At 37.0% G+C, this 288358-nt stretch overlaps 2 protein-coding genes and 1 long non-coding RNA gene across 13 annotated transcripts; 1 reads left to right on the top strand and 2 right to left on the bottom strand.

The window, feature by feature from the left end:
- Nucleotides 1-234: 234 nt before the first annotated feature.
- LOC125752553 (60S ribosomal protein L27a) lies at nt 235-820 on the bottom strand. Its single transcript, XM_049094309.1, has one exon. It carries the CDS (start codon nt 794-796, stop codon nt 350-352), a length of 447 nt encoding a protein of 148 aa, XP_048950266.1. The 5' UTR covers nt 797-820; the 3' UTR covers nt 235-349.
- A 68840-nt stretch (nt 821-69660) lies between these two features.
- LOC112654581 (uncharacterized) lies at nt 69661-96091 on the bottom strand. Of its 6 annotated transcripts, none has more exons than XR_007402468.1 (8): nt 95953-96091; nt 93270-93324; nt 90330-90456; nt 84260-84397; nt 83336-83424; nt 80948-81092; nt 79863-80015; nt 69661-69998 (listed from the first exon to the last, which is right to left on the bottom strand). It is a non-coding gene; the product is annotated as an uncharacterized LOC112654581 (long non-coding RNA). The 6 variants fall into 6 exon arrangements; XR_007402471.1 differs by having other exon boundaries at nt 83336-83421; XR_007402469.1 differs by lacking the exon at nt 83336-83424.
- Nucleotides 95651-234829, top strand: PPP1R12A (protein phosphatase 1 regulatory subunit 12A). Of its 6 annotated transcripts, none has more exons than XM_035698801.2 (26): nt 95651-96120; nt 143616-143746; nt 160042-160160; nt 170239-170398; nt 174458-174602; nt 180755-180829; nt 181573-181661; nt 182018-182175; nt 185993-186114; nt 193518-193733; nt 195558-195652; nt 196287-196391; nt 197329-197496; nt 197890-198066; nt 204819-204909; nt 206248-206448; nt 206686-206854; nt 208948-209069; nt 214668-214733; nt 219181-219197; nt 220424-220559; nt 222493-222597; nt 227461-227508; nt 229420-229432; nt 230161-230211; nt 232658-232797. In XM_035698801.2, the coding sequence occupies exons 1-25, from the start codon at nt 95884-95886 to the stop codon at nt 230190-230192; spliced, it is 2997 nt and encodes a 998-aa protein (XP_035554694.1). In that variant the 5' UTR covers nt 95651-95883; the 3' UTR covers nt 230193-230211; nt 232658-232797. The 6 variants fall into 6 exon arrangements, with proteins under 6 accessions (XP_035554694.1, XP_035554693.1, XP_048950362.1 ...); XM_035698800.2 differs by having other exon boundaries at nt 229420-229450; XM_049094405.1 differs by lacking the exon at nt 229420-229432 and adding an exon at nt 231091-231260 and having other exon boundaries at nt 232658-232795.
- The last annotated feature ends 53529 nt before the right edge of the window (nt 234830-288358 follow it).

The following is a 288358-nucleotide window of genomic DNA, read 5'->3' as shown; positions in this document are numbered from 1 at the left end:
TGCCTATTTTTTTTTATTATAGCCACCCTAGTGAGTGTGAAGAGGATTATCATTTTGATTTGCACTGCTCTAATGATTTTGAGCATCTCTTCAGGTGCTTGCTAGCCATTTGTGTATCTTCTTTAGAGAAATGCCTTCAAATGTTATGCCCATTTTTAATTGGCTTGTGTTTTTATTGTTGATTTGTCAGAGTTCTTCATGTATTCTGAATCTAATCCCTTATCAGATATATGATTTTTATTTTTTTTTTTTTTTTTTTTTTTTTTTTTTTTTTTTTTTTTTTTTTTTTTTTTTTTTTTTTTTTTTTTTAGCACTTGTTAGCATTTAATGAACCTCCCCCTATGTGGCTTCAAGCTACTAGAACGCAGGCGCCCCCCACACCCTTTATCTTCTCCTCAGCTCTTCTACTGAAGAATTTGGCCTTCACGATGACAGGCTGTTTTGGGAGCTTTCCCTTTCCCAAAACTTTGTAGTAGCCCGATCGCACCACATCGATAATAGGAGCAGCTCCAGTCTTGTTTTTGGCAGCATTTACCCGTGTCTGCTCACTGACTAAGGTCCACAGTTTATCAAGGTTGACAGTTGGGCAGAAGCTCTGGTTCCTCTTTAAGTGGTAATGTCTCATACCGACTTTTCCGAAGTAACCTGGGTGATATTTGTCGAAGTTGATCCTGTGATGATGCATGCCACCAGCATTACCCCGGCCTCCTGGGTGCTTCCGGTGTTTGCCGATGCGGCCGTGGCCGTGGCTCACGTGGCCCCGAAGTTTCCGGGTCTTCCTCAGTCTGGATGGCATGTTGGCGGCCCAGAGGAAAAAGATATATGATTTTTAAATCTTTTCTCCCATCCTGTGGTTTATCTTATCATTTTCTTAACAATTTCCTTTAAAGCTTGAAAGTTAAGTTGATACAATCCGTTTTTTTTTCTCTTATTTTATTGTGCTATTGGTGTTATATCTGAGAAACCTTTGCCTAATTCAAAGTCACAAGATTTATTTCTGTTTTATTCTATGAGTTTTAGATGTTAGCCTGTAAACATTTTTTAGTTAATTTTTGTACAAATCAGTTGTCATAGCACCATTTGTTGAAAAGACTATTCTTTCCTTATTGAGTTGCCTTGACACTGTTGTCAAAAATCAATCAATCTTAGTGGTACCTGAGTGGCACAGTTGGTTAAGTGTCTGACTCTTGGTTTCAAACCAGGTAGTGATCTCAAGGTTTTGAGATCAAGCCCCACAACCTGCTCTGTGCTCAGCAAGGGGTCTGCTTAAGATTCTCCTTCCCTCTCCCTCTGCTCCTCCCGCCCCCCCCCCCACATGTTCACACTTTCTCTCTCCCTCTCTCAAATGAATAAATCTTTAAAAAATAAATATTTAAAAGATTTTTTAAAAATCAATTGATCTTAAATGAAAGCATTTACTTCTAGATTCTCAAGTCTATCCCATTGATTGATATATATATATATATATATATATATATATATATATCCTTTTTTTTAGATTTTATTTATTTATTCATGAGAGACACGGAGAGAGAGAGAGAGAGACAGAGACACAGGCAGAGGGAGAAGCAGGCTCCATGCAGGGAGCCCAACGTGGGACTCGATCCCGGGTCTCCAGGATCATACTCTGGGCTGAAGGCGGCGCTAAACCGCTGAACCCCCCGGGCTGCCCTATATATCTATCCTTATGCCAGTACCATACTGCATTGATTACTATCACTTTATAGTAAATTTTGAAATCAGGAAATCTAACTTGCTATCTTTGTTATCTTTCAAGATTGGTTTGGCTAGTCTGGGACCTTTGCATTTACATAGAATTTTAAGATTAGTTTGTCACCTTTTTTATAAAGGCAGCTGGAATTTTGACAAGGATTACATTGCATCTGTAGATCAGTTTGGGGAATATTTCCATCTTAATAATAAGTCTTCCAATCCATGAGCAAGAGATATCTTTCTGTTTATTTAGATCTTCCTTAATTTCTTTCAAAAATGTTTTAGTTTTCAGTGTATAACTTTTTAAACTTTATTCTTTTTTTAAGATTTTATTTATTTATTCATGAGAGATACAGACAGGGAGGCAGAGAGAGAGAGAAGCAGGCTCCATGTAGTGAGCCCAACGTGGGACTCCATCGTAGGTCTCCAGGATCATGCCCTGGGCCGAAGGCAGGCACCAAACCACCGAGCCACCCAGGCATCCCTAACTTTATTCTTAAATATTTTATTCTTTTTGGTGCTACCATAACTGGAATTATTTTCTTAATTTCCTTCTTAATTGCTCATTGCTGTTATACAGAAATACAATTAATTTTTGTATATTGATATCGTACCCTGCAAGTTGGATGGATTTATCAGTTCTCATGGTTTGTGTGTGTGTGTGTCTGTCTGTCTGTCTGTGCATGTGTGTATATGTGTTTGAATTTCCCAGAATCTCTTTCTTTTTTTCCTCTAGGATTTCTATATACAATATCATGTCATCTGTGAGTAGCTTTATCTCTTCCTTTCCAATCTAGATGTCTTTTATATAATTGTTCTGGCTGGAACCTCCAGGACAATATTGAATAGAAGTGAACTATGTCTTTTTAAGAACTCATTATGAAATATGACATCTTGGGAACTTAAAAGCTGTTCAATATAATAACATTATTAAAGTTAATATACTGAATGAGAAATTTCAAATGACGAATTCAATATATTATATAAGGAACACTTATATCATGCTTGCTATGTATCAGATAGTTTTAAGCACTTTGCAAGTATTTATTCTTTGAATCTTTACAACAACCCTATGATTAGGTACTATCATCGAGCCAGGGTTAATGTATCCGATATACACAGCAGTAAGTGACAGAGCTGGAATTTAAACCCAGGCAAGTCAGTCCAGAGTCCTAGCTCTTTACCATTTGGAATGCTGACTCTCATATATACTTATTCATCAAGTAGCTTAATGACGAAATTTGAGAAGCATTATTTTAAATGTCAGGAAAAAAGACAAGCATGCCAGCTATCATTGCTTTTACTGAACATTGTAGTGTAGGTTCTAGTAAATGCAAGTCAATAGAATTATTTGACAAAAATTGGAAAGGAAGAGACCTAACTGTCATATATTTGTGGAAAATATGGTTCTCCACACAGAAAATTCAATAGCCTCTAAATCCAGCCATTTCAATTTTAAAAATCAGCAGATTTATGTCTACAAGGACTGCATACCAAAACTGATGGCATATTCTTAAGCACCACTAATAATCCATTGGAGATTAACATAACATCTGTTATTAACATAACAGAAAAAAATTCCACTCAAAGCAAACACTGTGAGATAGATAAGAATAGATCTACAAAAGATAAATAGTGGAATGAAGAATTAAAGAAAAGGAAGCCGACCACTGTAACTCTAGTATAGGGTTTCTGCAGGGAGATTCACATAAAGGAATTTGGCCAGATTGAAAAGGCTTGAATATATACTCCACAGAAGGCTTTTCAGCAAGGAAGTGGCAAAATTAATGTTGTAATTGAAGAAATTCATTCTGACACCAGTTAAATCGAATCCACTGGCCTAAGCAGGTCAGAAAATGTGGTGCTAGCATTCTGTTATAACCACCTCCCCAGTGCAGATTTTTATAACTGGACCATTCTCAAGAAAAAGCAACATACTGCCACTGGCTCAATAAAAGAAAAACCAGTATTTTAGAGCCGACTATGTTTTTCCGTACAGTAAAACTGAAAAGCAGAAAACACTGCTACAGTGCTGCTTGTCAGATAAACTCTGTTTGGCCCTCATATTTTCAATATGAGGTCAAATGACGGAATCTTGAGTCATCCAGTGGCCTGGGTGATGACCAGGTCTTCTAGCTAATGACTAACTTTGGCATTTAGAAAGAAGACTAAGAATATCACTGTGATCATGAGCAGAATTCACTTACTTAAAAAATGAGACTCCAGGCTAGTTTTATAAAATTGTAATGAAACAACAGTAATAAGAGGCAGTAACTCTAAGGGTTAGAACGTAGGTTAAGATTTTCACATCAAGGGCCGCCTGAGATGCTCAGTCGGTTAAGCATCTGACTCTTGATTTCCGCTCAGGTCCTGATCTCAGGGGGTCCTGACCTCGGGGTGGAGGGATGGAGCCCCGGTGTCCAGCTCCACTCAGAGTGTAGAGCCTGCTTAAAATTCTCTCTGCTTCTCCCTCTGCTGCCTCCCTCCACCCCGGCTCATGTGTGCACATGCTCCCTCTCTCTCTCTCTCTCTCTCTCTCTATCTCTCTCTCAAAACAACAAAAATTTCACATCAAACTCTGAGGTTAGTTTGGTGCTATGTAGTGGGGGTCTCAGTCCCCAGCTGATCTGTTCCTGCTGCACGTAAGTAACTACAGCAGGCCCTTAACTTTCCAATTTCTTTAGAACATTTTCATTCCCAAGTATTTATTGGGCACCTGCTGTATATCAGGTACTGTGCTAAGTCCAAGGATTTGAGATGAGAACAAAGCAGGTGGAGTAGCTCCCATCTCGTGATTCACATTTCTGCCTCAAGTCCATCCGGTTGCACACTCTTCCTGGGCTTTCATGATGCTGCTCTTCAGAGTTTTTCCCTGCCTCCCGCATCACTGTCTCCCTTCATGGCTCCTAGCAGTTGTGCTTCATCTCCAGCCCTCTTCTCTCCCAATATTCTTCTAGCGCAATCTCATATACTTACATTTTTCTACTTCGTTCCTTAGCAAAATTATATACATATATATGTGCACATACAACTCATGTCTATATATGAATTTCATGTCCATGGTTTAATAGATGTGTGGATGTATAATGATGTGCCAAGCACCATTCTAAACAGTTTGCAAGTATGAACTCCTGCAATCCTCATACCCACCACTCGATGTAGGTAATACCACTTTTTTTCATTTTTCAGATGAGGAAGCCAAGGCACAAACTGACCAAGAAAGTGGCTGAACTCAAATTTGAACCAAGGCAGATCATGCCTTCAGCCACTATGCTATGCACACTTCCATGACCTCAAACTATGCGTGGATGCTTCCTTCACATAAATCATTAAATCACAACCTTCCATATTGAGTTTCATTTTCCAGTGGCTACCAGGTGTCTGGACTTGAACTTTTCTCAGACAAGTCAGAATCAGTTGCTCCATTTCTCAAGTCACCTCTCGTTCATGTTTCTACATCTATGTCAGGTCCCCATCAATTTTCCTTTGGTAACAGCCTCCTAACAGGGTTTGCTACCCCAGTAGCTGTCAAAGAATGGTCCAACATCATCTGGGAGTAACTGATACCATTCCCAGGGGTCCACAAGGTCAAAATTATTTTCATAGTAATACTAAGATGCTACCTGCTATTTACCTGCATTGACATTTGCACTAATGCTGAAAAATAAGACAAAACAAAACCCACAGTGGTGGTACAACTTGCTGGCAACTTAGCATACATAAGGTGGAGCAGCAAACTATACTAGAACACTACTGTATTCTTCACCACCATTACTGAAAAGTATCTTTGATGAAGCAGTAAAAATTACTAATCTTTCAAAATTTTGACTCTTGAGCACAAACCTCTTAAGTATTCTATGAAATGAAATGGAAAGTACACAGAATGCTTCTGGCATATTGAAATAATTCTCGTCTCACAGAAAAGCAATTATGTCAATGTTTGAGTTGCAAGCTGGATTTTTGAATTCTTCATGGAATATTAGAATAACATAATATTTATCCCAGTTAAAATATCAGGAAAATTAGAATTTTGGAAATCCAGTGTCTGATACCGTGAACCCGATTATTTCCAAACTTGATTTTTTTCTGTTGAGGTCCACGATGGTATTCACAAATTTTTTAATAATTAATTGAAATGTATCAACATTTGGAATATTTACGTAGCTTAGGAAACCAATATTTTTCTTTTTTTTTTTTTTTTTTTTTTTTTTTAATTTTTATTTATTTATGATAGTCACAGAGAGAGAGAGAGGCAGAGACACAGGCAGAGGGAGAAGCAGGCTCCATGCACCGGGAGCCCGACGTGGGATTCGATCCCGGGTCTCCAGGATCGCGCCCTGGGCCAAAGGCAGGCGCCAAACCGCTGCGCCACCCAGGGATCCCGAAACCAATATTTTTCAATGACCAATCTATGAGGTCACAAAATGATCCATGGGGACAGGATTCATCCAAAATGCAGGATAGATCAATTGTCTTTCATGCAATATAGGAACAAATATGGTTTCAGATTCCACCTTGGAACTAAGCTTTATGAAATTGTCATTTTTTTAAATAAATTTATTTTTTATTGGTGTTCAATTTACCAACATACAGAATAACACCCAGTGCTCATCCCGTCAAGGGCCCCCCTCAGTGCCCGTCACCCATTCACCCCCACCCCCCACCCTCCTCCCCTTCCCCCACCCCTAGTTCATTTCCCAGTTAGAAGTCTTTATGTTCTGTCTCCCTTTCTGATATTTCCTACCCATTTCTTCTCCCTTCCCTTATATTCCCTTTCACTATTATTTATATTCCCCAAATGAATGAGAACATATAATGTTTGTCCTTCTCCGACTGACTTACTTCACTCAGCATAATACCCTCCAGTTCCATCCACGTTGAAGCAAATGGTGGGTATTTGTCATTTCTAATGGCTGAGTAATATTCCATTGTATACATAAACCACATCTTCTTTATCCATTCATCTTTCGATGGACACCGAGGCTCCTTCCACAGTTTGGCTATCGTGGCCATTGCTGCTAGAAACATCGGGGTGCAGGTGTCCCGGCGTTTCATTGCATCTGTATCTTTGGGGTAAATCCCCAACAGTGCAATTGCTGGGTCGTAGGGCAGGTCTATTTTTAACTCTTTGAGGAACCTCCACACAGTTTTCCAGAGTGGCTGCACAGTTCACATTCCCACCTACAGTGTAAGAGGGTTCCCTTTTCTCCGCATCCTCTCCAACATTTGTGGTTTCCTGCCTTGTTAAATGAAATTGCCATTATTGAGTTTTGCTTTCTGATCAGAGAATATTAGGCATCCTGAGTTCCTCAGCTATGACACCAGCCCACTGCATGGAACACCCACCCAGGCCCCTCCGAATCCCCCCACCAGGGGACTTCTGACGTGAGGACAACCTTGCAAACACGAGGCTCATGCTGCTTGCTGTGCTGTGAGTACTGGCCCAGGAATGCCACGTCTTTTGCCAACATCCATGATTTGGTGGCAGGCTAACCCGTTTGCTTGCAGGGGAGCTAAAATCTCAGACTCCTCACAGTTCTTGGCATCCAATGAATGATGAGAAAAATCTTTTAACTCAGTGAAGTGATCATGTGAGGCGATCCTGGGGAATAGATGAAAATGATTAGGATAGAGATGGTCTGACCTACAGGGAATAGGCCCACTGAGAGCATTTGGCGTAAGTAAAACATGACAAAATTTCACTTTAATAAGTGGCGATGGTATGCCAACGGTCAGTGAAGAGCTGGAACGAGACCCAAGCATCAACAGCCCCAGAAATTGACATTTACTGAGTCCTCCTCGTGAAGAAGGTGTTGTGATACAGATTGTATTTAATCCAGCTACAACTGAATGAGATCATTATAATCAATACTAACACTTACATAGTACACATTATGTGAACTTCTTCAAACACATGAATTCACTACACACGCATCACACACAACCTTATAAGGTAGATATTGCTTGACCACCATTTTTGCAAATAGGGAAACTAAAACAGCGAAAGGTTTAGTGATTTCCCCCAGGTCCCAAGAAACCACAGACAAGTAAATGTAAAATGGTAGAGGCAGGATTTGACCCGAGGAGGTCTTTTTTCCAGAGGCTATGCTGTTAACCATTCTCCTACACTACCTCTTAGGTACGTCGTGGGTAATCATTATCTGTATTTTACAGCTATGTAAAGTGTAGCAAAATAAACCAAAGCAAGAAAGCCAGGAAGTGGGGAAACCAACAATACTCTGCTTAACATAAAAAGATGGAGGTTATGTACTCAATCATATAAATTCGATTTCTACTTATTTAGGTTCTTTTAAATTAATCCTTTATTTGATTGCTTCGTTTATGTATGCACTTTGATTACTATAGCAGCATTAGCTAGTCCCTTTATTATGTCACATAATTATAATTTCTTTCTGTGTTGAGAACAGTTAAGGACTAGTCTCTTAGCAACTTTGAAGTTTACAGTACGGTATTGTTAACGATAATCACTATATTGTGCATTAGAGCTTATTTATCTACTAGCTGCAAGTTTGCACCCTTAAACTACATCTCCCCAATTCCCCCACCCCATGTTGTAAGTTGGCAAAAGTTTCTTCTTTCTCGGGGCTAAACAATATTACATGTATGTACACGACTGGTTCTGATTTAAAGGAATTCCTTTGAAAATTACTACAGAAAGGAGTCTGCCCCACGCTTAAATGGGACCTGCAGTCATTGCCCTGGTGATGAAAATAGGCAAATGAGGTAGGCAATATCTTACAGGATGGCTTCACTCAACTTAGGACTCTGACTAAGGGTGACAAGAACCCCGTTCAAAACTCAGGGTCAGCAACAAAGGGAACCAGGGCCTCACTCCTCTCTCTCTCTCTCTCTCTCTCTCTCTCTCTCTCTTTGGTATCTCCACCTCTCTCTGACCATTGCCATCTTTCTCAAAATCAGATTTTGTCCATGAAGCTGAAACTATGGATATTATAAACTCCAGGCTCATATATTACTAACTTCACCACCAAAAAGAGAAAGAAAAAAAATTCCCAATTCCAGTTCAAAAGATACTCAGGAAAGTATTCCATCTAGCCTGGCTAGAGTCATTCCCTAATTATGACCAATCCTTGTTGAGTAAGAGGGTGACATGTTTACCGATCTCTGGATGGGGGCAGGGTTGGGAGTGTATACAGAGCAAGTCAGGAAAAAAAAAAAAAAAAAAAAGATCAATAGTTCCTCCCAGGACCATGTGATTGTAGCCAAAGAGCTACTCTCCAAAAGAAGTAGGCAAAGAAGATGGACAGTCATCTCAGGCAACCAGGGCCAGTAGGTCTTCACAATATCTGGACAGGCACTCTTTCTATTTGGCTCTGGCACCCTTTCCATTTGAAACACATTTTGGAATTCAATACATAATTCAATTCAGTACAAGGCTGGGTTTCATTGCTTTATTCATGGATATCTTGATTTCTCTAACAAGACAACCATCTCCTTGGAGAAGGAAACTGAGCCCACACTGGGTATTTCCATACACTTAGTAAATTCCTGGTGAAACCATGTCCAGCCAACCTTTGTTATCACACCACAATATAAAAACCTTTCTTTGGTTGATAGAAGCAGTAGTTTCAGAAAGACTGATCATTGGAAATTCTTCCTCTTTAATAGACAGATGGCACAAAGTTTTGCTCCCAGAGAGATGGTCCCCACATTATTTTCTTCAAACACTGACAGCTCACTGTCACTAACAGCTCAATGTAACCAAATTAAATGCCCACTGATTTGACTCTGTGATGGTACTTAACACATTCCAGGTTTTTTTTTTTTTTTTAATTTTTATTTATTTATGATAGTCACAGAGAGAGAGAGAGAGGCAGAGACAAAGGCAGAGGGAGAAGCAGGCTCCATGCACCGGGAGCCCGATGTGGGATTCGATCCCGGGTCTCCAGGATCGCGCCCTGGGCCAAAGGCAGGCGCCAAACCGCTGCGCCACCCAGGGATCCCACATTCCAGGTTTTTTAATGTTTATAATACACTCTTCACATGCTCAATTTTTAAACTTAAAATAGTATCTACTATTTTTTAAGCACTTGGTTTGGTGTTTTTATATATCTTAGCTGATTGGACAATGCTAGCATTTACACACATCATGCATCACACACACAAACACTCACGCTGGGACAAGATACACACACGCACACACACACACACACATACACACAGAGTTAAGATGATTGAAGAAGCTGAGGTCTAGTGAAATTAAGAGATGTACCCAAAATCCCAAACTTATGATCTCTACATGTTATGTAGCCAGAGTTGCATCGAAGTCTGACTTCCAAGCCTGCCTTATGGCACTACATGGCCAGAAAATCACTCCTACTTGCATCCCCACCGGTTGTACAGAACTATTATCTGAAAGATAATTCATCCTTTGAAAGAATTAGTGTATATTCAGTCCAAGCAAAAATGTTCACCTCCTAAGATAATGACACTTTCTCTCCACAAATCCAGCATGGAATTTCCAAACATTCATAATCATTTCATGTTAAGCTACTTGTTTAGAGAAGTCCTCATCTTGAACACTCTGGGCTGTCAAGAACAAGGACAAATTTGTGTTCTCAGGGTACAGAGATGACTTTCTAAAATTATCTTCAGAAACAAAATCATCACAAAGATTTTGGATGGTGAGGGAAAAACTCTTTTTTTTACATTTTGTTTGTTTTCTCTTACCAAAGATATTTTCCTCACATACTCTAAAAACCTCATTTGGGGCAGAAATCAAACAAAGCCGGCTTCAGTCAGGGGTAAAAAAAAGAGAAAAAAAAGAAGACGTGAGCAATAGGCAACTGCTAGCTAACGGCCTTCGCACATCACTTATGTGTCAACACCTCTCCTTCTGGTAGCCATGTTGGTACAGTCACCAAGAAAGGAAAAAGAAAAAAAAAATCTTAACTGAGGCATGTGAGCCCAACAGGGACTGAAGAGAATGGCAAAACAGTGTCAGCAAGTGGGATAACTATGGGTAAGAAGGGGGCCATGTGGTTGAACGCACAACTCTTCCTATTTCACTACAATAACTACAGAATTATGTGGGATAAAACACATTTGTTACCAAAATGGAAACTCTTTCTCCTTTCTTAATTATAGAATAAACTAAGTAAATATAGTCTGAATCCAACAAGATTATAACACACAGAAAGAACTCCCTCAATTTTTCTCTGAAACTAAAAGAACTCAAGGAGTTTGAATAATGCATGTTTTGGCTGTTGGTTGGTTTTCTTTCTTTCTTTTTTTTTTTTTTTAATTTCTTTACTTTTTTGAAAGAAGTTAGAATGTACCAGATGATGTCACTGATATATCTTGAGAAGGGAGAAGAGACAGAAACAAAAGACAAGGAAGTAAATTTAAATCAGCGTTCTCTGCCTCTACCAGCTGGCTGAAAAAGTAGTATTCCTAATAAATTTGAGACAATTCACAGCCTAACTGTAATGGAAAGAAAACTCGGTGGTAGTTTAAAGTAACATACAAATAGTAATATATGTGTGATGATTTTGATATTGAAGCCTTATATATATCTATCTGAATATCAAGCCCACAGACTAATATGTTGTCTGTATGTTATGTATAAACATGTATATTCTAATAGCTTTAGTTTTTAAAGATTTATTTATTTATTTGAGAAAGAGAAAAAGAAAGCATAGAGGGGCAGAGGGAGCAAATCTGAAGCAGATGCACACTGAGCACAGAGCCCAACATGGGACTCTATCCTATGACCCATGAGTTCATGACCTGAGCCAAAACCAAGTGGAACGCTCAACCAACTAAGCCACCCAGGCACCCGCCCCCTATTCTAATAACTTTAATTATAACTTCACAGGGTTTTTCTGGAAAGAGAATTTGTTTTAAATATGGTTTTGAATTTGGTAGGCATACGTCTGCTTGTAAGCCATTCTTCTTTTTTTAAGATTGATTTCTTTATTTTGGTGGGTGGGGGGAGGTAGTGAGCGGCAGAGGGAGAGGGAGAGAGAATCTCAAGCAGACCCTGTGCTGAGCGTGGAACCTGCCTGGGGGCTTGATCTCATAACCCTGAGATCATGACCTGAGCCAAAATCAAGAGTCAGACACTTAACCAACTGAGCCACCCAGGCGACCCTGTAAGCCATTCTTTAAAAGAAAAATTTCACATATCCATACAATACCATATTAGGAAATACAGTGAAATAAAATTTCATTTATAATACCAATAGTAAAATAAAAAGGAACAAATATAAATATAATTTGCAGGCAGCCCCAGTGGCTCAGTGGTCTAATGCCACCTTCAGCTTGGGGTGTGATCCTGGAGACCCGGGATTGAGTCCCACGTCGGGCTCCCTGCATGGAGCCTGCTTCTCCCTCTGCCTGTGTCTCTGCCTCTCTCTCTCTGTCTCTCATGAATAAATAAAATATAAATAAATAAATAAATAAATAAATAAATAAATAAATAAATATAATTTGCAAGATCCATATGGAGGGAATTTTTTAAACACTGATAAGAGGTCTAAAGAGAACTTGGACAGTTCAAAGGACATACCATGTTCTTGAATACTGTAATAAGAACACCAATTTTCTCTACTATAATTTAAAATTAACATAACCTCGTTAGAATAACTAGGATTTTTACAACTGGACAAAATTATAAAGTTAATATGTAAAATAAACGTGAAAAAACAGGACAATTCTGGGGACAAAAGGCATAGAGTGGAGGAAATAGCCTTAACAAATATTTAAAACATATTACAAATCTGTAATAATTAAAACAATCAGTACCTGCACATGACTAGACAGAGAAATCAATGGAGCACTATGAAAAGCCCAGAATTAGAGTCAAATACATACCAGAATTTGTATGTAGTGAAAGTTGGATTAATAACTGATGTTGGAAAACTGGGTAGTCATCTGGGAAACAAGTTCATTCTATCTGTAGTTCCAGTACACAAAATAAATTTCAAATAAATTAGAAGAAATCATGATGCATTTTAAAAACATACAACCTTAGAGTGTAGGAGAATTTCTAAGTATGACTCAAGACCTAAAAGTATAATTGAACAAATAAATACAACTCTAAGAAGGCAAAAATTTCTGCATAGCAAAAACTATTAAAAGCAAAATGGAAAGACAAATGATAGACTTGGAAAATATATTTCAGGGCAGCCCGGGTGGCTCAGCAGTTCAGCGTCGCCTTCAGCCCAGGGCGTGATCCCAGAGACCCAGGGTCGAGTCCCAGGTCGGGCTCCCTGCATGGAGCCTTCTTCTCACTCTGCCTATGTCTCTGCCTCTCTCTCTGTCTCTCATGAATAAATAAATAAAATCTTTAAAAAAAAGAAAGAAAGAAAGAAAGAAAATATATTTCAACAAGTATCACAAAGGACTATATTAAGGGCTCACACAAGTCAAAAAGCAAAGCCATTCACCCAAAAGGAAAAAAAAAAATAGGAAAGAATATGAATAGACAGTTTATAGGAAAGGAAATAAAAATGAGAGAAATGCAAATGAACTTCACATTGAATTATCATTTTTTACCTCTCAGATGGGCAAAGACCCAAATGATTTATTGCAGACTCTACTGGCAAGTGACTTGGGAACACACGCTCCCATGCATGCTGGGTGAGTATTGGCAAGACTGCTTTGAAGTATAATATAACAGAGTCTATCAAAGCTGCACGTATGCGTATCTTCAGCCCAGCAAAGACTGTCTCGCAGATTTACTCATGTGTACCTGTGAAACACAAAGGCATAAGGTGATACACTGCAGCTTAAAACAAAAACAAAAACAAAAACAAAAACAGCAAACTACTGGAAACCGCTTAATACCTTGCTATAGGGGTTGGCACAATCAAAGTTGGAACACCTGTTCTAGTCTGCTAACTTCATATAACTCAAAACAACAAAGAAATAAGCAAAACACAGGCACACCATATTTATGATGGTTCAAAACCCCAGTTTCCAGGGCAGCCTGTAGTCCCACTCTTTGTCCTGGTAGTCCAGTTAATTAGCACTGTCTGTGTGAGAAATAATTCAGTCGCCCCAAGTGTTTAATTCTTGGGAGTGAGGGAAAAGAGTAGGGGTGAGGCGTGAAGGAGAATACCAACTGGATGAAGAGGAAAAGAAGAGAGAGATGAGGCAGCCCGGTACCACTCTTCAATTCCCCTTCTCTTGGCCCTCTCAACGCCGTGTCCCTGGAGCCACATAGCCTGAGTTCAAATCCTAGCTCCCCTACTTACAGACTTTATGACCTTGACAAATTCCTTAATCTCTTTCTGCCTCAGTTTCCTTACCCATAAGATAGGGGTGCTAGTACCCATCTAACAGGATGATTGGGAGGATGTGATGAGCTAACATATATATGGCGCTTAACACAGCCTCAAAGTACTACAGACAGATTGATATTCCTGTGATTCGTAGCGCTTCTGCACGGCTACCACTTCTGGACCTTGACAAAGGCAACACACAGGAAGACTTAACTACTAGAAGCAATCACGGTTAAGATCTAACTATAAATGGGACCCGCTCATTCAGCAATTTTTTCACTGTGCACTTATGTTTAAGGCTCAGAGTTAAGCTCTAGGGGAATAAAATTACACAAAATCATATCAAGCACAGGAGAAAAATAAGATGGGCTGGCACTCAGCCTACATGCAGAAGATGACACTCGGTTTGTTGATTATAGCTTTCACTCAATTAAATTCAGCGAAATACAAATGTGCTAGTTCCCAGGAATTCGTTAAGCTCTTGATTATCTGGCAATCTCAATAAAAATTTCAAAACAGAATAATATAGACCAATCATCTATTACCGAACGATAAATGGGGATTTGTTTTTTTTTTTTGTTTTTTGTTTTTTTTTGATAAATGGGGATTTAGATGGACTCTCATGGTCAAGACCTTTGGGACCAAGATTGACTCAAGCTTGAAACTGGCTCTGCCACTGCCCATGGGCTACCTTGGCCAAGATACTTTCTCTCCATTGAGCTTCACATATGACGTGAGTCACTCCGGCGACCTACTTACTTCAAGTGTAGTTGTGAGGATTAAACGTTTGTAGGGCATTCACCTAGTACTGAGCACATAATAAATGCTTAATAAATTTTCGCTAGCATCATTATTTTTATTTCTCTGACTTTAAGTACCCAGCACTCATTTTTCTATCCACGTTATATCTTCCCTGCCTGACTTATCTCCATTTATCCCGAAGCAAATGAGACAAAAGACAATTTGTTCTTGTTAGAGTATTCAATATTTTAAATGTATTTTCAAAAACCAGTGACTGGCTGATATTTCTCATAGCGGGAGTATAAACTAACTCCCCTTCAGGGAGTCACATTTGTTTAGGTGATTTCTAGATTTCCTATTTAGGCAAGGCCTTCATCGGCAAGACATACTTCTTCTAATCCTGCTCTGAGTGATGGAGCAATAAAGACTCCCTCCTCCTCCCGCATAAATCACGGATCTGCAGGATGAGGACCCAGTCGGTGGGGCTTCACTTGTAAAAGACACCTGTGAACCACTTCTTTCTTCAGCACCCAGCTGCAGCACCAAAAATTTTCAGCTCTACATCATCTCCCTTATAATCATGTTCTAGGCCAAAAGTTTTGCTAAGCTATTTATGTTTAAAGGCATTTAACTTATCATTTTATAGTATTAATAGGAAAGCAACTTAAAATTATTTGAAGATTGAAATAGAAAAAAAAAGTTGATGAATTACTGGGATAATAACTAAAGTGCATCTTAGGAATTTTAATGTCACATGTTCCAACAGGAAAAAAAAAGCGTGTTTGAGAACTAAAAAGATTAACTGAGAACTGAACTCTGAGGCAGGTATTTTTAGGAATCTTTGGTAATGTTTTAATGTCAGTTAGCTTAAGAAACAAAGTGTTTGTTTCTTGCAGTTGCTAGGCAGCATATTGGGTTTGATTTGGTTTCCAGTCATTTGAAATAACAGTGCCATGATTATAATAGTAAGACAGTATCACCTCTTTCTCGATTTAATATTAAAATACTTAGGAACAATCAGCTTTGGTGAAGTAATTATTACTTAACCTATTTTTTTTTCATTGTTTTCCATATTCTTATTCCAGGATCCTGGAGCCACACACCGTAGTCTTAAAAGAACATCTTATGTTCTAATTATTCATTAGGCTGCATTTCAATTTTAGACCAGAAATTCACATAAAATGCATGATACTGAACTTTGTATCCTTTTCTATAAATCTCCTCATGCTCTAATCATTAAGTTACTGAATTATCCAATATTCGCTTTTTAAGAAGGCAAAGGAGCAGCATTTCAACTCTTGAAGCAGGATAAACTTCAGACATTTTGTCTTTAAAACAAATACAAAAATCTAATACTCCAACCAAGCTGCAAATATTAGTCATCTACTGTTACTGTCACTATGCATTTTTGTGAGCTTTTAACAGATATTGTTTTACTATAAAGTTAATATGCTTTTTCATTATTTTTTTATTTTTTATTTTTTTTCATTTTTTTTTTAATCAGACACTTTTAAGTAGTATGAAATGAAAAGTAACATCCCGGGGATCCCTGGGTGGCGCAGCGGTTTGGCGCCTGCCTTTGGCCCAGGGCACGATCCTGGAGACCCAGGATCGAATCCCACATTGGGCTCCCGGTGCATGGAGCCTGCTTCTCCCTCTGCCTGTGTCTCTGCCTCTCTCTCTCTGTGTGACTATCATAAATAAATAAAAATTTAAAAAAAAAAAAAAAAAAGAAAAGTAACATCCCCCTTTTTACTCCTCCTCACATTCAGTCCTACTCCCCAGGAATAATCAGTACTAACGTTTTATGACCATGTTTCTAAGTTCTGCTTGGAAACCAGCATTTTGGATTTTGACACCCAACTCGTGTATTATTGGAGCTTGAGTGTGGTCTTTGTTACCGCCCAACCAAGAGTTTAAAAAAGAGAAAGAAGAGAGCAATTTTGCCAGCAAAAAACGACATCTCTGGACCCAACCCTTTCCCTCCTGGCTCATCTCTTATAGCACCACTTTATCTCCATTCCATTTCTGGACAACATGCACACACAGGCCAAGGACCCAGCTAACTTACCCTATTGGATGGGAATTTCTGGGTGTACGTTTTTAAAAGATTAATGTTCCTAAAGTAGTTTCCCAGTACTTAGCTCGGTCTAAGTTTAAAGTAGCAAACAATCTCTCCCTCCCTTCCTTTCCCCTGCTTTCCCTCCCCCTCTCTTGCTGCCTCTCCCTCCCCCACCCCAGCTCTGCCCATGTCTCTAGTTCTGCTAACTTTCTTTTTGTTCACATTATTTATTTCATTTATATTTCACATACAAGTCTGAAGGGCTGGGATGACCTGGGCCCCTCAGGGGAGACTGGATTTCCTCTACAGGGACGCATACAAGGCCACCCTTGCTCCACAGGCACCCCTGAACCCCTGACCTCCTCCGGCCTGCGCCCTAGGGCTTGTCCTCAAGGTTCACTTTCCTGCGTAGTCTAAGCAATCTGCATCCTCCAGCCCTAGGACAACCTCTGTTCTCAGACCCATTTTTGGTATCTGGAAGATTATTTTCCTTCCTGTTTAGATCTGGCTTTTTCTATAATGAGAATTCTGTATTCTCTCTCTCTCTCTCTCTCTCACACACACACACACACACACACACACACACAAACACACACACACTTGGAACCTCTACCATAAGCTGTTTTTCCAAACTGTTCCTCAGCAACCATACTGTGAATTAAAACCATCCTGGGTATTCGGCTTATGCTTGTCATCAACACATTTTAGGATGCTCATCCAGCCCATGCCTTCTTCTCTGAGGCTGCATCTTGGTCCAGTCCCAGCAGTTTATATCACATGACACCACCACTCCTTGGCCAGCAGCTGATTGGATCACTGGCAGACATCTGACCCTTGTGCTGGCTCCCACCAGACCCCCCCTTACTTGAGAACTTGAACTAAAGAGTCCCAGAAACTGGGAGTCGGCTAAAATTAAAAAGGTACTGTGGCATCAGGAACCAGGTGGCCATTTGGATGTAATTGTACTGATGAGGAAGCAGAAGGAACCAGATTTCAGAGAGAAGAAAGTGAAATCGCATTCAGAAACAGGCAGAAACATGAGGCCATGTGACTAGAGAAAGTGAAAACAAGACCAAGAATATAAGAAAACAAATATGTCTTAATTATTGACAACTTCCCATTTCTTTACGAAGCAACAAATATATTTTCTGATCCTGGATGGTTTTAGATATCCCAGAATTCTTTTTTTTTATTTATTTTTTATTGTTGTTCAATTTACCAACATACAGAATAATCCCCAGTGCCCGTCACCCATTCACTCCCACCCCCCGCCCTCCTCCCCTTCCACCACCCCTAGTTCGTTTCCCAGAGTTAGCAGTCTTTACATTCTGTCTCCCTTTCTGATATTTCCCACACATTTCTTCTCCCTTCCCTTCTATTCCCTTTCACTATTATTTATATTCCCCAAAGGAATGAGAACATACAATGTTTGTCCTTCTCCGACTGACTTACTTCACTCAGCATAATACCCTCCAGTTCCATCCACGTTGAAGCAAATGGTGGGTATTCCTCGTTTCTAATGGGTGAGTAATATTCCCTTGTATACAGAGACCACGTCTTCTTTATCCATTCATCTTTCGATGGACACCGAGGCTCCTTCCACAGTTTGGCTATCGTGGCCATTGCTGCTATAAACATCGGGGTGCAGGTGTCCCGGCGTTTCATTGCATCTGTATCTTTGGGGTAAATCCCCAACAGTGCAATTGCTGGGTCGTAGGGCAGGTCTATTTTTAACTCTTTGAGGAACCTCCACATAGTTTTCCAGAGTGGCTGCACAGTTCACATTCCCACCAACAGTGTAAGAGGGTTCCCTTTTCTCCGCATCCTCTCCAACATTTGTGGTTTCCTGCCTTGTTAATTTTCCCCATTCTCCCTGGTGTGAGGTGGTATCTCATTGTGGTTTTGATTTGTATTTCCCTGATGGCAAGTGATGCAGAGCATTTTCTCATGTGCATGTTGCCCATGTCTATGTCTTCCTCTGTGAGATTTCTCTTCATGTCTTTTGCCCATTTCATGATTGGATTGTTTGTTTCTTTGATATCCCAGAATTCTTGGAATAAGCTCACCTTGCTTTAAGAGAACTCAACTGGGCCTCTGTGTTTTACAGCCAAATAGTATCTCTAGTTATGATCTACCTTACTCTCTTTTCTTCTTTTTTATTTTTCTTTTTTCCTATCTTCCTTGGTTTTCCCTGACCCAAAGGATAATGTTATCTGGATATTTTCTCTTATCTCTGAATTAGGGCCAGAAATTGCATGACAGATAATCAATAAATGCTGATAGACTTTCATAGCATTGGGACAGAAATTATAGGATCAATTGTACAAATAATATAAGGCCTCTATTTCTTGATGCAAAATTTGAGGCATTAACGTGGGTACTGTAGAGTCTCTTTTTTAATTTTGTCCTGTTTCAAATATTTAACTTACTTTCTGTTCCTACAACTACCTGACATCTGAGAGGTAATCTAAGAAATAACTCTAAAACACAGAATCAAAGATTTAATATTTGGATGGAGGATGAGACACGGGAAAAATATATATATATATATTCGGTATGATAGAATAATAATGGACGGACAGTCTCAGGTTAAGAGAGGGTTTTTTTTTTTAAGATAAGGTTTTTAAAGACAGGAGACAGTTCAGGATACCTGAGGGAAGGCGTTGGAAGAGAGGAAGGTTAAAAGTATATGTACGTATGCTCAGAATTTCAATTATTTATTCACCCTGAAATCAGCAGGTTATGGACATCTCATTTAATCAGGACAGGTACTACTACTACTACTACTACTACTACTAATAATAATAATAATAATCAGGACAGGTACTGCATGTTAGGGCCAAAATGAGACTGATAAAACAAAGCCAGAAACTTAAATCTGTCAACTAAAGACTATCACTTCTTTCTTTGCCGATAATGTTATTTTTTTCGTAGGTGCATAAGTACTTCTCATAGAAGCTAAATGTGTTACACTAATATAAATGACTCATTATTGTTATTACTATTATATCCCACATAAATGTTTGAACTCAATCAACATTTTTGAGACACTCACCGGATATTGGCAATATAGGGAATTAGTCATCAACTCTTCTTACAGCAACCTTCAAGGTAAGAGTTACTGGTCTCTTTTATAGATGAGGAAATAGGAGTCTGAGAACTGTAGAAAATAATGCTACCCAAGGATACATGTAGAACATGCCAGAGTCCATGTTGTAACCCTAGTTATCTGGCTCCCAAATGAACTCTCTACTGCACCAAGTCCATATATTTTCATGTACAGGTGACCCTTGAGCAACAGAGGTTTGAACTCTACAGGTCCACTTATAGGTGGATTTTTTTCAATAAATACAATAATGTAAATATATTTTCTCTTTCTTATAGTTTTCTTTTTTTTTCTTTCTTATAGTTTCTTAATAACATTTTCTTTTCTCTAGCTTACTTTATCACAAGAGTACAGTATGTAGTACATATAACATACAAAATACTTGTTAACTGACTGTGTTATCAGTAAGGTTCCTGGTCAACAGTAGGCGATTAGTAGTTAAGTTTTGGGAGAGTCAAAAATTATATATAGACTTTCGACTGCATGGTGGGACAGCACCCCAACCCCTACATAGTTCAAGGGTCAACTATATTTTGGTTTTGTTTTTTTAAGATTTTATTTATTTATTCATGAGAGACAGAGAGAGAGAGAGAGAGAGAGAGGCAGAGACAGGCAGAGGAAGAAGCAGGCTCCATGCAGGGAGCCCGATGTGGGACTCGATCCTGGGACTCGATCCTGGGACTCGATCCTGGGACTCCAGGATCACACCCTGGGCTGAAGGCAGGAGCTTAACCACTGAGCCACCCAGGGATCCCCTATATATTTTTTTTAAATGCAATATATAGACTTGAAGAAGCTCAATCTCCCATTGGAGTGCTCGCAAAACTTGGACAAAAAAATACCAAAAGCAAGAAGTCTTCAGTGCTCTTGAAGTCAAAGAAACAATGCTGCAACACAGCAATAAGAATCACAGAATGAATGAGTTCTGTGAAATTTCCTCAAGATGAAAAAGTTGGTAAGTTTCTAGCTTAAGCTATAGAGGACGTGATGGGAGGGGGGTGTCTGTGTTCATCACCACTGAGCCACACTGCTCTTACAGTGTAAACTGTAAATCTATTCTTCAGTGTGATTCCAGTCATTCCCAGTCTACTGTATTGTCATAAAGTTTTGAGTTTAAGAGAATGAACTCATTCTTGGCGTTGCTATAGGTCATATCTGATCTAAGCTGACATTTGTAGACTGATCTGGTTGCCGTTCCCTACCTTTACTACTCAGAACTAGCCCCTCATTCATGACCACAGGACCTGAATACAAACCAGAGGTAACAAGTCCTTGCCTTTAAAGAATCTTTAAAACCATGCTGCCCTGCTTTTGTCCTTTCTCATTGCCACTGATGACTACACCTCATTTTTAATTCATGCTTATTTAAACCTTTCTAGGGTGGGAGGGTGGGGAGAGGTAGGTAGGTAGATAGATAGGTGGATAGATAGCCTCTCTAGGTTTTGGCCTATCTTCTGAGCTTTGGCAACCAACTTTTGCCTAACAGACTGGAGTTAATAGTTAAGTTTCAGTTCCATGGACTCTTCTAGTTTTGTTATAAATCACTAATTTTGTGTATTTTGGTTGGCTTGGTTTCCTTTTTCTGTACTTTCTCTTCACATATGACCCACTCTCCCATTTAGACAGCAGTTCAGGCAGTTTAGAATAATAAACAACAAAAGTGCCAAATTTTGTAACTTTTTAGTTTCTAGGACCTGAGCTTTATTACTTCAAAAGTAGCTAAATAAAGAGTTTAGGGGATAAATATGTGCTATTAATAGTAACCTTGTGAGATCATACTATCAACTAGAGGCAGTGTTTATGGCTCACTTTGGAAATCAGATCTGAGAAAGATAATGACTCAGAGAACGGAGGACGAGAATTTGGATTCTGGGTCTCTACAGGAGTCTCGTGCCCTGATGTTGCTCACAGACCAAATCCAGGATTTGGGGCAGAGGAGTGAGGGAGGTAGAAGATGAGACTCTTGGAGTTCCTTCTCTCAGAGCTTAATGGAGTCTCTGAGATGCAGGGCTCAGTAAGGTGCAGGACCAGTGGAGTCATATTGGCTACAGAGAATACATAGGCAGAGAGAAGCTAAGAGAACTCCTAAAGATCCCATAGATACAGAGGGAACAACTAGCATCCAAAAGCTTTTCCTACACTAGGTTATGAGCAAGAGACAGTTTATTTTTTTGTTTGTTTCAAAATTTTACTTAGATTCCAGTTAGTTAACATACAGTGTAATATTGGTTTCAGGAGTAGAATTTAATGATTCATCACTTACATACAACACCCAATGCTCATCACAAGAAGCGCCCTCCTTCATACCCATCACCCATTTAGCCCATCCCCCACCAACCTCCCTCCATCAACCCTCAATTTGTTTTCTATAGTTAAGTGTCTCTTGGGACGCCTGGGTGGCTCAGTGGTTGAGCATCTGCTTTAGGCTGAGGATACGATCCCACATCTGAGGATCAAGTCCCACATCGGGTTCCCTGCAAGGAACCTGCTTCTCCCTCTGCCTGTCTCTGCCACTCTCTCTCTCTGTGAGTCTCTCATGAATAAATAAACCCTCAAAAATTAAAAAAAAAAAAAGAGGCTCTTATGGTTGAGCAAGAGATAGTTTAGCTGCATCCTGCAAGGACTGATGAACAGGACCAGAGAGGTAATGTCCATCTCAGCATCTTCCTGAGTGAATGGGTCAAAACAACCAAGGCAAGATGTAAAGCCTCCACATGGCTGTACCAATACTCTATAAACCATGAGAGAAATTGGCCACAAGCTTGGGGAAGGGATGGTGAAACCCTGAATTGACTTAGATGATGTTTCAGGGGCTCTGGGTAACCAGCGCTCAAAATGGATATTAATTTCAGTCGGGGAACAACTATACAAGTTCTATTTCTTACCCACATGTGTTTGTGAGTCGTCACTGCTGCCCTGCTAGCTCAGCGTTTCAGTTCATGCCTTTATGAACTGTGATTACTTTGGGGCATACTCCTCCACCTAACTCCTGGATTTAACAAGCATCGACTGCTTTACCAGAATTCCAGAAGAAACCAAGCGATGCTTTTAGTTTTAATTCTTTGAGCCTTTCTGATAATCTGATATCCAAAAATGACCACCTATTCTTTACCAGCCTTAAATACTAAGAACAGATTCTAAAGAAAGAAAAAAAAGAAAAAAACAGAGAAAGGTGAGCTTCTATTCAACTGTGAAACATCAGAAATATTTGCATATTTCTGCATCATGAAGTTATAGCCATTATTTGCATTTTAAAGGCATAGGAAGGAAGATATGCAGGAGTTAAAAAAAAAAAGTTTTCTGTGATTACAAACGTCCAACTTTCAACAAGATGAAGATTTTTCTTTTCTTAAGATTGACCTTTGTGGACGGCCGTGTGACACCAGAAAGGAGGAAGGTCAATTAAGGCAGCATTCTGGAAAAGTGATCTTAAATCTACTACATATAAGGTGGAATCAGAGTGTGGAGCACTCCCATGGCAGGCTTTGGGTTGGGGAGGGGAGAGCGGGGGGATTAGGATGGTCTTGTTCAAAATTGCGAGGGTAGGCTGGATTACCAAAAGCCAGCAGATTGTCTAAGATTGGAATTAAGGTCAAACCTGTACACAAAATCCATGCTTCTAATCCGCACACCAAGTTTGGGAGCCAATGGGATGGTTCTACAATAAAACAAGTTGACCCAGCCAGGAGTTGAAAAGGAATAGTGCCAGTCGGATTGGATTTGGGCCCACTCTAACGACTTCATTTTAATTTAACCACCTCTTTAATAGTCCCATCTCCAAATACAGTCACATTCTGAACCACTGGGGTTTAGGGCTTCAACATATGGATTTGGGGAGGAACACATTTAGGAACACGAGCCCATAACCTTGTCTCCTCTAAAATTAGACTATCAGCAATAATAAACACAGAATGGGAAAAAAAAAAAAACCAACAGTCTCTTAAGAAACAGATCTTCCTACTGTTCACAGAGTGTTTTAGGAAGCCACAGAATCTTTTGGATTAATGGTCTCCGATAGAACACACAGAAACGTATCACATTATTTGAACTAGAAAATCTACAGACCCCTAAGAGGTCTTAAAACCACAAAATGCTTTATATCTTGGGAACTTCTGTATCATTTAAAATCATGGTTGGTTTGGGGATCCCTGGGGGGCTCAGCGGTTAAACACCTGCCTTTGGCCCAGGGCATGATCCTGGGGTCCTGGGATCGACTCCCACATCGGGCTCCCGGCAGCCTGCTTCTCCCTCTGCCTGTGTCTCTGCCTGTCTCTGCCTCTCTCTCTGTCTCTCAAGAATAAATAAATAAAATCTTTAAAAAAAAATCATGCTTGGTTTGAACACTGCACATTATGGAAGTTAGTACGTGCTTTATAATATAGACTCTCCTTGGCTATCTTTTGTCTCTTAGCCTGTTTTACTACTCTTTCATTCATTTTTGCCTTGGGCCCCAATTCCCAGGAGTGGACTGCTTTTCCTAAAACATATGCACTCTGCCTAGAGGCTAATAGAGGTTGATTGATAGAAAATGTGCTCTTTCATATTCTCTGCTTGTCAATTTATGATTTCTCCAAGGCCAAATTCTTGCCACTGACCTCAGTCCAGGGAAGGTCAGTCCCAAGGAGAGGTTCCACGTATCCACAGGGTCATGACCAGACTGTGGCATCCACATTCTCTTTTCTACACTTAAAGACAATGTATTGGTGCCACGGGGCATCAGTATAGTCAACCCCTTGTTAGAAGGCACATTGATTCTGTATAAAAGCATTCACTGCGGAGTAACATTTCACTCCTTTTTTCTTCAACAACTTCTTTCCCCACTGCTTCTGATAGAAAAGCAGCTATAAAAAAAATGATTATTTTTACAATTCTTAAAGCCTTACTCCTGCTTCATGCTAATACAGGGCTATCATTCCATTAGAATACATATTGATTTTGCATAGAGTCCCTATGACTAAAGTCATCATTTAAAATATAAATAAAAGATTCTGTCTGGGGTCTGACCTTCTATCTAGTGAAATGGAAATTCGATTCTGTAATTCTCTGTGGTCCCTGCAGTTTAATAAGCTACTTGATAATTTAATCTACTTTTCTCACCGTTCACCGTGCTTCAGAAAAGGAGACTATGGAGGTACAACATTCATGTATTTGGGCATTGTCAACACTGCTGGAAAGGAATGATACTGTACGTATTTAAGGCCAGTATCCAAATATTCTGGAAAGCCGAACCACATAAATATAGAACACTTTACACCAGTCACTACATAGTTGGGAAACTATGCATCAGTTAAACAAAGAAATTAAACACATAGGGCCTGCTACATTTAAATATTTAAGTGCTACATTTTAAACAAATCATATTATTGTAGGCCAGAGGATTTCCAAGGCAAAAAGTAAAGTCTGAAACTTTTATAGAACACCTTTTTTTTTTCCCTTGAGATTTTGAACTTCACACAATAATGCTTTTCATTTCTGTACTTTCTCCAAATGTTTTCAACTTCTTAGAGGCTACATTGTTTTGTAAGAATAAACTGTAGGTTTTCCAAAGAGCCTCTCTCTCCCACTCAGCTGCCCTGAGGGAATTAGAGCCTGTGCACACAACTTATTTTCATTTCCCTCACCCTAAAAATGATCAAATAAGGACTGCTTCCTCACCAACATTTCTAGGGCAAGAAGCTCTGACAAGTGCAACCTTTATCACCACAAACATCTCTTCTCTTTCCTGCTCCGGCATGTCCGAAGAAAAAGGTTTTCTGACACACACCAACCGTGTTAGAATCAGGGCTCCAACAATCACAAAGACACACAAGGTGAATATACAGTTTTAAGCCGTTGGAAAGTGGATACGTTGAGCATCCCTGGAATCCTGCCACTGACAACCGGGAAAGCTCAAGCACTGCCACAGGATCAGTGCTGGTGTCTTCAGAATCTGCCCCTGCTTGCCACCAAAATAGACACATGCTGGCTGCACAATTCTCAGCATCCTGGTTCAAATCAGGATACTGCATATTACATATTCTTTACTATTTTGGAGTTGCCATGGCAGAGAAGAGAAGAGATATTTTTGTTGATGGAATGTCTCTTAACAGAGCTCCTTATTTTGGCCTTCATGACTTTCTGACGCAGTTTTCAGATTTACTTAAAAATCCTTCTAAGACTTTCTTTAAAAAAAAAAAAAATCTTTGTGACAGTCAACATTCCAGCATCCCAGAAAGAGTAGAAGATATGTTGTTAAATGCACAAACAGGCAGATGATTATATGGAGTCCGGATGAAAAAAAGGAATAATCTGTCAAAATTCTAATGAGCTTTTTAACAACTTCAGTCCAAACTCCTGGTCCTTTCTCAGCTTCCCTTTTCCTTTCTCTTTCCATTAACTCTTGCCTCCTAGTGCTTCACTGCTGCCTTACCATTTAAATACAACCTAGTGTATCAGATTGGACTAGGTTATGCTGTAACTTGAAAGAGAATCTCAATGGCTTGAAATAACAAGTCTTATTATTTCTTCCCCATGCTGGGTATCTTTTGCAGATCAACTGGGGACCTTGTGCTATTCTCCCCCAGAGTAGCCTCCATCTAGAACAGGGACCAACAGACTATGGCTGATAGACCAAATCTAGCAATTTGGTAAAATATACAAACATATGAGTTAATAATGAGTTCATAATGAATGCTTTAAAAAAAAGGTGGGAGGAACAGATGGACAGTAAAACAGAGCTCATTAGATACTATGGAAATTTGTAGGAGCATGGAATTGTTACTCCATAAATTCATAATAAAAGGGGAATAATTATGCATTCTATCCTGCCTTTCTTGGATGAATTATCTCAGAGTAACCAAGTATCTTTGGTGGATGAGAACAGGTCATTCTATTCATCAAAAATACCAAATAAATGCAGGTAAAATGATGGAATTAGAGAATTGCCATTTACAATTTTTTTTAAGATTTTAATTATATATTTATTCATGAGAGACACAGAGAGAGAGGCAAAGACATAGGCAGGGAGAGAAGCAGGTTCCCTGCGGGGAGCCTGATGCAGGACTTGATCCCAGAATCCCGGGATTACCAACTGAGCCAAAGGCAGACGCTCAACCACTGAGCCACGCAGTGGCTCATTTTTACAAATTCTAATGAACTAACCGATTTAGGATATGGTCGTCGATGGAGGTAATAACATTAGATTAATGGTTGATGGGAGACTGTGAAATAAAGGGATAGTCAAGCTATCACCACTTGCACCTATACAGCAATCTTAGTAACATGGAAGTGAGATGGCCTGACATGATATGTCATCTGATGGGATGTAACAGGAAATACTACATGTGTTGGAAATATACAGAATTATCTATGGTATTTCTGGCCAAAATAATTTAAGACTAATTCTAAGTTTCCACATCTAAATTCCATTCTATAGGAAATTCTACAGATAGAGAAACAAGTCAAAGGACATCATAGGAAGAAATGTGCCAAATGCAGAATTTCTCAGGACACCTGGTCAAGTTTGTTCAACAAGTCAACAGCATGAAAAACCAAAGGAGAGAGAACCATTTCTACACTACAAAGAAACTAAAAGATCTACTAACCAAATATAGTGAGAGTACCTTGCTTGGATCCTAATTCAAAACAACTACAAAAAAGACATTTTTGGATAATTGGGGAAATTTGAATATAAACTGAATATTAGATAATAATAAAAATTATTTATAATTATGTAAGATGTAATGACATGGGGGTAATGTGAGATAATTCTTTCCACTTTTTGAGGTGCATATATATTTAGGGATTGAAGTGACATGATTCTGGGACTTGCTTTGAAATACTTCAGCAAAAGTAATTAGAGGATTGATGAATCAAGTATGTCAAAATGTTGATGTTTGTTAAAGTTGGGTGGTGGGTAATTTTTCATAATAAAAATTTTTAAAGAAAACAGGAAATTCTAATATCACAAAAGTGACAACATCTACAAAATGGTTTAAATAGTCAAAGCTGGGATGCCTGGGTGGCTAAGTCTGTTGGGCATCTGTCTTTAGCTCAGATCATGGTCCTGGGCTCCTGGGATCAAGTCCCCCATCAGGATCCCTGCTCAGTGGGGAGTCTGTTTCTCCCTCTACCCCTTCCCCCTGCTCATACTCTCTCTCTCTTTCAAATAAATAAATAAAATATTTTTTTTAAATTAAAGATCAAAAAAAATTAAAGGTCAAAGCTATGATGATCAAAATTTCAAATGGGTTCTTGATAGTATTTGACAAAATCACTCTAAAATTAATGCGGGAGCGTCTGGGTGGTTCAATTGGTTGGACGTCTGTCTTCCACTCCAGTCGGATCCTGGGGTGCTGGGATCAAGTCCTGCTTCTCACTTTCCCTCTGCCCCTCCCCCTGCTTGTGTTTTCTCTCTCTGTCAAATGGATAAGTAAAATCTTTTTTATAAAAAATAAAATAAAATTAATGTGGAAGCTCAAAGGGTCACATAGAGCCCAGACAGTTATAACAATAACAATAATAATAAGCTCATAGAGACATGCTTACAAAGTCTAGAGATTTCCTGTGGTGCAGTAGTAATAAAGACAGTGGGCTACTGACACAGGAAAAGACAAATACACCAGAGTCAAAGGATGAGATTGATTTCATATAAAAATGGATTCTCAATTTATGGCAGAGCAGACTTTACAGAAGGCTATAGAAAGGGAACTATTCCATAATTGCCACTAAGGCAATTGGTCATCTAGTTATACACAAAATCAAATCAAATCCCAGTTAGAATCTTAAAGGTGGAAGACAAAACTACAAACTCTTTAGAAGATGTATGTCATGACAAATAGATCGTTGTTGGTTTACAAAGGAATCCCCTGGTATTTCCAAATTCCTGAACAAACCGACACTATTTCCTGGCAATTTTTCTTTTTCTAGGTTTAAGATGGGATGTTCATCCATGAGGTCATACTGAGGAATCCCTAGGCCAGAAGATACCAGGCAGCAAGATATCCTGCCTGGCAAAGAGCAATCCAGTGCGCACAGTAGTGTTAATGGCAAAGACATAAAATCTGTTCTTAAGTTCTGAAAAATTTGACAATTACTACAATTTTTATGTAGGAAAATAAAGAAAACCTCTAATCTTTCTTTAAAGTGAAAAGAAAATCTGTAACTATGCATTTAAATGGTCTTTTTAAGAAACAAATTTGTCATCTATACTCTTTGCATGTGTTTTGGGCTTTGATTTTAAGAGCTCCACAAACAGTGATGTGTGCCTAAAAATTTTCAAAGTTCAATTTAAATATCATCTCTTTATGTCATTATTCCTTTTCTGTCTTCCTCGCCCTGTCCCAATCTCCATCCAGGGTGAGTATTACCATAAATCAATTCATCAGTTGTTTCCTTTCACTAATGCTTTTCATGACTTAAGAAATTCCTCCCTATCCTGAGTCAGAAAGATGTTCTGTTATATCAGGAGTCAACAAATTTTTTTATGTAAGGGACCAGAGAGTAAACATTTTAGGATTTATAGACCATACAGTCTCTGTAACAGCTACTCCAATTTTGCCACTGGGAAACAAAACAGCCTTAGACAATACATAATAGGTAGGCATAGTTATATTCCAATAAAACTTCCTTTATGGGCACTGAAATTTGAATTTCATATAATTTTCACATGTCACAAACTATTATTATTATTGGGTTTTTTTTCCAACTGTGTTAAAAAAAGAAAGACATTCTTAACCTTTGGGCACACCAAAAACAGGTGGCAAGCCTGATTTGGGGTAGACCATAGAGTTTGAAGGATTGACTATAGAGCTTTACATCGAGTGATTAAGGAGCCATCCTCTGTGGCCTGGGAAATTATGGGGAGTAAGTAGGGGAGGAGAGAGTAAAGCTATTAGATGTTTGTTTCTCAATTTTTCTCCATTCAAACTCTGCTCAGTGATTGAAGAGATGCTATTATGTAAATGACCCAGGTAGGAGGCTATTGCTCAGATCTTCAATTGGGGCTCCACAAAGCAATCCCTCAAAGCTTCCCCACACTAATAGGCCCACCTGGGTCAGCCTGATGGTACATGAAGAGGAAGAATTAGGACTCCTAGCCCAGCCTCGTTACTCATTGGAAGTAAATAGGCAAGTACCATAGAGAACAATAAAGCACAGAAGATGGATAAGATGTGTGAAGATGATTGTCATCTGAAATATGAGGTCAGGGAATTTTTCACTGGGAAAATTTTGAGGAAAGAGAAAAAAAAAGAAAGAAGAAAAGAAAGAAAGAAAAAGAAAGAAAGAAAGAAAGAAAAAGAAAGAAAGAAAGAAGAAAGAAAGAAAGAGAAAAGAAAGAAAAGAAAAAAAGAAAAGAAAAGGAAAGAAAAGAAAAGAAAAAGAAAAAAAAAAGAAAAAAGAAATAAAGAAAGAAGTCAAACATCCCAGGAAGGAAATAAGTGCCTCAGCTGAGGTGTCTGGCATGTTCCAGGTATAGCAGGATGGCTATTGTACGGGGACAGAGTGATCAAGAGAGAAAACAGAATGAGATTAACTGAAGGAGATCATGGGGGTTTAGATGGTTGTAAGGGGCTCAGGTCAAAAGAAGAATTTTGATTTTATTCTTTAAGAGATGTTAAGCCATCAGACGTTTTTATGCAGAGAAGTAACACGATCTAACTTTCATTTTTACCAGATCACTTCAGCTGGTATATTGAGAATAGACTCTAAGTGTTGAGGACAATTCCATAAGACCAGCAGGTTGTTTCAATAATCCAGGGGAGAGATGATAGGACCTCGCATTGGGGCGGTAGTGGCAGTGGTAAGAGTAGTTCTGGATATAGGTTCAGCTCTGGATTTATGTTGAAGGCAGGAGCAATGGGATTTGTTCACAGAATAGATATACGTTGCAGAAGAAAGATGGAAGTCAGAGACAAATCCAGAGTTTCAACCAAAGAGCAGCTGAGATTTGGAATCCTTATTTTAAGCATCTAATCTTGTGCACCAGGCAGTGATTCCTTCAATGATCACTGGGACAAGTAGGATGTTTTCTACTCATTGACTTAACTGGACACTTCTACATCTGGGGAAGCCCCTGCTTCTGCGGCCCACTTTCTCTGCACAGGGATTCCTCTTCGGGCAGCCATCTTTCTTCTTAACTTCTTCTAATCTGGTTCATTGTAAACATACAAAGGGCTAGAGTTTAACAGAGGACACTAGATAGCCTGCTTTGTCAAAATTTTTAAATGAAATTTTACAATTCTAAAATGACAGGCTCTGTTTCAAGGGTGGCTCCAGACTGTTATTCGAAGTAAAGTATCTGGGCTCACTTTTGTTAGCCTCACTGTCAATAAGGGAACTTTGTTTGATTTGTTGCTGCTGTTGGGTTTCTAATTTATTTTTGAATCTGAAGTTGGGTTCCAGATTACTAAGGGTATTATAAAATGAACACGAGAAAGCTGGGGTACTTATGTTTGTATTTATGTCCATTAAATAGGCAAGGTAGCTCCATTTCTTCATCCTCTTATCCCTGTTCCTAGCTCTTACTCCTCAAATACTGTGTAAGTTAGGTGTGGTAAAATTTAACATCTACCTGACGGTTCTCAATCGTTTGTGTGCATGAGAATCATTGGAAACCATCAATAAGATGCAGATTCTCAGACCTTACTCCTAGAGATTAAAATTCAGCAGATTTGTGGTAGACCACAAACTTCCCAGATGAATCTGCTGCAAGTGGAAAATAGAGCACATTCTGGAAACACAGATTAGGCCATCCAGTTCAAGTGGTGAGGAGCAGTACTGGCCCAGGATGCCAGAACTGGAAAGGAAACACTGAAGAAGGCCAGAGCGCACTCAGAAAAAAAGTGAGCCTAAGGTATCACCTTTGCATGCAACAGTTCTACCTAATATTGAATATGTTTATACTTGATAGTTGGACTGGGTTATGTGGGGACTGTGAAGTCTTCTTGACCTCTGTTCGAAGGTCTAAGAAGCCTACCAATTAACTATCACTATCTAATCTTGGCCAAATCACCTCATCCTTCTGGACCTCAGTTTCTTCATCTATAAATTGAGGAAAAAAATGCCTAACCTATAGTTGAATAGGCCATTTATTGAACTAAATGAGACAATATAAATAAAGCATTTCTAATTCTACCCTACACACAGTAAACATGCAATTAAGCCTGATTATTATTATCAGAGGGTATAAGTAATACTTGTATAAGGTATTTAAGTATGAGTAAATAGCTTGGTGCACACACATACACATATTCATCCAATATTACACAATTCTATTGTCATCATCAAACACAGCCCTGACACCTCAGGGTCTTTTTATAGATTAAAGAGTTTTTTTCCGAAGCCCATATTCTCTAGTTTGTATTAATTTATAAAAATTAAAAATTTCTTGCCATTCCATCTGTGAGTACAACCTCCTAAAACAAAAGAACAAGGCCTACCTGGATCTCTTTATATGGCACATTAGTGTATGTTCTATTTATAGTAGGGAACTTCATGAATGCCTTCAAGAATCTTCATCTTCTTAAATATTTACAAAATTCGCTTTAATCTGAGTTATTTTAATAGACTAACAAGCCAGTTTGAGCAACTGACAGCACAAGAGGTCTGACTCTATATTTCTAATTCATATCCTAATGGGGATAATAAAAAAAGATGAATAAAGGCAAGCAAAAAACATAATTAATGATTTGAGTCATAGCCTTTAAGTTGACACATTCCCACAGCCTTGAAGAATGAGAAATTTTTGAATGGTGATAAAATGGAAAAGAGTAATGACTCATGAGAATATTCTTGATTTTGTACTAAAAGATCCAAGCGTCACAACCCAATTTATATTATTTCCAATGTCCAGAGCCCACCACAGAACTGGAGGGACAATGATGTCAAAAGGTTGTAGGGAACGGGATCTAGACGCATCCCATTAAGTCTCTCCTATTCCAGGAGTGCAGGGTGAGGAACCCTGGAAAGCCTCCTGCAGTGGGTCGGTACCCAGTATCATCCCGTGGAGGTCAAAGGATGGTGCCAGAAGTACAAGTCCCTAAGACTATGAGCTATTACCACCCTGCTACTACCCTACGCGTACATACAAGTGGCAGTACTTTGTTGAGTAACACTTGATGTATGCGAGCCTGATCTCATTTTCCTTCCTCCCATGACAGGTGTGTTTTCGTTCTTCAGCACATCTGACTCCAGTTCTCAAAATAAACAAGGCCTGTTTATCAGGCCCCTTCTTTATCACCTCTCATCCCCTATCCTTCATCCCCACAAAGCTGACTCCTGAACCTTTAATGAAGGAGCCTCTAAGAAGCTGCTCTATGCTACTTAATCGATAGCCATAGTGTGATGCTATGGTTACTAATGATGTTTTTTGTTTGTTTGATTTTTTTTATTCAAGTATAATTAACATACAATCTTATATTAGTTCAGGTGTATAAGATGATTCAACAAGTCTGTACATCACTCAGTACTCATGGGGGGGGTGTACTCTTAATTCTCTTTATCTGTTTCACCCATCCCCCCCACCAACCTCCCCTCTGGCAATCACCAGTTTGTTCTCTATATTTAAAGGTATGGGGCCTTTATTTCTTTGTTTGTCTCTCTTTTTCTTTGTTCATTTGTTTCTTAAATTCCACATGTGAGTGAAATCATGTGGTATTTTTCTTTCTCTGTTTGACTTATTTCACATAGCATTATACTCTGATCCATCCATATGGTTGCAAATGACATGATCTCATCCTTTAATGGCTGAGCAATATTCCATTTTTATATGCCACAACTCTTTATCCATTCACCTATTAATGGACACGTGGGTTGCTTCCATATCTTGGCTATTGTAAATAATGCTGCAATAAACGTAAGGGTGCATATATCTTTTCAAATTTATGTTTTTTATTTCTTTGAGTAAATATCTAATAGAATTTATAAGATAATATGGTAATTCTATTTTTTTATTTTTATTTTTTTTAAGATTTTATTTATTTATTCATGAGAGACACACAGAGAGAGAGGCAGAGACACAGGCAGAGGGAGAAGCAGGCTCCATGCAGGGAGCCTGACTTGGGACTCGATCCCAGGTCTCCAGGATCACACCCTGGGCTGCAGGCGGCGCTAAACCACTGCGCCACAGGGGCTGCCCCTATTTTTTTTATTTTTTGAGGACCCCCCTCTGTGCTGGTTTCCACAGTGGCCGCACCAATTTGCATTCTCACCAACAGCGTATGAGGGTTTCTTCTTCTCCATAACCTCATGAACACTTGCTGTTTCTTGTGTTGTTGAGTTTAGTCATTCTGACAGGTGTAAAGTAATATCTCATCGTGGTTTGATTTGCATTTCCCTGATGATGAGTGATGTGGAGCATATTTTCATCTGTCTGTTAGCCATCTGGATGTCTTCTTTGGAAAGATAGCTATTCATGTTCTCTGCTCATTTTTAGTTGAATTATTTGTGAGATTTTTTGATGTTGAGTTGGATAAGCTGTCTAGATATTTTAGATATAACCCCTTATCAGGTATATCATTTGCAAATATCTCCTTCCATTCAGTAGATTCTTTTTGTTTTGTCGATGGTTTCCATCACTGTGCAAAAAGTTTTTTTATTTTGGTATATTCCGAATAATTTATTTTTACTTTTGTTTCCCTTACCAAAGGAGACATAGCTAGAAGAGTGTTTCTGCAGCTGCTGTCAAAGACATTGTTGCTTATGTTTTCTTCTAGGAATTTTATGGTTCCAGGTTTCATGTTTAGGTCTTTAATCCATTTTAAGGTGTCTGTGTGTTTGTGTGTGTGTGTGTGTGTGTGTGTGTGTGTGTGTGTGGTGCAAGAAAGTAGTCCAGTTTCATTCCTTTGCATGTAGCTGCCCCGTATTCCCATCACCATGTATTGAAGAAATTGTGTTTTTCCCTCATATATTCCTGCCTCCTTTGCCATAGATTAATTGGCCATAAAAATGTGGGTTTATTTCTAGACTCTATTCTGTTCCATTGAGCTACATGTCTATTTTTGTGCCAGTACCATACTGCTTTGATTACTACATCTTTGTAGCATATTTTGAAATCCGGAATCATAAGACCTCCCATTTTGTTTTTCTTTTTCGAGATTGCTTTGGCCATTTGGGATCTTTTGTGGTTCCACACAAATTTTAGGATTATTCTGTGAAAAATCCTATGGTATTTCTATTTTCAATTTTTTTGCTTTGGCCATTTGGGATCTTTTGTGGTTCCACACAAATTTTAGGATTATTCTGTGAAAAATCCTATGGTATTTCTATTTTCAATTTTTCTATTTTCAAAATTTTTCAATTTTTTCAACTCCATACTGTTTTCCATAGTGACAGTCCCACCCTCCTTAGCCTGCATCCAGGCATCATCATAATTCTAATTTTATTTATTTATTTTAATTTTGGGGTCTCTCTCTTTCCATACCAAACTTGTTATATTAGTTTGAAGGACATACACACATATTTTTGGGGGTTATCCGAAAGAGCTGTTAACTTCCAGCGAACTTATTCTCAGTCCACCTGCCCCAGCTCCATTTTCAAGGAGGCATGTTTGCAAAACCAAAGAAGAGTTCCTTGCCCACACATCACACCTTCACTTTCTTTCTGTATATGCAGTAGCACCAGATATTTGTGGATTCCTAAAACTCTAAAAACCCCACATAGCTCAGTTATAAATTTAACACCTGCTTCTCTTCCCCGTCCCCTCCCAATTTCCCACTGAGTATAGAAAGAGTTCTTCTAGAATTTATATGTTACACACTCACACTTAGAAAGTGTACCTTTGGCTTAGTACCTGGTGCATGACATCAAATGAAGGGTTGTCAACAATTGAATTCTATTTGCACTCCCTTCAAAGGAAATTTCAAAAGGATCATATTTGTTGGAAAGATGAATACAAATGATGTCTTGATCTAATGTTACCTCACTCCTAATCCTTTTTGTGGGAAGAGATATCCTCCTGACTTTACCTCTAGCACCTGCTGATATGCTTTCTCATGCACACCAATGTCTGGAGAGCAATATACACAAGTCTCCATACTTCACCACAAGGAAATCTTGTTTAGATGTTTGGACAAGTTAGTTGAGCTTTCATTTCTGTATATGCAAAATAGAGATAGTGATTCTTACCTTACAGGGTATTGTGGAGATTACCAAGTGGATATGAAATCGCTCTGTAAAGTAGACACATGATAAATATATACATTCAGTTAATACAATTTTAATGGGATTGGCAGCTCAAAGTCTCCCAGTTGGATGCCCTTGTTTCCTTAGTTAGGTCTCATCGGTTACAAGCAACATGAACTACATAAAACTATCTTAAGAAAAATGGGGAAATGTTTTATAAGAATGCCAGAGTGTCAAGAAAACAAACAAACTAGAGCAGAAAAAATGGCAGAGCCGTGGAAGAGACTAACACCAGGAATTGGAAGATCCCTCGTACTCTTTCTATCTTGTCTTTTGTTTTATCAGTTAAATTAGTTATCTTCCCCAGCAATGTCCTTAGGCCTAGGAAAGAGAGACATGAGCCCTAAACTCAGAACTTTAGAAGGCCCTATGCCTGCCCTTCCCTGACTGTGACCTTCCCCATGAGGCAAGGAATCTGTGAGGTTAAAAAAATATGTTCCACACATGCATGGCCTCTCCTATGTATATGTGGGGACAGGAAGTATATAGAAAGTCTCTGTACCCCCTGCTCACCATTTCTGTGAACCTAAAACTACTCTATAAAATAAAGTGTGTTTTCTATGACAACACCACCAAAAGCTGTACCTTTCCAGAGTCCACATAGCTCTTTCCAGAACATGGTTGGGACACATGAGGCCCCAGAATTCCCTCCCTCCACTATCAGTGAGCCTGAGTTTATTTCCAGGACCTGCAGCAGCCTCTCTCCTGGATCTGTCTTCCCAAGGACAGACTGTTCTGCAAGTGTACCCCTCTAATTCCAAACATGGTCAAGACAGATGGTGATTAAATGAGTTCCTAGAGTGTCCATGTCCATGCAATATATGGCCCTTTGTGGTACTTGGTGGAAAAATGAGAAGCTACAGACTATCTCTTCCCTCAAAACCAGTTTTCCCTTGGGAGAATTCTGAGGAGTTTTAGTATTTTAAAATTCCAAACCTCATCCCCCAGGTTGTTGTAAATTATATTTGTCAAGATAGGAAGAAAGAAAATATCGTTTTTAAAAGTCTGTTTTCTTAATTTATGCCTTTCTGATATTTAAATACATGATATGAGGGCTACCATTTATACTTTTGCTCCTAGTGCCATTAAAGTTACAGTTAAGGGATGCCTGGGTGGCTCAGTGGTTGACCGTCTCCCTTTGGCTCAGGATATGATCCCTGACTCCCAGGATCAGTACAGCATCAGGCTCCCTACAGGGAGCCCGCTTCTCCCTCTGCCTATGTCTCTGCCTCTCTCTCCCTCTATTTATTCTCATGAATAAATAAATCTTAAAAACTAAAAAAAAAAAAAAAAAAAAGTTAAGGATAAGCCAGTTCTTTCCCAAAGGTAGGCTGTATGCTCCAAGGTAACAAGCAGTAGACTCTATCACAAGTGGAAAACAAACTCCAGTCTCCCAGCTCCAACCCCAAATTCCTGGGAGGAAGCCTGATTGGCTCAGCTCAGGTTGGAGAGGGGAGAAGGTGCAGCTCCTTGTCCAATTATTTGAGTACTTTGAAAGTGAACCTTTCTCCAGAAATAAGACCATGAGAGGAGGAGACATCCCTGTGGTAGAATGAGCAATTCCTAGAGAAATTTAGCTAGGTGGATTCTTCTCTGAGTATCTTTTACCTTCCCAGGTAAAATTAAATGCACGTTTTACTCCTCTTATTTCAATAGAACAAATTGGCAGAAAATATGGAAAATCAATATATTCCAGTTGGAAGACAAATTATACCATGCCTTGTTATCTTTTTCACAGCTTTATTAGGAATGATTAATATGTACTATGGTGGAGAAGGAATTTCTGTTAAAGAGAAATTAAAGTTTTATTCAGGGATCCCTGGGTGGCGCAGCGGTTTGGCGCCTGCCTTTGGCCCGGGGCGTGATCCTGGAGACCCGGAATCGAATCCCACATCGGGTTCCCGGTGCATGGAGCCTGCTTCTCCCTCTGCCTGTGTCTCTGCCTCTCTGTCTCTCTCTGTGTGACTATCATGAATAAATAAATAAAATCTTTAAAAAAAAATAAATAAATAAAGTTTTATTCAAATGATAATCCCTATCTCAAATATTTTTAAAAGGGGATCAGTGTGCTATTACAAGTCTAATACTTTTTTTCCTTATTAGAATACCAAGCTAAAGGGCTTGTAAGGCATTCCATTGATTTATTCTTCCCAATCTCCTTTGTTAAAAAAAAAAAAAAGTAACAAACCTAATAAGGTATACAAGTTTCATTAGAAAACACTTGCCAAGCCTTCTAGCTATAGCAGAATGAATACTTCATATTTGGGAACTCCAACAGTCCTATTTGGAAAAATACAAAGGACTGGAAACTAGTATTTGCTTTGGATACATGAAAAGCATCTGGAATAACAATTTTTCAGCAAGATTATCTCCATGTGACGGTATCAAATATGGAAGGAATGAGAAAGTATACTTCAACCTTTTCTGAAAGAAAAAGAAAGCTCATCAAGAGAAGAAAAAAGATAAGCATACATTGTTAGTTTCTTCATAGGTTTCTTCACCTCAAATAACCTAATGTTACTGTTTACACTTAAACTGAAAGGCCCATAGTTGTACCCAAGTCTGAAGCTTAACCTTCCCTACATTTTATGCAGACAAAACTTCTGCTGATTTCTTTTGGCTGCCATAGACAATATGCAACCATCCAGAAGTCATCAGCAATTCTAAACAAAGGCCATATTTGCTCAGGAGCAACAGAGGGTCCCTGACTCTATTTAAGGAAGAGCTTATGGGCAGTAATCCAATTACAATGGGGAATAGAAGTGGGGTCCTCAAACATTTTTGCTGGAGTATACAATTTAGGAACATTTATTTTTTTTTTTCAATTTAGGAACATTTAAATACCGTGAAGCCCCTCCAACATTGTTAAATCTAAATATAAAAAATTATCTCCGTTAGAAATTTAAATAGTAACAAAAGATGCAATACCAACATACCATTTATTTTGACATTTTCAAAACAAAATGGGTATAACACTTTTAAATATATCAAAAAGAATGTTAGTAATGTAATGATTTGGCACCACCATCATCCATTTAAAAATAAATGTGGGCAAGATCTTCTTTAACAGTTCCTTTTGCCCCTTAAATTGGTATTTCCCTGTCACTTCCTTCATGGACTGTACAATGTGATATATTTTCTGTTTCACATCTCATCTCAATCACCTCTATAATATTTCTTTGCAATAAGACTATGCATATATATTGACATTAAATGAGGTTTTCCCCCTATAATCACAATGGTCTAAGTGTCACATTACAAGTCTTCTGGTTATCATTAGTATTCATCATCAATTACTATAAACATCATAAAATATCGCACATTGGCAGTGTGCTAGGACTGTAGATGGAAGAGGGGTAGGGAAAGAAAAAGTAACAAAGGAAAAGTACAACGACTCTTGACCATTGAGAAATTCTCAGGTAGATGAGTTTTTAGAAAAGATGAACATGAAAGTTTGAGATCGATAAATTGGCCCTCTGATACTTATACGGGTCCAGGTACCCACAGGAAATTCTCCCTATACCCTAGGGATTGCACACTTTGGTTTAAAGATCTTTGAACCAGATTAATTTATCTGAGGCTATGTTTATATAGTAAGCAAATTCTTACACAGATTGTATGTGTGAATCAATAAACAGTTAAAGTTTTGTAATAATGCTTTTATTGAACATTGAAAAAAATCAACCGGAAAATGTATTGTTATTTTTCTTTGGACTTGTTTCAGAGGCGTGGTAGAGATAATAAGGAACTAAAACCAATTTTTTGCCACTCCTGCTGCGCACAGTCACCTTTTATCACTACTACAGTCTGGCCTGCAGAAGCAGCTGGTTCCGGGGCACCTGGGTGGCTCAGTGGTTGAGTGTCTGCCCTTGACTGAGGTTGTGATCCTGGGGTCCTGGGATTGAGCCCCATATTGGGCTACCCACAGGGAGCCTGCTTATCTCTCTGTCTAGGTTTCTGCCTCTCTCTCTGTGTGTGTCTCTCATGAATAAAATCTTAAGAGAAGGAGGAGGAGGGGGGGGGGGAGGAGGGGGAGGAGGAGGAGGAGGAGGAGGAGGAGGAGGAGGAGGAGGAGGAGGAGCTGTTTCCTCCAACCCTTCCTAAATTACTCCATGCTTGGTCTATCTAGATTGCTGGTCCAGGTGGAGAGAGCTTTTCTTAGGAAAGTTGCATTGCCTTCCATTTCTACAGGTAATTGACTCAATCCAGTCTGAATCTATGTCTGTCTTGAAAATTTTGCTGAAAGAGTCAAGAAACAGTGAATACACACCAACATCCTGATTTCTATTTACTTCTTTTAGAGCTTTGGTCTCCATAAACATTTTGTCCACTTCTCAAGTGATTGCAGATGACAGCTTGCCAGATATTTCTCCACAGTGTAATATGGCAGCCAAATTTCCAGAATGCAGTAACTGTGTTCTTGTACCACTCAGCCAATGCCCACTTTGAGGTAACAAATTTTGCATTTTTTAGGATACAGGTTCAGGCACTATAACAAAACCCAGAATAATAGTGGTTAAACAAAATAATCCATATTCATGTAACAATCCAAGTTTCAACAGAACTGGGCTGATATAGCAGTTCTGTGTTATTAGGAACCCAGGGCTCAAATTATCTTGATGCTCTGCTGTCCTAAGTAATTGCACTCATCAGAGAGGTCAGAAGTTGCACACATTAGTTATGCTCATATTCATTGGTTTGATCAGATGGCCACACCAAGTGTCAAGACAGGCTGAGAAATGCAATCATTTGGTAGATAGTCGTGTGCCCCAGCTAAATATTCAACCACATAGAAAAAGAAAGGGGGCTGGATATGGAGCACCACTAGCAGACTCCGCTACAATGCCCACCAGAGAAGCTGAGTACGTAAAATCCCAAAGGAGTCATTCAGCCCACTCTGGGTTAACTGCAATAGCAGTAGCTGCCACCTAACCAGGCCATGTGAGATTATCTGATAAATGGCTGTTTTCTGACCTACTGGCTGAGAATTATTCCCAAATAATCATTCAAATGATTTTGAACGATTTTGATGGGATTTATATCACATCAAAAGAGCCAAGAGCAAATAGATCAATATTTTCTCAGAAGAACCATGACTCGTTTAAGAGAACACAGAAGAAAATTTCCTTTACATAAGGGTGTTTTTCTCATTTGAAATATTATGTCCAGAAAGAAAATTTCTCTCCCTTCCTTCTTCCTTTTTCTTTCCCTCCATCTTTTTCTTTTTGGATTAGTATTTACTAAGCAGATATAAACCACCTTATTTATGCCAGGAACTTCCACATATATATTCTCCAATTTAAGCCTTACAACAAGTGTAACTAGTTTGAAAAGCAATTTTAGACCATATGGCAAAGACAGTTTATTGTTAGCCAATATGATTGCATTCCTTCTTCCTTAATGACAGTACCTCCAACTTAGCTGTGCACAAAGCTGACCTACCTCCCTTTGCACCTAAGTATGACCAGTGTAAGCAAAATTTTTCTGTACACCACGTAAAAAGTATCTTTGAAGGAAGGAGGAATAGCCTCCTTCTTCCTTTACTACTTCTGTAGGATGGAATGGAATATGATGTTGGAGCTTATTATGGGTTAAATTGTGTCTCCTTGCAAAAAATATGATTTGTTGAAGTCCTAACTTCCAGTACCTGTGAATGAGACTTTATTTGGACATAGGGTCTTTGCAGATTTAAACAAATAGAGATAAGATCATGAGAGTAAGCTTTAATCCAGTGTGACTGCTGTCCTCATGGGAAGAGGAAACTTTGAACATAGACATATAGGGAGAAGCCATGTGAAGATACATCAACAGACACAAAGGGAAGGCAATGTAGACATCCAGGGAGAAGATACCTGCGTGATTGACAGAAGCAGAGACCAAAGTGATGCATTTACAAGCCAAGGAACACCAAAGAATGCCAGCAAACAGTGAAAGCTAGAAGAGACAAGAAGAATTCTCCCCTACATCCTTTAGAGTATGACCACACATCTTCATTTCATACTTTCAGCCTCCAGAACTGTAAAACAATAAATTCTCATTGTTTTAAGACATTTCATTGTGCTTTGTTACAGCAGCCCTAGGAAGCTAATACAGAGCCTAAGCAGTCATCTTGGATCATGAGAAGACTTGCTATGAATATCAGAACAGCAAGACAGAAGGAACCTGGGGCCTTGATGACTTCATGAAATAGAGTTCTGAACTACCTGTCTGTGGAGTTTTACAAGACAAAGAGATGAATTTTAATTTTGAAGCAACTATTATTTTGAGGGTTTTGTTACTTACAGATGAACCTAATTCTGATAACGAGCCACATACTTCTCCTTCTACCAGGTACTACAAATAGCTCTGGTATCTAATACTAGCCTTCACTGAATGTTCCAGTTCTCTGTCCATTTTCTCAGTGGAAACGGTCAGGAGTGTGATAAAGCAAATTACAGATCCTGGCTTTACCAAGGAAGATGGCGAAATTAGGGGGGTTCTTTAGAATTGCTAAGAAGCAAATGGCTCCAGGGTTGAAATCGTGGTTATTTGGATTAAATATGAAATTAGCATAGCACAGTGAGTAAAAGAACAAACTGTGGCCTCAAGTAGTCTTGGAATCCAACTCCAACTCCTATGCCTTGCTAGCCAACAACACGTTTTTAAGTAAGTTATTTCACATCTCTATTCCTCATGTTTCTCATCTGTAATATAGATAAAAGAGTCATGTTAATGGATGACTTAGCTCGTGAGAGTATGAGTGAGAAGATAAGAATGACCTTACAGGATTATTTCGATTAAATGAGAAAAACACACAAAGGACTTACCACAGTTCCAGAGACATAGTATGTTCCTTCCCACAACAAGGTTTTTGTACATGTAGTTCTATTTCCATGAATGTTTTCTCACTGTCATTAGATTCTAATAGAACTATACTCGTCTAATTAAGTCACATTCATGCATTACCCTCAGCTTAGAGTTCATCTCTTCAGAAATCCTATCTTGATCCCCTCTGTAACTAAGTCACGTAATTTTATGATTTTTAATCAAAGCTCTTAGTAAAATTTGATCTAGGATAATCATTTGTGTTATTAGTTGATTGATTTCTGTCTTCCCTTCTAGACTGGCACTACCCAAAATATGGTCTACTGGCCGTTGCTGGTTTGCAAACTATTTGCTACTCATTCTCCAAGAAATAAATATAGAAACTAAGATTAAGTGATTATAAACTTTTATAGCAATTTGATATAGTAATCAGGGCTTATTTTTTCATGTTTGATTTTTTGTGTGGTTTTCATTCATTTCATTCATTCAAAGTAATTCATTTTTAATATAACTTACAAAAGTATCTGTATACATTGATTTTTTAAATTATTTAACTGATCCTAACAGAAAATAACTAACAAAATGCTAATTATAAAGCCTTCCCAATCAATAAGTACTTCAAATGTAAAAGGACTAAATCTCTAATCAAAAGATGTAAAGTGGTTAAGTGGATTACAAACTCAGACCTAACTATATGCTGTCTACAAGAAAGTCATTTTAGAGTTAAGAACACATATGAGCTGAAAATGAAAAGATAGGAAAGTCAGTACAAACAATAACCAAAAAGGAGCATGGGTGACAATATTACATCAGACCAATTAGACTTTAAGTGAAAAAAATTCATACGAGACAAAGAAGGACATTATATCATGATAAAAGGAAGACACAATAATTATAAATATATATGTGCCTAATGTTAGAGCACCTAAATATATTTAGCAAATGTTAACAAAACTAAGGGAGAAATAAGCAGAAATACAAAATGGTAGAGACTCCAATTCTCCATTTTCAAGAACATCTTCACATAAGATCAATAAAGAAATAAAAACCTTAAATAACACAATAGAGTAAGTGGACCTTACATATATACTGAACATTCCACCCAACAACAATAGAATATACATTCTGCTCAAGCACACACAGATCTCTGTCCAGGTTAGAGCACGTTAGGTCAAAAACCAAGTCTTAACAAATTTAAGAAGAGTGAAATCATACCATGCAGTTTTTCTGACCACAATAAAACGAAACTGGAAATCAACAGAAGAAGGAAAATTGGAAAATTCACAAATGTGAAAATTAAACAACATCCCTTTGAACAACCACTGCTTCAGAGAAGAAATCAAAAAGGAAATTCCTGAGACAATAACAAAAACACAACACACCAAATTTATAGGATGCCTCAAAAGCATTACTAAAAAAGAAGTTGATAGTGATACATGCCTATTTTTAAAAAGAAGAAAGATCTCAAATAAATAACCTACCTTTATACCTCAAGGAGCTAGAAAAAGAAGAACAAACTAAGCCCAAAGTTAGCACAAGGAAGGAAACAATAAAGAGAAGAGCAGAAATAAACAAAATAGACAATTTTTAAAGAAGGAAAAAAATTAACAGAATTAAGAGTTGTTGTTGTTGATAAAATTGACAGACAAACCCTTGGCTAGACTGAGAAAAAAAGAGAGAAGTTCAAATAGATAAAATTAAAAGCAGAAGAGACATTGCAACTGATGCCACAGAAATAAAAAGGATCGTAAGAGACTACTGTGAACAATTAATTATATGCCAACAAATTAGACAATCTAGAAAAATGGATAAATTCCTAGACATATACAACCTCCCATGACTAAATCATGAAGAAAAAGAAAGTGTGAATCGACGTATAACACATAGATTGTACCAGTAATCAAAAGCCGCCCAACAAAGAAGGCTTCACTGATTAATTCTACCAAACATTTAAAGAATTAATGCCAAAGTTTTTTTAAAAAATTGAGGAGGCGGGCACCCTTCCAAACTCATTTCAAGAGGCCATCATTACCTTTCTACCAAAGCCAGACAAAACAAAATGGCACAGAATGGCTCCCTGTCTCAGCACAAAGGCAGACATGCAAACAAATAATTGGAATATAATGTAATGGCAGAGCAAGGGAATGAGGAGAAAACATCTATGTAAGGTTGACAAGCTTATCTGTAAGAAGGGTCAAATAATTATTTCAATTATGTTTTAAAATTGTTGAATACCCACACCACAAAAATCCACAAAGAGAACTTTCCAATCCAGGGAGCATCTGGGTGAGTGAGCCGTGAAGGAGCCTTGTCTTCCTTGTCTACTGAGTGGACACCATGAGCAAAAGTTACCCTCTCAAGGTGAAAAGATTTAAGGACAAGAAGTTACCCCTGAAATCTCACCATGATGTAAAATTCAAGTTGTGAACATTTGTCATAATAAATTTTTAATTTTTTTTTTGAAAGAGAGAGAGTGAGAGCATGAGCGGGGATAGGGGAGGTGCAAAGAGAAAGGGAGGGAGAGAATCTTCAGCAGGCTCCAGGCCCAGCGTGGGGCGGGAGCCCATCCTCAGGATCCATCTCCCAGCCGGAGATCATGACCTGAGCTGAGCTCAGCTAAGCTCAGACGCGCTTAACCGACTGAGCCACCCAGGCATTCCTGTCATATTGAATTTTTTATTAACATTGAAACACCCAAAATTCTGCTAAGATCAAATCTGAAATTCTCTGACTGACATAAAATTCTCCATCACTTGGTCCTAATTTACCTTTCTCATCACTTCACTCCAGGAACCCTTTCCTAAGATGTATTGTCTTAGAGCCACACTAGGCCATTCACAGATTCCCTCAGCGTGCCTGGCACTTGCACAACTCTGTGCCTTTGCTCTAGCTAGTCTCTGCCTGCAATGCCTGTCTTTTCCTCTCCATCCAGCAAATTCTTATCCCCATTTGAAACCTACTTAGCCCCATTTGTGAAGTCTTCATGGCTCACTTACACTGTTCAAGCTTCACTTACAGTGTGAAGCCTTTGCAGCTCACTCACCCAGATAGTTTGTCTCTCACTCCCTTGCTCCGCCATTACATTATATTCCAATTATTTGTTTGCATGTCTGCCTTTGTGCTGAGACGGGGAGCCCCTTGAAAGCTAGTGTTAATATCCTGGTGCTTAAGCAGAATTGGCAAAAATGCAAATAGCCCAAGATGCTGCATTTAAAGCAATGATAGCAGTATTTCGTCATGCGTTCTCTCTTGCTATGCAATTTTTTTCCTGCACTTACCCCTTCTTTCATTTTGCTACTCTCAGACCCAAACACAGGAGAAAACATCTATGTAAGGTTGACAAGCTTATCCGTAAGAAGGGCCAAATAATTATTTCAATTATGTTTTAAGATTGTTGAATACCCACACCACAAAAATCCACAAAGAGAACTTTCCAATCCCGGGAGCATTTTCAGGAAAATGTAATGAGTATGTTTTAATGGACATTTAACTTACCAGCAAGATGTACTTTTAGGAGTTACATTCCAAATGAACACATTTCCTGAAGAAGAGAAGCAATCTATTTTCTATTAATAGGGTGTAGTTTTGCCAATAGAAACTTGAAACATAATAATAATAATAATTAAAGTGAATTTCTAGTTTCTTCAAAATAGTTTTTTGAATGAACATAATGGAGTTCAGGATCTCTGAGTTAGTACTATCAGGGAACCACATGGAACCCTGCCTTTTCTTTTTTCTCTCTCTCTCTTCCTCCTTCCCTCTCTTTCTTTCTTTCTTTCTTTCTTTCTTTCTTTCTTTCTTTCTTTCCTTTCTTTCTTTCTTTTTTCTTTCCCTCTTACTTGTGTCATGTAACCATTGTGATACTGTGTTGTGTCATGAGAGAGCTTAATATCATAGTAATATAATATTTCAATTTATCATAATAAAAATATTTTTGAACTATTTGAGGTAACTTTGAACACACTCAAAAGTTGTAGTACCAAAATGAAACGGTTTGAATGTTGCAGTTAAATAAACATCCTTCTGAACCTGACCTTTTGATATTTTATTTCATAATAAATCTTGAAGTAGACTCATTCTTCCCAAGTTTTTCTCACATAGAATAGTTACCAAGGTACAAGTTTTCTTTTTGTGAGTCTGACCCTCTAAACAAAATGACAACTGTGATAAGTGATACTAATTTTCAAATGGATATGTTATTCAACAATTTCCTGAGAAGGATACTATGCTGGACACAGGGGAAGATAACAAAAAGTTCGTTTCATATATCTTGAGAATCCACCAGATAAGGTCAAATTAACAGTAGGGAAATAAAGGAGGAGCTCAGCTCTGATAACAGGCTCATCCATGGGAGTAGAGTAGACACTTGACACAGATTCTGAGAGAAACCCCAGTGAGAAGACAATGCTGGTATCTGAAACACTGCAACAAACAGTAGGTGGTAGCCTGGACAAGTAGCCCAGCAGGTGGTTTTTACAAGGAAATAGGAACCCTCCTAACCATGACATAGCTGATGAGTACAGACTAGTCGTCCAGGAGCTTAAAGGAAAGCTAAAAGAGCCACTTAACACCAAGTCAGCAGTAGACAGACAATTGATGCAGTCACAAGCTAAGTCTCCAGGACCAAGCAAGAGTCAGGCAAAGCATCAGACCCCAGGTTTTAAGGTAGGTGGCCCATTTTTAGAACCGAGGTACAATGTCAGAAACCAATTTGGAGAAAAATTATGACATTGCCTTGCACAATTCTTTAGATTACTGTTACCTCTCCTCAGTATTGGTTGAAGGTTAGGGTGAGGTTGCATATGCTTTGGGGTTCAAGTGCAATCAGCAGTAGGGAGGAAAGTACAGCAAAATACAGCAAACACAGCTGAGAACTGGTCCCAGAACTCATGACTGACACTACAAGAACTGAGAGGGGCCAGTGAAGATGGTACCCAAGAGGAAACAGGAGTTACTGTTTTACTGCAGGGAGAATTCATAGATACTGAGTTGGTAAAACAAGAGCTGTTCCCTACTGTGAGTTTCAATATAGCGATGCTGTCTAATGAGTAGAGTAGGAAAACTATGGTATGTATTCTGAAAGATTTAGGCTATAGATCAATCCAAAATCATTAACTTCTATGATTCCTGCGACTTTAATGTGTTGGAAGGATTAAAGCCTCTACAGTTTGTTAAAGTTCTGGGAGAACTTTGGACAGATGACTGAGCCTCACATGTGAGTGAACCATTGAACTTTGCTCCCTTTTAATTTCCTTCTCTCTAGCTATTGAAACCTAGAGTTATATAGCTATAAGCATACACTTCCAGCTTACAGTATACAGCAAGAACTTGTGACTATTCTTTCCGGTACTGTAAGGTCAACCCAGCTGGTGAGTGACACCAAGAACAAAGAGATAAGAAGATGACAAATGCTATTTGGGATCGAACCCAGGGTCATTGCCTATCTAGCTGAGGAGTAAAGAATGGGTTGATTCAATGATAACAACCACCAAAGTATCTGGGAATATGATCCTCAAATTATCCCCAGCCTCTGGGTTTTCATCATTAGCCAATGATTTTTTTTTTTTTCAAAATCATGCCTTCTTTTACATTTGTGAGTTGAGACCGATAAATGGGTTGTAAAATCATTTCAGTAGGTTGGGGCCAGAGTTTTTAATTATATAGAAACGAATAAAATAGAACTCAAGAGTAGGGAATATGGACAAAGAGAAGAAAAGAACTTTTAGTTATGTGTATGCACGTGTATGTGTTTGTGTATGCTGAGTCCCAATATAAAATACATTTCTTTCCGTGGCTTACAGTTCTAAAAATAGATACAGACATAGGCCTAGATATGGATATAAATATGGAGATAGAGATATATAAAAGAAATAGCTGGCAAAGTCTCTCCAAAATGCTATCATCAACCCCATTGGAGGCACTCTCTGTCATAATATTCATGGGCATCTACAAAAATGCAATCATAATAAAATAGCTATCTGTGGCAAAACCAAGTAAAATTAAAAGTTAAAACAGAACAGGCTACTTAAAGTTTGGAGGTACTTAAGCTTACCTACTCCATAGTTAATTCTCTCATGTTAAAAAAAAAAAATCAAGGGTGATTTAAAGAACGTCTAGGCTCAGAATACTTGTCTTCGATTCCATTCCTGTGTTCTGAGTATTGTCATTCACCTTCACCCAATTCTAATACTGCATGTTTTTCACACAGATTATTTATGATGTCTTCTCTATTTTAAAAAAAAGTTTCTTTTTTCCACTGTAGAATGAATTCCCATTCAACAAAGAAAATGTGGAAGGAAAATCTTAGAAAAACTCTTAGAAAAAAAAAAAAAAGAAAGAAAGAAAATCACTCTTAGGCCTAACATTTAAGTCAAATAGTGAAGATTTTTGTAAGCAGTGAAAATTGTCCAATACTTTCAGAGAGACTCACTTTAAACTGCAAGAACAGGTTTAAAGATCACATTATTTAGGGTCTTCTGCTTGATTTATTTTATATATTTGAGCTATACAGACTTATATAAATGTCCTTCCCGATAAAATGAAGAGCAAGTCAGTAGAGCACTGCAGTGTCAGCCTTCGTGCTGGCAGAAATACCCACTGATATTTTGGAGTGGGGGTGAACGCTGGAATTCCTTTTAAACAGACTACCAGCTGCATAATTCTCTGATCTCACACCCACTTGTGCTGATCTTTGTTTTCTCTGCCCAGGCACAGAATGGAAAGAGATCCGAACAGAATTCTTACAGGGAGGCAGTTTGACCCTCCACTCCCATTCTGCTCTGACTCCAGTTCAAAGATAGAAATGAAATCCAAGCAGGGTGTGGTTACACTGTGGGATGTGAGTTTGGCCAGAGACCGAGCATTGTTATCTCATCTGTTTTACCCAATCCCTGAGCTCTCAAACTCCTAGCTCTGATTCATTCTTCCTCAACCCTTTGAACCTTGAACAGAAAAAGCTGGCATTTTAGAACCGGATCAGAGTGACAAGTATCACCTAAATCCAGAGTCCTTACTGTGGTCCATACGATGCTTCATCATCAGGCTTCTGTCTGCCTGTGGCCCCCTCTTCTACAACCCTCCCCCTCCTTGCACTGCTCTCCTTTCAGGTCTCCAACATTTCCAGAATGCTCCTGCTGCACATGCAGTTCCCTCTGCCTGCAAAGCTTGTCCATGGGTTTCTGCATGGCCTAATTCAGATCACTGCTCTACTTCCGGAACTCAAGATTTCCTGACCCCATCACTCTGTACCTTACTCCATTTTCCTCATAGCACTTACGTGCTTAGCTTGATTTCTTCTGCTTACGAACATGGCTAAGAATCTTGCCCTTGCCCTTGTTCTGATCCTTGACAAATTACATACTCATACCTCTTGTTCTCCATTCCCTTATTGGTAAAAATGAATTATTGCGCAGTTCAAATGGAATTACATGTAAAAGCTCTGAACTCAGTGCCTCCACATTAGAATGCAAGTTTCATAATGACAAGGATTTGCAGGTCTAAAGCTGTACTTCAACCCCAAAACAGTACCAAGAATTGGTTTAATAAATATACTTAGAAGGAAGGAAATCTGAGAGGGAGGGAAGGAGAAGAGAGACAGGGAGAGAAGGAAGGAAGGAGAGGACAATTATGGGCTCCGTCAATTTTAATTTCTGATCATTGTTATTTACTTTTTTCCATAAAGTGGCTCTGAAATGCTTCTATGAAAGAATAAATGTATGATAAATGAATATACACCTACCTTTTCCTAATTCACAAGAGGTCCCACCTGCCTTCTTACCATCTGACTCCTTTAAGTTGTTGAATGCTTATTTTTTTTTAAGATCTTATTTATTTATTCATGAGAGACACAGAGAGAGGCAGAGACACAGGCAGAGGGAGAAGCAGGGTCCATGCAAGGGGCCTGACGTGGGACTCGATCCCGGGACTCCAGGATCACGCCCTGGGCCAAAGGCAGGCACTAAACCGCTGAGCCACCCAGGGATCCCCTGAATGCTTATTTTTCAAGATACCTGAAAACCAGCACACAAAGTAAAACATGAGAAGTAACATTCTGAAGCTATAGATCAGAAAGGTAATAGTTGAGACCCAGAGTCTAGCAAGACCTACCAGGATAGGACAGCCCATATAGCAGATGGCTCATAATTATGAAGTTATGAATTCTTGGCATGTCCACTGATAGACACTCTGGGAGACCTCACAAACAAAGCCTAGAACCAAAGGCATCTGCCGACAGAAGTCCTAAAAGAAGTCTAGGCAAGCATAACATCAATGTCAGGGAAATCTAACAGCGGTCTTCCCGTCAACTGTGAGCTTCATGGGCGCAAGGACTGTTTCTGATTATTCTCTTCCATATCCACAATGCCTACCTAACTCCTTACATGTTGTGCATCTCCAATGATTATGAGTTCAGTGAATTAATTATGAATAAATTAAGGTCTTTTTTCAGTTGAAGGTAAAAGGCCTTTCTACAAATTCTGTTACACAAACAAGCAAACAAAAAACAAACCTGAAGAGTCCTGGTTTAGATTTGATTTCAGAAACAGCTGAACGCAAGGCCCAAATACTATCAGCAGGATGTGTGGTCTCTCTTGTCTTCCCATTCTCAGACCACCAGCACTTCCCAGGGCTATTTGCTTTCTTAGCCTCATCCAACAAGAGAAGAGAGAAGCCTTTCGCATACATGAATGAGGGGAAGTGGGACCATACAGCCTTGCCTCTGCTTAGAACACACACCACTTTTGAGGCAATCACTGGAGTTAAGGGAATGCAAAGTGTTGATTGTCTGAAACCTCTTTAAGGATAGCATAAGGTCAGCCTCACAATAACCACCTGTGCTGACAGATGGAGGGGATTCACCAAAGGGAAATCTGGTTAAGGTTATTTCCTAGAACAAGTGTGAGTGAGTGTTGGGCTCTGTAAAACAACAAATGTCTACACTGAGGCAGCTGGCCCAGGCATAATGAAGGTGCTACCTTGAATCAAGGTAGTCTTGCAGCAGAGACCCAAACATGAGGTCTACACAAGGCTCCAGTCCCGGGAGGCAGAGGGGGGGTCACTGATGGGAGTAAAGCAAGGCTGGAGGACTTCAAGTACAGATTGGGGCAACCACAGAAGTGGGACTCAATCATGAACCAGCATGTTTAGGCACTGCTACTAAAACTAAGGGGAAGCGCAAGACTGCGGGTGAACTTAAAATGAGATCAGCTTCAAGGCTGGTTTAATATTAGGCTCTCAAACACTTCCTTTAAATGAGAACGTGGTTGGCTTTGGTGAAGCCAAGAAGATGGTAGCACTCAGTGATGACTTATAGGTTGTAGGAGTACTTCTGCTGTTAGATGTATAAAAATCAGGATGATAATAAGGTTCAGAGTATCACCATGAGGACCCACTTATTATCCTCTTACTCAACTAGGGTTTAACTATCTCCTCCAGTGCTGGTACTTTACCTTTACACATGGTTCAGATTCTTATATTAAACCGTATGTTGGACATTATCTACAAAGATGTGCCACAGGTAACCCTACTTCAACTTCCTACTATATTTTCCACCCCTCCTTGCCCCAACCAATACAATATTTTCCTCCAAATTTGGCTCTTCACCTATATTGCCGGTCTCAATTAATAGCACCTTTGTCTAAGCCAGAAATCTATCCACATCTAGTCTTTATCTCTCCCTATCTGTCTTATGATCTATCATCTCTTTATCCTTTTTTTATCATCTTTATCTATATCACTATCTCTATTTCTCCTCCTGTCTAATCAAGCCTTTTATTTCTTATATTTCTTAGTTATTGCTTGACTTTATCTCCTTTTCCCTAGCCTAAAAACTGTTGCCCTGAATCAGGCTCATCTTTTGTGAAAAGTATTTCAATTGCCCCCTTGCTGGATTCCTTACCTTAAGATATACATTTCTGAAAACCATAGTCCATATTTCCTCTGTGTTCCCATAGCATTCTGTGCCTGCTTCCAACTTAATATTTACAACATCATATTGTGATTATGGGTTTATGTGTCTGTCGCCCTGATTAGACACTGAATTTCTCAAACATGAGAATTCATCTTTGAATCCTTAGTACCTAAAACATAGTGTCTTAGAAGCAGACCAAATCATTGAGTATTTCTATACTTAAAGACAAGACTGGATCAACAGATACTTCCAACTCTTTGCTAATCACACGACCATACACAAAATATCAACAGTGCCTTGTCTTAGGACCATTGTGTAAAATAATTTTCCTTGGCACTTACAGTGCAATCGAGGAGAACTTTTTAGAATTGGAAGACAAAATTCTACTCTATCGGAATCTTTTCCTTTGATGACATGATTTATTTTCACCAGCAACTTGATGCAATGGCCTGTGGTTCTGTAATATGCATATTATATCTTTGAGGATGAAAGAAAACATTCCAAACTTGGGCTGTGTCCCTCAATTATAATTATAGATAGCCTACTTTGCACCATCATTCTGGATAAAATACAGAGTATCTTCAGGCATCAATCTGAAAACTCTACTATGATAGTGTAACCTCATCTAAATAATCAATCTATAACTCCAAGTAGACATAGGGACATATAAGTATTACCATGAGCAGACAATAAAGTTTCTTCTGAATTTATCAATAGACTGAATTGTGTGTAATTGTTTTGGCTCACCTACTTAAATGATACTTTGATTATGTAAGATAATGACATTTTTAATCATGTTTCTAGGTTACAACGTGTGTTTATCTTTGCTTTGATTGTGATATGTGACCTGCTTTAACTCTTCAGACAAAAAACATTATATAATATGTTTATAGGTATGTGCTTTATAGTAAAATTGTTTAGATGAGTCTATGCTAGGCTCTGATTCTAATAATGGGAATTTTTTGTAAGTGCCCTCTTCTTACTCTTCCCTGTAAGAAAGTTTAATTGAAAATTGGAAAATTTTAGCATTTTTAAGGAATAAAGGTACTTATTGATGTTTATACATTCTTAGATACCATGACCAAGTTCCCTTCTTTTAGAAAAATAAATGTCATATTAGAAAATGTTTATCTTGTAACTCCAATGAATAACTTAGAAATAATACTGATGAATTTGCTCAAGACACAGCCTTAGTGCTATATGATTAAAAGGCTATAGGTGATGAATGCTTGCAGAAATAAGTGATCTACAAGAGTCAAAGTAAAAAAAAAAAGGCACAAGTTAGAGATAATGTTATTTTCAGGGGTAACTAAATATGCAAAATGCATTGTCAAGTCATTCCAAAAGATCTAAAGCTTGGGTCTTCGAAGATAATACATAGCCTTGGGTTTACTTAGTAAACACCCATTAGGTTATTTAATGATTTATGATTTAAAGTAAGTAAAAAAGCTTACTTTAAAAATGCACAATTTCTAACACATTTAGCAAGGACCCAAGATGATGACAATTCTAAACTATACATATTCAAAATGAGAAAATTCACTATTTTTCATCTTTTCCTCAACATGCATCTTTTTAATTGATAAAGCAAGCTCCTTCATTCATGCCAAGGACTGCCTGCTTCTATTAATGATCTCTACTGTGCTAGCATGTTGGAAGTTAAATAAAAGTAAGAATTGTTGAGGCAAGATCACTTCCAAATATATTAGTTTTACTTATAGACATATGAACCCTGACCTTTTGGATTTGCAATTATACAATAACTTCTACTAATGCGTATTCTGTTTCACAGTGCTTGTGTGTGTCTGTATATGTGTGTGACAAGAGAGAGAGAGCAAGAGTCCAGCTTTCTTTTCTTCCATGAATCAGTAGTGTTGGGTCAATAAAATCAACACTCCTATTTCACTCATTAAGTGGAAATAAGCTCTCATGCCAATAGGTATGTGTGTTGATTATGGTAAAAACCTTTGCCCAAAATATACAAATTATATTAGTTTTCCAAATAAATATTAAAAAAAAAGTTAAACAGTTGGAGTTTCCTTATTTTTTATAATAATGTTTTTATGTGCATATACTATTCAATGTTCTATGTGGCAGAGAAAGACAAATGAAAATACCACAATTTGGGGTTAAAATGAAGGGTCATAAATTGGTAGATCACAAGACAATTCTACCCAGCAGGTGTGTTTTGACAAACACATTTCTAAAAATTATTTAATTCCCAGCATTAAGTGATTGAGAGATTTTGTAAAAAAAAAAAAAAAAAAAAAAAAATCTATATTGGAGTTTCTCTTGACCATCAAAAGATCTAGAAATTCCCATTACTATGTAAACTGAGCGGAGTACTGCTATTTCCTTTAGACTGAGTGTGAATCTTCAGCTTAAGAATTTTCTCCATGCATGCTATACACAGTCTGCTTCATCATCCATATTATCCATATTATCATCCATATTAATCCATATTATCATCCATATATTCCCTCCTGCAAACATTTGAGGTTGCAATTCCTGGTCTCCAGAGAGTATAATTTAATTATCTGGTAAATAGGTTAATTAAAAATTTATTTTCCCTGATTCCTCCCCATGCTATAGTGAAGAATATTGATACCTTGATTAAAGTATTCTATTAAATATATATAATAAACACAAAACAAAAAATAATAAAGTATTCTATTGATTAGCTTCAAAATGATTCCTTGTAAGTGCGTATGATCCTTCAAACAAAATGAAGCAAAACAAAATCCTTTTCATTGGTTATTCTAAAACCAGAAAGTCAAGTCTTTCTGCTCAATGGATTACCAGTTTTGGTAAAATGTATTTTTGTAGGTTCAGATTTCTGTATAGTTATTTATCCTTTTACTAATAAATAAGTCTTAATGATAGTTGACAGGTAACATTATCTTCTTCTTTTTTTAATTTTTTTTTATTGGTGTTCAATTTACTAACATACAGAATAACCCCCAGTGCCCGTCACCCACTCACTCCCACCCCCCGCCCTCCTCCCCTTCTACCACCCCTAGTTCATTTCCCAGAGTTAGCAGTCTTTACGTTCTGTCTCCCTTTCTGATATTTCCCACACATTTCTTCTCCCTTCCCTTATATTCCCTTTCACTCTTATTTATATTCCCCAAAGGAATGAGAACATATAATGTTTGTCCTTCTCCGACTGACTTACTTCACTCAGCATCTTCTTTTTTTTTTTAAGATTTTATTTATTTATTCATGAGAGAGAGAGAGAGAGGCAGAGACGCAGGCAGACAGAGAAGCAGGCTGCATGCAAGGAGCCTGATGTGGGACTTGAACCTGGGAATCCAGGATCACACTGAGCCAAAGGCAGGCGCTCAACCGCTGAGCCACCCAGGTGTCCCTAACATTATCTTCTTATACAAAGCATAACTTATGTCCATGGAGGTAGTCCAAGATCAAGACACCCAGCCCTTAGCTTGTGGATTTATTTACTGACTTTCTTTCTTTTATTTCTGTAAAAGTGATATTTTTAGAAAAAGATTTTTCCTTAAACCATGTAGGAGAGATTCTTGGTATTAAATGATGATGGGAAATTATTTTTAAAAAAATTTTTCCCACTGACATTCATTATTATGATGATGCTGTCCACTATAAACGTTTCCTATTTGTTCAAATATTAGACACAGGAAAAAACCAAGCATATGAATATTCCAACACACTGTCCATATTTATAGTAATTTTAAACTCAGAAAATTTATGAAGAGGTCTGCTGAAAGATACATTGTTTGAGTTTTACCTTGAGGCATTTTCCTAGGGCTGAGTTAGGAACGAAATTTTGCATGGAAACATTGAGGCATCTTAGCTGATGTTAGCGAATGGAGCTTGCTATATTTAAAAGTGAGGCATTGAACTGTTGTCTCCTTATATGGATGTAACAGATTAACCTCTAGATTTTTTAAATTTAAGCTCTATTTAATGTGCACAAAAAGGGAGCTACCTGCTTATGTGCTGATATAAATATTTAAATGAACTGATTTTACCAAATGAAGCATTGTAGAATTTATATAACATAAGAATTCTAACAGCATTAAGTTAAACTTTACCAATTTTCCTTAAGAAATTATTATGTATTTTTTCTTCAGAAAGGTAAATTTGCCTGAAGAAAACCCCCTACAAAAACAACAGCTCTCTGTGTCAATTAAAGCTTTGGGAAATAATTTGAGAAATTTATCATTTATTGTCTACTACCTCCTACAAAGATGGTACCACCACCCATTCTCATTGGCCTTCAGTTCTTCACCCAAAATAGAGATGAATATGTGATGATCTCCCATCCTTTCCCAGTGCCCCATTTCACCTGTTCTTGATGCCTTAGATTGTGTGATGCAGACTGTGGCTAAAAACAAGAATAATTTATCCAGTCTCAGTAGGGAACTGAATCTATGACAGAACTTCAACCAGCTGAGTCAACAGGGGAAGGACAGATAATGCTGTTTACACACACCATGCATAATTTAAATATTCCCCTTGAACTGGATCATCCTAGTTCCCCTACCATCTCTCCCACCATTTCTCAATGCTCTTTAGTAGCTTTTATTTTCTCATTATAACATAGAATGGGATCTTCTTTTAATACTCTCAGAATCTTTTTTTATACATATTTTTAGTTTTTTCAAGTTTTTATCTTAATTCCAATTAGTTAACATACAGTGTTATATTAGTTTCAGATATACATTACAGTGATATAACGATCACATATATCACCTGTTGCTCATCGCCACAAGTGCCCTCCTTAATCCCTACCACCTATCACACCTTTCCCCCACACACACAACTCCCCCCTAGTAACCATCAGTTTGTTCTCTATAATTAAGATTCTGTTTCTCTATTTGTCTCTCTCTCTTTTTTCCCTTTGCTCGTTTGTTTCATTTCTTAAATTCCATGCATGAAGGCCATTATATGGTATTTGTCTTTCTCTAACTTATCTGCTTAGCATTATACCTTCTAGTTCCCTCAATGTCATTGCAAATGGCAAGATTTCGTTCTTTTCATGGTGGAATATATATATATGTGTATATGTATTATATATATATATATATATATACCACTTCCTTTCCCATTCATCAATCAATGGATGCTTGGGTTGCTTCCATAATTTGGCTATTGTAAATAATGCTGCTATAAACATAGGGGTACATGTATCCCTTTGAATTAGTGTTTCTGTATTCTTTGAGAAATACCAAGTAGTGTGATTGCTGGATTGTAGAGTAGTTTTATTTTTAACTTTTTGAAGAAACTCCAAACTGTTTTCCACCGTGGCTGCACTAGCTTGCATCTCCCCCCACCCCATAGTATATGAGTGTTCCTTTTTCTCTGCATCCTCACCAACACCTATTGTTTCTTCTGTTATTGATTTTAGCCATTCTGACGAGTGAGTGTGAGATAACATCTCATTGTAGTTTTCATCTGCATTTCCCTGATAATGAGTGATGAAGAGCATCTTTCCATGTGTCTGCTGGCCATCTGAACATCTTCTTTGAAGAAATGTCTGTTCATTTCTTCTGCCCGTTTTTAACTGGAGTATTTGTTTTTTGGGTGCTGAGTTTTAGAAGTTCCTTATATTTTTTGGATAGAAAGCCTTTATCAGATATGTCATTTGCAAATATCTTCTCCATTCCATAGGTTGTCTTTTAGTTTGGTCGATTGCTTCCTTTGCTTTTCAGAAGCTTTTTATTTTGTTATAGTCCCAGTAATTTATTTTTGCTTTTGTTCCCTTGCCTCAGGAGGCATATCCAGAAAGAAGTCGCTATGCCCAATGTCAAAGAAGTTACTGCCTGGGTTCTCTTATAGGATTTTTATGGTTTCAGGCCTAACATTTAGGTTTTTATTCCATTTTGCACTTATTTTTGTGTATGGTGTAAGAAAGTGGTTCATTTTCATTCTGTTGTATGTGGCTGCCCAGTTTTTCCAACACCATTTGTTGAAGAGACTGTGCTTTTCCCATTGGATATTCTTTCCTGCTTTTCAAAGATTAATTGACCATATAATTGTGGGTTTATTTCTGGGTTTTCTATTCTGTTCCATTGGCCTCTGTGTCTATTTTTGTGCCTGTACCACACTGTTTTGATTACTACAGCTTTGTAATATGACTTGAGGTCTGGAATTGTGATGCCTCCAGCTTTGCTCTTCTTTTTCAAAACTTCTTTGGCTATTTGGGGTCTTTTGTGGTTCCATATGAATTGTAGAATTGTTTGTTCTAGTTTTGTGAAAAATGCTGGTGTTATTTTGATCAGGATTGAATTAAATCTGTGGATTGCTTTGTGCAGCATAGACATTTTAACAATATTTATTCTTTCAATCCATAAGCATGGAATGTTCTTCCAGTTCTTTGTGTCCTCCTCAATTTCTTTCATCAGTGTTTTTTCAGAGTACAGATCTTTCACCTCTTTAATTAGGTTTATTCCTAGGTATCTTATTATTTTTGGTGCAATTATAAATGGGATTGTTTCCTTAATTTCTTTTTCTTCTGCTTCATTATTAGTATACAACAATGCAACAGATTTCTGCACGTTGACTTTATTTCCTGTGATTTTACTGAATTCATTTATTAGTTCTAGCAGGGTTTTTTGGTGGAGTCTTTCAGGTTTTCTATATATAGTATCATGTTATCTGCAAATAGTGAGAGTTTAATCCTGCCATACTGATTTGGATGTCTTTTATGTCTTTTTGTTGTCTGATTGCCGTGTCTAGGATGTCTTGTACTACACTGAATATAAGTGCTGAGAGTGGACACCCCTATCTTGTTCCTGACTTTGGCGGAAAAACTCTCAGTTTTTCACCATTAAGGATGATGTCAGTCAGCTGTGTCTTTTTCATATATGGCCTTTATTATGTTGAGGTAATGTTCCCTCTAAACCCACTTTGTTGAGGGTTTTATCATGAATACATATTGTGCTTTGTTAAGTGCCTTTTCTGTATCTATTGAAATGAACATATCCTTTCTCTTATTAATGTGATTTATCACACTGATTGATTTGTAGATAGTGAACCGCTTTTGCAACCAGGGAATAAATCCCATTTAATTGTGGTGTATGCTTTCTTAATATATTGTTGAATTAGGTTTGATAGTATTTTGTTGAGACTTTTGGCACCAGTGTTCATCAGGAATATTGCCCTACAGTTTTCTTTTTTAGTATTGTCTTTATCTGGTTTTGGTATCAGGGTAACACTGGCCTCATAGAATTAATTTGGAAGTTTTCCTTTCTTTTGTAGTTTTTGGAATAGTTTGAGAAAAATAGATATTAGCTTTTCTTTAAATATTTGGTAGAATTCACCTGTAAAGCCATCTAGTCCTGGACTTTTGTTTTTTGGGAGTTTTTTGGTTAACTGATTCACTTGTTTTGTGGGTTTTCAGTCTGTTTAAATGTTCTATTTCTTCCTGTTTCAGATTTGGTAGTTTATGTGTTTCTAGGATTTATCCATTTCTTCTAGGTTATCCAATATGTTGGCATGTATTTTTTCATATTCTCTTACAATTGTTTGTATTTCTGTGGTATTGGTTGTTATTTCATCTCTTTCATTTGTGATTTTGTTTATCTGGGTATTTTTTATGAGTCTAGCTAGAGGTTTATCCATTTTGTTGATCTTTTCAGAGAACCGGTTCCTGGTTTCATTCATCTCTACTATTGTGTTTGTTTGTTTAGTTTCTATGTCATTTCTTTTTCCTTTTTTTCAGATTGTATTTATTTATTTGAAAGAGAGAGAGCTAGAGAGCACCAGCAGGGGAGGGGTAAGTGGAGCCCAACATGGGCTCCATCCCAGGAACTGGGGATCATGATCTGAGCCAAAGGCCGGTGCTTAACCAACTGAGCCACCCAGGCACCCCTATGTCATTTATTTCTGTTCTAATCTTAATTATTTCTTTCCTCCTGCTGGTTTCAGGTTTTGTTTATTATTCTTTCTCTAGTTTCTTTAGGTTAGGTTAGGTTAGGTTAGGTTATTTATTTGGATTAGGTAAGGTTAAGTTACTTATTTGGATTTTTTCTTTTTGAGGTAGACCTGCGTTGCTATAAACTTCTTCCTTGAAACTGCTTTTGGTGCATCCCAAAGATTTTGGACCATGGTTTTCATTTTCATTTGTTTTCATGTAACGTCTTATCTCCTCTATCTCTGACTGACCCATTCATTGTTTAGGTAGCATATTATCTAACTTTCACATATTTGTGGTCTTACCAGATTTTTTATTGGGTCATCCGCATTATGATTATGATTATATATGTCCTCTTTTTTCTCTTATGATAGTCTTTATTTTAAAGTCTTTTTCTGATATAAGTGTTGTACTCCAGCTTTCTTTCGACATCCATTTACATCATAGCTGTTTCTCCATTCCCTCACTTTCAATTTGCAGATCTAAAATGAGTCTCTTTTAGGCAACATATAGATGGGTCACACAATGTCTTTTGATTGAAGTGTTTAGTCCATTTTAAGTCAAAGTGATCAAATAAATCAAATATGTATTTATTGTCATTTTATTATTTTTTTGGTTGTTTCTGAAGATTTTCTCTGCTATTTTCTTGTCTTTCATGTTTACTGATTTTCTTTAGTGATATATTTGGATGACTTTCTCTTTATTCTTTGCATATTTATTAGCGGTTTTTGATATATGGTTATCAATAGGTTTCTGTATAACATCTTCTATACCTAGTGATCTATATTAAGTTGATGGTTGTTTAAATTCAAACCCATTCTTTACTCTTCTCCTCCCCATATTTTAGGTATATGTTGTTATATTTACATCCTTTTATTTTGTGAATCTCATTGATTTTTTTATAGAAATATTCATTTTGATAACTTTTGTGTTTCCTACCTTTATGCTGTCACTTTTGGTCTCTCCACTCAAAGAGGCCCTTTTAATATTTCTTGCAGGGCTAATTCAGTGGTCATGAACTCCTTTAGTTTTTGTTTGCCTGGGAAGCTCTTTATCTCTCCTTCTATTCTAAATGACAGCCTTGCTGCACACAGTATTCTGGCTGCAGATTTTTCCTATTTAGCATTTTGAATATATCATGCCCCTCCATTCTGGCTTGGGAAAGTTTCTGCTGAAAAATCACCTGATAGCTTTATGGGTTTTTCCTTATAAGTTATTATCTTGTTTTAGTGCTTTAAATTTTTAATCACTATATTTTGTCAATTTAATTACAATATGTCTTGGTGTGAATTTGTTTTTATTGATTTTGATGGAGTTCTCTGTTCTCTGTCCCTCCTGCATCTGGATATCTGTCTCCTTCTCCATATTAGAGAAGTTTTCAGCTACTATCTCTTCAAATACATTTTCTGCCCCCTTTTCTCTCTTTCTAGGACTCCTATAATACAAATGTTATTATGTTTGATGGAGTCACTGAGTTCCCTGAGTCTATTCTCATTATGCATAATTATTTTTTCTCTCTTTTATTCTGTTTGATTACTTTGCATTATTCTACCTTCTAGTTCATTACTTTATTCCTCTGCTTTTTCCAGCCTGCAGTTCATTCCATCAAGTGTGTTTCTCATTTTGCTTATTAAGCCCTTTATCTCTATTATGTTATTCATTATCTTTGTGTTAAGGGTTTCATGCATGTCTTCCACTCTTTTCTCAAGTTGGTGAGTATTCTTATAATTATTACTTTCAATTCTATCAGGCATGCTACTTATAGTTTTCCTATCTGTTTTTCTTAGATCTCTGGCTGTGGCCTTGTCCTGTTCATTCATTTGGGATAAATTTCTCTGTCTTTTCAATTTCCTTAAGACTGTGCCTATTTCTCCGTGTTAGGAAAGTCAGCTACATCTCCAGTTCTTGAGGATAATGGCCTTATATAGAAGAGGCCCTCTAGTGCCTTGCTGTATAGCGAGTGCTACCTGTTCCCCAGGGCCTGGCACTTCCCAGAATGGCTCCAATGTGTGTCATGTGGGCTCTGATCTTTTGTCCTGACTGCTTCGTCCTTTAGGCCACTTGTCTGCAGAGGCTCTCTTTGCCTGTTGTGGGCAGTGTTTGGTCCCTGGCCTAAATGTAATGCATTTTAACTAGGTGTGCTCTGCTCTGTTTGTGAAATATGACCTGTTGCCATTGACACTGGAACCAAAGCTTCACAAAACTCATGCCTCAGGAGACATGGTGTTTGGGCTGATATTCCTAGGGCCCAGGAGGGACCCACCCACCACTCTGGGTCTGAGGCAAATATGACTGGAATGGGTGGTTCCACTGGACCACTGGGGTTAGGGCTTGGTGTAATTAAGATAGGTAGGAAGTGTCACTGCTGCACTAGTTCCCTGAAGTGGCTCTGTGCTTATGCTGAAGAGCAGGAGAGAGAAGTGATGCCTGCCAGTTTCTTTGTTCCTGGAGGGTTTCCCTGTGAACACTATTTCTCTGGGACACCCTACAAGATGAGCTAATAACTGTGTGGCCCAGGTGCTCTTTGGATTGCTTTTTCCATGCTGTGTGTCTGCAGTTGTTTGCCTGCCTTCTCTCCATGAGCAGTGCAATGCACTCAGGGCTGTCTCTCAGCTAAGCCTGCTGACCTTTGATACTCTAGGCTTTAAGTCTGACTGGTTGCAAGAACTCACAAAATGTGGACCTTCTCACTTTCCAAGCCAATTGCTGTAGGGATTTGTTTTCCCAGTGCACTCCCCTGTGTGATAATCTGTCTCTTGCCCTTCTCCAAGACCATGGGTCCCTCCCCACTGCAATAGCCACAACCCACTTGTCTCCCAAGCACTTCCTGCCTCCTTTGATGTGGCCTCTTCTTTACCTTTAGTTACAGAGTTCTGTCAGCCTTCAAGTCAATTTCTGGGGTACAAGGATGATTTGATAGTTATCTAGGTGTATTCATGGGACAAGGCAAGCCTAGGGTCCTCTTACTCTGCCATCATCTTCCAACCTCTCTACTCTCAGAGTTTTAAACCTTACTCTTGGTCTTCAAACACATCAGGAGCTGTTCTCTACAAGTACATACATCAATTTAGCCTCTTTGCCATTGGTTAACATGGTTCGTCCATTCATACCTATAGATACTAGCCTGGGAACACCCAGAAGTTGGGAAGGCAGATTATAATAAGTTCCTGTTACAGCTTTATGTGTAAACTTTGTTCTTCCTATGTACCATATTACCACCCTCAGGACAGAGATTATTATATTACTTTTTTATGGATCATAGTACACAAAAGGTGCTTAAACATGTTTGCTGACTTAATAAAGAAACATAAGGAAATCTCATGGCTTAGATGGACCTCAAATTTTAGTATGCATAAGAAATCATCTGAAGGGTTTTAAGCTTATTTTAAGATTATAAACTGCTCTATCCATGTATGCAGTAAAGTAACCATTTTTCTACCATGAACCTAGCTCTTGTACTCACATATACAAGATGAAGAGCTATGTAAAGTTTAACAGTAGTGTAGCAAGACTATAAAATAAATTGATTTCTCTAAACTAGACAAGAACATGCATTTGATTATTATTTAACAGTAATGATGTGTACTAACCAATAGGGGAAGAAAATAGCATAGAGGGGAAACTGAAGGGTGTTTCTGGGAGCAGCAAGGGTGGAGTTGCCAGTGGCAAAAATAGGGCAGTTCTGCTCCGAAGCTATGCTGTCTGGCAGCTCCAAAAGGGTGAACTTGAGTTTTCTCCTCTCTCAAAAAACAGGGTGCAGTGCTCTACTGTCTCTCAATTCTTTCTTCTAATCAAGAAGAGCCCATAGTCAAAGCAATCTGCATTCTATGCGGAACGAATGAACCATATGCTTCTCTGCTGTTTCACCTAAGCTTAAATATAACAAGAGAGGTGATTTTCAATGCCATTCACTAAGTCCAAAATGTAATAGCAGTGTAATAGCATCAACAAGAAACGATCCAGTTAGAAGTCTAAAGAACGCTTTAAAAATCAATGTTAAAGATTAATTTGGTTTCATTGCAAAGAAGGCAAGCGCACATTGAACAAGAATGTAATGTAGCAAAAGCAGCAAGAAGGGTTCAGTGGAACCAAGCAATCAAAATGCCTGTATTCAGATAAGAACAGTTTCTTCTTTTATTTAGAAAAAGGTCTCTGATTCTAAGGAAAGCTCAATGTTTCTTAAATTTGTATTGCTTCCTCATGTTGAAATTGGAGTTGTTTTTCTATCTAATATAAAATTATTCCTTTATATTTGAATAACTGCTCAGACCACCAACATCAGCCTGCTATCCTTATGAACAAATAGAGTTTTCAATAAAAGCTGAGAGAAGCAACCTCTGCCTATCTACTTTCAAAACTAAAGGGTTTTTCAGGTTTCTCTGATCAAATCACAAACAAAACACTGCCTTTTAGTGCTTTGACCTGCCTTCTGGTGTCACTGAACTTGTTCTTTTTTTCTTTTGTCTTTTTTTTTTTTTTCCTCTTTCCTGTAACCTGGGAATTGGGTCTAAAAACTTGATTAGATTTAGTTTAAACATTTGTGTCATACTGACACTATAATCCTGTGAACACACCCAGAACCACAAACTTCCGCTTGTCTGTTGTGACACTGGGTTTGATAGCTGTATTAAGTCATCAAGTGCCCCCACTGTAAAAGTAAGGGTTTGTTTTTTTTTCCCTTTGCAATTAACAAGTGACTTGTGGACATACTAAACAAATATTTTCTTCCTCATCAGCTTCTCACCTAGTGATTTTGGCTCTATCGATTATCTTTGCCCAAATCAATTTTCCATTAAGAATTCCAAATGGTGCTGAGTGAAGTAAGTCAGTCGGAGAAGGACAAACATTATATGTTCTCATTCATTTGGGGAATATAAATAATAGTGAAAGGGAAAATAAGGGAAGGGAGAAGAAATGTGTGGGAAATATCAGAAAGGGAGACAGAACATAAAGACTGCTAACTCTGGGAAACGAACTAGGGGTGGTAGAAGGGGAGGAGGGCGGGGGGTGGGAGTGAATGGGTGACGGGCACTGGGTGTTATTCTGTATGTTAGTAAACTGAACACCAATAAAAAAAAAATAAAAAAAAAAAAAAAAAAAAAAAAAAAAAAAAAGAATTCCAAATGGTGATTTTTCTCATTCTCTGTCTTCCATATTAATGAGCTGACGTTGTTTTGTTTGAAAAGTAGGGGCAGTTTGGGGGTACCTGGGTGGTTCAGTGGGTTAAGCGTCTGACTCTTAATTTCAGCTCAGGTCATGATCTCAGGATCATGAGATCCAGCGCTGCCTTAGGCTCCACATTGTGTGTAGAGCCTGCTTGCAATTCTCTCTCTCTCTTTTTCCCTCTCCCTCTGCCCCTCCCCCCAGTCTCTTTTTTTCTCTCTCTCTCGAAAAATGTTTACAAATTAAAAAAAGAGAAGTGGGGAGAGTTTTTACACATTAACTGGTTTCAATACTGCTCTCAAAAAACATACAATAAATAATTTCTTAACCTATTTCCAGACCAAGTTGTTGATATAATGTCACATCCACTGGTGACACATGAGCCTGCCTCTCTCTCTCTCTCTCTCTCTCTATTTCTCTCTCATAGTACATTATTAATGTCCACTGCTATATATTCTTAAAGTGATGTTTCTACTTGCTCATCATTTATTATATAATTTTTCTTCTACCCAACTATTTCCTCACAGTCACATTTGCTCAGTGGTCATATTCTGCTTTCTCTGCTTCACATGTTATTTCTGGACCACCTGTGCCAGAGGCCTAAAGCCATCTTCACTTGAGCTCTGAGACTCTTAAGAAAGCAATGTATCCAACTCTATATAGTCAGTACCTAGAACTCCATTAGAGGGTAGGAGATACTCTGTAAATTGAATTGAATTCATTTAAAGGAAACATGGCCTAACCAATTGGAAATGTGGTAGCAAATTCCTTCCAGCCTCACCTTCCACGAACACAGAACTTCTGATAATTTTTGTGTCCCCATAAGAAATTAAATTATTATGTTATAAGAGCTAAGTTGACAGATATAGCAAATAAAAATACAGGGCACCCAGTTAAATTAGAGTTTCAGAAAAATTATAATTTTTACTCTAAGTATTTCCTGTGAAATACTAGGGACATACTTAAGCTAAAGAATTATTTATTTGTATCTGAAATGCAAATTTAATGGGGAAGCCTATGTTTGTTTGTTTGTTTTGGGGGTATCCTATGTTTTATCTGTCAACCCTACATGACAGGCACTTGGTCTTTGCTTACGCTTAATGTTTACTGATTGATTTCATTTATGTATGTTCACTATTGCTCAAATGTCTATCACAGTAAGTGCTTTTTTTTTTTTTAATTTTTATTTATTCATGATAGGCACACAGTGAGAGAGAGAGGCAGAGACACAGGCAGAGGGAGAAGCAGGCTCCATGCACCGGGAGCCTGACGTGGGATTCGATCCCAGATCTCCAGGATCGCGCCCTGGGCCAAAGGCAGGCGCCAAACCGCTGCGCCACCCAGGGATCCCAGTAAGTGCTTTTTATAGTGATAATCACCAGGCTCTCCTCTTTGACTTAAGTACTACCTAAGCAAAGCTAACTGTGGCTGTCAAATAGAGATAATAAATACTTTTGGTGTCTATTTTGAATTTATGCAGATTTATGTGCAAATTTAGTAATTATTTTTATCTCAGCATTTCTGGCAAAGACTGTTGGTTGGCTATGAAGTTTATTGTTCTCAAAACATACCCTGTATGTCTTTAATGTGAGTTTTTATTCCCTGATATAAAAAGGTAATTCTATTCTAAGAAACACTGGAGGACTCAATCAGGTACAGGACCTCAAAACCTCAGTGGTATCCAACTTTGCTAGGATAAGGGAACAAAGTCCTATTTTTTTCACATAGACAATTTAGCTCCTGGCTACTCCATAAACTAGCTTATATAAATGGGCATTGATTTTCAGGCTTTTGTGGAAGAGATGTATTTATAGTTGAATCTGCAAAATCCATTTAATTAGATTTTTTCATATATTTTCTAAAAAATGAATAGAAGTTAATATACTTTCTATAAAATATACTACTTCGTTCTGACATGACTTAAAGTTCTCAAAATGGTGAATGTGAATTACTGAATGATTTTCAGACTGTTTGGACCACAGCAAATTCAGTCATTCAAACCTCACTATCTTGATTAGAAGTTGGGCATCCATCAAGCTGCATGTACACGGAAAGTTTGTTTACAGTATATAGTGGATATCTTTAGTTTTGCCTTCCCAATCTTTCATGTTTCTTTTAGTAGCAGCAGCCTGAGTTTTGTTGGGAAGCCACCCTCCCTGCAGTGTCAGTCCTGTACTATTGTAGCTATTAGTTCTAGGAGAGGACAAATGACCTAGAACGAACCAATCGGTGCACAGCATGGGAGTAAGGCAATACAGCATTGGACATGTTACATTTGAAGTACAAATGGAGGACAAACAGTTGGAAATATCAAACAAGTAGATGACTACTTAGGCCTAGAACTCAGATGTAAAGAGTTGTTGGAGTTACAATGCGACTCCATGACACTGTGACTGGCTTGAAGACAGGGAGAAGCCCATCTTACTAGCATGTGTATATCCCCAGCATCTAAGTACAAAGAGTGTCTGACATATCCATTCATGCAATCATTCATTCATCCAATTCATGCATTCACACACACACAAAAAGTGTCATTTGAAATACTAGGGAAGGGAGAAATGGAGAAGTACAGAAGTTGAGGGAATTTGTGTGAGAGAAACTGTTTGTTCTACAAACAGGGAAGACTGGTGGCTTGCCAGAAGGAAGAGGGCAAGAAGCAAAGGAAGATGAAACACAAGAAAAGGGTTGAGTCACATAAGGGGTTGTGAAGGTTGGGAGAGTTAGCAAAGGGAATAGAAGAAGCAGCCGGAGCAGGGTGTAAAATCCAAGCACCAAGGAACACTGGACAGGAAGCTGAAACCGGATGCCGTATTATAGTGGCATCAATCCCAATCATTGCTTTTCTCCAGCAATGATCTCCCTTTCAACCAAGAATGATGTCTCCCTGTCCTGCCTTCCTTTAGCAGTGCTTCTGCTGCTCCTATAGCATTTGTCAATATTTTCTTATAGTTGGCTAGTCTGTCCACCCTCACGTACTGTGAATTCCCCATCTTTGTGTTTCTAGCACCTCGCCTAAGGCCTACGACATAGTAGGCATGCAATAGGTGTGTGTTCAATTGAATTGAAGATCTAAATTGCATAAGTAACTCTCCTGCAGATTATAATCTGAAAAACAAACTAAATGCTTGTTTTAATGGGAGTATAAAAATGTGTTTTGAGGGGAAACCTTGAGGTTTGACATGAAAGGTCGATGAGTCCAGTGTCATTCAAAAGTGATAAATGGGAGATCCCTGGGTGGCTCAGTGGTTTAGCACCTGCCTTCAGCCCAGGGCGTGATCCTGGGGTCCCTGGATCGAGTCCCACATGGGGCTCCCTGCATAGAGCCTGCTTCTCCTTCTGCCTGTGTCTCTGCCTCTCTCTCTCTCTCTGTCTCTCATGAATAAATAAATACAATCTTTTTTTAAAAAAGTGATAAACGTGTAAAACCAAACACCTAGTATTACAGATTGCTTAGATTCTGCTTGTGAAAAAAAGATCAAATTAAAGGCAAAGCTTTCTGGACCCAAGTTGCCATGTTGTTGCTCTCCACTGTCCACAGCTGCACTTCCTCATGAGATAATCATCAGATGCTGTCAGAGTGTCTGTTTCTTGTGTAATGCCAAGTTTTCAAAAATAAAAATGGGTTCATGGTAGAATTGTAGAGCTGTAATCATTCAAAATGTTTGTCACTTCTTGTGACCTCTCTAAAAATATGTAAGGTCTACATGGTTGGTCAGCTCCTCTGCTGAAATGCTCAACTCTTCTGTGAACTCAGGAGAGCAAACTAAGACTAAACATTTTACCCATCTATATGTTCATAAATGTAACAGGTAATATGGCGCAATTAAAGGACTGATCCAAATCTACCAACATTAAATAAAAGATTTTATAAACAAAATTTGGAGTTTTTAAGGAGGTTACTTGGCAGCATAAAAGGAAAAGAATACTCTAGGGAGGAAATAATGCCTTATGCAAGACACCAAATTGCCCAAGTAGAGTGGAAGGGGACACCAGCTTTAAAGTCATTGATTATGGGGCACCTGAGTGGCTCCATGGTTGAGCATCTGCCTTTGGTTCAGGTCGTGATCCTGGGGTCCCAGGATCCAGTCCCACGTTGGGCTCCCTGCATGGAGCCTGCTTCTCCCTCTGCCTGTGTCTCTGCCTCTCTCTCTCTGTGTCTCTCATGAATAAATAAATAAAATCTAAAAAATAAAAAAAAAAGTCATTGATCAGGCCATATTTAATAGCAGACTCCAAGTGTGAAATATCAGGGATAGCGGCTCTGTCTCATTTGCTCTCTTCCAAGCTGTCAGAACATTAAAACTGGAGCTGGCCCGGAATGTCAGAGGGCTAATCAGCTAGCTTACCTTCAATCTCACGCTTATTTTTACTCCCTGTGACCAGAATAAGATGTAAAATGTGAGTTTGACTGTTAAAAGTACTTTGACCTAAGGTAATTTAAATCCAATTGGATTAGAAAAATGGTTGCACCCCTAAAACTATTATTCAGTTTAACATATTCCTCTGCACTGAGGTTAGTAGCCAAACTGCTAACTTTGCTTTACTCTGTCATTGTTTCTTTTGCATATTCCTGCCACAGAAACTTCTTAGAGGGTTAACTGAAGTAGGAGTTGGGTATTTGTACCTGGCTAAAACACCCTAAAAATATAAGAAAGTGTTGACAATTAATGATTTTTTTAAATTGAAATGCATTTTCCTAGACATTGGTTTAGACTGTGTAATGTTACTGAAATTAATCTCCTTATAGATTTGTTTCCTCCATTAGACTGTTAGTTTCTTCTGGACAAAAACTACTTTGAGTCTACTTTACATTCCTAGAGTATAACACAGAGCCAGGCACATGGTAAGCATTTAAATTCGTTGAGAGGGACCATTTGTCCAGTGCCAGTTGTATAATTAGAATTTTTTTTCTTTCTTACAGAGTTAGGAACAAAACTGCAGTGACCTGCTGCTATTCTGAGATGCTGACTATCATGGAAATTTTCCCGACCTGCTTTGTTGGGATAGCCCAGCCGCAAGCTCTACTCAATGTAAAAACTGTACCAAGTATCTTTTGTAAAACTTTGGGGCAGTTAGTGTGAGGCTATGCAAGGAATACTAAATTGGAAGTGTTCTAATCTTGGCTCTGTTACTTAATCTACTAACTATGGGAAAGCCACTTCATCTCTCAGGGGCCTTAATTTCCTCTTCTGTCCATTAAGGAGTTCGTATTAAATTATCTCTAAATTCCCTCCCAGCATTAACATTCACTTAAAATTCATCTTTGTATTTCTAACACAATGCTGGACCCATGATATGAGCTTAATATTTATTAGTTGAGTTAGGTTGAAGTGCTAGGGTCTCTAATACTTTACAATGTTTTAGTTTAAAGCAAACATTGATTTCAATGTTAAGTTTAATATTAAAATTGAAATGGTCTCCAAAAAAAAGGTCATTTTCCTCTCATTTTTCCTTTACCCAGCTTATATAAAAAACACACAGTGAGAAAACCACAGTAAGGCATCTTATACTTTTTAAAATCTTAATTTGACAAGCTTTACCTTTATGATACAATATTCTCTAAGAGAATGAGATTTTAGGAGGAAAATGTTTTAAATTCCTTGTGCAGTTACCTCAAGAAGTTTTGATGGCACACAATAACTACTAGCAATCTATAAGTGAAAAAAGCACTAGTTTTACCTTTACTTCTGTAACATAATATATTCCCTCAAATAACTTCTTGAAAACCTTCAATTTACTTATAGTTATTAAATTAATTTCAAAGTAACATAACTATCTTCACTTTTTAAAAAGTCTGTAATGCTATTTACTAACTCAGGTTTTTTCAATAAAATTAGTGTAGTTGACATACTTAAATGATTATAACCCAAATCATATAGAACTCCATACAAATATGGAATTAATTTTAATGGTCATTGTTAATTGGTTGAGGTTGAACACTCATCTCTCAAAAGTAGTAATGCATACCTGCTGGAGATAAAGTATCATTATTATTATAAGGAAGAAAGATTGATATTTTTTTGTCAGTTTACCATATGACAGGCACTTTGCATTATCTCATTTGGCCTTCTCAATAATTTTCAGATTACGATCATCTCCATTTTTAAGATGGGAAAACTAATGCTTAAAGAAGTTGTTTCTTGCTCCAGAAAAAACAGTAGTATTCCAACCCAAGTTATCAAATAACAAAGCCTGTATATGCTCCTAAATATCATGCTGTGTTAACTTTGTTATATTAACTGCCTCACATCATTTTTTCAAGAATTCATGAATTTGTCTGAATATCATCAAAAAGCTTTCTCTAAAACTAGTCACTTAAGAGTAAAAGGTCAGTATCTCCCCCAAGAGTCTTGAATTAGCAAAAAAGTTTTAATTTCTAGTATGAATTTACCACTTCCTCTGATACATGATAATCAAACTACAGTTATAAAGAATCTCCCTATTACTAGTAGGGGACATTATTAATGCTCAACATCACTGAGAATATCAACCACAAAAACAACTGTGGTTTAGTATTTCCCTTTGGGAGATAGTGATATCAAGACTTTGATAGTTAAGTGTATGTTGAGTTTATCCAAAACTTTAGACCAAAAAAGTTCTCAGCAGTTTCCTTACTAAATAGTCATTTCAAAGTTCTTGTCAGTGGACCTTTAGAATTACCTCAAAAATATACTTTTATTTTATTTTTTTTAAATATACTTTTATAAAACACCTTCATTTGCTTAGAATATTAACCATTCCAAAGTAGCGAAACAACAGTTGGATCCCTATAATCAGTCATATAGTCTGATGATCAATCAGAAAGTATTTACTAATCTCATGCTTGGAGCTCAAACTTCTTTTATGCAACTACATTTCAAGAATTTTTCCTTATAAAGGATGAGTCAAGATATTCAGCTATGCATTTTTTTATAATAGGAAATTGTAAAATGCCTGAAAACTCATCTAAAGAAGATTGATTAAATAAAACACAGTATATTCTTATAAGGTAGGCCTCTATTCATTGCCATGGAAAGATGTTCATCATGTATAGCTGAATGAGAAAGATGATTATTCTTTCTGTATAAAGTAACTTCTTTTTTGTTTTTTAAAAAGTAAACCTGTTCTAAACCAGAATGAGATATCACTTTATACCCTGTCAGGATGGCTATATCAGAAAATCAAGTAAAAACACATGTTAGTGAGGATGTGGAAAAAAGGGAACACTTGTACACTGTTGGTGGGACTATAAATTAGTGAGGGTCACTATGGAAAACAGTATGGAGGTGCCTCCCAAAGCTAAAAATAGAACTAGCACATGATCCAGCAATTCCACTTCAGACTATTTATCCAAGGAACACAAAAACACTACCTCAAAAAGATAAATGCACCATGTTTATTGCAGAATTATTCACAATAGCCAAGATATGGAAACAACCTAAGTGTCCATGAATGGATGAACAGGTAAAGATGTGATACACACACACAGTGTGGTGCATGTGTGTATAATGGAATATATATATGTAGTATATATAAAATGGAATATTATTCAGCCACAATAAAGAAGGAAATCTTGCCATTTATGACGACATGGATGGATCTTGAGGACTTTATGTTTAGTGAAATAAGTCAAACAGAAAAAGACAAAACCATGCAATTTCACTAATATGTGGGGAAAAAAAACAGCTCATAGAATAGTTGATGGTTGCCACAAAGAAGTGGGGTTTGGGGCTGGAAAATATGGCTGAAAGGGGTCAAAAGGTACATATTTAAGGTCCACCTAGGTGGCTCAGCTGGTTAAGCACCTGACTCTTGGTTGTGGCTCAGGTTATGATTTCCTGGGTGGTGAGATTGAGCCCTGCATTGGGTTTCACACTCAGCGGGGGGCCTGCTTGAAGATTTCCTCCCTCTCACCCTCCTCCATGCTCTCTCTCAAATAAATAATCATTTTTTAAGTACAAATCTACAGTCATAAAATAAATAAGAGGAGCTCCTGGGGGCTCAGTCAGTTACGCATCTGCCTTTGGTTCAGGTCATGATCTCAGGGTCCTGGAATCAAGCTCTACTCAATGGGGAATCTGCTTCTCCCTCTCTCTCTGCCATATGCTCTCTCTCTCTCTCTCTCTGTCTCAAATAAATAAATTAAATATAAATAAAGTTATATAGATATAATGTACAACATGGTGATTATAATTAATAGTACTGTATCATGTATTTGAAAATTGCTAAGCGAGGCAGGCCCAGTGGCCCAGCGGTTTAACACCACCTTCAGCCTAGGGTGTGATCCTGGAGACCTGGGATTGAGTTCCACATCAGGCTTCCTGCATGGAGCCTGCTTCTCCCTCTGCCTGTGTCTCTGCCTCTCTCTCTCTCTGAGTCTCTCATAAATAAATAAATAAAATCTTAAAAGAAAATTGCTCAGAGAGTAAATCTTAAAAGTTCTCATTACTAAAAAAACATTTTGAAACTATTTATGGTGATGGGTGGTGATCATTTCATAATATATGTTGTACAGTTAAAATTAATATAATGTTATATGTCAATTATAGCTCAATTTTAAAAATTCTAATAAATAGGAAAGGGGGTGGAGGATGGGCTAAATAAGTGATAGGTTTTAAGGAGGACACCTATGATGAGTACTGGGTGTTATATGTAAGTGATGAATCACTAAACTCTACACCTGAAACCAATTTTACCATATATGTTGACTGACTAGAATTTAAATAAAAACTTGAAAGGAAAAAATTAATAAATAAATATACATGTGTATGTATTCATGAATGTATTCAAAGAAACAAATCTGGAAGATATTCTATGCACCAAAATATTAGCAAATTTTTGAGTAACAGAATTACAAGTGACATTATTTTCTTCTTTATAGGTTTTATTGTTTCCTAATAATTTTGCAATAAGAATAAATTAGCTTTATAATCAGAAAACAAAACTGATTCAAAATAAGGTTGATGAGCATTTAAGGGGAAGTTTAATCTATGGTCCCTGAAAAATTATTACAATGGTCATATATTCAGCACATTTGAAAAGAATCTATTTCGTTTGCCACAGCCCCAGTTGGAAAACCCAGTATCATTCAGTTAATCAATCATAAGCATTTGTCAAGCATGCACGACATAAGGGACATAATGCTTCAAGTGTAAGAGAATAGAAGAAATTAAATGTCCCTTAAAGGATCTTAGAACTGGAGAATGAAAACACATCTACAGGATCCATTTTTTACTATTAAGTAGTAAGGAGTGTAAAAACTTGCTAACTGGTGTTTGTGAGAAGGAACTTTATCTTTCGCCAACTGTTGAACCAGTTTCATGCTTGTGCTTCAAATGAGGTTGATGCAGACCTGTAATACTTTTTGTGTCATTTTAAATTTCTAATTTTAAGAGCATTAGTGTTTTAAGGCCTTTTGGACTCTACTGTACCAAAAGCTGAATTTATTAATTTATTAATTTTTCTCCTATGACAATGAAAAAAACTAAAACTAACAGTTGGACTTTATTTAATATAACTGACTTTTTATTAAAATCATCTGAAAATGTAATAGTCTTCACATCTAAATTTTCTTCATGTCCAGAACTTACATTTTAAGGGCCACACTTTTTAATGTTTTACCTAAATATTCACAAAGTACATCCTTGCCTTCTTAAATAGCTAAATAAAATGTGATACTCTCCATAATTTGCTATAATGAATATTCTCTATTATATAAATTTGTTCCAGACTACTGAAGAGTATAAGACTGCCCATTTGTTGATTGGCTCCATGCTGTTATGTTTTCTCAGATCTTGTGTCTGCTTTTTGTTGTTATAGTTTTTAAACAATATAGTCTTTCACTCTTCAGGTGTCACCTGCCACTGGCTGCCAAGTATCTGACTTTAGCAGTATCTCTCTTTTTTTTTATTTTTTATTTTTATTTTTTTACCTAATTTACTGCAGGCTAAGAATAAGACCTGGTGAGGAAAAGGTAGGAGCCCTCATATGTAAAGTAAATGGGTTCAAGAACTTTGAGACATTTACATTAGTTGCTCTGGGGTCTTTCTTGTCTTCTTGATTCTCAATACTGCCATTGATTGCTGACGATCTTGTAACCTCCAGATTTCTGAGATGTTCTGTATTCATAAAACTTTGATGGGAACTTTTCAATTGACTTTAATCATTAAATTGATCTTAGAATCTTTATATTTTAAGTTTGAAGGCAGGCATCCTTCTGAAGAAAAGGGCAAAAGAGATACATAGAATAAGTAATGAGAAATGATGCAAAATAACAAAAAAAAGAGAGAGATATACAAAAGGAAATGGAGGGAGAAGTGGAGAAAAAAGAAGCGAAGGAATAAGGGAAGGTGAGGAAGGAGAGGTGAGGGTATGATGGACAAAGTGGGGGACAGAGAAATGGAAAGATTTAGAAGGGGGAAGAAAGGATGCAGAGAAAGGGACAAGAGAAGAGGAGGAGAGAAACTTAAATCAGCAGTTGGGAAAGGAGAAACTGAGGGGTGGAGAGAGAGAAACACAAAGATTATGGGAAGAAGGAGGTAGAGAAATCAAGGCACAGAGGCAGAGCAATAGAGAGATAAAAAGAGAGATAAGAAGGGAGAGATAGGAGCACTTGGGTGGCTCAGTGGTTGAGCATCTGCCTTTAGCTCAGGTTGGGATCCGGGGGTCCGGGGATTGGGTCTCACATTGGGCTCTCCATGGGGAGCCTGCCTCTCCCTCTGCCTGAGTGTGCCTCTCTCTGTGTGTCTCTCATGAATTAGTAGGTAAAATCTTTTTTAAAAAGGAAGGAGGGAGAGATATAGCACCTGATAACACCAAGAATATGCGACTTACTGGGGACCATCTTGGAAGCAGACTCCCTACCACACTTAGTTAACCAGTTTGATATTATTAACTGGAGTTCATATTTAAATTGCTGAAAAACAAATGACTAGAGTGTAAGATGGCTTTTGAAAACTTACCTGTTTTCTTCCAAAGTTTTAAAGAGAGTAACTAAGCTGTATTGAAGGTTATATTAGTAATATTTACCATTGTAACAGGAAAATTATCATCAAGTTAGAAACATGACTTTACAAACATAGCATAATTTTTTCTGGCTGCAATATTGACAGTCTTAGAAGTTAGGTGGTTTCTCTTTCATTTTTTATGATGTATAATTTATCTATAGTAAATTTCACTCTTTTTCACGTACAGTTCTATGATTTTTGACAAATGTATACCATTACATAACCATAACCATAATCAAGATAGAGAACAGCTCTATCACTTCAAAATATTAGTATTTTCTTTTTCTATGTTCTTCCTTTTCTTCCCTTACTCGGGCTGGAGGAAACATTTGTCTTCAGAATTAAGTCAATAATGTACCAGATATAAGAGAGAAAACTACACTGTCAGAGTTCATTTCAAGAAATGAGGTAAACAGCGTTGAAGTGTGATGGAAGTGATGGAGGTAAAGGAAGCCTGAGAGGGTGCCACAGTAAGCACACAAGAATGCAATAAGAATGCACACCAGACCAAGGCTATAGGGACAGATTTTCAAGCTTTCATTCCATGCTGGACTAATCTGATATCATACCAATAGTTCTTGTACCTGAAGTAGTAGAACATTGCAATGGTCTTCAGGAAAACATGCAAAGGAATGGACTTCTTATCTATTCTAAGGTTTGTTTTTAACCTATGTTAAAAGAAAAGTGAGGGACACCTGGGTGGCTCAGCGGTTGAGCGTCTGCTTTGGGCTCAGGGCGTCATCCCAGAGTCCTGGAAGCAAGTCCCACATCAGGCTTCCTGCATGGAGCCTGCTTCTCCCTCTGCCTGTGTCTCTGCCTTTCTCTGTGTCTCTCATGAGTAAATAAATAAAATATTAAAAAAAAATAAATATAGTATAAGTTACACCAAAAAGCACTAAGGAGCTGTATTTTGTAAATTAACTAGCAGAGGAACTATATTAATTATTTTTAATGCACGAAGAATACTGAATGTTGCATTTTTGTTTAGAAATCAGATTAGCGGCAGCCTGGGTGGCCCAGTGGTTGAGCGTCTGCTTTCCGCCCAGGGTGTGATCCTGGACCCCAGAATCAAGTCCCACATGGGGCTCCCTGCATGGAGCCTGCTTCTCCCTCTGCCTGTGTCTCTGCCTCTCTCTCTGTGTGTCTCTCATGAATAAATAAGTAAAATCTTAAAAAAAAAAAAAAGTGAAAATTAGTTACCTTCCCAGATAGAAATATCTTAGCTGATTGCCTAATTGGATATAAATTCATTAAGAATAAGAATATTTTCAAGGTGCCTGGGTGGCTCAGTTGGCTAAGCATCCAACTCTTGGTTTCAGTCAGGTCATGGTCTCCTGACCCCAAGACAGACTCTGTGCTCAGCAAAAAGTCTGCTCATGATTCTCTCCCTCTGCCCCTCCCTCCTACTCACCTGCACACTCTCTCAAATGAATAAATAAATCTTAAAATAAATAAATAAATAAATAAATAAAGAAAGAAAGAAAGAAAGAAAGAAAGAAAGAAAGAAAGAAAGACAGTCTCATGATGAAAACCAGGTGATGGGGAATTGTTGAATCACTATATTGTATACCTGAAACTAATATAACACTGTATGTTAACTACCTAAAATTCAAATTAAAACTTAAGAGAATGAAAATAAATAAAAGTAAGAATAAAGACATTTTTATTCATAATTTCAATCTGTTTGTTTTATGTATCTATACATATCTGGCTAATATAACTCTTATCCCTCTCAGCATATCTTTCATATCTTCTTTTACACCCATAAATGAAAATGGAGCATATACAGTCTTTATTCCTAGCTACTCAGATACTATGTATGTATGTATGTATGTATGTATGTACTAACAAGGCATAAAAGAATGCCATAGTTATAGAATTTTATCTATAAAAATAAAAAATAAGATATAAAAAGGATAAAACTCACAAAGATGAATCTGAATTGGGATTAAAGTGAAATAAATTAAGATAATTTCTGAAGTAAATATCAAAGGAGGCTTGGGTGGCTCAGTAAGTTAAGTATCCAACTCTTGATTTTGTCTCCGGTCATGATCTCATAGGTTGTGGGATCAAGCCCCTCGTCCAGTTCCTCACTTAGCAGGGAGTCGGCTTGAAGGGTTCTCTCCCTCCACCAATACCCCCAAAATAAACAAACTTCTTAAAACACAAATATCAAAGGAGTTACATATAATTTACACATAATACGTGAATTAATGTGTGTGTATATCAACAGTGAGAAAGATTATGAGAGGTGAAGATATCTACAATAGGTGTAATAGTATTGGAGAGTTAAATAAAATTCATACAGTTTGGGAAAACTAGAAGTTTCTAAAGCCCAATAGGTGTATATATAGATATAGATTAGATAGATGATAGATAGATAGATAGATAGATAGATAGATAGATAGATAGATAGATAGATTCACTCTTGGTGAATGAAAGGAAAATGGAAGAGTTAAAAAAAAAAGGAAAAAGAGATTAGGTTAAGATGGAGAATTCTTAAGAAAAATGGAAAGCTGATAGATTTGGAGAAATCGTGCAGACTAAGAAATCCAGTGTCTATCAAGTAGTTGTCAAGTCAAAGCAACTACTCTCTCCGGCTCTATATTATCCTGACTTAGCCTCCGTTTTTAACAAAACAAATAAGCAGGCAAACAATAAACCACTGAGCTTAATTTAGCGTGGCTCATTTTCCAAGAGCTTTTAGTTGTGCCTAGTAATCACCAAACTCTTCTCAAAGCTTCCATTCATTTTATGTTTCTTTAAAATTGAGATATAATTTATGTATAATATTATGCGAGGTTCAGGAGTACAACATAACGATTTCATACTTGTATATACCATGAAGTGATCACAATAAGTCTAATTTCCATCTGTCATCATTCAAAGTTACAAATTCTTTTTCTTATGGTGAGAACTTTAAAGATTTACACTCTCAGCAAATTTCAAATGTGCAATACATTGTATTCCTTTTATGTCTTTCTTAAAGTTTTTTGCAGGAACTGAGTGTATAATTTATTGATGTATAGTTACTAGAGAAATGTGAAAATACAAAATGACCTGGGATCCCTGGGTGGCGCAGCAGTTTAGCGCCTGCCTTTGGCCCAGGGCGTGATCCTGGAGACCCGGGATCGAATCCCACGTCGGGCTCCCGGTGCATGGAGCCTGCTTCTCCCTCTGCCTGTGTCTCTGCCTCTCTCTCTCACTGTGTGCCTATCATAAATAAAAAATTAAAAAAATTAAAAAAAAATGACCTGATCACTGTGAAAAGCCAATCTATTCAATTAACGCAAGAGAGCTTATCTATTAGTTAGCAGTGTAATAAATGAGGATTTCTAGCAAAATTAGACTCTGTCATTCATCATCCTTTCAGAAACTATCCTACATTCCTTCCATTTTTGACACCCCATATACAGCCAGTAATTAAGCCTTATTGATTTCTGGCCCCTCCTCTCCATCTGTACTATCACTGCCCTTGCTGAGGCTTCCTCCAACTGTCTGGTACCACAAAGAGATATATCCAGTGGTTTCAGAGAATAAATGGTGCTGGGGACACCCATTTATGAGTTTTTTCTCCCTCCTGATCCACATTCCACTATTGCTCTAGAATTTACAGATTCATTTTTTATGGTACCCTTTTCTGCTCCCCAGAATCCAACTTCTCTTTTTTTCCAGACTGATCTTTCTGACCCAACTATCTGACGATAACTACTCTCCTGCTAACAGTTTTTAATGGTTCCCAACATCAGAAGTAAAAGAAGCAATTGCCAATGGACATAGGGTCTATGCAAGTGGAATAAAGTAGATCAGTTGGGGTCTATTGCAGAGTGGTGACAGGAGAGAGGCTAGAAGTCCAGATTTGCACATGAAATTTCTCAAGTTTTAAATGTAACAACTAATTCAATACTTTTTAAACACAGCAGGAGTCAAACCACTTTTGTAGTCTGTGGGCATTTAATCCGCCAACTCTGATCTGATACAATAAAATCCAAACTCTTTAACATGGCATAAAGGGCTCTTCATGATCTATTTCCTACCTACCTTTCCTATCCTATCTTGGCCAGTTCATCCTGCCAAAAAAAAGCACGTATTCTTCATCAATTGCAGGTTACTATCACTTTCAGAAGAAGCACAGTATTACTTACCTTTGTATTTCTGCTTCTGTTCCTCTTATGGAGTGTACTCCCAACTCACACTGCATTACTCCCAAACACCTCATCCAATTCATCTTTGATTGTCTTGCTTAAGTGTCATCTCCTCCCAGAAGCCAACCGTCCCCTCCCTGGCCACCTAGGATAGATATCTTTACAGTGGTCTCACAAAGCATTGAGTAAACCCCAGTCATTATCTACAATAAAGACTCTAAGAGAAGAAGCAAGTATATGTGGGGAGCTAAGCTCCATTTCATGTTTGTAGGGCTTGGATATTTCATGTCAGTAGGCAAGTGTATAAATAGGTATGGGACTTAGATGCAATGTCTGGCCTGAGAGGGGAATCTGAGAAAAACTTTGTAAAGGGAAAAGAAAAGAGAGCTATAGATGAAATCCTCGAAATAAGGTGTGAGCAGAGAAAAAGCAGAGAAAAAAGCAGAGAGGAGTCTTACAAGTAGTGATTTGAGGGGGCGCCTCGCTGGCTCAGTCAGCAGAGCATGCAACTCTTGATTTCAGGTTGTATGTTGGAGCCCCACATTGGGTGTAGAGATTACTTAAAAATAAAAATCTTTTTTAAAAAGTGGAAGTTTGACAATTAGGAGGAAAACCAGAAGAAAATGATGTCAGAGAAGATGAAGGAAAATTTTCAAGGAGGAGGAAGCATACTCATCATGGTTAAATACTACACAATGTCCACTGGATTTAGTGATAACATCGATAGTCATTGTGATAACAATTTTTAAAGGAATAGTGGTTGTGAAACCAAACTAGGAAAAAAAACAACAAAAAAAAACAAAACAAAACAAAAAAAAAAAAAAAAAGAAACCAAACTAGGGTGAATTAAGGAATAAATTAAAAAATGATGAAATTGAAACCATGAATAAAGATTTCCTATTAGGATTTTTTTTTATGGTTTGAAGAAGAAACATTAAAATTGTATATCAGAGGAAGAGGGACATTTTTGGAAAAGTTATTAATCTGTTTATTTTTAGCGTTTCTCAGTAGGGAAGGTATTTGCATTTTGAGAAGGGTAATTTAATATTATGTGAATTTCCTCATATTGTAAGTTATTTAGCATTGCTGCCTCCTCTCTCCCCACTATATCACAGTGGAACTCACCAGTTACTTTGATAACCAAAATATCCCCATCTACATTTCAAAATGCTTTGGGGGCAGTGGTACTTGTCCTATTAGAAAAAAGCACAGCATAGATTCCCCCCCCCCAAGGTTCTTTTTCTCTCTCAACATTTTACTATGAAAAATTTCAAACAGAAAAGCTGAAAGAATAGTATAATAAGTATTTGAATGCCCACTAGCTAGATTCAGATATTATTGATATCTTGCCATATTTGCTTTATCTACTTATGTATGTGTGTTTATATTTATGTTTTATTTTGCTAAACCATTTGAAAAGAAGTTGTCAACATATGACATTTTATACATGCATCTCTTTAAGTTAAGGACTGGTTCTGTAATCACAACATTTTTATCACATCTTAGAACACAAATGACAAAAATATTCCTTAACATCTATCTAAAATCCAATTTATATTCAATTTTTTGCAATAATCAATAACTTTTTTTACCAAATCAGAACCCTAATCAAAATTTACATGTTTAGTTTGGTTGTTATGCTTTTCAGTTTGTTTCAATCTAAAGCATCCTCTGTTTTGTATTTTTTACGATATTAGTTTTTTTAAGAGACCAGGTCAACTGTCCTGTAGACTATCCTACATTTGGGTTTTTCTTATTAAATCCTTATATCTAATATGTTCTTCCAGCTTCCTTACTTGTTACAAAATAATATTAGATCTAAAAGACCTAATTTGACTCACGCTATTCATTTTTGGCAAAAAATATACCACAGATAATGCAAAGGCACATAGTGGAGGTCCTTCTTTTGTTCTTGGTACTATGATTGATCATGAATTGAGTTATTGCCCACTATAAGTTGTTGATTGTAGGGAATATGTATGTACATTGTTATAACTTTAGCCATATCATTGTATGGAATTTGGTACATGGGAGTTGCTCATAAATATTTGTTGAATGAACAGCTCAATAAATAAATGATATAAACTGAGTTTAAGGGATAGCTAGCAAAATAGAGGGAGTAGGATTCTGACACACAAGTTCTAAAATAGACGGTTATAGATCTAACTGTAGAAAGAAATCATTGAGCATTTATTCTGTATAGTTTTAAATTTTATGTTTTATAGCATATAATTTTCTGCTCATTCTTATTATGATGATGGTGTTCAAAAACATATGCTGATGTTGTTTGCTGTGAAAAGTGAAGTAGTACAGAGATATTTCCTACGGGGAAAAGTCCTCACTTGGTGTAACAAACTATCTCAAAGAAATAAAATATTATTAACAAACCTGAAATTGTCTGATGATCTTTGTCACTTGATATCAATAATATTGCTACCAGGTAGGGTTCTTTGTTGCCAGCACAGAAATTGATTCTGCTAAAATAAATTCTTAAATTTAGCTTTAAGCAAAATTAATTGATTGATTGATTAATTGGAAGGATAGGGATAGTTCCCAAAATTGAAGACAAAAACAAAAGCTAAAAAACCAAGAGTACAGAAACCAAGGTAAGTGATGACAAGAGTAGATAGTCTGTCTAAGGTACCATCATCTGGACAAACTTTGCTAAATGATAAGGAAAGCTAATCTGATTGGTTAAGATGGAGTTATGTCATTTTTTTGTTATTTGTTACTTGTCACAGTTTTTAATTGGGGACAACTCCCACTATGTGAATCTTTTTTTTTTTTTTTTAAGATTTTGTTTATTCATGGGAGACACAGAGAGAGAGAGAAAGAGGCAGAGACACAGGCAGAGGGAGAAGCAGGCTCCATGCAGGGAGCCCGACATGGGACTCGATCCTGGGTCTCCAGGATCACGCCCTGGGCCGAAGCCGGCACTAAACTGCTGAGCCACCCAGGCTGCCCACTATGTGAGTCTTGTCGGGAGAAAAGACCATGCCACCCACTATAGAAGTTACATGAGGCTGGACATTCTCTCTTCCAATCTTTTGGCAGTTAAACCTTGGCCACTGGCACTAGGTTAGATCAATGGGGCATTCATGCAAAGGACTTTGAATATAAGAAACTTTCGGAAAGCTGAAGGAAAAGTTCATGATATTTCTCAGCAGTGGTGGTAGAAGGGTCAGCAAAACGTATCTGTAAAGGGCTAGATGGTAAATTGTTTAGATATTACGTGTACATATAATCTCTTTCCCATATTCATCTTTATTTGTTCAAAATCCTCTAAAGATGTAAAAACCACTATTTACTCACTGGCAAGAAAGCTGCAGTTATTTATCTGAAGGTTTGATTGGGGCTGGAAGATCTGCTTCTAAGTTCATTCATTTGGCTGGAGACTTCCATTCCTCATCATGTTGGGCCTCTCCATAAAGTCCCACAGAGTGAGTGATCCTAAAGAGTGAGAGAGTGGGATGCCTGGGTGGCTCAGCAGTTAAGTGTCTGCCCAATTTTGGAAGTGACAGGTCATCACTTCTGCTGTATGATATTGGTCACACAAAACAACACAGGGACAACATGGAAGCACTACACAGAGTGTGAATACCATAAGGTAGAGATCACTGAGGTCCTTCGTGGAGATTCATTACCACAATTATTGTAATATCTACTGTCTGGTGGTGGTGGCACCAACAATATCATTCTATTAGAGTTTTCATATAGTATGATCTTGAACTATACTTGTTATTGCTTGCCTTAAATTTGTTCTTGCTCATTCTGGGAGCTCATTCTCCAAGCTTCCCACCAATTCTGGAGCCATTCAACATCCTTTCCATAAATATCTTTTCTGCTTATGGAAGTATGGTGGGCAAACTTCTAAGATGGCACCCAGGATTCTTGTCTCTGGGGTACACACCATGTATAACCCATTCATCTTGAGCGTCAGGAGAAACTGAATATGATAGATTTCACTCCTGTGATTAGGTTCTATTACATAACAAAAGTGAAAGATGTAAACAATGTCCCAAACCAGTTGATTTTTAGTTTGTCAAAAGCAGATTTTTGTAATGCCACTTTACACTTAGGTAAAATGGTACTGATGCTATGGAGAACAGTATGATTGTTCTTAAAAAAGTTAAATATACAATTACCATATGATCCAGCAATTCCACTAAGTATATACTCAAAGAATTTAAAGCAAGGTCATGAAAAGATATTTGTACACTCATGTTTATAGTAGTTTTATTCATAGCAGTTAAAAGGTGGAAACATCCCAAGTGTCCATTGACAGGTGAATAAACAAAATGCAACATACAGATATGTATACACACACACACATGAATATTATTCACCCTTAAAAAAGTAAGAAAACTTAGACATGTGTTACAACATAGATAAACCTTGAGGACATCATGCTAAGTGAAATAAGCCAATCACAAAAGACAAATATTGTATGGTTCCTCTCATATGAGGTGCTTAAAGTAGTCAAATTCATATAGAGTGAGTAAAATGATGATTTCCAAGGACTGAGGGGTCAGAAGATGGAGTTATTCTTTAGAGGGTACAGAGTATCAGGTTTTCAATATGGAAAAACATCTGAGGATGGATGGTTGTGATAGTTTCAAGGCAATGCAAATGTTGTTTTTTTTTTTAATGAGAATGTTTTTAATGCCACTTTACACTTAGGATAGTAAAATCTAGGTTATATATATTTTAACACAATTTAAACTTTAAAATTTTAAAATGTAAAAAACAAAATTTTAAAGATTATCTTGAATTGGGCCAAATACATAGAGAAAGCTCTTACAAGAGGGACTGGGACCTTCCTAGAGAGAGATTCTCCTACTGAACACCATGTTGTGAGCTGCCTATGGTGGAGGCCACATGGCAAGGACTTGCAAACAAGCCTTAGGGGACACTACACTCTCGATTGATAGCCAGAAAGAAAATGAGGGCCTCAGATTTACAATTACAAGGAATTGAATGCTGACAACAACCAGAGACCTTGGGAGAGGACCCCAAGGCTTAGTTGATGATGTAGCCATATCTGTATTATAGCCTTGAAAAACCTTGAGCAGAGGACTCTGCTAAAATGTGTCAGACTTTTGGCCAACAGAAATTATGATTTAAAAATCTGTGTTGTTTTAAGCCATTAAATTTTTGTTGTAATTTAGTGCAAAGCAATAGAAAACTAATATGAATATGCAGTATCAGTCTGCTATTTGCAATCAAGAATCCTGACTGGTTCATGCATCCACTCTTGGCCAGGGGACATAATTCCAAGACTCTGTGCCATGAAATAGTACTCCTTCCCTTCCAGGAAAAGCTATGCAATACTATTAACGCAAGGGGAAAGGCAGGCCAGAGAAGTGAAACTTAAAAAAAACGATGTTAACCACACTGTAAGTATGTATGTGTGTATACATATTTAATTTAAAAGTCAACTGGTTACCTACATATTATTGTTATTATTATACATTTTATTTAATCATTTGAGATAGAGAGCATGAGCGGGGGGCAGAGGGAGGTGGTGTTGAGGGAGAGGGAGAAGCAGGGAGCCAGCTGGGGGGCTCAATCCCAGGACCCCAGGATCATGACCTGAGCCAAAGGCAGACACTTAACTGACTGAGCTACCCAGGTGTCCCCTGCATATTATTTTATATCTAATTTTCCTCTAATTTTTTATTATTATTTTTTAACCAAGTCTCCACTGTCTTAATAGTAGTGCTCCAAGTCTTCATTGATTTCTTATCTTTAAGTTATGATGATGGAGTAGAAATAGAATTGCCCTCAAAAAAAAAAAAAGAATTATTTTCTCTGTAAGTTCGAATCATTTAGTCTAGCCAGACAACTTGATTGAAGCATAATTGGGGACAAGCCAGTAGGACATGTCTAATACTCAAAGATGCAATCAGAATGGACCAATGAGCAAAGGAAGAAAGTGGCAGGGAACACAGTTCTCACTATCCCATTAGCTTCCCTCTACAACTCCATTCAAACTGGCTTTCTAAGTAGAAAAAAAAGGCATTGTCCATTCTGGTCTAAATATACGAGGGTTTGGGTAGCTCATCACTGAAGGGATGACTTTTCAGTCTTTGAAAATTTTCTTTTAAAATGAGATAGGTCATATTTTAAGCCTTAATTAACCAAGATCTTATTTCTCAGCTTATGCCAAGGATTGATTAAATCTGCTAATAGCAAGAATGAGTCACAGGATAAATTCTTGAGGAGGAGAGAAATGTTTCACAGATTAATTAAGCCTTCTTCATATTTTATCTAGGTCTCTCGGAGTTACTCTGAATAGTTCTGTGTGACTCTTTTACAAATCCTCCAATCATTCCCATCATTTTTACGGTAAATATGTCCTCTTGTTCACATAGAAGATGTTCCGTAATAAAGTTACTATTTCTCCAGTTTTGTATCTTGTTAATGACTTTCTTGATGTTTTGTGTTCCGGTACTATTAACCTGTTTGTCCTTCTGCTTTATGCATATAAAATTCCCAATCCCTACACCGCCTCCCCCATCTCCTTCTCACACACATTTCATGTTTGTGACTAGCCAATTTCTATTCTGCCTTGAGGATAAACTACCTTCTCAAAGACTTCCCTGATAGGCCATGCTTATCTACCCCTCCCCTCAACCCCCACTGAAGTATACTCCTCTATGCTTCAACGGTATATACTGCTTTCTCTCTAACCCTTTCCTTACCCTGCAGGATGATATACACACATAGTGCTTATAATAGGAATAGGCACTCAGTAAATTCTGTCCAAGTACTAGCACTTATCATATTAAAATTACCTGTTTCAATACCAGTTTCCTCACTAATGTGTAAAAGACAATATCTCATTCATTTCCTTTAAATTGGCTCTTAGATTATAGTAAGTAATCAAGAAATATTCATTGAAATGTAATATGCTAAGGAGCTTTTATTTATTGAGCCCTATGTCAAGCAAGACTTCTAAAATAGTCTCAAAGAGATGTCCCTGCTTTAATCCCTTAGAACCTATAAATATGATGGGATATCGTCCCAGTGACTAGTCTCTATTATACGCTCAGTTGACCTTAAAATAAGGAGATTATCTAATTTCATCAACATTTCAAACCAGACACCTCTCTCAGGTTGGTGGCAAAGGAGAAGTCAGAGACAGAGGAAACAAAGCATGAGAGCCAGCATTGTGGCTGGCTCTGAAGATGGAGGGGACCATGCCTAAGAAACAGAAAGGCCTCTAGTGGCTAAGAATGACTCCCAGTCTACCGCCAGCAAAGAAATGGGATCTGTCTTACAACTGCAACTTGTATGAGCTCCCAAGGGCCTCCAGATAAAAGCCCAGCTTAGCTGACACCTTGCTTTTGGCCTTGTGGTAACCCTCCCATAGAGCCCAGCTGAGCCTACTTGGACTTCTGATCTACAGAACTGTGAGATCATAAATGGGTATTGTTATAAGGGCTACGTGTGTCAGCATTTCTTATGGCAACAATAGAAAATGAAGTACGTGTGAACTATACGCAGGACTCTACACAAGTATTGGGAATGAATCTCACTTAAAGACTCCTCATCTTTTCTAATTTTCTATAAAGAACTTAATTTCAACCTTACACCTGGGAAACTCTAAATCAGTCATTTTTGGTGGTCTTTCACCTCTTCCAAGGTTGTGTGTGTCAAGTTTCTGAGAGGACACTCCCCAGTGCTACTGCGGTCATCCATCACGTTTGTACACTCGTTAATATTGGAACATCTATCCTCGCCTGCATGATGTCTTCAGGTGTCTTTGTGACATTCAGGTTCCAGCTAGGGGTAGATTTACTGTCAAACTTCAGGGCCTCTCACTTGAATGGGTCCTTTCTAAGGCCTTATACTTGAGTATTTGAAATTGCCCATCCTTTTTCTTAAAAAGGAATCACCAGGGCCCCTGGGTGGCTCAGTGGTTGAGCATCTGATCCCGGAGTCCTGGGATTGAGTTCCACATTGGGCTCCCTGCAGGCTCTCATGAATAAGTAAATAAAATCTTTTTTTAAAAAGGGGGGAAGGGGAATCAGCAAATCGTATAAATGTAAAGCACCACAAAACCTGGATTATTCCTCAGCTCAGAACTTTCCTGATTAAAGTAATCCCTTCTTCACTACCCCACATTGCCCCAATGGCCAGTAACTTCAGATACTGTCTTTTAGTTTCTCTCTCATCCTAATTTTTTCCTTTACTACACTTAGCAATATGTGGATTTGTTTATTCATTTAAAATGTGTTCATTTTCTGTCCCTACCCGCTAGAATGTAAGCTTATTGAAGGCAGGCACTTGATTTACTTATTTCAGTATCTCCAGAACCTAGAATAACAACTGACTGATCAACTTCAGGTCTTGCCAAACTGCTACTGGCTTAGTCTATTTGGGCTGCTATCATAATATACCATAAAGTGAGCAGGTTAGAAACAAGAAACATTCGTTTCTCACAGTTCTGGAGGCTTGAAGTCTTAAGATTGAGGTAGCAGAGGATTCAGTGGCTGGTGAGAGCTCTCTTCCTGTGCCCTCATATGGTGGAAGGGGCCAGGGAGCTCTCAGGGACCTCAGAGCACAAATGGGCACAAGTGACCAAACCACCTCCCGAAGGCCCTACCTCCTATCATCACCTTGGGGGATACGATTCCAACATATGAATTTTAGGGGGGCACAAATATTCAGACCATAGCACTTGCCAGTTTTGGGGCGCAGCTATGGTTGGCTAGGGAGGGTCCCAGGCATAGTAGCCTCTCTCAATCAGCCATCCGCCCTCAGAGCCTATCACATTCCTAGGGACACTTTCAGGGATCAAGTAGCAAATTCCCACTGCTCTAGAGACCCACCACCGACTTCTTTATCCTTTTAGCTTAGGCATCACTTTTCATTCTCAGTGATTCTTTTCTGTGGCAGTACTTAAGGGTCAGCTTGGAAGACCTCTCTGCCTGGTTCCCCCTTTTCCACTCCAAATAAAAATAATAACTCGTGATATTATGAATGGACATTGTTAAAGTGAGGACAAAATTTAGAAAAATGTTTCTGTTTGTATTGATCTATAATACTACGTAAATGTGGCTTCCATAAATTTCATAGCCACCTGGCACACAACTTCCAACCAGATTATTAGCTTTAAATTCTTTTAAATGGTAATTTGGGGGTGGCCTTTTCAAGCTCCAAAGGAAAGTGTTTTGAAAGCAACTTCTGCTTTCTTCCCAGCCACAAACATCCCCTGAGGCAAGGAAACAGAGTGCTATCAGTTTACATGAGGGAAGGAAAAAGAGACAAATACAAGAAAAATAAATAAATAAAATCTCAATTTTTTTCTTTCTTATATGCATGATACATTTAATCTGAAAATAACCACATGAAGCTGCTATTACTCTATTCCCACCTGCTGCAACTGAGCAGTCGTTACCAGCGATGCTGTGTCTGTTGTCACTGCACATGTTCATTCTCACTAGTATTCTGCTCTGCACGTTTTTTGCACTCTGGTCTCTGGAAGAATTTGGAAGCTTTTCCTATAATTTGAGTTGAAGGACACTGAGTTAAATAAATCTCTGAACTAAATGCTAAATGCTAGTGTCCCAAGATGGAGCTCATGAACCTAAATGTTGGAGCAGCATTTACTTGCTCTTGTAATTTCATTACTATGGAGCTTAATTGTGAAGTTCTTGTCATGTTTTCTTCCAGAGCTCATAGATACTTTCATGTAAATTGGCCTTCCAGGGACACCTGGGTGGCTCAACGGTTGAGCGTCTGCCTTTGGCCCAGGGTGTGATCCTGGAGTCCTGGGATGGAGTCCTGCATTGGGCTCCCTTCAGCGAGCCTGCTTCTCTCTCTGCCTTATGTCTCTGCCTCTCTCTCTCTCTCTGTGTCTCTCATGAATAAATAAATAAAAACTTTAAAAATAAAAAAAAATAAAAAAAATAAATTGGCCTTCCAATGGCCTGCTTTGATACCCTGAGGTGGGTGTGTCATGAAGGCACTTCTTGTAATCCTCACTAAATTAATTATAATTATTATTATACATGGTAATTAAAGTCAGCCAGTGTTCTCCCAAAGTGTGGGGCAGGTAGACTGGTAGTACATGAAGTAATTTTAGATGAATAGGACATTAAAATACCACTGAAGCACTTAGCAAAAAAGGCTATCCTCTTTTCAATGTACTTTAGTCTTTATGGTTATATTATGTAGAAAAATAACAGGTTAATGCTAATATGGCCAACACTTGCCCATCTTCCTTTTTAAACACATTGAGAGGAGGCCTTGGGCTCAGATCCTTGATAGGTAACCTAACTAGTATGACATTTTGTTTTCATTGCATTTGCTTTTAAAGTCTTCTTTTATTTATATCAATTGGAAATGTTTTCCACTTACAAAAATGACAGAAAGTTTCCTTAAAATAAATCTATTTTTAAAAGTAAATCTATTTAACTTTTTTAAAAGGTTAAAGGAAACATTTTAATAGTATCTGTGGTTTGTGGATCAGGCAAAAATCATGACAAAGTTTGGGGAACACTAAATAAAGCAATTCATATGAATGGCCATATGATGTTCTGACACTGACCATGATACAGGTTGTAAGTCATGTGAAGTAGAGGCAAGTCATCATCTGCTTAGAACTAGTTCTGTGCTCTGAATTTTTGCCAGACACTCATCTGATTGCCTGTTTATGGGGACCCAAGGAGCTTCATGGGAATATCAGCCACAGGTAATTGTATGAGGGTTAGGTTCTTGGGATTAAGCCAGATGTGATAGAACACTTACCCTGAAGGGTTAAAAGCAAGATACCCTTCACAGTAGTGTGTCTTTGGGTCTGGGGAGTGAGGCTGACTTTGTAACCTAGAGTCAAGGAAACAGGTTAGATACTATGATCTAGGCATCAGGTTGATCTAAAAGTAGAGTCTGAAGCAATTTAGGGTGATTCAGGGTTGGTCCCAGTCAACAATCCGGGTGGGACTGGATATTTTATGATGCTGGTTAGACTGTAAACTTTTCTTCGGGTTTCTAAAAACATTTGGAAGAAATTATTATACAATGGAAGAGAGGCTAGCCCAGATGTAGAGTACAGGAGATATGACCAAACTGCCTTCCTGACTATTCTATTCTTAACTGTATAAATGTAAATTGGCATTTCAGGTTTGAATTAGGGATGAGAACTTAAAGGTATGACTTAAAAGTATATATCGATATCTTACACACACTTTGTACCAAAATGCATTTCCAATTGTGTATTAAAAGTTAATAGGGAAAAAGATTCACTGAACAGAAAGTTGATTCATAGAATATTTGGTATGCTACATTGTATTAGTCATATATATCTTCACTATTATAAAGATTGTAAAGGCTGGCAAAGCAGTGAGCCATCAATTAAGCCAAGAAACATGTAGATCCCGAGAGTTCTTAACTATTTTCTTAAGATTTATTTATGTTGAGAGAGAGACAGAGAGAGAGAGAGAAAGCACACACCCAGAGCAGGAGGGCAGAGGGAAAGAAGCTTCAAGCAGATTCCTCATTGAGTGCGCAGCCCAACATGGGGCTTGATCTCCTAAAATCATGACCTGCCCAAACCAAGAGGCAGGTACCTAACCAACTGAACCACCCAACACCCCTTAACTATCTTCTTTACTAAAGATTAACTTCTTTTTATGTGTAAGAAAGTTTTTACAATCTGGCAATTAACCAGTCTTTTAGTGAACAAAAGGCTAATTCTGAGATTTTTATTTTTTGCTTGGGTTGACTTTAAAATTTTTCTTTTCCCGTTCTGTGTTCACATATTACAATATAATCAAATATATTTTTAAGTTTAGAATAATTCATAAGTAAAACAAGTCTCCACATTGTGTACGTTGGTACTAAGTTAAGGCCATACACACACAAGCTTTTGTGTCTATGTTGTTATATTCTCTAGTTGTTTTTCTAATAATAAACCTGAATGCAAGTGTAGTATGTTATTGCTGGACTCTTTAGGTAATGATACATGGGAGAGAGAGCATAGAAAAATACTTATGCTTCTTGTATGTAAGCATTTAAAATAATGATTTAATTAAAAATTCTTGGCCAGCCTGGGTGGCTCAGCGGTTTAGCGCTGCCTTTGGCCCAGGGCGTGATCCTGGAGTCCCGGGATCGAGTCCCACGTCGGGCTCCCTCATGGAGCCTGCTTCTCCCTCTGCCTGTGTTTCTGCCATTCTCTCTTTCTCTGTCTGCCGTGAATAGATGAATAAAATCTTTTAAAAAAAATTCTTCAAATTGATCACAAGTAACAGATAGTTGGGGATATCTGAAGTGGAATTAGGTTTTTTAAAGGATGCATATTCTAGGGGGCACCTACCTGGCTCAGGTGGTTGAACATGTGACTCTTGGTCTTGGGGTTGTGAATTCCAGCCCTATGTGGATACAGAGATTACTTAAAAATAAAATCTTAAAAAAAATTCCTTTTTGACAACTTCCTGCATGTAATTAAGACCCCCAATATGATAAACGACTTGCTGCAGCAAAAACCATTTAGCAAATTAATATAGTTCAATTTTTATTTTGTATTTTCATTTCTTCTGCTTAAAGTTTGAGGTTCACTCAGTTACTAAAGCTTTATGAAGTGATTAGCTTTGTGTTGTTTTTTAATTAAGAAGTTTTGTCTCTTCTGGAATTAACCATAGGTCTTCAGTATTCATTCAATAATAACATTTAAAAAAATCTTCCTTCCGAAAGCAAAGCAGGTGCCAGTTTAAGAGTACCTCCAAATGAGATGAATATGGAGTTACTGATCCTCAGAGCCAGAGAAGGAAACATTAACAGCCCAGGTGGGTTTTTGCTGTGTTTGTTTTGTTGACTGGTAGCCTTTGGTAACTGATACTTAGCTATTTATGTTTTATTAATAAACTTTCACTTGCTTTACTTATTAATTCTACATTTTGAAGTACTTGAATCAGAAATAGCAAACTTTCCATCAAACTCTTGTCCAAATGAAAACTTGAGATACCAACCGTATTCCAGAACACTTTTAAGGGCCACCAAATAGACCATAACATTTTTTGGGAAACAGGGTAAGTTAATTATGGCAAAGCAGTGAGCTATCAATTAAGCAAAGGGGCATGTAGATCCCAAGAGTTCTTAACTATTTTATTTTCAGCTTTTCTAGGTAGACAGAGGAAGAGCTGTACTCTGGAGTTCTTCAATGAATAGAAATTTTGTATTTCAGCACTAACAGTTCTTCAGCACCTAACACTATCATTATTCAAAGGCCTGATATTGCCTTTGGTGCATTATATACACATTACACTCACTTTCTATTTCTACAGTACTTCCAGGGGTAATAGTTTTACCCTCATTTGGGTTCTGCTACGATCCTAGTAATAATTGCAGTTCAGAAAATTCAGTCTTACAGGCAAGTGACTTCCTACATGCATTTTACTCAATCATTTCATTTCTCAATACGCCAGGCTGCAGGGTAGTCGACTGGTGGATAAGGAAAGCTGCATCCCCAGGATCTAGAACGATCCCTGACCCAGCAGCACAGGTGCAAAATGTTTGCTGAAGGCACCCTAGTCCTGCTCCCGAATAAAACCAGTTTCCGGCACTCGGTCTAGATAAATCCCTAAAGCTCCATTTGACGGTAAAAAATTTAAACCCAAATCTCTTACTTTGGCTCTACATGTTCTAAAAACATGCAGTGTCTGAAAACAGGGGAAGCGTCTAGAAAAACAGCAATTGGTGAAGACCTCAGCTAGATGGCTTGAAATGCTTCAGGTATTTCTTGCAAGTCGTGTGTGTGGTTGTCAAGACAAAGATTAAAAAAATAATAAAATTAAATAACCCTGTTTTTAAAGATGATAATGAATTGCAAACTTTTTTAAAACATGTGACCTCAGAAGGTGGCTTAAATAGGTCATTACAGTCAAGGGGTCGCCAATGCCTAAAACAATGACTGGCTCAGGGTAAATAATCAAGAAACCCCAATCGAGTTGGTTTGCGTAGTATTAACGTTCCTTTGAAGCCCCAGAAGCAGCTGGGGCTTTACCCATCCTTAGAAAGCGACGGAGCTGGAACCAGAAATCCCTTAAAAGGTTAGGACGAGGAACAAGGCTGAGCAAGGCGGGAAGGGTAAGAGGGCTCGGGAGAGTTAAGAAAAAAAAAACAAAAACAAAAGCAAACAACAACTACAAAAAAACCAAAAGACACAACAGGGCAACAGCAAACAAGCCAGAGAGGAGAGAGCCGTGTGTGCAGCGGAGGTTGGCAGGACGCCACCGCCGGGTCACCGCGGGTCACCCCGGGGGCCGGGCGGGCACCCGGGAGAGACACCTCCGCAAGAGAGACCGCCGGCGCCTAGCTCACGTCCTCGCCTCCATCCCCGCCGGGCCGCGCAGCCAGCAGGAGGGTCCTCCCCGCCGAGCCCGTGCCAGGCGGGGACAACCTTCCCGACCCGTCTCCGCCCTTCCAGGTCGGTCCCCGCCCCCCTCCCCCCAGCGCGGCGGCCGGGACCACACCCGCTTCCCTCCGGTGGCCCGGCCGCCCTCGCCGCGGCTCGCGGGAGCGCTCTTCCGGGGGCGGGGCTCCGGGGCCTCGCGCGCATGCGCACGGGCCGCTGGGCGCCTCCCTGCCCGGATCTCGCGAAGTTACGTTCGATCGTCCGCCGGTGACGGGCAGCGGGGGGCGGGGGGCGGGGAGCCGGAGCAGGGGTGGGAGGGGCGAGGAGGAGCGGAGGAGGGGGGAGGCGGGAGGGCTCCTGCGGTCGGAAGGGAGGTCCGCTCGGCCGGGCGCGCCGCCCCAGTGCTCTGTGGGATACTGGAAGTCTCGAGCGTCTCCTCCCGGCTCCCAGCCCTCCCCGGGCCCGCTCGCCTCGAAGCAGTCACACCCCCCCCCCCGCCGGCCCGCGCGTCCCTCGCCGCCTCCCCCTTCCCCCCCCGCCCCCCTCGCGATAAGAAGACCCGGCGGCAGGAGAGGGGATGAAGATGGCGGACGCGAAGCAGAAGCGGAACGAGCAGCTGAAGCGCTGGATCGGCTCCGAGACGGACCTGGAGCCTCCCGTGGTGAAGCGCCAGAAGACCAAGGTGAAGTTCGACGATGGCGCCGTCTTCCTGGCCGCTTGCTCCAGCGGCGACACGGACGAGGTCCTCAAGCTGCTGCACCGCGGCGCCGACATCAATTACGCCAATGTGGACGGGCTCACCGCCCTGCACCAGGTCCGTGCGCGGCCCCGCGGGCTCTCGCCGGCCTCCCGCCGCCCTCCGGGGCGCGGGGGTGGGGGGCGGCGGCGGGAGCCTCCCTGCTGCGGGGTGAGGGGGCGGCTTCCCGCGAGGGCGGGGGGGGCGAGCCGCCGGGTGATTTCCGGGGCCGGGGGCGGCGCGGGGGCGCCCAGGACCGTTTGTGGACGTGCGGCTGGGGTTTGGGGTTTGGGGTCGAGACGGAGAGGAGTGTCCTGGGCTTGTCTCCGGGGGGTGTCCGTGCTGCGCTCGGACGACGGGGGATGCTCAAGGCAGCGACCCGCAAGGGGCGCCTAGGGACCCCGCAAGGGGCGCCTAGAGACCCAGAAGGGCCCTTAGGGACCCGCAAGGGGCGCTTAGGGACCCGCAAGGGGCGCTTAGAGACCCAGAAGGGGCGCTAGGGACCCCGCAAGGGGCGCTTAGAGACCCAGAAGGGGCGCTAGGGACCCGCAAGGGGCGCTTAGGGACCCTCGAGCGGATGGGCGGCCCCGGCTCAGAGGGTCGGCATGGGGTTTGCTGTCGTCTTTTTGGGGGGGACTCGATGACCAACGATGATGATACTAGGAGTCATCGAGAGCCCGGAGCCGAGCGCCGCAGCAGCGGACGGCTTCCTGTTGGCTTCTTTATTCCTCCTGGTCCCTGGGGAGGGGGAGATGGGGTGTAGCGAGCCGGCGGGCGAAGGGGAGGGGGCGCAGGTGGGTAAGGTAAGGGGGCGTCCGGCAGGGCTTGCCCCCTTCCCCCTCCCCCTCCCTCCCCCCGCCCCGCCCCGCCCCGCCCCGCCCGGGAGCGCGCCGGAGGTCCTGCAGCCCCGCGGCTCGGCGTGTGCACTGCTCAAAGCTTAGAGACGCGGGGAGAGGCGCGCGGGGCACGCTTTTCAGAGCCGGGCACCAGGATTTACCTTTGGGGGATGGGGAGGAAAAAAGCCGTTCACAAACTTTGCTCAAAATGGATGCTTTGTGCACGTTAAAGTTTTATAGTAGTCCGATTGGGATCTCTCAATGTTAGCCAAATAAGGAGAAACTATTGGCAATCCGGAGATAATGTTGCCCTGCCTTTAACAGGCCAAAAGCAACACCACCACGCAGAGCGCTGCATTTAAAAAAAAAAAAAAAAAAAAGCGATTTTTTTTTTTTTTTTTTCAAGCGACGGTAGTAGGTGACAAGACCTAGAGACCCTTTTTCACATTTTCTTACTGGGTGACTTGGAATCACCGAGAAAACTGCTTGTGCAACAGTGGCCTTCCCTCCACCGGGAGATCTGCGGAGCTGCCTCGGAGTGCCTCGGTTATATGTGGAAGCTCACAGCTGTTTATTTTATTTAACACCCTAACAAAAACCCTGTTCAGAGGTTGAACCTTGAGGCTTTCATATATATATATATTTTTTTTAATTTTATGAATATTGTCTTGGGCTTTTTAAAGGTGTTGCGGTGGCATTTCCCTTTTTACCGCTTCCTGTTTGGTGGACGATGACCGTTTTTAAGTTTTATTTAATTGAATTCTCCTATCAAACTTGGCTTGTAGCCTTTGTTTACAGAGTTGACTGGATGGATTGAAATGACTGACACATTGCAGGGCAAATCTGGAATTCAGAATGCGGCACCCAGTTAAAAAACACACACACAAAAAACTACAGCGCCGTCTTTGGTTCTTTTTTTTTCTCTTTCATTGACTTTAGAGTCTCTAATGTATAGCATACTTTCTGTTTGGCTGAGGTTCATTTTAAAAGCATAGCAAAGTCTAGGTTCCAAAAAAAAAAAAAAAACCATGGTGCTGAGAATGAAAGTTTTGGCTCTAAAAATGATTAAGTAGTTATGTAAGATGAAGGATCTTTGAAGCGTGTTTTACATGTTTCAGGATGGAATTGATTCTGGAAGACACAGTTACTGTATGCTTAGGTCAAGGTACGATTGGATAATTGTTTATTTACATCAATACGTTTTATTAAAATTTTCACATAGAGATTTAAAGTTACCACACTTGGGGAGGGACCCAATGGTACTGGCTGGGAGGAAGAGGAAACCTTTTGATACTTGTATTAGAGTAGTATTGGCCTAGGTAGGAAAAGAAAATTCAGGGAACAGACTTCTGAAGGCTTTTTTTCCTCTCTCAATTTGGACATGTTGCAAGAAGTCCCAGACTTCTCAGGGTTTTCCTGATTAACTGAATTCAGGAGTTAGTTTGGCAGCATATAGGTACAGTCTTTTGGGGATTTTGTTTTAGCTGACAAGCCTGTGAGCAGGAGTTTAGAAGTTTATGCATAACCATTTGCATAGTATCTTTTTGTAATTTATCTGCACATTCCTTACGTCAGCGAAAAAGTCTTTAAAATATCAAGCATTAAAATTTGTATCGTGTTTTCTTCACTTTCATTTCTGTATTATCACCTCTTGTACTTTTTTCCCAGTGTGACTGAGAACAAGGAGTTTGCTTTGGGCAAATTCAGGACAACAGATAGTGAAAGGTGATAAAACTTTTTAAAAAAAATCACAAGAAAGTTTTAAGCTTTTCAGAAATCTCTTGAATGTTGCTTGTCTTACGTACTTAAATTATAAAGCCTAAAATTGACCCACTGATATAATAGCCCTTAAATAGTGTTTATTTCATTGAATTTTCAAGAAATCATATAATACCTAAAATATTTTTGCTGGGTTAATTATTGATTAGTCTTTTGGAATACACTTTTACCCTTTTGGTTTTAATCAAGTATCTAAAATTTCACTGTCAGGAGAAAAGTTTTAGAAACTTCACAACCTATAAATATCCTTCATCTTTTACTTCCATTTTTAATGTAAGCAGCCTATACTTAAAAGTTTATTGGCAGAATGTGCCCTCTCATTAGAAGTTACAAAAGCAACTTAATTTTCAGCTATTCTTTCTGTATAGAAATATGTCATCCAAATTGGAGAAAAAGCAGTGTTCTTGTCAAATTTCCTGTCTTGGTCTCTGGAATAGCCTCCCTCCCCGACTCCCATAGCTAGAAAACAATGCTGAACAGTACTGAAGCTAAAATAAACTTCTGATGTCCTAGAACTGAAGTCTAGAGTAGATTTTCATTTTTATTGGTGGACATTAATTAGCTCTGATTTTATAGGTACCTGGTGGAGTCTCTACCTTGTGATATCTGTATTTCAGTATGCATAGAGTTTTCTATAGAATGCCTTATTGCTGATTCCTCTTGATACCGGAGTCCATAAAATGCAAGACTGAGATTTTTTCCATCAGTGTTGAGTTTAACCTTTGATTTTACCTTAAAATCTTACCTACTTTGTGCCAGTAACTGCCAAGTCAGCTTCCAGTTTTCACATTTCTGTAGAGCTCCAGTCCCTCATTTCCATTTTTCTAGTGATGATGTATTGATATGAAGTGAAATATTAATTCACTCTATTGTGATTTTATATTTAAAAATACATTTTAAGTAGTGACATAGTAAATAGATGTTCACCCCCTTCTGCCATAGAATAGCAGTTACTGCATTTACATTTAGCTTTGTGATTTCTTCAAAAGATTCTTATTCAAACATGGATTTTCATAGTTATAATTCAGTTTTATAATCTACTTTTATTAACATTAGTTTATATATATATATTTATTTATTTATATCTGTAGACTTTACCTATGTCCCTTTTTCAGTGTATTACTCAGTTTTAGATCAATGTCAGGAATTTTTTTTATTTCAGCCTGAAATAAAGCTTAAATCTTTCTTCACCACACCTACACTTCTCATTGATGCCTCTGATTCTTTTAATGATGTCAGTAATCTCTGGATCAAGCTTTAAACATTTCAGTTATTATTTAGTCATCCCTTATTCTACATATATCTAATCCATCTTAATAATTGCCTTTGTATCAATTCTTTTCCTTGCTACTCTCGTTATTAATCTAGTTCATGCCTTTATTATTTTATCCCTAGAGTATAGTAATTGGTTAATTGCTTTCTCTGCCTCTGTTCTCTCTCTGGTCCAATCCAACGTTCATGTTGCTGTTAGAATAATTTCTTAACAGTATCATGTTGTGTCACTCCTTCTTAAATTTAAAGTGTTTCATCATTTAGCTTATACCTGATAGATCTCCATTGTGTTCTATTTTTTTATTCTTTATTTCCATGCCTATGGTCTTGCTTTTTCTGCCACTAAAATATCCTCCCTCTCTTCTTTGCCAGTCAAAATCTTATTCTTCAGAGTTCAATAGAATTGCCAGCCAGTAGGAATCTTTCTGTCTTTTGAATTTGTATAATATTATGGTACTGGAGAAATGCTCTTCTCTGGAGTCTCATTGTATCTTATATTTTGTCTGTGCACTGCTAAATAGTGTTTGTTTTTAAGTTTGTCTTTCCTGATACACGATAAGGACCCAGTTTCCCACATGTTGTCTTTCCAGAGCCTGGCACATATTAGGTGCTCACTAAAGTTACTGACTTGTATCCTTTACCTTGTATTATAAGTACAGAGTTTTGTGGGTTTTTTTTTTTTTTAAGATTTTATTTATTCATGAGAGACACAGAGAGAGGGGGCAGAGACACAGGTGGAGGGAGTAGCAGGCTCCATGCAGGGAGCCCGATGTGGGACTCGAACCCAGGACTCCAGGATCACGCCCTGGGCCAAAGGCAGACGCTCAACTGCTGAGTTACCCAGGGGTCCCATAAATACAGAGTTCTGTATGTATTTGTATATTATGAGATAAATTTTAAAGCCTTCACATCCAGTACTTAATGTTCTTACACATGGTAGAACTTATGTGTTTATAAAGTAAATGAAAATCTTTGTTGTAGATCTTCTGTGTAGATTTTTAAAAATATCTTGAGTTTTTAAAAAGTTTTTTTTTTGTTTTTAGACTTTTATTTATTCATTCATGAGACACAGAGAGAGAGGCCGAGACACAGGCAGAGGGAGAAGCAGGCTCCATGCAGGGAGCCCGATGTGGGACTCGATCCCTGGTCTCCAGGATCACACCCTGGGCTGAAGGCGGCGCTAAACTGCTGAGCCACCCGGGCTGCCCTAAAAAGTTCTCAATATTAACCTCTTTCCTATGTAAATCTTGGTTAAGTGATAGAAAAATATTTAGTTGAATCATTAATTTGCCACCTTCATTATAAGAGTCTGAATTAGGTCCTATAGAGAAATACAAACTAGAATTACATCCGTGTTCTGTGCTATTAATTTTTTTAAAAGTTTTCCTTTTCAATACAGACTTGCAGATAAGTTTAGTATTCAGTTCTTTTGCTCTTAAAATACAAATTTTATCAACTTTAAGGGAGCCATTTGAAACTTCTTTGTAAAAATATGTAGCTCCCCTCTTGACAGTAAAAGGAATACTTTTGTGCAGTATTTTCTTAAGTGCTTAATCTTCTCAGCCAAGCCATTTTCAATGAATCGTAATCTGAAATGTAACTCTCTTTAAACGTATTCTAATAGGGCTACTTAAAGTGTTTTCCAACCAAAAGGAAGAGAGATTGGAGCAGTTGATATTGAGTCTGTTGTTAGAGAATAGTATGATTGCTATATATGAGAAATCTGTTTAAAACTGAGTATAGAATTTATTGTGTAATGTTTCGGTGAGGGATGTTAAGATCTTAGAAGAATCTGTTGAATCACTTGTAAGTAATAGTAATATCTGTTGAAAAAAATGTGCAGCATACATTGCTTTCTCTACATAATTTTCTTATTAGAAAGACTGTAACACTATGCTGATTGCTCTTGAAAGTTTTTTTTGAAACGATCCTAAATCCATTAAAAGAAAAAAAACCCACCTAAACAAACAACAACTTCTAACCTCCTCTAAACTGGCCCCTCACTTCCTGCAAATAAATGGACAGCCCTAGCCATATATGGGGTGTGCTGGTAGGGCACCAGTACCCAGACTGCTGCTGTTACAAGGTCTTCTCTGCAGTTGCTGCCATTGTGCTTCCTGGCAACAGTTTTGTGGTCTGGGTTTGAAGTGTCATAACCAAAACCATCTTTCATGAGCTTCAGCTAGTGTGATTGCAAGCCGTGACTGAGCATTTTCTAGGATAGCCAGGTAGAAGAAACCCTAGATGGAGTGGAAGGAACCACATTTTACAAGTACTGTTGACAAAAGTAAAGTACTTGTACTTAAAAAAAAAAAAAGTCTAGGGATACCTCACTGGTTTAGTTGGTAGACCATACAATTCTTGAACTAGTATTGTAAATTCAAGCCCTGTGTCAGGTGTAGAGATTACTTAAAAATAAAATTTTTTTAAAAACCTGGTTGATTTTTTTTTAAAGATGACTAGAAAGATGACTTTTAAGCGGAATGGGGAGTATAGAAAATTATTTTGTTACTGCTATAACATACTACTTCTCGAAGGTTCCTGAAATTGGTTTTCATTCCCTTCTGCTTGAAAAATATTGCTGTTTTCACCTCTTCTTTTGAAATTTTTGGGGTTCCACAGTCATGTTGAAAAGATGGCAGTATTGGCATTTTGGGACATCCTCTTTGAGAGGTTGAAAACCTCCAACAGTCATTTTAAGTTTATTCTAAGTTGGAGTTCGGTAGTAGCCATGAATTATCATAGTGTTTTATTGAGAAGTAGCATTTGCTGAGGATTTGCTATATACGGACCATTGTGGTGCATGTTTTTACAACCAGTATCTCATTTAATTCTCACAGCATCCCTTTTTTCTTACTCAAGATTACGAAGGTAATAAAAGAGCTGAGTTCTAACATACAGGTCTGATTCCAAAGCCCAAACTTAACACCATGCTAGATTTCTTTCTTCCTTCCTTCCTTTCTTTTTATTCATTCATTCATTCATTCATTCATTTTTAAAGATTTTATCCATTTATTCATGAGAGACACAGAAAGAGAGAGGCAGAGACATAGGCAGAAGGAGAGGAGAGGCAGGCTCCCTGCAGGGAGCCGGATGTGGGACCTGGATGTGGGACCTGATACCAGAACTCCAGGATCATGCCGAAGGGAGGTGCCCAACCACTGAGCCACCCAGGTGTCCCTCACCATACATATATATATGTATAATTTTTTTCTTCATCTGCTTTTGTTTTAACTAGCCAACTCTGTGAGCTTTCTGTAGTAACTGAAATGCAGTAACTGAAACTCTGTCCTAAATTTTAGGAACTGCCAAGATTGTTTTTAACTGGTTATTATGTGCAGAATGTTTGATCAAGTGCTTTGGGAAGTTGCAAAGGAAGTTAACAAAGGCAACAAAAACTTTCTTTTTTTTAGGACACGGAGTTTATTAGTCTTCAAACGTCTCCATTTTCCTTTATCCTAATAATCATTTATATTATTGTTTTAGATATTTTTATGTATGCATTTACAGAACATGTTTTGCTTATACCCACACACTTAACTTTTAATGAAAAGAGATACATTATAGGAAAACTCATATCAGTATTAATTTAAAAATAAAGAAAACAACCTTGAGTTTGTCACTACCATTTAATCTGCAGTTTATTTCCTATATAGTAATTATTTGTGCTTATAATTAGAACTTGAGATGTTACATGAAATGCTAATAAAATTACCTGAATTAACCTAATGAATTAATAAAACAAACTTTTAATGTTATTCATCTTTGATTTTAATTGGAAGCTTTTTGTTAGTAGAAATAAAAATATTTTTAAAATCATTTTGCAAAATTTAGCCAAATTATGTTTCAGGTCTTAACTTGGAAATGGCAATAGGATCTTTCTCCTCATTGATAGTGAGAGCATCATTTGAAATGTGATTTACTTGTCCATCAAATCACTGATTCCCAGAATTTTACATTCCATAGACCAATAAGATGTTTTCTTAAATTTCAGTGACTAATTTTTGTTTGCCAACGTGACCAGCTTATACTATCAACACCATTTTCATAAAGAGAATATTTTCACAACAAAAGGATATAATATCCAATTAAATAAAGGAAAGTGAGGACTCTTGTCAGTCTATAAAATTATTGCTGTATTGACCATATATGTTCTTGTTAGTCTTTCATGCAAGTAGAGAGAGTGGTTGAGGGTGAGCAGATTTCATGACTCTACTCCCTATGTCCTCTTTTTGGTAGGATAGGATAGCATGCAGGTGGTGGCAGGCCAGATCATTAGAAAACAAGTGCCTGGCTCCTGATTATCTAAGATGGAGCAAAAAAAATTCTAAAGAGATTCAGAAAACCAGTGAAAGCGATCCACCAGTTCATATTTTAGGAACCACCAGTTTCATATTTATACTAACATAAGCCTTTTTGCACATGTAATCTTACTCTGGAATGTATTTCTTAGCTTATTTATATTAAAGCACAACTCAAAGCACAAAGTGTAGACTTGCTTGACCACTGGGGCACACAGTGATTCTCTAAATTACTGTTTAAACTCTAAGTTTGGCACCTATACGCTACCTACTATTGTTAGTATATCTTATCTCCAGACAAAATAGTGAATTCCTTCAAAGAGGGATTTTGATTCATTTTTCTTTAAATCCCCTTTGGTATCTGAATTTTATTTTAGCAGCTGCACAGTGACTATTTGTTGGTTTAAAAAAAAATTGAATACAGTGTATATCAATCTTGTGAAGGGCTAGCTGAGTTCATAGAAAGCAAAATGATGGGTTTGTATGAGTAAGTACAAACAGAATTAACAAACATTTAAAATATTGTAATAAAAGTGCATATAAAATAACTTATAATGCTTAAAATGCAGAAGTAGCCATTGCTGCAGTAAAAATTTAGCAGGATCTTAGATTTTTCTGAAATGGAATATATTTCTGATTACCAATACAAGCAGAATTTTGCTCAGCTTATGCAAAATACTTTAAAAGTGATTTTTTTCTTCAAACAAAATTTTGGTTGGTTTAGAAAAGGAGTCCTTAGCATACCGGCATTAGAAGCTAATTCATATTTTTGAATGATTTTAATCACACAGGTTTTTTGTGTGTTATTTTTTTTTTTCTAAATAACCCTTTCACTGTGGATCCTTGTATGCCAGTATTTTCTGACCTTATTAGTATTTTGGTTGTTTATCTTTTCATTGTTATGCTGGCTAACCATAAAAAGACAAACTTGAGCTCTGTATTACTGCCCTAAGTGTGCTTGCTCGACCCAAATGCTCTTTCATGGGTGGAGACATTCCACATTGTCATGTGTTGTATAGGCATTTCTGAAATGACACTCGGTAGAAACCCTGGAAAGAAGTGAGGGCATTCCTCAGCTGTCACCTTTTTAGTGATCTGCTTAAATGCCTTCTGTGCATCAAGTGAGATATTCTGCTGGAAGAGCTTCACTTTTTAGCGTTACTTTAGCTTATTAAGTCATATTTGAGCTGAAGTCACATTTTTTTGTTAGTTTAACATGTTCTCTAACAAAAATATAAGGTTACAGAAAGTTTCTGTGAATTTCTTAAATACTTGCATAGTGCAAAGGAGAAATTTTGTGAGAATGTGAATTGATACGCTCTTAGAAGTTAACCATGTGGAAAAGTCTATTTTCCTGGATTAACTTTCAAAACACGCATACATGCATACCAGTTACCTTTACAGGAAACATATATATAATGTATATTTTATTTAGTCTTATTTTAGATGATTATGAATGTATTCTAGTATTTACAGTTTTGCTTAGAACTGGAACACTTCAGCTCCAAAAGTATATCTTCAATATTGAAGTTTTTTTTTTTTAAAGATTTTATTTTTTCATGAGAAACACAGAGAGAGAACGAGAGAGAGAGAGAAAGAAAGAAGAAAAGAAAAAAAGAAAAGAAAGACTATTTAGATTTTCAGCCTGGAGGTAGCCCCACGTAAAACCTTAATAAACTCTCCTTTATCCATTTTTATTTAGTATATAATTTTTTATAAATGGGGCTATATTTAATTTTCTGGTTTGTAAACTTTTTATCTTATTTATTATTTTTTTGGTAAACTTTTTTTTTTTTTTTTTTTTTTAAAGAGAGAGTGCACATAAGTGGAGGTAGGTAGAGGCAGAGGGAGAGGATAGAATCTCAGGCAGGCTCCACGCTCAGCATGGAGCCAGAAGCAGGACTGGATCTCAGGACCTCAAGATCATGACCTGAGCCCAAACCAAGACTTGGCCACCTAACTGACTAAGCCACACAAGCACCCCTAAATTAAACTCTTAAAAAATACATACATATATATTTTATATATATATATATTTTAAAGATATTATTTATTTATTCATGAGAGAGACAGAGAGAGGCAGAGACACAGGCAGAGGGAGAAGCAGGCTCCATGCAGGGAGCCCAATATGGGACTCGATCCCAGGTCTCCAGGATCACACCCTGGGCAGAAGGCTGCGCTAAACTGCTGAGCCACCCGGGCTGCCCCCCAAAAATATTTCTATGTTAATGAATACTGATAACACCCTCCTTTTTAATAGCTATAGAGTATTCTTCTGTGTGTATGTGTGTACACATCCCAAAATTTATTTTCCCAGTTTTCTGTGATGAATTTTTAGTATATTTCCAATTTTTCATGACGTGGTGGATATTATACTATGTATGTCTTTGTTTACTCATGACACTGTATTGTTAGGATTGTCTTGGAAATTTCACTTGTAATTTTATGTTTTGCTCAAAATAACAGGCTGTTTTAATGCTTGTTGATGCAAAAGACATTTTCAGTAAAATCTCTGGTATATCTAATACAGAAGACTAACCTTGAAAATACTCTTGCTGACATATACCTGTTACATTCATAATGTGGTAATGTCATCTTTCTTCTCTAAGTCACCCATAGGAAAATTAGTTTTATTACTCCATGTATGTTAATAAAATTTGTGTATGTTATTTAAAATGTTAAGTAGTATTTATTTTACAGATATTTGATGTTACTCATTTAAATTAGTGATTAATTTATACAATGAATACATAAATCATTATTTACCATATGTCTGGCATTGTACAAATCTCTAAAAACAACGTTCCCTGCCTGAATATAGTGTATAATATAGTGGGATGGTAGTATGAACAAATGATTACAATTAGTTAAGTGTTAGAATGGAAATAAAGGGTGAGATGAAAGTTTTTATTAGGAGGACTTAACCTAGAATATCAGAGAAGACATCCCTGAGAAAGTTATGGTTAAGTTATAGGTAACTTATGATCCTAATCCTTTCTTGTTTTCTGAATGCCCCTGTTCAGTGTCCCTTTTTAGTCTATTTCTTTCTTAAGAATATTCCAAGGTTCTCTTATGTCTGTTTTTTCTTTCCCATTTCATTTCTGTAGCTTCACTTTTCTCTTTATATAATTTGTTCTCCTTTTTAATATAATCCACATCTTATTTTTGATATCATAAGTCTTCCATATACTAATCTGAAATCTCAGGGCCATCTGTTTTCTTCTTTACTTCCTAGTTAAAATTACTATTTCCCATTACATGCATACCTGAAAGAGAAATGCTCCCATTTCCATACTAGCTTTTATGGTATTCATTTAACAAAATCAAAGGCCTCTTCTGTACAATATGCTATTAAATGCTGGGGGATTTTATTTTTAAGCAAAACAGATATCAGCACTGCCCTTGCAGTGTTTACAGAGTGAAGTTACTTAGCCATCAGGGAAATGCAAATCAGAACTGTATCTCATACCCACTAGAATGGCCCTAAATAAAAATAACAGATGATAACAAGTATTAACTAGGATTTGAAGAAATTAAAACTCTACACTGCTGGTGGTAATATGAAATGATGCAGCTACTTTTGAAACAGTCTGGCAGTTCCTCAAAAGGTTAGACATAGAGTTACCATATAACCCAGCAGTTATACTCCTTTTTTATATACCCAAGAGAATTGAAAAGAGATGTCCACACAAAAATTTGTACATTTATGTTTATAGGAGCATTACTCATAAAAGCCAAAAAGTGAGAGCAACACAAATGTCTATCAGTTGAATGGATGAATAAAATGTCCTATATTATGTTATTGGAATCAGTGGAATATTATTTGGCAATGAAAAGAAACAAAGTACTAATACTTGATACAATATAGATTAATCTTAATGACATTATACTTGAATGTTGGTAGCCAGTCATAAAAGACCGCATATTGGATGATTCCATTCTTACGAAATGTTCAGAATAGAGAATATGTAGAGACAGAAGATAGACTAATGGTTGCCAAACGTCAGACGTACTGAGGGGAAATGGGGAGTGACTGCTAATGGGTATATCCTTTCCTTTCAGAACGATAAAAATGTTCTAAAATTGATTATGGTGATGGTTACACAGCCCTGAATATACTACAACTTGAAATGGGCTATTGTAATGATGTGTAAATTATATCTCAATAAGCTATTAATATCTTTTTAAAAATAAAATTCTCTATTTGTGTTCACCACTAAGAATTGAGGCATTGGCAGAGGCTGCAATTATCTTCTCTTAGTCTCCCCAACTCCCACGTAGGCTTAGTGTTCATCACTGTAGTTACATGGCAAAGAGGATGGCCAAACATTGTCCCTGCACTAACACAGCTTGTAGGGTACTGGGATATGTAGGTAAACATAACAGGTTAATTATACATTTATGTCAGTTATGTGTAATGATATATAATGGTAGTAGTACAGAGTGCTATGGAAGTTTGTGAAGGCACAACTCACCTAGAATTAGGGAGAAGGAAGTCTTCTTGGGGAAAGTTGATGTTTGATCTGCTGAGTGATGAGTAAAAGCCAGGGTTGTAAGGGATGGAAGGACGTAGGAAATTATTTTAGAGAGAGGGAATAGTATGTTCAAAAAGCTGGAGGTGAACAGAAGTGTTGAAAGATTTTAATCAGGTTAAATGAGACAATCAGATTTTCTCTTTAAGAAAGATTACTTTGGGTGCAGTCCCGAGACTGCACTTGAAAAGAGAACAATACTGGAGGCAGGGAGACTAATTTAGGAAGTTGAGTAGTCTAAGAGATGAACTCACTTAATGGCAATGGAGTTGGAAAATAGTAGATGGACTCAAGACATATTTGGGAAACAGAATTAGTATGAATTGAAAGTGGATTGACCGGAGGTAATAGGAGTCAAAGATGTGCTTCTGGCTTGGAGTTGAGTGAAGGTGCTTTTCAGTGTGTATTCATTCAGTAAATACAGCATGCTTACTGTGTAGGTTAGAAGCAGAGTATATTTGATATTGGTGGAGACTGGCAATATTCAAGAAATTACAATGGAATGCAAAATGTGTGCTAGAGGATATACAAGTTTTTGAGTCACCATGGAGAAAGTGTGGCCTAATTATAAGCAATAAATCAAAATCTTGAGTGGAGTTGGGTTTTTTTGTTTTTTTGTTTTTTTAGTCTTGGACTTAGCCTTTTTTCTTAGATCTCCCTGGTCCTCTGGATGTGTGAATACCAAATAGAAAATGATTTGTGAGGCTATAGAAAAACCAAAGGATAAGGATTCATGATTAGATTTTTTTTAAGATTTTATTTATTCATGAGAGACGAGAGAGAGAGAGAGAGAGAGAGAGAGAGAGAGAGGCAGAGACACAGGCAGAGGGAGAAGCAGGCTCCATGCAGGGAGTGCAATGAAGGACTTGATCCCTGGACTCCACGTCATGCCCTGGGCTGAAGGCAGGCGCTAAACCTCTGAGCTACCCAGGGATCCCCTGATTAGATTATTTTTAAGATTTTGGTGAACTATCTAAAAATACATGAAAAATTCTGTGTTTTTCTGTTCGGCAGAGTCCATTAAGAACTTACAAGTAAGCCAAATTTACTTTTATGATATTGTGGGAAAGGGCAGAGTGTGTGTTTTTAGGGGTCTCGGGAATGGAGCACAAAGCTGTTAGGAATAAAATTGTAGTAGTAATAACAATCTAAAAGTCTTATTGCTTAAAATAATGCACTGTGAAAATAAGGTAATAGATTAAAATGAGAGAGGAGAGTACTTTTGTTTTCAGAGCATGTTGAATTTTGCTCAGAGTGGTGCAGTTAAAGCATTCATTCAACAATCAAAAACTTTCCCCAGTTCCTAAATTTACTAAGTCTTTTTTTTCAGGGCAAGCAAAGATAAAGTATTATTTATATATAAGAAATTTACAACTTGATATATTTTTCTTTTGTCTAATATATTTTTTTATTCAAGTATAATTAACATACAATGATGTATTAGTCTCAGGAGTACAATATTCTGATTCAGCAATTCGGTACATTTCTCAGTGCTCATCAAGATGAATATACTCCTAATTTCCTTTATCTTTTTCACACTCCCCTTCCCCCCCTCCCCCCCTCCCCTCTGACAACCACCAACTTGTTCTCTAAGAGTCTGATTTTTTAAATCTTTTTTCTGTGTTCATTTGTTTCTTAAATTCCATATATGAATGAAATCATGTGGTATCTGTCTTTCTCTGACTTATTTCACTTAGCGTTATACTCTAGGTCCACCATCCATGTTGTCAAGATGTTCTCTTTTTTTTATGGTTGAGTAATATTCGTGTGTGTGTGTATGTACATGTACCACTTCTTAATCCATTCATCTATCAGTGGATACTAGGATTGCTTCCATGTCTTGTTTATTATAAATAACACTGCAGTAAATGCAGGGGTACATATATCTTTTTTAATTTGTTTTTGTTTTCTTTCAATAAATACCAGTAGTAGAATTTACTGGATCATATGGTAGTTCTATTTTTAATTTTTTGAGGGACCTTCATACTGCTTACAGTCCACAGGGGCTGCACCAATTTGCATTCCCACCAACAGTGCTTTAGTGTTCCTTTTTCTCCATATCTTTGCCAACATTTGTTATTTCTTGTCTTTTTGATTTTAGCCATTCTGATAAGTATGAGGTGATATCTCATTGTGGTTTTAATTTGCGTTTCCATAATGATTTCCCTGGTTCTTTTACATAATATATTTTAAAGGTTTTTTTTTTTTTTTTCCCCTCAAAATTTGACTGGAGTTGCTTTGAGTACTTATGACTTTTTTGCATTTCAATGTTTTATTAAGTTGTACATTTAATGAGAAAAATAGCAGTTGTACAAAAAGCTTGTATGGGTTATTTTGACTGTGAGGAAATGTCTTTAGACTTGTTTCAACGTAGACAAAATAGGAAATGGTTATATATTAAACTTTAATGCAAAGTTAACATTGCGTCTTTTTCCCTTTTCAACCTACCCTTGACATTTAAAGCTAATCTGGGATGGGAGTGGGGGAAGAGATATATGTGTTTATGTGTAAAGTGAACTGATAATATATAAATTGTCTTCTTTCAAGAAATATTTAAGTATCGGGATGCCTGGGTGGCTCAGTGGTTAAGCTGATCATCTGCCTTTTGCTCAGGTCGTGATCCAGGGTCCCAGGATTGAGTCCTACATTGGGCTCCCCACAGGGAGCCTGCTTCTTCTTCTGTGTCTCTGCCTCTCTGTTTCTTGTGAATAAATAAATAAATCTTCAATATTTCTTTCTTTTTTTTTAAAGTATCAAAAAGTAAGTTTCGACAGGATGTATGGTATGATTCCATTTGGGGGGAAAAGTGGTTTGCATAGAAAATCTGGGGAAATCCCCAACTGTTATCAGTGATTATCTCTGTGAGAGAAATATAGTAATTTCGAATTATGTCATTTTTTAATCTTTTAAAACAAAGGAAATATGAAGATGAATCTGAGTTGGAAAAGAATGCTTAAATGACTACTTCCAGTAATGTTTTAAGGATTAAATAAGTGTAGAGATATTGACATAATTCATGGATTTTTGTTTGCCTAGTCATTGGCTACTCAAGGAGGGTGGTGTTTTTTTTTTAATTTTTTTTTTTAATTTATTTATGATAGTCACAGAGAGAGAGAGAGAGAGAGGCAGAGACACAGGCATAGGGAGAAGCAGGCTCCATGCACCGGGAGCCTGATGTGGGATTCGATCCCGGGTCTCCAGGATCGCCCCCTGGGCCAAAGGCAGGCGCCAAACCGCTGCGCCACCCAGGGATCCCAGGAGGGTGGTGTTGATGGTTAAATATTTATTTCTGCATTTATGCCTACCTTTTCTCTTTAACCTTTTTATTTAAAAAGGAAAGACTGATTGCCAATATGATGGATACCTTGGGAGAGTTTTAAGAACAAGTAAGAAAATTAAGGGTTACTTAAATGTATTTTGAAGCTTTTGGCCAGTGGACTACAGAAAATTCAGACAAAAGATAAGCATAATTCCCAGAAAGATAGCTAGTCATTGAGGAATAAAGGGATTTTAAAAGATAAAGTTTCGATTTCAGAATTTTAAAAAAGCCCAGTGGGAGAAATGTAGACAAAAGTTCTAGAAAAGCAGTTTGGATACAGTGAACTCTTTTGCCTTGTTTTATTTGAATAGGTAAAGCATTTAATGATAAATGTTTTAAGAATGAATTGAAAAATGACCCCAAAACTCTAAGAATAGAATCAAGAATGTCGAAGCCCAGAGTTACATGAATTTTGTGAAAATACTTTTGAAGACAGTGAATAGAGGCCTTTAAAATTTTTTTCTTCTTATTGAAGTGTAGTTGACATTCAGTGTTACATTGGTTTCAGATATACAATATAGTTTTTTGATAATTGTACATACTATACAATGCTCGCTGGTGTAAGTACAGTTATCATCTGTCATACATTATAATATCATTTGACTACATTATGCTGTATAAAAAGAGGGCTTTTAAGAGTGGTAAACTGGAGCAAGAATAGAAGGAAGTAACTAATGGCATGGGATTTAAGTTACATGTTTTTACGTGTTTAAAATGTTCTACTCTGGCAAAATTCTGATATCGATTATTAAGCAGATAGTTTTAGAAAAGATTGTGTTGTTACTAGATGCCAGATTGAGTTTTCTGAAAACTAAGTTATGTTGCTCTATCTTTCACTTCCTTTTTTGACAAGATTGGTAAATTTAAATGAGGGAAATGTTGCTAATCAAGAATAGCTAGATTTTTTAGTGAACCACTTGGACAGGCTCTTGTTAGATGCTGTGGTTAATGTGACAAAAATGTGGTATGAATATTTGCAGGATTAGATGGATTAACTGCTGGACGAACTACCATATGCACATCAACCTACTGATTAATCAATCACTCACTAGCAATCAAGAGGGAAGACTAAAGTAGTAGTTCTTGTGTTCTCAATTTTGACCCTATCCTATTTAACATTTTCATAGCCAAAACTGTAGGAGCTGAAAACTTCAAAAAAAAAAAAAAAAGCATAAAATAGTTGGTTTTAAACAATAAGATAGGGGCAGCCCGGGTGGCTCAGCAGTTTAACACTGCCTTCAGCCCAGAGCCTGATCCTGGAGACCTGGGATCGAGTCCCACGTCAGGCTCCCTGCATGGAGCCTGCTTCTCCCTCTGCCTGTGTCTCTGCCTCTCTCTGTGTGTGTCTCTCTTGAATAAATAAATAAAATCTTTTAAAAAAAGTAAGATAAAAAGATATTGGGTATTAGTGTAAAATATCTGAATTAATAATTGATAAGTATAGGTTGGCAAAGATCATCTTTGACATGCAAAAAGGCCACTAAAAGTTTAACAGCAAGCCTCATGTCTGACAACAGTGTAATAATTCTAAAACACAGTAAATCATTGTAAAGCTAAATCAGTGTAGCATAGATTTTTAAAAAAATGTTCCTCTATACTGTGAGATCACGTCTGTAGAATGGTATCTAGTTTTACAGTTTGAGATTTGTCTCCTCTTTCAGCAGATATTACCAATTACAGCCTTCTTTTGATTACTCACCAGGAGTATGGCTTTGTCTAACAAAGTTCTGCAGAGAAAAACAAACCTATATCGAATCCATTTTCTGGAATTGCTAACAAATTTATACATAACTACACACACATACTTGTAGTTCTTCATATGCCCTAAGACACCAGTCCCCTACGCCATTTATCAGTTCGGCCGTTTTCTTTTGAGCCCCTTGAAAATAAAAGAGAGCTCATTTTCAAAGGCACATATCTACTTAACCATTAGTAGGAAAATGGTGACTTCTTGCACATATTAATTAGTAAGGATTTTTTAAGTAAGAAAAGCTCATCAGAATTATACTAAATCAAATATAGTAATTAACTGTAAGATTATGGAGATATCTCATGGAATCTGGGCTTCTGGAATGAATTAGAACCAGCAACTCTATGCAACTCAGGAAGTATTCTATCTAAATTTTTCATCGTTTCTGACAAATACACTTTATTCTTTTGTATAGCAAGCTAAATTTCTTGTTTTCCTGGTTCAAAAGGCAAAATATAAGGACGCCAGTAATTTCAGAGTTTTTATTCTGGTCTAGATATCTAGAGAGAGAGATCTTTATAGATCATGATATCTTGATCTTCTGAGTTCTAATCCCAGGAACTCAGATTCCCAGGAAAGGGACCAATTGATCCACCTTAGGTTATTTATGTGTTAGGTTATCAGCAGTGGCTGGTGAGGCTGGTATATCCCTCTGAACAAGTATATCTACTCTTAATTGTAAATCTGATTGTAATGTATTTTGAGGAAATGAAGGAGACCTAAAACAAGAATTAATAAGCAACTTCAGAAAGATGCAGATACTGAATGTGTAAATAAATACACAATCTATAAAAACCAAAAAGTGTAAACAAATGTTAAATCTTAAGTCAGCAATTCTTAAACTTTTTGATTTCAGGCAGCAATTCTCAAACTTTTTGATTTCAGGCCCCCTTTTATAATCTTAAAACTTAAAGATAACACTACACCAATGCATACAAGTAAAACTGGGGAAATGTGATAAGATAGATGAATTATATCAATGTCAGTATCCTGGTTATTATGCTGTAGTTTTACAAAATTTTACCATTGAGAGAAACTGGGCAAAAGATATCTCTGTATTATTTCTTATAATTTCGCGTGCATCTATAATCTACCACTGTCTCAAAAAATAATATTTTAAATTTTTATTTTATTTTAATGTGAAAAAATATTGAGGAGCCTAAAGAGTGAGTGAACTAAGGTCTATGTAGGAGGATTCATTTGATGATTATAGAAAGTAGGTTAGGACACAGCATCTGGGGAACCATTTCAGTAGTTGAGCTTAGAGATAAAAATATTCCTCTAGTCACCCTTTGATTTTATTTGATATTGTAAATTTCCTATTTATTGAAAAAGTTGTTTGGGGAATCTGCATTTTAAATTTTAATCTTCAGAATTCCATCTTTAAGTAAGATACAAAGTGACTTGTATTAGAAGCTGTAAGAAGTTAGAAATCTTTTTTTTTTCTGCTTCAAGTCAGTAACATTAAGTTTCTTAGCCATTAGCTACATTCTGTTTTAATACAGCTGCATGTACTTTACATTAAATTGACAAATTTTTAAATAATTTGAACTGTTAAATATTTTTGTACTATGACAAACCATAGAAATTGGAGGGTTTTTTAAGTTTGTGTTCTAATAATGCATTAGTTCTGATGTTTTTAAAAGTGAAATTCTTTGTAAAATAATCTAAATTTAAATCATTTTAGTTTTATGTAGCTCTTACAAGATCAGAAAAATTTTTTTAAAGAACAAAGTAATTCATGGAGATTATATTTTGAAATATACTTTTTATATAATAAAATATACATTTTAATTAGATCTCTTAGTTAACCCCATCCCATTTTGTTCTAATTGGGTCTTAGACTAATTTACTTAAACTCTTTTCTTACTAAAATCTTCTCTACTCCCATCCAAACAATTAATGCTTGTCATCAGTTTACAAAATAATCCTTCCCCTTTTTATTGTAAAAACAATACGACATATAGAGACACTATAGTTAGGATGTAGAACTTAGTTTATAACAGATTCTTTTTTTTTTTTTTCAAAGATTTTATTTATTTATTCATGAGAAAGAGAGAGGCAGAGACACAGACTGAGGGAGAAGCAGGCTCCGTGCAGGGAGCCTGACCTGGGACTTATCCCAGGACTTCAGGCTCATGCCCCCGGCTGAAGGCAGGGGCTAAACCGCTGAGCCACCTGGGCTGCCCTAGTTCATAACAGATTCTTACAACAAGTGTGGGAATTAGTATCTCTGCATCTTCAGAAGGATCTATTTCTTTGGAATAATAGTAAATTAACATTTACGTAATAGTGTTTATATAACAGACACTGTTTTAGACAGTTATATTTTCTCATAACAATCCTATGTGGTAAATATTTTTATTTTTACTATTCCATTATACCAGAGAAGAAAACAGGTAACAGTTTTAACTACAAGGTTGTAACAACATAAAATTCAGAGCTGAGAGTTGAACCTGGGCAGTCTGACTCAACACTATTAAATACTACATTGTAGTGCCTCTGTACTACTTGAATCTTCAGATATCATCCATATGATATCCTCAGGAATCCCTGGAACTAAATATAGGACAGTAGATAGGCCGGGACAGATTCAGTAGGTCAGTTACCTCCTGAAGCTGTATCATGGTGTATTCCAAGAAACTTTCTAGATATAGTTAGAGAAATCAAGGTTTAGCTCTTGCCAGCTAACATGCTCTGCTGCCCCAAGGCTCATTGTTTAGGATTGTAAGTGATACTGGAATAGAAATTTAGAATCCTGTTGGGTATGGCTCATTTCTGTATCGTCAGCCCTTTGGTTTAAATACCTTTTCCTCAAAAATATTAACAACATATAATGACTAAAGTGAAACACAGAATTAGCAGGTCACAGGTCTTATGTTAGTATTACATGTTTTCATTAAGTTCTTTAAAATGCTCTTTTGTTGGAAGATATTGTGTAAAAAGTTTATTAAATGCTTGTTTCAGGGCAGCCTGGGTGGCTCAGCGGTTTAGCACCTGCCTCTGGCCCAGGGCCTGATCCTGGAGCCCCGGGATCGAGTCCCACATCGGGCTCCCTGCATGGAGCCTGCTTCTCCCTCTGCCTGCATCTCTGCCTCTTTCTCTCTGTCTCCCTGTGTCTCTTATGAATAAATAAATAAAATTTTAAAAAATGCTTGTTTCATTTTTAATTTACATATATGGGATCATACACCTGCTTTTCTGCTAGTTTCTGCTCTTGTGTTAGGTCATTTTTTCCATTACTAAAAGCCTGTTTGTTTTTATTGGCTAATCTGATTCCAAGTTTAGAACTTCTACGTTTTACAGGACTGTGGATGACAGATTAAAAAACAGAAAAGATCATAAGAAAAGCAGTTCCTAGTTTCAGCAGAAAATTCAAAGGCATCTCTTTGTTGTTTTTTTCAATGAATTACTCTCTTCCTATTTTGGAATAAAAGTAAAACTGGATCCTAGTTTAGTTATGGTAATTATCAGTATCTTCTTTGAAGATCTGAAATAATTAAATACAGTGCTTTGGATCATCACCCTGTTGTTATTGTTGTTTAAAGATTTTATTTGTTTATTCATGAGACACCCAGAGAGAGATGCAGAGACATAGGCAGAGGGAGAAGCAGGCTCCCTGTAGGGAGCCCGATGGGAGGGACTTGATCCCGTGACTTCGGGGTCATGCCCTCAGCCGAAGCCCAACCACTGAGCCACCCAGGCGTCCCTTGGATTATCACCCTGTTTTAAATAGAAGTGACTTTTCAGGAAAGATTCTACTCCTTAATTACTCTGTAAGATACTACAAAAATTAACATTGATTATAGAAAGCTTTATATAGGAGAAATGAATTTATTTCCAGTCCCAGAGACCCATTGATATGAAGAAATCTGTTCTTTCAGAAATTTACTGTGGCAAGCCATCTGATTGCTCCTTATTATTATTGCTAATAATAATGGAAATCACTCCATTTAAAGTATTATGAATCTTTGTTGACTTATACACCATAAGTGTAGCAGTATTCCAATTTTTAAAAAAGATTTTATGTACATAAAATGTACATAAGCGGGGGAGAGGGGCAGACAGAGAGAAGGAGAGAATCTCTAGCCAACTCTGCTAAGTTAGGAGCCTGATGTGGGGCTTAATCTCACAACCCTGAGATCATGACCTGAGCCAAAATCAAGAGTCAGATGCTTAACTAACAACCACCCAGGCTCCCCAGCAGTCTCTCAATTTTATTTATTTGTTTGTTTGTTTGTTTATTTATTTATTTATTTATTTATGATAGTCACACACAGAGAGAGAGGCAGAGACATAGGCAGAGGGAGAAGCAGGCTCCATGCCGGGAGCCCGACGTGGGATTCGATCCCGGGTCTCCAGGATCGCGCCCTGGGCCAAAGGCAGGAGCTAAACCGCTGTGCCACCCAGGGATCCCAGTCTCTCAATTTTTAAAGAAAATAGATTTATGCTTATGTGTTTAGTTTTAAGCCCATCATTAAGTGTAAATAGACAGTAGTAGAATGAACTTTCATCTTTCTTTGAAGGCACTTGCTCTGCTTACCAGTTTCTTTTCATCCCCTCCCAAGGAAATATTCTACACTTTACATTTTTTGCTTTATTTTGTTTTCTTTGATTTTTTTTTTTTTTAATCTTGATGATTTTTTTGTTAGTGTAAGCTGATTTTTCTTGGGGCACTCACATTTTTTCCCCTCCGTTTTGAAGTTAATTCTAGAGTTGAGTTTTATGTTCTTAATTGTCTTTGAAAGTCAAAGTGTGTATATTGTACATTAAAAATAAGGGCAAATGAGTTCCAGTAGAAGTAAGGAAAGGAATAGGACTTGTCTAAATAATCTGCTAGGGTAATTAGAAAGCTTGTCAAGAAACATTTTAATTTTATTTTTAATCTTTTTCACAAGGGCTCTCATCTAGATGGCAGCAACACTCTGCTGACCTATCTTTCTCCTCTCTCATACTAATACACCTAAGGGACCACTGAGTGAGAGGAACCAGAGAATTATAACATATTTACACATTAATGAACTAGAATTTAGAACTTAATTATGCACAGATAAAAAAGAAACATAATTTATGAAGTATAATTGGTTTTATATAAAATAAGGAAAAATAAACTGATTTTTTTTCCTACATATATTTGCTGAATGTTCAAGGTTTTTAGTTTTTTTTTTTTTTTCTTTTTTGATGGTTATATATCTGCCTTAAAGAGAACTTGGAAAATATGAGAGGGAGACGAGGAGAGAGGAAAAAGAGAAGAAAAACTCTTATCTTGCACAGGTGTGTTTCTTGTGTATGTTTTTCTATATTTGTGATTGTACTATAGATACTCTCTCTTTCTTTCTTTCTTTCTTTCTTTCTTTCTTTCTTTTCTTTTCTTTTCTTTTCTTTTCTTTTCTTTTCTTTCTTTTCTTTTCTTTTCTTTTCTTTTCTTTTCTTTTCTTTTCTTTTCTTTCTTTTCTTTTCTTCTTTCTTTCTTCTTTCTTTCTTTCTTTCTTTCTTTCTTTCTTTCTTTCTTTCTTTCTTTCTTTCTTTCTTTCTTTCTTTCTTTCTTTCACAGCATGTGCAAGTGTGTGCAGGGGGTGGGGCAGAGGAAGAGAAAGAATCCTAGGCAGGCTCCAAGCCTAGGGCAGAGCCCAATGCAGGGCTCAGTCTCAGGACCCTGAGATCATGACCTGAACTGAAATCAAGAGTTGGACACTTAACCGACTGAGCAACCCAGGCACCCCTCTAGATATTTTTTTATCCCACTTACCATAGAGTTTTTCTCAATTTTTACCACGAATAATGTTCATTTGGATGTTTATAATTTTCTTAACCATTCTAGTTCTGTTCCTAGGTTTTCTTAATTTTTTTTTTTTATTTTATTTATGATAGTCACACAGAGAGAGAGAGAGAGAGAGAGAGAGGCAGAGACATAGGCAGAGGGAGAAGCAGGCTCCATGCACCGGGAGCCTGATGTGGGAATCGATCCCGGGTCTCCAGGATCGCGCCCTGGGCCAAAGGCAGGCGCTAAACCGCTGCGCCACCCAGGGATCCCCCTTAGGTTTTCATTATACATAGCTCACTCATTCTTTCATTTATTCATTCAACCAGCAAATATTTATTGTGTGCTTGCTCTGGCACTCTTATTTTGATGTGCATTTTAATGTATAAGAATTTTTCCTGTGTAAGTAGGATAATTTCTTTAGCATAGATTCTCAGAACTGAAACATGTGGATCAAAATTTAGGAATATTTTAAAAACACTTATTATACACATTACCAAATTGCTGTCAAAGGGTTGTCCCAGGCTTATTGCCCTCTTGAAATGGGAGTCTGTTTTACTGGAGCCTCACTTGTTCGGTATGCTTATCATCAGCCCCTTTCAGTTGAATGTGATGATTTGGATAAATTTTAACATTTAAATATATTATGGATAGATTGTGTAAATTTTAAAAAATATGTGTGTGATCTATTTTGTAATTTAAGTGGTTTTTTCTATAGAAAATACTTGATTCAGAATCATAATTAAAAATACAAACACAAGAGTTAAGAATGAAGCAAAAAACAGGGCGCCTGGGTGGCTTAGTCAGTTAAGCATTGCAGCTCTGGATTTTGGCTCAGGTCACGATGTCAGGGTTGTGAGAGCAAGTCCTGGCTCCGTGCTGGGCGTGGAGCCTGCTTAAAATTCTCTTTCTTTTTCCTTCTGCCCTTCCCCCCCAAAAAAAAATGAAAAAAGAAGGAAGCAAAAACCTATGCAAACATATACGAGATAACAAGTCAAGTTTAAAACTGTTAGGAGAAGGATGGTAGTTGGAAAAGAACACTGGTTCTTTCTTAGGTTTAAATCTTTCCTGTGTCATTTATTTAGCTCTGTGTTCTTATATAGTTCCTCTGAGCTTGTTTCCTCTTTTATGAAATGTGGATGATGTAAGCTTGGAAAATGATTGCCGAGAAGTCAGGGGAGAAGATTTAGAGTACACAGGTACTGTATTCCTCTCCTTCAGAAAAAGGAAAAAAAAAAATTAAAGAAAAATTTAAAATACTAGAATAAAGTATTTGAAAAGCTTTTCTTTATGTAACTCTGGTTCTCATTGTTGTTACCTTTATGGTGTGTTATTGAGCTCCTAGTGGTGCTATCTTTAAATTACTGGGCTTTTCAGTTTTACTTTGTTAGAACGTTTACACAGATTTTTGCATAACAGCCTATAAAAAATTGAAGACTTTTTAAGTACACTTAGCAGGAAAATAATAGCTATGGTAAAACATGAATAGAATTAGTAAAGATTATTTTAGGAACATGGCAGCTGGAAGAAACATTAGCCAAGCTATTTGTGAACTGAATTACAGTATAACGTGGTAAAGTGGATTTTCAAACATGAATTTTGCTATTTTAAGTTTTAGAAATGTTTTTATATTTGTATTTGAACTTTTGTATGAGCTTGGTATTTACTTCAGGCGAAGTGAAGATGCTTCAATGTGTTTTGAAGAATTAAATGATAGTCCTTCTGTCACCTTGTTCTGCTTCACTTCTATATCACACACTTTTGTTTGGTCCCTCTAAGTACCTACCTAGAGCTGTTGGCTTTCAAAAAGTTGAATATGGAGCAAGTGAAATCTGCAGATATTCAAGTTTATTAAACAGCCAGTTGCTTAATAAAATGTTATAGAGTGCTGTAGGTGTTTAAGAGATCATAAAATGTAGATGGAAGAACTACCACTGGAATGAGCTACTCCATCTGAGTCCTTTCCCCTTCAAAGTCTGTTAAGGAAGAATAACATTCAGCAGCAGGGTTCCCGTGATAAAAGGAGATGGCATATGTGAAAGTACCTAGCACAGCCTCTTTCTCACCAAAAGGGAAAGAGAGCTAATTATTTGAGTAACTATCCAGTTTCAGACCCTGTGTTAGGTATTGGGGCACAAGTGGGATGTATCTGCCTTTGAGTTTTTAATCTGTTTGGGGAGACAGAATGAATGTATCTGAATGACTTAGTCATTTAGAACATTTTTTTCTGTTTAATTGTATGTACAAATAGTATTTTATTCTAGTCCAGGAGAATTGGAAAGAAACAGAACTTTTACATAAAGGTAATTACTTCCTTGTTTGTAGATGATAAATAAAAGCAGATTTTCAGGGGTAAAAATCTAATGTCGCACGGGAAGAAAGGCAGAGTTCCTGATTGAGTGGAGGGGAAAATGACTTTAGCTAGACAATCATAGTTTATAGTGTGGTTTTACTTTCATACTTTTAAATTGATGACTGCTTTTATATTTACCTTCATTTTCTCAGTGAAAATAGAAGATAGCATACATGCATGAAATTTGGGCTTTAACATTTCAAGATCCAGATTGTGGTATTTAGAATAATACAAAAGTTTAGCTTCTGTTTTGCATTTTAGGTAGAATTAGTTTAAAATGGCTTCATAAGTTAAACAGCATAGAAGTGAGACTTAAAAGAATTACTTTGAAAACTCAACATCTGTTTTTTTTATGTCTTTGTAAACCCATCTTTTGAGTACCAAGTAAATGAATGCTTGCTGAATTGAATTTTGTCATTTTAAAATCAGAATCATGTTTTTTTTTTCAATTTGAGAATCAGAGATTTAAAAAATCTAGTATTTGCTTTAAAAATTGGACCAATGTATTGTGAGGATTAGAGGAAATACCAAACATATAAAAATGATGTATAAAGTGTAACTATAATAAAAGAGCTTAAGAGAAAATGTCAAATTTTCACCTTAAACATTGGTACTGATAGTATCATTAACAGTTGAAGCTCAAAGGAAATGATGTTCTTTGTTAGAGAACACTTAACAGTATTGAGATGGAAATCTGCTTTGAACTTCTAGGTCTCCCTCAATTTTTAGGAATTGTCAGGTGTATAAAGTAGTTGATCCAAGCTAAACAAATTTGGCAGGGAAGAAGATCCCAAGATCTGTCAAGATCTGCTGACTTTTGTAGTGTCTTCCACTTACTGTCTGTATTCTAGATACAATTCCTTCACACCCTCAAATATACTTACTAAGCTCTTTCATGCCTCCAGCCCATTAATGTTTTTTTTCCCCTTTGCCTGTTAAAAGTCTCTCCACTCCTTGGCTAACTCATATTCATTAAGCTTTCTGATTTCCTGATGGAAACCTTCGTTGACTTTCTTACTCTCCTCAAACCTGTCTTTCCTTATAAGCACCTTGTTCTTTCATACTTCTTCTCTTGGGGTATAATTATGTGTTTATTTGTTTATTTGTCTGCCATTGAAGCCCAAGCATTTATAACATATCACAGTGCCTGGTTCATAGTGAATTCTCAGTAAATAATTTTTGAATGATTGAATTTAATAATTGAGTAGCTTCTCTTTAGATCCTAATCTAATTTTTATTTTGCTACTTTTTCTTAACTTTCTTTTTTTTTTTGGCAGATTCAGATAGTAAATGACTCTACTGCATGGTAATAGTACCTTTAAGGAAGCTATGCAGGCAGTTGTCATATATATATATATACACACACACACATATATATATTAGTAATGAGTCTTAAGAAGTGAGGAACAAATTAAAGCAAGCTTACTTTTTTTTGGTCTCTTCAAGAGAATTGAAAACATATTGTTGCATTAAAACCTGCATACAGATTTTTATAATGGCTTTATTCATGATCACCAAGAACTGAAAACAAATGAAATTTCCCTCAGCTGTCATATCAAGAGCCCAAATGCCCTTCAGTTGTCCTTCAGTAATTGTAGGAACCCTCCTGAAGAAGATTAGTTGCTCTAGAGAAGACTGGCTCTTGAGCATGATTACTACTGAGTTTTTCCTTCAGGGATGCACTGCTATTTTTCTAGCTCATGCAATTAAGTATCATCTCAAGCAGGTACCTCTGCCAAGAAGCTAATCCTTTTTCCTGATAGAGAACGCTCTTGGGTATTGTCCTTGAAATCTTGCATTTTGCTATAGCAGTTTTGTAGTTTATAAACTTCACTGTCTCTTCCATTAAAATGTAAGTACCTCAATTTTGTCTTTGTAGACCTAGCACCTTGCACAGTACCTGGAATACTGACTGCTAAACATGCAGGAAATGTTTAATGGTCTGAAGAATTCTTTTCAGTGACTCATTTCAAAGACTTCATCTTAGGGTTTGAATAGAAGTGAACATTTGGAAATCTCTCTCCCCAATTTCTTTGTTGTATAGGTACTCAGGTGAATAGTTACAGTAAGATTTTTACTAGGTGGGCAGTCCTTCTATACTATGGTACAGGATAGGATATTTCATTAATTGCCAGCTTGATTTGGTACATTTGCAGGAACTATTCAGGAACCGCTTTCTCTCAAAATTCAAAGTATGCTTCCTGAAGTCATATACTTAAGTTAAAGAAAATAACCATTTCAGGTTGTGTAAAGATAAACACTGGAAAATATTTTAAACCCCAGATAGAAACCTAAATCTGTATCTGGGAGGATATGTTCACGGGTATTATGGTTAAAGCTGTTAAAGCTATAGTTGTAAGAAGCTTTGTTCGTTATGTAAGTTCACTGCTATTATGAAAACGTATATGTAGTGCATATTCAACATAAACATTTTCCTTAAATATTTCTGTTCCTGTTATGTGGTAGGCACTATGCTACGCACTAGGACACATCAGTGAACAAAGCAGACAAAAATCTCACTTGTGGAGTTTATATGGAGATTGAGTTCTATTTCTGTATGTTTCTATATGTTTGTGTCTAGATGTGTAAGATAAACAACATAATAAATGGTTTTATGGTTGCTTCATAGTTTAGCAGAGGACTTAAGACTGGAGGGTACCAACCTTAATTTTCTGTAGCCTCATTTCACAGATCTGCCTTTGAATTTTTTTTTTCATGGCTTAGCCGTAATGGGAAGGACAAAGAAATTTTATTAAGCAGTTCAATTAAACTGATACTTGTTGTTCCAACAAGTGCAAACCACTGCTATAAACATTACAGGGGAAAAAAGAGGGACTCAATTTGTAACCCCAGGAAGTGTATAGTCTAATAGAGGCAAGTACATACATAAGTAATATTATATAGAGTAAGATGAAAGGTTTGCATAAAATGCCAGTTTTATTAAACAAGGGGGAATGTTATACCAGTGAGTGTCTAAATGAATAAAAACTCACATCAAATGTTGTGAGGAAGTGGAGCAATTGGAATTCTCATTGTTGGTGGAGATGTACATTGGTACAATTCCTTTGGGAAAATGTTACCAGATTCTTATAAAAGTAAACATGCACCTGCCCAGAAATTCCATTCTTAATGTTCACTCTAGAGGAATAAAAACATATATTCTAAAAAGACTTGTACATAGTGTTTGTAACAACTATATTCCTAATATTCCTAATGACTACCTGGACTGTTTCCAGTTGAAAACTGGAATGGATCAACTCTGGCTATGATGTAGCCATACAAGGGGATTACTTACTTGGCAGTAAAAAGGATGAACTACTGGTACAGCTACATGTGAATCTCATGAATGTTTTCCTTAAAGAAGCCTTTCACAAAATATGGATCTACTGTAGGACTTACATGAAATTTTAGAATGGCAACATCTAATTTATAGTAGGAACAAAAGGCCAAAATAATGGTATCCTTGGGGGATTGAAGGAGCAGTTTGACCAGAAAGGGACATGAAAGAAGTCTGTAGTGATGATGTGTTCTAAATCTTGATAGGGGTTTGAGTTACACAGATTTATGCATTGGTTAAAACACAGCAAATGTACATCTAAGATCCTTGCATTTCATAATATGTAAATTTTATATGAAAAAACTAAATAAATATTGAACTCCACTTAATGATATAGAGGCTGAACTATTTAGTTAATTTAGTAATTATACTAATTTCTACAGGTTTACTTTTTTTGGTAAATTTCAAAGTAGCTGGATTAATAGATGAATAAAGGAATTACTAGGTAGATAGTGCTGTGCCAAAGCAGGTAGTAATATGTTAATAGTAGAATTTAGATGGTGAATGCATACATATTCACTGTAAAATTCTTTGAACTTTGCTGTATGTTTGAACTTTTTCATAATAAAATGGGAAGGAAAGAGGGAGAATGTTTAATGTGGAAGGTAGTTCCAAGAAATATTTTTATGTTTTATGTAACCTTTAGGATCTAGAGGAATAGAAAGGATGAGGCGGGGAGTAGGGGGCATCTAGGCAGAGATGTAGGGAAAGCATTATAGGAGGAAGATGCAGCATTAGAAGAAATACCAGGATAAGAATTGGAGTAGTAAGTAGTTCACTTTGGCTAAAGCACAGGGTAAAATATTGAAACCATAAACATATAAAAATGAGAGGTATAAGAAGTCATTAGGAATTTTGTTTAGGAATGAATGGTAAGACATTTCTTCCTCCAAACAAAAGGAAAAAAAGAAGGGTGTGAAGATGTAGGAGCTTCTAATGTGAAAAGAGTACTATCCTTTGAAATTGCCGTTGACCATTTCAGTTTCCTTGGTAGTATAGGTGGTGTCATAGAGCAGTAGGGTGTAATAATGTGACAGGAATTCAGGCAAAAGACTGATCTGTTAGTGGAACATTATAATGAGGTTAAGGTGAAGTTATAGCGGAGCATGGTTTCATGATTTTTCTAGCATTGCTCTACAGCATCTGCATTAGAGCACAGAAAGCAAGTAGATAGTATTGTTCAGCCTTGGAGATTAGGAAGGGTTATATGGAATCCTGGGATGGCAAATGGATAGTTGAAATAGAAAATAGCAAGAAAAGCCAGTGAAGGTAGGCTGGGACGAATTAGAATGGGCCAAGAATCAGGAATTCACAATGAGGCCCAGAAAAAAAAGAGATTCAGTGGAAAGAGGGGGAAAGAGTTGAAAGGATGAGGTACTGTGCTCTTCTCTGGGAATTTCATCATTCTGAGATCTTAGAAGTGACATTTGGAAATGGTGGCCTCATTGTCCACCTCATCCAGTCAGCCAGAAATTTAGGAGGCATTCTTAAAACTTTTTTTTCTCTTAATCTCTATCTCAACAAGAATGTTTTAATTCTTGAGTTTTCAGGGGCACCTGGGTGGCTCAGTGGTTGAGCATTTGCCTTTGGCTCAAGGAATGATCCCAGGATCTTGGGATCGAGTCCCATTTGGGCTCTCTGCAGGGAGCCTGCTTCTCTCCCTGCCTGTATCTCTCTGCCTCTCTCTCATGAATAAATAATTCTTCCGTTTACATTGTGAAGATAATATAAACTGTACGACATGAGTAGCTAGATAGACGGGTAGACAGACAAATGACTGTCTTGCAAATGAATACTGCTTCATTTAGTTGCATACATTTGCATTTCTCTTGGATTTGGTGCCAAATACAACGGATTTAACAATCATAGACAAATGAGGAAAGACCTAGATGGATTTAACGAAAATGTCATGTGTGTAACAGGCGGGGGTCAATTCCCAACCAAATGACATCACAGCCCTCTTAATAAACTAAAAAAAAAAAGTGATGAGGAAATTTATAAATTTGTTTTGGTTTATATATGTGCTACAGCATGTATAAAGGTCTAGGTTTATGTTCATAGCTGTTTATCTTAATAATAATTTCAGTCAATTTTAGGGAAGTCTGTGGGAATTTTTTCCCTTTTAGTGAGATCCCCTTATGTTACTCATTCTTGACAAGCACTGTTGTGCATAGTAAATTTAGTCTCCTTAGCCTGGATTATGAGACTAGCTGTAGTATCCCCCTCTCATTTCTAGTTAGTTCTGCCTAATTACCTAGCATCCCTTCTTGTACTCTGTCGTCCTTCAGCAGTACCAAATGCTCTCTGTCCAATCAGCTGCTTCCCCCTTTTAGGAGAAAATTGGAAAATTGTTTTGGCTTTCACCATTTCTGTACCCTTAAAGACATAGATTAGATTTCTCCAGGAAGCACTGGCTCTTCCCTAGACTATTCCTGTCTCCTGAGTTCCTAAAAATATATGACACTTGCCATATTAAATAAAGATCATCTTTTTCCTGCTTGGATCCCAATTAAAATGATCTACTTCATAACCATCTGTATCAGATGATCATCTGATCATCGTTGTATCCCAGCATATTGTACCTAATGATGTTCAGTAGTTTTAGAAAAGATCTGGATCCTTCTGCAGTGCTGGTGATGGGTATTAGAGTCCACAGACAGTTTTGGTCTTCTGAAAGATGTTTTCTGGAAGAGGAAGTTTATTACTGTGACAAAATAGAGCTTTGAGGTTTAACTCATGTCTCATTTATATAATCTGTTCTCTTATTAACATGAAATAGCTGTATCAGAAAATACTTCCATTTGTATCAGACATGAGTATTCCACTGAGGTTTACATACTGCGAAGTTCTATAAAATGAACTACTGCTTTTCCTTTTTTTTGTTCTTGGTTTCTTAAAAATCGCAAAGTAAGTCATTGTACATTTTACTGTTCTAAAGACAAAGTGTGCAAAGTTGTAAGTAAAAGGTAAATAATAAAAAAGTTAACTGTTACCTCAGGATCTTTGCTCATTTTCTTAGGGTCACCACTGTTTTTCTCAGGAACTCTGAAACTTTCAGCACTAGTTGTGTCACCTGAGTGTTCTTTGTAATCACAACCATGCAAAGAAAACATTGCCAGTAACGTTTATCAGTTTTAGTTCTTTTCAGCGGTTGTCAGTTTTGATGTCACTTGGTCAGCCTTCTACCTTTTATAGGTCATAGTTTCTCTAATACATTTTTTTTCATATTGGGAACTTTATGACCTAAAAGAATTGGAAAATAAGCATTAGTCAAAACCAAAACACACATTGCAGAATCCACACAATTAAGCACAAATATTTTTATTTTACTAAGAAGTCCTCACATAATTCCTATGTGCTCTTCTTTAGGCTCAGTTTTTTGTTTGTTTGTTTTGTGGTTTTTTTTTTTTAGTGTTTGGCAAATTAAGAGCTACAAATTAAAATGAAGATAGGAAGCTATCACATAGTTTTAAGAGATGATAGATAAAAGCAAGATAGAAGGCAGAAAACTATTAAAAGCAAAAATGATTTCCACAAAGCATTTTAAGTATCATTATAGCTGCATAAACTATTAGCTACAAGGACATTGTTGTATAATACTAGATTTTAATAGTTGATACTATAATGGGTTGATAGAGAAAAATAAAATTAACATCTTTTGTACCTGTTTAAAATGTAAAGGAATGTGTAACAGACTTTAAAGGAAGATACCATCAGAAATATTTTTAAGGAAATTCAATAACCTAAATATACTTTTAAAATATACTGTAACTTTGTGAATTTGATCGTAGTGTTTTGCAGGAACACTTTTAGGATTATCTGTGATAATATAAGTGAAACTAGAAAAAAATGTGACAACCTTCTCATGGTAGCTTAGTACCTATGTTTCATGTATTTTAGGGTTATTAGATTTGACTGTTGCCTAGACATTTCCATCCATGGGAATCCCAAAGCCTTATATGGTCAAGACTTAGCTTTTAGACATTCAGTGAAATGCAAGGCACCACTCCAAAAAAGAAAGAAAGGGAAAAAAAAACTAGCTGGCTTTCACTTTGTCTTCAGTACTGTCTTGGCTGCTTTTATTACCACGGTAGCTAAATGACTAAGAACCTCATGTGCATTGAGAGTCTGTCTTACTAATGGAAGGAATTCCTTTTGTGGCAGTAGTTTTATGCTAGAATGCTAATGTTATTTTAACAAAACACTGCATGCTATTGGTTATATAATTTTGGGGTTTTACTTTGTGTGTGTGTGTGTGTGTGTGTGTGTGTGTGTGTGTGTGTTTTAAGGAAACTTAAAAGCAATTCTGGCTTATTTTATCTTACTACAAAGTAGAGGAGAGGATCATAGCTGCACGTGGTGCAGTTTTCAAAGTGTAGGTTTCATTAATGGCAGGTATTAGGGAATTGAAGATGAAGTTATTTGCTTGGAGTTTTCTTCCTTGAAACTCCTGGTAGTTGATTAGGGGACACAGCTGAAAAAGATGTGAACCTTCAAGAGCAGCAGTGCTAGCCAACAAAAGGGCTGCTAAAACAATAACTTATTTCTACACTATTATGATCTTATTTAGCTCTAGTCATCTTTTTTGCTTTGGAGAATGTGATTTTTTTGAGTGATCATATGATTATCACTCATTCATATATTTAACTCCAAGAGAGTTTAATACTTTATAGATATTAAAACTCGTATTATCAATTACAATTTTTTTATGTTTGAAGAGGGAAGGTATTATTCCCCTTAACATAAGATGATCTGTGGTAAGTCGGATATCACATGGAACAATTAATTTCTCTGATACAGTCAACTATAGGTAACGAAGAATAGCAACCTATTTCTGAGTCCTACCACTGAAGCTAAATCATACTTGTAGCTTCCTCCATTTCACATTTGATTATTGTCTGATATATTCTAGATACCATGTTATAATCCTTAATGGGATCCTTTGGCTTTGAGAGCTCATCGTATAGTTGGAGGCAGGAAGGAAAGTGAATGTAGAGAGATAGTATGTATGGGAAGATAATTGCAACACAATGTTTTAAGTAAGATGGGACAGATGTGTTTGGAGTGTTACAAAAAATGGAAGGAGAGAGTGATTATCACATAAGCTGGGGAAAGCTTAAGAAATAAAGGCTTAAGATGGTTAAAAGAAGACTAACTTGAGGAGTAATCTATAGGGTCCAGCAGTGCCTCAGCCATTACTCCATGTGTACCCTTTATCTTCGAGAGAAGTTATAAAGTTTCCAAATTGCCTTAGTTAAGTCTTATGATCAAAAAGAAATGAAATTTCATTATCAGGTTACTTTTTCTTGGCACCTAAATTCAACCCCCTCCTCCCATCAACCAGCTTTTTGTGTGTGTGTGTGTGTGTGATGGAACCTAAGAATATGTTTATTTAAGATATTTAGTACTGGGTTTTATCTAAAGACTCTTGATTGTCATGTTTTCCTCAGCAGTCTGAATGACTTCTAAGGCTCAGTTTAGGCTCTTCTCTTTTCCTATTGCTTCCAGTAATCTTTCTGAAATATTGATCTGATCATGTCACCCCTCTGGTTAAAAACTCTGAAGAGGGGCAGCCTGGATGGCTCAGCGGTTTAGCGCCGCCTTCGGCTGAGGGCGTGATCCTGGAGTTCCGGGATCGAGTCCCGTGTCAGGCTACCTGCATGGAACCTGCTTCTCCCTCTGCCTGTGTCTCTGCCTCTCTCTCTCTCTCTCTCTCTCTCTCTCTCTCTCTCTGTCTCTCTGTGTGTCTCATGAATACATAATAAAATTTAAATTACATTATTTATCTACTCTAAAGTTATAATTTCAGATTGTTCTGGCATATTCAAGAAATGGAGGATGGTCCAGTGTGATTTGTGGAAATGGAGAGACAGGTTTAGATAATTTAGGTAACTCTTAGTGTAAAGGACTACCTGATAGCATTCAAAAGGAGTTGAAATATAGGAGAAATGACAAATTAGAGATTAAGTAGAGAAGGGAGCATGATGTTCAGATATACACTAGTTGAAGCAAAGAAAATTGATATAAATACCATTTACTTTCATCCCAAATATAGTGTTGTGGCTACTGTTTATTGCTGTATAGCAAATTACCTCTAAACTTAAAATAATAAACATGCATTATCATATTTTCTATGGTTCAGGAATTTGAATGTGGCTTATCTAGGTGCTTCTACCTCAGAATCTCACAGGAGATTGCCCTTAAGCTGTTGGCTGGGATTGCAGTCTTATCTGAAGGTTTAACTGGGCTGGGGGCTGGGTAAGTAGAGATCTACTTCAAAGCTTCCTCATGTGGTTATGGACAGGCTTTGCTTGCTTGCCACTTGGGCTTCTCATCAGGACTGCCTCTTGTTGTGACATTTGAGTGCTCCTAGGTTGTGAGTGATCCAGGAGAGGGCAAGAGAGAGTAAATACATAATATCCCATCACTTCTACCCTGTCCAGTTTGTTGCAAGCAAGTCCAGCGTGTAACTACCATGAGGCAAATATCTTTTGCCATCTTAGAGCCTACCTACCATGGCAGCAAACTAAAATAAAATAATTTTTGTGGGATTTTATATCCCTCAATTTATATTAGTAAATATTTAAGAATTGCTTCCTATTAGTACTTTGCTTACTATTACTAGTAACTTCTCTCACTGTTCAACAGAGTACTTGAAAATCAATTATATCTTTGCCCGTTTGTTTTTGTTTATCCCTCTCTGCTCTCCATTTCAGTGTTTGGTGACTCTTATTTTGTGACTTGGAAATATACGCACCTGTTTCCTTAACTCCTCCATCAGTGGTCCCAGAAATACAGAGTAACTTGGTAGTCTGAAATGGAAAATAATATTTGATTGAAATGACCAAATAGAATTTTTTTTTAATTTTCTTTCTTGGGACTCAGAATTATATATCATTAACTTCATCTTTGATGCTTTTTTGCCAAAGCATATCAGAATATAGCAGAACAAGTACAAGGTTCTCAGCCTTTCAGACCTATCTTTGCTCTTTCCTTTATGAAAAGAATCAAGGATATAGTTTCAAGACCTAGGTGGGTGGCTAGGTGGCTTAGCGGTTGAGCGTCTGCCTTTGGCTCAGGGTGTGATCCCAGTTTAGGGATTGAGTCCCACATCGGGGTCCCTGTGCGGAGCCTACTTCTCCCTCTGCCTGTGTCTCTGCCTCTCTCTGTGTCTCTCATGCATAGATAAAATCTTACAAAAAAAAAAAAAAAAAGACTTAGCCTATTTCTTCCCTGTACTTCCTCTCCCCTCCCCATCTATGTCATGGACATGACAAAAATCTGTTTCTCTTCCCAAACCTCTCCCCTTTTCAATTTGAATTTATTTGTATACATATATATAGTTTTTAAAATTTAACATTGTGAGGTTCCATAAAAGATATACTGAAGTAATCTGTGTATACTAAAGTGCAGAGGAGAATTTGAGATTAGAAAGGTTTATCATTTTGTGATTCTATCTATGTATATGTTTATTTCTGATTAGACTGTGAGTTATAGGCAGGATTTGGTTCTTTAATTTTGAGCTAGGCACTGTGCTGTATGCTAAAAAAAATAGTAGTGATAATTGCCCAATGAATGTTGATTATCCATATCTAACCATCATTTAGGGAACATTATTTTAGGATATCTCTGTGTAGACCATTTGACATAGTTTTATTAAACAGGACATGTATTATATATACTGTTTTAATTAAAAAGTGTTAAATTTAGTTTTGCTTTAATTTGCCAAAGAAGACAGCTGAAGACTGAAGTAAAAGTTAAATTTTAGATTAAATTTTCTTTATAACTAGATGAGGTATCTCCTTAAATGTTCTTTAAGGTTAAGAAAATAGCCTATGAATACAGTGACATCGGATTTTTTTTAATGAGCACATTCCAATTTTAGAAAGATTTGACTATTCTCTAAGAAAGGTTAGCATATTAGCATTCATCCATTTTTGTCTTTTCTCCCCTCATTTCATTTTATTAGCTATATTAATATTTCTACTTTGTTAAAATTTATAATATTTACATTCTTTTTTAAATGTACTTATGACTCCTTTGATCATGCTGTCTTGATTTCTGAATGTATTTTGTTCATTTGATTGCATAGATTTTATTGTGAAATAGGGTTTATCATCTTACCTTTGATCTTGTGTTTTACTCTGCGTTATTAAGTAGCACCAAAATGTGGGGCATTTGGCTCGTCAAGTTGTGCTTTCTCCCATACTGCTTTCTCTTTCTGGATTTTTGCCTACTAGTAAACTTTTTTTCCTTTCCTTATATTTTGTCTCCCCTTTCTTAAATACTGGTGGTCCTCCAAGTTTGACATTGCTTTTCTGATCACATCGTACAAATGCTGGTTATGCATTATTTCTTCTCTAGCTTCAGTTACCATGGATGTCAGAAGTTTTTGGTCTAGTCTGTTCACAAATTAGATGGGGAATTTCTTTAAAGTGGAAATTCCTGGGCACCACCATCAGAAACTCTGAGTTCTTCTCTTTCTCTCAAAATTGAAGTTAAGTACTCTAGTTATGTTTATAGCATTTATTTTACCTCTTTTTGCTGTTGTTTAGTTCTCTGTCTCGTTTGCTGGACTCTAAGGTCTAACAGTACAGAAATCTGGTCTGTATCCTTCACCAGTATATTTCTAGCAGCCATCATAGTGTCTGGCTGAAGTGGATACTTAATACTTTCTGAGTTAATGAAGAATCTTCTCTTTATCGGCCACATATTTTTCTGGACACTGAAGAAATCCATCAAGAAATATAACTCACAGCTATCTGAAATTTTTTGCTTTGTTTTGTTTTGGAAAACCGTAAGAACTTTATGTCCTCACTGTAGAGACATTTTTGGAAAATAATTCAATGACTTTAACTTCTATTAATTAACATTTTGGCACGTACTCTTCTGAACTTTTTTTTTTTAAGATGTATTCATTTATTTATTTATGATAGACATAGAGAGAGAGAGACAGAGAGACAGGAGGAGGGAGAAGCAGGCTTCATGCCGGGAGCCCGACACGGGACTCCATCCCGGGACTCCAGGATCATGGCCTGGGCCAAAGGCAGGCGCTAAACCGCTGAGCCACCCAGGGATCCCCTCTTCTGAACTCTTAATTAGGCATATCAGTAGCAAGAATGGTATCATATTATGCATATTTTTGTAACCTGTTTTTTTAATTTAATAGAAATATTAGGTAGAAGCTTTTATTTCTTCTCTTGAAACTAAATTATTTTCTTAATAGTATATACATGGATTAAACTCCTCCATCCAGGTCAGTGAGTGATCACTTCTGATGAAAGACTTCAACAAGCAAAACAGCAACCTTATAACTACCTTCCTGTCTAGAGTTCAGACAATAATGAAACCTGGCCAAAGATTTATTTTCTCCAAAAATTTGTCTTTAACTCATCTCTACTCCCATACTGACTCTTTCATTAATGCTATATTTCTTTTAAATTGCTTATTATTTTTGTTTTATATGCTTATCTTACTTTCCTAATTAGATTACAAGCATTCTGTTTTAGCTCATTAGCAAAAATTTATTGGGTGACTGTTAGGTATTGTGGGGTATATAAAGACATTTTCTATTCTTAAGGAACTGTCATCTCAATGGGAGAAAAGATTTGGAACATATGAAACAATAAGAAAGGTAGCAGGTCTTTTTCTTTTTTTTTTTTTTTAAGATTTTATTTATTCATGAGAGACACACAGAGGCAGAGACAGGCAGAGAAGAGAAGAAGCAGGCTCCCTGCAAGGAGCCCAATGTGAGACTCGATTCCAGGATGCCAGGATCACACCCTGAGCCACTCAGGTCCAGAAAGGCAGCAAGTCTTGCACAGTACAAAAAAAATAATAAAGTCTTGCACAGTACGTAGGACAGTTTTACCTACACATCCACACACTAGATCATAAATGCCTACTCATTAAGGACAAGTTAGCATTTTGTTTTGATTCATTTTACATGTATTTATTATCTGTTTTCTATATGCCAGGGACTGTTCATGAAGGAAAAAAAGAGAATATAATCTTTTTAGTCTCTTCTTACATTTACTAGAATGCATTATATATAGTAGGCAATCAATACAAATCATGATTTTTACAGTGAGAGAATGATCCTGAAGATCCATTCTCTATAGATCCTAAGAATTTTAAACTCTAAAAGAAATGCTCTTCCCTTATTAAGTCCCCAAATAAAAGTGTTGGCCTCTGAAGATCTAGGTTTAACTTAGTAGTTTATAGATCTTTATCAATAAAGGAAATAACAGAGCTGTGTAATAAGAAGATATGGGTATATTTCAATCTTTGAATATTTATAGTTTCCAATTTCTAGGGTTATCTTTCAAATATGTAGTGCTTGTTGGATGAAGCATGAATGTTCAAGCAGTACTTAGATTGCTTTTCCCCTAGAAACTTTTTTTGGTCTCAAAAATTTTTTTCAGATATTTTTATTGTCTGTTTGCCATGTCTAGTTCATACAATCCACAAATATATATTGGATATTCTCTTTGTCAGATATATGTCTCCTTTATTCTCTCTAGGATACCATAAGCCTGAACTTTTTCTTAATCCAAATGAAGAATTTCCTGTGTTCCAGCACTTTGTATAAGGGACAAGCTTTTTTATATGAGGACAAGCTTTTATTTTTGTATCTAGATTTCCTACCTGCTTGTATATAAGAGTCAAAAGGCAAAAATATTTTAAAGATAATATAGTGCTGAACTTGTTACTTGTTTTCATAACTAATATAATAGATGATTCCTAAGCTTATACATGCTCATTTACTTGCTCCTCTTAATCCAAGACCAAGCTATTTACTTTTTTATTATTCAGTATGAGAGTACTGCTTAGAAGTCTTCATTGTTTTTCTTGTATAAACCACATTCATAACTCTTCCTTTGATAATCCAAATTCAGTTTTCCTTAAAATAGACAAATACTTGCTTGAATAGCTTCAGTTCAATTCCTCTTAAGCATACTCACTGATACGTATGTCCCTCTGAATGCTTAGAGAATGGACTGTTTTCGAATATATCTACAAATTTCTGTTCCCAGCAGTTGAGCAGAACTGAGTTTTCCTTAGTAAGAGTCATAAAGAATTGTTTCAAGGAAGTGCAAATTGGTTTTAGAGAACCTCCATATTTAAATTAATTTGTCTTAATGAACTGTGTTACTAATGATTAGGTACAAATTGTAAACATTTCAACTAATTGGCTGTGATTTCATTTTCACTTAAGTACTTAAGTTCTCAAATGACGTACAACTAAATCTTTTTCTGTTACTTTTCCCTCCTGAGTCTTATATAATATGTATGAGCTTATATTGAAACTTTTATATATAAAAGTTTGTTTGAAGGAAGTTTGAAACCCCGTAAGTGCATCTTTTGAAATTTAGTCCTCCTCTTAGAAATAATTGTGGGTGGGACTTTTACCAAAAATGATACTAAAAGGAATATTTGACAAGTCTCCAACATATAACCTTTTTTATAATTTATAGAGGGATGAGAAAGCAAGTTTTAGATGTGAATATAAAAAAGAAAATTTGAAATGGAGATGATTTAGCATGTCGATTATGCATTAATACAAACATAAGCACTTACTATTTGATACTACTCTAATTGCTTTCTATATTAATTCATATACTTCTCATACTCAACTTTTGAGGTAAGTACTACTATTACCCTCATTTTCCAGAGGAAACTGGCACACAGGATGTTAAGTAATTTATCCAACATCTGGCTAGTAAGTGGCAGAACTGGATTGATTAATCCTTGACAGTCTGGCTCTAGGATATGCACTTTAAACAAACCTTTTTTTTTTTTTAACTCACTTTTATGAAAAGGAATATTATGGTGTTAGAACTTATTTGAAATGCTCCTAATTTTGTAATTGTGATTTTACTCAGTTGAATTACATAGTCACATAACATTTTTGGTTTTATTTCTCTGGGAATGAAATTTAATGATTTTTCAAGCTATTCATGCTCTAACCAAAATTTGTCATTAACTCATGAATTTTGTCTACTTTCAGCCAACATTGTATAGCCCCTTTATCAATACTTTGTTGTTAGGCTTTGCAACTTTTTTCTTAGAAAGTGTAGGAAACAAAGCTTGTCCTTGAGCTTATTCTCTGAGAAAAATAACTAGGTTTCCTTTTCAATAAAAACAGATGTTTTATGTACTTGAACTAGTTTGTTGAATTAGTTCACATCTCAGGTTGACAAAGCTGTTCTGTACCTGGAATTAAATGACAAATGTGTCTTCACACAGCTATTTATTATTGGCGGTTGCTCTGGATATGTAGTCATGAAAAATTTAAGATCTACCTACAAAATCTTACTAGCATAGTTTGAGTCATTCTGTTTCCTTCCATATATGGCTTAATAAACTGACCATATTTAGTCAAATATTTAAAGTTAGCAAGTCATGTGTCTCTTAATGTGCTGCATGTGTTAGGTTTTGATTCTTTTAGCAACAATATTTTTATGGGCATGCCTTGCCAGTTGCTTGTGTATGCTTTATAAATGTTTAGGAGAACATTTTGAACAACTTGCACCACAAACTTGAGATTCATATGTAATATATATATATATTTTGTGACAGTATTTTTACCATTTAATTTATATTAAAACATTTCAGAAATTTATTACATTTATAAACAAAGGAACAAGTAGATTTAGCATTAACTACTTTAGGGATTTTTATTGGTTTTTCTTGCATTATACTGACTTAAACACAAATATTTTAAATCAGAATCAACATTTCATTTATTGGGAATTAGCTGTACCCATAGGTTAATATTTTCAAAGAGCTTGAGTATTGCCTTCTTTTTTTTTGAATATTGCCTTCTTAAACTTTAATTTTATTTTATTTATTTATTTTTGCCTTCTTAAACTTAAAAAAGTAACCATTCATCTTGAAAAATTTTTTATCTTCAGTGTCAAAGATTTACTCAAAGGTGGCAAATAAACTCTATTTTAGATCTTGCATACCTTTTTCCTCACTATATGTGACTTTGCATCTTCATACACCAGAAGATGCCTGTCACTTGTTCATATGTTAAACTCTGATACAGATCCTCCTCCAGGAAATATTCCCAGACTATCACATACCATTCTTCCTTAGTTCTCCTTTTTTGAGCTCCCACAGTAAGTAGTGCACAGCCCTATAATTATATAATATTCCTTTTAATATAGTTATCTATTTGTGTGTTTGTCTTTATACCAGCTGGTAAGCTGCTTGAGAACTCTCCCTTTGACTGAATAAAATAACACAAATGTCTTTGTTTTCCAAATAGAATGTATAGGTCATAATTTAACACTTCTCTGTTTTCAGAATCACTTGCTATATCCTCAGTGATTTCAAGCCCCATTGTATTATTAGCTTAATGCAGATAATTCCCAAATTGATATTTTCATTTCAAATTTATTTTCAAAGCTCTAGATCTGCATATCCAATTGGCCACTGGATATGCCTCATTAGATATACAGACACCTATAAATTCAGCATGTCCAAAGCTATGAAATCATCTTTCTTTCCCCAATCTGTTTCTTGAACCTGTAGTGTTTATTTTCATGAATGGCTTCTCCCTGTCCTTCACTTTAATGTATCCATTCTTTAAGCCTTGCATATTTTCTCTTTAAGTTTTTCAATATGGTCAGTCTGAATGACTTCTAAGGCTCAGTTTAGGCTCCTCTCTTTTCCTATTGCTTCCAGTAATCTTTCTGAAATATTGATCTGATCATGTCACCCCTCTGGTTAAAAACTCTGAAGAGGGGCAGCCCGGGTGGCTCAGTGGTTTAGCACCGCCTTCAGCCCAGGGTGTGATCTTGGAGACTGGGGATCGAGTCCCACGTCAGGCTACCAGTGTGGAGCCTGCTTCTTCCTCTGCGGAGCCTGCTTCTCCCTCTGCCTGTGTCTCTGCCTCTCTCTCTCTCTCTGGGCCTCTCATGAATACATAAATAAAATCTTAAAAAAAAAAAAAAAAAAAACAAACCTCTGAAGAGCTTTTTTCGAACATTATCTTCTTAAAGTTATAAAATGTTTCTCCTGTTTCTCTCTACTGCTGAATTGAGCCAGTATGACTGATGGGAGTATTATAGTCTGTTCCTTTGATGTGTGGGAGTAGAAAGTGGGTTAAAAACCACCTATATAAAAAAAAAAAAAAAAAAAAGGATCCCTGGGTGGCGCAGCGGTTTGGTGCCTGCCTTTGGCCCAGGGCGTGATCCCGGAGACCCGGGATCGAATCCCACGTCAGGCTCTCGGTGCATGGAGCCTGCTTCTCCCTCTGCCTGTGTCTCTGCCTCTCTCTCTCTCTGTGACTATCATAAATAAATAAAAATTAAAAAAAAAACACCTATAGCGTCAAATCCAATCATCTTTGCATTATATTCAGATCTTTTACAAATATATTGAGACCTTGTAGCACGTAGCCTTATCATAACTTACCAAAACTCTCTATACCACTGGATGATTTACTTAGTTTATTTCATACATTTTTTTTTTTAATCACAGTGCATTTGCCCAGTGAAGGTCCTTCCACTTGAATTGCTAGTTGAACAACTCCTATGTAATCTTCAAAACCTTGCTCAAAGGTATACTTCTTTTTTTTTTAAGTAAACTCTACCCACAACATGGCGCTCGAACTCATGACCCTGAGGTCAAGAATCACACACTCTCCCAGCTCAGCCAACCAGGTGCCTCTCACATGTATATGGACCTATATGGACCACCTTAGTTGCAAGAAGTTATCTCTGTGTCCCAGTGATACTTTAGTAGTTTTTTATCCACTGCTGTTGTACCCTTATATGATCATAGTCAATTTATGGACAAGCTGCTCTATTACAGTGTGATCCTTCCCCCTCCCTGTGTTTCTAGGGCCTTGGCTTATATGGTTTTTAGTATATATAATATGAAGAATAGATAAGGGAATTCGGGATATTTAGCTTAAAAAAAAGTGGGAATTCTTGGGGGCAAGGAGTTCTTCATAGTATTTAAAAGCTATCAGTTAAAAGACAATTCCAGTCTTCCAGAAAACTCCTTCATGCCCTTCCTTTCCTTACCAATTTAACAATGATTCTGAACTTCAGCATCAGAGATTAGTTTTGTCTAGAAACCATAGTATATATCCTTTCTGTCCTTTTTTCCCTCATCTATGTCTGTGAAGATCATCTGTCTTGTGGAGGTTAGCAGTGGTTTATTCATTGTGCTTGATGTTCTTTTCTCATTGATGTATAGGATCCTTTTACATGAATAGAATCTCCTTACACACATACATTCCATGCCATTTATTTATTTACTACTGTTCTTTATTCTATTATACCTTATAGTATGATAGATATTCTATCATGCTATTATACTTTAGTGGATACTGTCACATAGTTTTCTGAAGGGGTTTTATGAATTTTACATTTTCATCAACAGTTTTTTTCTCCATATTAAAATAAAATAAATTTAATATTTCTCTTTTAAGAATCAAGTGTTGGGGCACAAGGCTGGTTCAGTTGGAGTGTGTGACTCTTGATCTCTGGGTTGTGAGTGTAACCCCACGTTGGATGTAAAGTTTACTTAAAAATAGTATATTAAAAAAAAAAAGAATCAGATGTCAAGTTTTCTTATGTAAACACTGCCTATTCATTGTAAACATTTGGAAATAAAGGGAAATTTAAAGAAAATAAAATTTTTTCTTAGTCTCACAACTAATGATAATGACTATTAACCTTCAGTACAGGGGCATCTGGGTGGCTCAGTGGTTGAGCACCTGCCTTTGACTCAGGTCATGATCCAAGGGTCCTGGGATTGAGTCCTACATCGGGCTCTCCACAGGGAGCCTGCTTTTCCCCCTGCCTATGTCTCTGCCTCTCTCTGTGTCTCTCATGAATAAATAAATAAAATCTTTTTAAAAACCTTCAGTGTATAGTCTTTTTGTGTACATATTTTTTAGTAAAATTGGAATATTAGGTAAACTTCTTGGATTCTTCTTTAAAAATTTAATATATTGTGAGCATTTTCTCATATCCCTTTATAAAGAATCATTTCTTGTTTGCTTGACATTCTCTCATTTAAAAAAATCAGATTCATATTATTTATCAAATAGAGTGTTACATTTTTATGTCAGTGATTTAAAAAATACTGTTACGGAGCCTGTAGGAATTAAAGCAGGTTGAGTGAAAATGGTAATATAATTAAATCTATATCTTTTCTCAAGGAAAATTAATGATTAAGTCTATAAATCTAATACTAATTGAAATCACTGTGGGGCATTAACTATCTCAACATTTTATAGAGTGCTTTCTAATAGTATTTTGACATTTCTTCTTTTTTTTGCTATTAGATAGCTGTGGTTTTCATCTCTCTCCAACCCTTTAACTACTGCTTCTTGAAAAAAATTTTTTTTTCATGAGCAGTATATACTTAAAGTCCAAATGAATGTTATTTATATATTCATTTACCATCTGCCATATGTAAGGTACCATTCTGGGCACTGTGGGACCTTGCCATCAAGTTGCTTATAACTTGTTCCAAGGAGAAGAATCATAGATACATAAGAATCTTAAACATGTTAGGGAGTTTTAGCTTCTTTCCTCCACTTGAAAAACAAAGACACTAATGCCTCAAAAGATTAGTTACTTGTCCATCACTACAAAATTTGTGGCAGAGCTGATACTAGAGCCTAGAAACAAAAGCTATGATTCCATGTCAGTACTTTTCCACTTTGTACTTTGTTCATAGTGCTTTACTTGACACTCCTTTTCCCCCCCTAAGAAAATGCTACTAAAAGTGTTTTCTTCTGTTTCTGTGATAGGTATAAAAAATTGATTTCACTTACACAACACTTTGTAAGTGCCTAGAACTTAATGATATCCTGTTGCAGACACTACAATTAGGTAAGAAATATGTTGATAAACTAGGAATATCTGTGGAAAGCAGTGAGGTGTGGAAAAGAGCTTATTCTTTTAGATTCTAAACATCTATTAGAGTGCCAGCTCTGTCATCTCCCACCTGTCTGACTTACTCAAGCAACTTAATCTCTTTGAATCTTAGCTTTCTCATTTGTTCATCCATTTATTAAGCCCCTACCACATACCAAGAACTGTATAAGATGCTGCAGATGCAGCAGAATTCCTGTTCTCAAAAGAGTTTATGTGCGGATAGTGTATATAAGTCAGTAAAATAGACAAAATACCAGTCATGCTACCTGGCACAAAAGAAACATTGATAAACGTCCCTTCTTACCTATCATAGGCTGCAGTTTCTCAAACATTTTTGTCTCAGGACTGCTTTATACTCTTAAAAATGACTGAAAGATCTCAAAGAACTTTTTGTTCCTATGCTGTGTGTATATTAATATTTGACGATAATAGAAGTTAAAACGGAGGGTTTTAAGTACTTATTAATTCATTTTAAAGCAGCAGTACTGTACCTATGTTACATAAATAACATTTCAAAATTAAAGTAACTGATTCATCTGCTCTTAAGGCTTGAATTTATCATTGACAACAAATAACTTGTTTTTCTTGAAATGACAGAGTGTTCATTTTTTTAAGAAAAAGAATGCAAAGAATCCAAGTTAGACTAAGTATAGTTTCTCATTTAAGTAAAAATTAAATTTTATGGGAAAAGTGGCTAGTCAGCTAGCATCTTAGTTGTACAAGTGCTTTTCCTCAGGGAGCCATTATACTTGGAAGAAGTGTTTTATCCATATTTCCTGTCTTGTTCTACAGAATATTAAAAAGGATGTGTATTCAGGGGTCAAATTTTGAGATTTATAAGACCTTTAAGATTTATAGGTTTTACTACTTTGTCAAGGATATTCATAAATAAAAATAGCTTAAAAAAAAAAAAACTATGAGTGCATAGTGGTAAATATAGTGACTGTTAATAGTTTTTTGGCCACTTCCTTGATTTGTGCTAAGGCACAGCAAGTTTTGCCACTAGTGCTTTCTGTATCCTCAAGTGCACCTGTCAACACAGTGAAAAGTGGAAACACCATCTTAGTATTATTTTGAGAGTAGTTTCGACTTGTCAATTCCTTGAAAGGATCCCTCCTCCCTCAACAGACCACATTTTTGGGAACCATTGCTGTAGAAGATATTATTGGTACTTATGTAATGTTTTGATATTATTTTAACGTGTACTTATTTTCATCGTGAGATTGGCATGGTCTGGTCACCCACAGTACTGCTGTATATGTATCTAAGCAAGGACCCTTACCATTTAGTTGATATCATTAGCCTGTTTGATGGCAGTACAATCAAGATAGCAGACTAAAAGAATATTTATGTTATAAAAACTGTAGTTTATTAGGAGTGTTGATTCAGATTTTTCTGATTGTGCTTTCTATTTTGTTTTTAGGCTTGCATCGATGACAATGTTGATATGGTGAAGTTTCTGGTTGAAAATGGAGCAAATATTAATCAACCTGATAATGAAGGCTGGATACCACTACATGCAGCTGCTTCCTGTGGATATCTCGATATTGCAGAGTAAGCCAGTTCTGTGTTTTTATTTAAATACCTAAACACTATTTTAGAGACCTGAGATTTTATAGAAATTGCTATTACAGATAAGTGAATGAGCACTTATATTACCTTAATTCATGAAAACTCTTCTTCCCAGTAAAAAGAATAAGCCATTCTTGGGAATTCATGTATTGAGTCTTTCATTAGGAGGTGATCCTCCATCTCCCCACCCTCTTTGGCTTTTGGTACTTTGTATTGATATGAGTAATTAATTGTACACTTCTCCATTTCCATCTCCTTTTCTTTTGAGTATATGTAGAGCATTGTCAAATGATTCAAGGTTAATACTTAGCAGTGTAGTCTATTCTTGTGTAATCATGAGTTGTTAGGGAAACTAACAATAACTTAGGTTACTTTACTATAGGGAGAATATGATACATAGTTCTCTAGTCAAAACATTTACTTATTTAATCTTATTATTAAGATTGTTTTCTAAAAGTTTTTTTAAAACTTTTTAAAAAATTCAATGAGAAATGGTCATTATTGGGATCCCTGGGTGGTGCAGTGGTTTGGCGCCTGCCTTTGGTCCAGGGCGCGATCCTGGAGACCCGGGATCGAATCCCACATCGGGCTCCCGGTGCATGGAGCCTGCTTCTCCCTATGTCTCTGCCTCTCTCTCTCTCTCTGTGTGACTATCATAAATAAATAAAAATTTAAAAAAAAAAAAAAAAAAAGAAATGGTCATTATTCTTATCTACCTTTAATGAGTGGGTACTTTCCAAGAAAACCTGATTCTTCAAACATATAACAAGGTAGTATAGTTATCCTGACAAAATAATTTTTTCACTAAGTTATTTCACTTTCTTCTTACTATGTATCCAATGTATCCAACACCATAAATAGGTTTTATTGTCTGCTCTTATCAAAGCTTACCAACTGGTAAATATTGAATATGGGAGTTCTACTCTGTGAATCTCTCATAGGAAGCCTTAAATATTGTTATTTATTTGTGTATTTCATTTCTCCCCTCATGTATTGGAACTATGATATATGATAGGTCTTTTTTTTTTTTTTAAGATTTTATTTATCTGAGAGAAGAGAGATAGAGAGCATGCATGCATGCACACAAGCAGGTGGTGGGGGAAAGGGAAAGGGAGAAGCAGATTCCCTGCTGAGCAGAGTCTGACTTGGGACTCATCCCAGGACTCTGAGATCATGACCTGAGCCAAAGGCAGACGCTTAACTGACTGAGGCATCCAGTCAGTTTGGTGCCCCAAAACATCATTTTAAAGGGGAGGCAGCATTTAGGAAAATGAAAAGTACTCTGGCCTGGAAATAGAATGTGTGAGTTACTTGAGTTTTATTTACTGCCTATAATGCTAATTACACTTCCCTCTTTTCCTTTCTAGGCCTTGATTTCTTTTTCTTTTCTTTTTCTTTTTTCTTTTTTTTTAAGATTTACATAGTAGAGATTGAGAGAGAGTGCTCATGAGCTTGAGATAGTGGGGAGGGGCATGGGAGAGGGAGAGAAAGAAACCTCAAGCAGACTCCCCACTGAGCTTGGGGCCCAACTCAGGACTCCATCCCAGGACCCTGAGATCATGACTTCAGCTGAAATCAACAGTCAAGACACAACCATCAGAGCCAACTAGGTGCCTCAGGCCTTGATTTCTTTATGTGTAAAATGTGGTAGTCTTTTGTCATTGCAAAATAATGGTGGTTGTTCATAATTACAATCATGATTCTTAACTTCTTTATTCCTTTCTGTTCTTGTCATGCCCAACAGAGGACTTAGATCTCTTCTTCATAGAAAAATAGCCTAATGTGCATTTATTGTTAGGTGTCCTTAAATATTTGATACTCAGGTTCTGGAGTCAAATAATGTGGATTTTGAATACTTCCTCCTCCATTCTCAAGGGATATGACCTTGGGCAAGTTGCTTAATTTATGAATATTTCTGTTTCCTATAGAAAGGGAATAGTATTTCCTAGTTTGTTGTGAGGATTAACTGAGGAATCCATTAAACAAAGTACCTGGCACATAGTAAGTACTCAGTATATATTAACTTTTGACCATTATCTTTTTTACTTTCTCATGGGAAATGAAAACTCAACCTTTTCTTCAAATGTTTAATCCCTGTGTTTCCTTTTTAAAATTCATGCTTCTGAGTTGGAAAAGAGAATCATCCGGAATAATTTCCTCCACTTGACTGATAACCCACTGTGTTGGTTGGGATGATTTTAGCTGCAAGTCACAGTATCAAATTTAAAATGACCTAAAAAGTAAGGATCCTTGTTTGATGGTATATAATATAGTTTAGCGGAAGGTCATTCAAGTTTATTAAACTGCTTGGTGATATCACCCAAGGGCCTGGGATCTTTCAGTTTTTTTCTTCTTCTGCCTTTCCAAAATAACTTTTTTCTTAGCCTTGTCCCCTCCTGGTTGCAGGATGATTGCTTCAACTCCTCAGTAGTGTTTTTACATATGCACATCTGAGAGCAAAATAAAGAGTGGGGAATGAAAATTATTTTCTCCAGAGAGAGGAATTTTTCTCAGAGTCCTCTGAGTACATCACATATCCTCTTCAGGGATTTGCGTTGGCCTGGGTTTGATCACTTGCCCATGTCTACCTGGGGAAAAGCAGGTACTTGGCATATTCAGTGTTTTACATGTCAGTAAAGAAGTATGAGGAAGGGTAAGCAGTCTGCTGCAGGTGTTCATATTTTCAATGGAACAACTACAACTTTTCATTTTTTAGAAGGTAGGCTATGGAACAAAGTGCTTCATAGGACTTGTACAAACAAAAGTAACTTGATTTGGCCAAGGCTCACTAGAGTTTTGCTGATGTAACTACTTTTCTTTAGGCAGTTTGAATTTATGGCTGTAGTATAACTGAAGTATTTAAATATGTAGTGTCTTTGAACAAAATTAAATGTAGAAGAATGATGACTTTTTCTATTTTGCTCTTTCGGACTTTTTAAAGTAATGACAATGTTTATAAAAGACAGTTTAACTGATAGATACTGACTGGATTATCTGTTAAGGTGATGATAGTCCAAAACCCTTCCAGAATACACCATTATTTTTATCAACATTATCTGTTCCACCAGTTAGTCTCACTAATGTTTTCTTTGGTTTAGAAAAATATAGCATAGTGGCTTAAGAGATAGAGTGAAGATATCCCCAAGTTACAGTGTTTATAGGGTAAAAGAAAGCCCTGTTAATAATGATGTAGAAATAATAGTTATAAAACAGTAATGACCTAGGAAAGTTGGGTCACTGCTAACTGAAGTATTTGGAGTTAAATTTGTTACAAATCCTGGTTCTGCCATTCACTAACTTTATGCCCCTGGCCAAGCTATGTAGCTTCAATGATTAATATTATTTATACAATCAATAGAAATAATCTGGCTTCTTCCTACTTCTGTTTCTCTTAACACTTTCCATATTTTTCACTGTCTTCAATATTGGACTACTTTTAATTCCCCAGCATTTACTGCTGGTTCATATTAATGAGTCTTTTCTTACATTGGTTCATTTGCCTTATTTCTTTGCTTGACCAGCTCCTACCAGATTCTCAAATGTAGCTATATAAGGGTCACTTCTTCCAAAAACTTTTCGGATATTCCTGGCTAATTCATCATCTCTACAATGCATCAGATGTTTACATGCTTCTTTAGGAAATGTATCATGCACAGAATAGTTCTAATTAATCCCTATTGAAATGAGAGATGAAACAAACAATGAAGCACGCATAGTTTACTCTGAAGTTGTGAGGATGGTTTGGATACAGTGAGTTCTGAATTTTTGACTTCTGAGGGCACCTGGCTGGCTCAGTTGGTGGAGCATGCAACTCTTGACCTCAAGGTTTGAGCCTCACATTGTGTGTGCAGATTACCTTAAAAATAAAATCTTACCAAAAAAGTAAATAAATTTTGAGCTCCGGCGGAGATAGAACAAACAGTATGAAATTACAGTTAGTTTCTAGACATTTAACAATTTCACATCTGATTTGTGATAGCTCTTCATTTTCTGGCTGTTATCTTACCTTTTCACCAAAATAATTCTTCTCAACCTCTCCCTGCTTTGAATAAGGTAGAAGTCTTAGGAAAAACTAAAAATAAAGATTGTTTAATACTGCCCCTTCTCCAGAGTGGATTAGAGGAACAGTAACAGAGGTGAGTTTGGGGAGTATGTTAATGCTCAGTATGTGCATTGTTTTGCTAAATACTGATGGGTCAGGTATTGAAACGTATGCATTAACTTCATTCTCTTCCTTTGGTATGCTGAATTGTGTCTGCACATAATTTATATTTTGAAGCCCTAGCCCCCCAGAACCTTGGATTGTGACTGTATAAATGCAGCCTTTAAAGAGATAATTAAGTTAAAATGAGGTCCTTAGGGTCAGCCCTAATTCAGTCTTACTGGTTTCCATATAAGAAGAGGAAATTTGGATGCAAAAAGAGACACCTAGTTCATGTACACAGACCACAGGAGGACACCTGGGTGGTTCAGTGGTTGAGCATCTGTCTTTGGCTCAAGGTGTGATCCTGGGGTACCAGGATTGAGTCCTGCATCAGGCTCCCTGCAGGGAACCTGCTTCTCCCTCTGCCTGTGTCTCTGCCTCTCTCCAAGGAGCCCTGTTCCTTAGAAGTGCTCATTGCTACTGAGTTGGTCACTGCTTCAAATTCATATTTGGCACCAAGGTGTTTTCCTTTACCCTCTTGTATCGTGTATCAATTTTTCCTTTCTCCCTTTGTTCCATTTCCACAATTACTAATTTGCTTTGTTATATATTACATATACATTAGACTACTTATAACAACAATAGCACTGACAACAACAATACCGATTACTGAAAGCAGTTTGAAGTTTTGTATGGGGGCATTTCTTTTGGTCCCTAAGGTATCCTACTTCAGATATATACAATCAAATTACTGTGTGTCGAAATCACAAAATAGTTCTTTGAAATAGTTCTTTTCTGTGTGTTATGCCACCAACTAGATATACTCTTGGGTTCGTTATTAATTTCATTTACTTTTTAGAGTTTGCTTTTTTAAATTTAATTTTGTTTTATAATTTACGTAAAATACTGAGTTCTAATGGCAATCCCTGCTCTACCATCCTGTTTCCTGTGTTCGCAAATTTTGTATTTTATCCCAATTATTTATTTTTTTAATATTTTATTTATCAGTTTGTTTTTTAACACAAGTATCATTTAAAATATTATTTCCCCTTGTAGGTAAATGTTAGAATACTATATACATAGTTCTTCACTTGCTTTTTTCACTTAATAGTCTATTCTGGAGATCACTATATAATGGAGTATATAAAGCTAGTTCTCATTGTTCTGTTTAGGTTTCCGTACTCTGTTGTGTAGTATGTCATTGTAGTTTATTCAGCCGGTCCTTCTTGGTTGACCAATGAATGTTATTTGTTTGAATGACTCTAGTTTTAGACCTTGGAATTGTCCTTTCATTTTTGCAAATTATAGGAATTTTTATGTTTATGTAAAAAAATTTGTATTTGAATAATAAAACAATTTATTTTATTAACATTTTGGTTATTGATGCCATTATTCTGTTATCTTTTTGTATTTTCATTTTTTCACTACATTTCTTTTTTAGGCTTCCACCACATATGTTTAGGAGTGCTTTCTTCTTCTTCTTCTTCTTTTTTTTTTTTTTTTTTTTTTACTTTTTTATTTTAGAGAGAGGGAGAAAGTGTATGAAAGGGAGTGGAAGAGGGAAAAGATCCCAAATGACTCAGTGCTGAGTGGGACCCAGGGCTTGATCCCACAACCTGAGCCAAAATCAAGAGTCAACAAACTGAGCCACCCAGGAATCCCTAGGTGTGCTTTTATCTTGAGTAGTTTTGGTGTTTGCTGTAAAATTTTTCAATAGTAGAGAAAATTAGCCCTGTATAAAGCTTAACATTATGTAGTGTTATAGTACATGGGATAGGATGGTGTTTAATTAGTATATTTAACATATTTTTGTGTTTGTAGTAGTTTCAAAGCCACTACAATTGAAGATTTTATATCATTATAAAAAGTAGGATTATAGTCAGTGACATTTTCATGGTCTTATTTACAGCATGGAAAAAATTTCATGAGCTTTATCACTTCATCATTAAAATATCAACTATTTAAGGGTATGATAACTCTTAAATATTTGTGGTGGCTTATTTATGGCTTTCATTGTAGCCTTACTCCATAAACATCCAATATAATCCTCAAGATTTCACTTGGCTTACCCTTCAAGATATATCCAGTATCTGACTGTTTTCATTGCCGCTTTAATTTCTTCCTGATCTTGGACACCATTGTTTTCTACTGGAATTATTATAGTTGCAAAAATTCTAACCATAACCATCCTCTTCTCGCACACACACCCCCATCTGTTTTCCACAAAGTGACCAGAATGATCCATTTAAAATATTACAAGTGAGATAACACCACATTTTTATTCAGATCCTTCCAGTGGATTCATAATGCATTCAGAGTAGAAGCCAGAATTCCTACATTCCAGATGTCCTACATGTCTGTAGTTTGGGCCCCGTGTTACTCCTGTGGTCTTATATTCTTCACTCTTCTCCACATACTCTCTATTAGCCACCTTGATCCCCTTGCTGATCCTTTCAACAAAGTAGGCATCTTGCTTCATAGTCTGCACCTGTTGCATCTTGTATCCGGAATTCAGCAATTTTGTTATTTGGATAAAAAAATCAGAAGTTCTGGGATCCCTGGGTGGCGCAGCGGTTTGGCGCCTGCCTTTGGCCCAGGGCGCGATCCTGGAGACCCGGGATCGAATCCCACATCGGGCTCCCAGTGCATGGAGCCTGCTTCTCCCTCTGCCTGTGTCTCTGCCTCTCTCTCTGTGACTGTCATAAATAAAAAAAAAAAAAACCTTATAAAAAAAAAAAAATCAGAAGTTCTTAACTAATTTAAGAAATCTATAAACTTCACCACCACATCCATGAGAAATGTTATAATATCCCTGATATTTTAATCTTAACTCTATCAATTAATTGCTATTAACTTTAGGCAAATTGCTGGCTTCTCTGAACCTCTGTGTCCTGATCTGTAAAATGAAAATAATAATACTTATCCCTATTTTATGAGATTATTGTGAAGATTAGATGAAATAATGTATATAACACACTTGGTACAATATACAGCATATTTAGCCTTCAGTAAACGTTAAATAAATTAATTGTTATTATTCAAAATACTATATTTGGTCATTACTTTTAATGAAAAATAGCTGAGCTCTTGGTTCTCCTGGATTTATAAAAAAAATTATCATGTCATTTGATGTGAGGGTAAATGTAACTAGATGAGAGGAACAGAGAATAATAAAGTAGTCATTTGTCATACTTTGATAAGAGGATATTTGAGGATAAAACTCTAATTTACTTAGCTTGTCAAGAATGATACTTTGCCTAAAGCAGATTATGTATTCTGTTAGGAGTCTCAGAAGGTGAAACTAAGTCTAGGGTTCTATGAAAATATTAAAATTTTATCTAAGAGATATTTATATCTTCATATAATAATGAGGTATGTTTGCTTAAAACTGTAAAGATCATTTTCTCCTGCTTTTTTAAAGAACGCTGTGGGAATGTTCAGTATCACATCCATTTCACAATCAGAACTGAACCTTCCTTCTCAGGACTCAAATTCTGATATTCTTTTCATTATATTACAACTGTCTCCTACAGTAGTGTTAGGCTTTGTGAGATATAAAAATGGCTGCAACTCCATTCCTAATCTTCAAGCTTACAGTTATATGTGTAGTTAGTTAACTAAACTACATACAAGAAAGGGACCAAGACATGTAAAAGGAACACTGAGGAAGAAATTATTGAGAAAGATTCTAGAGGAGGTGACATTAACTGCTACATTAAACAGAGGGCAGAGTTTATGCCTGTGAGAATTGGGAGCTGTCTGAATAAAATGTTATTCATGAATGAGAAATAATATATGGTATAGCTCTTTTAACTGGCCTCCACTGTTATTAACTGACATTTGCCACTTTGTTAAAATATAATAACTGATTCCCATAAAGTTGTTAAAAATGAACATTGCAGCAAATAGGCTACTTCTACTAAACTTACTCACTTCAGTTTCACCGAATGAGTTACAAGCCTACCAAAAGTTAATTGTGCATGTTCTGAACTTGTTCTTGATTATTTATTAGATTACCCAAAACTCATGAAATGTGTACAAAAAAGAAAATTATTGCTATAACAAAGTCAAATACTTTGAAAGACTTGATAAAGGCAAGGCTTTAAAAATATAATTGCTGGGATCCCTGGGTGGCGCAGCGGTTTGGCACCTGCCTTTGACCCAGGGCACAATCCTGGAGACCCGGGATCGAATCCCATGTCGGGCTCCCGGTGCATGGAGCCTGCTTCTCCCTTTGCCTGTGTCTCTGCCTCTCTCTCTCTCTCTCTCTCTCTCTCTGTGTGACTATCATAAATAAATAAATAATTTTAAAAATAAATAAATAAATAAATAAAATTAAAAAAAATATATATATATATAATTGCTGATGGGGTGCCTGGGTGGCTACATCAGTTGAATGTCCAACTCTTGATTTAGGCTCATGATCTCAGGGTTGTGAGAATGAGCCCTGCATCAGGCTCTGCCCTCAGCAGGGGATCTGCTTGAGATTCCCTCTCCCTCTGCCCCTCACCCTACTCTTACTCACTCTTTCTCTAAAGTAGATAAATAAATCTTTTATATACATATATAATTGCTATTCAAGTAGATGTGGTTGAGACAACTGAAAGATTGAAAGTAAAAGATCTAGATGGATTGTGTATTCTGACTGCTGTCCTGTTGACTTCAACTTTTGCTTCATTTTAAAGAAACTAAAGTCTTAGGAAATGCGTTATGAGTATGGTTTGTGCAAGAAAGGCAACATAAGTTTTTGTTTTTTTTTTTTAAGATTTTATTTATTTATTCATGAGAGGCACAGAGAGAGAGAGAGAGAGAGGCAGAGGCAGAGACACAGGCAGAGGGAGAAGCAGACTCCATGCAGGGAGCCCGACGTGGGACTCCATCCCCGGTCTCCAGGATCAGGCCCTGGGCTGAAGGTGGCACTAAACTGCTGAGCCTCCAGGGCTGCCCCGGTAGCATAGGTTTAAGTCACTAGAGACATTCTCCCGTACCTTCTGTGTTGAAGTAAATATCTTATTTACATGTGCTTATTTTCATATATGTATTACATTTTATGATTCCCTATTTTAATCAGCTTTTCTGGTTAACCAAGCAAATACTGGTTCTGATTCCATTGGATAAGAGGAGTTTTTTTGGAGCCATATTTTTTCAGGAAAAAGAACATTAGCAGTAGGTATATGGAGAGAGTAGATTTGATTGGGAAGATGAACTGAAGCCACAGCATAGAAGAATTTGTATGCCTTTTTAACTTTGACCTTCAGTGGTGATGCATTTTTAGGGATATGCACTCTATATTTTAGGAATAACATTCTTCACAGATTAGTACTGTTGGACAAGAGATCTCGACAATGGTAGTGAAATTGGAAATGGGGCAGATCTAAGAGAAATTTGGAAAATAGAATTGATATGGTTTGGTGTGATTCACTGGATCTAGGTCATGAGGTAGGAGGAAAAATCAAAGGTGGTAATAATGCCTGATAATAGCTAATGTTCATTGAGTTCTTAATATGTGCTAGTCACTGCCTAAGTCCTTCAAATATATATAATTTCAGTCATCCTAACAATCACATGAAAACATGTTGTTACCACCGTCCTGCATGCCTATATGCAGTATTATAAACCTCAAAAACTTGGAAGAATGACAAACAAATTGTAAATTTGGGTGTAGGCTCATTTGGGAGCAAACTGTGATCTAAACTTATATGAAGCTATTTATAGTCTTTGTTTATCCCATTTACTATATGTTTATTTTCTGCAAAAATATTAATGTGTTTGGTTATGAAGTACTGCCTCAGATTTAGTGGGGGTTTTACATAATCTGCAATATAATCTTTCTAAAATATGAAACATTTGAAATTTGGGTTTGGGTAAGTGATGGTAGGCCTGTATGATAATTCTTCTTCTTATAGATGAGGAAACTTGAATCAAAGACTAAATCACACACAGTAAGTGCCAGAGCTAGGATTTGAACCTCACCAGTCTAACTTTTCAAGTCTGTACTTTAAACCATTACACTGTTTTGCCTGCCTGTCTGACCTTTGTAATTGGGAAAATGATGCCTTTAGACTTACTAAGAGATCTAAAGGGGGGGGGGGGTGCAGAGAAGAGATTGTAGTGGAATGTGGTTTTAAATAAGCCCTAATTGAGATGCTGACGGTAGTGCTGTAGGAAGCCAGGAATATATTGAATGTGTTTATAATGCATATACTGAATGTCATGAAGTTTAAGATGCCATTGTTTTATCACTGTCATTATTTTATATGCCAACTAAAAAAGGTTAAAAAATGAAACTATAATACTGTGCGTGTTTGTGTTTAATCACCTAGGGTTTTTTTTCACACAGTATCATTTTCTGTGCAATTTAGAGTGTCATTGATGCAACATTACTAAAGAATGTTTCCTTATTGCCTTTGGGATTTTATTTTAAGCCATTTTGATTTTCATGTTTTCTTGATCTTACTGGAAAGTATCAACAAAAGTTTAAGATGACATCCAGGAAGACATTTTAAGTTCAAGGAATAAGGTACTAACAATGCACATAAGTTGACTGAAATGAAAATAGTATAAATAGCTATGACTGAGGTCACATGAGGACATATAATCACAACCATGTTGTGTGTGCCATGTGCCCAGTAGCCATTGTAAGATACATGGATTATAGCATTCATTGATTGTAGAAGATTTCAATGATGTTAAAATGTGAGGGAAATGTACATTTTAGAATTGTTGTAAAGTGAGTAGGATTTTTGCCTCTGGGAATTGAAAGTTGCAGTATTAAAGTAAGACAGTAGTGCATTTAATAGATTTTATTAAACAAATATGCCTTTTCAGGAGTTAGTGCATCATTAAAGAAGCATAGAACTACTGTTCTGGGGAGTAATTGAGAGAAATAGGAAATGCTAAAGACAGAACCTTGAGGATGTCCTATATGTAAAGGACAATAGAAACAATTTAAATACTTTGCCACATTTTTATTATTTTTTTTTAAGAAATGATAATCCATGTTCCTAGACAACTGAAAAATAGGCCCTAGTTTCACAGATATATTCATTTCTCTCACTAGTGTTAGCCTGGTCTTTGCTATTGCATAATTAATTATATCTGTAATATAATTGTGGTTAAAATCAGTAATGTTCTAAACATTGCAATTTGACAATAAAAAATAAAAGAGAATTTCTGCTTCTGGGAAGATAGACTAGATGTGGTGTGGTTTTTCCTATTCCTTCTAAGAACTACTAAAAACCCTGAACATTATATATAAAACATAAGATTCTGAGAGGTAGGAAGAGAAGGCCTGATGGCTAAACATCACAGGACCCACAGGAGAAAATGTCCTAGCTTTTCTTTTTGCCTCATGTATTTTTGAACTGAAAAACACTGATAATCCAGAAGCACAAATGGGCACACCAAAAAAAGAGAAAAAGTCCCAACAAAAGCCTAATCTTTTTAGCCAAATACTGGGAGAGGGGTACCCTTGCAGGACAGAAAACTTAAAAATAGTAATAACCACTCTACTTAACCAGGCAAAGTCCACAGGGAAAAAACCTTATTCTCACCCATGCCCTCACCTGGCAAAGGCAAGGTAGGGAGTATAGACCTCCACCTTTACCAGGCTATATTGAGGTACGCCCAATAGTCCTACTGCAGTGATGTCAGATTAGGCCAGAGCCAGCCAATACTTTAATCCCCACCAAATGATTAACTAGCCCTCCCCACCCCCACCTGTATTACATACCAGCCAGCTCCTACTCCTTCCTGGGGTGTGTCTGAAGAGGCCTAGTGGAGAGTGAATACTTTCACCACCACCCACCAGTAAAGATCCCTACCTCCCTCACCTTATAGTCGGAAGCCACATGGTAGTAGTAATGAAGCACTTATACCCTTTTCATCCAGGGAGATATCAGTGAAGGCTTTGTGGTAAACTAGAACAAGGAGCCACCACCCCATCTCTGGCCTCAGTGGAGGCTGAGTGGGGAACCTAGACTTCTGCCCCCACCTTGTGGTAATGAAATGGCACCTCCATAGCTTCCTCTGCTGCAGCAGAGCCAAACAAAGCCAGCTAACAGAAGATTTAGGCAAGATCTAGAGTCTTTTAACATAACACTCAAAGTGTTCAGATTTCAATTGAAAATCAATTGCCATAGCAAGGAAATTCCCCAATTAATGAAAAAAGACAACCAGTAGAGACCAACATGGAATGACAGAGATACTGCTCTTAAAATTATCTGACAAAGTATAGACCAGCTATCACGAAAATGTTTCAACCATTATGAGCATACTGGAAACCAAAAAATTAAAATCTCAGCAAAAAGAAAGTCTTCAAAGAAATAGAAGATATTCAGAAGAATCAAATGGGAATGAACTAAAATGTCTAATAACCAGAATAAAAGTGGGTATGCTCAAGAGTGGAATGGAAGGGATAGAAGAAAGAATTAGTGAACTGAAAAATGGATCAATGGAAGTTATCAAATCTAAGCAACAGAGAGGAAATAGACTAAATTAAAATGAATAGACCCTTAGAGACTTGTGGGACTATAACGAAGACCTAACATTTTTGCCATTAGAGTCCCAGAAGAGGAGAAAGAAGGCACGGCTGGAAAAGTATTTAATGAAATGACAAGTGATGGGTCAGCTATTTTTCATTGTGATATAGAACTTCAAGAATGAAATAGCAAAATGCATTTCCACTGAAGATGCATGAGGGTTTATACTTATTTTAGGATTTTTGTTGCTCGGAGACTACCAAAAGAAAACAGCATGTATTTCTTCTTAATAGTATAATGTTCTGCTTATCCATTTTTGAAAAGTTCAGGTAGTTCATAATTCTGTCACTAGATGACTTTGAGGAAGTCATTTTGATTTTCAAAGAACAACTATTCCAGTGGTATTCTTCTGACTCTCTGATAAACAAACAAAAATTTATTGTAAAATCACATAATATTAAATTTACCATTAAGTGTACAATTCAGTAGCATCAAATATATTCACATTGTGCGGCAGATATGTAATTTTTCATATTGTAATACTGAAATTGTATGCACTAATTTCCCCTCTCCTCTACCCTCAGCCCTTGGTAACCAGCTTTCTATTTTCTGTTTCTATTATCTTGATACTTTTAGATACTTCATATGAGTGGAATTATATAGTATTTGTCCATTTGTGACTATCCTCTAATGCTTAGCACAGACCTTGAGGTTCAGCTGTATAACAGAATTTCCTCCTTTTTTTTTTTAAGGCTGTACTTACTTTCTGATTTTTAAAGACTCCTGTATTGATTACATGAAAAGTTCACGTATTGGTTATAATGACTTCTTGATACTAGTGTCCCTACAGTGAGTAAAAAAAGTCAATATACATTAAATTTGAACACTAAATATATTCAGCTCTTGATGATGGAGTGTCTTCTCCCTTCTCTCTTTGATCCCTATGTTCTCATTAGCTTCTACTTTAAAGACAATTTTCTTTAAAAGATCAAATTTTTTGAATGAAAACCATTTCCTTTTCTCATAATCTCGTCTACAAATTGGTTTTTTACAAAACTCATAATCCAAGACAATTAATAGAGACTGTCAAAATTTGTCTTCCAAATTCAATTAACACTAAATAATTCTAACCCAGATAGAATCCTGTGAATTTATTTAAGGTACCATATCCAAGTTGCAGCCAATAACTTGGTTAAGAACTTCTACCTTTTGGCACCTGAGTGGCTCAGTTGTTAGGCATCTGCCTTCGGTTTAGGGTCCTGGGATCAAACTTCACGCTGGGCTCCTTGCTCAGTGGGAAGCCTGCTTGTCTCTCTCTCTCTCTCTCTCTCTATCAAAAACAACAACAAAAAGAATCCTATACCATCTGTCAGGTTTTTAAATTAGGACGTGTGCAAATAATTTTGTAAAAATCCATGTGAATCATGTCTTGATTTTGTGGTTAATTAATTTATCCAAAATTACTTACTGGCTCAAGGTGCTAGATTATTATAAATTTCAATGAAACTGGCAACTTAAGTTTTTTTTATTTCTATAATCTATAAAGAATTTCATCATTTGTAGGCATCTCCAGTGTTGGCCTCATTTGTATTGCTTGAGAAAATCATTAACCATTGTTAAGGCAATAAAACTGCTTTTTCTTTTTTCTTTTCTTTTCTTTTCTTTTCTTTTCTTTTCTCTTTTCTTTTCTCTTCTTTTCTTTCTCTTCTCTTCTCTTCTCTTCTCTTCTCTTCTCTTCTCTTCTCTTCTCTTCTCTTCTCTTCTTTTCTTTTCTTTTCTTTTCTTTTCTTTTCTTTAACTCTAAAGCATACCAGAAAAACTACTCATCTGAGAAATAGCCCAATTTTCTGACTTTCAATTTGGGACTTCTATGTGAAATCTTTGCTTTTTTCTTTCCAAGAAATCTTAAAATAAATATGTGTTTCCTAATTAGCAGTCACATGAGCTGCTTATAATACCCCAGCTTTTTTTGTTCTGAAGGAAATATAGCCATCTGTTTTCAGTATCTCGAGGGCCCCTCACAGTCAATTTCTGGTATTCCAGATAGTCTGTACTATTTTATTTCACATTATTTTAAACATTTCTAAGTGTGATGATTTTGCATGATGGGATAAAAGATAGAATTTTTATTTTATTTTTAGACATTAACTTATTTAAACTTCACCCAGCCCTGTAATTTGTCCATAGATTAGGCTTCAAATATTCTAATGAATGTCACACAGCTGTCAAGAAGCAGAGTTGGGAGCCTAACTCAAAGTACACAGAACCTAAATGTTTGTGCTTTTTTTTTCCCCACAACCAATCTTTGGATGGCTTTTTGAGATTATTCGTGGAAGCTAAGAATTAATACCATGAGATTTGTTTGTTTGTTTATATCTTTTAAAAAATGTATATTTGCAAGTGACAGTTCTGGAGTGCAGATTTTTGTGAATTGTATGAATGTATACATATACCTAAACTTTGGGCTCAAGAATTGCTCCAGGCTCTGTTTCCTGCCAGTAGTTTTGGAACTTTACTCTTGTTAGTTTCTCTTAACATCCTTCCTGTTTATATAAATTTTGGGTTGTCTGTATTTGGCTTTGACCTGGTATTTCCTTGAGACTCTGCTTCCCATGTAGTTCCCTGTGCTGCAAGCACTGCAGCAACTCTGAGGTACTCCTTTCTGTTTTTATATCATATGAATGATTTCTACCTAAGCAAAATAAAAGTGTTTCATATAAGGATGCCTAATTGTTTGGTTGATATTTTGCCTAGCTAGCAGATTATTTATGTATTCTCCTGGCATGTAGCACAGCTTATTATACCACTTACATCTTTTTTTTTCTCTTTTGCTCTGGTCTCATTTATTAATTTATAGTATATAAATGTTCTCATTTAGTTTTATATTACATTTTTTAAAACTCTGAAACAAAAAGTTGCCTCAATTCTAATATGACTTTGTAAAAAAAATAAAAAGTCTTTCATAGTATCATTTCAGGCTGTCTCCACCAAAATTTTTCATTACCTCCATATTGACTAGTTTCCTAACTGATCTCCATGTCTCCAGTCTCATACAATATGCAGTAGTTTTTTTTTTTTTTTAAAGATTTATTTATTTATTTGAGAGGGAGAGGAAGAGAACACATGTGTACAAGCAGGGGGAAGGGCAGCATGAGCCGCTTATAAATTTTTATGATTATAAATTTAATGAAGATCATAAAAATGAAATGTTACCTTATAGAGAAAGAAATGTTTACAATAAATTATCAAGTATAATGTAAAAGCATCAGGCTACAAAATGGTCATGATCTCAAGGTCCTGGGATGAAGCCCTACACTGGACTGCATGCTCAGTGGGGAGTCTGCTTGAGGATTCTCTCCCTCTGCCCACCAGTCAATATAGAGCTAATAAAAAATTTTAGTGGAAACAGTATGAAATCCTATGAAAGACTTTCTAATTACCATTAAATAACACTTTTGTATTAATAAAGCAATATATGTACATTATTGAAAAATTAGGAAATATAAATTAAAACATGCTCTACTTCTTTAAAACTTAATGCATCTAGCGTTGGTTTTTAGTGTTGTTCTTACATAGAAGTTTTTCTCATTTGCTATGCGGTTAAGTCTTACTGATACTGTCATTACTTAACTATCTTCCCTTTCATTTTATAGATTTTTGATTGGTCAGGGAGCACATGTAGGAGCTGTCAACAGTGAAGGAGACACACCATTAGATATTGCTGAGGAGGAGGCAATGGAAGAGCTACTTCAAAATGAAGTTAATCGGCAAGGTAATGTAAAAGCAACCTAAATGGAAGAAACGTTTAAAACTGTTTTAGGGACACCTGGTTGGCTCTAACAATTGAATGTCTCCTTTCGGCTCAGGTAGTGATCCCGGGGTCCAGGGATTGAGTGCCATATCAGGCTCTCCATGGGGAGCCTGCTTCTCCCTCTGCCTGTGTCTCTGCCTCTCTCTGTGTCTCTCATGAATAAATAAAATCTTTTTAGACAAACTGTTTTAAAAAGAATATGATATTCTTTTTCAGTAAATTGAATATTTATTGAAATATTGAATATTGAATTTTTTTCAATAAAATAATTGTTGATATTGAGGGAGAAATCATAATTTGATTAGAAAAAATCACTTTTGATAATAATATGTGTATGAGTCTATTTGAAAAATATAGGATTCTCAATTCTATATCTTTTTAATATTTTTTAAATTGAAAGAAGTGTCATAAGTTGTAGGATCAGACATAAAATTACGGTAGTAAAAGTTTTGGAGAGAAAACAGGCAGAGAATGATGGGGAAGTGCACAGGATGAATGAGATACATTGCAAATTTAATTAGGGTGGTCAAGGGCAGCCTGGATGGCTCAGAGGTTTAGCGCCGCCTTCAGCCCAGGGCGCGATCCTGGAGACCCGGGATTGAGTCCCACGTCCGGCTCCGTGCATGGAGCCTGCTTCTCCCTCTGCCTGTGTCTCTGCCTCTCTCTCTCTCTCTCTCTCTCTCTCTCTGTCTCTCATGAATAAATAAATAAAATCTTCTAAATAAATAGATAGGGCGGTCAATAAGTCCTCACTGACTAGTGGGTTTTTAAGCTAAGATCTGAATGAGATGAGGCAACTAACCATGCATCTAAGGAAAGAACATTCCAAATAGGGAACTATGAGTGAAAGGATGGGAGGGTACATGGTTATTCAGAGAAACTGTAAGTAGACTAGTTACTTTAGTAGACTAAAGTGGGCAAAACAAGGAAGGGACTAGAGGGAAATGATATCACAGAGGTAACAGTGAACCCTATCACATTAAGGCCCTTTGGGTTGTTGGAACGACTTTGCCTTAAAAAATGACTCTGCCTAAAAAAACGACTTTGGCTTTTTAGGCAGACAGAAGTAGGAGCCAGTGGAGGAATTGAGATGAAGGAGTGACATCTGACTTACTTTAGAAAGATCTCTGTGGCTATTATATTGAGAATAGATTGTAGGAAAGTAAGAGCAGAAGTAGGTGGTAGTGGACAAAGTGATAAGAAAAGATTGGATTTTAGATACATTTTGAAGGTTTGGTCCAGAGGATTATTGAGTGATTAAGGGTAGAGTATGCAAAAATGAAGGTGTAAATGAGATGTGAATATTGTGGGAAAAGTAGGTTTTGTGGGGAAAGTTCAGGAATTTATTTTCAAATGTGTCAAGTATGTTTTGCTGATTAGATATTTAAACAGTTGAATCTGTGAACAGAGAGAGCTACAGAAGTAGAGCTATATATTTGAGAGACATCAGTTTATAGACGAGGAATGATTATTTATGGATAGAGTTATTTAGGAGCAATGAGTAGTAACTGATTGTGGTAGTAATAGTTTCACAACTTTGCAAATATACTAAAGACCACTGATACTGTAAATGATACATGAATCGTATCTCAAGATATGTATATAATACATAATATATTTATGTTTTATATGTATATATAATATCTTTATATAATCTAGCAATTCTTTAGGGGGGTATGTTCTCAAAAAATTAAAAGGAAGGTTTCAAAAAGATATTTGTACACCCATATTTATAGTAGTGTTATTCACATAACCAAAAGATGGAGGTAAAAAAGTGTCTGATGAGTGAATAAACAGATTGTGGTATATACATACAATTGACTATTCAGCTTTCAAAAGGAAATTCTGATATATACTGTAGCTTGGATGAACCTTGAGGATATTATGGTAAGCAAAATAAGACCATCACAAAAAGGCATATACTGTATAATTCTACTTACCTGAAGTACTTCAAGAATCAGATTAATAGAGAAAATAAGTGAAATGATGGCTGTCAGGAGGTAGGAATGAGGGTCTTTTTTTTTGTTTGTTTGTTTAATGGATGTAGCATTTCAGTTTTGCAAGATGAAAAGAGTTCTAGAGATGGTTTGCACAACAGTGTAAATGTACTTAACACTGCTGGACTGCATACTTTAAAATGTTAAGATGGTAAGTTTTATATTATGTGTATTGTACCACAATTAAAAATTAATATGTATAAATAAGTTTGCAGGATTTCCACTATATTCCATTATAGTTAGCAATATATTTTATTTAGACAGCAATTAAATGAGTATTATCAGGAGAGAATTGTGTTCTAAGGTTTGTTAAAGGAAAGGTATGGGATATTGTTTTAGAAGGTTGGCTCTTATGAAGTATGGTTCACCATGAAATAGAAGCAAAGGAGTAGAAGCTAAAGTACTAAATTAGTCCCTTGGAAAGAGATTTTTATTCCTTGGATTAGGAAAATTCATAATGACTACTGAGTGTTTTTTTAAAAAAAAAAATCTTAAGGGGTGCCTGGTGGCTGAGTTATTAGTTAAGCATCTGATTCAATTTTGGCTCTGGTCGTGATCTCAGGGTTATGAGATCAGGCCCCACATCAGGCTCCACACTGGGCTTGGAGCCTGCTTAAGAGTCTCTCTCTCCTTCTCCCTCTGCCCCTCCCCACCTCACATGCATGTTCTTTCTCTCTCTCTCTCTCTCTCTCTTTCTTTCTCTCTCTCTCAAGAAAAACAAAACAAAAAACTTAAGACGCCGAAGCTAATAGCTAAGTGCCTAAGTAGAGTTGAGGAATTTTTTTTTTTAAAGATTTTATTTCTTTATTCATGAGAGACATAGAGAGAGAGAGGCAAAGACACAGGCAGAGGGAGAAGCAGGCTCCATGCAGGGAGCCCGACATGGGACTCAATCCTGGGTCTCCAGGATCACACCCTGGGCCAAAGGTGGGTGCTAAACTGCTGAGCCACCCAGGGATCCCCCAGAGTTGAGGAATTGTAATAGGTAGTTGAAGGTTCCTGAGGCCCAGGAGAAACAGAGCATATTAGAAAAGTAGTTGACAACTGGTGCTTGAATAAGTACACAGAATAGCTTTTAACAGGCATGTTCTAGGCAGGCATTTTGGAGTGATGAGATATTCAAGACTTGAGGAAGCTGAAGGATAGATATAAAGCATCACAACCTAGGAAGTAGACTACCTTATCTGTCCATATCTTGCTCTGATGAATGCCTGGATAGATAGCTGACCATTTCCTGTTAAAAAACACTAATTTTTTATACTATCTAATATTAGCAATAATTATAAACTAGGAAAGTCATAGAGGTGTACTGAAAATTTCTTTCCTTTGGTTTCCTTGTATATAAAGGAAGCTTTTGCAAGACTGATTTTAATTGTAATGATTCATTCAGTATTGATTAGTGTGCCAGCAAATGATCTGAGTGCTGGGTATTATTAAAAAGACAGAGAGGAAGGGAGGGAGGGAGGGAAAGAAAAAGGAAGGAAGGAGAATCTTTATTCTTAAGGATTTCACAGTATATCAGAAGTGGCAGATATATAAACAGAGCTTCACAATGCAGTGTGTTATGTGCTAAAATACAGATAGGGACAGGAGGTTGCAAAGAACAGAAAAGCCTTTTGACTGACTGCTTCCAATAGTCAGTATGGGTTTCACAGTGATGACATTAGAAAATGAGTTTGCCTAGCAGAGAAAGGAGGTGGTGGACAAAAAAGGCCTGTCAGGCAGGGTATCAGTGTGTGCAAAGAAAAGGAATTGGAGACATTGCATATGTGGAGAACTCATTAGAAGAGGAATGGAGATACAAAGTCAGGATGGAATTAGTAGGAGTAGGAGGGCGAGACCTGAAAACATTTGCTGAATCCAAATGGATTATAGGCATTATAGGCATTAGATGCAGCAAAGATCTCTAAGCAAGAAATGAACCTGATCAGATTTGGTTTTTAGAAGTATAGTTGATGGCAGTTCGGAGGATGATTTAGAATGGAAAATACATGGTGGCATATCTTCCTTGAAGAAGGCTCTTAAATTAGTCCAGCTGAAAGGATAAAACAATTACATTTAATATAGAAAAGAACAGGCTGTCTTGAGGAAATATTAAGGTAGAATTAAAACACTTTGGTGAATAATTGAATGTGGAGGTAAAGGAAGAATTGAGGCTATTTGCCTCCTGAAGTTTCCGGTTTAAGAATTAATGATGGCTGGGGCACCTTGGTGGCTCAATCGATTAAACCTCTGACTTGACTCAAGTCCTGATTTCAAGGTCCTGGGATCAAGCCCCTCATCAGAATCTGCAGGGTGTCTGCTTGTCCCTCTCTGTCTCCCCTCTCCCTTTTGCCCCATTCATGCTCTGTCTCTCTCAAACAAATAAGATCTTAAAAAAAAAAAAAAAAAGAATTAGTGATGATTAATTTCAGAAAATGTGGGATAAAACAGGAACAGATTTAGGAAGTACATGAGTTTGTTTTGGGATATATTGAGTTTGTGGCAGCCAAAGGACATCCAGATGACAGTATTTGGTGCTTTGTTGGAGCTTAGGCACTGTCACAATGGAAAATGTACATCTAGGAGAATAGTAGATGAGGAGGAATTCTGGGAAATAGGTGAGATGACCCTGGAACTGAAAAGTGAAAAGCTAATACTAATAATAGTAGCTAGCTCTTATTAAATGCTGACAGTGTATGCCAGGCATTGAGCCAGGGGGCTTTAAGTGCCTCATTTCATTTCATTCTCACAACAATTCTAAGAGATTACTACTACTATTACCCCCATTTTACAGATGGCTGATTGAGGATCAGTGACTTACCCAAGATCATATAGGTAGGAAGTACTACTGTAGTTCAATCCCAAATAGTATGACAGATATCTTGAACCCACACTCTTCACCACTGTACCATACTGTATTTTATTAAGAATGTCTCCGGGATCCCTGGGTGGTGCAGCGGTTTGGCGCCTACCTTTGGCCCAGGGCGCGATCCTGGAGACCCGGGATCGAATCCCACGTTGGGCTCCTGGTGCATGGAGCCTGCTTCTCCCTCTGCCTGTGTCTCTGCCTTTCTCTCTCTCTCTCTCTCTCTGTGTGACTATCATAAATAAATAAAAAATTAAAAAAAAAATAATGTCTCCTAGAAAATACTTCATGGTGTTCATTTTACTTGAATTATGGGAATACATGAACTTATATAGTATAACTTTATTCCAGAGAAACAGATTATAAGGATATTTCTAATAAATTTTAATAATCCTAAAAAGAACACCTTAAATGTACCTCTTATAGTGATAAGATTTCTCAAGATTTATTTATCCTGATATAAACATTTTTACTTAATATTTTTAAATTCTTCAATTCTTTCAGCTCTAATTTCTTATTTAATATATCTGATCAATAACTGGTTATGCTGGGATGCCTGGGCGGTTCAGAGGTTGAGGCCTGCCTTTGGCTCAGTTCGTGATCGTAGTGTCCTGGGATCAAGTCCTGCATTGGGCTCCCCCATGGGAGAGCCCAGTTCTCCCTCTGCCTGTGTCTCTGCCTCTCTCTGTGTGTCTCTCATGAATAAATAATAAAAATCTTTTTTAAAAAAATAACTGATTATGCTTAATTAAATTGCCTTTGAAACTAATCCTGATTTGGGGCTCCCTTGCTGGCTCAGTTGGTAGAGCATATTGACTCTAGATTTCAGGGTAATGAGTTTGAGTTCCGCATTAGGTGTAGTGTTTACTTAAAGAAAACAAAACAAAGTAGTAATGATTGAGCAGTAGCTAAAAGTATTTCTGGTTTATATTTTAATGCAATTGTCTTTATTTAGCTTGGGACACAAGTCAGTCAGTCTTTGTATCTCTTAATTGTGCCCAAACTCCGATTTATTTTTATTGTTTCTCATGAAGAGATTGGCTACATTTCAATCTTATATTCACTGTTTTTCAATAGTAGTGACGGATGTTAATAATCTAATCACTTTGGATGTTAATAATCTAATCACTTTGTTATATTATACTCAATCTAGTTTTGGTATCTATCGGTTCATTATTTAAAAACCTTGCAATTGTAGTAGGTGGGCTAAGGACCAGTTAAATGGATTGTAGAATTTTCTGGGACACCTGGGTGGCTCAGTCCGATAAGAGTTGGCCTTCAGCTCAAGTCATGATCAAGCCTGGCATCTGACTCCCTGCTCATCAGGGAACCTGCCTGTCCCTCTGCCCCTCCCCCTGCTTCTGTGCACATACTCTCTCTCCTCTCTCTCTCTCAAATAAATAAATCTTAATTTTTTTTTCTTTCTTTTAGACTGTAAAGCAAGAAAAGAGAAGTAGAACCATAGGCATTTAGAGCTGATAGTAATAATTAGTATCTTGGTGCTTACTCCTGATCTAAGCATTTCACATATCTTAATTTAATCCTCACAACAACGTTAGGGGATAGGTGCTTTCATTACCCTTTTTTTTTTTTTTTTTACAGATAAATATTTTACAAATAAACTGAATATTACCAGAGATGTCTTGCCCAAAATAAGAGAGCTAGTGAATGGTTGATGAGAGATTGAGACCCAGCAATCTAGATTCAACTTCAGTGTTCTTAACGCATTATACTAATATTCAAAAAAGATAGCTTTCTCAAGGTCACCAGCTAGTTAAAACAGTGGAACTAGAAAAAGAAGTGTGGTAATATGTAGTACAGTATGGGATTTTTTTCTAGATTTTAATGAACTAAAGCAGGGTTTGTAATTAAACAATAGTATTTAAATTTTTTTTTAAATATGAAAGAAAAGTCTTTCTTCCTAACTGGGTTTTCTTAAGCATAAGAAATTTCCCTTCACACATACTTTAATTTTAAACTTGAACTGTTTGTTTTTACATATAATTTATATGAGCATGATTTGGAGGCAAAAGAGGGTAATTGCTTTGTACTTAGATAAGGATAGCCCCCTTTTTGGGGAAATCTTATTCAAAGTTTCTTTCAAATGTGATAATGAAATATAAGTCTCTAGTCTGAAGATGACTTTACCTGTACTTAATGTAATTTGAGGATTTTAAAAGTGTTTTCAGTTATGGTCTACTTTTTATTTTTTATTTTATTTTATTTTATTTTATTTATTTATGATAGCCACACAGTGAGAGAGAGAGAGAGAGGCAGAGACACAGGCAGAGGGAGAAGCAGGCTCCATGCACCGGGAGCCTGACGTGGGATTCGATCCCGGGTCTCCAGGATCGCGCCCTGGGCCAAAGGCAGGCGCTAAACCGCTGCGCCACCCAGGGATCCCTATGGTCTACTTTTTAAAAGTTGAACTTCATTTGAGTTAGTTTAGTTGTGCCTTGAATAAATGGTGATTTGCTTAGGCAAGGGAAGGCTACATCTTCTTTATCCATTCATCTTTCGATGGACACCGAGGCTCCTTCCACAGTTTGGCTATTGTGGACATTGCTGCTATAAACATAAAAGGGAAGGGAGAAGAAATGTGTGGGAAATATCAGAAAGGGAGACAGAACATAAAGACTCCTAACTCTGGGAAACGAACTAGGGGTGGGGGAAGGGGAGGAGGGCGGGGGGTGGGGGTGAATGGGTGATGGGCACTGAGGGGGGCACTTGACGGGATGAGCACTGGGTGTTATTCTGTATGTTGGTATATTGAACACCAATAAAAAATTTATTAAAAAAAAAAAGGGAAGGCTCTAGTCCATGTAGAAGATAATAGCTTGTACCACAGCACACCAGTGTGATGTACTTGACCTTTGTAGAGATCTAGATGGTAAGAACACTGAATGATGCTAGAACAGAAAGAGTAGATATTAAAAGTGCATTGAGACCAAATCATATAAAAGGCTTTGTCTACACAAAAGAGCTTGAATTTTGTCTTATAGGAGGTGAACAGCCATTGACAAATTTGTGTAGAAAAGTGAATGATTATATTTTGATATGGAAAACCAGTCTGACAGTGCTGTAGGAAATGAATCAGAAGGTACTGAGGTTGAGTTTAAGGGCTAATAGTATAGTCACAGTGTGGGATATAGGACATGAACTAAGACAGTGATGGACTATGTTACCATCAAGAAGACAGTCTTGGAGATAGCGGTTCATAGTCTGTGAACTAATTGGATGAGGGCTGGGAGTAAAGTAAAGGGAAGGATTAAGGATGTCTTCCAGGTTGCTGGGTAAGCAGTGGTACCTAATATAGTAAATACAAGAAAGCCAGCAAGTCAGCTGGCTAAGGAATTTGAGTTAAGATTTTAGCATTAAGTTTCAGGTGCCTATGGCATATAATTTTATCATTTGCCTAGTCTTGACTCTTTTCTGTTCTCCAAATTCAGATATCCAACTGACTACTTGATATCCAATCAGATGTCTGTCAGCGTATCTCAAACTTCACATTTCTCATACTGAAAATTTAACTTTTTCAATTGCTCAGGCTGAAAACCTTTCATATGTGACTTCTCTTTTTCTCCTACATCCAAACGAACAACAGATTCTCTTGCTATACCTTGAAGAATCCAGAATCCAACTTCTTTACTATCCTAGGTTAAGCTAGTATCATCTCTTATTTGAATTATTGCGGTAGCCTCCAATTTGATACCTCAGTTTCTTCTCTTAACTTTTCAGCTTAAGTGATCCTCTTAAATTAAGTCAGATTGTGTCACCCTGCTCATTGTTCTCATTACCCTATAGATAGCCTGGCCTTCTAAACAGAAGAACATTCCAGGCAGGCTTCCTACCTCAGAACCTATTAGGACTTCCTCTGCTTAGAATGTCTCCCAAATTAGAGTATGACTATCCCTCTACTTTTTGTCGTAATGTCAGCTTAACAAAAAGAGTGTTCTTTACCAAACCATATAAAATAACAGCTTTTTATCATTACCCTCTGTCCCTTTACCTTGTTTTATTTTTCTTCATATATGTATCATTTTCTGTCATGTTAGAAGTTCATTTCTATACCCATTGCACCTTAATAAGAAGTACCTGACATCTAGCAGGCACTCGGTACATACTGATTGGGTGGGTAAATGGATAAATGGATGAATGAAAGAAAAAAAATCCTGACCAGACAGTTGGATACATGGATGTGAATTATAGGAGAGATCTTAGCTGAAAAGATATGTTTGTGTAATTGTTTTTATTTGTTTATTCATTCATCATATAGTTAGTATACATTTACTGATCCCTTTTTACTTTATATTAGGCACTCATCTAGACAGTGGGGATACAGGGAAAAAAAGCAATTTCTTTACCTTTAATAAGTTCATTAGGTTCTTGGAGTCAAACTATAGATGCATTGTGGTGTATGCTGCTTATAAAATAGCCAGCATTTGAAGCCATGAGACAACATGAGACCATTTAGGAATTTCAAGATTATCTTTTCTATTTTAATTTTTTCTCAGGATTTTGAGCTCTTTGAAAGTAAGAAAGAAGTAGAATATCCTGTTCATTCTTGAATTCTTCCCATTCTTACCAACTCCATGTATCTTAGTGCTTAATTAATGCTTTTAAATGAATGAACATCTATCTAACTTACTAAAATTATAATGCTGATATTATTAGTGAAGAATGTACTATGTTATATATGTTGTATATAAAGAGTTTGGTAGAGAATCTTCTTGAAAGCCTGGTAAATTTTAGATGAAACAGCACTTCTGAGTTGAAGTTTCAAGTGTTCAGTAAATATTTCCACCTAGTAGGCTAGAGTTCAGACTAGTCAAAGCAGTTAGATTGAAATTTAAGACTTAATTATGCTTTGTTTTGTCTTACTTTTAAACTAAAGGATGGTGTATGTAAGGAAATAATCAAATTTTAGAAACAAAAGGATTTATCAGAAAAGGTAAAAGAAACCCGAAATAATATTGTGGGCCAAAAACTAATCAATAGAGAAGGCTAATAAAATAGCTACAGTATTCCCACATTTCTTCATTGAACCAACTTATTATTAACAGCTCATTTTTCAAAAATAAAATTTCACTTTTAATTTTTATTTAAACTGGAAATGTTTTGGATAATTTTATTTCCCAACATAGAAAAAAGATTTTCTATAAATAAAAAATAAAAGCAATTTTTATTTTATCAGGGGTTGATATAGAAGCAGCTCGAAAAGAAGAAGAACGAATAATGCTTAGAGATGCAAGACAGTGGCTAAATAGCGGCCATATAAATGATGTTCGGCATGCAAAATCTGGAGGGACAGCACTTCATGTTGCAGCCGCTAAAGGCTATACAGAAGTTTTAAAGTAAGTATTGTTTTTCAGTCATTTTTCTACTTTAGTTTATTTTCTTTATTTACTGTCCCCTTAAGATATTTGCAGACGTTATTTTGAAAGTTTATAAAAGTTATTTAATGTCTATTTATAGGGGAAAAAACTACCTTGAATATTATTGCTTAATTTTTAAAGCCCTTTCTTTAATCTTGAATTTTGATTATTCTACTATTCTTTTCTTTGGTTGTAGTTTTTCACTAAGTCAACTTAGTGTCAGACAGCCATCATACATTACCTTCTAGGCTGGCAAATTACTACAAAGACATTTTGATGTTCCCAGATTGGCAAACTCTGGTTACTGAGACTAAGAACAGTATTATATATAAACATAGAAACATAATCATCAAATTCAGAGAAATTGATTCCTAGTGAATATTTATTTACATGTAATTTATCTAAAATGCAGTTTTCTTTTTACTACATAACACTGGGACTCAGAATGCTTTTAGCATAATAATAAATATCAAGGTATTAGTAACTGAGACTTTATAGGGATTGGCAAATTTCCTTGAAACATAACTTTGTTATATCAGAATACATTTTTTTTCTACTTATGCAATAAAAAGGTGTTGGTAGCCATATGAAAAAATAATTCAGTGCATAACTTTTGTTATGTGTATGTGAAAGGAAATAAGACTAGCCTTCTGCAGAATCTTCTGCATCCTTTATATTGTTATGTTCCACTAGAGCTTCTAGTATCAAACTATTCTCCTTATTTCCTCTGCTCAGTGAAAACAGTGAAATTCAAATGGGTCAGCTATTCCCAAGTTTCCTCCTTTTTTCAATCCCTATTCACTTCAATAACTGAAATCTCTAGAATAGTGCAATTAACTTTTAATTACCTTTTCTTGTCCTCCTATGTGCTTCTTTCTAATCTAAAACTTAGCAAAGTCACAAATCCTGTTAGCAGATCATGGATAAATTCAGTGACTTGACAACAGCATTTTTTTAAAAGAAAAAATTAAAAATATTAGAGGATTGCATATAAGAGAGGTAATATTTTTTGAGTACTAGATTGCACTGTAAAATCATTTTCTAGACAACTTCCAAGTGGTCTTTGTAATTAGGTAGTCTAGGTTCTTAAAATTCTTTATTAAGATTTCAGTGAGGAGTAGGATATATTTTAAATTCCTCAAATCGGTACATGAGACCATGAGTCTTCCTTTGAAGCTAAGCTGCTACCATTGCTCCTCCGGTGTGCATTATTCCAACTATACATATCTACTTGAAGTTCTGTCATGATGTCTTAATGCCTACTTTGTTTCTGTCTAGATACCTTCATTCACCATCTCTTCAACTTGGAGGCAAATTCCTTTCGATCCTTTGCTCAATTCAAGGCTCTTAAGCCTATGAAAAAACATGCTCAACCTTATTCATAATAAATACAGATAAAGCTTCAATGAATTACCATTTTTCATCTGTGATATTGGCAGAGATTAAAATGTTTGGCACACTGTGTTGGCAAGATTGAGGAAAAGGCACTCTTACGTTACTGGTGAAAGTATGACAATTGAGCAGATTCTATCAAAGTAACAGTTATTCTTTGGCTTAGCAGTTAGTTCTACCTCTAGAAATATTTTTTTACAGATTTCTCACAGGAAATAAGGTATGTGCTAACCACATTGTTTGTAATAGGAATAGGAGAATATTGAATAAATTTTGGTACCTCCTTTCACTGGAATACTCCTATAGCAGTTAAAACACTACATATAGATAATAGAGCACTAGGAATCATTAACTGTAAAAAAAACAAAAACAAAAACAAGGGCAGAAGTATTCATCATTTGTGTTTGTATTTCAAAATTTGAGGAGAACCTACCTGGCTAAGTCAGTGGAGCATGCATGCAGCTCTTGGTCTCAGGGTTGTGGACTTGAGCCCCATGTTGGGTGTAGAGATTACTTAAAAGATAAAATCTTCAAGAAAAAAACATTTTTTAAATTGTATTTGCAGATACATACATAAAATCTCTCTAAGGATCCATTCAAGATTAGTAGGATATTGGGGACCTGGGTGGCTAGTCAGTTAAGCATATCTGCCTTTGGCCCTGATCGTGATCTCAGGGTCCTAGAATTGAGCCCCATATCGGACTCTCTGCTCAGCGTAGAATCAGCTTCTCCCTCTCACTCTCTCTCTATGCACATGCTCTCGCTCTCGCGCGCTCTCTCTCTCTCTCTCTGTCTTTCTCTGTCTCAAATAAACTCTTAAAAAAAAATTAGTAACATAGGTATCTAAGGAAAGGAAAACTGGTTGGCTAAAGGTCAGCAGTGGGAGTATGATTTCCCTATATAGCCATTCTTTTTTATTTTTGAACTTTGTAAATATATTATTATGAAAATAAATAAAAATATGTATGAAATGAAAAATAAATAGAAGATATTGGTTTCAGATGTAACCTTCCCCCCACCCTTTTCCCCACAAACACACACAACCCCTTTCAATTGATTTTGGTGATTTTCAACTCTGTACTGCCGTTGCATCGCCATGTCTTTGAGGGTTGTTTTACCTGACTTTTGTCTTCCATCAGAATCTCCTTGAATACAATAAGTGACTGTTTTATTTTTTTGAGTATTGTATGGCCTGGCATAAAGAGAGAGCCCTGTGGTTATGGAAAAAAAAATATCTACCTTTCTGTCTTTCCTTTCCACATAGACTCCCAAGTACTTACATAATTTTTGCTGCTCAGAATATTTAATATTATTATTGTTCATATTTTTAATGGGGGTTTTATTTTTAATATCTTACAATATTATTCTGTCTCTGTTAACAAAGTTTCTGATAATATATGGTAATGGACACATTTTTTTTAAACTTTAATCTCTAGACTTCTATCTGTTAGCCTGTTCTTTAGATTGGAGGCTCTTAAATATTGGTCTGCAGGCAGGTAACAGGAGACTTACTAAAAACGTAAATTGGCAGGGCTTATCTCCGAATGTACTGCTTTATTCCACAGGACTGGGGTGGAGCTAGGGAATATTTTTTTTTAACAAGCTCTCAGGATAGTTTTTAGATCCAGAATTGGAAACAGATGCTTTACATATTCATAGGAAATAGGGGATCTGTTCTTGTAACATAAATAAATGAAGGATTGTGTATTAGCTATCACTGCCACCCCTCCTATAGGTAAAAAGAAGCCCTTCTCAAGCTCAGCTTCTTGGAAAGTAAGGTAAAGGTCAACCAGATTTCATGAGTTGTAAAGAATTTACTGTTCGCCTGTGTGTGTGAGGCTGTGCTATGTGCAATTTATAGAACCATTCTTTGCTCTTTTGAGCTTAGTTTCTAAACAAAATAAAAGTTAATGTCAATATACAGTTAGGAGGGTATACAAACATAATTTATACAGTTCTTTGATTGTATTAAAATGTATTCCTCCTTTCTAGCCTTGTTGATAATTAGAATACCTGCTTTCTTACTGCTGCAGAAAAGTAGAATCGACCCCTTAATATTGGTTTTGCTTTGTTTTGTTCCTAAAAGATTGTCATTTCCCTCTAAAAATTAGCCATGGTAGATCATTAAGGTTTGTGAAAGCTTTCCTCAATTGCAAGGCAACAGAAAAACTACAAAAAAACTTGTTTGATCCCAGTATATTTTTAGAACACATTTAGCCTGAGATGATATATTATATGGACACCCGAAGACTTCCCTACAATAAATCAGTTTAACATACAAATTGATCCAGGAGTTTTTGAGTTCACAATGAAAAATTAATGGCTTTCCTGTGAAAATTTCAGCTATAATTCATACTAACAAGAATTAGTCAGTGTTACACCAAACCATAAGACTTACTAATCATTAGGAATTAATTAAACCTGAATGCATTAATATGGCAGTAGTTCAAGATCCTCTTTGGTAAAGTTTTCTGAGAATTATTTTCTTTTGTCCTAGTTAATTCATTGAAGGGAAGGGAGAAGATGTGAACTAGGAAAAGAAATGCATCACAAAGTTTTATTAACTTGCATGGTATAAAGCTAGAGGTTATATTTTCTCATTTTTAGATTTCTTAATGATTATCTAACTTACTATAATTTCTTTAGACTTTTAATACAGGCAGGCTATGATGTTAATATTAAAGATTATGATGGCTGGACACCTCTTCATGCTGCTGCTCACTGGGGTAAAGAAGAAGCATGTCGAATTTTAGTGGACAATCTGTGTGATATGGAGATGGTCAACAAAGTGGTAGGCCTTTTAATTGTATTTTAAATATTTAAATTTTTAGAAATATCCAATAGCTTTTATAAATAAATGTTTTAAAATCCCCCAAATTTTGGAATATAAATTATATAATTGTATTAAGTTTTATGAACTGTACAACATTTTGTCAACCATTTATGATTTTTATTATTGATTGTTAAAGTGTTTCTCAGCTACTTGTGAGGTAGTTTTGGTCTTGTTCCTCAAAGAAAGAAGCATTACTCTTTGAGTAATCAGATTACCATACATAATGGAGTAGATTTGGGTACTTTGGAATTCATAAATTAAGAAAATTATGCATTTCTCTGTGAATGTTCTCTCCCATCACTCTGAGTTGAAACACATACAGAAATATATTTCTATTTCTCTTTAGCTGATGATCTTAACAGCTTGCTTACAGTAGCTTTTTAAATGACTTGGATAGTGGGGTCTTACAGTACGTGAGAATAGTATAACCAGGAAGTTTTAAAATAAAAAAATAAAATAATTGAGATCCAACATCTAGTTTAGTTTTGCAGATGAGAAAACCGTTTATGAGGTAAAAGATTTACTTAGTATCACCCAATTAGGTATAGAGGAGCGAATGTCATTTCAGTGTTTTGTACAAAATCATGAACAGATTCAGGTTACCCGATTTCCTATTAGATCAGATACTTTTTCCTCTGCTCCTTCTAAGCACCATCAGTCAGTTACCAGTGTCACCAATATTCCTATTAGTTCCCTCCTATTCCGTGTTCATGATTCTTACCATCTACCAACAGTTGAAGAGCTTAAAAACACATCTCCTCTAGTGGGCTTGATTACCCTTAACTTGCATAGAATATCCCTTATATATTGCATTGTCTAAGATAATGTAGTAGATTACTTAGCAGAAGTTCCTAAGATGATCTCATTTTATTCCATTGGCTCCATCTGACTCTGCTGTGTCCATTAATATAAGTGCTAGTACTGATTATGCTCTGATTAACTGCAGTTTCTAACTGGGGATCTGCAAAGGGAAGAGAACAAATATGATATACCATATGCCCAAGATTTCCTGTGGGTGTTTGGAGGTTGGGATACTGCACTACTGTGCAGATTTATGTCCTAGTTGCTGACATAAAACAATAAAAAAGCCTCTGAACTCCTTTGTTCTTTCTAGAGCATTTCACGTGTATATTTATAAATATGTTTTAAGTAAGAAATGTGCAGGCAAGTAAAAGTCCTAGAAGTGGTGAAAATCTCAGGAAAATCAAGATAAAAAATGTTTGAGAGTGATCCAAATGTTTGAGGCTCTAGGTACAGGTTTGCTTTTATACATAAGTATAAAGTCTTCAACCTAATTTTGTAGTCAAAACTTTTGATAATTTGCTCTATTGTTTTTTATTATAACAGTTTTCTGTTTTGTAATCAGCATTAGAAGACAGATGTTGCTACTGTTAAATTTTAGGTAAAAGGCCCGCTAATTTTAGCTTGACATTTCATATTTCCTCTCCTTCGTGTAGAAATTCCCCCAGCAGTTGGGATTTTTCTGAAGAAATTAGTAAATACCTTTTATATTCTAATCTCTGTTCTGCATTCCTGTCTTTTTCCCAAACAGCATCCCCTAACGGCCATTTGTCTGTTGACATGGACATTACTGATAATTGGTTCATTCATTGGTAGGGGTCTCCAGATAAGGACCAAAAGAGAAGCTTATTAATAGAAATGGTTTTCCAAAAACATTGTATCATTTTCCAGTTTAAACATATTTTGGTAGTGAATCATAGGCAATATATAGTATGTATGAAAAAATTATTGTAATATGTTCTATAATTGTCTAATTCCTATGCGGTACAGTTGATTATAATTATGCTCGAAGAGAAAGACTGCATATAAGTCGTTTTGCTTCATCTCCTTTTGTTTCTATCAATTAGTAGCAGTTTCTTGTGCCATCCTACGTTCATACTCCCCTCATCATTCAGTATATCTTTATATGATCTTAAAGAGTTATGCCCCATAATTCCTTAGAATTTTATACTTTTCAATTTGTTTTCACATATATTCTCTAATGCTATCCTTTAACAACCCTATAGAGTTTGAGAACATAATCAGAGAAGTCAAGTGATTTTCCTATAAGTCCCTAATAATTAGTGTAATTAATTGAGAATAATTTATTCTAGGAGTGCCTGGGTGACTCAGTTAAGTGCCTGACTCTCTTGGTACTGGCCTTTAGGTCATGATCTCATTAGATCAAGCCCTGCATTGAACTCTGTGCTTAGCTGGGAATCTGCTTCAGATTCTCTCTTTCTGGCCCTCCCTGGACGTGTGGACGTATGCGTGCTCTCGCTCTCTCTCTCTCTCTCTTGCTCTCTAAAATAAATAAGTAAATCTCTTAAAAAAAAAAAAAAAAAGAATTTATTCTGCTAAGTCCCTCTGCAGCTTCTTCTTAGTTTTTTATTTCTCATGTTTTATATCTCCAGATACTAACTCATGAGTTATAAAAATACGATTTTAAAATTTTATCAAAATTGGATTTTCTCTTAAAATATCAAATTTTAAAGATATCTTTTAACAGCAAGAAGCTACATAATGTATGTAGCATTCTAAAGGCTTTTATGCCATAAGTATTCCAAAATGCAAGCATTTTTGTTGTTATTGGGAGGGAGACTGTATTCTATAGTAATGGAAGATACTTTTACAAGACTTAATTTTTAAAATTTTAATTTTATAAATTTTACTTGTGTGAGTTAATCTCTTATCACTGGCTGCATTTTTTAAAAATGTCATACTTCATGTTCAATCAAAATTAGTCTTTATTGTGTAAGCCTGTTTGGGTAAATTGATCTTGTCATTTGGTACTGTAAGTACTTGTAGATTAAAGATTTTTAGTAAATTTCTTTTTAAAATGATATCAAAGAAATGTACTTACAAAACTTTCACAGTTTAGATGAATCTTTACTAATAGAAAATACAATTTTGGTAAATGTATACTATAGAAAATGCAACAAATCCTAGAAAATCTGAAAGTCTTTCTACATAAGAGTAGGAGAAATGTTCTTAAACAGATTTTTATCTTGTTTCTTTAACTTATTAAAGACATTTGCTGTCATTTTAACTCATTGTTACAAATTATGTGATACAGAGTTTAAACAAAGATTTTTGTTTCTTTATTAAAATAATTGTTTTACTAGAATGTACCCAAATATTGTCCCTTTTTAAGTATTAACTAAGATATTTTTCTAATTGGAATTTTCTTTTAATGCATATTACGGTGATTAGTAGACAACTTTTTAGTTTGATAGCTGTTATTACAAAGATTTAAATGAATAACAAAACCACTCTGCTTAACGAGCATACAGATTGTTTTTCCTGCTTTTATCTGAGCTTATTCTTATTTTCTATAAAGACAGTGAAGCAGTAGAGACCTAGAGTCTATTCCCACTTTGCTTTCATTGCCTGCATGACCTTGAGCAGATGTCATACTGTCAGCATAAGTTTCCTCATCTATGCAGTAGGATCTATAATGGTTGTCCTGACTACTTCACTGGTTGCTGTGAAAATGAAGAGAGATCACACCTGCAAAAGCAATTTAGTTAGAATAAGTGAGAAAAGAATAAATAGTCTATGAAGTTAGACTTCAACAGTAGGTCTGATGTGACTCTGGTAATTTACAGATGTATTGTAAACTAATTTTTAAGCAGTAATTTTTTTAAGATTGTTTTCTTGATTGGTAAGAGTTCTTATTTTCTCATACCTCAGCACTGTGCCCTCCTCTATTGTTTCTTGGTTGCGTTGAGTAATTCTGCTTGTATGCCCTGTGTTAGCATCCCATTAATGAAGCATAGTAGCCTTATAGTAGTTAGGAACCAGGTCATGTTTATAACTTTACAATTGGCTAGCTCATAACTGTCCTATATATTATTTAATGAGCATGGTTGAGTGCTATGCTTTTCTGAAATTAGAAACTTTTCTCTGTTTATAGCCTGCATTTTACTCTAGTTTTTATTCTCTATCAGCTGCTGTTTGCAAAGTAGACTCATTTATCAAGGGAGAAAGTGAAAAGAAAGGTTAGTAAGGTGATCCAATTTCTTATTCTTATAAAGGAAAATTCCTTGGTTACTAAAATAACCCCATTGCATTTAACCACGGCTAAAATTTAATTATAATTCAAAAAAATTTTTAAGATACAGTATTTCATTCATTAGAAGGGTTGATAAATGCTTAAAATAATACTTAAAAAGAAGCCAATGAGTTATTTTCACATAACATGATCTTGAAAACAATGCATAACATAGCATGTGTAACATTATAGAACTAATTATGCAAAGAGACTATGATATAGCAAAATGGATTAACATGTATTTCTAATCTAAAGGGTGCCTTCAAAATTTGAACCAGTTATTTTGTTTCAGAGCCACTTATTCTTCAGGAATTTAATTCTTAGCATTTAATACTCAAGGTTGTAAAGGGGGGGGAAGTTTATTAAAGCTAAAACATTTTCTCCTGGACTGAGTGGGAAAGGATAGACTGCCTCTTAAATCCTTGCTGGGAAGATTTTCTAATGAGAAAAGGCAGATATATAAAGTGTTTTTGAAGCCTGTAAATTTTAAATACGTTCATTCCCCTATCTTGATAAGGGAGCATTTCGTGTATTTTTAGAATACATTATATAGGCCGTATTTTTTTATTTTATAAACAGACAATGGAAAAAACAACTCAGATATTGGTAGCTTTTATCTCATTTTATAGTACTGGGAAATGTAACTCCCATCCAAGTAGATGGCAACATCCTAATGTTGGTCTAGAATTGAGAGTTGTAGATTTATTTTTTAATGAAAGAGTTTATGTGATTTTAGAAGTCATTATTTTCTACTCATCTGGCTTTTTTGTAGCTGCAAGATTCCTTTTATCAAAGAAATTTGAATTTTCTTTCAGAATGATATATTTTCTTGTTGAAAAAAATTTTTTTCTAAGAAAGGATCATATATTGGCCAACATATAAAGTAGAATGTATTATAATACCAAACTTTTTTTGACATTCTGGAAACCTGTACCAGTAGGGTTATTATAAGGACAAATGCAGGCAATGGGAGAAAACCTTACTATGTTTAGTCAACAGCTCTTTGAGATTTTCTTTTCCACAGTGAATAAAAATAGATTGACAGATGTGCATCTGAGCTAATTTTTGAAACTAAGGCATACCTGTGGCTTGCTGAACTTTTAGGCAGTTTAGAAATATATATATATATTTTTGTATATTTTTATTTTGTTATTCTGTTAAGACTTTAATTATTATGGAGGTAACAAAAAGAAAAAAGGCCTTAAAAGCTTAAACATATAGTTACATGACCCTGTAATTTCCCTTAGAGCTATGTCCCCCCAAAAATGAAAACCAATGTTCACTCAGAAACTTGTACACAAATGTTCATAGCAGTATTGTTATATATTACCATATACTACCATATACCATATACCATATACCATATACATATACCATACTGTTCATAGCAGTATGTTGGATATTAAAGCAAAAGCAAATATCCATCAACTGATAAATAGATTAACACATGTGGTGTGTCGTGCAATTATTCAGCAATAAAAAAAGATTACAGTTAGTATTCCATGTGGCAACATGGATGAAACTTGAAAACATACAAAGTGAAAGAAGCCAGTCACAAAGGACCATGTATTGTATGACTCCACTTACATGAAATGTTCAGAACAGGCAAATCTATAGTAACAGAACATAGATTAGTGGTTGCCTTGGGCTAGAGGATTGGGAAAGGAGATGAGGTGGGGAGGTCATTTCTTTTTGGGGTGATGAAAATGTCCTATAGTGATTATGGTGAAGGTTGTAATACTCCGTGAATATACTAAAAACAGTTGAGTTGTACGTTTTAAATGGCTATTTGTATGGTGAGTCTTATGTCAATAAAGCTGCTACCAAAGAGAGTAAGGGGAGATATATCAGCTGCTTCTCTCTCATATGGATTTCTCATACATCTCCTTTAGTCATATACTGTTGTGTTACTACATCTATAACAAACTACATACATAACTGCATACATAACAAAATGTTATCTAACTTCTTTCGATATGATTATACAGAATCACTGAAGGTGTTTTATAGTTTATTGACTTTTTACCATCACCAACCCCCTTTGTTTCCTACCTAGGGCCAGACAGCGTTTGATGTAGCAGATGAAGATATTTTAGGATATTTAGAAGAATTGCAAAAGAAACAAAATCTGGTATGTGTGATGACTGTCTAAAAATTGTAGTAGTGAAAAAAAAAATAAAATAAAAAAAAATAAAAAAATAAAAATTGTAGTAGTGAATTTTCCTAATAGCATTAACTTTCAGACAGTTGAGAAAGTATTTTTGTGATGTTTTATACTTTTTGATTTTAAGTTCTTCCTGACAGTCAAAACCATATGACAGTGAAAGAGAATAAAGGAATAGTAGTAGTGTTCAACCTTTTGTATTGCTTATGCCCATTTCTCTTACCTCCCCTTCACAAAATGAGTATTTCTATAATGTATAATGTACCCAAGAATAACATGGTTTTTGTAATTTCATGATAAAGTTTGCTTAGAAGATGGAGACTAAAAAAATCTCAGATTTCTAAAATAGCGGGCCCTAGATAAGGAAGAAATTTTCTAAGTAGGAAACAGATTTTTAAGTGTAGAGTACCATTAAACGTCCTAAGTGGCTCATTGGTCCTGACTTTATCAGTGATCTAAAGTTGGAGGGAGCAAAAACTTCAACTTTGTCCTTCACTTAGCTTTTTAACTATTTAGTTTTGTTTATTCTTTATTCAAGCCTCCACCCCCCCTTTTTTTTTTTCCAGGTAAAACTTAAATCTTTTATTTGTTTTGTTTTGGTTTTGTTTCATGTTTGGAAAACTACTTTGTTGTTATCTCAAATTCTGTGTTTTACTCATGAATACTGTTTTAATAGTATTCTTATTTTCATTTGCATAACTTTTATAAAGCTGCATAGTGAAAAACGGGAAAAGAAATCTCCGCTAATTGAATCAACAGCCAATATGGACAATAACCAGTCACAGAAGACCTTTAAAAAGTAAGTAAAGTATTCTATGTGGCAACATGGGTGGCTCAGTCAGTTAAGTGTCTGCCTTCAGCTCAGGTCATGATCCTGGGGTCCTGAGATCAAGCCCCATTTCGAGGTCCCTACTCAGCGGGGAGTCTGCTTCTCCCTCTGCCTCTGCCCTTCCCCCTGCTTGTGCTCTGTCTCTGTCAAATAAATAAATAAAAATTAAAAGTAAGTAAAATATTAAAGTAGATTTTGTTATTGTCATGAATGAATTGGCATGAAGACCATAGACATGATTATTAGATTTTTGTTCATCTGAGAAAAATTAATGATTTTTGGTCTTTCGTGTTTTTAATCATTTGAAAACTGTTTTCCTTTCACAGCAAAGAGACACTGATTATTGAGCCAGAGAAAAATGCATCCCGTATTGAATCTCTAGAACAAGAAAAAGTTGATGATGAAGAAGAAGGAAAGAAAGATGAATCTAGCTGCTCTAGTGAAGAAGATGAAGAAGATGACTCAGAATCAGAAGCTGAAACAGGTAAAATTTGAAGCATAACGGGATTTTCACTGCATTTTGATGGAATGTAAAGTAGGATAAACTTAGGCTTTAATTTTGAAACTTTTTGGCTGATTTGCTACTTGTTCAGATGTTGACAAGCCAGTAAATTATCTTTCAGGGAGTATTAGAAACTTGAATATAGTTGTGGGTTATTGTTCTCTAATGACCTGGAGGTTCTTACTCATCTCTGCATTTTGCTGAACTGTATTTTTAGGTTTGAAGAAGGTGAAGGTTCTCTTAGGATGGTACAGATAGGGTATAAATGGGTTCCCAGCAATTCAAGAATGCTCCTAATACTTTCTGAGGCCCAGAAACCCAGGAAGCTGATCCCAGTATCATCCCAAATATTTGCTAAATGATAGTAAAATTTTAGAAATTTGAGGCTGAGTCAAGATACTTTCCTGTGGGGTGTGGCTTAATTTGCTTTGTTTCGAGAAATGTTGAAGATACAGGAAAGTATAATACATCTTCATATTCCAGCTACCAAGAATGAACAGTTGTTGACATTTAGTTATATTGGCTTCAAATTTTTGTTTTAATAAAATTTTAAAATTACAGTTGTCTTCTTTAACCATGAGCCCTAGTCTGCTTCCCTTTCCTTTCTTGCCAAAGTCAGTAACTACCTTGAGTTTTCTCTTTGATCTTCCATTCTATTTTTACATTCTCATCTCATACATTCAGAAGTAAAATACAGTAATTAGAGAACAATTTTGTGTTTTTATTTTTATACCTAGGAGTTGTTATGCAACTTGCTTTTTGTTTTCGCTCAGAAGTTGTATTTTTTAGATATATTTACATCTGTCTGTATCTTTACCTGCATAACTTACCTTTAGTTGTTGTATAGTATTCACCAAATACATTGGTCTCCCTTCTGATAAAAATTTATCTTACTCCCATTTTTCCATTGTTGACAGTGACATAGTGATCATTTGTACAATTGCCTCTTTATATAGGTAAGAGATTCTCTACTAGGTATACTTAAATATTGAATTATTTAGTCACATTTTCAGTTTTCATGGATGTTGCCAGATTTCTTTACAAAGTCTTTATCACAATTTACATTCTTTTCCTTTTTATTATCAAGGGTATGGTTTCTGCATTCCTTCATCTGACCTACATGTTTTTATACATTTTATTTATCAGAGTGCTTTTTATTTTTTTTTTAATTTTTTTCATTTGTTTTTATCGAAGTTCAATTTTCCAACTCAGAGTGCTTTTTATTAAATAACATTTTTTTCTTATTGTGCATCAGTTAATCGTTCATATCCTCTGACCAATGTGAAATTCTGTAAATTTATCAGAAAAAATAGTCCATTTCCATTAAGATTTTTGATTAAAAAAAAATTTATCCTTATCAGGATCGGTATGGTGGTCATCAGTAAATATGAAGCTCTAGAATTTCTTGGGCTTCTTTATTTCCTCTAGACACAGCAATAACAGTTTTAGATCATTTTATTTTTGCTCAGCAAAATATTTCCTATAAGAAAATGCAGAAGCTAAAATTTACTAAATGAACATATCAGAAAAGATACTCATTATCTGTTTCCCATTAAAAACAAAATGTTAAACAGATAAAGGCTAGCTTTGTTGCCAGGTAGTGTGTTTTAAATTCCTTTATTTTATTGAAGCTTACTAACCCTACAATTAAATTATTTTTTGGTAAAACCACAAAGAATTTTTGAGATCTGTAAATGGCTAGATTTTAGTCACCAGGAATATAATTTTTAATTTATTGCTGTCATATTGCTGGGAGATAAATCAGCATATCTTTTGTTTTGGTGAGAGTATGGGTAAAATTGGAAAATAAAGCAACCGAGTAGTCATTGAATATTATAATTTGCTTTTATGACACGCTAATTAAAATATTTCTATTTATAAAAGTAAATTATATGACAATGGGCATGCACAGTTTTTAAAAACATGGACAGACTGGTTTATGAGTAATTGTATCTGTGGTTAATTTATTTAATCTCAGATATCTCTGTAATCTCAGATTTCTCAGATTTTTCCTGCTTTATATGGGTACTGTATAACAATGCTTTGTAGTAAAGTGCTAACTTTGCATAATAATTTTATAAAATTCAACTCTGCTAATTTAAATAAGATTAATACACATGCTTACCTAATATCATTTCAGTTAAATTTGTGCTGTTTCCTTTGTTCATTTTGTGAAAACTAGAAGCTGAAATGATATTATTGAAATTTAAATTTAGATTTAGATATCCACAAGTTTTAGTTATTTTTTATGTAGTTACTCTCCTCCCTTTGAGACATGTTTTGTCCCCCAATCTGTGGTAGAATGTATCACTACTAATCAGATCACAGTATGTGTGCACAAGAAAGCCAGAACTAGTACCTGGATCTTTTAACTAATATATCAGTTTTTTTTTACTAATGTAGTAGAATTCAAGAATCCAAGCATCTCACAGAAATTTCTGAGATTTTGTTATTAATGTTTTCTTAATTGGCCCCTTCTATATAATTAATTCACTGTTCCATGTTGGGCTTTGGGGAACTATTTAAAACAAACAAGACAAAAAAATAAATAAAACAAACAAGACTTCAGATGAGGCCAGTCTTGCCATTAACAAGCAAGTCTCCTGACCTCTTTGGTTGAAATTTCCTTGCTTATTAAATAAGAATTGGACTAAATGATCTGGATAGTTCTTTATAAACGGTTAGTTCTTTCTCCTTTTCTTTTTTTATTTTTTTTATTTTTTTTTCTTTTTCTTTTTTTAATGATAAACTATACTGCTCTGTAACTACAAATAGAACTAATTGCCATCAAGTTGCATTGTATTCCTCCTTTGGAGTTTAAGCATACCAATCACTCTGCTCAGTTTCTCACTGAGCTAACTTTAAATGTTCCTCTGAAACATTGTACCATGATAATTTTGTTCTTCCTGTTGCTAGTGGTTGGTTTTGCCAGGAAAATTTGACTCTATCTCAAGAATTAATCCATGTAAATGCTGTATAGTTCCCTCTGTCTCATTCTTTTAATATCATCAAGGTTTTATCATACTTTATTTGGCAAGCTTGAGAAAACAGTCATTTCCCTGTAGAGCTACAGCTTGATTTGACAACTTCTAAGTTATTTCTTTTACTACTTTTTTGTAAGGTTATTTCCTTGGGAAACTATTTGATGTAAAATAATGATTTTGCTGATGTAAAATACCCTAATGATGTAAAATATCCTCTTTCATAAGGTATTTACCAAACTGGTTTTTTACAAGTGTTTTTTTTTTTCCTCATAAATGAGCTGGAAATAGGAACTCAACCAAAAGTTTAATTTCCTTCCAAATGATTTATAAATTTGAGAGGTAGTTGAAGGAATAACCAGGGAAGCATATTTTTGCTTTTGGGCTTTTTTTTCCTCTAGGACTTGAAATTTTTATTCTTCATTGAAATCAAATTAATAGAAGGGCTTTAACAATATTAATAATGATAAATTGGATGGTGGACACTTGAGGTTTGTTCTTGTAACCTTCATGCGCTCAGCTTTTAAGTATCATTTTTTTAATATTTCTATAATGTTAAATATATTAGTCAGATTCTGTTTTACTTTTTATTCTTAGAAGCTTTGTTGTTTGTCATCATGTTCTATTATTTATTTCAGCATACATATTGAGACATTTCTAGAAACTCCTTGAAAAAAATCACTTGTTATAAGGGAGAAAAATAGAAAAGACTTGAATTAACAAAACCTTAAACAAAAATAAATATAAAATACTATTTTTCTAGCATTGAAACAATCCATACTGAATCTTACTCAATATTTTTTGTGTTTTTGTAATAGATAAGACAAAGCCCATGGCTTCCGTAACTAATACCAATACTTCTAGTACACCAGCGGCTCCCGTGGCTGTCACAACACCTGTGTCATCTGGTCAGGCAACCCCTACGTCACCTATGAAAAAGGTAAGCTAAAATTGTGTTTGTTAAAAATACATATACTTTGTTTAAGTACTAAAGCATTAAGACAGTTCTTAAATTTTTATGGTTTATTCCAAAAATATTTAAGGTTTAGAATAAGAATATATTTTTATTTTTAATTTGACTGAGAAAGTATTAGTTTGCACATGAAAACTTATGGTCGTGGTAGTTTTTATTTTGTTGAACTTCTGAGAAACATGGGTTTTATATTCTTTATCCCTGTTCAGTAAAGGTGCATTTTGATAATTTGACATATGTGTGAATTAAGCACAGAAAATACTACCAAAAATCAAGGAGACAGCTAGAATCTAGATTTTCTAACTCTGTACAAAGCACCAGGCATGCAGGTATGGTATGCCAGTAAGAGTATGATATCTGATGTCGAATAAACCAGAGATCCACTCCTGACACCACTGCTTATTAATTGTAAGGACCTTGAGCAAGTTATGGTCTTCCTTATCTATCAGGAGAAAGCCAAACAAAAATAATAAACAAAGAGAAAATAAATTAGCATTAGGACTTTGAGAGAGAGAGCCTGGCTAATTGACTAAGCGCTCTCAAATTGATAGTTTCATTTCTTCCTCTTCTCCCTTGTTCTGTTTCCAATTTGTTCTCTATCTTTTTGCTCCTTTTCTCCACCAAACAGTACTTTCCAATTAGTGTGTTCATCTTTTTAAAGATTTTTCTTTTCCCTGCTACTCTGAAACCTGTAGTTATTTTAACCCAAATTAAAGATTATGGGCGTTGTTCTAGTTTATCTTGTTTTTTTTTTTACCACTGGTCTCTTTTTAAAGCCCTCTTTCCACCAACCCATACTTATCTTTAATGAGCATACTCATTTCCCTGTCTGTGTATACACACACACACACACACACACACACACACACTTTTTTGTGGAAACATTTAAGAATTGAGTGCAATCAATATAACTCTTTACCCCTAAATTCTTGAGTATGAATGTCCTAAATACAAAAGCATTTTCCTTCATTCTCATACTAAAATGATCCTATTTAGAATATTTAACTATGATATAATACTATTATCTATGTTTATTATATACAAACCTTAGTCAAGATTTTTTCAATTGTCCTCCTACTAATGTTCTTCTGTTTGTTTTTTTAAATCAAGGGCCCACTGAGGGATTGCACATTGTGTTTAACTGTCATGTCTCTGCCTTTGGACTTCTTATTTTGTTGCTTATCTGACATTATTTGGTTGGCATGGGTTTGAGGACTGATTTTAAATCCCTATAGTGTTTCTATTATATTGTCGACATTCTTGATCTTTGGATTTGGCTCCAAGTGGTGAAAATATGAATCTTTTAGAATAATAAACTAGAGAATTTTTTGAAAATCCATACTGCTGGTAATAATCTTTTTCTAAAACTGTTACTGAGGAAAGAGATAATGTGGATTCTTAGTGGTAGAAATGAATACATAGATTTCACTGGTACAGTTTGAATATCAGGAAATGATGCGAATGATTTATCTTACCTTCTGTATTCCAGAACTGAGTGCTTCCTGAATTCAGCTAGAAGCTATGTTCACATGATAATAATCATATATTCTTAAAAATGAAATCCTCCAGGGGTAATTGCAGAATTTTAAAGATAATTATGCTATAACAGGAGTCATCATAGGTTGCTTTAAACTTTATTTAATTATAGAACCCTTGTATACTTCTTCAATGAGTACCAGACGTTAGCTCTTTTAATTTAATATATGTTAAAATTACAGGATTATCAGAAATTCCCAAAAGCTCATCTTGAAATATCTGGCCACAAACAACTAACTAACTGGCTCTCATTCTTTTGAGTATTTAACTAAGCAGTCTCCTACTATAGTCCCGTAATTGCACTAGACTTCTTTTGATCAATTATATTTTTCTCAAGCATAGCCCCAAATTTAATAACTTAATTGCTCGTAATAACTTTTAATAACTGTTAAAGTTATAACTTACTGTTAGAGTAATAATAATAACTGTTAGAGTTACCCCAGTAACCTCTTTCCTATAAAAAATCCTTATTCAGAACTACTTCTGATTCTGTAATTAAATCGATCTAATAACCATCTGCTTCTATGATTTGCATATTGAGAAACTCCATTTTGTTTTCAATTTCAGAAATCATAGCTTACTTTGAAGATTATGTTTTTTTAGTCTTTATTCTTAAGGTTTTGTAGCCAAATTTTATTTTAATCAATAAAGTCATGGTATACAAATAATTTGAAGTATTATTTTAATGGATAGAACAATCTTATTTTGTATGACTTTTATTTATTTATTTATTTTAAAGATTTTATTTATTCATGAGAGAGAGAGAGAGAGCGAGAGAGGTAGAGACACAGGCAGAGGGAGAAGCAGGCTCCATGCAGGGAGCCTGACGTGGGACTCAATCCCAGGTCTCCAGGATCACACCCTGGGCTGAAGGCGGCGCTAAACCGCTGGGCCACCCAGGCTGCCCTTTGTAAGACTTTTAAACCTTGTTATGTTCGGTGATACTTTCTATGTTAATTTAGCATTTTAATGTTTTCTAAATTAGTTTCAAGAATTTTCCTTTACTTAGACCTAACAGATGAATTTCTTTAGATGAATTGTTAATCTGTAAATGCATCTTAAAAGATTTTGTAGTTAAGAGCTCTATTTTTAGATTCCTAGTCGCTACTCTGGTTTTGATATTTAGACAAAGATATCTTCAGTTTTATTGCTTTCTCCACCAGTGCATAAACATGTACATACTCATGGCAAGGAATAGATCACAAAACTGGAAGCTCTATAACAGCATTAAATATCATTTATATTCTCTAATAACTCAGGATAGCTACAGAGAAATGTAGATACATTCTTTTTAAATGATCTTCCTTTAAGTTCTTAACTCTTCAGCTAATATTAAAGAACCGTTTATGTAGCAGTGACACCAGGACTTTGATTTGTAGAGATGTTTCCTATAAAATTATCAGTTTGGTATATGATTTAAAATTTTAACCATAGGGGCACCTGGCTGACTCAGTCAGGAGACCATGTGACTCTTGATCTCGGGGTCATGAGTTTAAAACTGCAATGGGGGTAGAGATTATTAAAAACTGAATAATAAGTAAACTGAGGGCAGCCCCGGTGGCGCAGCGATTTGGTGCCGCTTGCAGCCTGGGGCGTGGTCCTGGAGATCCGGGATCGAGTCCCACGTCAGGCTCCTGCGTGGAGCCTGCTTCTCCCTCTGCCTGTGTCTCTGCCTCTCTCTCTCTCTGTGTTGCTCATGAATAAATAAATAAAATCTAAAAAATAATCATAATAGGTAAACTGAAATTTTAACAGTAAGTTTATATACTCTCTTTAATCAAAATAAATATTGTTGGGATCTCTGAAAAATATTACCTATTTTGCTGTAGACACATAAATTCTGATAAATGTAAACTGTATTTACTAGATGGTAAAAATTCAAAATTTTCTTGGAATTACATATTTTGATTGGGTCCAATTAAGTATAATAAGAATTAAATTTAATAACTATGTACTGGGATGCCTGAGTGACTCAGCAGTTAAGCATCTGCCTTTGGCTCAGGGCGTGATCCTGGAGTCCCGGGATCGAGTCCCGCATCGGGCTCCCTGCATGGAGCCTGCTTCTCCCTCTGCCTATGTCTCTACCTCTCCCTCTCTGTGTCTCTCATGGATTCAAAAGAAAAAAAGAAACACACAGACAAAAAAATACTATGTACTGTGGGCATATGATGTATGCCAGTAAAAGTGTACAAATGTAGAATAATGGCTTAAAAACGGAAGAGAGAGTTGCCTGGGTGGCATAATCAGTTGAGCAGATCCTGTTTGGGACTCTCTCCCTTTCCCTCTGCCCCTCCCAACCCCCCACATGTGCTTGGTCCCAAGTGCGTGCACGCACACACATGCTCTCTCACTCTCAGTTAAATAAATATTGAAAAAAGTAAAAATGGAAGAGATCATATTTGATTCAAGGTAATAAAATTAGAACATTTGAGATAGATCTTGAATGAGTAGATAGTATTTCAGCTGACAGAGAGAAGGAGAGTTTGTAAGTTTACTGAAAGGAAGAGAAGATAAACAGTGTGAGCAAAGTTGGGATAATGTGGAATATTTTGTAGGAAAAAATAAGTTGTGAAATTTGGTTGATTTTAGGGAACATATACAAAGTAAAACAGAAAAATAAAGCCAGATTATGGAATGTCTTTATTTTTTTGGTAACATTTTTATAGTTTGATAGATAATAGAGAACCATAGAAAATGTTTGTGCAAGGCCATGAGAGAATTATTCTTTATAGGATATATTTTGGCAGCAACATACAGGTGTATTTGAGGAGAGGCTAATTCAGAGAAGATTGATTAGAAAGTCATTGAAGTTGCCCAAGATGATAAACTACAGAAGTGGCAGTGGTCTTACAAAGGAGAGGAGATTCAGAGCCTTGGCACCTAATTTATAAATGGGGGAAAATGACTAAGAAGTCTAACATGACTATGAAGTTTCAAATATAGGGAATTGAAGAAATATATCATTGCTAACAGAAATAGGGAACTGAGGGAGAGCCAGTTTGGAAATAAAGGTTTGATTTTAAATATGTCGAGTTTTAGGTTCTAATGGTAGTTCTATATGGTTCATTCTCCAGGTAAATAGAAATTCAGGGCTGGGAATTTAGGAGTCAGACTGAACTAGAGATAAATTTTAGAATAAGCTGAGTACAGTTAGCTTGAGGAAGGATAGAAGACCCTATTCCTAACCCTCAGGAGAAGGAAGTAGAAAAGGAAGCTGGGAGATCTGAGAACAGACTCTTGAGATGCTTATGTTGCAGGACAATGCTAACAACAGCACGAAGACCAAGAAGGAGGGTGGTCAGAAGAGTAAGAAAGTCAAAACAGTGCCCTGTTACAAAAACCAAAAGAAGAGTGTCAGGGAGCAGGTGTAGTTGAGTATTTCAGAGATGTTCATATACAGACCAAATAAAATTGAAAGGAGCTTTGAAACACATAAACCCTTAAACCCAACTTCACATTAGGCAGAATGGAGGTATATCAATCATTGCAGTGCAACAAATGTCCATTTCAAAATGAATAATACTGCCTCATCTTTCTCAACTCTAAAACAGCAGTAATAATAGCATTCCATTGGGTGGTTGCAAAGACTAAATGAGATAACCCATCAAAAGCACTTTTAAGCTTAGAACCTGACAGGAGTAAACATCTATTAAATGTTAGCTTCTGTTCTAACATTCAGTAAATGTTAGGTTACCTATTTTATCATGGAGGGGGTACCTTTATTTCCATTTTGGGCTTTAATATTTTTATTGATTTGTTTATTTTTAAAGATTTTATTTATTTGTTCATGAGAAACAGAGAGAGAGAGGCAGACAGATACAGGCAGAGGGGGGAGAAGCAGGCTCCATGCAGGGAGCCCGACGTGGGACTCAATCCTGGGTCTCCAGGATCACACCCTGGGCTGAAGGCGGTGCTAAACCGCTGAGCCACCCAGGCTGCCCAGGGTTTTAATATTTTTAAATGGTTGAGAAAATCAAAAGAATACTTTGTGACACAAATTGAAATTCCAATGTGCCTAAATAAAGTTTTATTAGATCACAGCTACGTTCATTCACTTATGTATTACCTGTGGCTGCTTTTGTGCAACAGTGTAAATGAATAGTTATAACAGAGACTCTGTGGTCTGCAAAACCTAAAATTCATAAATGGTCCTTTATAGAAAAGTTTACCAACCCCTATTCCTGAATGTTATGACTTCAGGCTCAGAAATCAATAACCAATCATCTCAGTGCCTGTATTATTGTATAAAATGTTACAGAAGTCCCTGGACTTTCTCGGTCATTGGAACCATTAATGTTTTATTAATTTTTTTCACAGTGCCTCTTGGCCAAAACAAGTACCTCTGTTCCGTTTATTAAGTAGTTAAGTGCAAGTAAGTTAACAATGGCAGTTTGTGCAATGTCCAACAGATGTCACTGTGCTTTTTCTCAAAACTTTAAAGTATCTTACAGTGCCTTTGTGATTTTACTCTGGCACCCTAGAATACCTCAATGCACATTTTGGGAACTGAGGAATGCGGTATATCATGAGTCTATTTTTTTTTACCCTGTTGATAGGAATTAATTACAGGAAGTATCTTACACAATAGTTTTGTCTATGAAATAGCCTTCTGACATCCTCGGTGCTTTAACAAGCTCTCTTAAACTGCTTAAGTATAGACAACTTTGGTAATAACTATGGAAAAAAGTGGGTTTTTTAAATTACCCATATCCTATGCTTATAGGAATTAGTTAATTACTGTATTTACCCATCTATTCTTAATTGTGGTTAAATATTTAAACTTTGTGAGTTAATGAACTAGTTAAAGGTACCACATGTTTCATTTTTAGGGCTTTTGGAAAGTATTTGTACAAAAAATTAGTTTTTAGTTAGAATGTTTAAATTAGCATTTGGTGGTAAAATCAAATAATAAGTTTAAGGATATGGTATTAAAAATACTGAATTAAGTATTATAAGTGGAAGATCTATCAGTTATTACTTTTTGTTGATTATGCTGAATTAAAAATGTTTTAACCCAAGTATATAAATGAATAAAATCAAAATTCAAGCCCAATAGTTTGTTCATTCATATACTGCAACGTTATCTGCTCCGTGTGCCTTTAACTGCTTTAGAAATTTCTTTATTAGATTCTTTCAGAATTTCTCTCTCATGCTAAAACTAGAACTTGTTCCCAGTGACTTTTAAGATTGGATCATTACCCAGTTATTGGGTTTTAATTTGTTATAAAATTCTTTTTTTAAAAAGTGTGTTTTGATCATAACTTCCTTTTCTGTTTTTATGCTTTCAATCTTTATCTCTTTACCTGTCTTATTTTAATTGGCTTTAGTATGATTTCATTGCTCCCATCATGCCTGTGGTGGAATCAGTAGATCCTGCATCATGGAGGCAGGGCTTGCGCAAAACTGGCATTGTTCTTGTGCCCAATAAGGGTGAAAAATCTATGGTGAGGCATTTCTATGTGCAAGGATTATTTATATTAGGTTACAGCATAACAAGTTTAATATGAATATTGGTTCCAAAGATGCATGGTTTTATAGTCCTTATGGTGTGCTCATTTCTGTTCTCTGTATTTGCATCATAATTTTTCTGTGTGATATAAAGTGTGGAGTGTGTTATTAAATCTAACTTTTGGAAAGGTAGTTCTTTTTTTTTTTTTTTTCAGTTTTAGATCTTTACATTTTTTACTAAGACATTAACCTACTTAGTAAAAGTGTTTCTCCTGAAACTATTAACTATAATTTGAAACATATTATCTGTAAACTTGTCATTTCCAGCTTAGGATTGATTAGTCTTGATAATTTTTTTCTTTTCCTTAAAAATAAAATAAAAACAGTTTCCAACCTCAGCTACAAAAGTTTCTCCCAAAGAAGAAGAGAGAAAGGATGAGTCTCCTGCATCTTGGAGGTTAGGACTTAGAAAGACTGGCAGTTATGGCGCACTTGCAGAAATCACAGCATCTAAAGAGGCTCAGAAAGACAAAGACACTGCAGGTGTTATGCGTTCAGCTTCAAGTCCCAGGCTTTCCTCCTCTTTGGATAATAAAGAAAAGGTAATCTATTTCACAATCTGATTTCTATCAAAATTCTAATAATTTTTTTTTTAGGAACATCAAATCCAATGAATTTTCTACTATATATCATTATTAGATCTGTGTATGAACTTAATTCACCTGACTTAATGAATCACATGATAATACAAATATACCCACCTTAAACAAATGTCCATATGGAATTACAGGCATATATCAGAGATACTGTGGTTTTGACTCCAGACCACTACAATAGGGCAAGTCAGATGAATGTTTTTCTTTCCCATTGTATTTAAAAAATATATTTATACTATAGTCACTTAGTGTGCAGTTGCATTATGTCTAAAGAAAATATACATGCCTTAATTAAAAAATACTTTATTAAAGCTAAAAAGCACTAATCATAATCTGAGCTCTCAGCAGTTTGTAATCACTGATCAGAGATCGCCACAGCAAATATAATAATAATGAAAACACTTGGAGGTACCTGGGCAGCTCATTTGGCTAAGTGTTTGGCTCTTGGTTTGGGCTTAGCTTATGATGAGGGCTCTACCCTCAGTGCAGTCTGCTTGAGATTCTTTCTCCTTCTCCCTCTCTCTCTCTGCCCTTCCCCTGCTCATAAGTCTTTAAAAAAATATATTAAAATATTGTGGGAATCACCAATATTGTGACAATTTGTGACATAGACACAAAGTGAGCAAAAGCTGTTGGATATGCTGGAATGTACTTGCTCGATGGAGGGTTGTAACAAATTTCAATTTGTAAAAACAATTTCTGTTAAGTGCAGTAAAATGAAGTTCACCTCTAAAAGTATTGGGAAGATCAGATGTATTCACCCAAAAATTAAATTATGAGACTATACTCAAAAAAAAACTTCACCCTACTTAAAAGCCTGCAATAATATGTATTAAGGGGCATTTATTCTAGAATTTATTTATTTGTTCCAGAATGTAATTATACTCATAGAGTCCATTCATCTAATACCTGTAATTTTTTATCTTCTATTTCATCTGATACATCAAAAGCAACCTCTTTCTGATGAATAGTTTTAATAACTATATTTGGAAGGTAGTATTAAGTTATAAATTATATCAAGTAGAATGTACCACAGTTCATTCAGTGATAATTTATTTAGCTGGATTATTTATTTTCTGTTGCATTTCTAGTGCTTGGACTTTTTTCCAGATAGTTTCCTTCCTCTATTTAAAAGTGTTTCTTTGTATCAAATTCAGAAATGGAATTTCTCATCAAGTAATTTTAATGTTTTTTATTTTTATAAATTGATTGCCTAATTATTTTCCAAGTACTTGATGCCAGTATAGTGGGAATATATCAGATGCCATTACTACTAGAGTCTCAACTTGATTTCGATAAGTATAATCTAAGTAATTTTCGTTCTGAATATTTTAATGTTACATCAAAGTAGTAAATAACTTACATAACATAAATAACTGAGACTTAACCCATCAACCATATTTGAGACCTTATTTCTCTGGAAAAATAAGAATATTTTACTTTATTATACTGCATTACCTTACATAATCTGTTATAGAAGTTTAAAAAAAGTCATTAAAGTGTAGAAGAAGTTTTTTCCTTATATTAAAATATTGCCTAAATCTAGATTAAAGTAGAAAGAAAAGAAAATTGGTTTAAATAGGCTATTAGTATTATTAATAGACATTAATTTTAAAGTGTAGCTAGGAACTTTGGAAACATAAAGTGAACTGTGATGGCTGTATAATTGTACACTGTTGAATACTCTTTCCTTAATACTTTTAGCAGCTCCTGTAATATAACGCAGATTTGTTTTTACTCCTTTTTTTTTTTTTTTTTTACTTTGTGTAGGAGAAAGATAGTAAAGGAACTAGGCTTGCGTATGTTGCGCCTACAATACCAAGACGACTAGCCAGTACATCTGACATTGAAGAGAAAGAAAACAGGTGCATTCATTATAATTTGCTTTATGTTTTTACTATGAAATCTTTATTGGGGTGCTTGGATGACTCATTTGCTTAAGTATCCAACTCTTGACTTCAGCTCTGGGTTGTGACATGAACCCCGCCTCGGGCTCTTTGCTCGGCCTGCTTGGGATTTGCTCTGCCCTCTCTCCTCCCCAAATGCGGACATTTAAATTGTCTGATATTTTGTGATCATAAGTAAAATTTCCGTAAAATCTTAATTTCCCCTCCTATAATTAGGAATATACCCTAGGAATAGAATCTTAGAACTGGAATTACTTTCACTTCTTAATAAATATGCCAAAGTGGGACACCTGGGTGGCTTAGTGGTTGAGCATCTGTCTTCAGCTCAGGGCGTGATCCCAGGGTCCTGGGATCGAGTCGCACCTCAGGCTCCCTGTGGGGAGCCTGCTTCTCCCTCTGCCTGTCTCTCTGCCTCTCTGTGTCTCTCATGAATAAATGAAAAAATATTTAAAAAAAGAAAAAGTAAATGTACCAAAGTGTTTTCCCAAAGGATTTTACTGGTTTTTGCTTCTACTAATGTTTATTCATATACAGCTTTCTTAATTCTATTGTAAAATTCTATACCAGAATTTGAAGGATGTTCTTTTCGCAGAGATTCTTCAAGTTTGCGAACAAGTAGTTCCTATACAAGAAGAAAATGGGAAGATGATCTCAAAAAGAATAGCTCAGTTAATGAAGGATCAACTTACCATAAAAGGTAATATAATTCTTAAGTAACTTTCATGTATTATTTTATAAAAATATGAGGCAATTTTTTTGGAGCCCTCAATATCATTGAGAAAATACATGCTTTAACTAATATGTCTTGTTATTTAAATAAAACATCACTTAAAGGCAGAATATATATTTAAAGATGGGTGAAAATTTGATTCTATTTATGTCTTCCTATTGTATATATATTTAATTAGATTTTATATATTAGAAGTATCTTTTAGGTTGTAGCGTATTTAAAAGGAACTCCTTATATAATTGACTAGAGCAGTTGAAATAGATCAGTGTCTTCAGTAATCTGGTCATTATTTAGTGACCTGGAAGTTTCCACTTTTCTTAGAACTCAGAAATAAGGAAATGTCTTGAATGAAAATGTTGGGAATAATATCACATTGAAGGAGCGGGGTGGGGGGGGGGGGGGATGGCGGGAACAGGACATAAATATTTCTCTGCTAAAAGCAGCCAGAAAGAAGAGTAAAAGATGAGCAAGTATAATATAGGCATGGGTCACTCCTAAGGATATGCCTCATTACTGAAACACTCTTCTTCAAAAAGATCCATCTTAACCTTCCCTGGTTAAGATTTTGATAAAACCAAACCCCTGACTATTTTTCTCAGACCCAGCCTGGCATGACCACATGATCTGTAACAGTTCCAGGAATGTAAAAAACAGTTCCAGGAATGTAAAAAAAACAGTTCCAGATCAGATCATCTTTGAGTCCTTTTTGAGGGAGGGGGAGGCAGTAAAATGATACACTACCAAATTAGTGAAGTCATCCAGACTCCTAGCAAGTTGTAGATGCAACTCTTGGTGCTGGAGCTGGTGGATCTTTCCTAGTCTTGTGAATCTGTATAATATATAGACATTAACTATAGAATACACATATAAACACATCCTATATAGATATGACTCTTTCCTTTAGTTGCTCCTTTGGTAGAAGACCAGATGATTTGATTAGTTCTAGTGTTCCAAGCACCACATCAACACCAACAGTTACCTCTGCAGCTGGGCTTCAGAAAAGCCTGCTTTCCAGCACAAGCACTACTACAAAGATTACAACGGGTTCTTCCTCAGCAGGCACACAAAGCAGGTGAGTCACAGATACACTTTGTGTTCAAGCCTATTGTGTGCTTATGTACGTGCATGCATTTTTGTTTAGAAGATTGTGGGGCTCTGGATTTTTTCATTTACCTCATTAAAATTATTTACAAGCAAAATTTGGTTCCAAAAGAGGCAATTATGCATGTCTGGGGAAAAAATTAAGTTCCTGAATTATTAACTTTCCTTGAATCAGGCTACTTAAAATGTAAATTTCTCCTTTAACAGCTCTGGGTGAGCTTTTTGGTTCATAGTTGAAAGATGTCTTGCCATGTGTCTTAAAAAAATCCATCCCTGTAGTCACATGTTTTGGCTGCTAGAAAGTGCTTTCATTGTTTAGCTGTTTTCCTTTTCTCTTTTTGTGTTGCTGCTTATGATGCGATAGTACCTCAAATCGTTTGTGGGCTGAGGATAGTACTGAAAAAGAAAAGGACAGTGTTCCTACGGCATTGACCATCCCTGTTGCTCCAACTGTTGTAAATGCTGCAGCCTCAACCACAACCCTGACTACAACTACTGCTGGCACTGTCTCCTCCACATCAGAGGTCAGGGAGAGACGCAGGTGTGTAAAGGTCCTCACAGGACTGCTGATGTATCTTGCCCAGTGATGAAAGTTGTTTGTTTTGTTTTTTGATCTTGTCAAGTTGGTGACAATCTCTTCAGTAAGTTAATAAATGAAATAACCTGTATCAGCTCTGAACTTGCAGATTGATATAATAGGCAATTATTAGCATTTCAGCTTGGTGACTCCCTCTGACAGAATTGATGTTTTTATCTTAAGGCAGTGAGCTAGATACTTAGTAGTCTTCTTAGCCATCTTCATTTCTTTAGTGGTTGTTTTAATTCAAGGTATTTTTGTGATGAACATCTAAACACACCCAATCAGATCAGACTTATGGAAGACTAGATCTAATGTGACAAAACAGATTTTTCATTCTTCTGTTTCCAAATTATTAAAAACTTAGGTGGATGTTAACTGTTTTTGTTCTTATTTTTGAGATTTTAAGATTCTGAGATTCTCTTAAAGAAAGGTCTTTAGGGCATACATGTAAGCCAAATAATTTTTAAGAACATTGAATACATTCATTTAGTTTTATTAATAGCACATAAAAGGTACTCATTAATTAAATTGCTTAAATAGTTGATGAATTTATTTTGTGTGCTTAAATGTTAAGAGCATTGCACACTTCTTGCTGCTGCTAATTGGTATTTCGGAATCATAGATGTGGAAAGGAACTTACCTGTGATATCCTTGCTTTACAGAAGGAAACTAAGACCCAGAGTTATTTTAAGTGACTTTTCCACTTTTATTTAGTTAATTAGTATGAGAACTAAGACAAAGCCCAAGATTCCAGGAGAATCAGTCAACTATATTTTTCTGCTTATATCATGCATAGTTCCTGGCTTTGAATTTTGTTTTTCCTCTTGAAGAAAAAGGAAGTCTTAGGAAACTCAGTGCAACCATTTCTGTATTTTATTCTTTCAAAATTAAATTAGCTACATAACTGTTTGTTTGTTTGTTTGTTTGTTTTTTAATGAAAATACCAATCAGATTAACTTTGTCATATTTCTGGCATGTAGTATTCATATATAGTCTTTAGTCTTTGTCTCTGGTGCCAGCAAAGTGCATGGCCTGTCATATTAATATCCTTACAGTAATATTTGTGGTGAATATATGAAAAATAAAACATTAAATTTGTAAATGTTAATTATTTTCTATATTTGCATCTTTATTTTCTTTATTTTCTACCAATATGTCTACATTTTTATTCTATTTTTATGATAAACCATTATAAGCAGTTAACATTTGGTGATTTGAATAACAGAATAGGTCATACCATAATTTAATACTTCACTTTTCTATAAATTTAAGTTAGTTTTAGACTTTTGAGGTGTTTTCAGGTAAGGCCATATAGCCAACAGAGATTAGCGGATCATAGGCATTCATCATTCTTTAATAGTGAAAAAAAAATTTGAGGACTTTGCTAATGGACTAGGGAGAGTGAAGGAAAAAAGGTCGAGGCATCCTTAGTCTTTTACTCCTTTGAGTGCTCTCTGCTTTAATCCTAAGGTTAGAGTGCTCTCCAGGTCAGAATTTCTTCTTCTGTAAAAAGAGGTATTTTATAATTTTTAACTTCTAGAATACTTTCTGTTTATAGAATTCCATGCTTTTAAAAGTGTTTACAGTGACAAAGCCTAATGAATATCTCCCAGAATCATCAGTTGTTTCAAAATAAGCAAAGTATGATTCTTAACCTCAGATTTCTTTATTATAAGGTTGTTGGAGAGAGTTGAGTTTTCACTTTTTAGAATTAATCCTAGAAGACATTAAAGATTGAGAATTAAATATTTGGAGATATTAATAAGACAGAACAGATTTTAATAGCATAAGAAACAAAATGTGTCTATTGACATTTTTCTGGTATATATTAGAGATATTTGTTTGTCTTACTTTGTTTCGATGATGTTTGCAATAATTATTAGTGTTGGTGTTTTGTTTCATGTCAAGTAATTGTTTGCAGTTTTGAATACATTGTTGGCCTCTTCTTTTTGTCTTTCAATTAAATTTCAGTAATGGTTTTGAAATGTGTATGGGTGGATATTTGTCCTCAAGATGTGTATATTAGTATTTAAATATATATTGTGGGTAAAAATAAGTCCATACATATATTCCTTTTTAGGTAACCTTACATCTATACTCAGATATTATGTAAAATTACCATACTCACTATTATATTCCATAGTATTCCTGATTTGTTATTTTTATTGGTCAAGATTGAATGAGGATTTTCTGTCTTTATTAATATTTTCAATGGGTTAATGGTGGTGAGGAGTGGGAGTAGAGAAGCTAGCTTTAAATAGATAGATCATGATAGCAAATTCTTTTCATTTTTTTAAATATTTCTAGTTCTACAGCCTTTTCAAACTGCAAAACAGTATCTTACTAATAAGTTCATATTTGTAGCATGAATTCACATGAACTGTTGCTTTGTATAATTCTTTTCTTCCACATTTTTCCCTGGGCTCAGCCAGCTTGCATTTGCTCGTTTATCTTCCCTCTGCAAGGAAAAAAGCTAAATGGAAAACAAGGATCGGTTTTCAGTTTTTTAGAAATGTAAATTTTTGACTACCCAAAATATAAACATTATAAATAAATATAAATATTTCAGCTAATAAATGTCAGTGATTGATGTGCCTGGGTGCCTCAGTCAGTTGAACATCCTACTTATGATTTTGACTCGGGCTGTAATATCAAGGTCATGAAAGCAAGCCCCACAGTGGGCTCCCCACTCAGTGGGCAGTCTACTTAGAATTCTCTCTCTCTCCTCTGCCCCTCCCCTTGTGTTCTCTCTCTGTGTGTGTGTGTGTGTGTGTGTGTGTCTCTCTCTCTCTCTGCAGTAAATCTTTTGTTAAAAAGTAGTGAAACGAAAAAAAAAAATAGTGAAACAGATGCCTGGGTGGCTAAGTGGTTAAGCCTCTGCCTTTGGCTCAGGACGTGATCCTGGAGTCCCTGGGTTGAGTCCCGCATTGGGCTCCCTGCATAGAGCCTGCTTCTCCCTCTGCCTGTGTCTCTACCTCTCTCTCTCTCTCTGTCTCTCATGAATAAATAAATAAAATCTTTTTTAAAAATAAAAATTAGAAGTCAGTGAAATTAAAAATCTATAGAATCATTGGAATTAATAGAAAATTCTTAATTCAAAAATAACCTTTCAGTTGCTCAGAAAATAGTAAGCAATCTAAAACTACTAAAGAGTAAAATTATGCACCCTAAGTAGTTTTAAGAAAGAGATCCAGTATAATGATTTAAGACAGCAGTGGATTTTGACTAATATATTCTGTTTTTTGATGGTCATCTCTATTAATTAAATTCACATAAAATATATGAATTCATTTTCTTCTCTACATTTTGTTTGCAGAGGTCTGCTCTATATAGGAGCCCGAGGAGAGGAGAAAGGCTGAATATGAGATGAGGACTCTTAGTAGGAAATACATTATGTATTACAAATTGATTAGCTAGATTTTTATGCTAATTTGGAGGAAATATATAGAAAATATATAGAAAATATATAGAATATATAGAAAATAAAATAAATATTTATATTTATTTATTCTATATATAGCTAGATTTTTATGCTAATTTGGAGGAAATATATAGAAAATATATATAAATGAACAGATACTGTAAGTCTTCTATCTAGTAATTTTTACCCCCTGTACTTGTATATTGTAAAATAGGTATGTTAAATAGATTTAACTTTTTTTTTAGATTTAACTTTTATGGCAACTTGAAACTGTTGAAAAAAATCGAGGCTCATTTGAATAGAGTGTAATGGTTGATCAGTTCTGTTTGCCATGGGGATTAAAAGGGCAAATGGCAATGCAGACTTCCTTGTTCTAAACTAAATATGAAAATTTTTTCCATTACATAGAGGAATCAGATTCAGAAATCCATGTTCATGCTTATTTTCAGAGCAGCTCCTGAAATGCTAAAGTGATAATGTGCAGCCATCTAAGCTGCTATAAAGTTTTTCTATTTAACCAGATTTGCTATTACGTTTCGGTTTCATCTCCTTTTACGTTTTCTTTTCCTCATCCTGGAGAAGTCCCAAAAGCAATAAATTGCATGTAAATACATAAATAAATACTAAATGAGTGGCTAAAAAAATAGCCATCGGGACATATTCTCCAAGCTGATGTTCCACAGAGCGCTTTTCCACATGTAATAGGTATACTGCAAATTTTCTACTTAAATAATCTTGAGAAAGTTTAAAGAAAAGCATAAAGTTAAACAGGTTTCTTCCTTCCATTTTTCTCAGAGCCTTTAACATGTTGTGATTTTTCTTAGAGAAGGTTAGAATGCATAGCATTTTCCAAATCCATATAACCAACTTCTACCACAAACAAGCTCCTCACTATATTCCAGAATAATTTTCTTAAACTGAAACTATAATAACAAGTTTATTGTTCTTCTCTTTCACCTTTAAATTACTTGTTCGAAAAATCATCAGACCTGTTATAAAAATAGTATTATATCTATTTTTTTAGTATGTTATGCTTAAAGTTAATAAATAGTGAAAATTATAAAATAGTGGATGAAAGAGTAGTATTAAGCTTAGCGTAGCTTGAGCATTGTGGGCCGTCAAGAGGGCAGGTATCCTGCCAGTTAAGCTCATCTCTTTGGATCTGTGCATTGGTAGAGATGAAGCTATGTGTTGCAGAATCTCCAAAAGAAAGTCAAACAAATGAAATACTGATAACTAAAATGTTTTCTTTAGTGAATTTTCTTCTTGCCCTGTGCTTTTAGGAGGTCAAATTAAAAGTAACAGAAAACAAATAATTAGACACTTAATTCTTTAATTAAAATTTTAGGTTTAAAAACATAACTCAATACCAGTATTTTAGTAGAAACATTTAGTAAGATACAGCTCTTCTAATGCTTCATGAGGTGTGCCTGACTTAGGAGTTATATGTAGTGCTACTATAATACCAAAAAGACATAATCTTCCAGGATAGTCTAGAAACCTAGAGGTGAAAACAAGATAGAGAACATACGGAGAAAGAGAAAAACATTAAATTATTTCATTATGAGATAGTGCCATAAGTCATTCAACCAAATAGAGAAAAGAGGTGATACTTTCTCAAACCAGATGATAAAAACAAGCCAAAATAAAGTAGGGAGAGAATTTTCATCTTTCTCTAAATCTGTTGCTCGGTCAAAAACACCCTCTAGAGAAGTTCTTGACTTACCTTGAGTAAAGTTTGTCTGTAATTAGAATAGAAGCAATACAGAAAACCAGTCCTTTAGAAATAACTTTAACCAATAAGTAAGAGTTAATTGATGGAATTGAGGCAACTGGGATTTTGGATGACAGGTGACCTTGTCATCTTAGGGTTAATCCTAGAAATGATGAATCATGTATTCTAGTTTTAGAGAGACAGATTTCTAAAAAATAAAGAGCTCAGAGGAAACGAAAGATAAATCAAAAGGAATGGGGTTTTCTGAAAGAATTTTGAAGAAATTAAATGATTCTAAGGAGTTTGAGATGTGTTATACTCTCTGAACTTAGAGCTTTAGAGAACAGATAGAAACAATAAAGGATAAGGCATAAAACCAGGAATAAATTCTGAAGTTTGCTATGATATATGTATAGTTTCAGGGAATTTAAAGAGGAGAATTACAAATTGGAAAGCATACTAAAACTAAACAGCTCTTCTAAAAAGTAGAATTTAGAGGGGAGGGGCAAAGTGGTATAAACTAGATAGATTTAATAAACAGCATAGAAAATAGAGATACTCTACTTCCAAGTGTTCTCTTGGAAATGTGGATTAGATGGTAATATCACTACATAAACTATTAATGATTGAACTTTCCAAATAATATTAATCATTGGAGGAAAGCTTTTTGTTGTGTTGCAGGGCTCTGTCTTATCTTTGCTTATTCAGCTCTTCATTAATTAATTACTACTCTCTTGACATAGATTGCATGCTTTTGAAATGGTGCGTGTCCTATGACAGGGTGGAACTTGGGCTTCAATGTGTCAGATGAAATGTAGTGAAGATAAATACGAAGTCCTCTTTATATCAGAAAATCAGTCACCAGGAGTAAGATGTTGATTCTAAAGCAGTTTATGTATAAAAACACTGGACTTTCTAGAGAACTCAAAGTGTGAACAAGACTATGATATCTGCCAAAAATATCATTAATAAACGCACAGTGGTAGGAATGTAGGGGGTGTAGTCATCCCATCCCGTGTGTTGAATGATGCCTTCAGTCCTATCATTGTACCTAAAAAGACATTGGCAGTCTAGAGTTCAGCCAGATAACTTCACATATCATCTAGCATGGTATTGCAGGGAAGGAACAAAGGGCCTCAGGGGACTGATGTCGCATGACTTTAAAAAAAAAAAAAGTGTTAGGAAGAACTTGAAAAATAAAAGTTAATATGATTATTTCCAATCAAAAATTTATCAGAGTGTATCCTTGAATTTTTGAATGGATGTGTAACCATATTTGAAAACTTCTTAAAACCCATAAAATGGGTGGCTCAGCGGTTTAGCACCGCCTTCAGCCCAGGGCATGATCCTGGAGACCTGGGATCAAGTCCCGCGTCGGGCTCCATGCAGGGAGTCTGCTTCTCCCTCTGCCTGTGTCTCTGCCTCTCTCTCTCTCTCTGTCTCTCTGTGTCTCATGAATGAATAAATAAAATCTTTAAAAAAATAAAATAAAATGCTGAACTTATTATATTCATTCACATGTTCATATATAGTTATTCACATGTATCTCCAACTAACAATTTTTACTTATTACTATAGATCATACCTCACTCCTGTTAGAGATGAAGAGTCTGAATCCCAAAGAAAAGCAAGATCTAGACAAGCAAGACAGTCTAGAAGATCAACACAGGTATATTTAATGTGTATCTTATATAAAGCTCCAAAATAAATTGCCTTTCTCTTTTTCACTTCTCTGTGAAAATACTGATATTAGGGCACCTAGCTGGCTCCGTCAGAAGAGCTGGAGTCAGGAGTTTGAGCCCCACATTGAGTGTAGAGATTACTTCAATAAGATTTTAAAAACTTAAAGAAAAAAACTATCGATGCCACTGTATAATGCACGTAAATCTTAAAGATTGCTGGGCAGCCCGAGTGCTCAGCGGTTTAGCGCCACCTTCAGCCCAGGTTGTGATCCTGGAGACCTGGGATCAAGTCCCACGTTGGGCTCTCTGCATGGAGCCTGCTTCTCGCTCTGCCTGGGTGTCTCTCTCTCTCTCTTTCATGAATAAATAAATAAAATCTTTAAAAAATAAATAAATAAAGATTGCTTTAGTAATCCTCCCCTAGCCTTTTGTATATGGTGAGAGTGTTAATATTATATTTAATCTAATTAACATATGCCTTTGTGTATCTTTGAATATTATTTTTTGGCACAAAGATGGTATTTGGCACAAAATGGTATCTGGCACAGATAATTCAGTAAGTGTTAATTAATCAATATGCCTGGTAATTATTAATTCTATGAATATTTGTAGGGGAATAGGTCTATTATGTTATAGATATTTCAAACAGCTAATGTGCACGTATGAAGAACATGTCACTCAATCTAGTTGCCATCTCCTTAACTTCTTTGCTGTTCTAGTTATCTCTAATATATCACCTTGTGTGTATCCTTTCCTACGGTTGAGGAGCGCCAAAGTCCAGATTCAACTCCTTGATCTTTATTCTTATTCACATTTCAAGCTGAACTATTTGCTATGATCTTAACATACTTTTTGTCTTTGTACCTTTAGTTCTTGAAATCCAACCTGTTCTTCAAGCCTTATCCTTCGAAAATTATTTCTTTGCCAAAATTATCTTTGCAAATATATACATAAAAATATACATATAAATTCAGTATATAAACAATGTATATATCAGTTTTTCCTTCTTTCTCTGAACTTCTTAGGAATTCATGTGATATTTCTGTCATCTCCCCTTTGTTTTTGTTAATTTCTCAAATATAGAGATTATTTCTTACACACATTTTATGTCTTTCCCAGTACCTATTATTGTGCTTGCTCATGATAATTTCTTCATAGGATGAATGTGACTTGCCAGATAGAAATTGTGTTTCAATTTTCAAACCAGTTCCAAACATGTGTATTTGACTTTTAATACATTCATATTAAATTTGTCTACTTACAAAATATTCTTTGAAATAAGCTGTAATGCCTCTCATGATTAAATTCACCTTTTTTGTGTACAGGGAGTAACATTGACTGATCTTCAGGAAGCTGAAAAAACAATAGGAAGAAATCGTTCTACCCGAACCAGAGAACAAGAAAATGAAGAAAAAGAAAAAGAGGAAAAAGAGAAACAGGATAAAGAGAAGCAAGAAGAAAAGAAGGAGTCCGAAACATCTAGAGAAGATGAATATAAACAAAAGTACTCTAGAACATATGATGAGGTAATAGTATATCAGCAACACAGCTAGGTCACATGGTATGAATAGTTCGTGTGACTCAAAATACAAAAGATTTATATACCAACAGACCGTATACAAAATACTTAAAAAAGATTTTAACTGGAAATCTGAATTATTTTGAGACGATTAGATCATTATTTTTCCTTTCAAATGAACTTAGTATTTATGTGTTTTAACTGTTTAATACTTTAAATGGATATTAATTTTAATATTTCACAGACTTACCAGCGTTACAGACCAGTATCAACTTCAAGTTCAACCACTCCATCCTCTTCACTTTCTACCATGAGCAGTTCACTCTATGCTTCCAGTCAACTAAACAGGCCAAATAGTCTTGTAGGTATAACTTCTGCTTACTCCAGAGGATTAACAAAAGAAAATGAAAGAGGTAAGAAGACCAAATTTTGAAAACACTGTGTTTTCTACAAATAATCCTTTGAATTATTTTTTTTCTTTTATAGTTGAACAGAAAAGAAACAACATTCTAAACTGGAAATCATTCTGCCATTCTTAGAGAATATGATGGATGAGAATGAGAAGAGTAGAAAATAAAAGTAAAAAATTACATAGTCTGGCATTGATACATATATCTTTATAATTCAAGACTTCACAAAAATCTTTAATGTCCACCAACATAGAAACAAGTCAGTATAGAAGAACTGGTAGAAGACTCTTTCTCCCAGCAGTTTATTAGTGTCTTAAGTTATTTGTTGCCTATTGTATGAATCATAGTTCTTAAATTTTTTTGTGTGTGAAATGTTTTAAACTAAAATCACCTACACGTGTCATGTCCTTGCTAAAACAGAATTGTTTTTAATGCCTATTTCTTGATAACTAGATTTCTTTTTTCAGCCAAATGCTGGCATATTGATGATCACTATTAATATTTCATATTATTTCATATAAACTTTGTATTTAAATTTTGTAAATTCCTACTTTAAATCAGAGATAGGTACCACATGAAATCATTTCTAATTGTAGACATTTTATATTTTAAAGGAAAATCTCATAGTATTAATCATGATGATACCAGTCATCATATAGGATAAACTTAAGAAAATTAAATTTTTCTTAATTTTCAGCTGACTTATTTTGGTCAGAAGTATTTTGGTTCTTTTTTTTTTTTTTTTTTTTTTTGAGATTTATTTTTATGTTAGAGCACATGCACACAGCTCTTGTGAGAGGAACAAAGGGAAAGAGAGAATCTCAAGCCCCAGACTCCCTGCTGAGCATGGAGCCCAACTCAGGGTTTGATCCCATGACCTCAAGATCATGACCTGCGCCAAAATCAAGAGTTGACGGCTTAACGGACTGAGCCATGCAGGTGCCCCTTCAGTTCTTTAAACCAAAAAGTGTGTGGCCCACAAGTGTGAGGCCCACATAATGTCTGTAAAAATTTTAAGCCAATTTTAAAAATTAGAGATATTTGCATGAAAGTTTAGATTTTCATCCTATATTGAAAAATTAGAAGATTTAGCAACAGTGTCTAAAAATTCTCACATAAAAAAAATAAAAATAAAAAATAAAAAAAATAAAAAAATAAATAAAAATTCTCACATATCAACAGCTAGCTAGAGCGAGCCCTGAACTCCTTGGAATAGTGCTCTCCTGACCCTTACTATCCATTTATATTATCTGGATGGTCACTCTAGGCTTTGGAGTTTGAGATCTTTGCTCTATACTGGTTCTAAATACAACTCTAAAAAACCCTCTTGATATTATAATTTTGGAATTTCTTTTGCTGTGACTGCTTGCTAATGACATGAGACTTTTTAAAATAATATTTAACATTACTTTGTTAAATAGATGTCTGCTTTTTAAAACAGATATAGAGACATTAAAAATGTCTTTTTAGTATAGGTCTAAAGCTATTTTTAACTGTCCTAGAAAGGAAACAAATTTTGAGGCTAAATTTTTTTATGTTGATTTGTTTTTAATAAAATATAAAACTTTTTCTGGAAAAAAAGGGTTTGTTCTTAGATACTATCTAATAGAAATGGAATTAATACTGTATTTATTCTACTACTGAATGAGGACTGGGAATAGTAGAAACAGATCCTGATAAACTTGGATGCCGGCTTGTTCTTCCATCAGTAGGAACTGTTTGGTTTTCTTGAAGTGTTAACTTTGGGTTTAGTAACTATCTTTCTGTCAGACATTAATAACCCAATCCCTATTCTTTTCATAGGATTCAATTATTTTCTGTCCAGCAGATATTAAGTGTGTCTTTTGGCAGAAATTTTGTATTAGACCCTAGGAAAATGAAATAATTAAAATTCTTGTCTTGGTCAAGGACCTATCCAATGAGAGATACAAATACATGTATAAACTGAGTTCATGGGAGCACTGAGAGGCAAAAAATAATCCTGATAGAACTTTAGGTTTCCTGAAGGGGGTTGACTTTGAATTGTTTTTACATTTTTCTTATAAAATAGTGTCATAGTACATTACTACCATGTGGTTCATTGTAATCCTTAACAGAAGGAGAAAAGAGAGAAGAGGAAAAAGAAGGAGAAGATAAATCACAACCTAAATCAATCCGGGAACGACGGCGACCAAGAGAGAAAAGGAGATCCACAGGAGTTTCATTTTGGACACAAGATGTGAGAACCTATTAACATATAACTACTTGATAGTATATTTAATCTTTTCAGAAGTACATACTAATGATTTCTTATGTACCTCAGATTACATATTCTTTAGATCATCATTGTGTGTTTTGAGTTAAGTCGTTAAATCAGAAAAGTTCTTTATAAGGATAGTTAATGAGTACTTTGATTTTTGGTATTACTAAAACGCAAGAGTTATGTCTCAATTTTGAAATAAAAATAAGACCTACAGCTCAGGAGATATATTGTATAGTGGCTACTAAACTGCTTTATCTTGAAGATTCTTGAAAGAAAGATGCTTTACATATTTTTATTATTACATGTTAGTTTCAAATATGCAACATAGTGATTTAACCATTGCATATGAAACCACAATAAGTATGGTTACCATCTCTCATTATACAATTAATTACAGTAATATTGACTATATTCCCTAAGCTGTACTTTTCATCACCTTGACCTATTATATAACTGGAAATTTGGACCTCTTAATCCATCTCATCTATTTCACCTGTCCTCCCATTTGCTCTTGAAACAATCAGTTCATTCTCTGTATTTATGAGTCTCTTTCTGTTTGTTAATTTTTCGGGCCTTCAGAGACCGCATAAAAATAAAATCATGCCGTATTTATTTTTCTCTGATTTATTTCACTTAGCGTAATACTCCTAGGTCTATCCATTTTGTTGTGAATAGCAAGATTTCATTTATTATGGCTAATATTCCATTGTATATATTTCCACATCTTCTTTATCTGTCGATGGATACTTAGATTGCTTCCTTGTCTTGGCTATCACAAATAATGCTGCAGTGAACATGGGGATAAATCTATCTTTAAGGATTAGTGTTTTAGTTTTCTTTAGGTGAATTACCCAGCAGAATTACTGGATCATATGGTATTTCTTTTTTTTTTAAGATTTTATTTATTTATTCATGAAAGACAGAGAGAGCCAGAGACACGGTAGAGGGTGAAGCAGGCTCCATGCAGGGAGCCCAATGTGGGACTTGATCCCAGGACTCCAGGATCACACCCTGAGCTGAAGGCAGATGCCCAACTGCTGAGCCACCCAGGCATCCCTATTTTTAATTTTTTGTGGAAGCTCCATACTGTTGTCCATAGTGGCTGCACCAATTTGCATTTCTACCAGCAATACACAGAAGTTCCCTTTTCTCCACATCCCACCAACACTAGTTATTTCTTTCTTTTTGAAGCTAACCATTCTGACAGGTGCAAGATAAAATCTCATTGTGGGAATTTTTTTTTTTTTTTTTTTTTTTTTGCATTTCCCTGATTAGTGACATTGAGCATCTTTTCATATGTCTGTTAGCCATCTATGTGTCTTTTTGGAAAAATGTCTTTTTAAGTCCTCTGCCTATTTTTTTAATCAACGCTTCTTTTTCATGTTGAGTTGTATGAGGTTTTTATTTTTTTTTAATAACCCCTTACCAGATATTATTTGCAAGTATCTTCTTCTTCTTCCTTTCAGTGGGTTGCCTTTTCATTCTGATGATGATTTTCTTCATTGTACAAAAGCTTTTTAGTTTCATAAGTCCCATTTGTTTATTTTTGCTGTTATTTCCCTTGCCTGAGGGAACAGATCCAAAAAAATACTGCATAAGGTTGATATCCAAGAGTTCATTGCCTGTGTTTTCTTTTATATGTCTTTAATCCATTTTGCGTGTCTTTTTGTGAACAGTATAAAAATAGTCTACTTTCGTTCTTTTTCATGTAGCTGTCTAGTTCTCCATTTTTTTAAGAGACTGTCTTTTCCTTATTATATATTCTTTGGCTTTGTTGAAGACTAACTATAGGCATGGGTTTATTTCTGGGCTCTCTGTTCTGCTCTGTTGATCTGTAGGCCTATTTTTGTGACAGTACTATAGTGGTTTTATTACTATCACTTTGTAGTGTAGTGTGAAATCTTGGATTGTGATACTTCCAGTGTTGTTAAAATTCTTTCTTAAGGTTGCTTTGGCTTCACAGAGTCATTGTGGTTCCATATAAATTTTTAGGATTATTCTAATTCTGTGAAAAATACTATTGCTTTTTTGATAGAGATTGTGTGAGTTTGTCGATTGCTTTAGGTAGTATAGACATTTTGACAGTATTTTTCTAGTCCATGAGCATTGTGTATCATTTCATTTATTTGTCATCCTCAGTTTCTTTCAGCAGTATCTTATCATTTCAGAGTATAGGTCTTTCACCACCTTGGTTAAATTTATTCCTGGGTGGGCAGCCAGGGTGGCTCAGCGGTTTAACGCCACCTTCAGCCCAGGGCCTGGTCCTGGAGACCCGGGATGGAGTCCCACGTCGGGCTCCCCACATGGAGCCTGCTTCTCCCTCTGCCTGTATCTCTGCCTCTCTCTCTCTCTGTGTCTTTCATGAATAAGTAAATAAAATCTTAAAAAATAATAATAATAAAATAAAAAAAATTATTCCTAGGTTTTTATCTTTTTTGATGCAGTTGTAAATGGGAATTTCTTTTTATTTCTCTTTCGGCTAGTTCATTATTAATGTATAGAAATGCAACATATGTTTTTGTATATTGATTTTGTATCCTGAACTTACTGAACTCATTTATTAGTTCTAATAGTTTTGGGTGGAATCTTCAGGGTTTTCTGTATATGGTATGTCATCTGCAAATAATGACAGTTTTACTTCTTCCTTACTGATTCAGATTACTTTCATTTTGTTTTCTTGTCTAATTGCTGTGGGTGGAACTTCCAGTACTATAGTGAATGAAAGTAGCAAGAGTAGACATCTTTGTCTTGTTTCTGATCTCAGAGGAAAAGCTTTCAGCATTTCACTATAAAGTATGTTAGTTAGCTGTGGGCTTCATCCAAGGCCTCCTTTATGGTGAGATATGTTTCCTCTAAACCCACTTTGTTGAGAATTTTTATTGTGAAAAGGATATTGAATGTTGTCAAATGCTTTTTCTGAAAAAAAAAATGCTTTTTCTGCATCGAGATAATCATTTTTATCCTTCATTTTGTTAATGTGTTGTATCATATTGATTGATTTATGGATATTGTATCTTTCATCCCTAAGATAAGTCCCATGCAATCATCGTGAATAATCTTTTTGTTGTTGTATTTGGTTTGTTAATAATTTGTTGAGGATTTATGCATATATGTTCATCCGTGATACAGATCTGTGATTTTCTTTTTGTGTGTCTTTGTCTGATTTGGTGTCAGGGTAATGCTGACCTTATAGAGTGAATTTGGAAGCATTCTTTCCCCTTCAGTTTTTTGGAATAGTTTAAAGAAGATAGGTATTAGCTCTTTAAATGTTTGGTAGAATTCATCTCTAATGCCATCTGGTTCTGGAATTCACTCTTTGCTGAGCATTTTCTGAGTACTGATTCAATTTCATTACTAGTAATCAGTCTGTTCAGATTTTTTTTTTTAATTTCTGCCTGATTTAGTCTGAGATTATGTGTTTCTAGAAATTTCTTCTAATTTGTTGGCATTTCATTGTTTTTAGTAGACTCTCATATTTCTTTGTACTCATGTGATGTCTATTATAACTTCTCTTTCATTTTTTATCTATTTCAACTCTCTTTTATTCTTGATGAGGCTGGTTAAAGGTTTGTCAATTTTATCTTTTCAAAGAACCAGGTCTTAGTTTTACTTATCTTTTTAATTATTTTTTGGTCTGTATTTCATTATTTCTACTCTGATCTTTATTATTTCCTTTTTTTCTGCTAACTTTGGGCTTTGCTCCTTTTCTTAGTCCTTTACATGTAAGATTCAATTATTTGAGATTTTTCTTGTTTCTTAAGGTAGGCCTGTATTGCTATAAACTTCCGTTTTAGAATTGTTTTTGTTGCATCCCAAAGATTTCGAACTGTTATTTCGTTTATGTCCAAGTTTTTTTTTATTTCCTCTTTGATTTCTTCATTGACCCATTGGTTATTTAGTAGCATGTTGTTTACTACCATGTGTGGCTTATTTTTTTTTTTTTTTTCAGTTTTCTTCTGATTTTTAGTTTCATACTATTTTGGTCAGAGAAATACTTGATATGATTTCCATCTTAAATTTATTGAGACTTGTTTTGTGGCCTAACATGATCTGTCCTTGAGAATATTCCATGGGCACTTGAAAAGAATGTACTTTGTTCTGAGATGGACTGTTCTGTATAAATTTATTAAGTCCATCTGGACTAATGTGTCCTTCAAAACCACTGCTTCTTTATTGATTTTTCTTTCTAGATGATCTGTCAATTGATATATGTAGAGTGTTAAAAGTTCCCTACTGTTATTGTATGATTTTTAATTTTCTCCTTTATGTCTGTTAATATTTGCTTTATGTTTTTGGTGTTCCTGTCTAGGTACACTTATACTTAAAATTCTTATATTCTCTTGTTGAATTGATCTCTTTAAAAACATTATGTAATGCCCTCTGTCTCTTTTTTGCGGTCTTTGTTTTAAAGTCTGTTTTGTCTGACACAAGTATTGCTACTCCAGCTTTTTTTTTTCCCATTTTCAAGGAATATTTTTTTTCATCCCTTTTACTTTTAGTCTATATGTGTTTTCGGATCTGAAATGAGTCTCTTGTAGGCAGCATACCATTGGGTCTTGTATTTTTTAACCGGTTTGTCATCTTTTGTCTTTTGAAACATTTAGTCCATTGACAAGTAAAGTAATTATTGATAGGTACTTACTCTCATTTTGTTCATTGTTTTCTGGTTGTTTTTGTAGTTTTTCTCTGTTTCTTTCTTCTCTTGCTCTCCCCTTGTAATTTGAGGACTTTCTTAGTGTATGCTTGGATTCCTTTCTCTTTGTTTTTTGTGTGTCTATTTCAGGTTTTGTGTATCTATTTACCATGAGTTTCATATATAATATCCTATAATAGTCTACCTTAAGTTAATGGCCATTGCTTAAGTTTGAACACATTCTAAAGGTACACATTCTAATGTAGTATTTAGGCACCCAACTATAATGGGGTAGCAACAAAAGGAAATCCATTATATTAAGTAAGAAAAGTTGGATTTCATAAGCTTGGCAAGATTTAGGCAAAGGTCCTATTATATTTAGGTAGTTTATCAATGTCTTGGGAGTTAACAGCACAACAAATATAAAATACCATCTTTCTTCCACTGAGCCTCCAGTTTCTTCATTCCTACTATAAATGTGTTTTTGCTAAAACATGTTTTTAGCTAGATGGTCTTTTTTCACCAGGTATATTAACCTACTTTAGATTGTGTCATGCAGACAAAATAGGGTAGAAAAATTCCCACTTAAAAATCAGTCGTGGGGTGCCTGCAGTTAAGGGACTGGTTAAGGGACCAATTCTTGATCTCCTCTCAGGTCATGATTTAAGGGTCATGAGATTGAGCCCCACGTCACGGTTCCTGGTCAGTAGGAGTCTGCTCAAGATTCTCTCTGCCCCTCCCACCGCCCCCACACTACCCCCCCTTGCTCATACATTCTCTCAAATAATAAATAAATAATAGAAAATTATAAATAAGTCTTTTTTAAAAAATTAAGAAATCCTAAAATATTTAAGTATCAAGTCTTTTTTTTTTTTAAGTATGAAGTCTTTGAAATTTATTTTCACTTTTCTAAAGTAAATTGACAATCTATTTTATTTTAGAGTGACGAAAATGAACAAGAACAACAATCAGATACAGAAGAAGGATCCAATAAGAAAGAAACTCAGGTAAAAAGCATTTTTCTGTGTGTTTAGAAGTATTCATATTTTTAAGGATTACTATTTATTCGTGTTCATATTTATTCATGCAAAACAGTTACTGCACACTGTACCTACATGCTACGGTTAGACTCTGTTTCTCTGGGTTCAGGGATAGATAGACTGGAAGGGATACAAGGAATATTTTAGAGGCAATAGAAATATTCTAGATCTTGCTTGTAGTACTGATTTTCTGAATATATACAACTGTCAAACATCAAACTGCATACTCTAAGTGTATAGTTTATTGTAGGTAAATTAATTTTCAAAGTTGAAAAGAAAAAAAGGGATATCGAGAAATGGGGAGGGCAAAGTTACATTCTAGAAATGATAGTAGGTCTAGTAGGTCTTTTTAACTTTCTTTACAATTAGTGCTTTAAAGGACTTTTATATTATCACAACTGATCATACCAACAATCTTCTCAAAAAAAGGCATTTTTTTTTCCTCAGTAGTGATGAAAAACTAAGGCAAGTTTGAATGACTTAAAAAATTACATAACTAGCAAATACTGAAAGTTTCTTCCCACTAGCTATTTTCCCGTCTCTATTCCCTAGCATTTGGCTGTGGAAAAGCTGACATGCTTTAAAGAGCTCTATTTACATAGGGGTAGAGCCATATAATATGAGTTAGTTCTAATCTTCTAAGCTCAGCAGGATCTAACCTGAAATGACATTCTGGTCATATCATCTTTATTTTTGACTTAGAGTTCCTAAGTAGAGCTACTGAAATTCTTTTCAGTCAGCAAGGATCTACAATAATATGAAGTGAACAGAAGTTGTTACCTGTGCTATATGACTGTGGATGCTACTTTTAGGGTGAAGTTTCCTATTTTGTCCAAAAAGGTACTTTTATTTTATAATTAAGTAACCAGACAGATATTGAAGAACTAAATACTGCCAAGGGTAAACTATTTGCAGGGTTTTTATCACTTTTAAACCCTTTGCATATCAACTGTCAGCACTCCCCCAGTTCCCTATGTCTTGTGTTTATTATCTTCCGTAAACTTAACCATTGTCTTCCCTTCCCAGTGGTACCCTATGAATACCTATCTTTCAAGGAAAAGACAATAGAAGGGTAAAAAGGAAGGAATGGGTTAATAAACCATACCCAGCTGTCCCTTCTCACTGCCTTATCACATGGACCCACATCCCACCAAGCTGGAAGAGAAGGGAAAAGATTTTCTGACTTCAAAGTTGTGACTTTGAAGCATATTGATAATTGTTGTGTTTAAGTTTTCCTTTTAAAATTATACATGAGATACACTAGGATTGAGTAGAAAATTCTTCCTAAGAAGAAACATTTTCTTAGTTCCAAACAATTTCAATAGGTTTCATTCATTTTAAACAGGGGATTATTGAACACTTGCTTTTGTGCTAGCATTTAGTTACAAATAACAGAAAACCCAACTCAAACCGAATTGAACAAAGAGAATTTATTACATTCTCCAGTTATATTACACAACCCTCTATGTCCACTTCATCCTCAAGCAGGTTAACCTCACAGCGCTAGGATTACAATAATTGGCTTAGGCCAGACAAGTTCCACCACTAGGATATTGCAGCCACTTTGCTGCAAATGTGGGCTATATACCATCTCACTTAAACTGAATCTCTAGTACACCCTGAGGAAAAGGAAGAATAAAGGTTAACACTAACAGTGTCTTACTACAATAAACTAGAAAAGTGCTTCTAGTCATTAAGTATACCACTCTTAAAAACTTGTAGCATCAGCCCTTACTTTTCCATGTAAAAGTATTAGCAGCAAAATTCTTCTGTGTTTTCTGAAATAAATAACGTCGTCATCTGAAAAGTGTGTTTGATAACAGAATGTCCATTCAGGTTATAGAATAAACTTTTACCATGCAAAGGACATTAGTAATAAATCAAGGATTTAAGTATGATACCAAGGCAAGAAAAAGAAAAGATTAATAAGAGATTGGATTATTTAAACATATAAAACTAGAATATGTCAGAAAAAATACCCTTATTAAAGTTGAGACACATTTGCTCAGTTAAAAGCAAATAGTCTTAGCTGTCTTTTATAACATTTAAAAGATTAGGTACCCTTTGGCACCTGGGTGTCTCAGTTGGTTAGGCATCTGCCTTCCGCTTGGGTCATAATCCCAGGGTCCTAGGATCAAGCCCCACTTTGGGCTCCATCCTCAGCGGGGAGTCTGCTTCTCCCTCTCCCTCTGCCCCTTCCTCCTGCTCCTGTGCTCTCTCTCTTGCTCTCTATCTCAAATACATAAATAAAATTTTAAAAAATAAAAAGACTCAAGGAAAAGAAAGACTGAATACATGAAATTTATGAATTTTACAAAAGAAATATAAATGGCCAGTAAGCTTGAAAATGCATTTAATCTCATTAATAACCAAAGACATGACAGTTAATATAAAAAGTGAAATTGGCAAAGGCTCAGATTCGGTATGATCACTATTGAAATAGTATTTATGGAGATTAGTTTAACGGTACAAATCAGAAGTTCATATGTGGATACGTATACAAAAAAGATCACAGTCTTGTTATCTAAAGGGTTGGAACGGGGGAGTTTATAGAGGAACTTTTTATGCTATGGTACTTTCATACGAGTTTACAGTACTGTAATTAAGTATTTTTACTTTGGAAAAAGAATTTTAAAACACAGGAGCTAGAACATTACTTTATGAAATAAAGACATATGCTAAATGAAAGAAGCCAGTCACAAAATAGACATACTGTATGATTCCACTTACATGAGTTATCCAAACTATTCAAACTCTTAGTAGAATTGTGGTTTCCAGGGACTGGGCATAGAAGAATATGGGGAGTTGTTTAATGGGGATAAAGTTTGTTTTGCAAGATGAAAACGTTCTAGAGATATATCACACAACAATGTGAATATAGTTAACACTCTTGAGCTATGCTCCTAAAAGTAGTTCAGCTGGTAACTTTTATGTCATGTGTTTTTTATTACAATCTCAAAAATGTAAAAAATAACCAATGATAGCACCACGATTTTTAAAGACAAAGAAATGGAATTTGAGTGATTTCTGTGACTGCTTGGAGTTTTTATTTTTTCTTAAATTTAAATCAGTGAACCAGAATGCAAACTGTCAGGAAAATGGCAATGTTTTCATTTGATAGGTACACTTTTTATTTCACACACAGATATTTTTTTGAATTTGAATATCTCTTGGAGGTTTTTGGTTCTGTTATTTTTTAATTAAAATATAATTGACATACAATATTGTATTAGTTTCAAGTGTTCAACATAGTGATTCATTATTTGTATATATTGCAAAATGATCACAATAACTCTAGTTAACTTTCATTCCCACACATGGTTACATACTTTTTACCTTGTGATAAGAACTTTCAAAGTCTATTCTCTTAGCAGTGTGTGAATTTGAATCTCTTAAAAGTTGAAATTTAACTTCAAAATTATTAATTGCCATAAAACTAATGAACAAATCAATGAAATTAAAGCATTACATCAAAAAGATTAGGAAGCAAGTGCAAAATTAAAATTGGTTTTGCAAGGAAATTTAAATAGACTTTAGTAAGGCATTTTTAATCCTAATTAGACTTGAAACAATCCCAAAGGAATGCAATAATTTTACAGTGCATTCAAAGATAAATATAATGGGAAAATACAAATAACCTAATTCAGAAATTTAACAAACCATTTCTGAATAGTTGCCTTACAGAAAAATATAGTTTGAGCAAGATTTTTAATAGCAAAGAAAAGAGCTAAAGATGACCACCAAAAAAACTACTTTGTCTCCAACTAAAATTCTTTTACCCTATTAATCATTTCACCATGTAGATAAGAAGAGTTATGAAACATTGATAAAGTATACCACTTGCTTGAGAAAGTTAAGTCATAATTTCCTATCTCCAGTTGCAAAACTTTGTAGCTGGATTTCTAGAAAGTAATTTTAAGCAAAATTATGTCCATATTATTGTACATAAACACCTTAAGTATTCATTTGCCTCTTGAGTTATTGCCTCAGAAACAGAAAAAAATGAGAAAAATAGTTGCTTTGGGATGTCACATACTAAACTTTATATTTCTTAATGTAAACAAACATATTGCTTTCTCCTGCTGAATAGGGAGAAGTAATAGGTATATGTCTTAGCCTCCTTTTTTTCTTCTAATTAAAAATATTGTTTGGTGGCATTTGTAGGAATTCATAAAAGATGACCATAAATTGCCAAGTGTAATTGTATGGATGGTCATTGTGCATGAAAAATACATAGTGACTCTGTTCTAGAACTTCTTTCTAGGAACAATCACAGTAAAGTTAAAACATATATGTATAGTAAATAGTTTAATAGTGTGAAAACAGTATAAATTTTAAATTTACTTCATCAGTTAAGTTACTTTAATGAGAGTATAAAAATTTAATAAGCCTATGTTTGTTTTTCTCTTTCTAGACGGATTCCATTCCTAGGTATGTTTTACATTTTTACTGACATTTTTATTTGTGGTTGCTTAGATATTTATAGATTTTGTAAGTTAATAGTAAAAATCTGTAGATATTTAGATGACCCAATAATTGTTACCATCTTTCTTTGTCAAAGCTTTTATGTCTAGTTCATTAGTCACAGTAAGTCACTAAGAAAGAAAATATTTTCTTAAATCCTTATAACAGTGATAACTTTTTAAGTTACTTCATTTTAACTATGTCATTAAATAACAGCAGGGGCTGATGAAACCCACCAGAAATTTATTTGATAGGGTATTCCTAATCTCTCTGATCCCTGCTTTAGATAAAAGAAAAACAATGAAGATGCTAAAAATTGTCATTTAGCTCAAAATTACTCATTTTGGAGAACCTCCACGGTGTCCTTGAGTCTAATCTGCATTCCATTTCCCTCACTCATTTTAGTTAACCAAAACCTTGTAAAACCAGGAACAAATTTTTATATACTGATGATTCTGTTGAATTGAAATGTACAGGCATTTATCAGGAAAAGGTAACCTGAATTCAGAACAAGAGAAGAAAATTCTCATGTACAGATGAGCTACGTTCTTTCTGTTTAGGACAGACCTATAATCTATCACTTTGGATAGACAAGTTTATCAAATCTAAAATGTTACTTTTTTTTTTTTTTAAGATTTTATTTATTCCTGAGAGACATAGAGGGGCAGAGACATAGAGGGAGAAGGGAGAAGTAGGCTCCTTGCAGGGAGCCTGACGCGGAACTCAGTCCCTGGACCTGGGATCACAACTTGAGCCAAAGGCAGACGCTCAACCACTGAGCCACCCAGACGTCCCTAAAATGTTACTAATTTTTAAATAATTACATACCACTTAAAAGAAAAGTACTAACAGTTAAACTATAATGCACCACCAATTAAAAGTCATGTTCTGATTTCAGAGATTTTAAAATGTAGAGAAAGTGTATGGTTTAAAATTGTTGAAAAAATTTATCATGATGTGAAACCAGTTTTGACTTTTTAGATACAGATATATTGAATTTCTTTCTTAAATGATAGAAATTAATAGTATTATAAATAACTTTCCATTGTATATCACAAATACGAATGATAATAGATGAAAGAGAATGTTATGTACTATTTTAGAATGTCAAGTTAAAATATGCTAGGATGCATGTTAATGTGAGCTGTAAAAGTCTGTAATAAAGATTTTGACTTTAACTCATCTTTTTAAAGATACGAAACCAGTTCCACATCAGCTGGTGATCGGTATGATTCTTTGCTGGGTCGCTCAGGATCATACAGTTACTTAGAAGAAAGAAAACCTTATAGTAGCAGGCTAGAAAAGGACGACTCAACGGACTTTAAAAAGGTACTTGGATTATTTAACTATATTTAATTAGAAATTTTTTTGTGTGTTAATATATTTATGTTTGGATATTATTCCTGGAAACTCATAATGAAATCAGTATCTTGAAATAACTTACTTTGATGTTCAGTTTGGGGCACTAAATGATAGGGGTAATATAAAGAGCTGTTTGTTTTTTAAAGGGAAGAGACTTTATTTCACACTTAAGTGTCTCTGGCCAGTGCTAGGATACTGGGACACTGTAATTGAGCTGAAGCGAGGCATGGGCGTGGGGGTTCGGGGGTGTTTGTGTGTGTGTACACTCACACAAGCATGCACACACACTTTTCTTTACCTGTTTGTCAGTAAGAGGCAGCCAAACAAAGAACAGAGCTTTTCCTTGGAGAATCAAGTTTTTCCTAGGTAACTAAAAAAACCTATGGTAGCATAAGTGCTATTATGTCTTAAGGCTGGAAGTATTTAAGAAGTAAGTCCTGGAAACTCAACAGTCTAGGATTCTATCATAATTCTTAATATTATGAGCTTAGAATAAACCTGATGAAGTTTTCTGGGAAAAAAGAAGGCTTGTGATATTTGTACATGTTCCCCTTCCCCAGGTAGTTGGCAGCTATTTAAATTACTTTCTTATAAGCCAAGTCTGCAAAAGAAGGAAAGTGAGGGGTCAGTTTACCTTTTGCATAAGATTGTCATTCATTCAGTAAAAACTAAACACTGAACTGTCCTAAATAGTGAGCTTCTACGTATGAGCAGTAGAGCTGAAGATACTGTCCTTGCTCTTATGGACATCTTTCATGTAGTGGGAGAGACCAACAACATCAGACAGTCATGTTAATAAATGTATGATTTAAAAATTGAAACAATTATCCTAAAGTAAAGAATCCGTTTCATGAAAGTGTAACAAAGGAAAGTGACAGGGCCTAAAGATAGATTTCCTTAAGAAGTGAAGCTTCAGAAACCAATCATAGAAGGATGATTAGTGAATTGGCAAAATGGGAGAAAAAAATTTTCTGCATGAAGTGAAATATAAAGACATAGACCTGGTGGTAGAAGGGCACAGGATGCATTGAAGTAATTGATTCTCAGTATGGCTAGTAGAGCAGAAAGGACTGTAGTGTGAGGTTGCAGTTAGTTGTACTGGCCGGGATCAGATCATATAGTGCTTTACAGGCTATTTTAAGGATACATTTATACCGAGAACACTGGGAAGCTATTCAAGGGTTTCTAATGTCAGGGTTAATGGAATGGTTAGCATATGAAATTGAGATTATCATTTTAAAAAATTAATTCTTGATGCTATGTATAGGACAAATTAGAGGGAGGTCAGGAAAATAATTCTAATACTAGAAGGATAGTCTAGATGAGAGATTATTTTAACCATCTGTATTTGTAATAGTAGAGATGAGAGGGAAAGAAGTAGTAGGTTCAAGTATTAATGAAAGTATCAAGAAGTACTTCACTTTCCTTTAAATTTTAGTAAAAGTAATACAATTATAATGATAAATACTACTGAAGATCCATGTCAGTGCCAGGAATTCAGGAGAGAATAATAGGCAGAAAAGCTCACAGGCCCTAAATGAAAATTAGTGACTTCTCAGCCCCAGCTATAGTTGCTCTTTAGATATGTAGTCCCTCTTTATCATAGGACTGAATTTTTTTTTTTTTTTTTTTTTTTTTTTTAGTGAAAATAGAAATTTTTTAAGTGAAGTCTTAAATTTTAAATACTGGAACTAATTTGTCAAAGAGTTTACATGAGACAAATACTTGTATAACCAAAAATGTTTTCCTTGCAACTGTAAAACATTAAAATATTTTTTATGGATCCTTTAAAGGCTCATATGTAAATTAATCTTTTGGTTTTAATATTGCAAAGTAATCAGTGGAAAATCTTAAAATATTAAGAGAAAAGTAATTTGTTGTTATCCCTTAATTTTTATAGCTTTATGAACAAATTTTAGCTGAAAATGAAAAGCTGAAAGCACAGCTACATGATACAAATATGGAACTGACCGATCTTAAATTACAATTGGAAAAGGCCACCCAGGTTTGTACCTTTTTCTCTCTATTACCCTGAAGATAATGGTTATGATTTATTCTATCTAAAATATTATATTGAAATACTTTCAGATGTTTCTTCAAAACAGAAGTTTGATTACTGATAATAGCTTATTAAAATAAGGAATCAATACAGTTTACTGATAACTTCATTTACTTCTTTCTAGAATAAATTAAAAATATGGAAGTATTAGAATGGAAAGGTTAAGTATTTTTAAGGGAAAAATACCTATGTTTTGATACATAAAGGGATTAAATGCTTATTTCCAGCATACCAAATGTAGCAAGGCATTAATAGCATCTATACAGAATCTTCTTAAAGCCATTAAAAATTTATATAATCATTTTTATTCATTATAAATATTTTGTTTGTTCCCAGAATTAATTTGATATACTAATTCTAGAAGAAGATAGTTTGTTGTTAAGTCTTTTAACTTACCTTCTCTTTAACAGCCTATAGGAGACCATTTTAGACAAAATTGGGATAGCCAAACAAAATTCACAGCTATATACTTATGATCTAGGCTATGTAGGATCTAGCTTGTTTCCCAAGCTTTTTCCATGGAATACTAATTGAAGGGATAGTAATAGGCACATTCCTTCCCCCATTCTCCACCTGTCTCCCTTCAAAGAAAAGACGTTTTTTTGACCCAAGTATTTCATGGGAAATACTGTACTACATCTTGGAGATTTTGCAGAATATTGTTCATGTGTTAAAAGATAATGGGCATTAAGGAGGGCTCGTGATGTGACAAGCACTGGGTGTTATATGCAACTGATAAATTATTGAACACTGCATCTGAAACTAGAGTTGTACTATGTATTGGCTAATTGGCCTTTTTTTAAAAGACTCTAAGCAGTCCTGTAATTTTTAAGAAAACAAACTTGTTTAATTTTAAACTGAGACTTTGTAGTATATTTCTGCAGTTCAGCTTTTGAAATCCAGTTAATATCAGTGCTCTAAAAATGACATCTCTGGTTCTGTAAATGAAGCTTGTATACTTTCTTTGGTCATTCTTTTACATTCATCTTTTTTTATAATTTTTTAAGTTAATTCTCTGTGTTGAACTTAACTTGTTACCAGGTCCCTTTTTGTTGTTGTTAACCACTATTACATTGTGAAGCAGTTGTTTACGCACAGTGGAGGCTTTGCCAAAATTCCAGGAGTTAAGCTAACCTTATGAGGTTAAAAAGGTTCTGCAGATTCCATCAGTTGATGAGAGTTTACTATAAAGATACACAAAGAAGTCAGAACAAGAACACGTTTCATAGTGAGGTGTCATAAAACCTTGGAATGTCATTCAAGTTACAACTTGCTGGGGTACACTGAGGCTTCATGGTAAACTGGAAAGTCATCATTCTTTGGGTTGCATTAATAGTTTCGTGAGCCTCCTCACACAAAAATATCACAACTAGTTTTCTGAAAATAGCTTTAGCTCTAGAGATTTGATCATAAGTGTTTTCTAAATAAAAATATCCACTGCTTTTTTAAAAAAAAGTCCACTGCTTCCTACTGCTGTGTCCTGTCATTACAGTGAGTCAGCTAATCTGTGTTTTTACTGCTTATTACTACCTTCTCTGTTTCTCTGCTCTTTTGCTTCCCCTGTTGTCATTTAATTCTTCCTATATGTCTCTCATTCAAAGCCTAAAAGAGAGGGAAACTGATAGAATTATCCAGTTATTATCAGCATGAAACAGTCCTGTTACGGCTCATGAGCCTGTTAGTGACCATTTCATAGGACGCTGGACAACCTATAGCAAGTTGCCTTTGGGTCATGTACCAATTTCTTATCCTATGGATTGTGTCTAGAAAAACAAGTTACTGTTAACTGCCTTAGCAGACATTCTGAGTACCATGCCCAGCATAGTCAATGAATAATGGGAAGGGTAATTCAGAGTATAAGACATTGGTACATATTCTGAGTTAATATCTTAGTTGGGAAAACTACGTAAATGTCCTTAAAATTTAAAGGCACATATAAAGGCAAAACTGATAAACATTAAACTTTTTATTCAATTTTAGAGTATTTATCCTGAGCATTTAAGTCTACTATGAATCATTCCACCTGATTTTTATTTTCTTTTGGGGCATTACTTCCATAATTATTCATGAGTATACATAGTGGTGGCAATTTGACAGTTGCAAGGAGTTTTTTCTGAGGGACTCTAGAATTCTTGAATCCTGCGCTAGTCTAGCCACCCTCCTTCCTGTAATCTCTAACAGAGGAAATAGACTGATTTACCAGAAACCAGTTTGATGAATAATATTTTGTCAAATGCCATTCACTAGATTAACTAATTATGATTATAACCGCTTTGACTAGAATATTCACCAGAATACTAACTAAAGTTGATTTTTTTAAGTTGTTTTTTAATCTAAGAAATTAGCAGATGAATCATAAAATTGCTAAAATGCTGCTATTTGAAGAAAAATCCTCAAAAAATGCTAATTTTCCATCTAAAATTTTATCAACTTATTATGTAATGGCATTGTTGCAGCTATTTCTGATTTCTTTTGGGTGCTTTTGAATGTCATTTTTAAATTTTTCAGTCTTTTTTGTTTTTAAGGTAATCTCTACATCCAGCATGAAGCTCAAACTCACAACTCTGAGATCAAGAGTAACTCTCTACTGATGGATTCAGCCAAGCACCCCTGTATTTTTCAGTCTTTAAAGCATTTTTAGGATTCATTTGCAGATCCTCAAAGAGCATATTAGCCTTTGTTTTATATTTTTAGCAATTAAAATGCAAAATTTAAATTTTAAAACATCAAAAAGAAATCAGAAGTAGCTGAAAAGTCTCATCATATTTGACATTTTGAATGTGATAAGTAATTAAAATACATTGACTTTTATTTTTCCAGGAAGAGTAAGCACAAAAGCATAAAACCCTTTAAAACAACAGAGGGTCACCTGGATGGCTCAATGGGACACCTAGGTGGCTCAGTAGTTGAGCATCTGCCTTTGGCTCAGGTCATGATCCCAAGGGTCCTGGGATCAAGTCCTGCATCAAGCTCCCTGCGGGAAGCCTGCTTCTCCCTCTGCCTATGTCTTTGCCTCTCTCTGTGTGTCTCTCATGAATAAATAAATTAAATCTTAAAAAAAAAAATTTTTAAACAACAGAAAAAAAGGAAGGACACGGATCTTTCAATTTTATGTATCATATTCACAAAAAAACTGTGAAAAGAAGATCAAAAAGTAACTTGGTTACAGGCCTTGATGATACTAAATTATGAATGCTGAAATAGTTGACAGAACAAAAAATTAGGTGCCCCTAAACATCTTCTTTATCTGACTGGCTCAGTCAGTAGAGAATGTGACTCTTGATCTTAGGGTGTAAGTTTGAGCCTCACGTTGAGTATAGAGATTAGTTAAAAATAAAATCTTTAAAAAGAAAAAAAGAACGCTTAATTGATGAAATATATTTTTAAGTATATTTTGTGGTTAATAAAAGCATTCTTGTTAAAGTCAAAAACGATTTTGGTAAATTGGTAAAATTGATTATTCAGCAAAGTCACTTTTGGGAAATGAGTCATTTGATGATTTTTATAGCAAACTGACCAGGAATCTCAAGGGAGATATATGTACAGAAGTCAATATAAGTAAGAACCAGGATACCACTTGTTCTTTGTTTTGGGTTTTTTTTTTTTTCAGGTTTTATTTATTTATTTGAGAGAGAGAGTGTGCAAGTGTTGGTGGGGAGAGCAGAGTGAGCCACAGACTCACCACTGAGCAAGGAGCCCAATGAGGGGCTTGATTCCAGTAGCCTGAGATCGTGACCTGAGCTAAAGGCAGTTGCTCACCAGATGGAGCCACTCAGGCACCCCTAGGATGCCACTTGTTTTTAACCGGGTCTTTATTCAGTATCCACATGCACAGCTCTCAGGTATTGGCTGCAACGTGTAGATTAAAACTCCAAGGGCCCTCTCCATCCCCCAAATCTCAGGATTTTGTCAACTTTGGGTACAGAAAAAGCAAGAAAAATAAAAGCCCTAAGCTCTCCAGAAGAAAAGCTGTATAGCTAGAATTTCTTTTAAGTGACAAGGGGTGTGAACCTTCTTACCAGTTTTTGAGTGTGGATGATTGGAAAAGAAAACCCTAGATAGAGAGTGAGCAAGACGAAGCTGTGAGAGACAACAAAATTTAGGCCATTTTACTGGTTTGGCTGCTTGGATACTCACATCCAAGACTGAACTACTTTTCAGTCAAGGTCCTGGAATCTGATCATTCAGATTAGCCTCCATTCCTAGTGGTGTATAAGAAAAGAGAGCTTGGGCAGCCCCGGTGGCTTAGTGATTTAGCGCCACCTTCAGCCCGGGGCGTGATCCTGGAGACCTGGGATCGAGTCCCACGTTGGGCTCCCTGCATGGAGCCTGCTTCTCCCTCTGCCTGTGTCTCTGCCTCTCTCTCCTTCTGTATCTCTCATGAATAAATAAATAAGATTTAAAAAAAAAAAAAAAGAAAAGGAAAGGAAAAGAAAAGAAAAGAGAACTTGAGCATTGGAGAGGAAACTCTAGGATGTTTTTGGTTTTGTTCCACAGAACAGTCCTTACCCATCCTTAGCCCCACTATATTGTGTAAAAACCTGAGGAAAAGTAACGGGTATGCCATGAGAAATGTAGAGACCATTCTATTTCTAAGTATTCCTTTAACTCTTTTTTTTTTTCCTTTAACTCTTTATTGTTTCAATACAAAATTGTTTTTCCTTTATTTATACCTGTGAATACTTTATTTATACTCTGTGAATATTGTTATTTATTTGAAGACCACTAGAGGAGATACTGTGGTCCTCCTTCTCCTCCTTCCACCTTTATTGCACTTACATCCCTTTTATATTTGTTACTTTGTTACAGAGACAAGAAAGGTTTGCTGATAGGTCACTATTAGAAATGGAAAAAAGGGTAAGTGTCCATTTTATTGAATATCATTTTCCCCCTTTAATTTACGTAAGCAATAAAAGATCTTTTTATTGTCCTTTAGTATTGTTTTTATGGTTGGTAGTTTTTGTTAGTATAAATTAATATTAATTATGAATGTTTTCTGGCTTAGCTTCTTTACAGTTCTGTAGGATCTCTCTAGGCATGAAATTACCTGTCTAGGTAATAAGACTTAAATTTACCATGTTATTCTTTTAACAGATTAAAAAAAAATCTTTGCCTTGATTCTGAAATGTACACATTGTGAATAGTGAATCTGATGTTTTTGAAATGCCATTTATCTCTCTTTGGTTTCCTTATCTCTCTTTGGTTTCCTGTGGTGGTATACTTAAAATATTTTGATCATACATTCATTTAGTTTAACTCTTTGGAAAATTTAAATACATTCTTAAAGTTTGTAAAGATTCTAAGGATATCAAGTTCTCAAAATCTTTTTAAAACTAATGATAACTTTGTTTAATTTTGAATTTGAATATTTAACTTAAATAGGATATTTTTTTAAATAGGATATTTTAAACAAAAAAAATGATTACTAGAAAAGCCTTTTGCTCTTTTATATCTTTCTATAATTTTTTACCTGACTATGATATATTCACTTGTGTTTCTTTATTATTGTTATTGCTCAGAGGTCTGCCAGTGGCCATAGGAATAACTCTACAAGTTTAGTGAGCAGTTGAGAATGTATAAATGATCAAACTTTAAAGAAAGGAGTGTCTCTTAGTCTAAGTGAGCAGTGGCTACACCTACAAGGCTTCAGCCAGAGAAGAAAGTACATCCTGGGTAGCTAGGTCAAAGAATAAATAATCAGGAGCAGTTGATAAAACATTTTCTTCCATTCCATTATAAAAATAGCGAATTTACCTTTTTGACCGAAGAAAAAAAAAGAGAAATGATGTCTGTCCTTCTTTCTTCTAGGCTTGTGCACACGATACACATCTTCATACTCTGACATTGTCACCTGACCTCCTTTGTCTGTCTGCCTGTCAAATGCAGATAAATTACAAAGTAGCTAATTCACTTTCAATTTAAAGTCATTAGTAATCATAGTTTTAATAATAACTGCTAACATTTATTCAGCACTCTAATGTACCAGTCAGGCACTGGGCTAAGCACTTTACATGTATTTTCTCTTAACCATATTTTTTGATGTTAAAAAGTTTGTCAAACAGAAGAAATCCCATACAACTTTATAGTTGCTGATTTGGTGACATGACAGCTTGTCTTGCTTTACCAGAAAGTAGTTAAAATCTTAAAGGTAGGGATCCCTGGGTGACGCAGCGGTTTAGCGCCTGCCTTTGGCCCAGGGCGCGATCCTGGAGACCTGGGATCGAATCCCACGTCGCGCTCCCGGTGCATGGAGCCTGCTTCTCCCTCTGCCTGTGTCTCTGCCTCCCTCTCTCTCTCTCTCTCTCTCTCTCTCTCTCTGTGACTATCATAAATAAATAAAAATTTAAAAAAAAAATCTTAAAGGTACCTAATAAAATTGATGATGAGGCTGAAGGAAAGTATGCTATTTATGAGATTTCACCAAGTTATGAAGATCACATATAACATTATATATCCCACTGTTGGGGAAATATAGTGTTTTTTATGAATTAGTCATGGCTGTATTATTAACTAGGAGAAAGTTCTGTTCATAGAAAATAATGGTTTTGTCTATATAATCGTGTTTAAACAAGCTATCAACAGTAACATGATACTTAAACGTCTGTGCATAGGATTCCATCTACTTTTTACATCACATAATCTAAAAACATTAACATTTACAGTAAATATACTGCTTTACTAAATATCAACATCAATTATTAATCTGGGAAAGAATGTCTTGGAGATTCATAGTGATTAAACTAAATTTAAATGGTTTGTATCTGAAAGGTGACCGGCAAGAGTCAGTATCTTCTGGGCGGTATGACCTAACCAAAGTTTTACAGCACATTAATTACCGCTGCTTGCTTTCTGCATAACACTCTAGAATGCTTCTTATTTAAGGGAGAATAAAACCAGACACTGCAGTAGTGTATGTTGCCTTTGCCTATCACTCTTTGGAAGGAGGTACTTTAAAATAAGTGCTGCAGTTGCTTCTTCCTTAGATTCACTGCGTTAATGCTGCACACAATGTCAACCTAAATACAAAACTGTAAAAGTCAATTGGATAAATAATGGCTAGTATACATTGTAGGTGAAGGTCTTAGATCCTTTTGAAATTTTAAAGTACACATATTTTAGGCATGTTTGCTTCCTGCATTTCTGCTTCTGTCACTGTAGAATAATTGCATCTATGTGTGTTTTTTTTTCTTTTCTATATAATCCTCAGTCTTGAATATTGATTTATTCTATTCCTAAGTTTAATTGAACTAAAAAAATAGTATCAACATGTTATGTACCAAGCTACCAGAAAGTCAAAGCTTTAAAGAAAGAGCTTATAGAAATTAATAAAAATAATAATCTTCGTAATTATTTATCTCAAAATTTGGCTCTTTACACATCACTGGCATCACATCTTTTTCCACACGCTCCTGATTTGATTTTTGACTCTAAAGTGTCACTATTTCACAATTTAGAAGAAAATTAATAATATAATTATGTGATTAATATCAGTACCTTAAATTGATCTAGGAACGAAGAGCTCTAGAAAGAAGAATATCTGAAATGGAAGAAGAACTCAAAGTAAGTAAACCATGCTACTAGTTACGAGAAATAGTGCTGTTTATGAGTTTCAAGTTTTTCAGTACTATTATAGGTTTACATTAATTGTTTACATTAATTGTTCTCAATCCTGATTATGTAATTTATGGGTTATCTATATTTTGTGCTTCTCTTCCTAAATCCAAGTTTTATGTGAGTTAGGAAAACATTTATAATTCAGATCATTTTGTTAATTGATAGTTTTTATGGGTCTTTTGGTGTTCAGGTATCAAAGAAATTAGACAATAATAACTATAAGATTTGGGATTTATTATTCTTTGCATTTCACATACTCTGTTTCCTAGAGAGTAAATGGTGGAGGGGTTTTCAATACAAATATGTTTTCTTTTGAAAATAAAGGACATTAGAGTGGTGGACTAGCAGAGCTATGTTTTGTTTAACTCTAAATTACCTGTAGAAGTAACTATTTGTTTTGAATGTTGGAAGGGACACTCTTTGCTGGGGGGAAAAATAGCATAGTTAATTGATTACCTTTTATCATATTATCTTGCATAAAATATCTTTATCACATTATGTATTAATGATCTGGTACATAGGAAGGTGTGCCCATAGAATTTCAGGATTTAATTATTATATTACTGAAATTGGTTCCTTATTAGAACATTATTATTGAATGGCTTTGGAGACAAATTCTTTGGATTTTGTGTATGTATTTTGTTTGATATGGAACTTTAGGACTGCACTGTTTACTTTGTAAAACTCATGGAATATCCTTATAGTCAAGACTCTTAATTTTTTTCTTCTTGTATTCATTATCTGTGATTCTTTGTGTTTTTATTGTACTCTTTTCCATTTTCTTATTTTTTTATTTTCTATTTCTTTATGTTTCAATTCCTGCAGAACCTGCACCAAATAAAGCAAATTCAAACTCTGAGAGAGTTAAATGAGCGACTGCTGACTGAGAATAGGGCCTTGACAAGAGTGGTAGCCAAGCGCTCAGGGTTCTGTAGGCAACTGCAGTCTGTGAACCTATAATTTATAGTTTCATCATTTCTTCTTGGTAGAGCCAGGCAGGTGTTTTTGTATTAGTAAGCGTGTCTTAAGCTCACTTTTACAAATTAATGCCATTGTGTCTGAAGCTTATCATATAACTGTTAATTATGCATGGCTTCTCAGAATGTTAGAAAGTGTCACTAATTGTATATTCTGACTGATAAACTACAATAAATTTAGGAGATGATTTAGGGATTTAAAGATTTGTCTGCACTTTTACAAAGTTTGTGCACATTCTTGGCTCTACAGATACTTTAAGGACTAAAAATATGACTTAAGTTCTTTACTAGAAAGAAAATGGAGCATAAGCAGTATAACATTTTATATATAATTAATATGTTGAAACTGAAGATTAAGCATGCTTTATCAGTTTTTCAAAATAATGTCATTTTCTATCAGAACCACTGTAGTTAATATTCACTTAGTTCTTTATTACAGAGGTATCCTAATATAAAAACTTGAGATTACTGTATTTTATATCCATACATTGTGAACACAAGAATTGATTGGTTCCACATAAACTCTTGATAAAGATTTTGCTTAAGGTAATTTTGCCAAGTAGAAGTTCTACTTTTATCTGATTTTTCATCTAATACATTTTGATAGCTAAAGAAAGATTTTGGAATCTTTGGAAAGTATGTTTTAATGTCCAAAATATAAGCTGTTCCGCTTCCTAGCAAATCTGGCAGAGCACATATAATTTAATTTGTTCTTAGTGGAAAATCCAGTTTACTGATAACATTTCCACCCCCTCCTTCTGTTTTTCTGTTTGCTCCAAATACCGGTGGTTTTTTTCAAGGCTTAGATATTTTCATAAATACAGACTGACTACTTTGACTTATACTTTATACTATTTTAATAGTAGTAATTACTGTAATTTAATGAGCACCTTTCTTGGATCAGACGTTGTACTACACGCTTAAACTTGGGACTACAGGTGAATCCTTTAAGGGATTTTAATAATTTAGAACAAATCAAAACTTTGCCAAATAGGCTGGTTTTCTTGTGGAATAATAGTAAGTACGATGGTTTGAGGTCCGATGTAAATAAAGTAAAAGACCTCGGTTTAGGTGCCGACAGGAAGTCTAAGAGGAACTCCCTTTGAGAGCCTATCCTAACAAAAACAGGCTTCATTTTCTTGGCTGCTCTAATATGGTGTGCTTGTGAGTCATAATAGCAAGTGATTTAGTACATTTCAATTGATAACTTTGGAAGAATAAACTTTTAATTCCATCATTTATTAAACTAATTAGCTTCACAAATCAAGTTTTTTCTTCTTTCATATATGTTTTAGCCACTAGAAATTTATATAACTGACAGAGCTTGTTCATGTGTCTTGTGGTGAAAACAAAATTTATTAAGAGTAACATTGTATCTTCTAATTGAAATAAAACTTTTCTTTTTCCCCTCACAGATGTTACCAGACCTAAAAGCAGACAACCAGAGGCTAAAGGATGAAAATGGGGCCTTGATTAGAGTTATAAGCAAACTTTCCAAATAAAAAGCAGCAAATAACAGAATTGCACATATTAGCAACCCAGTGGACCATAACTGACAGTCACTGGAAGCCTGGGAGGAATCCTTGGAGACTGTCATTTTCGGATATCCTGCCAAATGCCCTCTTATCTAGGAATTTTGTTTTGTTTAATTTTCTGTTTTTTTTTTTTTTTCTTGTATCAAGACCATTGTTTCATGTTAATGCAGCTGCTGAGAAGATTTTTTTTTTTAATGACTGAGAAAACTTGTTTACAGCTCCAGCATATAAGGAAAGTGTTCAAGGCCAGATATGCCTCAGATATTTAACCAGTAAGCCTTAGTTGTACATAAATACTTTTGTGTCGACAAAAACTTTCAGCTCTCACAGAAGACAGTTATTCAACAGTTTCTGATGTGCCACAGTTTCCAGTTTTTCGATATTTAATTTTTTTGCTTTACATCTAAGTTTGGGTTTGTATTTTTTTCCTTCTAACTCTTCATGTGGCAGACTCTTTTATGTTCTCACAACTTTCTCATTTACAGAAAGGAACACACTTGTTCTTCTGATAACATTGTCCTGTATTAGGCTCATGCTGTGTTGTCTTCCACCTGGAACTGAATTGCTTGGTGGAACATTTGCTTTCACTGTTTGTGCAATATGCATTTATTTCTTATATGAATGCTTTAAAGTCAATTGAGATTAGAATCTTTTAAGTCCTTTTTTCTGCCTTCATTGGTCACTTTTTTGTTTTTGTTTGTTTTTTATTGTAGTATAAGATGTTAGATTCTGTAATCTTCACATTCATTTTAGCAGGTACTGAGTGATGCTGTATATATAAATAAGTGTATTGTTTTGATTTTTAGACCACCACATGGCATGCTTGACTATTTTCTTATTTCAAACGTCTGTTAATGCAAAGTAGGCTACTCCAAAATAGTGTTAAAAACAAAATTTGCTAACAATGTGATAAAAAGACTTTAAAAGTAACACATTACAATGGAGCCCTATCTTTACAAAAGTTTTCTACTGTAAAGTGCTTTTTACTTTTATTTCCAGTTTTCATTTGATAGTATTCAACCACAATTAAATTTGCATAAGATAATTGCTTCACATTTCACATACCGATATTTATCTGAGTGCTGTCTAAAACTGTTGTGCTAGCCAAAGTAATGCTATGAAATCATTTGCAGACTTAACCCGTGAGTTAATGTTAAATGCACTGTTATTGCCATGTGAAGAGGCATTGACTTTGATACCACCATCATGTTCAAACCATTTTATACATTTCAGTGGCCTTTTTAAAGAAAAAAGAAAAAAAAAAGCAAAACCAAGTACATAGTGAAGATGGCTTTTATTTGGACAAATAGCTTTTATATTTTCATCAAACCATGCAAAAAATATTACATCTTTCTGGCACATAACTGTCTCCTTAACCACTGAACAGTTCAGCCATTTGAATAAATTGTACATTGTAAAGCTTATAGTAGCTAATTGTATTATTGATTGTATTGTATACTATATTAAATGTGAATTTGTACCCCTTCATTTTAAAAGGTCATTGTGTTCTACTGCCTATTTTAGATTACTTTGGGGCTGGGAAAGGGTGTTTTGGTAAGCAGGATTTTAAGTCCTCTCTCTCTTGATTGGTTTTATGAAGATATAAGGTTATGCTCTTACTACCAAGCTCAGGATTCTTGATTTTTAAAGGTACAAGGATAGTTATGGGAATTTTATTTTTGGTAACTGTATGAATGGTGGGTCTGAATAGAGAGAATTTCCAGGGTCTTATGTGGACGTAAAATATACAGATAATTGATCCGTTTGAGTGACTGCAACATATACTGGTTGCACAACAGTTAGGCATGCTAAGGATTATATTTGTGAAGTTTGGATGCCTGTGAAGAATGATTAAATACATGTTTCTAATATTTTAGTGTTTTGTATTTAGGTTATTTATTCTTTGTATCTAAAACTGAACAGCTACTGTGCTATATTGATTTTATTGGTAGTATTGAGCAGACCTTGTTTCTGCATGAAACTAGTTGCAAAACCCACTATTTTGGAAATAAAAATGTATTTTGACATATACAAATAAAATGAATAAAACTATTTTAAATGTGTGACCTTTTACTGAAGACATTTAAATTTTGTTCTGAGATATTTAAATTCTGCATGGGTATTTTTTCACTAACTGCTCTACTTGGATTCCAATTTGAATAATTTTTGAAATTGTAATATTGTGATAATTTGCACAACATTGTACATGCACATCTGTAAATGCAATCTTAATTGCCATATTTATGCAATCTGTGTACCAATTTGGACAAATGTTTATATATTTTACATAAAGCTGTCTGTATGCAGAATCTGAGAACTAGTTTTTTTATGATAATAAGTGGGTAAAAAAATAATAACAGTGAGTCTTAAGATAGTCGCTTTGTAGCACAAGATTTCATTTACATAAACATTTTGTGGTTTCTAAATTAAACCTGTGCTTTTTCTTAGCTGCAAACATGGGTTTGGGAATACATATAAAGATAATACTACATTTAGATATAAGACATTAGATCATTCTTCGACCTAGGTTTGTCCAAAGTCCAATCCCCGATCTACCTACACATACGTAACTGAATATAACTATCATAGGAGGCACTTTTCAGTTTGGGACTTTGGCTGAAGACTTGTAGTAAGCCTATGTTTAAATACAGTAAGGATAGAATTCTGTTCTATTTCCAGTACTTTACCCAATGCATGCTCACGGATTGAAAGATATTACTGCTATTTGTCCTCCATAAAAGAATTTCACTTGTCAATACTTGAAAGCCAAATGAAAAGCAGCAATAGAACCGTGTTGAAGAGTATTCATATAAAAAGTAGATATTCATCAGTCCATTAGGCTATCTTACTCTTCTGATTAAAGGTTTATTATCACTTAGTCTTTCCTGGCCAGTCTGAAATGAAACAGTCATGACTCACAGAGTCTGTTGTAAGAAAATAATCCAGGAGGCCAAATTCTCTCCAGACTAGGACTATGTATTTCCCATAGGACATAATAAACCCATAGTTTGTCCTTTACTTTGTAATTATAAGCAGAATACAGAGCAGACCCCAATAACAATTATTAACTACCCACTAATGAAAACCCTTGGCTGCAAAGATGAAGGCTGACTGGCCATCTTTTCTGTGATGTCCATGTTGTATACCGTATGTGTGCGATCTCTGTGAGTGAGTGTGCATATACAACAGGTGTAATGTACGACCCAAAAAGAATTGGGTACAGAATGAAACTGTTTTTCCTATTTTATTACATACCTCTAACTAAATACATTTCTTGACTTTCCATTTTGGAAAAGCTCTCTGAGGTTAAGTGCTATCTAAACAACAGATTGCTCTTTGTTGGAGGTAAGTGACACAGAGTGTCATATTTCTGTACCTTGACTACAAAATGACCAGATTACAAAGAAGAACTTTAAAAGCTCTATTAGAGTCAGAAGTTTAAGATTCTTATAATAAGGTAACATAAATTATGACTATAACTTGAAATTTTATTACAAGTGTTTTAAAGTTTAAGCTTTTTTGAGCCAGGCTGTCACAACTTGTCACTACTTGAATTCCAATAAATATATGTTACAAAAATTGACTAGGTTTTCATTTTAAAAGGCTAATGAAAAAGAAGGGGGAAATCTTAAATTATCAATATTGGTAGATTTTGTCCTGAATAATATACAGCTAATAGGGCCTGTACCTTGTGCTTTTATGACTGGGAGACTGGTAGTCGAAAAAGGAAGAAATTTACGTTCTCTCCCCTTCCTCACCCTCCGCTTTTCTTAGAGATCTGATTTGATACAGATCCATTTCAGTAGGATATTTCATTTGATCTGTACAACAGACTGGGTAAATAAAGTCCCATCTCCAACTTAAAGGTGAGAAACCTGAGATGTATAGATTATTAACTGATTTTACGTTGCAAGCCTAATACACAGTGGAGCTCTTACCCAAACTTGGTTGTGATTGTCATTGTTTTTCCCATCCCTTAATCCAGGGCTTTTTCTACTATATCAGTTAGTTGGATGGTCTATTTGGATGAAATTGCATAAATTATCTATGAGCCTATTTTATATGCCTCGGCTTAAGGATAGCATTTCTTGATTTTTTTTTTTTTGCATTCTTTAATTCTACATCCCCACCCCCACACTCACTAAATTTCTCCTTCTCTCCTCAGAACTTATTACTAAACCATTTTGCCCTACAATGTGATTTTCTTTTTAGATGAATGCTTTAATGCCCAAGCAGCTAGTTGATTCCCTGATGCAAATTCTCACTATCTGGGTACACCATCATAAAGTTCTTTAAAAATATTTTCACTACCCACATGCAAAAGGGCTTCTGCATTCTTAAAAAAAAAATAGACATTTTTGGGCAGCCCCAGTGGCTCAACGGTTTAGCGTGCCTGCCTTCAGCCCAGGGCGTGATCCTGGAGACCCAGTATCAAGTCCCACGTCAGGTTCCCTACATCCCTACATGGAGCCTGCTTCTCCCTCTGCCTGTGTCTACATCTCTCTCTCTCTCTCTCTCTCTCTCTCTCTCTCTCTGTGTGTGTGTGTCTGTCATGAATTAACAAAATCTTTTTTAAAAATAGACATTTTTAATTGGTTATCAGAGTTTCAATCCCACTTTTTTATTCCCAAGTAAGGCAATATTGATAATGCCATGGTTTTAGCAGCAAGTTTTTCTCCCCAGTGAAAACTTTTGGAATGTCAGGATAGAACATAAAAATTATATTTATGTTAACTCCTAGATAATGATCTCAGCCCAAAAGAAAGTACTCAGAAGTTAAAATAGGCCTAAGTGGCATTACAGCAAGATTTTCTCATTTGTTACTTATTTTATGCTTTTAAACACTGAAGAAGAGCTTTGGATTCAATTAGATCTAGATGTAAATCTCAGCTTTACCACTTTATGGTCGTATGATACTGATCAAATCACTTGACCATTTAGGCTCGGTTTCTTCAGGTAAATGACATATCTCTACAAAATGCCTTGAATACGTCCTAGGGTTTAGTGAGTAGATGCTCAAAGTCACAATTATTATTTTGAAGAAGTTAATTTGTGACTTTCTAAAAGTACTAATTTACTTTGGAATGTAATTTATTTTTGCTAAAATTGTTTATTTCCAAAGAAGCTTGTAGCATTTTTTTTAAGATCTATCCATTTATTTTAGAGAAGGATGGGGGCGGGGGAGTGCAGAGGGGAAAGAAGAGAGAAAAAGCAAGCAGACCCCCTGCTGAGCACAGAGCCCCAAGTGGGACTCCATCTCATGACCCTGAGATCATGACCCAAAGAAGCTTGTAGTAATTTTAAAATTTAATAGTTTCTTCTTAGAATATATTAAAACAAAATTTTGGAATGACTTGCCCAGTTACCATAAGTTACACCTAAAAGTTACACCTAAGTTACCTAAAAGTACACCTAATTTTTTGCTCTAGGATCAGTAAAGGGAGAAAGATACATAAAAGGTGGATTTCAGAGGGCTTCTTCAACCATTGCAAAGAAGGAAAAGGTACACCTCTATAACCATGCCATACCTGTGCCAACAGATCCCAGGGACACTGACTCTAGTGGTGTGAATCTAACCCATTTATGGACCCCAGTCGCTGGTACCAGAGAAGGAGAGATGGGGAAAGTGGCAGAGGATTTACAAATATGATATAAAATTTATTTGCCATAGAAGAGGCAGGTGGTAAGTATGGGCTAGTAAAAGATTTAATGCTGATAATAACTGCTACTCAATATTTCTTGTTCTCGTTAAGATTTATAGTTGTTGGAATGTCAGGATCATCACTAATTTTGGATGCTTTAAAGTGTACATGGTGCTTCTCATAAAATATCCTGAGATCATCTCGGTTGTTTATCAGCCTTTAGATCTGACTGATTTTTTAACATTACGATGTTCTGCATAAAAGCTTTATTACCTTATCTATTCTTTAGTCTGAGATTTACAGTCCTGTGTCTCACTCTATGCTGGACCATACCTCTGTCTGATACTTACTTTACTGCAACCAGAAAATAGAAAAAAACAGAGGGAAGGCAAGCTAAATTTCACTATTTTCTGTGTACCACATCCTACACATATCTTGGTTTTGTGGTTTAGAGAAAAAAATTTTAGGCTGTTTCTTTTTTATTTTACTCTACTATGAGCTCCTTGAAAGAACAGGGTCTCTTTCATTTTTGTTCTCAGCATTTAACCCAGTGCCTTGCGTATAGTAGGTGTTGGCTGAATGTTTTTAAAAAAGAAAGAGTAAATCCAAATAATTAAATTGTGATACATACACTTTGTGGAAGAAGAAATTTCAGCCGGCTTCTAGATTTTTTAAGTTTTTTAAGCTACTGAATGTAAACATTCTGATTCCTGCACTTTGTTTCAGTCGTTCAGCAAGTTCGTGTTAGCACTCACATGCCAGATAGAGCCCTGTGTGGTGGGTACACACTCAGAAGCAAAGCGGGCAACAGTATAAAATCGTTGCCCTGTAGAAGCTACATTCAGACAGTGGAAAGGTTGAAAACAGGCAGATACACTTATGGTAGAAGCTAGGTTCTATGGAAAAAACAGTAAGGTAAGAGATTTCAGGGAGAGCTGGTTAGAAAAGGCCTCACTGAGAAGGTAACATGAGGAGGACCTGGTTGGCTCACTCAGTAGAATATGTGACCCTTGATCTCAGGGTTGTAAGTACCAGCCCCATAGTGAGTATAGAGATTACTTTTAAAAATAAAATATTAAAAAATAATAATGACATTTGAGCCAAAACTAGAAGAAGGAGAAGGGGAAAATACCACAGGTATCTGAGAAAAGAGCATTTTCTGAGGGACCAAGGAAAGCAAAGACCTTGAGATGCCAATGTTCTCAAGTGTCTGACAAACAGGCTAATTTCCAGCCCTGTGAGCAAGAAGAGTAGGAGAGATCAGAGAGTCAACTAAGAGCTAGATTAGGGACTCCATTTAGACATATATGGGCCACAGACTGCACTAGCCTTGCCCCTGAATGATAGACTTGCTTCTTCAACAACCTTAACTAGTTTATCTATGCCCTTTTGCCAACAATAATTTGTAGCTCTTTATAATAAAAGCCACAAATACTATGTTTTTATTTTAAAATATTGGATTATAAATTTTGAATTAATAAAAATAATTAGGGCAGCCCTGGTGGCTCATGGGTTTAGGGCCGCCTTCAGCCCAGGGCCTGAACTTGGAGACCCGGGATCGAGTCCCTGGTCACGGTTCCTGCAGGGAGCCTGCTTTTCCCTCTGCCTGTGTCTCTGCCTCTCTCTCTCTCTCTCTCTCTCTCGAATAAATAAAATCCTTAAAAAAAAAAAAAAAAGAATGCTAGAAAACTTATACTTAGGTCTCCTAAGGGGAAAATTAAATGTAAAACATTTGCTGAGACTCCTGACAACCAAGTTAGAAATGGAAAAATGGATTATTATAAACATCAATACTATATAAAAGAAGCACATCAGTTCTTTGAGCAAAATGAATATTTTAGGTCAGTTCTCAAAAGTTTTCTCATCAGTTTTACCATTGGTCTGTACACCTAGTACATTGTCCTCATTTGTGGGAAGAGAGGGGTTTGGTAGTATTTCTGTTCAAATGGTCATTTCTCATTTCTGCTTTCAAAAGAGCAAAACCTAGAATGTAAGATGTGCTTCTATAATTGCTAAGACGTAGCTCCAAGAAGGATCACATTACTTTAATCCCAGTGTGTGATTTCAACCATCTTTCTTGCCCTAGGAATGGTTAGCTTAATCATTCTTCTACAACAGAGGTTCTCAAAGATGAGTCACGTGGTGAGCTTGTTCAGCCACAATTTGAGCCCCCTCCTATATCTAATTCCGTATTCAGGGTTTTGAGTGGGACCGGTGAATTTGCATTTCTACCAAATTAAACAGGTGATGCTGATACTGCTGGTTGAGGGACTGTATTTTGAGATGTATGACATTACAGTATCATTTGTCCATCTCCTAAATGGAAATAGAGAATACAAAAGGAAAGTCTCTTGTGAGAAACCAAAATGTGGATATACTATATTAATACTTAAAGAGAGATCACAGAGATAACAAACCTTGAGTAACACCAGTGATAGTTTAAAAGATCATGTAGGGATCCCTGGGTGGCGCAGCGGTTTGGCGCCTGCCTTTGGCCCGGGGCGCGATCCTGGAGGCTCTGGGATCGAATCCCACGTCGGGCTCCCGGTGCATGGAGCCTGCTTCTCCCTCTGCCTGTGTCTCTGCCTCTCTGTCTCTCTCTGTGTAACTATCATGAATAAATAAATAAAAATCTTTAAAAAAAAAAAATCATGTGTCCAATCATAACACATATACCCAGGCTGAGGAAAAGGACACATGCAAACAAACCAGATACAGTTTGCCAAAAAAAATCAAAACAGAAAAGGATTTTTTCTTCATGTGAGACAAGCAACTTGACAACAGTCCCATACATTTGGTCGGGAAAAGGGTAACCAATTCCTTTTTCTCCACTTGGTAGATTAAAAAGTCTAAAACTCCAGGTGTGCTGAGGCAAATGTCTTAAAAATCTAGCTCTCTTGCAAGCTTAAATCAGGAAAGCCAACATAACTACCTTCTTACCTGTAAAGCCCAAGCTACCTGCATTACATACAATGCATCATAAACACTGTATAGCATGCTACAGGGACTCAACAACATCTGAACATGCATCCCTTTTTCCTGGATGGCCTAAGTGGCTAGCTTTATAGGGCTGCTACTTAATAGAGCTAAACTTCTTGGGATTAAATTCAGATGCATACAGACGTATAAATCTCCATCAGAGTTTAAATTGTCATCCTGGGACCACCTGGGAATTTATTAGACATGCAAATTCTTGGGCCCCACCCCAGACCTGATGAATCAGAACCTGAAGATGAGGCCCAACGGTCTTTAACAAGCCCTCCAAGAGATGGTGCAAGATAAAATTTGAGAATTGTTGGTCTAAAATTTTTAAATCCAGATAATCTGGACTGAAATTGGATTAAATATTTTTTTAAAGATTTTATTTATTTATTCATGAGAGACACAGAGGCAGAGACACAGGCAGAGGGAGAAGCAGTCTCCGTGCAGGGAGCCCAACGTGGGACTCGATCCCGGGTCTCCAGGATCACGCCCTGTACTGAAGGCAGGCACTAAACCGCTGAGCCACCCAGGGATCCCCTGGATTAAATGTTTAAAAAGTTCTCAAAGACTTTATTAGTGGAAAGTGAAAAGAATGATCACTAGGGAGTAAGAAATCTCTAGCTGTATCCAGAGCATGCTGCTGGTTTTATTCCCTCAATCTGAAAAATTCCAGGAAACATTTTACTTTTGAAACTGGATTGAGAAGGGTCATAAGCAGATGAATTAATCTGAAGTGGAGCATATCCATCTCAAATGAAGAAAGCATCTCCTTTAGTCTTCAAAAGGAACCCAACAATAAATTATTATTTGGGGACAGATAGGGTTATACTATTAAATGAATTTGTTACTCAGTGCTTATAAAGTTACAAGTAAGCCCCAGTCTAATAGAGGTCTCCTACCTCAAGGTGAGCCGCAGGATCATCCACCCCTGAGACCCCTGGAACAGTCTAAGGCTGAGGCTGAGGCTGAACCAGAAAGACAGTTCCTCTGGCCTCTCTCCACCCTCCACACCCTCCTGTCAAGCACCAAGTAACAAGTAACAAGCAACACAAGTCTGTTGGGGAAGGGACAAGAGCATGGAGAGACACCCCTCCCCCACCCGGAAGAACAAACTCAAAGAGAAGACTTAAGGGAGAAGCAGAACATTGAGAAAAAGTCTCTGGGAAACCAACTCCCACCCTAACCACAAGAAAAATCCAGCAGAATTTAAAACATGGGACATGGAAAGTAGACATAGCAGCAACAAAAGACAAACCTAGCTCAATTCCAGCTGTATTGACTCAACCCTCTACAGGCCTAGCAAAAGAAGGGGGGTCACTTCCAATAATAGATACTATTTGCCTTAGTATCTACTGTTCTATACATTAGATGGAGTAAGTAATCAAGTACAAAATACAAAGCAAAACCTTTAAAACCCATCATCAAGGGACAAAACAATCAGCAGAACCAGATTTAGATATGGCATGGATGAAATTTTCAGATAGGGAATCTAAGATAATTATGATTAATATGTTAGCCTAAAGTGGAAAAGATAGGGAATATGAATAGACAAGGAAATTCAACAGAGTTATGGAAACTGTAAGAAGAGTCAAATTGGAAAGGGCAGTCCGAGATGATGATGGGGGAAGGTCCTGAACTCACTTCCTCCCACAGATGTAGCAAATCTATAGCTGCATATGGAACAATTCCCTCTGAAAAAGGCCTGAAAACTAGTCTGAGCAGCTCCTCCACAACAAAAGATAAAAGGGCCACGTTGAGGCTAGTGGGAGGCAAAGACATGGTCTCACCAAAAAGCCCACTCCCAGAGCAGCGACCCAAAATCAGGACAGATAGCACAAAGCCTGAGCTCCTTGCTGAGACCTGGGGGTTCATGCCCCACAGCAGGCGCCCCAACCTTTGGGCCTTCACTAGAAAGTTGAGCCCCCCAAATAGAGGGCTACTTGGGGTCTTTTGTGGTTCCATTATCCAAAGCAGTGTTGAGAAAGAAAAACAAGCTGGAGATATCACACGCTCCGATTTCAAACCATGTTACAAAGCTATAGTAAAACAGTACAGCACAGGCATAAAACCAGACACATAGGTCAAAAGCGCAGAATAGAAATCCCACAAATAAGCCCATACATATATATATGGTCAATTAATTTATGAAAAAGGATACAAAAATATACAATACGGAAAAAAATAGTCTCTTCAATAAAATAATGTGGGAAAACTGAACAGCCAATATGCAAAGGAATGAAGTTGAACCACTGGCTTACACCTCCATGTACAAAGATGAATTCAAAACTTATTAAAAAGTTTTAAAAAAATGTATTAGGTGGGCAGCCTGGGTGGCTCAGCGGTTTAGCGCCGCCTTTGGCCCAAGGCGTGATCCTGAAGACCCAGGATCGAGTCCCGCGTCGGGCTCCCTGCATAGAGCCTGCTTCTCCCTCTGCCTGTGTCTCTGCCTCTCTCTCTCTCTCTCTCTCTCTCATGAATAAATAATAAATAAAATCTTTAAAAAAAAGTATTAGGAATCCTTGAAATTGTTTTGGGCCTAATTGGATATTTAAAGACAATATCCCTATCATAAAGTCAATTGATTAGCATCATTAATTCCATCTGCTCTTCTGAAGGGAATTCCATAATTCTCTTCTGACATGTAATATTCACATGTTCACAACTTCTGGGAATTAGGACATGGCCATATGGGAGGGGGAGCATCATTCCACTGCCCACACCAACTGTTTTTCCTCTTAATTTATATAAAGGGCAACTGATTATTATTGTAAAGATTATAACATAGTCTGCAAGGATCCCTAAAATGGAGAAAGGCAAAAAAAAATAAAAAACAATACAAATGGCAGCATGAGAAGGATTCAGCATGACATTGCTGGCTTTGAAGATGGGGCCACAAGCCAAGGAGTGCAGGTGGCCTCAAGAAATTGGAAAAGCAAGGAAATGGATTCTGCTCTAAAGCCTCCAGAAGGAGCATAGTTAACCCCTTAATTTTAGGTCATTGCAGCCCATGTCCAACCTTTGACCTCCCAAGTTTAAGACAATACATTTGTCTCATTTTTAGCCACTGTGTGGTAATTTGTTGCAGCAGCAATAAAAAACCAATATAGGTATATTTTGTATTTACTTTTCCAGGTGTTCCTTATTTCTTCCTGTAGCTAGAAATTGTCCTATCATGTTGTTTACTTTTAAGGAATATCTTTTTGTGTTTCTTGTAATGGAGGCCTGCTAGTGATGATTCTCGCAACTTTCTTTTATCTTTATGTCTTTATTGTCTTTATTTGCCTTTCATTATGGAGATGATTTACTCTAGATATGGAATTCTAGTTTAACTTATTTCTTCTTCCATTCATCTCTTTATAATTGTCATACAATTGTCTTCTGGTCCCCATTGTTTCTCATGAGAGAAGTATTTTTTCATTTTCCCCTCATATGGTTTTTTTTTTTGGTTGTTTTAAGATTTTTCTCTTTATTTTTGGTTTTAGCAGTTTGGTAGTGCATAGATATGATTTTCTTTGTGCTTTTCCTGCTAGGAGTTCACTGAAATTTTTGGAAATGTAGGTTGATATTTTCACCAAATTTGGGAAATTTTCAACTATTATTACTTCAAATATTTCTTCTTCCCTGTTACATAATTTCTCTCTTCTCCTTTTGGTTTGCAATTACATGCCTGTTACGCTGTTTGATATTGTCTAACAACTTACTAAGGCTTTGTTCTATTTTCTTTATCATTTTTTCTTTATTCAGATTGCATATTATTGTTGATCTTTCTTCAAATTCACTGATGCTTTTGGCATCTCCAATCTGATGTTGGACCCATCCAGAGAATATTTCATTTCAGATATTGTACTTTTCAGTGCTAGAATTTCATTTTAGTTTTTTTAAATAGTTTTCATTGTTCTCCTGAAATTCCTCCATCCGCTCACTTACTAGGGCTATCTTTTCATGTAAGTCTTTGAAAATATTTATAATAACTACTTTAAAGTCTCTTAACTCCATATGGGTCATCTCAGGGTCTATTTCTATTGACAAATTTTTCTCTAATCTTGGATCATGTTTTCCTATGTCTTTACATGTTTCCTTCTTTTTTTTCTTTTTTTCTTTTAGAAAGTTTTTAGTAAGCTCTACACCCACCATAGGGCTGAACTCACAGGACTGAGATTGAGTCACATGCTCCACCAACTAAGCCAGCCAGGTGCCCCATATGTTTAATATTTTTTATCATAAACATTGTAGATAATATATGAATTTATCTTCCTCTAAAGGGTTCTGACTTCCATTCTTGTAGGCAGCTAAGTTACTGATAACTTTAGTGGCTGATGACTTTGAACTTGTGTAAGCTTACTTACTTTTATATTTTTTGGATGGACCTATTTCAATTTGATTCTTAGTCTTAGAGCAAATCTTTAGTCCTAAAAATTAGTCTTTACCCCAAAGCTGTAGCCCCTTTTGAGTTTTGATTGATAGTTTGAAATGTTTACCAAGCCCCTCTGACTTGGTAGGATTATGGTCTGAATGTCTGTGTTCCCTGCAATTTCACATGTTGTAATCCTAACACCAAATATAATGGTGTTTGAAGGTGAGGCCTTTTGAAAGTGATTGGGTCATGAGGATAGAGCACTCACGAATGGGATTAGTGCTTTTATAAAAGAAAACCCACAGAGATCCATAGCCCCATCCATTAGGGTGGATACAATGAGAAGCCGGGAAGGGGACCCCCACCCCGCCATGCTGACACCTTGATCTTGGACTTTTATCTTCAGAACTGTGAAAAATAAATTTCTATTGTTTATAAACTGCTCAGCCTGTGATTTTTTTTTAAGATTTTATTTATGTATTCATGAGAGACACAGAGAGAGAGGCAGAGACACAGGCAGAAGGAAAAGCAGGCTCCATGCAGGGAGCCCGATGTGGGACTCGATCCCAGGACCCCAGGATCACAACCTGAGCCAAAGGCAGACGCTCAACCGCTGAACCACCCAGATGTCCCACAGCCTGTGATATTTTTGTTATAGTAGACCAAATGGACTAAATAGTATTCAAAATCCAAACTCTGTGTCTTCTATGTTGACAATAGCTGAAATCTCTGCTCTGTGTTTTCTAACTGTTCTCTTCCTGAGTTGTTGCTGTTTGTTTTGTTTTTGTTTTTGTTTTTGTTTTGAGACCAGGCAATTCATCCAAAGATTTGAAGGAAATTTGTACATAGATTTTGGGACTCCCATTTCTGTGGCTCTCATTTCAGAATTCAGAATTTTCCCCCTTAATTTCCAGTTGTTCTGGCTGCCCCAAACTCTGCTCTCTGATACCTAAAACCAGTAAGACTGCAGTTTAAGTTCTAGCCACCCTCTCCGTCATTCAAAGGAGAATGCCCTCGGAGGTGAATCTGTTTAAACATGCATCTCACCAAGTGTGGTTTCCTTTTTCAGAGTTGAGTCCTCTTTAGTTTAGGCCTGTATTTGGTTGCTTTCCAGCTAGTTTTCATATTTTGAACAAATTCCATAGTTGTTATCTGTGGGACGCTTAGTCCAATATAAGCTACTGTGCCAGCACTGAAAGCAAAATCTCTGTATTACTTTTATAATTTAAAAACTAGCTTTTACAAAGGGGCACCTCACTAGCTCAGTCAGCAGACCATGTGACTCTTGATCTTAGGATTGTGAGTGCAAGCCCCATTTTTTGTGTAGAGATTACTAAAAAAATAAAATAAAATAAAAAGTAATTTTAAAAGTAAATAAAATTTTTAAAAAAGTAAAATCAGACTTTACCTCATTCTCTCCACTCCAAACATGTGTGTCCGCTGGCCCCCAGTGGGTACACACTCACATGCACATTCTCATACCCACCCTTGCACAAGTAGGAACACATGCATGGGTTGTCATCCACCAAGGGCAGTAGTGGAGGAAGCAGGAACATGCTTCGTTGGCATTGCAGCCCCCTAACCTTGCAATTCATTTGTAGTCTGAACCCCAAACCAACACCTCCTGGGCACTCCCTTCAAATAAAGTGCCTCCCCCCAAAACACACATACACAAATAAAATTAACTAATTAATTAAAAAATTAAAAGGCTAGAACATATGGGCCAAACTATCGTATATTGTCCTAGAGAACAGTTTTATAGATAATATTTATCCTCTATTTTCTAAATTTTCTATAATGTAATGCTTTTTAATAAAACTTTTTTAATGGATAGAATTTGCATGGCATTACAAAAGTAAGAAGTATATAAGGTAAAAGGTGTGTTTATATAAAGAGCATGAGTCATCTTTGGGTCAGCTGTTAGGTGGGAGCAGGATGGTTTTGCAAGGGTGGAGAAGTGTAAAGAAACAAGCAAACTTTGCCATATACAGAGGCAATTAGCCTCAATTCATTGCCAAGTAGCTTGAGTTATAAACCTGCTGGATTACTTTATGATGTAGAAGAATAACTGAATCTGCCATAGAGAAACTTAAATATTTCATTAAAAATTTCCAACTTAGGGCAGCCCTGGTGGCACAGCGGTTTAGCGCCGCCTGCAGCCCAGGGCGTGATCCTGGAGACCCGGGATCGAGTCCCACATCAGGCTCTCTGTATGATGCCTGCTTCTCACTCGGCCTGTGTCTGCCTCTCTCTCTCTCTCTGTCTCTATCAATAAATACAAAATCTTAAAAAAAAAAAAAAAAAAGCCAACGTAGGGGATCCCTGGATGGCGCAGCGTTTTGGCGCCTGCCTTTGGCCCAGGGCGCGATCCTGGAGACCCGGGATCGAATCCCACATCGGCTCCCGGTGCATGGAGCCTGCTTCTCCCTCTGCCTGTGTCTCTGCCTCTCTCTCTCTTTCTTTTTCTGTGACTATCATAAATAAATAAATTAATTAATTTTTAAAAATTTAAAAAAAAATTTCCAACTTAGGGGCAGCCCCGGTGGCGCAGCGGTTTGGCGCCGCCTGCAGCCCAGGGTGTGATCCTGGAGACCCGGGATCGAGTCCCACGTCGGGCTCCCTGCATGGAGCCTGCTTCTTCCTCTGTCTGTGTCTCTGCCTCTCTCTGTGTGTGTCTCTCATGAATGAATAAATAAATAAAATCTTAAAAAAAAATTCCAACTTAATATTACATAAAATAATTAATATACATATACAACTAATATGTATGCATCTTGATGCAAATCAGAAAGGGATATGGAAAAAGGAAAACAATTTGTAGAGTGATGAAATTTGGGGATGATTTTTAAGGCAGTAGATCTCAATTTTTTCCCCTCTGGGATGCATATAATGGGTGACTTTGACATCCCCATGGAATTCTTAGACAGCCTCTGGCCCAAATAAGAAGACGCTAGAGGTTATTATGGGAAATTCTTTTTTGGCCTGCAGTAAAACACTGCCCCTCACCCTCTGCCCCTTTTCCTCTCCCACTCAGGAATATATATACAGGGGCGCCTGGGTGGCTCAGTGGTTGAACATCTGCCTTTAGCTCAGACTGTGATCCCAGGGTCCTGGGATCGAATCCTGCATTGGGCTCCCCACGGCAAGCCTGCTTTTCCCTCTGCCTATGTCTCTGCCTCTCTCTGTGTCTCTCATGAATAAATAAATAAAATCTTTAAAAAAAAAAAGAAATGTATATACATTAGAATTCAAGTGAGAATATTATTACCCCAAGAACTTTGATTCTGTCCTTAAATAATTAGAAAACATTCATTCATTTAACAAGTATTTACTAAACACCTACTGTGTGCAATGTACTGGTTCTATTTCAACTATCACTGTAATTTACTGATTACACAGTTCATGACTAGTTTGAGTAAGACACCCATGAAAGCTAACAGAGAGATTGATAGAATCCTTGTTTTAAATAATTTAAATTGTTGTAAAGTTGTTTGTAAAATAAATTAAAATTTTTAATAACCTGAAACATATCAGTTTCAGTCAATATTCAATTCTTTAAAAGTTTTAACTTCAGACAAAGTTTTCAGTAATAAGGATAAGCAGACTTGAAAGTAGGAAAAAAGAAGCAAAGATTTTTAAAAACTCTTGGGGCACCTGGATGGCTCAGTTGGTTAAACATCTGACCTAAGGTCAGGTCATGATCTTGGGGTCCTGGGATGGAGCCCTGGGTCGAGCTTCCCACTCAGTGGGAGTCTGCTTACCTCTATCCTTCCATCCCTCCTCCTACTCATGCTCACTCTCTCTTGCTCTCTCTCTCTCTCTCTAATAAATAAAATCTTTGGGGGAAAAAAAATCCAAAATTCTTGTCTTGCCTTTGTTCACTATATTTAAGCACTGCTCAAGGTTGTTTTTTTGTTTGTTTGTTTGTTTTTTTAGTATTTTGAAATAACTTTTCATGTGTGTCCCTTTCTCTTGGCTTTGAATACTAATCATTCTTTTTTTATTTTTTTTTTTTTAAAAAGATTTTATTTATTTATTCATGAGAGACAGAGAGAGGCAGAGACACAGGCAGAGGGAGAAGCAGTCTCCATGCAGGGAGCCTGACATGGGACTCGATCTCAGGTCTCCAGGATCAGGCCCCGGGTTGAGGGTGGTGCTAAACCGCTGAGCCCCCCCGCCCACCCCCCCCGGGCTGCCCAAGTACTAATCTTTCTACCCAGTTTATCCTGCATACTTTTTATAACCTCATGATTTCTTCCTATAATGTAACCTCCATGAGGACAGGAACTTTGTTTTAGTCGCTGCTGTATTGGCAGATCCTAGTACCTGGCACATAGTATGTACTCGATAAATATTTGCTATTGAATTACTTATTCCATCACATTTTACTCTCATTCTCTCCCAGCCATCCTCGCGATAAAGTCCAAATTCCTCAGGCTCATTTTCAAGACCCTCCTTTTGTGAGCTGGCTACACACCATATCTACCACTGCTTCCTCTCCTTCAAAACTCCAAGCAGTCCAGTCTTACCCCAGGTCTCCTGATGAGAAGGTTCACCGCCTCTCTGTCTACCTCAACACATCCCAACCACCTCTCCATGTTGTGCTCTCATGCATCTGCTCCCTGAAGACTGCAGTTACCTGCAGCTCACGCGCTTGCCTCATTTCTCTCTTCCATCAGACTGAAGATCTGCTTCACTCAGTAAGTACAACTAGTGGCCTTATTCCTATAGATTCATGCATTCTTCCTTTTTTTTTTTTTTTTTTTTAAGAATTTATTTAGAGAGAGCATGTGCAAGAAGTGGTAAGTGGTGGGGGGTAAGAAGGGCACAGGGAGTGAGAGAATCTCAAGCAAACTCCCTGCTGAACAAGGAGCCCAATACGGGACTTTGTCTCACGACCCTGAGTTCATGACCTGAGCTGAAACCAAGAGTTGGACACTTAGCAGACTGAGCCCCCCAGGGGCCCCTGGTTCATGCATTCGTATTTAACTGTCTCAAATGTCATCATCTCTCCACTTGGAATGTAAGTAGCTGGAAGACTGAAAACTTAAGGCCTCAGCATCAATTTCTGTGATTTTTTTCACACCACCTTCTGCATATTCTGAGATAGTCTTCATTTTTCTCCTTTTACTTGGCTAACTCACCTGTCAAGTCTCAGCTTGAACATTTTTTCTTCCATTAAGCTTTTATCAACTAGACAAGACTATCTATGCTTTTCCTTTTTATAAAACACTCATCATACTTCACTCTCTCTCTCCCTACTTGCCTCTAGTCTCAGTGAGAATACACTTGACTTGTTCATTGCTTTTTCCCAGTACCTAGCCCAGCACCTGGCAATAAAAAAATGCCCTAACAAATATTTGTTGACTTAAAGAATTGTCCATTGATTTCTTTCCTTCTCATATATAATAATATATTAAGTACATTCTTGGTATTTAATGTATTCCTGATTAATGAAAGAAAGGACAATGAGAATTTATTCATCAGAGATAAATAAACATGACTGGTGACAATGTGTCTACAGAATAACTGGACATGGCATTTAAACCTTCTACCAATTGGCCCCTTGTTCTCTCCTTTCCTTCCCCAAATAACTTACTGAGACCTCCAGGAAGAGGCACTGGAGATTTGATGGTCAACAAAATGAAGTCCCTATCCTCAGTGACTTAGTTTATAGCCTAGGACGGAAGATAGAACATTAACAAGTAAACAAAAGATGTGATACCAGGCAGTAGTAAGCACTATATAGAAAAAACAAAATAGAGGAATTGGAGAGCAATTGGGTATGGGGTGACTTTTCCAGATGAGGTGGACGAGGAGGGCATCCCTGAGGAAGGACCTGAGAAAAGTGACAGAGGAGCTGCATGCATATGTGTTCACAGAAGGACCTGAAACTGCAAATCCTGAGACAGAAACTAATTCAGTGTGCATGAGGAAGAGAAAGGAGATAGTAAGCTAAAGCAAAACTAGCCAGGGTGAAGAGTGTGACAGAGTAGGAGAGTTAAGGAGGCAGGAAATGTAGGTCCTGAGACTCCGAGCAAGATCTGGGGATTGTATTCGAAATATGATGGGAAGATTTGGAGCATGAGAGTGACATGATCCATCTTCGTTTCCTTCAATGTTGACTGAGCACCTTCTGTCTATGCCAAGCACCATGCCAGGCCTACTTCTCTGACCACATATTGATGTGCCCCTCCCCATGCTCCAGCCACACCAGCCGCACTCTTGGAACAGGCCTCAGACTTCCCGCACCTTGACCCATGACCTGCACTGTTTCCTATGCTGCTGTCAAGACTCAGCTATAACAGCATCCCTCTGATGAAGCTGATTTTCTTTGGGCTCCCACGGTTCTCCTTCTGCCTCTGCCACTGTAGGTGTAATTGGCTGTGAGTACATCAATTCCTCCCACCAGACCATAAGTCAGCAGCACGTCTTATTTTTGTCTGAGGCCTTGTAATGAGTCATTTCTTCCCTTTACACCTGTATAAATTGAATCCATTTTAAAGACTATTTTAAGCTGAAAAGAACAATATGTATGATATGCTAGGAGGTAAAACGAGCCCAGTGACATGGGGAAAAAAACGATATTCGCTCAATCTAATTAAAAAATCCAACAATAAGTTTAATGAAACATTTTATAATTCATAATAAATGAAAATTTAATAGAAAGATTCAGTGAACATCACAGAATTGCAGACTTAGACCTGATCTTGTAGCCTTTTAAAAGGTCTGTTTCTCCTTATCTTGGCAGACGATCCTTGGGTGAATAGAATAGGGTGTCACAGAGCATAAAGGAGGAATGATAAGCAAGAGTGGAGGGGAGTGGGTGCTAGTTACAATCATGATGTGGAAAGACTGTTCACACACCACAGGAGGCTCCTTGCAAGTGCTGGTGGTTGTACACATCCCCTACACGTGCTCTCCTTCCTTTCCCTCTGGATCTGGGGGGATTGAAACATTTGGCAGCTCCTATACTCACTTCCAGTGACTGTTCAGAATACATTTAAAGAAACGCACTTCTAAGCATTTCTCCTGCTGCCTTGGCTACAACATATGCATTAGGGACACAGGCAAACCCACACCTATTGTGAGACACACTGGAACCAAGTGAACGAAAGAATGGTTAAATCGCTAGGTAGTATAGTATATTTTATACTATAGAATAATGGTAGATGTAAGTAAAGAGATAGTAATGTAAATTCGAAAAAAGCAAAGAAAAACACTGAAGTGCTTTACATTTTAAATTATCTAGTTGGAAAAGATGAGACAAAACGTATTGATTGGCTTATTTTTTTAAAAGGTTTATTTATTTTAGAGAGCACTAGAGGGGTAGGGGCGGAAGGGGGTGAGAGAGAACCTCAAACAGACTCTGCGCTGAGTGTAGAGCCTGACTCGGGGCTCAGTCTCAGGACGCTGAGATCATGACCTGAGCTGACATCAAGAATCGGACACTTAACTGAGCAAGCCACCCAGGTGCCCCCATTGAGAGTGGCTTAATCGGGGAAACGTTAAGCAATATTTCAGATGGCAAATTTGTATAAGTAGGCATACTTAAGAATTATTTCTTACATATAATCAAAGTTTTAAAAGTTTATTTTAAATTTTCATTATGATTTCACTTTAAATGTCGCCAGATTTTCTTAAAAGGGCTGAATTTGCCCTTTTCCAACATGCCAACATTTTTTTATTTTTATTTTTTATTTTTTTGCTAAGTCCATCAGTGCACCGCTGAGTTAAAAATGTATTTATCTAGGACGCCTGGGTGGCTCAGTGGTTGAGCATCTGCCTTTGGCCCAGGGTGTGATCCTGGAGTCATGGGATCGAGTCCCACATCGGGCTCCCTGCATGGAGCCTGCTTCTCCCTCTGCCTGTGTCTCTGCCTCTCTCTCTCTCTCTCTCTCTGTGTCTCTCATGAATAAATAAATAAAATCTCTTTTTAAAAATGTACTTACCTATAAGCACAACTTATTAATGTGAGACTGTGTTAGTACTAAACAATTGTTAAGAGTCCTTAATATAGATACTACAACCCAATAGTAACATTATATCAGTTATTATAACATGTTTATGTTCTGGACATTGGACAGTAAAAATGTCAGAAGGGATAGTGAGTCTTGAATAGCATCCTTGAAATTATAATCTGTGTTCATTTATACATCTTTGCAAATGTTAATAGAAACTAAGGAATGGGGGAGCCTGAGTGGCTCAGTCGGTCGAGCATACGACTCTTGATTTTGGCTCAGGTCATGATCTCAGGGTTGTGGGATCGAGCCCCAAGTTGAGCTCTGCGTTTAGCACAGGGTCTGCCTGAGATTCTCTCTTCCTCTGCCTCTCTCCCTGCTCTCTGAATAAATAAATAAAATCTCTAAAAAAGAAAGAAACAAGAATGTTTTCTCAAATCTTGGTACAACAATCTCTTTTGACACCACCACCATTTCACATTTGGTTGATCCTGATCCTAAAAATAGAACTGCCCTTTATGGAGCTGACATACTTATTATTCCCTTATTCTCTAAAAAGCTACATGTTGACTCCAAACTAAGAAATCTGTGACCTCAAGTTAAAATGGAACAAGTGAGTTTCACTATCTGGTAATTATTAGAAGATTTAAAAATATGTATCCCCAGGCACAAAATCTACTTGTTATAATTATGTATAATAATAGATTCTCAGGGCATTAAGAATTTTATATGAATCTTATTAAAAACAGCTCATGACTTCTTTGCTGACACAAGTCTGTGCTGCCAGTAAAACCAGAGACCATGGGAAAAAAACTTTGAATTGTTTGCTGATTGTTTTACTCAATATTGTCTAGTACGTTAGTCTCAAAGAAACAAGAAAAAACATTTCTTAATCACCTACCGTGTGCCAAGTGTTCACAAGCACCTTATGCACAAGATACATACAATTTAGTCCACATAACGACAACAACAGTGTGATTCCCAGTTTACAAGGAGAAACTGAAGTCACGGACCCAGGGCATGAGCCATGAAGCCAAGATCTGAGCCGTATCTGATTCAGGGCCCCTTCCACTTCAAGTAGTTTCAAGAAGTCAACATAAAAGGCACCTGTCTGGCCCAGTTAGAGGAGCACACCTTGATCTCGGGGTTGCGAGTTCGAGCCCCATGTTGGGTATAGAGATTACTTTAAAATAAAATCTTTAAAAAATAAAATATTTTATAAAAGGCCTTGTGGACTTTTCATCAAAACCTATTTTCTTCCCACCTGTCTTCAACAATTGATCTTCAGATCAATTGTTTTAACTGCCAAGATCCGAAGGTATTCCAATAGTGTTCCCATCTTATTTTTAGCAGGAAATAGCTTTAGTTTGTCATAACGTACATGAACTCCATATTGCCTAGAATAACTAATGAGAGCTACCTGTAAAGCTCATCTCTGATCCTAGCCCTTGGAACTGGGCCACAGTTGCATCACGTTTTCTTAAATAAATCTTTTTCTGTATTGGTGATGCCTGAAAATATACCTCTTGGCCATGCTTTAAAAATATTCAGTTATTAAAATAAAATCTGGAACAGCCGAAAGCCTAATTGACACAGGTTGAGACTTTTAAATGGGACTTAAACTTGTGTTTCAAATGTATTGTTAGTTAACTTTTTCAGCCTCCTCAAAAATTATGTGAGACCTTCATCGCTTTTGCCACTTTTGCCGCAGTGGTGCCTCAGCCTCTGCTCCCAAAACTTTCCCCTCTTCCCTTTCTGCCTCTGCTTCCATTCCTCGGATGGCTGCTTTGTGTCCTGCTAGTCTTGGTTCCAGATTCCTCCCTCCAGCGACTTGTCAACAGACTTCCTTTATCCTTCTCCACCAAATGTCCTTCCTGTACTTGAGTTTAGTCATTATTGTTCTAAAAATAGCTTTGATAAGTGGCCCAGCCCAGCAGACCAGCAACTGCTAAATTTTATAACACCTTGAGCAAACACATCACTTCATGATTCACTCCTTTCACGACCCCTTGTAAAAGAAAGGAAATCGTTATCAGGTGAGAGTATAGAAGCAAGGAAACCCTTTAAACCTTCAGTAGTTGTTGATACACGGTTTGGTCCACCGAAATAATTAGCGTTAGGAGAAGGATTATATCTAAGTTTTCACGGAAAGGAATGTATGTTCATTAGAAGACTTCAAAAGAGTCGAATCCCTTCTAATGGTTAAATTGTGCACTTAGAAATTCTAAGTGTAGCCCTTATGTATTAGTCTTTGACATGGTCACAGATTTATTTATTTATTTATTTGTTTATTTATTTATTTATTTATTTATTATTTATTTTACACAGAATAACACCTGATTCAGTGAAAAGTCTGAATTGCAGATTTTTTTTTTTTTTTAAAAAAAGATGTTAGCACTTTTCAGCCCCTACTGTGTAACTTGACTATTGATTTTACAGGAATTCTAAGGATCTGTACTAAGTAAGAATTCACTCTTTTGATTTGAAAATGAGTTGCAATGAATAATCATTTGGGCTTGAAATAATTCATCTTGAGGTCCCCGGCTGGCTCAAGTTGGTGGAGCACGCAACTCTTGATTGTGGGGTTATGAGAGTTTGAGCCTCACGTTGGGTGTAGAGATTACATAAAAATAAAATCTTTAAAAAAATGTTTTTTCTCTGTCAACTAGTTTTTTCTATCAAGAAGGAAGTTTTTATTTGGCAGAGATAAACCGGATAGCTAAACCAAAAATGAGCCTCTTCCTTTATATTCTGAAAAGCATTTTCACCTACAACATCAAAGCAATAAAGTGGCTGAGGAAGTTGGCGATGAGTTTTAGCATATTAATTGAAACAGCATTAACAAAAGGGGGATCTAAAATGTCTTCTGAATTACTGCCAGTGTAACATCTATCCCTTGAACCACAAGGTGGCACCAACAGGCTTTTTCCAAATATGTACATTAAAGGATGTGTGTGCAAGACACTCCTTGAATTCCATCCACTTATTGAACAATACCTGATACAATCACTATCACCAGGCCTACAAATTTAATCCATCTGGCAAATTGAACTCCAATAGAAAAAAAGAAAATTCTAAAAAAAAATATTGAAAGAATATAAAAAATGCTAAAATATTATTGTAATTGCATTATAAAAAAGAAATGAGAAACTTTAAAAAATTTAATCCATCTGTTTAAAGAATACTGTGTAGGGACACCTGGGTGGCTCAGCAGTTGGGCATCTGCTTTCGGCTCATGAGACAGAGAGAAAGGCAGAGACACAGGCAGAGGGAGAAGCAGGCTCCATGCAAGGAGCCCGATGTGGGACTCCATCCCAGGACTCCAGGATCACGCCCTGGGCCGAAGGCAGGCGCTCAACCACTGAGCCACCAGGGCATCCCAGGAAGGTAAGATTTTCAATAGGTAATTGTGTTGCCAGGATTAAAGCCCCCAAATATTCCTGTGTGTCTCTCATGAATAAATTAATAAAACCTTTAAAAAAAAATAAGGAATACTGTGTAAAGTTATGGCTCTAGGCAACCTTCAGTGTTCTCACCTTAGCAAATTACTAGCTGTTTAAGAAACTGCACTTTTGACAAAAATGTCAAGCAGTCGATCAAAATACAAAGCACCACAACCTAGTAAAACAATGCTGGACCGAGGGCCAATAGCTCTGGCTCTGTTTTCATCTTCACCACCATCTGGGTGTCTTCTGTAAGTCACTAAACCTCCCCAGTCACCAGTCTCCTAGTCAGTAAAAAATGAAAGATTAGGACTAGAAGAGTTGATATCAAAACGCATTAAGTAAAAAACACTTCCCCAAAATCTCTCAGGAATGTAATCCAGGGAACAAAGGAAAGCCAGGCTGGGAGGGGCGGGGAACTGGGGGAGTGTTAGAAGGGGTAGGATGGATGGGAAGCCCTTCTGCTCTACCCCTCTTCACTCTGCACAATGTCCAACCTGTGGTCCCTATGCCCAGAAAACGTTTATTTGGAGACCAGTGAGGTAGGAAATTATGACGGTCCCTTATGTTCCAGAATTCTGACCCAAATATGTAGCTATGTGCAATTTCTTAAACATTTTTTTTAACTTTACCCAATTTCAGGATACAGTACAGATTATTTTCTCCATTTTACAAACGAGTAAACGAGACTGAGGATTGTGTTTCTAAAAATCACCTGGACATAGGATCAGAATCCAGAACTTCTGTTTTTCTGTGTGTGTGTGTGTGTGTTTTTATCCAACCATTTATTTTCCTAAAAGTATAGATTCATATGCAGTTATAAAAAAAAAAAATTAGCACAGAGTGGGGCCCCTGGCTGGCTCAGTCCTTAAAGTATGCCATTCTTGGTCTCAGGGTCATGAGTGCAAGCCCTATGTTGGGTGTAGAGATTAGTTAAAAATAAAATCTTTTTAAAAATTAATAATAGAAATCACATGTACTATTTACCCAGTTTTTCCTAATGGTAACATTTTGCAAAATTAAAGTACTATAGCACAACCAGGGTATGGACACTAACACAGTCAAGGTACAGAAGAATTAGGGGCACCTGGGTGGTCAGTACAGTGCCAACTCTTGATCTCTGCTTGGATCTTGATAGCAGGGTCATGGGTTCAGGCCCTACAGTGGGCTCTGCTCTGGGCATGGAGCCTATTTTAAAAAGAAGAAGGAGAATAAGAAGGAGAAGGAGAAGGAGGAAGAGAAGAAGGAGAAGGAGGAAGAGAAGGAGAAGGAGGAGGAGGAGGAGGAGGAGGAGGAGGAGAAGGAGAAGAAGAAGAAGAAGAAGAAGAAGAAGAAGAAGAAGAGAAGAAGAAGAAGAATTACACCACCAAGAAATTCCTGTGTTGTGCATTTATAGCTACACACAGTTCCCTCCATAGTCCCCTGGGAACCACTAATTTGTTCTTCATTTCTTTAATTTTTTTCATCTCAAGAATGTTACACAAATGAAATCATACATTGGGGTGCACGGGTGGCTCAGTTAAGCAAATGACTCTTGATTTGGGCTCTGATCATGAGCTCAAGGTTGAGAGACAAAGCCCTGAGTTGGGCTCCACGGTGCGGAGTTTGGAGTCTGCTTAAGATTCTCTCTCTTCCTCTCCCCCTGCCCCTCCCAATCACACTTTCTCTAAGAAAGAAAGAAAGAAAGAAAGGAGGAGAGAAAGAAAGAAAGAAGAAAGAAAGAAAAAAAGGAAAGAAAGAAAGAAAAAGAAAGAAAGAAAGAAAGAAAGAAAGAAAGAAAGAAAGAAAGAAAGGAAAGAGAAAGAAAGAAAGAAAGAAAGAAAGAAAGAAAGAAAGAAAGAAAGAAAGAAAGAAAGAAAGAAAGAAAGAAAAAGAAAGAAAGAAAGAAAGAAAAAAGAAATCATAGAGAATCATAGAGTACATAACCCTTTAGGATTTAGTTTTTCACTCATCATAATTCTCTATAAATTTATCCAGATTGTTGCATGTATCAAGTATTTATTCCTTTTTTACTGCTGAAGAATATCCCATGATATTATGGGTGGATCACAGATTTTTAACCATCCATCCACTGAAAGATATCTGGGTTGTTTTCAGTTTGGGCCCTGAGGTGTAAGGCACCTATAAGCACCTGTGTACAGATTTCTGCATGAACCTAGGTTTTCATTTCTGTGGGATGAACACCCAGGAGTGCAACTTTTGAGTCACTGTGTCGTTGCATGTTAAATTTTTTTAAGAAACTGCTAAGCTGTTTTCCAGAACAGGTGTGCCACTGTCCATTCCCACCAGCACTGGAGGCGTGATCCACTTTCTCTCCATCCTCACCAGAATTTGGTGTTTGCATGACTTTCAAAAAAATGTTAGCCGTTCTGATAGGTCTGTAGTGAAAAGTCATTGTGGTTTTAATTTGCATTTCCCTAGTGGCTGATAATGTTGAACACCTTTCTTTGTGCTTATTTGCTCTCTGTATATTCATTTCGACGAAGTGTCTCTTCATGTCTTTTGTTCATTTTCTAGTGGAATTTTTTTTAAGTTGAGTTTTAAGAGATCTTTATGTATTCCCAACATTAGTCTTTGTCTTTTCATCCTGTTAACAGAATCGTTCACAGAGAAAAAGGTTTTAATTTTGATGAAATCCAGTCTATGCATTTTTCCTCTTATGAATCATGTTTTTGGTGTCAGATCTAAGAACTCTTTGTTTATCTCTAGATTTCAAAGATTTTTCAACTACTTTTTTTTTAGGTTTTATAATTTTTGTTTTACATTTATGTCCATGATCCATTTTTTAAAGATTTTACTTATTTATTCATGAGAGACACAGACAGAGAAGCAGAGACACAGGCAGAGGGAGAAGCAGGCTCCATGCAGGGAGCCCAACACAGAACTCGATCCCGGGACCCCAGGATCACGCCCTGGGCCGAAGGCAGGCACTCAACTGCTGAGCCAACCAGGCTGCGCCCCCATGATCCATTTTGAGTTAATTTCTGGATAAGGTCTGAAGGTTGAAATTTTTCATTTTTAATGAATGTCCAATTGCTTCAAGCTACTTTTTTTTTTTTAAGCCATCTTTCTTCCACTGAATTGTCTTTGTAACTTTGTCAAAATCAAAATCAGTTGGGCATATTTTATTCCTGGGCTTTATTTTATTTTATTTTATTCCTGGTCTGTCCCATAGATTTATGCGTCTCTCTCTTCCTCTATACCACACCATCTTGATTAATGAAGTATATGAAAAAAATATTGAAGTGGGAACTGATTCCTCCCACTTCATTCTTCTTTTTCAGTAACTTTTCAAATCATTCTTTATTTGCCTTTCCATCTACATTTTAAAATGGTCTTGCTTATATCTACAAAAATCTTGCTGGGATTTTGCAGGAATAGCATTAAATTTTCATATTAAATAAGGGGAAATTGCCATCTTTACTATGTTGAGTCTTCTGATCTGTGAACAGAATTGAACTCTCCCATTTATTTAGATCTTTTATTTCTTTTACCAATGTTTTGTAGTGTTTAGCATATACATCCTGTACCTGGTTAAGTGACATTTACACCTAAGTATTTCAACTTTTTGAGTGATTATAAATGGTATTACATTTTTAATGTTGGTACCTGCATGTTAATTGCTAGTATATAGAAACATAATTGATTTTAATATTCTTACTGGGTATCCTGAGACCTTAAGGAACTCAATTACTAGTTGTAGGAGTCTTTTCTGTACATTCCTTAGGATTTTCTATGTAGACGATTACATCATCTGCAAACAGGGAAAGTTGTATTTCTTCCATCTTGATCTATATGCCTTTTATTTTATTTTCTTGCTTTATTGCACTCGGTAGACCTTCTAGCACTATGTTGAGGGAGAGTGATGAGAGTAGATGTTTTTCCCTTGTTCTTTCTCATAGAGAGAAAGCATTATTATTCACTCTTAAGTGTGATGTTATCTGTAGCTTTTTTTATAGATGTTCTTGATCAAAGTAAGGACGTTTCCTCTGTTCCTGTTTTTTTAAGCCTTTTTATCATAAATGCATACTGAATTTTGTCAAATGCTTTTTCTGCATCAGTTGCTATTATGCTTTTTTTTTCATTTTTACCCCATTAATATGACAAATTACATTGGTTGATTTTCAAATATTAATCTAACCATGCATCCCTGGGGTAAACCACACTGGTATGGTGTGTAGTTCTTTATGTATATCTGTATGTACATATGCATTTATGTAGGTAGGTGTACGTGTGTGTGTGTGTGTGTGTGTGTGTATGGATGTGTGAATTTCCTTGATATTTTGTTAAGGATCTTTGCATCTATATTGGTGAAGGATGTTGTTTTGTAAATTTCTTTTTTGTACTGCCTTTGTCTGGTTTGTTATCAGGGTAACAGTCGCTTCATAAAATGACAGCATTCCTTCTTATATTTTCCAGAAGAAACAAGAGTTTATGTGTAATTGGCATTAGTTCTTCTGGCAGTTCCTACCTATTCTTTTCATTCAGTTAGAGACCTTCCTGGCTCCTGGTATGTTGACTGAATTTCACTTGAAATGGGGATATTAAAAAAAATAAAAATAAAAATAAAAATAAAGAGATGGGGATATTTGGGCAGCCTGGGTTGGGTGGCTCAGCGGTTTAGCGCCGCCTTCAGTCCAGGGTGGGATCCTGAAAACCCAGGATTGAGTCCTACTTCAAGCTCCCTGCATGGAGTCTGCTTCTCCCTCTGCCTATGTCTCTACCTTTCTCTCTATCTCTCTGTGTCTCTCATGAATAAATAAATAAAATCTTTTTTAAAAAAAGAAATGGGAAATGGGGATATTTTAGTTATTATATTTCAAGACTGAATCTTTTTTAAACTTTAACTGACTCCTCCTTCTTCAGTGTTCCAGCAGGGAATAGGTGGTGATTATTTTCAGGTAGGGTAGAAGGTCAGGACTCAGTCTCTATCGACAGCTCATGGGGGGCTCCTATTGCTAGGCAGGGGTATGCATTCTGGCTTCCAGCTAGACCCCCCCTGGCATCCCCCTGGCTGGCATAGGAGAAGCGCCTCATTGCTGCTCTCTATATGACATCTGTTGACCCCAGGGTGGTGCAGAGACTGGCCTGATAGCCGTTATCTCTGGGCAGTGACGGAGGCCCTGTATTTCCGCTAGGTCTCCTATGACATCGCCATGATGGGAGACGGAAGGACATTGCACTACTGCCAGGTGGGGGTGGAAGTCCAGATGGTTTATACCATCCCTGTGGAGTGGGAGTAGGGAGTTTATCACTTCCAAATGTGGGTAAAGCTCCAGCTTCTTCCTTAACCTCCTTTCTCACCACACTCTTGGAGTAAGTGGGGTGCTTCATTTTAGCCTGAAGAGGATAGAAATCTAGGCGACCCTCCCTTTTTGCTTTCCCTGGTGTGGGTAGGGGTGAAGAGAGATTTTTCCATGGTGGTTGACTGGCATAGAATGGTTGTCTCAAAGTTTGCTATCTTGCCAGGCTACTGCTTTCTTGGCTCTTTGGTTAGAGAGAGCTGCTGTATTTGTTTTCTATTTGTGCTTAGTGATGGGTCTAGTTTAGGAGCTTCTCTAGCACCTGTTCTTGGATATATGAGACAAAAAGGAAACCAAGGGGATTCACCATCATGTCATTTCTTGGGTTTCAAGACCCCCAGCTGGTCTGTCTCCTCTCCATCTTTCAGAGTCATTAATGTTTGTGCAGAGTTTTAAGTTGTATTTAATGGCAGAAATACGGAAATGTACACTTGCTGCCTCTTCCCAGAAGTAGGAGTCTTATTTCTAGTCTTTTTATCTCATGCGTAGAGGCAATAATCTCTACTGTAGAAAAATAATAATAAAGGTATCTCAGAGTGTGCATTTATTGTCAAATGCAGAAGAGATTGTTACTGGTTAAGGACACTTCACGAAGCAAAAACGACTCAAGTTCCCATCCTAATAAGTAAATGCCATCACGTAAGTCCTGTAACTCTCCAAACATTATCTAATAAAGAGCTCAAAAATAATTATCATGCCTTTAGCTTTTACCATGTGCCAGACACTATGTTGGTTGTCTTACACGCAATTAATCCTCTCAACAGCCTAATGCCATAATACGCATTAGTGCAGCCATCGGTTTTACCACTGGGGAAAAGTGAGGCTTAGAGACTTGAAGTAAATATGCCAGGTCTTGTGTCTGAGTTGAGTCTAGCTGGAATCAGACACGTCAAAGTAAGGTGCAGGGATTGCCAAACAAGAAGTGAACAAAAATATTGCATATGGAGGTGAAGACTGTACTCCTGACAAAGTCACTTGCTTTGGTCTTCCTCAGTTTTCCTATTAGAAGATGATGTGGAGAAGGACACACTGTTCTTTAATGAGTGTGATATAAGATGTGCCAGCATTATGAATCACAAGACAAATGAAATATTTTATGTGGCTTTAAAGCACTTGAGCCTCAGGGGAAAATACATTCCTAGTCAATGAAGTATGATGAGGTTGAGTATCAGGGCTACCTTTTCAAGTTATATAAAAGTATTTTCCTTTAACAATTAATATCGTCCTTTTCATTAGTCAAAATGCATCCCAATGGTATCATCTTTGAATTCACTCTTTTTCTCTTGAAACATATGGATCCCTAGGAGTGTCTTTCTAAACAAACACCTCTTATAATTATTTGAAGACTCGATTTGAGCTGACCTTTTCTTGTTCATATTCTATCTGCTTATCTCCTAAATTTTTTGGAGTCAACTTCAGCAAATGACCTTGGTCTTTCTTCTTAGCCTCTTAAATGATATCGCTTATAAGAGCATCTGGTTGGAAGAATATCCTAGATACTTTCTGGAAGCCAATGACAACACCACAATGTCGGAGCTGTACGGGGATTCAACAAAGGAAGGTGGAACATGAGCTAGCTCTTATGATATATGGCACTCCTGCCTCCCCCCCCCACCCCCGGTCTATCAACCCTCTTGGGTTCAACCCTTTGGAAGACCAAAGAGCATTTTCTTTCATTCTATTTATTTTCACATTTTTGTTTCATAGGACTTTTGAACTATGATTTTATGCTACATTAAGTAATACTTCTAATGTTTTTTTATGGTGCCCATTTTGAAAATACAACATGGTTCATACATTTGAATTATATAACAGACTGAGTATGTCTATGGAATTTATACATTTTTAAAAATTCTAATTCATGGGATGCCTGGGTGGCTCAGCGGTTGAGCGTCTGCCTTCGGCCCAGGGCTTGATCCTGGAGACCCAGGATCAAGTCCCCTATCAGGCTCCCTGCATGGAGCCTGCTTCTCCTGTCTCTGCCTCTCTCTGTGCGTCTCTCTCTCTGTGTCTCTCATGAATAAGTAAATAAAATCTTTAAGAAAAAATTCTATTTCATTTCTTACAGAATTAACTAGGGGAGGATCCCTGGGTGGCTCAGCGGTTGAGCATCTGCCTTCAGCCCAGGGCGTGATCCTGGAGTCCCAGGATTGAGTCCTGCATTGGACTTCCTGCATGGAGCCTGCTTCTCCCTGGGCCTGTGTCTCTGCCTCTCTCTCTCTCTCTCTCTCCTCTCTCTCTCTGTCTCTACCTCTCATGAATAAATAAATAAAATCTTAAAAAAAAAAAAGAAAGAAAGAAAGAACTAGGGGCCCCTGGGTGGTTCAGTCAGTTAAGAACCCAGCTCTTGGTTTTGGCTCAGTCATGATCAAGGTCGTGGGATCAAGCCCTGGGTGGGCTTTGTGCTCAGCAGTGAGTCTGCTTAAGAGTTTCTCTCTGTGTTTCTCTCTCTCTCAATTAAATAAATAAATAAATACATACATACATGCATACATACATACATACTTTAAAACAATTAACTAGGTAATGACTATTATAGAATATTCAAGGAAATTTCTGAAATAAACATTTTAACCTCTTTTTTGAATCGGTTAGTACAATGAAAGAAGGTGTATTTGTAATATTCAAGCCAATGTTGCTAATTATTTTTAATAGTAATAGCTGCAAATTATTAGGTACTTAGTGATTTCCCTATTGAGGATTTTACATAAATTCCATTTACTTTTCACAACAACTATATGAATTAAGTATAATCTTTTGCCCATTTTATAGATGAAAAGTTGATGCTTAGAAAAGGTAAGTAGGGGATCCCTGGGTGGCTCAGCAGTTTAGTGCCTGCCTTCAGCCCAGGGCGTTATCCTGGAGACCCGGGATCAATTCCCACGTCGGGCTCCCTGCACAGAGCCTGCTTCTCCCTCTGCCTGTGTCTCTGCGTCTCTCTCTCTCTATCTCTCTCTCTGTGTGTGTGTGTCTCATGAATAAATAAGTAAAATCTTTAAAAAAAAAAAAAAAAAGAAAAAGAAAAGGTAAGTAAATTTCCCCAAAGACAAGCTCAGATCTCTTTGACTCCAAAGCCTGATATTCTGTAATATATCTTTAATAAAAATAATCAGTAAGGGTGCTGGGTGGCTCAGTTGGTTAAGCATCAGACTCTTGATTTTGGCTCAGATCATGATCTCAGGGTTGTGAGATCAAGCCCGACATTCAGTTCCATGTTCAGTGGGGAGTCTACTTGAGATTCTCTCTCTCCCTAGCCCTTTCTCCTCCCCCTGCTCACACACAGTCTCTCTCTCTCTCTCTATCTAAAATAAATAAATAAATATTAAATAAAAAACAAGAACTTCAAATTCTAATTTGCCCTCACATAGATGACTGCTAACTTCAAGGTTTCCCTTCTGACTGAAGAAGAATGATAGAAATAACATCATTCACTTGGTTGAAACTTGGCTTGTATTAAGGTAGAGTTTCAACTTCAGGTTTATTTATTCAGTCTACTCTAAGACCCAATGAAGTAAGTGTTAACTATTTTTCCCTTTTACAGGTGAAGAAACTGAAGAAGAAGAAATTAAGTAACTTGACGAGGATCACACAGTAAGTGGTATAAGCAAGGATTTAGTGAAAGGAAGTCCAACTTTGAAATTCGTATCTTAACCAATATACTATCCAGCCTCTGGCTAATTCTGATACTGAAAGGCTGTCTTCATTTATGTTGAGTTCTTCAAAATAATAACATGGTATCAAACATATCTTTTACTTTTAGAAATACTTTCCCTCCATTTTCCCTTCCTTTTTGTATTCTATAGAACCATATGAAATTGATGATATCCAACCATTCATGAAAATGGCAATTTCATATATATCATATATATCTACATATCTATCTATATATATATATTTAAAGATCTTACTTATTTATTCATGAGAGAGAGACAGAGAGAGAGATAGGCAGAGACACAGGCAGGAGAAGCAGCCTCCATGCAGGAAGCCTGATCTGGGACTCGATCCTGGAACTCCAGGGTCACATCCTGAGCCAAGGGCAGATGCTCAACCGCTGAGGCACCCAGGCACCCCAATATATTTTTTTAATATGCTTTCTCAATATAACTCTGTTCTTTCATCTTCCTTCATTTCTTGAACACCCTTATGCTCTCTCCTAATGTTCAATCCTTTTACAAGTCTGTAGAAAAATAGAATAAGAAATTTGAGTCTCACCTTTCTTGTAATACAGGCCTATTGCCTTCTGACCTGCTACCTTTGAACATCATTTTGTACATTTATTGTAATACTTATATTGAATAACATAGGACAAAGGGATACCAGTCCTGATTTTAGTGGTTTATAGTGAGTATATTTTTCCTGTTATTTATCCAGGTTTGAAAGAAACAAACCAAACCAAAATAAAGTTGGAAAAAATTTGAAAGTTTCTTTTTCAACATTTTCCAATCAACATGTATTAAGTACCCACAAGGTACTGACACTCTTTAATGACAGTAAGGTCTAGAGAGATAGAAAATGAAAAAAGCAACAACATCATATTGGTCCTGGAAGAATTTAAAGGAGAGCCTATATACTTAACTATTAAGCTTTCCTTTGAATTTTCTGGTTTCTGACCATATGTCCTTGAGGGAGGGTTGTAAAGAAAAACCTGCCAGGGGCTATTGCTTTCTCATCTTATTGTTGACTGACTTTGCAAATTACCAATTATGATTTTTTTTAAATGGTAGTTGATAGTTCTGCAAAATAATTTCTTTTTAAAAAAATATGTATGTATTTATTTACTTATTTTAGAGAGAATGCAAACATGTGAGCGGGGGTGGGGGCAGAAGGAGAGAAAGAGAATCTCCAGCAGACTCCCCACTGAGAGCAGAGTCAGACATAGGGCTCGATCTCACCACCCTGAGATCATGACCTGAGCCAAAATCAAGAGTTGGATGCTCAGCCAACTGAGCCACCCAGGTGCCCCTCTACAAAATAATTTCTAATGATTAGCCATATGGATGAACTGATCATCAGTCTAGATTTCTTAAGTATGGAGGTGGCCAACAAAAGGGCACTCCAAGTTCTGTGGCCACCTGGGTTTGTGGCTTCACAAACATCGGTTTAGGGAGCCTGAGGACACAAAGGGTCCCAGGATCAGGGTTCCATCATGCTCGGGGACTCCATGCAACACCAGTAGACTTTACATTAGGGGCTGAGGAGGGCAAGAGGGCCAAGTCTTTTCTTCAGCCTGACTTTCTCTTCAAAGCTGGAGTGGAAGATATTTCATAACTTGAACTTATTATTTAGTAAGGGTGGTTCTTTTTCAGTTTTACATCATTAGCTTATTCACTTGGCAAACATTTGCTAAGTGTCTGCTTGTGTGCCAGGATTAATGGTAAAAGATATGAAAATGGGTTAAATGTGGTGGTTGACCTTGAGGGGCTCATAATCCAAAACTACAGACAATTATAAAATTGTCTGGTGATGGCTAAAGTAGGGGCCTAGAAGTCAAGCACTACAGAGGAATAAGCACTTAGCTCCCACACAGGGTATCCAAGGGAGTTCACTTAGGAGGTGACATTTCAGCTGATTCCTGAACCTACTTGCAAAGGAGTCAGAGACCTAATTCCAAAGTTCACTTAGGTTATGCTAAGATTAGTTTCACCCTGAAGCACACTAGGCAAAAATGAAGGATTTTAATCCAATAACGTAATCATCAGATTTATATTTTAAAATGTCATTCTGCTTTTATTGTGGAGAATGACTTAGTGGTTAAATAAGTCATCCAGGTTAGAACAGATAAGAGTTTCCAAAATGGGAGCTAGGGCAGAAATTTAAGAGATTTGGGAAGCTGAAACTCCAGGGAGGAGTTACTGATGGCGTATGGGACTTGGCAGAGGTGAGCCTACGATTACCTCCAGGTTTTGACTGGAAGGATTATAATAATATATATTTCATTAATCCTTAAAAGCATACTTTTCTTTTCACGTATAAACATCCCTGAAATTGAGCCCCATCTTCTATTCCGTGGTATGTCTACCAAATGTTTTCAGTATTTTTGTTCTTACTCCACAAGACAATAAATAATGGTGCATCGGCTACATGATGACATCTTAGACTTAGTAAACTATGGGAAATAAGATCAGGAACACAGCAGAAAGATCAGATATGGGCCCAAGGGCAAGGAGGGAAAAGGTTATCACCTATAAGAGAGGAGGGAAATGGTACTTTTAAGCATTATGCCTTACTTTATTATTATTATTATTATTATTTGCCTTACTTTATTATTTAGAACAGAAGCCACGTTCCTGTTCTGCTGTACACGGGATGCTTGACTATTCGAGGCAGGTGAAATATCCAACTCTAGAAGCTGGACATGGAGGGATGGAGTTCAGGTGATGGTGTGCAGGTTTGGAGCTCACCTAGAAGGGTAGGTTTGTGGGAAGACGGGGCAAAAAACATAGTCTTTTTTTAAGTGACATCTTTTGTTGAATGTGGCATCCTGCATTACTAGGTATCAGTTATCAACAAAAGTTCATGATATAAATGCATGTCTCTGTAGTTTTAGTTGCGTATCATTTCATAGTCAAAATACCTGAATTTATTCCCTGTTCTACAAAATAAATGGGCATGATCCCACCTGTGGAAACAACGGCCACTGCTCTGATGTCCTGCCTGTCTGCGTACTTTCCCCTCCCGTCCTTCCTTAGTGGATCACCGCATATCTGCCAGGGGCATCCCTTAGGACTGAAATTTCAGGGCGCCTGGGGGGCTCAGGGCGTGATCCTGGGGTCCTGGCTCTGTCTCTGCCTCTCTCTCGTTGCATCGCTCATGAACAAATAAATAAGATCTTTAAAAATAAATAAATAAATAAAATAAGACTGAAATTCCATGTCATTTCCTGGCTCAAAACCCTCCAATGTTTCCTGTCACCCTTGGGGAGAAATCCAAGTCTACCTCAGCCTATCACCTCCCGTATAATCAGGGCCACTTACCTCACTGACTTATCTTGGACTCTCCTTTCGTTCTCCTGAGCCTTACCATCTTCACCCCTGAGACACTACCAGTTTCTCCCCGCTCCCCAGGACCTGTGTCCTTGTTCTTCCTCAATTGTCCTTCCTCTAGATCTTCCCTTGGCTTTCTCCTTTCCTTCGTGTCTCTGTCAAGTGTCGCTGGCCCAGGGAGGCCTTGACTGAACACCCACCCTGAAACCTCCAGAGCAGAGCCCCACACTCCCAGGATCTTTCCTTCAGCCAGCTTCATTTTTCTTCCTTGTGCTTAGCACAACTTGGAATTAGCCATTTAACCGTCCACCTGGAAAAATGTGAAATATGAAAAGAAGGACTTAGCTTGTCTTAGAATTGGGCCTGGTGCACAGTTAGCTTAAAATGAATAAGTTTTCATTAAACAGATGCAATGGACCTCAATGTCTGTCCTGCGCGTGGCTGACCTAGAGGAGTCCCTGCTGCTCTCAGGGCCTACTATGGGCCCAGCCCCCTCTCAATGAGGTAGCCATGCCTGTGGTAAATCTCTGTGCCTTATACTAAAATTCTAAGACCCTTGCCTCAGCCAATTAAACCAGAGATTGGGCTGGGGGCAGGAGCGGGGGGGAGACAAATACATGTAGGCTGACTCCTCCCATGTGTAGTCCACAGACCAGCAGCAGCAGCACCTGTGAGTTTCTTAAAAGTGCCGGTTCTCAGCCCTATTGAATCAGAATCCGCATTTTTAACATGATCCCTAGGTGATTTGGATGAGCATTAAGATTTGAGAAGCACTGATTTATAGCACTGTTTTTCAATCTGCAGAGTTATGAAATCAGTTTAGCAAGTCACAACGAGCAAGTTCTTAAATGAATAGAACAGAATGGGATAGGAGAGGCAGGATAGGCTGCATTAAGAACAGAAAAGCACGCAGATGGCTTAAGTGTTATCTTAAGAAACTGAATGGGTATATGCACGTATGCCGAAGATCACAGTGTAATACATTTATCAGTGTGAATCCTGGTCCCAAAGCTTGAAAGCTGCTGACCCCACAGGGCAGCCAGGAACTTGAGGTAGGAATTAACCCATGGAGGTAAGTGATCCTGTATTGTGACAACCAAACCATTTAGATCTTCCAAATAAAGTCTAGAGACTTAAAGGGGTTGTTTTGACAAACCTTTTGCAGATTGTTAACATTTTCCAAATTTCAGCTTCTCCATGTAGAGTAGTACATACGTTATTCAACTCTTATTCCTACATTGCAACTTGAAAAAAAGCAGTACCTAAAAGCTCTGAAAAGACAGCAGTTTGGGGTTTTAGATATCGCCTTACCTTAACACGCATGCTGTTAATGAATATCTGATTTACAGAGTTACAGTCGCTTTGGGGTGTTTAAAAAAAAAACACACAAAATAAAACAGCAAAAGAGCAAATTTTAACTGTAATGATTGATAAGGTCTCAGCACTAATCCAATTGTCAGCAACCCATAAATGTAGTTTCATAGCAATATATTTTCAAACATCTACCTTCATTATCTTCTAAAACGCAGATGCCTATGTCAGACTCACTAAAGCCCTTCCTTTGTTCGACAGACATTGCGACATATCACTAGTAGAAAACCACACAAGGTGCACTAATTGCCTAACATTCACTCATTCAATGGATCTTTTTAAACATTGGTTATATTTAAGACATTGTGGAAGATAAATGAAAGCCTTTGAACAATCTTAAGGCAACTTTTCTAAACAGGAAAACTTGAGTATTGATAGATTAGACAAGCAGGAGCCAATTTTTTTTTTTTTTTTTTTTTTTTTTTTTTGCATTTGAGAGAAAAGAAATAGTGTCTAAATTAAGGCCAAGTTTTGGCTAATTAGAGGCTGATGACTTCGCATACTGTTGGGTTATTTGGATTTCATACTCCCTTTCTATTCTTTTTGTTTGGCAGTTTTATTCTCCTCTGGTACATTCATGAAAGAGCAATTTCAGGGGGGCCTGGATGACTCAGCTGGTTAATCACTTGACTCTTGATATCCACTCAGGTCATGCTCCTTGCTCAGCAGGAGGTCTGCTTAAGATTCTCTCTCTCCCTCTCCCTCTGCCCCTTCCTTCTGCTCTCTCTCTCTCAAATAAATAAGTAAATCTTAAAAAAAAAAAAAAAAAAAAAAAAAAGGAACGAGCCATTTCAGAGCAAGACATGGAAACTCCTATCACTTAAGTTTCCTTTGGGGCATTTTACCTCTGCATATCACCTGTAACTCTTGAGGAGATTAATTTCTTTTTTTTTTTTTTAAGATTTATCTATTTATTCATGAGAGACACAGAGAGAGGCAGAGGGAGAAGCAGGCTCCCTTTGAGGAACCTGAGGTGGGACTCGATCCTGGATCCCAGGATCATGACCTGAGCCAAAGACAGAGGCTCAACCACTGAGCCACCCAGGTTTCCCAGAGGAGATCAATTTCAAACAACCTTATGTGTGTAAAAATGTTAGCACAGTGTTAGGTTAGGGGGAAAATGAGTGAAACAGTGAGTAATTAGCAATCACACTGCCACGGTTTCTTATGTCCTTCATTTTCCTAAATATTCCCAGGATGAATCCCTGTCACTAGAAAGAACCTGTACATGAGCATCCTCATTTTCTAAAAGTTTGATCTCTGGTAAGCACCCCAGATTCTTATGATTAAAAATTTTTGAATGGAGCCTTCTGCTTCTAGCTATGACAAAGAAGCTTATATTGGAGTAGCATTCCCATTCATACCAGGAATAAGTTAAGGGTCTTCTTTATCACTGCTACTGTTTAGCCAACATAATTAGATAACAGAAATGAAAAAAAAAATTGGAAAAGTGAAGCAAAATCATCATTATTTGCTAATGGTATGATTGTTTGCCAAAAAGTGCAAGAGGATTTAGTGCAAAACTGTTAGAAACAATAAGAGAATTCAAAATCCATAAAAGCATCCATGTAGCCAGTTTGAAGGAAGAAAACTGAAAAAAAAGTAAGATATCCAAAAAGTGTGAACAATTTACATGAAGAAAACTAAAACGCTAGTGAGGGACACACAAAAAAGATGTACCACAAGACATACTATGCTTTTGTTCAGAAAATTTTAGTAGGACAAAGATGTCAATTCTCCCTAAATTAATCTGTAAATTCAGTGTAATCCCAATAAAAACACTGAGATGATTTATTTTGGAACTAGACAAACTGCTTCTAAAGTTCAAATGGAAAATAAGCAAATAAAAAGAGCCTGGGAAAGTCTAAAAAGAACAAGAAAACTAAGATGTATTTTTCTATCAGATAGTACACTATATTTTATAAACTCTAACATTTAAAAATGTTACTAATGCATGCACAGAACAGTACTTGGCACATATAACATACACTTGTTGATTAAATGAACAGTTACATCAATGGATTTGTCCAGAAAACTCAAATTGGACCCAAATTCTGATTGGGTCATGAGAAAAAGTGGGGTTTGAAAGTCATGGAGGGGGGCCTGACTGGCTCAGTCAGTAGAACATGTGACTCTTGATCAATGGGTTGTAAGTTCCAGCCCCACGTTGGGCATAAAGATTAAACAAATAAAATCTTTTTTTAAAAAGTCATGGAAAAAAGAGAAACTATTCCTATAAATGGTGTTGGGACAATTGAGTAACCAGTTGGAAAAAAAAAATAATTAGGGCCATGCCTTACGCCTTCCATACAATGAATTGCAAATGAGTAAAATATTTAAATGTTAAAAAAGAAACCACTGGGGCACCTGGGTGGCTCCGTTGGTTAAGTGTCCTACTTTGGCTCAGGTCACGATCTCAGGGTCCTGGGATGGAGCCCCGGAGGGCGGGCTCCCTGCTCAGTAGGGAGCTTCTTGTCCCTCTCCTTCTGCCCCTCCCCTCACTCGTGCTCTCTCTTTTTCTCTCTCTCAAATAAATAAATAAAATCTTAAAAAAAAAAAAAAAAAGCCAAACTGTTAAAGTACTGGAGGAAAAACTGTAATTAAATAATTTCAGAAACCATTAAAAGATGGTATAATTGGGCTACATTATAGTGAAAATTTTCTGCATTATAAAAACCATTTATTATAAACACAATCTAAAAAGAACTGACAAACTGAATAAAACTTTTGCTACCCACCTCCCAAAAAAGCTGTAAACTCTTTACTGAGTTTCTACGACTCAGAAATGAAACAAAACAAAGCAACCACTCCCCCCACTCCTCACACACGCACAGTAGCAAATTTAGCAAAGGACGTGAACAATTTACAAGAAATAAAAATGACCTTTAGACACAGGAGACGTGTAAGTTGAATCATAAAAAGTAAAATGCAAATGAGACCTGTAGCCAGATTGCCTGGCTTACTCGCCCGGTTGGCGAGCCTCACAGATCTTGACAGCACCCTGTTGAGGCAGGTGGGACCCTCGCATTGATCGCTGAAGGAACTGGAGTTGGGTGCTCCTCAGGAAGTAACTGAGCAATATCTGTTAAAATTAAAACTGCACAGGGATCCCTGGGTGGCGCAGCGGTTTAGCGCCTGCCTTTGGCCCAGGGCGCGATCCTGGAGACCCGGGATCGAATCCCACGTCGGGCTCCCGGTGCATGGAGCCTGCTTCTCCCTCTGCCTCTCTCTCTCTCTCTCTCTCTCTCTGTGACTATCATAAATAAATAAAAATTAAAAAAAAATTAAAAAAAAAATTAAAACTGCACAAATGCCTAGACTGGCACTTGCACTTCTAGGAATTTAACTTACAAATATACTCTTGGGCGTGACAAGTGACCTGGATGCAAGGCATGCAGCAACACTAACTGCAAAATATTGGAAACGAAGTAAATGTCAGCAGGGGACTGATTCAACAAATACTGGTGTGTGTTTATCTGACAGGTTGCAACTGGACCAACGCAAGAACCAGGCTTCTGTTTCTTTGTGTCTCCTGTACTTACCCGGCTGGGGCCACGCTCCTAGTCCGTCCGCCCTCCCAGCACTCACCAGCATCCGGCATACTAGACACATTTTGTTGCTGATTTGCTGCTTGTCTGTCTGTCCTGCACCCTCTGCTGGAAGATAAGTTCCATGAAGGCGGAGATTTTGCCACCGCTCTATCTTTACCACCTAAGAGTGCCAGGCACCTGATAGACACTGCGTAACTACTTGTCAGATGAATGAATACAAGAATGAACAGATATAGAAAAATCCCAAATCCATTTTAAAATGAAAAAAGCAAAATGCAGTCGTATTCTAGCCTTTGTGTAAAAAATCATACTGACACAAATGTATGCACACATAGCCACGCATTTATACATGAGCACGTGCACGCACACACACGCTAGCCCATCCAGAGCCTTTATGGCTGGATACACAGCAAGCCAGTGCCGGCCGTTGTCCCTCAGAGCAGGAGAGCAGAGCTGTGCAGGTGGCCATTGTAGGTAGGATTTTTTATACTTTGCCCGAATAGCTCTTGAACATCATTCCACAAACGTATTATATAATCAAAAACCAATTTTTAAAATTTATTTATTTTCTTAAAGTAATCTCTACACCCAACGCAGGACTGAAACTTATGACCCTGAGATCCAGAAGCTTCTGGAGACAGAGAATTAATAACTAGAGGCACAGGAGGCAAACACAGAGTCGAATATTTGAGAGATGAGAGAAGGAGCGTAGGAGAGGGAGGAAATGTCTCCTGTATCCTTGGCCCTAAGGAGCTCAAGACCCCTCTGTCCCCTCCAGTTCACCTGTGTCTCTGCTCCCAGCCTTCCAAGGGCCCTGCCTTCCCCATTCCTTCTGCACACTGTACATGGCTGTGTCTTAGCTGACCTGGCTCCATCTGTTGGAATGCACTTTCCTCCCTTGTCTACTTAAAAAAATATTTTCATTCTCAGTGAAGCCATCTGTCCTCTTTGTGCTTCCACAACCATTTGTTCTTATTTCCACTTAGAACAAAATACCATCAGTTTGTTTACAAGTTTGTTTGTTTGTTTATTTATAAGCAGGGGCCCTGCCCAAGATGGTGCTTGAACTCACCACGCTGAGATCAAGAGTCACATGTTCTCTGGACAGAGTCAGCCAAGTTTACAAGTCTTCTTACACAGATATTCTTTTTTTTTTTTAAGGTTTTATTTATTTATTCATGAGATGCAGAGAAAGAGGGGGGTGGGGCAGAGACACAGGCAGAGGGAGAAAAAGGCTCCATGCAGGGAGCCCGATGTGGGACTCGATCCCCGGTCTCCAGGATCATGCCCTGGGCCGAAGGCAGGCGCTAAACCACTGAGCCATCCAGGGAACCCCACAGATAATCTTTTACGGTATCTGTTTTTGTTTACGTGTGTTTAAACACGTAACCTGCAAGCTCCTTGAAGGCCAGAGCTGTCATTCATTCTTGTTCTCCATTGTTAAATGGTAACTTGCATGGATCAAGCTTGAGCACAGTGCGTACACCCCCAAAATGTCCATGAATGACTTACAATCCTTTTCTTCATGTAGCTTATATATTAACTTTAAAATGAGGAGCAATTTCTGTTGGAAGATGAAGGGACTTTTACTGAGCAGCCTTAGAAAATGTTAGTCATTAGCACACTCAAATTACAGTAGAATGTCCACCAATAACATTGCCAGGGAGAATTGAACTTCTAGAAAGTTCAATAAAGGGTGCCTGGTAGCTCAGTCTGTTTGGGCTCAGGTCATGGTCTCCTGGTTGTGGGATCCAGCCCCACGTCTGGTTCCAAGCTCAGTGAGGAGTCTGCTTTGGAGTCTTTCTTCCTCCCCCCTCTGCCCCTCCCTGCACCCGTGCTCTCTCATTCTCTCTAATAAAAATCTTTTTTAAAAAAATAAAAAAAAAAGAATTTTAGAAAAGGTTAATAAGTGGATTTTGTGGAAATATTCAAATTCACCTGAAAGAAGTCTGCCCAATGAAACCTGACCATAACCAGATTAAAATTATTAGCATATACAAAGAAAGAATGCATCCATCAGTAGCCAAGTTAGCAGCTTCCTTAGCAAACAAGAGATGGAATGCGAAGGTCCTGGGGAGAGCCCGTTCTGTTCAGTTTGGCAAGACTCCCCTTATTTGTGGCGATGAATGCTCTGGCTCTCTTACCAAAGGCCAATAAACACTGGATTCCTCTAATTAACCCCTATTGTTCATTTTCCATATTTACCAAGTAAACTTCCAGTTATGTTTTCACTCCCATGTAGGTCTGCCTTCTTGGAGCATACCCGCTGCTAGTGATGACTTTGACATTCCTGTGTTTCTGACCTTCATATTTTTTGTAATAAGTCAACGAGTTATTTGGCTCTTAGGTATCAGGCAAGTGTGCTACGTTAATGTGAATGTATTGCTGAAAATTAATCTGCTCTTTAATTGCTGATAAAATCAGAGTTCTGAATCTGCAAAGCTGAGGATCAAAGGCTGGCTAGGCCAAGGAAGAAATCTCCAACCAGACTTGTCCCCACCTCTCAAGTAAGCCCTGGCAGACAGTTGGCATACGTCCGGGACAACCTTAGGACTGCCAACCTGCCCCTGTGCCATCTGACACTTATTTATACATAGAGCACTGCTGTCTGCCAGACATCATGGTGCAAAGACAGGGAGGGAAGGGGCTACTCAGGTATCCCAAGTTCTGTGGCTTATCTAGTCCTGTTGTTCTTAGCCCTAAGACTCACTGATAATGAAACTCTAAAATTTTGATGAAATCGAAACAAATCTTTCACAGAAAAATGCACAGAAACTGGGCTGTTTGCACTTAGTTTACTTTATAGCCTTGAAAATTAATGGTTTTGACATTTGATATAGGATGGGCTCTGGAATCAGACAGCTGTGTGCTGAAATAATTGGCTTTATCATGTATTAGCTGTGGGACACTGCACAAATTACTCTCTCCATGTCTCACTTTGCGTATCTGTCCAAGGGAATATTGGTGCTCCCCTCCTAGGATTGTTTAGAATTGTTAGACATTAGGGCAGCCTGGGTGGTGCAGTGGTTTAGCGCCGCCTTTGGCCTGGAGTGTGATCCTGGAGACCTGGGATCGAGTGCCACGTCGGGCTCCCTGCATGGAGCCTGCTTCTCCCTCTGCCTGCGTCTCTGCCTCCTTCTGTGTGTGTGTGTGTGTGTGTCTCATGAATAAATAAATAAAATCTTAAAAAAAAAGAATTGTTAGAATTATAAAGTGACAGCACAGTCCCTAGTGTGTAGTAAGCAATGACTTGCTGCTATAAATGGTATTATGCAAAATACTGTCTTCATTAATTTGTCTTTTTTTAAAGATTTTATTTATTTATTCATTAGAGACACACAGAGAGAGGCAGAGACACAGGCAGAGGGAGAAGCAGGCTCCATGCAGGGAGCCCGACGTGGGACTCGATCCTGGAACCCCAGGGTCACGCCCTGGGCTGAAGGCAGCACTAAATTGCTGAGCCACCCGGGCTGCCCCTGTCTTCATTAATTTGAATGACGACAAAATCAAAGGCAACCTTAACTTTACTTAGTAGTAAATTCCGGTGAAAGGATGCTTTTGATTTGAATAAGAAGTTGGGTTATGTCAAAAAAAAAAAAAAGTTGGGTTATGTCATTTATGTCATCCACTTGACTTCAATTCATTTTGCGGCAATAAACACTGAAAACATTGGCCCAGATAGGTCAAAGAACATACCCGAAGGTAGCCGAATTCGTGCCTTATCACCACCACTGTAAATTAATGGAACCATCTTCGGTTAGGTACATCGTTGAAGCTTCTGTGGGCCAAAAAGGATGACTGATTCATGTTTTAATTTCAAAGTCATTGGATCAAGAGTAACTTGCAGAAGAATTCTATGGTGTTTTGAGGTATTGAAGATTTCTGCTTGTAGAGAAATTAGGAAGACTTTCTCAGTGGGCTTCTGGCCACAGGAAGTCCTTCTCCTCATTGGGAAGCCTAAAGTGCTGCCCGCATTGTCTTCGCTTCCTCAAAGGGTGCTGAGCTGTGAGTTGGTGGGTTCCTTTTAGCAGTATCCGTAATACCCCGTGTAGGACCTTAAATCTGAAGATCTGCTTTAATCTCATGGTCAGAAATACCTATGATGTAACAAAACCAGGAATGAACTCCTCTTAATTAAACTGTTCTGAGAAGACTTCTCTCTCTCTCTCTGTTCCTGTGTCTGTTTGTCTCTCTTTAGAGCACACACACGACCTAAGTGTGAAGTTCAATCACATACTTTAGGATGTATTCTTTGTAAACTTAGTGGACTACACGCGACAGAGAAGAGCTTCCTACTCTGATCTCTTTTCTAGTCAACATTTCTTGAAAAGGCTGAGGTCCAGACCAGGCTCTGATAGAGTTGATGACTTTCAGGGCAGTAAACAAGACTCCTTTGAGAATTGCTGGCACAAAGCAATTCCTGTGGATGCTGAGGGCAATGAGTCATGACAGCACGCGGATTGCCTTCAGCAAAGCCGCCTGGCCAGGTATGCTACTGAGCCCAGAGAACCAAACGCTCTGTCCACACAAAGTTTTCCTTGACAAAGCCACTTTTTTCACCATGTGGAAAATGACAAGAGCTTGTTGAGTTTCCAAATGGGAATAAAAAAGATCGGAATACTTCTTGAGTGGCACCGGTGTGCAGATAAAGAATGATGATAAAGAACTGGCTGAAATGAGAGGCATCAGCAGTTTCTTCCAATGTTTGCCTATTGAATGAAGGTGGTTGTGGAGCCACTGTAGGGACCTTTTTCCAGATATTAGAAGAAAGATCAGGGACTACGAAGGGGATCGTGACTTTCGAGATTGGTATGCCTTCAGTTTTCTTCCTTGGTCCCAAGCAATGAACCGTTTCAAATATCTCCAAGGTACATGGCTTCATTATATTTTCTACAATTTTGAGTCTTCTTTTGCCTGACTTAAAAAAGAACAGGGACATGTTAAGGTTGCCCCCCAAGACATGGGCAAGTTCAATTTTGTTAAAATTCTGGCCTTTTAGAATCAAATGTTTTCTCATGAAGTGATTTATCCAAGTCCAGACATTTTCCTTTTAAAAATTATGTTAAATTCTAGCATATTTTAAACATATAAAAAGTACAGAAAGTAAATAACAAAGAACCTAGGTCCTCCCCACTCCCACTGAGATTTAACAAATGTTTTCTTAAATAAAAATCTTAAAAGCAATTTTTAAAAATTTATTCATGAGAGACACAGAGAGAGGCTGAGACCCAGGCAGAGGGAGAAGCAGGCTCCCTGCAGGGAGCCCGACGCGGGACTCGATCCTGGGACCCTGGGCTAGGGCAGATGCTCAACCGCTGAGCCACCCGGGTGTCCTTCAAGGGAAGTTGTTTTTTCTTTCTTTCTTTTTTTTTTTGCCTTAGGAGGGTGTGGTGGTCAGAATAACGGCCCCCAAAGAGTTTCGAGGCCCTAATCCCAGGAACCGGTGAGTGTATTAAGTTACAGCAAAGGAGAATGAAGGCTGAAGATGGAAGTAAGGTTGTTAACCAGGGGACGTTAAAGCAGAGGCTCCTGGAGTACGCAGGTGTTCTCCCCGTGCAATCATTCATCCTTACACGTGGAGAAGGGAGGCCCAAGAGGGAGCCATAGGAGTTCGCGATGATGAGAGAGAGACACAAGAGAGAACAACATTCCTTATTCTGAAAAGGAGGAAGAGAACCTGGAGCCAAGGAATGTGGGAGGTTCTAGTGTTGGGAAGGCCCGGGAAGCACATTCCAGAAAGGAGCCTCCAGAAAGGAATGTAGCCCCGCGGGGAGGGGGAGGGAGGCCCAGCCCGACACCTGCGGGACACCGGCCACAGAGCCCTGCAGTGCTGCCCGGGGGACCTGTGCTTGGGGGGTGGATAGAGACCCAGCGGGGGTGGGGTGGGGGGAGGAAGGGAACTGAGGGAACTGGAGGCGTCTCCATTGCCATAGGCACAGTCCCCACAGAGGCCACGGCCTAAGAGGAGCAACTGATGACCTGCGAGAGGAGAGTGATGCAGGAGCAGAGCCCCCGAGGGGGCAGGACACCGGCAAGGGACACTGGCTTCTGCAAGGTGCCCAGAGGGGCGCCAGGGTGACCCAGGGCACAAGCCAGGTCAGAGGGCGGCGAGGGGCCCCGACACAGGAAGGGGGACACTGTCAGGGGTACAGGCCCGCTCCCACCTGCCCTACTCTAGCCAGTGGGCCGAGAGCAGGGTCATGAGCTGCGGGTAGGGCAGGATGCGAGTGTGAGGATGCAGGGACTGACCCCGAGTCTTGAAGCAGGGCAGCAAGCTCGGGACTGCCCGACAGCCTGGCCTGTCCCCTTGGGGCCATTTAAAGCAGGGCTGGACAGCACGCCCTGCTGTGTGTGTGTGTGTTTTTTTTTTTTTAAGATTTTATTTATTTATTCATGAGAGACACAGAGGGAGGGAGGCAGAGACACAGGCAGAGGGAGAAGCAGGCTCCATGTGGAGATCCTGATGCGGGACTCGATCCCGGGACCCCGGGGTCACGCCCTGGGCCCAAGGCAGAAGCTCACCCGCTGGGCCACCCAGGGTCCCGCGCCCTGCTGTTTTCAATTAATCTTATGTGGCTGAGCAGGTGCAGGCATAGAGCAGGCTGGTGGCAATACACTTTAGGTTGAGTAAGGAAGCTGGGCTCTGAAAGAATAGGGAGTGAAGAGCTGGTAGGACCAACAGAACAAAGAGGGGTCGCAGTGGGGGGACCAGAGAAAGTGCTGGGGGACTAGGAGGCCGTGGCTGGGCAACAGGGGTTTGAACTGGGAATCTGGAGGTGACTGGGTGGTGATGGCAGAGCCAAGAGGCGGATCGTGGAGAAGTTGGACTAAAAAGGGGAAAGAGGCAGAGGTGGTTGCAAGTGAAGCCAAGGACCTGAGGTGCCAGGGGCTTGGACCCACTGTCTCCGCATCTCATCACTAGGAAGTGACACAAGTGGGAGAAGAGGACAGTCGGCCAGGGGCGGTTGGCCCCTCCTCTGGGGATGGGTTGCACCATGCAGGCTCTAATATCACTAACGTCAAGGATGTTACTTGCTTTTTTTGATGGGAATAGTGTGAAGTAGAGTTTGTCGGAGTGCCCGCTCGTGGTACACCACTCTGTGTCTTTGCACTGCGGAGAGAGGACACATCTGTGTGTGAAGTCACCTATCTAATGCAGCAGTAAGTAAAAATAAGATCAGCAATAAAAATGCAGACAAAATAGTGCTGGAGAAAGATGTCAAAGCCCAGGTCCTTCCTGGACTGGCCACCAAGGCTGCCTGGGGTTAGGGGCCATTGGCCGAAGGGGCAAACCTCACTAGCTGGAGGGCACATGGTGCTACTCTGGTTAAAACACCTGCAAAACCAGGAACAAAAGGAAGATGCAACTATTCTTTTTTTTTTTTTTTCCTTTCACAGAATAGGATTATAAGGTGCATTTGGTAATGTAAACTGGTTTTCGCGTTTTAGTTGGATAAACCCGACTCCGTATCTTTATTTATTTATTCCTTTTAGTATTCTGTATCTTTAATATCTATTTATAATATTGGATTTTCATGCTTTTTTTGACTCTGCCTACCTTAAGGAATGAACCTCACATGCTGACAGTGCCTCGCCTCCCCCACACAAACAATTGAGACCAACGGCTCACCAATAGCACTCACTCTTACAATGAGCGCTTTTCTCTAATAGTTTTGTTTTCTTTCTTTTTAAAATAATCCTCACATGACCCCTTAAGGGGTCATGACTGCAGTGTGAGAGGCTCTTTCTGATACCATCATTTTATTTTTATGTATTTATTTATTTAAAAGATCATTCATTCATTCATTCATTCATGAGAGACACAGAGAGAGAGAGGCAGAGACACAGGCAGAGGGATAAGCAGGCTCCATGCAGGGAGCCCGATGTGGGACTCGATCTCAGGACTCCAGGATCAGGTCTTGGGCTGAAGGCAGATGCTCAACCGCTGAGCCACCCGGGCTGCCCTATATTTTGGTATTTATTGAAGTATAGTTGACACGTTACATTAGTTTTGAGCGTACAATGCAGTGATTCGACGACTCCATCTGTCGTGCTGTACTCTCTGCAAGTGTAGCTGCAGTCTATGGCTGTACAATGCTATTACCATACCATATAACTATTTTTGATATGGTCAGACATTTTTCTCTAGTCTTTTTGATAATAGAAACGTTATGTAATAGGACGTGCCACACCTTTATAGACAGGCTACAGAAAATACATCTCCTGGAGTTCTCTGTAATAGTGTCAGTCAAGAGGGGCTTATGATGTAATTCAACATGGAGAAGTAGAGGTCTCTACTTATGTGGCCTCATCAGATATTAGATTTCAGAGCACCTGGAAATCTGCAAAAGGGAGAGACGAGGCCTCCTGTTGAACACCACAGGCGGAACACACGTTTATCCCTACTCCCACAGGTAATTTTTCTTTATTTTTTTTAGATTTTTAAAAATTTATTTATGATAGAGAGAGAGAGAGAGAGAGAGAGAGAGAGGCAGAGACCCAGGCAGAGGGAGAAGCAGGCTCCATGCAGGAAGCCTGACGCGGGACTTGATCCCGGGACTCCAGGACCGCGCCCTGGGCCAAAGGCAGGCGCCAAACCACTGAGCCCCCCTGAGCCCCCCAGGGATCCCCCAGGTAATTTTTCTAAAACAAAAGTAAAGTAATAAACCAGTCACAACAAAGAGGATGGGAGAGGAGAACAAAATATTGGAGGATGGAAGGAGGGGAACACACATGAGAGGAGCAGAGAAAGGGGACTCCCAAGCACCTGCAAGAGACAAAGAAGAAATGTTTTTTGTCCGGAAGAAAGCTCAGCAATTGGAGGCAGAAGCATGTACTTCTGAAAACAGAAGAAGTAGTTGAAAATCTACATCAGGAACAGTTAGATTCTCAAGTTCCTTCTCTAAGGCCAGTAGCCGAGAGGCTGTCTCTCCTGGTCCTGGCAGAGAAGCGAAAGTCCACAAGTCTGCGGGTGTTGAGTCACAAAGGTCCTGAACCTGCATGTCCCAGGAACGTCGAGCCTAGGTACGGGGTATGGTAAGGTCCTCTCTGCTTTCCCACCTTGGCACCTGGAATGGTTGACAACTGGCGACACAGGCAGAGGCACAACTTCAGGGAGGCCGATCTGGCCAAGAGAAGAGGCCCACGGATGCTGACATTGGACACGTGCCTCCGGGAAAGGTCTGTGTCCAGGCAGCCGCCTCCGTGGTGAGGACCAACAAGCTCTGGCTTTGCACAAAAGAGCATCCAGTCAGCTTTCCAGTACTTCTGCCTTAAATATGAATGCATGGCAGGCAGGAGAAGAAATCCTCCAACCCGAAAGATGAAGACGAAAACATCCAAAAGAAAAAAAGGAACTCCTAGGACAAGAGACTGAGTGCAGGGCCAGAGGAAGAAAAGTTAAAGATATTTCCTTTGGGAGAGAAAAGATGGTGAATCTATGACACAAGGATGGGATGATATGGAAAAAGAACACTTAGAGAATGAGAAACAAATCTTACCCCAAAATAATGGTGGCAGAAACAGGAAACTTGATAGGAAGGTTGGCATGTAAGATGGAGGAAACTTCACCAACAGTAAAAGAACACACCAAAGAGATGGAAACTAGGAGAGAAAAGATCAAATATTTATTAGCCAATGTTTAGAAGGCCAACGTCTACTTAATAAGTTCTAGAGAGAACAGAGGCACAGAGGATTTGCCCTGATTTAGCCCTTTTTTTCATTATTATATTAGGCCCTCATGAGCCCTTTCAGTCTGCCATCTGCCCTAGAGCTGGGAAATTTCCTTATCCTCTATCTTTGCTAATTCTTCTTTAATTTTCTGCACAGAGAGGGAGGGAGAGAATCTCGTGCAGACTCTGTGCTGAGCAAGGAGCCCGGTGCAGGACTCCATTTCACGAGCCTGAGGTCATGACCTGAGCTGAAATCAAGAGTTGGACGCCCAACCGACTGAGCCACCCAGGTGCCCCGTGATACCTTGAAAACTATGAAGGAAAGTGATTTTTTAAAAAAGATTTTTTTATTTATTCATGAGAGACACACAGAGAGAGGCAGAGACATAGGCAGAGGGAGAAGCAAGGCCTCATGCAGGGAGCCCGATGCGGGACTCGATCCTAGGACTCCAGGATCACGCTCAGGGCCGAAGGCAGGCACTAAACCTCTGAGCCACCCAGGGACCCCCGAAAAATTATTTCTAACCTAGAGTCCCATGCCCCACCAAACTGAGTGCGAGGATACATTAAAATGTTTTCCGACATACAAGGTCTTCAAGAATGTGTAATCCTATCTCCAGAATAAACTGAAAATGTACTCCGCTGAAACGATGAGGGAAAAAAAGGAAGGGGGACAATCTGGGATTCAGGAAACCAGAGGTCTGCATAGGAAACGATTCCCAGGATGTTAGGGAAACCTAATCCTAGGATGACCACAGAGCCACAAGCCTTCAAATCAACCCAGATCATGGCAGGGCACAGTGGGCTCCAGGAGAGACATCTCCAAGAAAAAGAGAACTAGAACTGTAGATTCCCTGGTATGATTAATTGCACCGGGAGGAGGAAAGTTTGGGTTTCAGTTTGTGACTGGTAAAGGAATATGATGAAATGATTTTAAAAATGGCAAGAGTTTTGACTGAAGAGGAAAAAGAATCGTGTGACAAGAAAAAGTGGTAAAAATGCAATCATAGTACACTGCCTGGCTCTGCTGGGAACAGTATTTGCAGAGTCATAATGTAATGAACATTAAACGTTTATTTAATAAAACTGTGATATAAACAGAGCAGGAGCTTAAGAATAAAAAAGTGTATGTGTAGTTAGGGTAAGAGGCAAATTTTCTTTTTTCCATATCAGGAAGTCAACAAGGTAGGTCTAAAAATGAAGAAATCAAGAAGTACAATAGCTGATGAGGGTATTAAGATAAATACGATGATTTCTATTGGCAGAAAAAGAAGAACTCAAATTTGGGGGAGGGTTTTTGGGAGTGGGAAGGCTAGGTAGGGGATTGTTGGCTTTTGTAAGAATCCTTGCAGAACTAAAGTATTTAACTTTTAAGACTAAGTACATGTGTCATTTTGATTTTAGAGAGTGAACTGCATCTGCTCCAGAAATATTTGCACTGAAGGCACAGTGGCTATTCCTCCATATCCTATTAATTATTTCAACATATACAGATCAGCTATTTCATATCATAGCTAATCCACTGCCCAGAAAACATTAACATTTAGAGTAAGTATCATTCTGACATATAAAAATGAAACTTTTTATTTGTTAGCATCACCATATTTCCCTTTATTACTAAGGGCAGGTGTACCACCAAAATTGGTCATTTTAGGGATAGCTCAGGGGAAGGTTTTTTTCCCCTCTAGGGAACATCTGGCAAAATTACAACTGGGGGGTTGGGGGCAACTAGTGATAGATATCGAGCGGATACAAGCCAAGGATGCTGCTAAACATCCTGCAAGGGCCAGGATAAGCCCCCAGGAATTACCCAGTCCCAAATGGCAATAGTGCCACAGCTGAGAAACCGAGCTCTGCGCCTTTGAGGATTAATTCATGAGAACGCTAACCATAAGGACTGATGCCCTGCAAACATTTTGCAATTTGGGACTGACTCAGCGGAGTATCTTGGTGCAGTGCTGGAAGCAGTCTGGCTGTGCAATACATCTTTGGAGATGAGAATGGTCGGGTAAAGACACAAGGTATAATAAATGATAACAATAATACTACACAGGGCGTTGTACCTCAATAATCTCTTTCATCCATGGTTCCCCGGGCCCTTTATAGGCTGATAATAACCACTCTGGTTCTCATATACCACCTTTTATCCAAAGAGCGCGGGCACCTTCACAACACTCTCACAATGTAGGATGTATCATTAGCCCCATTTTACACGGACGTAAACAGAGGCACAAAAGTTAAGCAACTTGCCCAAAGCCCCAGGAGTCGGTAGCAGCCAGTTCCTGACTCAGCCTATTAATACTAAGAGAACTAGTCCACGAGTGCAGTGATACATTTATGTGGCGTTAAGCGTCATTCTAGTTCATTCTGGGTCTATAGTTTTCCAATTAATATGGTGTATTCTCTACCTTGTTCTTTTTGCTTGCCTTTTCTTCCCCTCCCACCCCCCACTTCTTAGAGACCAAGAACTCCTCAGTATCCTAACAATCAGTATCCTATCAATCCGTATCCTATCTTCCCCTCTTATTGTTAGGATACTGAGGAGTTCTTGGTCTCTAAGAAGTGGGGGGTGGGAGGGGAAGAAAAGGCAAGCAAAAAGAACAAGGTAGAGAATACACCATATTAATTGGAAAACTATAGACCCAGAATGAACTAGAATGACGCTTAACGCCACATAAATGTATTTACGGAGTGTCTTCCTTGAACCAAGCACAGAGTGCCAGTTCTCACAATAGCTTAAAAATACACGCTGTTGGGATCCCTGGGTGGTGCAGCGGTTTGGCGCCTGCCTTTGGCCCAGGGCGTGATCCTGGAGACCCGGGATCGAATCCCACGTCGGGCTCCCGGTGCATGGAGCCTGCTTCTCCCTCTGCCTATGTCTCTGCCTCTCTCTCTCTCTGATGACTATCATAAATAAATAAAAATTAAAAAAATACACGCTGTTACAAATGATTAAAAAAATACATGCTTTGTTGGTTATTTTATAGCAGAGAAAGCGGAGTTTCAGAGGATTTAAACCAACAACACATCCAGGACGCGTCAGCTACTTAGGAATTCCTTCTCAGGCACACTGCAACCCCCCTCCCCCAGCTCCTGCAGCCCCTCTGGGTGTGCAAAGCCCCAGCTCCCGCAGCCTCTCCGGGTGTGCAAAGCCTTGTAACTTGTGAGTTTCGAGGCAGTGAGCTGAGATCTGGTTCATGCCCAAGCCTCCTACTGCCCCCTTAAAACTCAGAAAACAAAAATCCTGCAGTGAATCCGTAATTGAAGAATTCCGGGTGGCACACCCAGGACGGAACCAGCCAGGCTCAGCCTTTGAAACCAATTCCCAAGGAAGGCCTTTAGGTTTCTGCGGGTTTTCAGGGCTCCCTCCCCGTGACCCACACGTTCACCCCAACAGCCACCCCGAGGGCCAGGACGCGGGGCTCTCCCTCCGTGCACGGCACGTGACTCACCTTCTCGCGGAGGCGCCCACCCACCGGGGGCCACCCGGGCAGAAAAGGGACAGAAGTAGGAAGAACGATTTAGGTTAGGGGAGAGTGTGACCCAGGGCTCGCCTTTTTTTTTGTTTTTTTGCCAAAGCGGTGACCGGGCGTCCGCAGGCTGCGAGCACACCGGGCCGGGCCGCAGCACCTGCGCCGCCGCCACGTGGGCCGCGGTCCACCTGGCACCCGAGGGACGCAAACCTGGAGGCCCGTCCCCGGGTCGTCCCCGGGTCACCCCCCGGTCATCCCCGGGCGTCTCGGTGGGGGCCCCCGGTCCCTCGGTGCGGCGGCGGCGGGGCGACACGGCTCACGGCCACCCCGCCCGGGGACGCCGAGGCCCCGCGGGCGAGCCCCCCCGCCCCAGGTCACGCTGCTCTCGGGGGGCCCCGCGGTCGCTCGGGCCTTCTCCGGCCCCTCCGCCCGCCGCCCCCGCACGACCCCAAGACGGGCCGCCGCCCGGGAAGAGGGGCGCGACGCCGGCCGCACCCGGGGCACTCGGGCGACCCCCAGCCTCAGGGCCCCCCCCGCGGGCAGCTCCGGGTGCGCCCCCCGGCACGCGGTCCGCAGCTTAAGCGGAAGAGCGGCGGGGGCGGGGGGGCGCGGGGGGGCACGGGGGGCTACGGGGGACGAAGGCGGTCGGGGGTCGGCCCCAGGTGCTGCGGGGGTGACGGGGGCGGGGGGCCAGGGGAGGGCGGCCCGAGGGGCTGGGGGGGGACGGGGGACCAGGGGGCGCCAGGGGGGGCACGGGGGACGAAGGGGGGCGGGGGAGCGGCCCGAGAGGCTGCGGGGGGGAACGGGGGGGCGGCGGTGGCCATGGGAGGGCGGCCCCAGGTGCTGC

The sequence above is a fragment of the Canis lupus genome, chromosome 15 (genome assembly GCF_003254725.2).
Source record: "Canis lupus dingo isolate Sandy chromosome 15, ASM325472v2, whole genome shotgun sequence".
Taxonomy (NCBI): Eukaryota; Metazoa; Chordata; class Mammalia; order Carnivora; family Canidae; genus Canis; species Canis lupus.
This window is presented reverse-complemented; position numbering and strand designations above follow the sequence as displayed.

What these genes read in the sequence shown, in the direction of transcription:
- LOC125752553 (XM_049094309.1), bottom strand. Translation starts at nt 796, where the DNA reads ATGCCATCCAGACTGAGGAAGACCCGGAAACTTCGGGGCCACGTGAGC.
- PPP1R12A (XM_049094405.1), top strand. Translation starts at nt 95,884, where the DNA reads ATGAAGATGGCGGACGCGAAGCAGAAGCGGAACGAGCAGCTGAAGCGC. An exon ending in CTTTGGATAATAAAGAAAAG is followed by an intron (nt 193,734 to 195,557) that starts GTAATCTATTTC and finishes TACTTTGTGTAG; the next exon opens with GAGAAAGATAGTAAAGGAAC. An exon ending in ACTCTAGAACATATGATGAG is followed by an intron (nt 206,449 to 206,685) that starts GTAATAGTATAT and finishes AATATTTCACAG; the next exon opens with ACTTACCAGCGTTACAGACC.